The sequence below is a fragment of the Prionailurus bengalensis genome, chromosome X, assembly GCF_016509475.1.
Source record: "Prionailurus bengalensis isolate Pbe53 chromosome X, Fcat_Pben_1.1_paternal_pri, whole genome shotgun sequence".
Classification (NCBI taxonomy): Eukaryota; Metazoa; Chordata; class Mammalia; order Carnivora; family Felidae; genus Prionailurus; species Prionailurus bengalensis.
This window is the reverse complement of record NC_057361.1, coordinates 51,157,308-51,445,665: the sequence shown is the minus strand read 5'-3', so window position 1 is coordinate 51,445,665 and position 288,358 is coordinate 51,157,308. Positions and strand designations below refer to the sequence as shown.

At 38.9% G+C, this 288,358-nt stretch overlaps 1 protein-coding gene and 2 pseudogenes across 5 annotated transcripts; 2 read left to right on the top strand and 1 right to left on the bottom strand.

The window, feature by feature from the left end:
- Positions 1-14,662: 14,662 nt before the first annotated feature.
- Positions 14,663-15,636, top strand: LOC122477980 (annotated as a pseudogene).
- Positions 15,637-61,992: 46,356 nt separating this feature from the next.
- ARHGEF9 (Cdc42 guanine nucleotide exchange factor 9) lies at positions 61,993-257,931 on the top strand. Of its 5 annotated transcripts, none has more exons than XM_043571345.1 (10): positions 61,996-62,133; positions 126,237-126,416; positions 160,922-161,113; positions 181,032-181,211; positions 205,234-205,466; positions 210,791-210,920; positions 226,306-226,437; positions 233,256-233,499; positions 239,105-239,173; positions 254,615-257,931. In XM_043571345.1, exons 1-10 carry the CDS (start codon positions 62,104-62,106, stop codon positions 254,794-254,796), a joined length of 1,572 nt encoding a protein of 523 aa, XP_043427280.1. In that variant the 5' UTR covers positions 61,996-62,103; the 3' UTR covers positions 254,797-257,931. The 5 variants fall into 5 exon arrangements, with proteins under 5 accessions (XP_043427284.1, XP_043427280.1, XP_043427282.1 ...); XM_043571347.1 differs by lacking the exon at positions 61,996-62,133 and adding an exon at positions 88,715-89,574; XM_043571346.1 differs by lacking the exon at positions 61,996-62,133 and adding an exon at positions 88,715-89,585.
- On the bottom strand, positions 101,938-102,576 carry LOC122477876 (annotated as a pseudogene).
- Positions 257,932-288,358: the final 30,427 nt, after the last annotated feature.

The window sequence follows — 288,358 nt, the reverse complement described above, 5'->3', positions numbered from 1 at the left end:
GAATATATTTTAGTCACTGAATCACAGAATATCTAAATGGAAGGGAACTCAGAGATACTCACATCTGATTCTTATATAGACAGGGGTAAGTGAGAGGGAAGTCAAGAAACTTGCCCAAGGATGCACATATAGTTCAAAACAGGAACTCAACTAGAACCAGGTCTTCTGATTCACCATCTAGAAGGTCCTTCCCACTAATCCATAGTGTTCTTGAGTGTGGGACAGAATCAGTGACCCGTGGGACAGGTGACCTTGAAGGGAAAGCATTAGGCCTTAGAATTCTTGGGAGATTTCTGGGAGCCAAGATGACAAACCTGTCTCCATTTGCTCATGCAGGATATTTTGGCCACTTCTGGCCTTCCCTTCCCCTTCCATAGTCTCCTAGCTCAGCCATTAATGGGAAATAAAACACTGCCTTTGCTGTGCTACAAGCATTCACTTTGTTGGCTAGCTAGGATCTCTCTCCTGAGATAATGATGTTAAATGTGTGGGAGATGCAGGAGAAAAGCACCAAAGGAAAAGACTTCAAAAGGGAAGGGCTGGAGAAGGTCCAAGGCCTTAGGACATGTTTACACAGCTGAACACTGCTGCAGCTCCTAAGGAAAACCTAGAGCCATTAACATTGTCCAGGGTGGAATCTTCCTTCACACCTGACCTTTCCTAGTGTTATAGAAACCAATTAACTCGAAATTCAACCTTGAAAGGCTAAACTATTAGATTAACACTCTTGCTTAGCTGACTTTATGCATGTAGTCTTTAGCAATTATCCTAATAAAAAGGAGCTTCATTCTGGACTCAGGGCCTCATTCCAAGTCAGGTATGAGGACCTTCACTTAACTGCACTTTGTTCACAGACTTATCTTTTGCAACTCCGGCCGTACTCCCTGCAACAATTTCCATGTTCATTTAATTCATCTATAATATTTATTTTTTAATTTATTTATTTTTAAAATTTTTATTTCAATCCAAGTTAGTTAACAAATGGTGTAATAATAATTTCAGGAGTAGAATTTAGTGATTCATCACTTACATATAACACCCAGTTGTCATCCGAACAACTGCCCTTCTTAATGCCTGTCACCCATTTAGTCCATCTTCCCACCCAACACACCTCCAGCAACCCTGTTTGTTCTCTGTATTTAAGAGTAAGAATTTCTTATGGTTTGCCACTCTCTCTCTCTTTATATATTATTTTTCCTTCCAATACCCTACGTTCATCTGTTTTGTTTCTTAAATTCCACATATGAGTGAAATCATACAATATTTACTTTCTCTGACTGACTTATTTCACTTAGTATAATACACTCTAGTTCCATCTGCATCGTTGCAAATGGCAACATTTCATTCTATGTGATTATTGAGTAACATTCTTGTGTGTGTGTGTGTGTGTGTGTGTATCACATCTTTATCCATTTGTCAGCTGATAGACATTTGAACTCTCCATGTTTTGGCTATTATTTACAGTGCTGCTTATAAACATTGGTGTGCATGTGCTCCTTTAAATCAGCATCATTGTATTCTTTGGATAAATACCTAGTTTTGCAATTGTTGGATAGGAGAATATTTCTATTGTGAGTTTTTTTGAGGAACCTACTTACTGTTTACCAGAGTGACTGCACCAGTTTGCATTCCTACCAAGAGTGCAAAACTATTCCCCTTTCTCCACATTCTTGCCAACATCTGTTGTTCTCTGGATTGTTCATTTTAGCTATTCTGACATGTGTACGGTGGTATGTCATTGTGGTTTAAATTTATATTTCCCTGATGATGAGTGATGGTGAGCATCTTTTTATGTATCTATTAGCTATATGGATTTCTTCTTTACAAAAGTGTCTGCTTATGGCTTTTGCCCATTTCTTCACTGGATTATTCTTTTTTTGGTGTTTTTGATAAGTTCTTTATAGATTTTAGATACTACATTTATCTGATATGCCATTCGAAAATATCTTCTCCCATTCCTAGGTTGCTTTTAGTTTTGTTGATTGTTTCCTTCGCTGTGCAGAAGCTTCTTATCTTGATGAAGCACGAATAGTTCATTTTTGCTTTTGTTTCCCTTGTCTCTGGAGACATGTCTAATAATAAGTCACTGAAGCCAAGGTCAAAGAGTTTATTGCCTTTTTTCTCCTCTAGGACTCTGATGGTTTCCTGTCTAACAATAGGTCTTTCAACTATTTTGAGTTTATTTTTGTGTATGGTGTAAGAAACTGGTCTAGGTTCATTCTTCTGCATGTCTCTGTCCAGTTTTTCCAACACCATTTGCTTTGTCAAAGATTAGTTCAACATACATTTGTAAATCCATTTCTGGGTTCTGTATTCCGTTACGTTGATCTGTGTGTCTGTTTTTGTGCCAGTATCATACTGTCTTGATAATTACAGCTTTGTAATACAGCTTGAAGTCCGGAATTTTTATGCCTCCAGCTTTTGTTTTCTTTTATAACATTACTTTGGGTACTTGGGGTCTTTTCTTATCTCATACAAATTTTAGAATTGTTTTTCCTATCTCTTGAAGAATGCTGGTGTTATTTTGCTGGGATTGTATTGAATATGTAGATTGCATTGGGTAGTATCATATTTTTAACAATATTTCTTCTTCCAATCCATGAGCATGAAATGTTTTTCCATTTCTTTGTGCCTTCTTCAATTTCTTTCATAAGCTTTCTATGGCTTTGAGCATCTATATCTTTTACCTCTTTGATTACATTTATTATGAGCTATATTATGGTTTTGGTACAAATGTAAATGGGATCGATTCCTTGATTTCTCTTTCTGCTGCCTCATTATTGGTGTATAGAAATTCAACCAATTTCTGTACATTTATTTTATGTTCTACAACTTTGCTGAATTCATATATCAGTTATAGCAGTTTTCTGGTGGAGTCTTTTGACCTTTCCATGTAGAGTATCATGTTGTCCGTGAAGAGTGAAAGTTTGATTTATTTCTTGCTTATCTGAATGCTTTTTATTTCTTTTTCTTGTCTGACTGCTTAGGTTAAGACTTCCAACACTATGTTGAACAACAGTGGTGAGAGGAGGTATCCCTGTCATGTTCCTCACTTTAGGGGGAAAACTCTCAGTTTTTCCCCATTGAGGATGATATTAGCAGTGGGTCTTTGGTATATGGCCTTTATGATCTTGAGTATGTTCCTTCTATCTCTACTCTCTTGAGGGTTTTCATCAAGAAAGAATGCTGTCAAATGCCTTTTCTACATCTATTGAGATGTGGTTATGCTTTCTTTTATGAATGTGATGTATCACATTGATTTGTGGATATTTAACCAGCCCTGCATCCCAGGAGTAAATCACACTTGATTGTGGTGAATAATTCTTTAATGTGTTGTTGGATTTGGTTGCCTAGTATGTTGTTGAGATATTTTGCATCTATGTTCATCAGAGAAATTGGTCTATAGCTTTCCTTTTTAGTGTAGTCTTTGTCTTTGGAATCAAGGTAATACTGGCTTCAAGGAATGAGTTTGGAAGTTTTCCTTTCATTTCTATTTTTTGGAACAGCTTCAAAAGAATAGGTGTTGACTCTTCTGTAAATATTTGGTAGAATTCCCCTGGAAAGCTATCCAGCCCTGCACTCTTGTTTGCTGGGAGATTTTTGATTACTGATTCAATTTATTTACTGATTATGAGTCTGTTATAATTTTCTGATCCTTCCCGTTTCAGTTTTAATATAGTTTTTACGTTGCTAGGAATGTGTCCATTTCTTCTTCTCGTATTGTTTGTACTTCTGTGATGTTGTTTGTGATCTCTTCTCCTTCATTCATGATTTTATTTATTTGTGACCTTTCCTTTTTCATTTTGGTCAATCTGGCAAGGGGTTTACCAATTTTGTAAAGATCTTTTACCTCTTTCAGAGAACCAGCTTCTGGTTTTGTTTATCTGTTCTGTTTTTTTTTTTTTAATTTCAATATCATTGATTTCTGCTCCAATCTTTATTATTTCCCTTCTTCTGCTGCTTATTTGCTGTTCTTTTTCCAGATACTTTGAGTATAAGGTTAGGTTGTGTATTTGAGCCATTTCTTCCTTCCTTAGGAAGGCCTGGATTACTATATACTTCCTCTTATGACCACCTTTGTTGCAGGCCAGAGGTTTTGGACTGTCCTGTTTTAATTTTCATTGGCTTTCATGTACTTTTTTTTTACTTGCCTCTTTAATTTCTTGGTTAATGCATTCATTCTTTAGTAGAATGTTCTTTAATCTCCAAGTGTTCATGGTCTTTCTAAATTTTTTTCTTCTGGTTGATTTTAGGTTTCATCGCATTGTAGTCTGAAAATATGAATGGTATGATACCATCTTTTTGTACTTGTTGAGGGCTAATTTGTGACAAAGTATGTGATATATTCTGGAGAATGTTTCATGTGCACTCAGGAAGAATGTATATTCTGCTGCTTTAGGATGAAATGTTCTGAATTATCTGTTAAGTCCATCCAGTCCAGTGTATCATTCAAAACCATTGTTTCCTTGTTGATTTTCTTCTTAGATGATCTGTCCATTTCCGTAAGTCGGGTGTTAAAGTCCCCTACTATTATGGTATTATCAATGAGTTTGTTTGTGATTATTTATATATTCTTTCAAGTTGGGGGCATAAATAGTTACAATTTTAGATCCTCTTGGTTGGATAAACCCTATAATAATGATATAATGCCCTTCGTCATCTGTTGTTACAGTCTTTAAAATCTAGCTTGTCTGATATATGTATGGCTACTCTGGCTTTCTTTTGGCCTTTATTAGCATGATAGATGGTTCTCCATCCCCTTACTTTTCATCTTCAGGTGTTTTTAGGTCTAAAATGAGTCTGTTGTAGGCAGTATATAGATGGGTCTTCTATTCTTATCCATTCTGATACCCTATGTCTTTTGATCGGGACATTTAGTCCATTTAGTCCATTTACATTTCAATTGCTTATTGAAAGGTATGAATTTAGTGCCATTGTGTGGCCTGTAGCATTGCTGTTTCTGGTGATATTCTAGTCTTAGTCTAGTCCTTTCTAGTCTTTGTTGCTTTTGGTCTTTTGGTCCCTTAGAATTTCTTGCAGGGCTGGTTATTGGTCACAAATCCCTTTAGTTTTTGTTTGTCTCAGAAATTCTTTATCTCTCCTATTTTGAATGACAGCCTCTCTGGATAAAGAGTTCTTGGCTGCATATTCTCCAATTTAGCATGTTGAATATATCCTGACATTCTTTTCTGGCCTACCAAGTTTTTGTAGACAGGTCTGTTGTGAACCTGATCTGTCTTCCCTTGTAGACTAAGGGCTTTTTCCCTTGCTGCTTGTCTGTGTATTTTGTGAATTTGATTATGATATGCCTTGGTGATGGTCAGTTTTTGTTGATTAAATGGAAATTCTCTGTTCTTCATGGATTTTTATGTCTATGTCATTCCCCAGATTAGGAAAGTTTTCACTTATAATTTGCTCACATGAACCTTCTGCCCCTTTTCTCTCTCATCTTCTGGGACTCCTATGATTCAAATGTTATTCCTTTTCAATAAGTCACAGATTTCTCTAAGTCTTATACTTTGATCTTTTGCCTTCATTCTATTCTTTTTTTCTGCTTATGTCCCATAACTTTATCTTCTATATCACTGATTCACTTCTCTGCTTCATCCATCCTTGCCATCACAGCATCCATTCGAGATTGCATCTTGGTTATAGCATTTTTTATTTTGGCTTGACTAGATTTTAGTTCTTTTATCTCTGCAGAAAAGGATTCTCTGGTGTCTTCTATGCTTTTTTTTCAACACCAGTTAATATTCTTATAATTGTGGCTTAAAATTCCAGTTCATACATCTTATTTATATCAGTTGATTAAATTTCTGGCTGTCATTTCTTCCTATTCTTTCCTTTGGGGTGAATTCTTCCTTATTGTCATTTTTTAAGAAGAAAAAAATAATAAAAGAAAAATTCAAAAAGAAAAAAGAAAAGAAAAGAAGCTGGATCCTAGATGTGTCTCAGTCTTCTTGTTGAAAGTAGCTTGATAGAATAGAGAAAAAAGAGAAAGGAAAGGAAAAAAAGTTAAAATATTTAAAAATTAAAAATAAAATGGTATATTTGAATAAAATAAAAGAAAGAAAATAAAATAGAATAAAAATTTAAAAAGAAATAAAAATTTAAATAAAAAAGAATTTTCTCTTTTTGTATCCAAGAAAGGAAAGAAAAGAGAAAGAAAAAAAATAAGCAAAAGCAGAAGCAAAGAAAATGAACAAATAAAGGAACCAGCAAACAGAATGAAACGCGAATGAAGTTACATTCAGTTTCCCCTGTGAACTGAAACTTCACAGCATGCTGTAGTCCATAGACTAAGCAGGATTTGTCCTGGTCTTCTGGGGGATGTGCCTGGAGGACACAGTTGGACAGGGCTTGGTGTCATGTTTCCATTCTCCACTTGGTGGTGCTGCTAAGCTCACTGGTGTGGATCCATGGGCATGTGTCTGTAGCACGTGAGTGGTAGAGGTGAAAATGGCCTCACCCAGCTCCCTAGTCTCTGGTGCAGGAACTTCCTGCTTTCACTGAACTGTGATCAAGTACCCCTGCTTTGTCCCAGGTCTCCATCCACTCCCCATCTGTACCCCGTTCGTGTCCAACCTTTCCACCTGCCAGGTGGTGCCGCATTCCAGAGTTTTATCTCAAATGGAGCTGTGTTTCAAAACCCTACACTTTAGAGACCTCTGTGGATTGGATTCATGCTCATTCTCTGGGGGAGGGTTCTGTTGAGCAATGGCTGGGTGCTGGCTTGCCCCAGAAAATGTTTATGCAATTGTGTATTGGCAGATGTTCAGAGTTTATGGAAAATTACAAGACACTGCCAATACCAGGTTTCACTGCTTTCTGGTGTCTTTATCCCAAAAGCAGCAAACGTGGCTGCTTTCTGGGTCTAATGGGACCTTTGCCCATGGGGATGCTGTGTGGCCTCTACCAAATGCACTTCAAGTAGGGGAATCACTTATCCCCATGTGGCACATGGACCGCCTCAGACCATGCTGCTTGCTCCTGGTGATTTTCCCTACTTTTTCACCAGAGCACCCCCAGGCACTGAGCTTAGAGCCTTCAGACTCTGTGATCCACTGTTTATATACTGGTGGTATTGAAACCCTCCCCTTTCTCTCAGTGGTTTTGGGGAATAGATTTCCTATTCAGTTCTTGTGAGTGTTTTTACTCTGTCTCACTCTCTTTCTTTCCAGAAACTTTCAGGGGAAGTGCTTTTCTTGTGTCATCCTGATGCACTCTCCCCCTTTCTCTTTCTCTCTGTGTTCTCTCTCTGCATAAATGACTCATCCTCCACAGCTCCACGGCTTTTCTCTCCCCCAATTTCCCTCTCTGCAACATGTACCTGCAAAGTTATGTGGCTCAATTTATGCAGATTATTGTGTTAATCAAGCAGATCAATTTCCTAGGTGTTCAAAGCAGTTTGATGTTGTTCTAGCTGCATTTCAGGGATAAGAAAAGATCAGGGTCCCCATACTGCTCTGCCATCTTAACTCCCAGGCCAAAGTTGTCTTTATAATATTTCTTGAACTAATGCCAACATATATAGATATCTCCTCTGCCCCACACACCAATATATACTGAATCCAGAGGGTTCTTAGTGTTTGTACATGAAAGGTGTGTGTCATTACGCAGTATGACTTGTCCCAAGAGTCTTTCTAAGAGAATCTTTACTTTGTGGAAGGGCTTGTGTTTCAAGGAACTCCTACTAAAACACATACACAACTTGAGAACAATCACACCTGTTAACAACTTTCCCATCTTGGCAGGATTTAGTTTGTCAATCAGCCAGAAAACCACGAGGCAGTGAAACACAGAGCTGGTTAGTGTTGGGGTAAGCCAGACCTGGGTCTGAAGTCAAGCTCTGCCACATGACTATCTAACTTGAGACATTTCATTCCATTTATCTGAACCTTGGTTTCCTCTGCTATCACATGGCATTGATGTAACAGCAGATGTGATATATTATGGGGCTCTTGTGAAGGTTAAAGATGATTTAATACATCTTAATGTAAATTTCATTGGGTAACATGCAGGTCACAGTTTGGCACTGGGTTTCATTGGATTGTTAAATCTGAGAAAAGGAAATTTCTTTGGACTAAAGCCAAACTGGGTTCAAATCCCAGTCTTAGTATGTCCTAGTTGTGAAATCTTAGACATGTTATTTAACTTTTTTGCTCCTCAGTTTTCTTTTTTATAAACCAATGATAAAGATGGACTCTACCTCATTAGTAGGTATATATACTATATTATATATTATATAATATATTATATACTATATTATACATAATATATTAATATATATTTATATATATATATATATACTTTTTTAACATCAAAATAAACTTATGAGGTAGAGTGTATGTATATATATATATATATATATATTGCTTAGAACAGTGTCTGGCATGTGTAAGTGCCATATGAATGTGAGCTATTATGTTTCACTGATTGTACTGGTTCCTTGGAGCACTATCCTCTCTACTTCCTTTCAACCTTCCCCTTCTCTCACCCCCAGCCTCACCATTCCAGACAGGACACTCTGGAGATTATCTCACCCACACTCCCACCTTTAGACAGCCTCCTGACACATGCAACTCTGGCAGAGAATTATCTCTCAAAGCTCTCCAGAGATTCAGTGGTCACTCTGAGAGCCCTAAATTGGCCTCACTAGTCCTAAAATCAGAACTCCTTTGCAGGGTCAAGTGTATCATATCCCAAAATGGGGAAAGTGGGGGCCTCCAAGTTAGCAAGAATGTATGGTGAGAAGAGAATTTGGGAGATGCCTTGGGGTCATATGGACCTGAGTTCAAATATCACACACATGGCCTGGGCCAACTCAGTTTCCCTCCATGGATCAAGTCATTTCCCTTTCTGGGGCTTCAGTTTTGTCTACTGAGATGAATGATGAATTGTGGGTGAATACCTACATCATAGATTTATGGTGGGAATTAATAAAATAATGCTTGCAAAGAACACAGTCTAATACCTAGCACATAATAGATGAGAATTCCTATTCTTACCATTAACAATAACAATAAAGGGTGCTTTTCATGCCTCTTATGCCAGACATTAATACTACCACCCCTTGAGCTTTCCATCCTGTCACGAGTTGAGTTATATCCTCCTCAAATTCATATGTTGAAGTTCCAACCACCAGTACCTCATAAAGTGACCTTTTTTGGAATAAGGGATATTGCAGATATAGTTAAGATGTAGTCACACAGTAGTATGGTGGGACCCTAACCCAATGGACTTATATCCTTATAAGAAGGGACAAATTTGGGTATAGACATGCATGCTGGGAGAACATCATTTAAAAAAAAAGGAAAGAAGCAGTCTACAAGCCAAGGGACATCAAAGATTGCCAGCAAGTCACCAGAAATTAAGAGAGTCATGGAACAGATTCTCCCTCACAGATTCACTGACACTTTGATATCAGACTTGTAGCCCCCAGAACTGTTGAATGATAAATTTCTGCTGTCAAGGCTACTCAGTTTGTGGTACTTTGTTATGGCAGCCCCAGCAAAAAATACACAGTTCAACAAACTAGCCTAGTTATTCTCACTGTGTCCTGGGAATTTATCTTCTTCCTCTGTTTCTACCATCCGTCCCAGAAATACAGCAGCAGCTGCTGCTTCTGGCATTCTGGTGACAATCTGTTTACAGATGCTCTAGGATCTGGCTTGGCACTGCTCTTTTTCCAATTGCCCACATGGTACTCACTATAGCAGAAACTTGTATGTGTCATAAAAAGAAGGAAGGAACCAGATGACTTAAAGCCACCAGAGTATTGCTTCATTTCAGTCACTTGTAAGTGACTATTTTTATTATCATTTTCTGCTTAGAGATGATCCCCTAATTAGGCAATTTTTATGACCTTTTTAGCCACAGACTCTATTCTTCCCTTTTTCTTCTTCCCCTCCAAATATAGAGTGCTATAAGATCAAGAACCAATTTTTCTGGATCTCTGAGCTGGGGGCTATGAATTAGCCTGAGTGCTAGAGAAGAGCAGGCCAACTAATAGGGCTACAGCAAAGGCCTATGGGATTGGCATATATGTGAGTGGTTCTGTTGGTTCTGTTTGCATATATGTGAGTGGTTAGTTGTCACTGTTTCCTACAAAGGCTTAATCAAAATTATAATCTCACACCACAGCAGGAAGGAAATCCATGTGGCAAGTCATTTACCATCACTGAATTACATTTTCTCACCTGCCGTGTGCAAACAGAACTCACTGTTAGAGAAAGAAGAATGATTAGTAAGAAGGGGCTAGTGGGAAATAGAAGAGGAAGAAGGAAAGTTTGGGGAGAAATAGAACAATAAAAAAGAAAAATAGAAACAATAAGAACAAGGGATAGGGAGATGAGACTAGAATGGTTTCAATATCCTCCCAGACTTTAGGGTGGGATTGGGTTGGAAATCTCTGTTAAGGGAAAGAAGGAAATCATCATTCTTGTACTGGATAATCATTTGCTAAGAAGAGCTGGTACATTTATCAAATGCCTGTTTCATACCAGGTCCTTTATATACACTATTTTCATTTAATAAGGAAAATGAGGCTCCAAAAGCCTAATTCAAAGTCTGTGCTCATTCTACTCTGTCATGATGTCTTCCACTTGGTGCAGGCACATGTTTCTACATGTTTTTGGGTGAGGGTGGAGTCCTTAGCTAGATCTGAATACAAAATAATAAAAGGAAAAATTATAAGCTCCCAAGGACAAGTATCTGGTTTCCAGCTTTATCTTTGGTGTTAATGAAAAATTAAATTATGATAGAATAATGTATCTCAATGCTGTATGACATCATAGGACCTGCCCCTGTTTGTTGCTCTCCACATAGTAGTCATTTTCTAAGCAATAGCAACAATTTGGGATAATCACAATAGATCAGAGAACCAAAGGATAGCTGAAACCTGAAAGTGTTTCCCCAGCGGAATGAACATAACCCATGGCATGCTTTAGGAAGATGATAGATAAGTCAATTTATATATAAAAAAAAAAGATCAATACTCCCAGAAGCCACCCCTATAAGTTTTCTGACTGCTAGTATATTTACTAACCTCGAAACAGGCAACATAACCAGATTACCCTTCAAAGTCCTTGTTAATTTTATCTTCTGAACTGTAAGATATTGGGGTAATTATTGGTTACTAATATTTTGGCCTCTGACAGAATTTCACTTTAGGTGAATTGGCACTGGTGCCTATGGGAACAAGCCTATTTTTAACCTTTTGCATTTTGATATCTTTGTTATTATGTGTGGGCCTAATACTTTTCCCCGGGTCATTTTGACAGAATAACTAATGAGAAAAAACTTTTAATTTTTTTTTACTTTGGAGATAGAGCACGAGTGGGGAGAGGGGTAGTGTGGGGAGGGAAAGAAAATTTTAAGCAGGCTACATGCTCAGCATGGACCCAGACATGGGGCTCGATCCCATGACCCTGGTATTATGACCTGAGCTGAAATTAAAAGTCGGATGTTCCACCAGCTAAGCCACCCAGGCACACTGAGAAAAAAACTTTTTGATAAACATTACAATAGCTTATTGTGTTGCTTTCAGGTAGGAGGCAAAAAAGCGAGATATCCAGTGAAGAAGCTGTCCTCAAGAGAAAAGGCTAGGGAATGGATCACGAGAGCCTCTAACCAAATGACACCCATGTTCATGGCATGTAACTTTGTATCACTTTTGTCCTTCAGTAAAAGAGTGAATCCACTGAAGATTCAATTAGGCACATTTATCACTCTTTGTCCCTTTGGGCCTCTAAGGGCCAAGGAAAATGCATACAAGTAATTCAAACCCAGAGAACAAATGAATTCCATGTACCTGTGATGAGCATGGGATGCTGTATATGTGTTGAATCACTAAATTGTATATCTGAAATTAATATTACACTGTATATTAACTAACTGGCATTTAAATATTTTTTAAAAGAAACAGTATAGAACCAGTTCTCCAAATCTGCCCAGTTCCAAACACTGACCTTGAGAACATCTTACATAAAACATTTAATAGAGCCTGATAGAACCTAGGTTGCCTATAAACATGTGCTTGTTCTGTCACCACACTGGAGCAATAGATGGAGACTCACCACCAACTTTTCTGCCCTCTGGATTTTCTGCTCTAATTTGGACAAAGAAGACCTGGCTTCGTTACCCAGATTACAGGAGACTCAAATCTATCCTCACTGCTTCTCAGATCTCTGAGGTTCTGCCCCTGAGTCAGGTAATCAGCAGGGTCTGTAGCCTTGAGGCTTAATCAGGTCTCCCTGCTCCAGATTGGAAATGGTTTCTCCAGAATAGAATTGAATGATTCTTTGAGAAGGGAGGACATCTAGTAAATCCCTTTCACTTACTGTTGTAACTTTGGGCAAACTACTTTATTTTTTTGTGTCTCAATTTTCTTCATCAGTAAAATGAAGATCAAATGAATAGAAGCTACTTCCTAGGGGCTTTGTGAGGATTAAATGAGTGAATGTATACAAAGCACTTAGACTACAACCTGGAACACAGTAAGCATATATGTCAGCTATGATGATTATGATCATGATGATTATCCTGCCTCTTCCATGTTAACAATGAGAAAACGAAGGCACAGAGAGGCGAAATCATTTGCTTAAATTTCCACAACTAGTATTAAAACCAAGATTTTAGCACAGGTCTCTTGACCCAATGTCCTTTCTTCTAAGCCAAGACAAAACCACCCATGCAGAAAATGATTTAATAGGCATCTCAGAACCAGTTTGGGCCAATTTTGGATTATTGGTCAAAGGTGAATTGTGTCATGTATGGATTATCACATTTTTAGCAAATATTCCAGAATCTACAACATAGAGGTACTCAATATTTCTTGAATAGTGAGTTGTTCTAAGCTTCTTCCATACTTTCTTACTATACAATAGCTGGAAGGCCAATTTAATGCCATGCTTTAAGATTTCATTTCCACCTGCATTCTGGAAATGTTAAAATGCGATTGAAGGGATTTGGGATAGTTCTAGGGGAAGTATTTACTGGCAGTGAAAGTTTGCTAAGCCCTGGAACCAGTGGTGTGCTCACAGATGTCTAACAATAAACTCTCTGGTGGGGTGGGTGCTTGAGGGGAGAGACCTAATTTGTAGCATGTTCCAATTTCAAACTATCAACTCCATGTTATTAAATGCAGAGTTGGGAAGAGATAGACTGCTTCTCACTACTATAGAGTAGTGCATTACTTACTCTATAGTATTTCCACCACACAAATACTATTATACATATGTTAATTATATATCATATATATGTATATACTACAGTAATAATAATGCAGAAAAATAGTAAAATGTAGTAAAATATTTTGGAAGTGATGAGTTTTGAGTAGTTATGACCCTTGTTTTAATATGATTTAATTGTAAGTTTATATAATTTAAATAAAAATTCATTTTTCATTTTAAAAATTATTTTCTTTAATTCTAGTATAATTAACATACAGTGTTAAATTAGTGTCAGGTATACAATATAGAGATTCAACAATTACATACATCGCCCAGTTCTCATCAGCATAAGTGCCCTCATTTATTGCTGTCACCTATTTCAACCATCCCCTCACTGACATCCCATGTGATAACCATCAGTTTATTCTCTGTAGTTAGGAGTCTGCTTCTCGTTGAGTGACAGAATGGGTTAAAAAAACAAGACACATCTATATGCTGCATAAAAGAGACCCATTTTAGACCTAAAGACACTTGAAGATTTAAAGTAAGAGTATGGAGAAACATCTGTCATGAAAATGGATGTCAAAAGAAAGCCAGAGGGGCAATTCTTATATTGGACAAATTAGATTCCCCAAAAAAAAAAAAAAAGACTGTAACAAGAGACAAAGAAAGACACTATATAATAATAAAGGGGACAATCCACCAAGAAGATAGAACTGTAAATGCACCCAACATGAAAGCACCCAAATACATAAAACAGTTAATAGCAAACATAAGGGAACTGATTTACGATGATACAATGATAGTAAGGGACTTTAACATCCCACTTACATCAATGGACAGATGATCTAAACAGAAAATCAATAAGGAAACAATGGCTTTGAATGACACATGGATCAGATGGACTTAACAGATATATTCAGAACATTCCATCCTTAAACACCAGAATATGCATTCTTTTCAAGTGCACATGGAACATTCTCTGGAATAGATCACATATTAGGCCACAAAACAATTCTCAACAAATTTAAGACAATTGAAATCATACCATGCATATTTTCTGTCCACGGTGCTATGCAACTAGAATTCAACCACAAGAAAAAATCTGGAAAGATCACAAATAAAAGGAGGCTAAATAACATGCTACTAAACAATGAATGGATTAACCAGAAAATAAAAAAAGAAGAAATAAAAATGTAAATGGGAACAAAAAATGAAAACACAACAGTCCAAAACCTCTGGAATGCAGCAAAAGTGGTTCTAAGAGGGAAATTTATAGCAATACATATTTACCACAAGAAGCAAGAAAAATCTCAAGTAAACAACCTAACCTTACACCTAACGGAGCTAGAAAAACAATAAAACCTAAAACCAGCAGAAGGAAGGAAATAAAGATTAGAGCAGAAATAAGTGATACAGAAGATAAAAAAAAATAGAACAGATTAATAAAACCAGGAGCTGAGGCATGGACAACGTTGGTTTGAAGACCTTCAGGATTGCCCTGGCGGAGCAGAGACAGGCCCTCTGGTTGGAGATATGTGTAACACACCGACTTACTGTGACCTAGGAAAGGCCACCAAGGATGTATTCAACAAAGGATTGGATTTAGCACAGTCAAAATAGATCTGAGAACCAAGTCTTATAGTGGAGTGGAATTTTCTACTTCTGGTCATGCTTACACTGATACAGGCAACCTAGAGACCAAATAAAAGGTCTGTAACTATGGACTTACTTTCACCCACAAATGGAACACAGATAATACTGTTGAAACAGAAACCCTTTGGAGAATAAGTTGGCTGAAGGGTTGAAACTGACTCTTGATACCATATTTGTACCAGACACAGGAAAGAAGAATGGGAAATTGAAGGCCTCCTATAAGCGGGAATGTTTCAGTCTTGGCAGCAATGTTGATATACATTTTTCTCGACCAACCATCTATGCTGGGCTGTCTTAGCCTTTGAAGGTTGGCTTGCTAGCTATCAGATGAGTTTTGACACAGCCAGATCCAAACTGTCACAGAATAATTTTGCCCTGTGTTACAAGACTGCAGACTTTTAGTTGCACACTCGTGTGAATGACGGCACTGAATTTGGAAGGTCTATCTACCAGAAGGTTAATGAGAAGATTGAAACATCAATAAACCTTGCTTGGACGGCTGGCAGTAACAATGCCCATTTTGGCATCACTGCTAAATACAAGCTGGACTGTAGAACTTCTCTACCTGCTAAAGTAAATAATGCCAGCCTGACTGGACTGGGTTATACTCAGGCTCTTCGACCAGGAGTCAAACTGACCCTATAAGCTTTAATTGATGGAAAGAACTTCAATGCAGGAGGTCACAAGATTGGGTTGGGATGTGAACTAGAAGTTTAATGTGGTTTGGAGTAAAGCATCTGATTTGTCCCTGGAGGTGAAGAGAACCCACTATGTTTTGGCTTTAAAATTCTTCTGTGAAATTTCAAAAGTGTGAATTTTTTTATGCTTCCAAATAATTGTAATCCTCCCCACACTGAAGTCTAGAGATCACAAGTCCATCCTAAGAGAGGTACTTGAAGGCATGCCTGGAAGTTGTCATGTTTGTGCCACATTTCAGTTGAGTTCTGCAGTGTTATTTTAAATGTGTTCCTCAGCAACAATGTGGTGCCATGTTACAAAGGAAATGACTCAGTCTTCCAGTTTGTACATCACGTCCTGCATGTCCCACACCACTTTTTTCCTGAGCTTTTAATATATTGGTCTCTGTGCTGTAGTGGAATATTTGGTTTTCCATCAGAATAAAATAAAATAAACCCATCACATCTGGAACATTACATAAATAAATAAATACATATATAAATAAATAAACCAGGAGCTATTTTTTTAAACCAATAAAAGTGATAAACTTCTAGACAAACCTATAAAGAAAAAAAGAGAAAGAAATCAAATAAATAAACCCACAAATGAGAGAGGAGAAATAACAGCTAACATAACAGAAATATAAATAATTATAAGAGAATATTAGGAAAAACCACATGCAAATAAATTAGGTAATCTGGAAGAAATGGATAAATATCTAGAAACATATAAATTACCAAAAGTGATGCAGGAAGAAATAGAAAACTTGAACTGACCAATACCCAGCAAAGAAATGAATCTGTAATTTAAAAACTCCTAACAAACAAAAGTCCAGGACCAGACAGCTTCACAAGCAAATTCTACCAAATATTTAATGAATATTTAATACCTATTCTTCTCAAACTATTCCAAAAAATAGAAAAGGAAGGAAAACTTCCAAATTCATTCAGTGTGGCAAGCATTACACTGATACAAAAACCAGATAAAGACACTACTAAAAAAGAGAAATACAAGCCAATATACATGAACATAGATGAAAAAATTTTCAACAAGATACTAACCGAAATCAACAATAAATTTAAAAATTCATTCACCACAATCAAGTGGCATTTATTCTTGTTTTGCAATGGTGGTTAAATATTCACAAGTCAATCAAGGCAGTACATCACATGAAATAAAGTATAAGAACCATATGATCATTTCACTAGATGCATAAAAAGCATTTAACAAAGTACAACATCCATTCATGATTAAAAAAAAACAAATTAACAAAGTAGGTTTGGAGGGAACAGATCTCAACATAATAAAGGGCATATATGAAAAACCCAGAGTTAACATCATCCTTAATGTGTAAAAAAATGACAGCTTTTACATTAAGGTCAGGAACAAGATAAGGATGTCCACTATCCCCATTTATATTCGACATAGTACAGAAAGTCCTTCCTACAGCAATCCAACAACAAAAAGAAATAAAAGGATCAGTAAGGTAGAACTCAAACTTTCACTATTTGCAGATGGCATAATACTATATATAGAAAACAATAGAAACCGCACCAAAAACCTGCTAGAATGGATAAATGAATTCAGTAAAGTCAAAGGATACAAAATCAATATACAGAATTCTTTTGCACTTCTATACAACAATAATGAAGAAAAGAAAATTCTTTAAGAAAAGAATCCCATTTACAATTGCACCAAAAAAAAATAAGATAACTAGGAATAAACCTAGCCAAAGAGGTGAAAGACCTATACTCTTAAACCTATAAAACACTGATGAAACAAACGAAAGATGACACAAAGAAATACAAAGTCCATGCTCAAGTATTAGGAGAACAAATATAGTTAAAACGCTTATATTACTCAAAGCAGTATACACATTTCATGCAATCCCTATCAGAATACTAATAGCATTTTTCACAGAACCAGAACAAACATTCCTAAAATTTTTATGGAATCACAAAAGACCCCAAATTGCCAAAGCAATTTTGAAAAAGAAAAGCAAATGTGGAGGCATCAAAATTTCAGACTTCAAGTTACATCACAAAGCTATAGTAATCAAAACAGTATGGTACTAGCAAAAAAAAAAATAGACACATAAATCAGTGGAACAGGATGGAAATCCCAGAAACAAACCCACAATTATATGGTCAATTAATCTTCGACAAAGCAGGAAAGAATATGCAATGGGAAAAAGACCATTTCTTCAACAAATGCTGTTGGAAAAACTGGACAACAACATACAAAAGATGAAACTGGACCACTTTCTTACATCAAACATGAAAATAAACTCAAAATGGAGTAAAGACCTAAATGTGAGACCTGAAACCATATAAGTCCTAGAAGAGAATGCAGGCAGTAATATCTTTGACATCAGCTGTACTAACTTCTTTCTAGATATGTCTCCTGAGGCAAGGGAAACAAAAGCAAAAATAAACTGTTGGGACCTGATCAAAATAAAAATCTTCTGCACAGCAAAGGAAATGATCAACAAAACTAAAAAGCAACCTACTGAATGGGAGAACTTATTTGCAAATAGCATATCTGATAAGGGGTTAGAATCCAAAATATATAAAGAACTTAAAAACCTCAACACCCAAAAATGGAATAATCCAATTAAAATGGGCAGAAAGGGGTGCTTGGGTGGCTCAGTTGGTTAAGCATCTGGCTCTTGATTTGGGCTCAGGTCATGATCTCACAATTTCATGAGTTCGAGCCCTGCATCAGGCTCTGCACTGATTAGGCAAAACCTACTTGGGATTATCCCTCTCTCTCTGTCCTTCCGGCCACTCATGCTCTTTCTGTCTCTCTCAAAATAAATAAATAAATAAACTTAAAAATTATTTTAAAAATGTATTTTAAAAAAATGGGCAGAAGACATGAATGAGCATTTTTCCAAAGAAGACATCCAGATAGCCTACAGACACATGAAAAGATGCTCAACATCACTCATTCATCATCAGGGAAATATAAATCAAAATTACAATGAAATACACCTCACACCAGTCAGAATGGCTAAAAGTAACAACACAGGAAACAACAGATGTTGGCGAGGATGCAGAGAAAGGGGAACAATCCTATACTGTTTGTAGGTATAACTGGTGTATAACTGTATAACTGGTGCAGTCATTCTGGAAACAGTATGGAAGTGACTCAAAGGGGTACCTGGGTGACTCAGTCAGTTGAGGGTCTGACTTCAGCTCAGGTCGTGATCATGGCTCCTGAGTTCAAGCCCCACATCAGGCTCTGAGCTGAGGATGTTCCAGATTCTGTGTCTTCCTCTCTCTCTTCGCCTCCCCTGGTTCACACTCTGTCTCTCTCAGAACTAAAATAAAACACACAAAAAATTTTTTTAAGTTAAAAATAACCCTAACCCAAACCCTAACCTTAACCTTAACCCTAACCCTAACCTTAACCCTGATCCAGCAATCACAATAATGGGTATTTACCCAAGAAATGGAAGAATACTAATTCAAAGTGATACGTGCACCCGTATGTTTATAAGAACATATTTACAATTTACAATTGTAAATACAACATATTTACAATTTATTTACAATAGCCAAGATATGGAAGCAGCCCAAGTGTCCATTGATTAATAAAGTGATACACAACCACACACACCCAAACCCACCCACCCGCCCCCCCACACACACCCACCCACACAAACACACTGGAATATTACTCAGCCATGAAAAAGAATAAAATCTTGCCATTTGCAACAACATGGATGGAGCTAGAGAGTATAATGCTGAGCAAAATAAGTCAGAGAAAGACAAATACCATACAATTTCACTCATATGTGGAATTTAAGAAACAAAACGAGCAAAGGGAAAAAATAAGAAAGACAAATCAAGAAACAGACTCTTAATTATAGAGAACAAACTGATGGTTACCAGATGGGAGGTGGTTGAAGGAATGGGTTAAGTAGGTGATGAGAGTTAAGGAGTTCAGTTATAGTGATGATCATAGGGTAATGTATGGAATTGTTGAATTACTATATTGTACACTTGAAAGTAATATAACACTATACACTTACTAACTGGAATTAAAATTAAAACTAAAAAAAAGTCTGTTTCTTGTTTTGACTATCTCTTTTTTATCCTTTGTTCATTTGTTTTGTTTCTTAAATTGCAAACATGGGTGAAGTCATGTGGTATATTTCTTTATCTGACTGACATGTTGCACTTAGCATTACATTTTCTAGCTCCATCCATGTTGTTGCAAATGGCAATATTACATTCTTTTTTTATGGCTGAATAACATTCCATTCTGTGTTTGTACTACATCTTCTGTGTCATCATTTTTAAATTTTTTTATCATGATAAAAACACATTAATGTTAAGTATATTTACATTGTTTCAAAAACAGATCAGTAGAACATTTTTATCTTGCAACACTGAAACTCTATACCCATTAAACAAGTCCCTATTAACCAACCCCCAGTCCCTGGGGAAATGGCAACCACCATTCAATTTTTGTTTCTATAAATTTGACTAATTTAGATACTCACATATGAAATTATACAGTATTTGTCTCTTTGTGACTAGCTTATTTTACTTGGCACAATCTCCTTAAGAACATGTTGTAGGATGTTCCAAAATTTCCTTCCTGTTTTGCAGGCTGAATAATATTCTATTGCATGTACATACCATATTTTGTTTGTCCAATTATCCATTGATAGACATTAGGGTTGCTTCTACCTCTTCAGGATTGTGAATAATGCTACTATGAACATGGGTGTCTATTTTTAATGCTGGTTGTATTTAACAAGTGACAAAGTTCCTGAAAATTTGATAATCAGCCATTGAGAGCTGGTACCAGCTGACTTCTGTTACAACTACCTGGAACCAATGAATCGGGATGCACATAAACCTTCCTATGAGAATTTTAAAACTGGGAAACTTTGGGATGATTTAAAGCATGCCTCACACCTGGTGTTAAGAGAGATGGACAAAATTATCAGGAATTCTGGACTTGTGGAATTACAAAACTTGAACAGCCCCTTATATATTTAATCTTATTACCTATACATGTTGTTGTACCTGGGAACTTGTTAGAAATGCAAAACAGAACCACAGACCCCACTTCAGACCTACTGAATCAGAATCCCCATTTTAACAGGGAACTCCTGTGTACTTAAAGTTTGTGAAGCACTAGTTTAGTACACCACCATCCCCCAACACACATACCACTACACCTCCAACACCCTTCCTACCCCATTATGCTGATGAGAAAATTGATTTCTAGAGTTTCTAGAGAAGGAAAGGGACTTTTCCAAAATTAGAGTGTGCATCAGTGGCATAGCTGAGAGTGGAACTGCTGAATCTTTACAAGGGCCTTTTATATCCTTCATTCATCTCTGGTTATAAAAAGTGTGTAAATGGTATACAGGCACACCTCAGAGATATTGTGAATTCAGTTCCAGACCACCACAATAAATGGAATATCACAATAAAATGAGTCAAATGAGTTTTTTTGTTTTCTCAGTGCATATAAAAGTTATGTTTATATTATACTGTAGTCTGTTAAATATGCAATAGCAGGGGCGCCTGGGTGGCTCAGTTGGTTGAGCGTCTGACTTCAGCTTAGGTCACGATCTCGCGGTCCGTGAGTTCGAGCCCCACGTTGGGCTCTGGGTTGATGGCTCGGACCCTGGAGCCTGCTTCCGATTCTGTGTCTCCCTCTCTCTCTGCCCCTCCCCCGTTTATGCTCTGTCTCTCTCTGTCTCAAAAATAAATAAACGTAAAAAAAATTAAAAAAATGAATATGCAATAGCATTATGCCTAAAAACAATGTGCATACCTTAATTTTAAAATATTGCTTAAAAATGCTATCAATTGAGGTTTCAGTGAGCCATTATCTTTTTCTGGTAGAGAGTCTTGCCTTGGTGTTGATGGCTGCTGACTGATCAGGATGCTGAAGGCTGAGATGGCTGTGGCAATTACTTAATATAAGACAATAATGAAGTTTGCTGAATCAATTGACTCTTCCTTTATGAACAATTTCTCTGTAGCATGCAATGCTATTTGATGGGATTTTACCCACAAAACTTCTTTTAAAATTGGAGTTAATCCCTCAAACTCTGCTTATCAACTGCTGCTTATCAACTAAGTTTATGTAATATTCTAAATCCTTTGTTGTCATTTCAATAATCTTCACAGTATCTTCACCAGGAGTAGATTACATGTCAAGAAACTACTTTCTTTACTCATCCATAAGAGGCAACTCTTCATTTGTTAAAATTTTATCATGAGCAAAATTTTATCATGAGGTTACAGCAATTCAGTAACATCTTTAGGCTCCACTTCTAACTGTAGTTCTCTTGTTATTTCCATTACTGTCATCTGTAGTTACTGCCTCCACTGAAGTCTTGAATCTCTCAAAGTTACCCATGAGGATTTTAATCAATTTCTTCCAAATTCTTGTTTAATGCTGGTATTTTGACCTCTTCTCATGAATCACAAATGTTCTTAATGGCAAATAGAAGGGTTAATTCTTTCTAGAAGGTTTTCAATTCACTTTGCCCAGATCCATCAGGGGAATCACTCTCCATAGTAGCCAAACCTTACAAAATGTATTTCTTAGATACAAAGACTTGAAAGTCAAATTACTCCTTGATCCATGGACTGCAGAATGGATATTGTATTGCCAGACATGAAAACGACATCAATCTCATTGTACATCTCCATCAGAACTCTTTGGTGACCAGATGCAATGTCAATCAGCAGTCATATTTTGAAAGAAATATCTTTTTTTCTGAGCAGATTTCAATAGTGGGCTTAAACTATTCAGTAAACCATATTTTAAATAGATGTGTTGTCTTCCAGTCTTTGTTGTTCAATTTATAGAGCACAGACATAGTAGATTTAGCATAACTCTTAAGGGCACTAGGATTTTTGGAATGATGAGCATTGGCTTCAAATTAAAGTCACTAGCTGCATTAGCCCCTAGTAAGAGAGTCAGCATGTCCTTTGAAGTTTTTAAGCCAGGCATTGGCTTCTCCTCTCTAGCTATGAAAGTCCTAGATGGAATCTTCTTCCAATAGAAGGCCATTTTATCTACATTGAAAATCTGTTACTTAGTGTAACCACTGTCATGAGTTATCTTAGCTAGATCTTCTGGATAACTTGCTGCAGCTTCTACATCAGTGCTTACTGCTTCACCTTGCACTTCTATGTCATGCAGATTGCTTCTTTCTTTAAACCTCATGAACCAACCTCAGCTAGCTTGAAACTTTTCTCTTGCAGCTTTCCAACCTTTATCATCCTTCACATAATTGAAGAGTTAGGGCCTTACTTTAGCTTAAGAAAATGTGGTGGCTGTTTTTTTCTTCTATCCAGACCTCTAAAACTTTCTCCATTTCAGCAATGAGGCAGTTTCACTTTCTCATAATTGGCATGTTCACTGGAGTAGCACTTTTAATTTCCTTCAAGAACTTTCCCTTTGCATTCATAACTTGGCTCACTAGCACAAGAGGCCTAGCCATTGACCTATCTTGGCTTCTGGCATGTCTTTCTTACTAAGCTTAATCATTTCTAGTTTTTGATATAAAGTGAGAGACATGTCACTCTTCCTTTCACTTGAACACTTATAGAACATTGTAGGGTTATTAACTGGCATAATTTTAATATTGCTGTGTCTCAGGGGCATAGGGAGGTCTGAGGAGAGGGAGAAAGATGGGAGAATCCTTGGTCAGGGGAGCAGTCAGAATACATAAAACATTTGTCAATTAAATTCACCATCTTATATGAGTGCGATTCATGGTGTGCCAAAACAATTGCAATATTAACATCAAAGATCACTGATCACAGATTCACATAACAAATACAATAATAGAAAAGTTTTAAAAATTGCAAGAATTACCAAAACTTGACACAAAGACAGGAAGTGAGGAAATCCTTTTGGAAAAATGGCACCAGTAAACTTGATGGTTGCACAAACCTTTAATTTGCACACACACACACACACACACACAACTAAATATCTGTGAAGCACGACAAACCAAAGTGTAATAAAACCAGTTATGTCTGTAGTCTGAAGTTTTTATGGGTAAAATAATATGATGTATGATGGTATGTTTCGGATTTGCTTTATAATATTCTGGAAAAAGTTTTTGTGTAGGAAGGAATTTTGATGAAATAAGAAATAACCATGATTTGCTAACTATTGAAGATAGATCCTCATGAGGATTCACTTTATGACTTTCTCTGCTTGTGTGTATGTTTGAAAATTTCTGTCATCAAAAGTAAAAAACAAAAAAGTATTGTTGGAGAAGAAGTTTTAATAATATGGTAATAGCTGAAGTAAAGTTTTTGGATTATTTGTGAATTTCACTTACCCATGAGATGAGCCCTATTATGGAGAAAGACCCAGCAGCTGCATGGGGCCCAGGCAGGAGGGAAGTTTGGGTTCCAACCCCGACAAAAGATGTTCTCTCTCTTTAGGAACCTGAGTATCTGACACTTGGAGCTGGGTTGGATTTGAATAATTAGCACTTCTTTGCTCCATCAGATGAGACAGGAGAGGACTTGAAGAGGAACTCCAAGCCCTGAAAATGATAGCACTCACTAGATCCTAACACACTGACATTGCACCGTCCAGCTCCCCCAACCCGTGCTGTTTGGAAAGCATCTATTCCTGGGTGTAGAGACTGGAATGGGGTTGGGTAGGGAAATGTACCCTCCAACTCAACATTCAGCAAAAGTAAATTTGAGGAGAAGATGAAAACTGCCATTCATGTTAGTTCTAAAGATGACACTATGGGGCACCTGAGTGGCTCAGTTGATTCAGTGTCTGACTTCAGCTCAATTCATGGTCTCATCGTTCATAAATTTGAGCCCCACGTCTGGCTCTGTGCAGACAGCTCAAAGCCTGGAGTGTACTTCAGATTCTGTGTCTCCCTCACTCTCTGCCCCTCCCCACATGCATTCTCTCTCTCTCTCTCTCTCTCTCTCAAAAATAAATAAACACTAAAAAATAAAGATGACACTATGATACATACATAGATACATACATAGACACTATGCTTGCCAGTTTTTCAGAGGGCTGGTGGCTGTAGCCAAAGGCTAAGGCTGGGAGCAGGGATGAGGGCCACATATCTCATTGGGTAGGCAAGGATTTGTCCCTCAGAAGATTGGAGTGCAGTTCAGAGACAGTAGGTGGCTGACAGGCCTTACCCAGAATCTTATCTCCCTTCTGACTGCCTGTTTTTCAGAAACTGGAAAATAACTGAGGCTTCCCCTTTAGAAATTCTGGGATTGTCTCTCAGAACTGTTTCCAGATGGGAGAGAATTAGGGCATTGGAAAATGAGAGGGGCAATCTAACAGGGTCTCTCTCTCCAACTGAGGACCAATTTCTGCCCCACCCAATCTCCTAGAGGTACCTTATTCTCCTAGATTAGCATCCATAACGATACCCTATAGCCCAACAGGCCCATATTTAATAATATGCCTGCTTGTGGCATGTTAATTTGGTGGAGTTCATATCAGAGCATACTCCAAGTCTCCCAGTCCTTTATTCTCCAGTTAAGGAAGACCTCATATAAAATTGTGATCCCTTCCTGACCTTCCCCAAAGTCTTTCTAACCCTCCTATTCCCAGAAATTATGACTTTTATTTTACTGTATGTGAAAGGCATTTCCAATATCACTATGATGATTGGGTCTGGAAAACCACTAGGGGTAGGGGGTAGGGACAGGTAGGCCCCTGAAGGAAGAGTTATTTGTGTTCGAGGTGTGATATGCCTTATTTAGTTGTGTAGAGAGGAAGTTCTAGCAAGGAAGGAGAGCTCTCCAAGGCAAACTGTAAATGATATTTCACATACTTGTAGCCTGAATCTAGAACCAGAGCAGACGTCCTAGAGACCAATGATCCAGGAGACTTCAGAGTCCTTGGAGCCACAGAACAGTCTAGGAATGGGGACTAGAAAATATGTTTAAAACATTTTCTCTGCTTTTGTATGTGTTTAAGTGTTCAAAATTGGATCTCACTCAGCCTAAAGTGTAAGTAGCTTGATCTATACTCAAGCCAAACTAAAAGTAGGCCCAGGTTGCCAAAGATAGAATGTTAAAGCTATGTAGAAAACATAGCAAAATGTTATTGCTGAGATTGATGTACAAATGGACTTTAAATGCCCCTACCCTCATACATGCATTCTTTCCCCTCATAGGAGTCTCCAAGGTGTGCCTTCAGGACTCTGGAAAACACCAAAATCACTGGAAAAATTTGTACATCCTCTTTTTAACCAGTTTTTAAGAACTTTTTTTTTATTATGGGAACTTTGAAACATATACAAAATAGAGAAAACAGTATCATGAACTCCCACATACCCATTACCTAGCTTCAAAAATTAGTAATTTATCTATTCTTCCACCCACTCCCTCACCACATTTCTCTAGATTATTTTGAAGCAAATCCTTAACATCCTATCATTGTCCAAAAATAGTATACATCTCTAAATAACAAGAATCTAAACATTATAACTACAATACCATTATCAAATATAAAAATGATCCTTTTATAACATCCAATAATCAATGTTCAGATTTCCTTGATTGTCTCACAAATGTTACTTTTAAACAGTCATATTCCCATTGGGAGCCTAATAAAGTCCATACATTAAAATTGACTGACATGTCTCTTAAGTCTCTGTTAAGTTTAGTCTGGTTCAATCTCTCTCTCTCTCTCTCTCTCTCCCTCTCTCTCTCCCTCTCCGTATTTACTGAAGAAACTGAACTGGTGATTTGTCCTGTAATGCTTCCCACAATTTGGTCTGAATTTTATACACTATATCTCTGTGGTAGGCTTTAATGTTCCCTTCTGTTCTCTTTCTTATCAATTAGGGAAATCTAGAGGCTTTATCAGATAGAGATTCAATTTTTTGGCAAGACTGCTTCATAGGCAGCATTGTGTCATTCTATCCAGAACTATATAATGGTAGATGACTCTCTTTTTTGATGTTATAATATCCTTTCTTTACAGATGATAGAAACAAATTTATCTATCAAACCCAGGTCTTATAGTTTCATATCCCAACATCCTTGCCCTGTATCACATTCACCCAGGCTGTTGAAGGAGGCATTTAATGAACAGGTCAGGAAGACCACTGGGAACAGATGGGAACAACTTTTTCTGTTTCAAGCAAGACTTCTTAGTTTCCTAGGGTTCTCTGGCTCTAGTTTCAGTCCAGTATTCCTACAACAGAATTTAGAAAGGCTCTATCTGGAAAAAAAAGGCAGGGGGTGTTTCTCATGCTTTTAGCAAATCCTAAACAGAGTGGGGCAAGGTGGCCTCTTCAAGAAAGGGAAGGGAAAGGATTATTTGGCTCAGAAGAGCAGGGTGGGGTGTATGTACAAACTAGCAGGAATAGAAGGGTGAGGGGAATACTCTTCCTTCTGGGAGGAGCATCCTGGGCTTGTTTTCAATAGAGTTGAAAAGAAAGAGAGGGAAGGAACCTGGAGAAAGCATGGAGCAAAGAATTCTGGGAAATCACCTTAAAGGAAGAGGTCAATCTCTGGTACTGCTGGTCTTTGTGGAAGGGAAAGGGGGGTTTCCAGCTTTGTTAAAAAAGACCTTTCTGCCTAGAGATTACCTGGTGACTCATTGGCAAGTTCAGACTCTTAATGCAGACTGGTTCATTTACCGATTTTTGTCCATTTTAGATTCCCATTATGTTTCAAGGACCAAAGTGGGCAATAAATTGAGCATGAGTGATCTGGGAAGTCCTAAGTTTTGGACAGACTTGGAGGTCATCTTCATCCCCCAGAATTCCTAAGAAATACCCCAGTTTCTTTTCCTTTCAGTTATGTTTCCTTCTTTAACAATCTTCACCTCTGGGCAGTCTTTTTTCAGAGTTAACTCAAATCCTTCCTGATAAAGTATAAACCTATTTTCTCTATTTCTTTCCTTTGTGGAGAGGAAGTACAACTCTTAGCTGTAGCAAATAATTAAAGGACCTAAAACTTAGTTCATACCTTTATTATGTTCCAGGCTGATGATTGCAATAACCTATCTCTCTGCCTCATTTCTCATTGCTCCCACCATCATCATCTAGTCTGTGGCCAGATTAATTTTCACAAGACACAACACTGCTCATGTTAGAAAAGCTGTAGAATATTGTGTTCAGAGTGTGGGCTCTGGAAGCCAGACTTCTTGCTTGAGCAACTATTCTGGTTCAGCTGCTTCTTAGCTGTGTGACCTTAACTTCTCTGGGCCTCAGTTTCCTCACCTATAAAATGATATATTATGAATATTAAATGAGTTGGTACATATCATGCACTTAAAACAATGTCTGGCACATAGTCTTGGCTTTGGTTTATGACATTTCTTCTGCCAGCACTAACCATTGCCTATTATCTCCCACTTCTGCTCTTTGAAATCCTACAATGCTTCTAAGTCCAGCTTAAGTGCTGCTTCCACCCTGAAGTCTTTCCTGAGTTTTCAGTTGGGACCAACCTCTTCTTCTGCTACATTACCAGAGAATTTGTGTTTGTACAGTTCTTATGACATCTCCACATATTGTCATATAGCATCATTGTTTACATGTGACACCTTAATGGTACTCCCTTAGGAGAAATTGCCTGACACACCTGTCACTTAGTGCTCAGTCAGCGGGGAGATTATTATTCCTATATGCTTTGCTGTTTAGACCAGTGGTTCAGTCCTGGCTGCAAACTGGAATCACCTAAGGACCTTTAAAAACTACTGAGGCTTGGGTTCTACACCTAGAGATTGTCATTGATATCTCTGCTCTGGGGTGGGGCCCAGGGATTTGTATTTTTTACATATCCCCAGGGGATTTGGATATATAGCCTGGGCTGAGAATCCCTGGTTTAAAGGTTTTAGTAACAGTATTTTTCTTATGTAAGCCTCACAACAACATTGGTAGATTACACAGTAGACTAATGTTAATAATGTTTTATAAATGAATATACTGAGGCTCAAAAGGCTAAAATTAGTAGCCCCTGGTCACACAGACCTCAAATATCAGAATGGCAAAGTACAGAAAGACTTTGTAACTCTACATCCAATGCTCTGTCCTTCAGAACACAGATCTCTTAGCCTCTTCTACCCTATTGGTTGCTCCTCAAGGTCAGGAGCTGTGTCATCAAGATCAGGAATGTTTCTTCAAAGACAGAAACATCTCCTCAAGGTCAGAGATTTTGTTTTACTCTCTTCAGTACTCTGAACATGTGGTATTGAGTAATGAAAGAATATGAATGAAGAATAAAATACAATAATCATTCATGAGACAAGGAAGTAGAGAGGTGGGGTAGATTGGCATAGGTGAGGAATGCTGGGGTAGACATTTTGAAGAAAGACATTGAGGCAAAGATTAGCACAGTCTTCTGACTCCTAATAGAGTGTTCTTTCCAGTACCTTCTGCCACATTTCAAAGAAAGACAGAAAGAGAGAAAGAAAGAAAGAAAGAAAGAAAGAAAGAAAAGTTTGAAGTAAATGCTTAAATAACAGCACCATAATAAATTGCTAAAAAAAACCCCAAAGATGTTTGGCAATGTCCCTCAATTAGAGATTGCTGTTAACAGGTAACAGGGCTTGCTTTTGAATAGTCTTCATTGAAGGATATCTAGAATGGAGGGGCCGTGAGCCAGCCTGGGATAACTGATATGACCTATAAGTCATTACAAGTTATAATAACTTTCCTGTATCCACACAAGACTGAAACTATAGATAAAGACTGAAAAAGGTAAAGAGGAAAATGGTCAAGGGATGTTGGAACTGGAGAAAGTGGAAGCCAGGGCATAGAAGGAAGTATACTCTTAGTGAACAGCAAAGAGTATATATGGTACAATCCCATGTTAGCAGCACAAATGTATATCAGAAAGAGAGGAGAAGAGTAGAGTGGATGGGAGAAGAGAGCAGGGAAATGGTGAAGGAACAGGAGTGGGAGGACAGCCAAGGGGAAGGGGAGGGGGCAAAGCCAAAGGCAGCCCTGGGAGGAGGGGTTGATACAGCCATCTTGGAATGCTTGATTCTTCTCACTGTGTGAATAAATACTTGTCAAGCCAGTAAAGCTTAATGAAGATAATGTTTATCTTCATCCTATGTCCTTTTTTCTTTTCAAGTTCACCAAGAAGTCTCAGCGAGATGCTCAGGGTAGGGATTTTTGGCCAGATTACAGACAGAGTAAAGTGACCTCTCTGTAGTATAAGGTGAGTTTATTGCTTAGCTAGGACTAGAATTCCCCTTTCCTGTCAGTCAGTCCTGTGCCTCTTTTGATAAACTACTGAGCTAAAAGAGCCTTCCAATCCCCTGCATTTTACTTGGTCTTAGAATAAACCATTAGACCTTTCTTTGGGGAGCCGTGAAGGTACTTTTTAGGTTGTTATGAGCCTAAGAAAATGTAAATGTTATTTCAGAGGGATCACCCCTTAAATGTATCAGTAGAATGGGGAGAATGCCAGAGACAAACATTTTTCACAATTTTTCTAAGGAGCTATATACCAGCATCAGGCTTTTCTAAACCCAGGCATATACTTTCATTCACTCCCTGGGGTCATTTGCAGACAGTAACTGTCCTTTAGAGAAATTATCATCATTGGAATTTTATCACCATAACAGCCTGCTGGTGGTGGTGTGGGGGAAATTTAAGGGAATTTGCCCCATATACATTACCCCTTATAGGGAACTCTCTACTCCAGCCCTGCACATGGTCAGCTCTGATTGAATGCAGGGTGGTGATTATCAATTCAACTATCTTTGGTTTTAGTTTAATTCCATTTAGTTCCTAAGGCCTGGGTATTTTGAATACCTGAATCTCTCTGTCTTTTGTCTCTCTGTCTTTCACACACACACACACACACACACACACACACACAGTCATCCTTTCATCCTTTGTATGTGAATTTCTCAACCATTGGCCTTTTTCCTGGGTGGCGATTCTTTGAGGCAGGTACTCAGGCCTCTGCATGGTTAAGAGAGAGGGGAGGCTATGGCTCTCTGCTTGAAAAGCAATTTCAGGTTGTGTGCCATGAATGCATGTTGGTCAGTGTATGCTCCCATTGAATGTTCTGAAAGCATGGGATATTATGAACTAATTTCCTATATCTAGTTCTCCCAGAAGCAAAGTGACTATACCAGGAATGACAAAGCCATCTATGCATACTTCAGGGAAAAGGACTCGCTTTTCCCATCTCTCTTACCCAAGGCCATTATATGGTGTAGTATGGCGATAGTAAATATGCTATCCCTGCTCTGTCTATGCCCAAGACAAACATCAATAATCAATTATAGCCCTCTTTTCCAACAGTTCCTAATATGGCCTTCCAATCCTCAACAAACACTCCAAGCAGCTACCACCCAACTGATCAAGGACTATATCAGACAAGAAACCCACTTGCTTTCTTTGACGTGAGGAAAAAGGCAGGGGCTTTAGAATCAGAAACCCCTGGGTTCTCCTTTCACTTCTTCCACATAAAAACTCTGTAACCTTTGGTAGTTTATTTCTCAGAGCCTCAGTTTCCTTATTTGTGAAATAGGGAAATTAGAATGGTCATGAAAATTCAGTTTGATAAAGCACTTTGGAACATAGTGGATGTCCATACCTGTTATTGCCGAGTTCCAGAATCTTACATTTAACATGTCTGTCTTTTGGGCTTTCATTTAAAACAGGGTATGTGAGGATTTCTCAGCAGCTGGTATGGCATAGATTCCAGAAATGAGATACAGGCCCAAAAGAAAAACCTTACCAATCTTGGCATTTTTCTAAAATCAGACCCTGGCAAGGAGATCTTGCTTCCCTTGACCCTGGGCGTCCCCATTTTTTTTATCCCCAACCTGCTCCTTCTCCTGCATTCCCTAGCTCACTATTTTATTTACTGGCAACTAAAAAATTCTTCAAAACATTTAATCAAAATGAAACATCATCTCATTGAAATCCACTTTCTTCCTTTCCTTCTGCCTCTCAGAGTGGTCTATTGCAGGTTTCTTTGCTGGCTTCTCTTACTCTGTCCAGCCTGTAGGGGTTCTTAAGACTTATATCCTAGGTTGGCTTCTCAATCCAAATGCTGTCTTTGGTCATTCCCAGCCACTCCTAGAACTTTAACTCTTAGTTGCATAGTTTACTATGCCTGTCATAAAAAAAGGCAACACAATTGGATGATGTAAACAATGGAAATATGCCTCATATTGTTGGAGCCTAAAAGTCCAAAATCAGGGGCACCTGGTTGGCTCAGTCAGTTGGGCATCCGACGTCAGCTCAGGTCATGATCTCGCGGCTTCTGAGCCCATGTTGGGCTCTGTGCTGACAGCTCAGAGCATGGAGCCCACTTCAGATTCTGTTTCTCTCTCTCTCTGCCTCTCCCCCGCTCATGCTCTGTCTCTCTCTCTCTCAAAAATAAACATTAAAAAAAGTCCAAAATCAAGTATCAGCAGGGTTGGCTCCTTCTGAGGGTTATGAGAATCTGTTTAATGCCTTTTTCCTAGCTTTTTGTGGTTTGCTGGAAATCTTTGACATGCCTTGGGTGTTGCTGTATTATCTTCACTTGGCTTTCTCTCCATGTGTGTGTCTATGTTCAGATTTCCCCTTTTTAATAAGAACACCAGCTATATTGAATTAGGGGCCCACCCCACTCCAGTATGACTTAATTTTAATCAATTATATCTGCAATGACCCTATTTCCAAGTAAGTGCACATTCTTAGGTACTGGAGTTTAGGACTTCAACATATGAATTCTGAGGGGACATAATTCAGCCTATGGCACCCATCATCTGATGACTTTCCCCCAAAACTATCAATACTATTGTTTCTACTGATATTCAGACTTGTGTATCAGCTGCCTGCTGGACTAATCTATCTACATATCTGTCACTCAGGCATCTCTAACTCAATCAAGATGCTTTCCCTGCTACCACCATAAGGATATCACATAAACTTGGCTCTCCTCAGTGATCTCTGCTGTTGGTTTTACCATCTTTTCAGTCATGTAACTATGAAACCTCAAAGTCTCCTTTGACTCCCTCTTCATGCCCCCCATATAATCATTTGCCAGGTGTTGCAGATTATAGCTTTATTATATCTTAATTTTGTCTTGTCCTGTTCTCCTTTGTCTTAATTGAAGGCCTTCATTGTTTCTCACCTGGACTGGTCAGTAGCCTACCAGCTGCTCTCCCTGCCTCCCATCTCACCTCTCTTTGGTCCATCTTCCCTTATATACAACAGTTACTGTCTTCAAGCACAATTATTCCAGTGGCTTCACTACTCATAAGTAGCTGTTTTCCCATTTTTTTCCTGTGGCAATCCTGGTTTCCATAATGCCCTCCCCTTATATTAACGTATTTAGACTTTCAGCTGAAAGGCCACACCTTCCACAAAGCCCCTGTATCATGTGACCACCTTCATTTGGGCTGTTTATACCTCTCCAACAGCACTTAACATATTCTACCCTGTCTCAGAGCTATATGTTATCTCCATTATCACCCTCTTCCCCCTGCACACATACTAATACAATGTGATTGTTTTAAGGCAAGTGCTGAATATTCCCCATCAGAGTATTCTACATGTCTGGCTCGCAGCAGTGAGCTAATAAATATTGGTTGAGTGATTTGAAAAATCTTGGAACTTGTTTCCCTGGTCTCTGTGTACTGCTGTATATTGCATCATAGAAAGCAGCGATCTCAGGCTAAAAAAAATATCACTCTTCTAAATTGGGTCAGTTTATGCACTAGGCATATCAGCTGCTTAGGGCTCAGCAACCTCCTCGGCAAGCACCTTCCAGTGAACTGATAGGGAAGCAGGGGCAAAGAGGGATTGTATGAGCTCCCCCCACATAGCAGCAGCTGCTGAGCAGTAGGATGGGGGAGGTTCAGAGAGCAACAAGGCCAAATATACAGGTCAAAACCCGATTTATACAGGGAAAAATGTGTGGTGACATTAAATGGCAAGGAGACTTATCTGAAACCTCCAGTAAAAGACAGTCCAAAGACATTCAGTGGGGGACACCTCTCCAGCCCACCCCCATTTTAAACTTCATTTGAATCTTCCTTTGACTTTCCCTTAAAATGAAGTCTATTTTTTTTTTTGCTTCTAAGCTGTCACTTAGTATACAAAAATAATCATTTTTATATCCTATGTTGCTAAATCTGGACACAAAGCTATTTCTTCTGCCTGGTTCCCAGCAGTGGAGCTGCACACATCAGAAAGGAGAACTGATTTATGCAAGGTCACATGGCAAGGAGGAGTTCAGACTGGAAATCACAAGATGCCCTGGCCATGTTTTTTCCTTACAGGAGTCCAATGATGGGGTGATGCACCACTGAAAATGGGCTCTCCAAAGGACTAGAGGGGACAGGTGTTGAGATGCCCCTAGGCATAATCTGAGACCTAGAAAACCTAAGCACCACTGCAGCAAATGCCAAGGGAAAGAAATTGCCTGCAGCTTAAGAGCATGGGCCCTGGAGTCTAATAGATAAATGACCAAATGCATATTGCAAAGTAATCTTAGGGCCACAGAGAGGGGTGTGTGTGTGTGTGTGTGTGTGTGCGTGTGTGTGTGTATGTGTGCATTTGAGCAAGCCCCTCTGAGGAGTGAGATTCAGTGTTAATCTTTGGCAAATTACATGAAAGTCCTTACCATTATTCTAATACACAGCTTTCACAGAGACCTGCTGAGGCTGCAGTCAAGTCAACAAAATGCAGAGAGAGAGAGGAGGTCCAGGCAACTGGAAGTGCAACAAATGTCAGCCAAGGTGATTCAGTAGATTGGGTTCAAATCCATTATGTCCCAACTCCTTTCCCTGTGGTCCCATGAAACCTGTTTCCTCACTGAGAGCCAGCAAGACCCCTGACTGTACCAGATCCTCCAACCCTTTTTCCAGTGGTAGACTCAGTCATGATTTCTAGACCTTTTGACCCTCTGTGAAGGGTGGTTAAAGGAGAGTTCACTTAGGACCCCCAGCATGGGCTTATCACCCCTTTCTGTAATACTGATAGGGCCTCCATACAAGAGTGTCTTTTTTCTTCCCATGGCAAGGTCTCTGGTTTTCTTCCTGTCATTTGCTTGCTGTGAAACATAGCAGTGAAGAGTGTGTGGGCTCTGGAAACAAACTGCTTGTGTTTGAAGCCTGCCTCTGTTAATTCCAATTAGTGTCATCCTCTGGGCCTCAGTATCCTTTTCTGTAAATCAGGGATGATAACACAGGTACCCCCACTTCTCAAAAGTTTTTGTTAGGCCACTTTACTTTTATGAAAGACCTACATTAGTCCCTGTTTTTGCTAACTGAAAGAAATCCAACGAGGGTTTTTGCTTTTATGAAAGAAACCAAAGAGTGAAAATAATGTTCAGCATTTTGTTTTGCAGCAAGTCATTATAGAGGCAGCATACCCTCAGGAGTGAGAGTAGCACTGGAAGCTTCTTCCCTGGGAACTACACACAGCATTTTGGCATCAAGCTGTTATAGCTTTGAATTGTGTCTGTGAGCATATATGCTTTCTCTCAATTTATTTTTATGCATTTATTAACAAGATGTGTATCAGAGGAGTCCAAGAGTCTTAAAAGGGGATATTTTGAGGGCCTGGGAATGCTCAAAAACTTTTCCATATAAAAATAATGATAGTTGCTTCTTTATTTTATCCCATTTAGGCTTAGGAAAGGTTTCATAGGAATGCTCTACTTTCAGATAGTAGGGGAGACATGAAATACCTACCTCACTGGAGTTTTGTGAGCATTTAATAATTTCCTCCAGGTAAAGCTACTAGAATTGTGTTTGGCTCATAGGAAGTGTCTATATAATTTATAAGTTAAGATATTGCTGTAGTCATTCCCCCTTTGGAGTTCCTTATTTCCTCATGTCTGCAGTACAATAATGCTTACTTTGTATAGCTCCTGAAGTCAAGGACCAAATTGATGAGAAAATATTTTACTAAGAGAAATTATTCAAGATGCATTGTGCCTGCAAGGTGAGCATAATACATGGGGCATATTTCAACAGGGTTTTGGCTGTAGCTATAATACAAATTGTAGAAATTAAGGTGTGGATATGATTGGTGACCTTTACGTAGGACTTAGAAAGCTGAGATTATATGTGGAGAAAGGTACCAACCTGTATTCTCATTGACATTTGTGGTTCTTTATCTCTCACACACTTTAATTTCCCAGACAGTGAAGTATTTCACAGTTCCATGTTACTGTAGACAGTTACAACTTCACACTTATATGTAGTTAGGTTATAGATGACATTTAATAAATTCAGAACTTATTTTATTCAATCAGTCTTATTAAAGGAATCAGAGATAACTTACTTATTTAAAAAAAGATAACATTGTGATAAGTAACCTTCAATCTTATGTTGGGGTTTGAGAATTTCCATGCAAAATAAAAAAAAAATGGCCATGTATAATGTCAGAAATGTGAATGTAAAGTCCAGTCCAGTCTCAATTTCACCATCTGTAAATTGGAATTGTTAATCTCTTCCCTGGTTGTCTGGCAGGACCATGGTATAATTCAAATATGATAATCAATATCAAAGTGAGTGAAAAATTGTAATATGCACATGTCAATTGTAATAACAGTAATATTAACTACAGTGATTATGTATTGAGTATCTACTTTGGGTTAGGTACTTTTAATAACGATAGCCAACACCATGCCACATGCTATTCTACAAAGTTTACAAAAATTCTCACCTTACTTACTTACCTAGTGGGTAAGTAGTAGTATCATCATATTCCCTGTGGTATAGCGATGACACTTGTGGTTTTGGAGTGATGGTGGTGGGGATCCAGGGCTGATGGCCAACAAAAAATTCTTGAGACATCTTTGGTGCTTTTTATTAAAAGCACAGGGACAGGACCTGTGGGCAAAAAGCTGTACTGGGGTTGTGAGGAGTGACTGATTACATACTATGAAGCCGGGAAAGGTAAAGGAAAAAGGAAGGTTTCCTCTTTTATATACTAAAGGGGACTCTTAATGTACTGGAGGCCTAGCTGTTGTCAACCTAAGGTTGTTTTTCCCTCTAGCAAAGCATTAACATTAACACAGTAGGGAGTTCCTGGAAGAATGTTTTACCTTGCCTATCTCAAGTATTTGTCAATGGGCTGCAGGTTATAAAGAAATTTAGAGGCGCCTGGGTGGTTCAGTCAGTTAAGCATCTGACTTCAGCTCAGGTCATGATCTCACAGCTTGGCTAGCTTGGCTTGTGAGTTCACGCCCTGCATTGGGCTCTGTGCTGACAGCTTGGAGCTTGGAGCCTGCTTGGGATTCTGTGTCTCCCCTCTCTTTCTGTCCCTCCTTCTCCCCACTTCACGCTCTGTCTCTCTCTTTCTCAAAAATAAATAAACTTTAAAAAAACTTAAAAAAAAGAAATTTAATTTTAACTACATTTTTGTCTTGCTTTTGTTCCCCACATCACTATGGAGGGGAGGGTGATGTTAGGACTCCAGGAAACTGAGTCTATAGGTTTCTGGAGATTGCCTTTTTTATTGTAAATCATTAAAACAGTTGCAAACTGATGGAGACTGGTGTCCTGCATGACTGTGATAACCATTTGTTTTTCCCTTTCCCTTGTTCTTGGGCAACCAGGAGTGCCTGAGAAATATCACACATATCCCATGCAAAGGGGAGAGGGGGCTTGCAGGGTGTCAGCTTGCCTTGTGCTCCCTCATCAACAGTGATGTACAAAGATGTGAAATCATTTTCTCTAGGCTACACAGCCAGTAAGTGGCAGATCTGGGATTTGAACCCAGGTTGAACTATTGTGGAATGCATTCTTGTAACCACCATACTACATACTTTTAGAAAAAGTTTTCTGAGTTGTATGGGATAATGTTCAATGACAGTTAATCCAGCCTTAAATGCCCTCTCACTGGCCAAGTACTGACACATAAACAAAATAAAAATATTCATGCACACACAAAAAAGATGACAGCTAACTGAAATGAATTGAGTCAAAAAGAGTCATGAATCTATAAGCATACTAAAAAAGAATAAATCAAATAATTGACTGATTCAGTAGAATTGGTCAGATATGCCTCAGACAGTAACAATAGTGATAATAGCTAACATTTATTAAGTTCAATGCTTATTGAGTTTATTTATTAGCCCTTTTACTGTGGGCCAAGCACTATTCTAAATAATTTACACATATTACCTCGTTTAATTCTCACAACTACCCTATGAGGTAGATACAATTATTATCATTCTCATTTTATACATGAGATAAATGGGGCATAAAGAGGTTACATATTATACTCTGTTACAGCAAATAATTGGCGCCCAGGAAGAGACAAGGCACATGCACTCGGGGAATCAGGAAAAGACTGTTTATTGCACACTGGTGCCGGCCCAGTGGAATCACCTCCAAAGGTTGAGCCCCAAACCTCGGCATTGGCATCGGCCTCTTTTTATAGCTGGGATGATAGGGGGTTGAGAGACAAAAGAAAAAAGGGGAGGGGCACTTACTGTGGTGCTATTTGGCAATTGGTGGACACTGGAGGCAAGCAAGATTACAGAAGCCAAAAGTATGCAAGGGGAGTAGCTGACATCTGGCTAGCCCCTTTTATCTTGTTTTTACTAGCTTTTCTTCTCAATTCAAGGTTCTAAGGTTAGTAAATGGTAGGACTAGGATTTACAACCCAGGTAGTCTGTCACCAGAGTCCATTGTGCTCATCCCTTATACAGTACTGTCTAAATGCATTCACATATGCTCTTTCTCAGGCTAAAGCCTGGGTTGATAAGTATAATAATTAACATTTATTGAGTGCCGACTGTGTGTCAAGCACTGTGACAGTGACGAGACCAATTGCAAATAAATAATGCATTTAATCTTTACAGAAATCCTGAATATCAGGGACTATTTTTTTTAATTCCCATTTAACAAAAGGAACAGAATTAGAAAGGATTATATAAGTTACTACTACAAACAAAACACCTAGAACTGTGCCTGATGCCTAACAAGTGTCCAGAGACCTAACATAATAAAGCTAGTAAGCATTGGAGTTGTCATTTGAACTCATATTCTTCCCCCACCCACACCTATGGGCAACAATATGTTTGCCTTCACTTACCCTCTAGATCTGTTCTCCACACTTTAGCCAGAGTGATCCTTATAAATGTAAATCTAAGCAAACCCCTTTAATGGCTTCCCTTTGTTTTTTGTTTTGTTGTGGTGGTGGGTTTTTTCTTTCTTTCTTTCTTTTTCTTTCTTTTTTTTTTTTTTGGATAAAGCCCTTCTTCTAGTGGGATCTAGTGGCTATGACTGGATGGTGAGGGAGGTGTGGTAGGCAAACAACTTCAGAGAGATTGGCAGGCGGGTGATAGATCCTGCAGGGCCTTGGGGCTCCGGTAAGGAGTTTGGATTTTGTTCTGTGGTGAGAAGCTACTAAGGAATTTGAACTGGGCAATGACAGGATTTAGCTCTCTGGTTTCTGGGAGGAGAATGGTCTTTAGGGCCCAAAGAAAGCAAGGAGACCTGTGAGGAGGTTCCTGCAATAGGTGGGAAGAGATGGTATTGGTTTCGACCAAGTGGTCAGAGTCTGGATATATTTAGAAGGTAAAACTAACAAATAGGCTTTGCTGATGGGCTGGATAGGGGTGTGAGGGAAAGTGATAAATTAAGGATTACTACTAGGTTTTGGACCCCATCAATTAGGTGAATGGTGGCACTGCTGGTTAAAGAAATGGGAAAAATGGGATGTGGGTAAGGCATTAGTGAAAAGTGAGGTTTTTGTTGTTTGTTTGTTTGTTTGGCTGGCCATGTTTGATATGCCTATAAGCGAAAGAAGCCATGGGAATAAAGGTGACATCTATGCTATGCTGGGCTTGGAAGAAGAGGTAGGATAGGGTATTCAGAGTTAGTAGAGTGAGGGAGCATGGAAAGAGGTTAGAGCAGTGTTTCTCAAACTTCAGAATTTTTGTTTTTAAAGGCACCATTTTACTTACTATCTTTCCTTAAAGTGATTCACTTTTGAAAAGTTTGATAAATTTTTAAAAGCTTTATACTGGTGCTATGTAAGTTGATTTCAGTTATCTGTCCCTAAATATACATTTAAAATAAGCATCTATTAAAGATTTTGTTGATGTAATAATAGCTAGGATTTGTTGAGCACTTACTATGTCCTAGGAGTAGTTCTAAGTGCTGCAAATCAATAATTTAGCTTTGCTCTGACACTTATTACTTATAAATCTTGTTCTAAGTGCTTTACATGCACTAACTCATTTAATCCTGTGACAATATTATATTACAGGAGTATTGTCTTCCCTGTTTTACATATGTGGAAGCCATAGTCCAGAGGGGTCAGGCAACTTGCCCAGAGTTGTATGAATAATAAGTAGCACAGCTGAGCTTTGAGATGCAGGTCCCTATTCTTTTTTTTTTAATTTGTTAAAGCTTATTTATTTTGATAGAAACAGAAATAATGTGAGTGAAGGAGGGGCAGAGAGAGAGGAAGACAAAGATTTCCAAGCAGGCTTCTTGCTGCCAGCACTGAGCCCAATACAGGGCTTGAACTCATGAAACCACGAGATCTTGACAGGTCTATATTCTGAATCACTACTTCATCAGTGCTCACCATTGGGTACATATGAGAATAAACTGGGGAAGTTTTTTAACTACTCATGTCTAGGCCTCACGCAGACCAATTAAATCAGAATTTCTGGGGTGGATCTCCAGCATCTGTGTCTTTGCAAAGCTCCAGGGTGACTCTCATATATAGCTGGGGGTGAGAACATCTGCCCTATGTAATAAGGTGTCCACCACCTATAATTACCTCTAAACTACAACACTCTGGAAAACATGAGCTTAGTGCATTTGAGGCAGAGAAGTGCTCAGGCAAAGGCTTGAAGATGTTTATTACAGCTCAAATGTGTCTGGCCGTCTTTAGATTTATAGAGGTCCAGGAGTTAATGCTTCTGGTGGGGAAGCATCAACCCACATTGGAGGTATACTTGGTAGAAGGTCACTCAATCCTCTGAGATGGATTTGGATCACCTGGTTCCCAATTAACATGCTATCTGATATTTTCACTGAATTTAATTTGCTGGCTGATTATTAACTTTCAGTTGTTGAACTGTGTTGGGTGTTGAATGGGAGAAGGAAGCCTAGCAACCAATTGCATGGCTTAGCAACCAATTACCATGCCTTAGTGAAAGCAGATGTGGGAGGCTGCCAAATTGCCACTTCTGGAGGTGGGAAGTTAAGTCACAAACTAGCCACACAGCCAGCTGTGGGTAACAAGTAAGGGGAAGGCATCCTGCCACTAACTCACTGGATGAGCTTAGGCAAGTCACTTACTCATTTCTGGAATTGTTTCTACAACTATAAACTAGGGATAGTTTGCATTGATCAAATGAAAAATGTCTTCACTTTTTCATCAAATACAAACATGAATTAAGAGTTACTTAGTTTTAGGGTGCGTAGTTGATTCAGTTGGTTGAGTGTCTGATTCTTGATTTTAGATCAGGTCATAATTCCAGGGTCATGGGATAGATAGAGACCCACATCAGACTCCCTGCTGAGCATGGAGCCTGCTTAAGATTCTCTACCTCCCTCTCACTCTGCCCCTCCCCCTGACTCTCTCTCTAATAAAATAAAATAAAAACTTTTATTTTAAAAAAGAGTTATTTAGTTTCATATTTATCACTTACAGAGCATTGAACCTGTGTGTTTGTTTTCTATTGCTGCTGAACAAATTACCACAAATTTGACGACTTATCACAACAAAAATTGATTATCTTAAAAGTGATGGAAGGCAGAAGTCTGAAATAGATCCCATTAGCTAAAGTTAAGGTGTCAGCTAGATCACATCCCTTTATGGAGGCCTTGAGAATCTGTTTCCTACTTTTCCCAGCTCCCAGAGGTTGTCAGCATTCCTTAGCTCATGGCTACCTTCCATCTTCAAGCCAGCCATGGCAGGTCAAGTTTTCTCATACCATATCACTCTAACATTAACACTTCTGCCTTCCTCTTCCACATTTAAACACCTTTGTGATGACATTGAGTCTACTGGATAATCTCCCTGTTTTAAAATGACTGATTAGATTAATTCCATCTGCTACCTTAATTCTCCATTGTCATATAATGTAACACATTCATAGGTTCCAGGAATTAAGACATAGACATCTTTGGGGGACCTTTATTCTGCTTACCATATCATGTGTCAGGCACCATTCTAAGTGCTTAACATGTACCAACCTCAGTTAATCCTCAAAATGACAATTCTGAAGTAAAGAGTATTACTATTTCCATTTTATAGACAAGGAGACTAAAGCATGCAGAGTTTAAATGGGATCCCAAGGTCCCACAAGTAAGAAGTGGTGGAGTTAGAATTTGAACCCAGACAATGTAACTCCTAAGTTTTACTCTAATCAACCCAACTATGCTACAGGTGTCCCAACCAGATTGGGATGGGGTCTCATTCAACTGTATGTAACCCACTTCCAGGCTCACCTATTAAAGAGAATCAAGTAAGTAGGCCTTTATTTAAGGTAGACTTGGCATATATATACTCAACTACAGGCAAAAAGGTACAGAGTATAATTTATGGAAAAGAAATAAATTGCTGAGGGCATAAAGAAGGACCAAGAGAAAAATGTTTATTTTTTAAGATGTTTTAAAAACATAGAACAGTTATTAGGGTTAGACCTAATTATATGGTTCCACCTAGCATTTATCTTTACCATCCCAAGGCCAAGAACTTTTATGCTTGTTTTATCTGATAGGAATTACATATAGCTTGTAGTAACAGAGATGTGATTTAAAGTGGGTCAAATAAGGCAGATATTTTTCTGTCATGTACAAGAGACCTACAGGTGGGTTGTTCAAGGCTGGTATGGTGACTCCCTCATCCTTAGCACATGGTTTTCATCCTCAAGGTTGTAAGATAGCTTCTGGAACTCCAGCTGTTACATCCATATTACAAACTTTGGGAAGGGCACAAATGTCACATGCTACCTGTCACCATTTTTTAAAATTGAAGTATAGTTGACACACAGTGTTCCATTAGTTTCAGGTGCAAAGCAAAGTGTTTGACAAGTTTATATGCTATGTTATGCTCACCACAAGCATAGCTACCATCTGTCACCATGCAATATTCTTATGATACCATTGACTATATTCCCTATGCTGTACCTTTTATCCTCATGACATATTCATTCCATAATTGGAAGTGTATCTCTGACTCCCCTTCACCCATGCCTATTGCCACTTTAAGGAGCTTTCCTGGAAACTCTATCTAAAAGCTTCCACTGACCTCTTATCTGTCACTCTTAGTTGCAAAAGAGGCTAGGCACATTCATACTCAAGAGAAGGGAAAATAGGTTTTTGGTAGGTAGTAATCTACCACAACTATTGAGTGAGAAGCAAACCTCTTACCATAGTCCATGACCTTGCTTTCTTTGCTCATGTTCCTCCTAGGAACCCTGGGAAGGGAGCTTCTGTTTCTTGTTTGGGAGAATGCAACAAGGTTTAGGGGTGGGTAGGCCAACCACAGGTGCCTAGAGGGGCCTGGTTGGTAAGTTACATGAGAGATATTACAGGGTGAATGTATTTTAGAGTGGTAGGGAGCATGGCACTACTATTACTACTAAAGGAGTACTATTACTACTAAAGGAGGCAGTCACTACTCAGTTCCACTGGATCCTGGCCACTTGGAAAAGTGGACCTATTTTGCCAGATCTTCTGATTTTGTTCAATGGAATTTGGAAATCTATATTTTCTTGTGCAATATTCTGCTTTTCAAATGCCTTTTAAAATTTGTGGGACAAACTAAACATAGAATGTAGCCCCCGAACACTACTTTTCAACCACTGATATAATGGAAAGAGTACAACATTTGGAGAACAAGATTTTAGCCCCAGATACGCTGTGTGACCATGTATAAGTATCCTCCTGACTCTGGGATTCAGATTCCCCATCTTTAATCTTAAGGTGTTTGACTAGAGAATTTTTATGGAGTCTTTGAGCCTTGATCTTATATGATTTTTTCATTATAAATAATATCTAAATGATAGAGTACTTTTTTAAAGTTGTTTAGGTGTTTAAATTTTACTTTTTAGGAGATATAACCCATCATATATTGATTTACCATCTGTGGAATTATTATCTGGGAAAAATATCTAGTCAGTTATCTACTATTTGTTGTCAAGACTTTCTTAGAACCTATTTGCTTCATCCAATTCACTTAGAAATTTTAAGATAACTGAAAGTCCTATTGAAGTTAAAGTTTTTTAATATGCTGTGTTTCAAGTATGACATTCAAATAATACTGGTTGGTATCACTATTTAGCTCAATTATTTCTGATAACTTTTTTTTATTTTTTTAAAATTTATTTATTTATTTATTTATTTATTTCAATATATGAAGTTTATTGTCAAATTGGTTTCCATACAACACCCGGTGCTCATCCCAAAAGGTGCCCTCCTCAATACCTATCACCCACCCTCCCCTCCCTCCCACCCTGCATCAACCCTCAGGCTGTTCTCAGTTTTTAAGAGTCTCTTATGCTTTGGCTCTCTTCCACTCTAACATCTTTTTTTTTTTTCCTTCCCCTCCCCCATGGGCATATGGTTTCACTCTGGTAACTTTTTAGCAAACTTGGAGGGGAGGATATGGGGGGTTTGGAATGAGTCAAATCTAAGAGTAATTCCTTTGGGGGAAAGTGCAGGAAACAGAGATAATGACAGAATGAACATAAAATTCATCATAGGAAACTGCTATTTTTGAGCATCTGTAGGGATTTCATATAAATTATATCATTTAATATACCCACAAACCAATAAGAGGTATTATTTTTTCCAATTTTATAGTGTGGAAAAGTGCTGATAAACTTTTCCTTTAAAAGGCCAGGTAGTAAATATTTTAGACTTTGCAGGCCTCATTAGGTCCTTGTTGCATATTTTGTTTAACAACCCTTTAGAAATGTACAAAAACAGGCCATGGGCAGGATTTGGCCCACACCTGCTAGTAGTGCCTGGTGTACAAGGTTAAGAACATGTACACTGGAAACAGCAGGGCTAAAAGAGTGGCTCCACCTCTCACTGTACAATTGGGCAAGTCACTTAGCCTCTCCCTGCCTCTGTTTCTTCATAGGTAAAAATGAGATAATTACAGAACATACCTCACAGAGTTGTTGTGAGGATTCACTGAGCTATTATTTTGTGAATGCTTAGAACAGTGCCTCGCACATAGTTTTTGTTGAATAAATAAGAAAGTCTAGAATTGATCTTGGTATGGAAGAGGCATGTTAGGGGAGTGAGGCCTTTCTAGTGTCCTTCTGATTACACATTATGGGGAACTACTCCCCCAACATCTGTGACTTGAAGGCCAGATTATCCAATATGGCTCACTACTCCAGATACTCTGATTTCTGTATCATATGCCTCAGATGGCACACCAAACATACAGGATTGCTGGCCAATCCAGCCCAGGTCCATGTGCCTTTCAAACTGGAAACTTGATGCCACACTGCCTCTATACAGGCCACTCAGAGAGCTACTAGTTACATAACAAACCTTTCACCTTCCCTGAGAAAATGTACCACCATTGTATCAGCTTGCCATGGGCTAGACCCCTGCTTGATCCCTAAAACAATTTCTGTCAGCAGCACTTGACAAAATTGACCACTCCCTCATCCTTGAAATTATGTCTTCCCTCAGCCATGGCAATTTCTTACTTGGCACATCTCCAAAGGCAAGGGAATTAAAAGCAAAAATTAACTATTGGGACCTCATCAAGATAAAAATATTCTGCACTGCAAAGGAAACAATCAACAAAACTAAAAGGCAACTGATGGAATGGGAAACGATATTTGCAAATGACATATCAGACAAAGGGCTAGTATCTAAAACCTATAAAGAATTCACCAAACCCCACACCCCAAAAAACATAATCCAGTGAAGAAATGAGCAGAAGACATGAATAGACACTTTTCCAAAGAAGACATTCAGATGGCCAACAGACACATGAAAAGATGCTCAACATCACTCCTCATCAGGGAAATACAAATCAAAACCACACTGAGATACCACCTCATACTTGTCAGAGTAGCTAAAATGGACAAATCAGGAGACTACAGATGCTGGTGAGGATGTGGAGAAATGGGAACCCTCTTGCACTGTTGGTGGGAATGCAAACTGGTGCAGCCACTCTGGAAAACAGTGTGGAGGTTCCTCAAAAAATTAAAAATAGAACTACCCTATGATCCAGCAATAGCATTGCTATGAATTTACCCAAGGGATACAGGAGTGCTGATGCATAGGGGCACTTGTACCCCAACGTTTATAGCAGCACTTCCAACAATAGCCAAATTATGGAACGAACCTAACTATCCATGAACTGACAAATGGATAAAGAAAATGTGGTTTATATATACAAAAGAATACTACTTGGCAATGAGAAAGAATTAAATCTGACCATTTGCAACAACATAGATGGAACTGGAAGGTACTATGCTAAGTAAAATAAGTCATACAGAGAAAGACAGATACCATATGTTTTCAACTCATAGGTGGATCTTGAGAAACTTAACAGAAGACCATGGAGGAGGGGAAGGGGAAAAAAGTTACAGAGAGAGAGGGAGGCAAACCATAAGAGACTCTTGGATACTGAGAACAAACTGAGGGTTGATGGGGGATGGGGAAGAAGGAAAAGTGGGTGATGGGCATTGAGGAGGGCACCTGTTGGGATGAGCACTGGGTGTTGTATGGAAACCAATTTGTCAATAAATTATATTTATAAAAATGAAAGAAAGAAATTCTGTCTTCCTTGGTTTCCAGGACACCGCACTCCTATCTCACTGATTCATCCTTCTCAGACGTCTTTGCTGTTTTCTCATTTCCCCATACTCTATATGTCCAGGGCTCAGTCCTTGGACCTCTTCTCCATTTATACTTCCTTTTTTGGTGACTCCATGGCTTTAAATAACATTTATACATTAATGTCTCCCAAATTTATAGCTCATTCTAGCCTCTCTTGACACATATCTAACTAACTACTTAACATCTCCACTTAGATATCTAATGAGCATTTTGAACTTAATATGTCCCAAATTGAGCTCTTAGAAAACCCCAGATCTGCTCCTCTTGAACTCTTCCTTGCTTCAATTAATAGTAACTTCCAGATGCTTCCTTCTAGATGCTCAGACCAAACTCCTTGATGATTCATTTTCTCCTACACCCCGCATCCAATCCCTCAGGAAATCCTGTTTGCTCAACCTTCAATATTTCTGTAGCATCGATTAATTCTCACAAATCCCCTTGCCACCACTCTGGTCTAAACCACCATCATCTGTCACTGGGATCACTCCATTATTCTCTTTACTGTTGTGTTTGCTCCCTTTACCTCCTGAAGTCAATTCAGTCCTAGTGGGCTTGTTAAAACTTAAGTCAAATAATGTCACATGTCACTCCTCTGCTTAAAACCCTTCACATGACTCCCAACTTCCTCCAAATAAAAGCCTAATCCTCACAATAAACTAGAAGATCCTACATGATCTTTTACCTTTTACCTCCATGATCTGATCTCCCATCACAGTCTCCAGTGCTCACTTTACTCCAGTCACACTGTTCTCTCCTCTTCTTCAAAGCCACCAGACATACTCAAGCCTTAAGGCCTTACTTGCTATTCCTTTCACCTAAAATGCTTGGCCTCAGATATCTGCATTGCTTTCTTACCCCAGTCTGATCTGGTTCACATTTCTCTTTCTCAGTGAGATTGTCCTTCACTATCCTTGTAAAAATTGCACATTTGCTACTTCCATCTTTCTCACCGCTTTTTTTCCCCAACAACACTTACAATCATCTGACATACCATAAGTGTTATTTGTTTGTTTCTTTGTTATTTGTCTCTCCTGCTACAATATAAGCTCCATGAAAGCAAGGGTTTTGACTGTTTCATTCACCAAAAAATCCCCATTTCCAGGAAGAGGAAGTGCCTAGCACATAGAAGCTACCCAGTAAATTTTTTTTGAATAAATAAATAAAAATAACTTCTCTCTCCCAATGCCTTCTTACATTTCTTTCCCTCTCTTCAAGAATATACAGTAGACCTAACTACCCTGAAAGGATCCAGAGACAAGTTCACAGAGGAATCACACCCCAAAAGGAGAGAAAGAGTGATAGAAAATAAGCAAGTGGTCTTATCCCTGCTTGTATTTTATTTGTCTGGATGCCAGTGTTTCATGTGGTTTTTTAATTCTAGGCCCTGAGCTTTGGAGACTGGTATATTTTCATTGCTCCTAACACAATCCCTACCCCTCCTATCTGGGCCCCCTTGTACTCCTGGATATTAGACGCTAAAACCTTACTCTATGACAGGATCAGATTCCTCACAGGTGTGAAGCAGCAGGCACACCTGGCTGCTGGTAGAGAATAAAGGCTGTATGGGGCCATTAGGAGCAGGAGTGTGTGTGTGGCTATATGGTTTACATCGTATTTGTATCTATTGTATATTGGTATTAGTCCATGTGGTCTGCAAAAGGTCTGGCAAGGTCCTTTACCATCCTTAGAGGGCCTTACTATAATTCCTTTAAACTTACCCCTATCTCCAACCCCCAGTTAATCACCATCTCCAGAGCTAACAGGTGCCAGGACACTTGGCTAAAGGTTTTATGTGTATTCACTTGTTTAGTCCTCACAGCAAATATTTGATATAGATATTATTATTATTATTATTATTATTATTTTCCAGATAAAGAAATTGAGATTCAGAGAGGTAAAGTCACTCAAGTATTGGGGCACCTGGGTAGCTCAGTCGGTTAAAGTGTCTGACCAGCTCAACACATGATTTCATGGTTTGTGAGTCCAAGCCCCACATCAGAGTCTCTACTGTTGGCACAGAGCCCGCTTTGGATCCTCTGTCCCCCTCTATCTGCCCTTCTGACTCCCCCCTCTCAAAAATAAATAAACATATTTAAAAAAATTTTAAGTAGTCCCTCAAGTATTTATCTTGCTGCCAGCTGAAGTTGGCTTAGTATAGCATATTTCAAACTGGTCTGCCTGAGACCAGCATTAATATATATATATATATATATATATATATATATATATATTCAGGTGCCTGGATGGCTAAGTCTGTTAAGTGTCCGACTTTTGGTTTTTGGCTCAGGTCGTGATCTCAGGGTTTCTTGAGTCCGAGCTCCACAACCAGCTCTGCATTGACAGTGCAGAGCCTGTTTGGGATTCTCTGTCTTCTTCTCTTTCTTCCCCTCCCCCACACATGCTGTCTCTCTGTCTCTCTCTCTCTCTCTCTCTCTCTCTCTCTATATATATATATATATATATTCTACATCACAACTAACATAAAAAATTGAAACAGGGGAGCCTGGGTGGCTCAGTCGGTTAAGCGTTCAACTTCACGTCAGGTCATGATCTTGTGGTCCTGTTTCAGATTCTGTGTCTCCCTCTCTTTCTGACCCTCCCCCATTCATGCTCTGTCTCTGTCTCAAAAATAAACAAACGTTAAAAAAATTGAAACAAACATTTTATGGAATAATACCCTTAATATTTGCTTTGTACTCTGATATTTTCTCTTTAGAAAACAACAACAACAAACCTGTTCAGGACATTCCTAATTGATTTTTACCAGACACATGGGTTTATTTCATCATTCATTAAAGGCTTGCAAACCACCCTTTGAAAATCACTGCTTTAGGGTAGGTGCCACCTTTCAAGGCTATTTATATTTCTCAGAGACCTCCAAAATGTCTCCAGCTCAAAAGCTGTTATTCTAATTGTGGAATGTGAGAACTCAAGAGAGACATGGTCAGGGGGAAGATGGAGGCACTTTTAGCATGCCTAAGAATGCCAGATGAAAGTTAGACCCTCTATGGGTCACTCTGCCCCTCTCAGAATCTTCTCAGCCCTTTTTTTCTCCCTTCTCTGAGCACAAATTCATTCAACAAGCATTTTCTGAGCCCCTTAACACTAGGTGCTCTGCCAGAGGCTATAGGAAAGGAAAATTATGTGGAGGAGACAAGCTTATAAACAGCTAACTACATAAAGTAAGCATTAGCAAGTGTCATAAAAAGGATGCCCATGAAATGTCATGAGCATGCAGAGAAGGAGATGGATTTCAACTTGGGTTGAAACTTTATAAAAGACATTGCTTTCGAGCCAAACCTGGAAGTATGACTAGGATTTATACAAGCAGGAGCAAGGGAAATGAAATTCTCAGAAGATGTTAAAAAAAAAAGCATGTGAGCTGGAAAATGTGAATATGTAGAGACTAAAGTGCATTTAGAAGAGGATGTCAGGGGCACCTTGGTGGCTCAGTTGATTAAGTGTCTGACCTTTCGTTTCTGCTCAGATCATGGTCTTGTAGTTTCTTGGGTTCAAGCCCTGCATCGGGCTCCATGCTGACAGCACGGAGCCTGCTTGGGATTCTCTCTCTCCCTTTGTATCTGCCCCTCCCCCACTCATAATGTCTCTCTCTCAAAATAAATAAATAAACTTTAAAAAAAAAAGAAGAGGATTTCAGGCCAGGTTGTGGACAATTGTGAATATCTTGCTAAAGAGTTTGAACTTCATCTTGTAGGCAATGAGGAGTCATTAAAAGCATTTCATCAAAGGAGGATCAGGCAATGTTTTAAGGTTCTAACTGACAGCAGTGTGAGGATTGGACGGTAGCAAAAATGGAGGTAGGTAGACACCTAGGAGGCTGGATAATGGTCCAGGAGAGACATAAATGAAGGCCTGACCTGGAGTAGTGGTTGTAGATATGGAAAGGAGGCAGCACACAGAAGAAATGGCACTGGCGTAGAGGCAACAGTACCTGGAAACTAATTATATGTGTGTGTGTGTGTGTGTGTGTGTGTGTGTGTTTGTGTGTAGAGGTGATATCTTCTCTCCTCCTTCCTAGTTTGCCTTTCACCTCAGGGCTTCCATAGCAGCCTAATGAACTCTTAAATTCATCCATACCAGGAAGAGGAAGTGTGGGTGTGGGTGTGGGTGGGTGGCTCCTCCTGTGCAACAGATGAGGAAGAGGAGACAGTTCATCATAGGCAAACTAGGAGGCAAGACAGGAGGCCAGGGTGGATAGATCTAGGTCACCCTGTTGCCATGTAGCATTTCAGATCACAGAATTTTAGAGCTGGAAAGGGACCTAAGGATCCTGCTATGAGGATGTCCTACTGTGAGGAGGAGCTGGATGAGGATGGAGGTGTCTAACGAGGAAGGAGCCATTAGGAAAAGCCTTAGTCTTGATCCCTTAAGGTCTCCTTTTCCCCCGTCCTCCTCTCCCTTTTCCCCCCTCCTCCCCCTTCTTCCTATTTTTCACATTCCTATTTATCTGCCACTGTCTCTTCCTCCTCCTTCTTTTCCCTCCTTTTTCCCCTCCATCTATTCCTCCTCTGTACTCACCATTTTCTTCTCTTCCTTTTCTTCTCATCCTCCTCAACTTCCTACTATTCTTTTTCTCCTTCATCTCTCTCCTTCTCTTCTCCCTTCTCTCCTTGACCTTCCTTAGGATATTTGCCAACAAAACAAATTTCTCTTGGAGTTTTTGGAGTCAGCACTTGGAACCTAAAAGGTGACTCAAGCCATCCCAAGTTGGGGAGGGAAGATCCCCTAGAAGAAGCCTCACCTCCCATTAAACAGACACCTTGCCAATTTTCTTTGCATTGCTTTTACTGGTGAAGAACTCCTCTGGCTGCAGGAATCTCTTTTTCTCTTTGTACCACTTCCCTGGAGAATTGCTAATTAGGCCTGTTGAACAGAGGTTTAGCAGTTTCCCCAATGCAGTGAAGGTCAGTGAGAGCTGGGGCTGGAGGCCACAGCTCTTCTCTACTTCTTGCTCTTTCTACTGTCTTATCACTTCTGTAATTTAGATCCATGGACAAGCAGCATGTCACCCAGGAATTTGTTAGAAATGCAGAACTTCAGGACCCAGCCTAGACCTACTGAATCAGAATCTTCATTTTAACAAGAATATCTGTGAACACTGCAGTTCGAAAAGCACTGTTCTGCATAGACTATATCCCTTTACAGACACAGCGATTCCTAGAGCAACCCATTCTGGATTTGCCTGGAACTGTGGAGGGGTAAAGAAGCTCAAGGTAATAGAGCCCTGGAGGGCAGAGATCACCACTTAGACATCTGCAGAGGCTATGCAGAAGCCAGTAGGCAGGGATTCTGGCTCTAAAGGAGGCAGCTGCCATTCAGCTCCAGCTGATTGTTACAAGGTAGTAATACTAGTCCAGGGCTACTGGATCCTCTGATGTTTTAAAAGAAGTTGGAATTCTAAATTATTATATAAAATATCCTGATTTTAAAATTATATGCAATTATATAAATTATATAATTATATTTTGTATATTATATAAATTATATATTATATATTATATCATATTGTATTGTATATTTTATATTATATTATATTATAGTTTAACATCCAACAAACTTAAAACACTGTGGCAGGCTATTGGCCAGACTTTTCATTTACAGCCTCCAATGTAGTCTAGGCTTGTTTGTTTTAGCAACAGGATGTCTTTGTTTAATCACAATCTTACCTGGAAGCTTAATGTATGAAGCAGATGAAAGGAGAACATCTCTGGTTGATGTGGGGCCCAGAGATCCTCCCTCTCAGCCTCCCGCATGTCCCACCAGGGTAAGATATAGCCTCTAAAGGATCCTCCGTGAATTCTATAAAAGCACAGGTCAAAAAGCATTGAGAGACTCTAAAGATACCATTTGACAGATGGAGAGACTGAATATCTTGTCCAAGGTCACATAGCAACTTAGCAGTCACCAGACTTCTAGTCCAGTGCTCTTCTCATCTTGGCTTACTAACTTCTTTGCATGGGTCTCTAGCGTGGCCTTCCATTGATGGAGGATTCATTCTATAGCATCTCTAGCAGGTATTCTTCTGGACTTTGCTTGGATGTCATCAGTTACAGGAAGATCATCACTTCCTGGAAAGTGATTGGACATTCACAAGATTGAACACACACGCACAATATGCGAGTTTGGCTTGCCAGAGAATCTTTAAGCAGATAACATATTTTTTTGTGAGCTCTGCAGGTCCTGAATCTACCCAAGTGGTTTAAATAACACCTCCACCCAGATGGGGGTTAAGTCTGCTCATCTAATTGCAATTCCTTATGAAGTTATTTCAGCTCTTGCCTTTGTACTGAAAATGAATAGTGGACTGAATAGCAAATTCCTTAGACAGGAAGTTGTTTGAGGCTGAAGGTATGGTATGGGAAAGAAAAGAGGGAGCTAAAGAGGAAAGGGGTGAGTGCTAGAAAAAAGAGTGGGTAAGAGTAAAGAACCCATGGAGAGTTTAGAGGAGGAGAATAACTAATGGGTCCCTAACCACAGTGAAAGGAACGTGATTTTCATCTGGCTGGTCCCTGTGATCAAGCTGAAGTGGCCCTGGGGGGAGGCTGTTGGACCAAGTCCCCCTACATTCCAAGGTAGTACTTTCTGTAGCAGCCCATTAAATAGCATCTCACTCTGATTCCAGGCTCTGCCTGTTGAGGCCTGAAGAAAGACAAATAAGGCTACTTCCTCCCTGCACTTCCCTGAGCTGCTTGGAGCTTGCTTCACATGACTCCTGGGTCTACTGAGTCTTTTCACATGCCTTTTGGGTCTACAAGGTCAGGTAGCTGGGAAACCTAGAGATGAGGAATTGCATTCCCAAGTGGATGACTGTTTTAGCTGATGCTCCCACTGAAAAATGGGATCCCACATGCCCATCAAACCTTCTTCCCTGACTGACCTCAACATCTCTGACTATTAAGCTTCTAAACACAGATGAAGATGTTTCCTATTCTTTTTTGGGCAAAGAAACTAATCTCAGTGACTCCAACACAGTGACAGGAGTTTGGTCTAGAGCTGGGCTTCTCACACTTTAATGTGCATGTGAATCACTGGGAATTTCTTTCTTTCTTTCTTTCTTTCTTTCTTTCTCTTTCTTTCTTTCTTTCTCTTTTCTTCTTTCCTTCTGAGAGAGAGGTGGAGGGGTGAGAGAGAGAGAGAGAGAGAGAGAGAGAGAGAGAGAGAGAGAATCTTAACCCAGCAGGGCTCCATCTCACGACAGTGAAATCATGACATGAACCAAAATCTAGAGTCAGGTGCTTAACTGAATGAGCCACCCAGGCACCCCTGGATTCGGCATTTCTATTAAGCTCCGAAGGAGATGCTGATGCTGCTGGTTATGAGCCCCAGACTTTGCGTAGTAGCCAGGGGCTAGATGACCTTGAAAATTCGTCCAGCTAGATTTTACTTTTCAAAGTCTAAACTAGATTGTATTTAATCTATACACACTTTACTATTGCACTAACATCTTGCTTTGAATTCTTTCCTGTGTTAGCTTATTTGGGATGACATCTATCATGTTTCCCATTTCTTCATCTCCTACCTTCACAATTTCCAGCTTCTTGGAAGCACATGCCATCTGCCTCTGCCACCCACTATCCCTTCTTTTTGCTTCCATCTCTTGACATTGTGGCCTTGCCTGCTTCTCTGACATCATCTCCTACCACTGTCTTATACTCCACTACATTCTGCTATGCTGACCTTCTTCTGATCCTTGCATATATCAGTCTCATTTTCATCTCTGAACCTTTGCTTTTGCCATTCCTTCATGTTTGGAATGCTCTTACCCCCAGATCTTTGCATGGCTGGTTGCTTCTCATCATTCTTATGTCAACTCAGATGTCATCTCCTCAGAGAGGACTTCCTTGGCCATCTAGGTAAGACAATGTCCTCCTTCCTTAGTTACCATCTATTATAACACCTTATTTATTATTTTGTAGCTATCCAGTACCTAAGATTTTTTTTTTTTGGTTTTTGGGTTCAGTGTCTAAATCCCTTCATTAGAATATAAGTTCCTTGAGGACAGAGACCTAGTCTGTCTTGCTCACTTCCATGTTCCCAGTATGTATAACCAATCTAGGAAAATAGTAGGTATTTTACACATAATTCTTGTCTGACAGATTGTCTTTCTGGACATTCTTCCTCATTTATTGAAGACTTTAGCTCCTGGATCATCACTGTCTTCATCTTTTTCTTGTCTTTCTAAACCTCAACATTCTGTTAGATGGGCTATTCAACCATGGCCTCACTTTCAACAACCCATTTCTTCACTTCACCACAGCCAGAAAACTCTTGTGGTAACACTTGGATCTTGTCATAGTAAGTAACTAACTGAATTGTCTCCAGAATCTAGATTTCAGGAATTTCTTCTCTGATCACTGTCCTGCTCTTCCATCTCACTTACTCTGGTACCTTTCCTCCAACAATTCTTCCACATCATCAAGATCACCAATCATTGATCCTACCATTCCATTAGCCCTACCCTGTTACTTATCACACCTCCTCATATTCTCTTTTCCTTTCTGTCCAGCTTAGAACCCCTGGTCCATTATTATGATCACTCCCTTAAAAATGTTTGTAACTCTATTGTCCATTTATGTTCCATTGTACTTTTCTGGAATATCTCCCCTAGATTTCACCCAACCACCTATCTTCTCTATACTTATGCTTGAGCAGCAGAATGAATAAAAGTCCCACAGCTTAGCTGATTGATTATGCTTTACCACAAGCCTCAGATGGGCTCTCAACACTTCTTGCAAACCCTACTACATGTCACTAATATGTTTGCTTTTCTAAGACAGTGGCTCTCAACCCCAGTTGCACATTTAGGATCATCTAAGGATCTTATAAAAATCCTGATGCCCAGGCCATACCTCATTATGATTAAATTATAATTACTGAAGGTGGAATTTAGAGAGCAATGTTTTTTTAAAGCTCTCCTGGTGATTCCAGTGTACAGCCAAGGTTGAGAACCACTGCTCTGAAAGGAGTATTTCATACCTACTCTTCCCTCCTGTAACTTCCAATGACCTCTCCTTCCATACTCCTCTCTCAGCTTTGTCTCTTTATTGAGGAAATAGATGCCGTTTTAAGGGCATTTCATCCTGTTTCATTTACCAAGTCTATAAATAAGCCCACTGGCACTTGCACCCTCACTCACTTTCTCTGTCTTCCTACCTGCTAGAGTGTAGGAGGTGGCCCTGTTTCTTTCTGTCAACGAAAATATTTTCTCTTATGCTCTGGACCTTATGGTTCCCACCTTCTAGAGACCTTGCTCCTGCAAGTATCCCCTCTGTAATGCCAGTGCTTCTCAGACTTTGCTGTACATTCACATCACCTGGGGAACTAATTAAAATGCAGATGCAGTAGGTCTGAGATGGGGCCTGAGATTCTGCATTTTATAACAAGTACCAAGGTGATGATGATACAGTTGATCTGTAGACCATGCTTCAAGTAGACAGGTTTTGTATTGTCAGCTTCTCCTAATTCTCATCATCATATAGACATGCTATTAACCTCATGTTAAAAGAAAAAAAAATAGCTTCCTTGACCTCATATATCCATTCAAATATTACCCTATTTCTCTTATTCCCTTCAGAGCAAAACTTATCAAAGTTTTCTCTATACTTGTCTTCACTTTACGTTCATTCACTTTCCCCCCTCTCATTCACTCTTCAGGTACTCCAGAATGACTTCTGTTACCCTTGTGCCAATGAAACTACTCTTGTTAAAGCCATTGATGGTAACCATGTTGCCAATACAATGGACATATCTGTCATCATCCATTCAACTTCTCAATATCATTCCTTATTTTTTTTCACCTGAATATGATTTCTCCTGGTTTTCTACCTGACTGACCACTGCTTCTCAATCTCAATTTTTACCCCTCTTTTTCTACTCAACTTTAGTTTAATTGTTGGAGAGTGTCAAGACTTGGTTCAGGGCCCTTTTCTCTTCTTCTTCTTCTTCTTCTTCATCTTCTTCTTCTTTTTGTAAAAGGTCTATCACAAAGATGTATTTGCTTTATTTTATTTTTTAAATAGTTTATTTATTTAAATTCAAGTTAGTTAATATACAGTGTAGTACTGGTTTCAGGAGTAGAACCCAGTAATTCATCACTTACATATAATACCCAGTGCTCATCCTAACAAGTGCCCTCCTTAATGCCCATCACCCATTTAACATATCCCTCCACCCATCTCCCCTCCAGCAACCCTCAGTTTGTTCTCTGTATATAAGAGTCACTTATGGTTTGCCTCACTGTATGTTTTTCTTCTTTTTCTTTCCCTTCCCCTATGTTCATCTGTTTTGTTTCTTAAATTCCACATATGGGTGAAATAATATGATATTTGTCTTTCTCTAACTGACTTAGTTCACTTAGCATAATATACTCTAGTTCCATCCATATTGCTGCAAATGGCAAAATTTCATTATTTTTGATCACTGAGTAATATTCCCTAGATGATCACATTGTGTAATGTGACTTTAAATACCATCTATATGAGGATGACTCCAAAATGTATATCTCCTGGCAAATCTCTCCTGAGATCCAGACTTATGTATCCAATTGTCTTTCTTATATCTCCTCTAATATGACTAATGGACAGCTCACACTTTTTAATACATCCAAAATATGTTTTATTTTCTTCACCTCCTCAGACCTGCACTTATTCCACTCTTCCCACATTAGCAAATGGTGCCACCATCTACCCAGTTGTTTAATTAAAAAACCTAGAGTTATCTATAATTCCTGTTTCCTTTCCCTCGCACTCCACATCCAACCCATCACCAAGTTCTGATGTTTCTACAACTAAAATATATACTAAGAATTTTTTTCTCATCTGTCATCTTCATTGACCTTTCATTCCAAGTTACATTATCTCTCTCCTGGATGACTGCAACAATTTCAACCTCTTGACTCTCCTTTAATCTGTTTATTATGTAAAATATATGTTTATTATGTAACATAAAATTACATAAAATTTATGTAAACATAAAATATATGTTTATTATGTAAAAGAGCAACCTTTTTTACAAATGTAAATCAAATCAACTTATTCTCTTGCTTAAAACCACTCAGTTCCCTCCCCTCTCTTTCTGTTGTCCTCAGAATAAAATACAAATTTTCTACTGTGACTTTCAAGGCTTTATGTGACCTGGTTTCTGCCAAATTTGTCTCCTATAACTCTTCCCTTCTCTCTAGGTTTCAGTTTCATTGTGCTTCTAAGTCCCAGGATACTAAGCCCTTTCAATTCTTTGGACTTACTGTTTTGTGTGCCTGGAATAGTTTCTCCCACCTCTTTATTTGGCTGGCTTACTTTAAGCCTGTGGGCCTCAACTAAATGTCATTTCCTTGGAGAATCCTTCTTTATCTAAATTCTCTCCCTTCCACCACAGGTACTCTTTTATCTTTTCACTTTCTTTGATAGCACTTATCAGCATCTATATTAGCACATTTATTTACCTTATTTACTTGTTTATTATATAGAAATGAGGACATAAATGGTGTTTGCCTTGTTCATTACCATGTAATCAGTGTTTAGCATGCTGTGACTGGCACACAGTAGGGATATATATTTATTGAATTTATAAATGAATGGATAAGAATAGGTAGTGATCTACATGCTAAATAATATCATTTTGTCAAGACAACATTGTTATAATATAGATGTTAGCCTTAGGCTCTCAATACTCTCATTATAGTAAGTGTGTACTTCTAATTTTTATCCTTTTTTTACTATTGTAAAAGCTTACCACTCACTCTCAACTCACTGTTGAGAATCAAGAGTCTGAGTTTTCATTCCAGCTCAGCCACTAACTTACTTTGTGACTTTGGAAGTCCCTTTCATTCCTAGGAGTTATATTTTCTCATTTATAAAATAACAGTGTTGGACATAATCTTTAAGATCTTTGCCAACTCTGATCTTTGGATAAGCGTTATCACTATTAAGTAAATAATATTAAGTATTATAACTATTAAGTAAATAATAATTAGTGTGTTCATTGTATGGTTGGGGAAGCTAAAACACAGAGAAACTGGGTACTTGTCTCAGGTTATCCATCAGTAGTGAATTCAGCTCTTCACTTAGCTCTGCACACAAGTAGGGACCAGCTTGGGCTGGTGCATCTGGCATCCAGAAGCCTGCCTCTGGGCTCCTTGAATTACTATGGACTCACATAAAGAGAATGTGGGAGACTGGGAACTTACCTAAGACTGTTTTGCTCCTTAAGCTACTCATGGCTGACAAGAGGACAGGATTTGGCACTTGTTTATTGGAGAGCTGGTGCAAGGCTAAGTACCAAATAGGCTTCCAGGAGATCACAGAGCTTCAAGGGAGAGGTCTGGGGCAAGGAGATTGTGGAAACTCCTTTTCCAGATTTCTATTATTCTGTCCTGAATATTTACTGTTTTCCAGTCCCTGTGGTAAGTGCTTTTTTTCCATGGATGAATTGATCAAATCTTATAAAGTAGACACTATTATTATCCCTATTTTACAGATAAGGAAACTATCATGATACAGGATATTAAATGACCTTCCCAAGTAAGTAACAAATCCAATAATTGAATCCAAGCAGTTCTGTCCCCAGAGCTCATACTCTTACCAACTACACTATTATATCACTTCTAACTGCTCATACGTACACAAGACATAGTGAATTCAATAGCCTCTATGCCTCTGGGATCAACAGTTTTTTTCTTTTGAAATAGTCTCTAGGCACATACATTAACACAGGGCTGTCTGTTCTCAGATCCATCCTCCACTCTTCTGCACACTAAATTCCTTAGGCTCCCTTGTTGTCTCATTTTGTTCAGTGGGAGACACCTGAGGGAGATTGGTGAGAGGGTAGAAGGAAGAAACCAGGTATTTCCTTTACCTGCCCCCTTCAACCCACCACTGCTTCAGAGAGGTGTTTTCTGGAAATGGCTGTATGTCCTACAGGATTCCAGTATCTGTTTAACTACTTCATTCATGGCTCCTGAACCATCAGGCTACCCACACCATGCTTTTAGCTTCAGTTTAGCACCAGTTTCTGGGTTCTGGTAACATTACCTTTTCCCCATTATTCATTTAGTCCTAGGAGTGGTAGCAGTTTTCTGTGGTTGCTGAATGCTGGCTTTTCTCACCATCCCGTTTGACTTTTTAGCTCTGCAAGTAAGATGTATTTCTTGTATTAAATGCTCTCTTTTTAAAAGACCAAGGGTATTTTCTATTTTCTTGACTGGACTACGATTGATATAGACAACTTCTATAATTCCAGGACTACTCATTATCACATAAATTAGTTTATAATCATTAAAAGCATATATCACAACCTTTAATTATCTTGTTTGTTACTTCTTTGTTGTCTATCTTCATTCCACTCCAAGTAGATTATAATGTCCATGAGGAACTTTGTCTTGCATTCTGATCATCTATCACAATGCTTGGTACATAGAGGTTCAATAATATTTTTAATGAATACATCCATGAAAAATACAATTTTTATTGGATATCTCCTATGTGATAGTCACCATTGTAGGAGATACCAAGGTGAGTGATTCATTGTTCCCATTAAAAAAAAAAACCTTATAATTCCACTTAAATGGCAAGACATAGAAAAACATATACATGACCAGTGTAATAGTTTCCTAGGGCTGTCATAACAAAGTACCAAAGACTGGGTGCCTTAAACAACAGAAATTAATTTTCTCAAAATTCTGAAAGCTAGAGGTCCAGGATCAAGGTGGTTTCTTCTAAGCCCTCTCCCATTAGCTTGTAGATGGCTTCCTTCTCCCTTTCTTTTCACATGGTCTTTCCTCTGTATCCATCTGTGTCCAAATTTCCCTTATTATAAGTACATTAGACATATTGGATTGGGGCCTACCTTAATGATCTTATTTTAACATAATTATCTCTTTAAAGATACTATCTCCAAATAAAGTCACATTATGAAGCATTGGGGGTTCAGACTTCAACATACAAATATTTGGGGGACACAATTCAGCCAGTAACGACCAGTAAGTAAAAGATCATTTTCAACTGAGAAGGATAAATGATAGTGCTATGGGAGTTACATAAAAGATGATAAAACCAGAGCCTGGAGTATTCCAGGGAAGCTTCCTAGAGGCAGTGTGTCTAGTACTGGATCTTGAAGAAATCTTAAAGAGTCATGACAGTCTGACTGGGCTGTTGGCAGGGGACGGGTATCCAAGAAGCTCAGTGTGAGTGAAGGCTAAGAGGTGAGAAAGTGAGGAGACCATTGTAGAATTATTAGACTATCAGCCTTGGGAGGAAGTTGAAAGGCTAACCTGGCTAAGCTCTCATTTGATTCAAGGATCCCTTGTCAAAGGACCTTCTGCTCATATCCCTCCCAGGACTGGGTGCTCAAAGCAGCTGCTTAGATCTTTGGCCAGCTCTGTCTGGCCAAAACAATGGTTTGGATGAAGTGGGGAGAATCTGCTAGGGCATAGAGGACAATAAGGTTGTATGTGTAGCATGCCAGTGATGTCTTTGTACAAATCACCTTCAGGAAATTCTTTATGATGTCATATTTTAATTCATTTTTACTGAAGCTGCAACCTCTGTTTTTGTAATCCCATTCTTCCCTGACTTGCCCTATGGGTCAGGAACCTTGGATTGTTCTCTTGTTTAGCTGTGCTACCTTGGACAATGTCTTTCAATCTTTGGGTTTCAGTATTTATGTATGTAATAGGGGCTAATTAACACTCCCTATCATGTTCTTCTCACGGGTAATTGTAAGGACTACATAGAATAATCATGGGTATGATGTGACCAACAATGTCAACACTCAGCAGATGTAAAGGTGCCAGCCTGGGTTGCATTGCTCAGAGTTAGGGACATCATGAAGAGGTGGGTGGCTTATCCGTTTGCCTGTTTTGCTGACGTTATTTTGACTCATTCTCAGCAAAACAGGCAAATGGAAAATTCATCCAACAAGCTACCTTTCATATACCTCAGGATGTGAAGGAGAATCCTGGAATGGTGTGTTTATATATGTGTGTGCACCTGGGTTTCCGAGCTCTTGCCTGTGCGCATGCACTTGTGCTAGCAAAAAAGAAGCTTGGAAAACTGCAGAGGGTAAAGTTGAGGCTTTGTCTTTTTTATGTGACCTTAGATATGTCCCTTCCATTTTCTAAACCTCCATTTATCTGTGAAATGAAGATACTAATGCCTGTGTTCACAGGGTTGTTCTGAGAAAACGAAAGTAATGAGGATGAAAGCCCCCAAGGAGTACACAATAGGAGAGAAGATCCGAGGGGAGTAGGCAGAGGGCGGGTTGGGGGAAGGGAAGCAAGAGAGTATTGGCACGGCTCCACCAGGGCAGGATCTTATTATTCAGGAAGATGGCCCAACACCTCTGGCAACTTTGGAGAGGACTTTTCGCTGACTCGACACAATTGGCACAACTGGGGAACCCCGCAATAAGCAGCATCTAACTACAGCACGGGGTCGGGGGCAAGAAGAGGTGGCAGCTGCCTTCTCTGGGTGGAGGTCATTTACCCCCATCCTCTCCCTGCACCCCGCCTCCCAGTTCTGAAGCCGTGGCAGGGGACAAAGGCAGTCGGTTGGGACCCTCCTCCTACGCTTTTCCCAGCAAAGCACCCCTGGAGCTGCAGGGCGGAGAGGCAGAGCTTGCCAGCTGGGATGGAACAACCTGACTAAAGGGGAGGTCCGGGGCGGAGGGGATTGGGCTGTAAGACTGTGGAGGAGGGGAGGCGGAGGGGGCGCTTGGGCTTTCGCTGGATCCAGCCCTGCCAGCCCAGCCAGCCAGCCTGAGACAACCCGCGCCAGCCACCCAGGCCTCAGCGAAGCCGGACTAAGCAGGCACCATGCAGTGGATTAGGGGCGGATCAGGAATGGTGAGTGCATATAACCCTGGCTAACCCTGTCTGAACCTCAGTTCCCTAGCCCCACCTCCAGCTCCTTCACCAGCCGCCCTGCCGGGAGCCCCCTGGCTTCTGCCCACCACCCTCTCCGCCGTCCTTGAGACACTAGCTAGCTTGCTGTGGCCATTTTAGGAGCCCTTGCTCACTCGCCTGCTGAAGAAAGACCCCTCCCATCCGCTCCGTATTTTTATCCATTCCTTCCTGCCCCCGCATTGGAGTGGGATAAGATTGGGGGTCACCTGGAAGACCAATGAGGCAAGGGGGGCTGGCAGAGGGTCTCTCTGAGAACAGTGGGACTCGAGGGAGGCCGGTGATCTGGTATGGGTTTGAGAGGGAGAAGGTAGTCAAAAAGCCTGGGATTGCAAGAAGGCAGTATGGGAGAGCTTCATGGTCCTCCAAACAGGCTGCATGTACCCCTCACCCTGGCCAGTCTCAGAGCTTGAGGGCCAGGGAGTGACTTTCAGGGAAACTGCATAGGGGAGCCTGGAGTCCTTGCTTGCATGGGCTGGGGTCATCCTATACACATCTGGGGTTTTGTACAGGACAGAAAACTGCAGAAACCTCCATCCTGGAAATGGGTCTGAGCCTCATTCAGTTAGGAGAGCTCTTCCTTACCCCCACCCTCATCCAAGGAGTATGTGCTTGTGTGTGTGTGTGTGTGTGTGTGCTGTGTGTGTGTGTGTGTGTGTGTATGTGTTTAGTATTATCTTCCCGTAGTTCATTGTATGTTACGGTGTTCGCTTCTTCATCTGGAGACCTTGGAATGACTTCCCTTGCAGAGGAGAAGTGGTGGTTGCATTTTGATGCCTCTCTGACTCAGCCAAGGGTAGCTCAAGTCTGGTCAGGGACTCTGGGGAATAAGATCCATGGGCAAGAGGATCTTGGAGGGCATGTGGGTTGGTTTAGCAGGTGCTGATGGCAATCCTAGCCCACACTTCTGCACTAGCAGCCACAACCCGAAGCTGAAGCAAAGTAGCCTGAAGCAGCTGGGGAAAAACTGATATTTAACAATTTTTTTGCTCCTGCTCTGGAAGGGAAGAGGCAATTTGATAGTTCTGTATTCAGAGAAGCTGTCCTCCTTTCTTCACGGTTTCCTTAGAATTTTGTTTCAGTGGTTTTTAAAGGCTTCCAGTGTATAATCCTATATATCAGGGCTTAAGAGATTCTTCTCAGACACCCCTCCTTCCCTAGAGTCCCATCAAAGCTGTTTCAAGTGTTTGTAGATTCAGAAAAGGTTAGGGCAGGAAAAGACCTTCAAGTTCTTGTCATCCATCCAGGAAAACTGAAACCCAGAGAATGGGAGAGACTTGCCCAGGGCCACACAGCTCCATGAAGGAAAAGCTGAGTCTAGCACAGGAGTCTTCTCTTTGTCATTGTCCCTCCCCACTGCTCCACAGAATCCTCTGTTCAAATGGTGCTGAAAGAGACAGAAAGGAATAAACAGTTATGATATTGAGAAAGAACTTTCTTCAGGATGAACTAATGTCATGAAATTTGCCTGAAAAAAACAAACATGCCAGCCCTGGATTTTTGGTAGCTCAGTCTGGGTGAGACCTCCCTCCTCTTCTAAATATATTTTAGTATAGGGGTGAAGATTGACAACAGATTAAATTAATTGAGAGATCTGAACTTTTTCCAGTTGTGAAAGAAAAGAGGAAGTAACAGATACCTTGTGGAGACTGTGGAATTAAAGATTGATTGATGGGGAAGTATTATAATATTTTTAGGGGACTGAAGTGGTGAATATTATATGATGAAATCATTTTTTAATCATTTGCCAGAGTTCAAGAAACTGTATTCTAGCCTAGAGGCAGGAAGCCTCTAGTTTTGGCCCTGCTACTGTTTTGGTATGAATGTTTGGGGCTTCAGTTTTCTTACCTGTTAAATGGGGCTATTAATGATTCACCAAAATTCCTTCCAGGTCTGAGATTCTCAGATTCCTAGAAGTAAATGTTGGATAAAATGTGACTAATGGCTTATTATGAAAAAAAAAAATAGGGAGTATTTGTTTAACCACCATTTTATAATGTGGCCAGTCAAAAGGTCTTTATTCCATGTTCTTTCATTTGCAAAGTGTTTGGAATTTATATTAAGCCTTTTATAACAGCAAGATTTATTTTTAGAACATTTGACTATTGTTACTGTACTTCATGTAAATGAAGATTCTTGAACATAAAACATCAGTAGGGATTTTACAGAATAAAATCTGTCTCAGTAGAAAGTTAAAAAACTGTGAGTTCACTTCTGATGGTAAATTCTTTAGTATATTTATTCATAACTTCTGTTTGTAACGCAGTTTCCCAGAGTGGAGAGAACACTGGTCTCAGAGTCAAAAGTTTGAGGTTGAAGTCCTGGATTTTACACTTCTCAGCTCTGAAATACTTGCCAATTGCCAAACTTCTTTCATCCTCAGTATTCTCATCCATAAAATGGGTGTAAAATACCTTATTTTGCAGGTACTATTGAGGGTGTTAATTCATTAAAAAAATATAGAGTATCTACTATGAGTTGGCATTGATCTAGGTTCTGGGGAGACAGCACTGAACAAAAACAAATTCCCAATTCTCATAAATCTTACATTCTGGGGGCTGGGTGTTCACTAAACAACTACACAAATTAATATACAGTATGCCAGGAGGTGCTAAGTGCTAAGAAGTAAAAGAAAACCTGGTAAGAGGATAAAAAGAAGAAGGGGGCAGAATGATATATTAGACAGATGACTCACAGCCTCTCTGATTAAGAGACATTTGAGCAGAGATGTGAAGGAAATGGAGGAACAAGCTCTGTGCAGATATTTAAGAGAAGCGGTTTCTAAGCATAAGAAACACACACACACACACACACACACAGAGAGAGCTCACAGCTGGTTTGTTTAAGGAACAGCAAGGAAACCAATGTCCCAGGGACATTTAATCTGAGTGAAATTGGTAGCTTCTGGAAGGTAAGGAATATAATCTGACTTAAAATTTAACAGAATAAATTGTAGTGGGGCAAAGGAAAAAGGTGTAAGGAGGCTCTTACAATAGTCCAGGTTAGAGGTAATGGTGGCTTAGATGAGGGTGAAAGTGCTATAGTCAGCTTCATTTGTAAATAATTTGTGTCTCTCCTTCCTGAGCACCCACTTGATTCTCAGATGGCTGAGTGTGGGGCTATAATGAACGAAGAATGGGTGTATGCATGCAGGGACATTTTACATCTAAGCCAATGATCAAATGATATTCTTTGGGCTCTTGGCCTCTGATGGGGCTGATAGAGGGTTGGTTCTATGTGGATTACCAGTGAGCCAGTTCCTTGCTTTCTTGGATTCTGGACAATAAGATTAATTGCATTATTACTACTTTAGAGATGTGGTATACTTAGCATATGTGATATCCGGAATAAATCATTTTTTTCCTTTTTTTAAAAATTTTTTTTCAACGTTTATTTATTTTTGGGACAGAGAGAGACAGAGCATGAACGGGGGAGGGGCAGAGAGAGAGGGAGACACAGAATCGGAAACAGGCTCCAGGCTCTGAGCCATCAGCCCAGAGCCTGACGCGGGGCTCGAACTCACGGACCGCGGGATCGTGACCTGGCTGAAGTCGAACGCTTAACCGACTGCGCCACCCAGGCGCCCCAGGAATAAATCATTTTTAATACTCCCTAATCTATATGACAAAATTATTTTCAGTAATAATCATGTAGTAATTAGACTAATAATTGTTTTGTTGTTTTATTTTTAAGTTTTAATTAGCAATGAAAAAGAGGAATAAACTTCAATTTGAAAGATATTTAGATTCAGTAACATCTCGCATATAACCTAAAATGTACACTTACTGAACAAAAATAGTACACATTGCAGTTGTATTGTTTTTGCTATTTTACATTTTAAGCACAAATAAAAACTCCAATTGGTCAAGTAAAATGGCAGAATTGAAGTGACTTACATTCTTTTTCTTTGACTTTACAATCCCTGTGCCATCATTGTTTACTTTGAACCTACTATTTAAATGATGGAACATATAGTACCAGAGGTATTACAGACATGAAATGCACCCAAAGCTACTTTGAGTGATTCTAAAGCTTTGCAAGTGGAATGAACTGAAGGAACACATGTAAAGTCTGTGTATGGGGGCAGGCAACTGAATCAACTTCCATGTAGAATACAGTTTTATTAAATGATGAGTAATAAAAGGTGCTGATTTAAAACTCAGTAGTAACAACAATTTTTTAGAACTTTGACCAAAAAAGGTTTTTTTTCAGGGAGAAGTATTTTATTACTGACATTGCTTAAAATCGCTGGTTCATGGTGATAACAACAAAAACAGTTTGACATTTTAGTCTTTAAAAAAATCTTTATAGATAGTGCACTCCTTCATTGCCTGAACTAAGGGTTGTCAACTTCTATTGCCCCACTCTTGGTTTGCCTCTACTTTGGAGAAGCATATGAAATTATGAATTAAATTCTATGCCAAATTTCATGTGACCTTTGTAAAAGTCACAACATTGGAGTTGGTTGAAATCTCTGCATATGTAAGATGGAATGGCTAATTGGTAAGTCTAATAGTTGATTTGCTTCTGCTATGAATAACAGAAATTTATTTATATTGGCTTAAAACACACAGGTTTTATTTCACATGAAAGAAGTCAGGGGAGGAGCACCTGGCTGGCTCACTGGCAGAGCATGTGACTCTTGATCTCTGGGTCATGAGTTCAAGCCCCACATTGGCCATGGAGCCTACTTAGAAAAAAAATGAAGTCAGGAGACAAGCATACCAGGGCCAATACGGAAGCTTCAGGAAACTTTTAGGAACTTCTCTGCTCCACCATCCCAGCATTTGGCTTTCATTGTTGAGGTTACTTACTGGTCCGAGATGGGTGTGGAATTTTCAGGACATCTATTAACATCCACTTTCTAGGCAACTGGAAGGTTCAAAACAAGAGGAAACAAATTTGGCTATGCTTTTTAAAGAAATATTTCTAGAAGTCCTATTTAATATTTCTCCTCATATCTCATTGGTCAGAACTGAGTCACATGGATGCTTCCAGTTGCAATGGAAACTTGGAAAGTAGTCATGTAAACTGGGAGGCAATGTGCACAGCCAATGATCAGGGGCAAGGTTTCTGATACAAAGGGAGAAGAGGAGAATGGACTGTGAGGAGATGACCTGCAGTCATTGTCACAGTTAATTCACATGTATGTTTGCCAATGTAAAAATGCAGAATCTCAGGATTTGAATTTGGCTTTGGATAATGAGCCGTAGCCTGATGGATATGGCCAATAGTAAAAATACTGCCATCAATCGGGTGAAGGATCAATCAAGACTTGACATACTCTAGTCTTTCTTGCTTCCTCCCAGTGACAGAGTCTTCTTGTGAGACCAAATGAACAGTTATATCCATCACAGAAATGGGGAATGCAAATTAAGAACCAGTGTTTAGGTAGGGATTGGAGAGGGGAGATGACAAGCACAGTCTGAGCTATGTTGAGTCTGAGATGCTTGGACAGACTCATACGGACATATCCAATAGGCAGTTGATGATCTACATATTGAGCTCAGAGGATTGGGAGGTATTAGTGACAGTTAAGTTCTGACAGTAGATGAACTACCAAGTATTTCAAAATGCAGTTCAGCCTGATAAAATGAAGGATGAGAACAAAATTTGAGCCTTTTCTTTCTTTCTTCTTTCTTCCTTTCGTTCTTTCTTTTGTTCTTTCTTTCTTCTTTCTTTCTTTCTCTCTCTTTCTTTCTTTTTGAAGTATTCTCCCAAGCTAGAGCAGGCCCAGTCCACTCTAGGATGTGGGCAGGAGTAACCAGGAATGTGGGTCTCTCACCTTTGATCTGTCAAGAGCACCTGGGTTTGCTTTATATGTTGTATTGTTGCTTAAGATTTTGGAAAAAGGTTTTGTTTGCCCTGTATTCCCCCCTATCTCCTACACAAAATGCTGAATACCACTCATTTTATAGATTGGGAAATTTGAGTGTCAGAGAGGGAGGGTGCTTGACTCAAGACCATACAGCTGCTCAGTAACTGGGAAAATAATCCACATATCTCAATTCCCAGTTAAGAGTGCTTTCTGCAACCCTCAATAGCAGGGGGGCAAGGGAAGGGAAGCTCACCTATTATATGACAGGTATACTAAATGTTATCTCAGTCCTCATATTAGCCCCTACAAAATGGGTTTTAATATCCACATTTGTTAGTTAATAAGTTCATCTAAAAATATTTGCTGAAAACCTACTATGTTACAGGCACTCTTCTAGTCATTGGGGGTACAGTGGTATGGTATAGCAGGGGAAAAACAAACAAACAAAAAAACCAGAAAAATGTCCCTGCCTCTCAGAGTTCATAGCCTGGTCCAGCTTAGAAACAGGGATAGAGAATTTAAGTATCTTGCTCAAGGTTAAATAAAGGGAAGCATCAGATTTCAAATCAAGATCTGATTAAAAAAGCCTTACTCTTTCCACAACCCAACCACCTAGCTACAACCCATTCACACACCCCCATCCCTCTATACATCCCTCATCCCCTCATTGATTTACTCACCCATGCACACATCCAATTATTGGTCCATCCATCTATTCACACATTTATCCAATGTATTTATTGATTGTTTATAAACTGCTAGGTGCTGGTGATACAGCAGAGTTCTCTAGCTTTCATCACTCTGTGTTGGTGTTAGCAACATAGTGGAATGTTTAGGAGTACAGACCCTGGAACCTGATTCCCTGCATTCAAATACTTGCTCTGGTTGCTTATTGTTTGTGTGGTCTTAGGCAGCTTACTTAACTCCTCAGGCCCCTTATTTTTAAAGTTGGAAAGATGGTAGTAACTACCCATTTGATAGTGTTGTGAAGGTTAAATGAGTGAATGCATGTAAGGTACTGTGAACAATGCCTGGAGCAGAGTAAAGCTGTAAAAAGGTTTATTTTTTTTATTTTTATATTCCCTTCAGAGCCAGAGCCCATCCCAGTTGGCTCAGAACCACAACTTCATTTGATTACAATCGTCAACTAATTATATTACATTCCTCAGGGTCCTTTCTAGCTAATCTGAAAAAGAAATTTATGTCAATACTTAATAACATCTCAATATGTTCCCTCCCCCATGTAATAGGGGCATGACAAAATTTATTTATCCTGAATAGGTAATATATGCACTTGGTGCAAAATTTAAAGAGCAGAGAAGGGATTGAGGTAAACATTAAGTCTTCATAAGTCTTTCTCCTTCCCCTGGTTCTTAGTCATGTCGTCTAGAGATAACCACTGTTATAAGTTTCTTAAGTGTTTGCATATCTATATTCCATGCCTTTACAAGATTTTACTTATGTACACACACACACACACACACACAGACACTTTCTTCTCTTCATACAGTTAGTAGCATATTCAACAGTCTGTGCTTGACTCTTTTTTTCAATTAACAATATTCTTGAAGATTATCTCATATCAGTACATGCAGATATGCCTCCTTTTTTATGGCTACACAGGATTCTATTGGGTCCTTTACTGATGGCCAATTAGTTTGTCTCCAGTCATTTGCCTGATAATGCTGCAATGGATTTTAACAGGTCATTTAAGAAAATGGATGTTTATCAAGCAGCTACTCTTTCCAGGGCACTATATCAGGCTGAGGTATGGGATAGTCAAGACAAGATGTGGTTTATGCCTTCAGGAGCTTATAATTCAGTAGGGGAGCCATAAGTCAGCCTGGGTGAAATGCTATAAGAAGTACAAAGATGGTGATGTGGGAGTAGAGGGGAGTAGGAACATGGTTGAGGGGATTCAAAGGATTAGGCAGGGATTTCTAGAATAGAAAGTATTTAAGGTGTACTGTCAAGCCTTTCAAATGACAGAGTTGGCTTGATGTGCAGAATAGGCATAGTTAGTGAGGCAAGAAATGTTCCCAGCACAGGGAACAACATTAGGCAAAGAATGGAGGCATGAAAGGAATCATATATTCTGGAAATAAACTATGAGTGCTGTGGTGTGGTTGGATCCAGTAATTATTGCCAGATGAACTGGGACCACATCAAGAAAGACCTTTAATGCCAGGGTTAGAAGCTTTGCCTTGTTAGGTAGGGCAATGACATGATAAGACTGAGTGGTGGAGGGTCCCTTTTGTGGCACAGATGGAGAGGGTAAGAGCATGGGAAAGATTGCATTTGATACCTGGAGGCAACACACACACACACACACACACACACACACACACGATGTCCCAGCTTAAGCCATCAGGCAAGAGGAGTTCCCTCTTACTCAGCCTTTTTGTTTTATTTAGGTCTTCAATTGATTCAAAGGAACCCACCCACATTGGAGAGGACACTCTGCTTTACTTAATCTATGTATTCAAATGTTAATTTCATCCAGAAACACCCTCACAGAAACACCCAGAATAATGTTTGACCAAATGTTTGGGCACCCTGTGGCCCAGTCAAGTTGACACATAAAATTAACCATTACATAGCCTCATTTATCTTCTGAGTCTGCTGTGAGAATCACATGAGTGAGTAGACAGGAAAGGGCTATATTAACTCTGCTATTCTCTATCCATAAAGGGAGTAATTATTATTCCTGACAGGATATAGGGTTATACACTTGGATGGGCAGAATATGATCTCTTCTACCCTGAATTCAGACCTCAAAAGAACAGACCTAACTTTTCTCTGAGCATGAAGAGATGGAATAAGAATTTCATTCACAAGGAACAAATTCTCCCACCCAAGCCCAAGGCTTCCTGAACTCTCTGTTTGAGAAGCGACTGAGAAAGGCTCCCAAACACATTACATAATGAAAAGAGCTTCTTAGGAGCCCACCGCTTTGAAGATTTTTCATCATGCTATTTTTGGTGTGTGTGTGTGTGTGTGTGTGTGTGTGTTAGAGCATGACTAGTTCTGCAAGTGATTAAGCTGGTCAGTAATGGAAACCAGACAGTGGTGTTGGTGGTAGGGGGAACAAATGCATTCAGCTAGGTCTGAGATGTCTTACCGTCATGAAGAAACATTATGTCGAAGGACCTTCCTGGCATACCCAGGGAAGTGACATTAAGTTGAGTCAGCTGTGTAGAAATTTGGGGAAAGATCCTAACAACTTTGGATTACAATAAAGAATAAATAAAGAAAAAAAAGAATAAAGAAGAGACAGTGAGGTTTTTGAGGAGTTTAGGGGAGGCAGCAGGAATAGCATGTGCATAGTTCTTGAGGTTGAAATAGTTTATGTTTGAGGGATAGAAAGAAGGCCAGTGTGACTGGAGCACAGGGAGAGAAGGGCAAGTGGCATGATAGGAAGACAGAGAGTCAGGGAGGGACCAGCTCACACAGGGCCTTGAAGGCTTAGGGAGTTTGTAGGCCCAGGGAGGGTGTGCATCAACTATCCTCAAAAGCAGTATGATTCAGTGGTTAATAGCACACACTCTGGAACTAGACTGCTCAGGTTGAATTCTGACTCTGCTGCTTCCTAGTTTTGTGATCATAAGCATGTTGCCTAAACTTTCAGAGGCTCAGTTTTGCCCTTTCAAAAATGGGGATAATAATGGTACTACCCATAGTGTTATTGTGAGGATTGAGTTAATATGCTCACAGTGTACATGACAGTGCTGGACACTGGCAAGTGCTATTCATTCTAAGTACAATAGGAATCATTTGAAGCAGTGGAATGATGGGGTTGGCTTATTAATCTGAGAAGTTGACTTTAACAATAATCTATAGAGAATGGATTGAGGAGGATGAAAGTGGAGATGGCAAGCCCAATTAAGAGGCTGCTGCAGAGATGAAGTCAGTGAGGTTGGGGAGAAGAGGGAATATTTAACATCAATTTTGGAGATGGATTCAATGCTTATTGCTGCTGGATTGATTGAAAGAGATGCAGAACAGGGCAGAAACAAGGAAGATGATCCTTATGTTTCTGGCTCTGCTACTGACTAGCTGTGTAATTGTGGGCAAGGGATTTAACCATTCTAATCTTCAGTTTCCTATGTATTAGAGTTCTCCAGAGAAACAGTAGCAACAGGGTGTGTGCGTATGTACATCTGTAGAGAGAGATGGAGAGAGATTTTAAGGCATTTGTTTATGTGAATATAGAGGTGCAAGTCCAAAATATGCAGGGTAGGCCAGCAATCTGAGAAGAGTTGCAGCCTGAGTCCAAAGGCAGTCTGCTGGCAGAATCCCTTCTTGCTCAGGGGAGGTCAATCTTTGTTCTATTAAAACCTTCAATCTATTAGATTAGCCCCACCCACATTATGGAATATAATCTGCTTTATTCAAAATCCACTGATTTACGTGTTAATTTCATCAAAAAATACCTTCACAGAAATATTCAGATTAATGTTTGACCAAATATTTGGGCATGGTGGTCCAGTCAGTTTAACACATAAAATTAACCACCATACCTTATCTGTGAAACTTCAATAATAGTATACCTGGTTATTGGTATTATTATGAGGATGAAATTAATATATGTAAAGCACTTGGTATGGTCTTTCACATAGCAAGCGTTCAATTAATGATAGCCTTTATTATTTTAATACAATAATAATTCCTCACATTTGTTTGGTGTTTTGCATTTTAAAAGCACCTTCACACACATGAATTCATGTAAATCTCACAACAGTGTTTGTACTTTAAAGTTGGGGAAACTAAATCTGGGAGAGATGAAAAATCTTCTCCACACATGTATTGCCAAATGGTGCCTGATGAGAAATAGGCCTATTCAGAATTTGGGAGGTAGCAGCAGGGAGCCTTGAATAGGTAGAATCTCCATTTAGTATGCCCCCTACTTTATTCTACTATAAACAATTCTTCACATTTTAAACAATTTTTTACTCCATAGAGCACTTTCAAATCATTTATTTCATCATTTCTTTGGTAGGTATTATTTGTTTCTCCTGTTTATAGATGTGGAAACTGAGGGTTAAAGAGTATATCATTTGCCTAAAGTTAGGGGCAGAGATAGTATTCAAACCCTAAATTATAGTATTTGTTAGTATTTATTGAGAATTATTGTGTGCCAGCATTGTTCTAATTGCTTTGCATGTATTGATTCTTTAAACCCTCATCAACAACTGTATGAATCTGTTTCACATATGAGGAAACTAGGGTAGTGAAAGTATGAGGCTTGCTCCAAGTGAAGGGCATTATACCATTCTCCTCATTTTTAAGATGAGAAAAGTGAGGCTCAGAGACATTAAATAGAGAGAGAGCAGAAAGATGACAGCAGAGTAGGGTGACCCTATGCTTGCTTCATCCCACAAATATAATTAGATAACAATCAAATAATTGTAAATACCCCAGAAAATGACCAGAAGACTGGCAGAACAAACTCCACAACTAAAGGTAGAGAATAGGCCACATTGAAGAAGGCAGGAAGTGCAGAGACACAGTTTGGGAGAGAAACAGATAATGGCTGCTGCAGTGGGAAGGGAGCTACAGTTGTAGAGAAGGGCAAGAAACAGACTAGCACACGGGGGAGGACATGGATGATGATTCCCCATAGCAATTGGCTTGGAAAGTGAGAGGGACTGAATTCATGAGTTCTTGCAACCAGCCAGGCTTAAAACCTGGAGTTCTAAAGGTTAGTGGCTCAGGGAGAGCCCAGAGGGCATTGGGGCTGTTCTAGAAGTGAAAGCAGTACAAACAGCCCTGGGACAAACAGCCTGGAAACAGCAATTTGAAGAGTGCCTGGGGGCACACAGTGGGAAGGTTATTTGCTCATCTTGGAGTGTGCCCTACAGAACCAGCATTCACATACAGACCCCTCTGAGAAGAAAGGAACTGGCCTGTGCCACATCCCTCCCCTGCCCCTTAGCAAGTACAAGGACAACTGTGGAAAACAGCACAGCAGCACTGACACTGACTACCTTACTTGCTTACATCAAGCCCTGCCCCCATACACTGATGGAACTGCTCTTCCCAGTCACACTTGCAGGGGTACCCTCCCCCAGAAGACAAGCCCTAAACCCTGCTTACACTGAAACTCCTGATGTGAGAGTTTTGTGGAGCCATGGTTCTTGTAGTGTTGGCAACAGGTCTCATTTCACAAGCAGACAAGAGCACATCTAGGAAAAAAAACTCACCACATTCAGGCCATGGGCCAAACACTGCCCATGACAGGCAAAGAGAGTTTCTTCAGACAACTGGCCTGAAGGATAAAGTGGCTAGGATACAACAGTAGAACACATGCAGCACAAATTGGAGACACTCCCCAGAGCACAAGGCCCTGGGGAACAAGGGACACTACACTTCAGGACACTATAAGACCTCTTGTTCATAAGACCATTACACTTAAGAAGGGACTTACCTGCCTTTCCTAACAGAGAGAAATAGACAAAATGAAAAGACAGAGGCATTTGTCCCAAATGAAAGAACAGGACAAGGCCATGGCCAGAGATCTAAATGAAACAGATATAAGTTACATGCTTGATAGAAATTTAAAGTAATGATTACAAAGATATTGGACTTGAGAAAACAGTAGAAAGTATCAATGAGACACTTAACATAAGGAAAAACATAGCAGAGATAAAGGTCTAAATAAACAAAATGAGAAACACCCTTGATGGAATAAATAGCAGGATGGAAGAAGCATAGGGACAAATTAATGACCTAGAAGATAAAGTAATGGGAAGTAATCAAGCTGAAAAAAAGAGAGAAAAAAGAATTATGCAAAACAAGAATAGACTTAGGGAACTCAGTGACTCCATCAAACTTAATAATATTCATTATAGGAGTCTCAGTAGAAGAAGAGAGAGAAAAAGGGAAAGAAAATTTATTTTATTAGGTATTTAATACCCCCAAACTTCCCTAATTCGGGGAAGGAAACAGATATCCAGATCCAAGAGGCACAGAGAACCTCCAAAAAATTTTTAAAAAATCCATAACAAGCCATATTATACTTAAAATGGAAAAATATAGTGATAAAGAAAAAATTAAAGCAGCAAGACAAAAGAAGACAGTTACATACAAAGGAAACACCATAAAGTTATCAAGGGATATTTCAGCAGAAACCTTCCAAGACAGAAGGTAGTGGCATGATATATTCAAAGTGCTGAAAGAGAAAAATCTACAGCCAAGAATACACTACCCAGCAAGGCTCTAATCTAGAATAGACAGAGAGATTAAGAGTTTCTCAGACAAATAAAAACTAAGGGAGTTCATGACCATTAAAGCAGCCCTGCAAGAAATATTAAAGGGGATCTTTAAGTGAAATGAAAGACCAAAAGTGAAAGTATGAAGGTAGGAGAAACACAGAGGCAGCAAAAATGAATATGTTTTGTAAAATATCACTCAAGGAACTTACAAAATAAAAAGATGTAAAATATGACATCATATACTGAAAACATGGGGAGGAGAGGAGGGAATGGGTTCAAACTTAAACGACCATCAACTTGGGGCACCTGGGTGGCTCAGGTGGTTAAGCATCCAGCTTCGGCTCAGGTCATGATCTCATGGTTTGTAGGTTCGAGCCCCATATCGGGCTTTGTGCTGACAGCTCAGAGCCTGGAGCCTGCTTCAAATTCTCTCTCTCCCTCTCTCTCTCTCTCTCTCTCTCTCTCTCTTGCTGCCCCTCCCTTACTTGTGCTCTGTCTCTCAAAAAAAAAAAAGAATAAACATTAAAAACATTCAAACTTAATGACCATCAACTTAATATAGAGTGTTTTATGCAGAATAGGTTCTATGCAAACCTAATGGTAACCCTATATCAAAAACCACTAATGAATATGGAAAGAAAAAAAGAGCAAGAAATCCAATATACGACTAAAGAAAACCAGCAAACCATGAAAGAAAGACAAGAAAGGATCAGAGAAAATCTTCAGAAGCAACCACAAAATAGCAGTGAATGCATATCTTTCAATAATTACTTTGAATGTAAATACTAAATGCCCCAATCCAAAGACATGGGGTGTCAGAATGGATATAAAACCAAGACCCATCTACATGCTTAATACAAGAGACTCATTTTAGAACTAAAGACACCTGCAGACTGAAAGGGGATGGAGAAACATCTATCATGCAAATGGATGTCAAAACAAAGCCAGAATAGCAATTCATATATCAGAAAAAATAGACTTTAGAGCAGACTGTAACAAGAGACAAAGAAGGGCACTATATAATCATAAAGGGGAGAGTCCAACAAGAAGATATAATTACTATAAATATTTGTGCACTCAAAATGGGAGTACCAAAATATATAAAACATTTAATAGCAAACATAAGGGAACTAATTGATGATGATACAATGATAGTAGGGGACTTTAATACCCCACTTACATCAATGGACAGGTCGTCTAAACAGAAAATCAAAAAGTAACAATGGCTTTGAATGACACACTGGACTAGATGGATTTAACAGATATATTCAGAATAATCCATCCTAAAACAGCAGAATACACATTCTTTTCAAGTTCACATGAAACATTTTCTAAATAGATCACATATTACCCCACAAAAGAAGCCTCAGAAAATTAAAAAAGATTGAAGTCATACCATGCATCTTTTCTGACTACAATGCTATGAAACTAGAAGTCAAACACAAGTAAAAATTCTGGAAAGACCAGAAAACATGGAAGTTAAATGAAACAATGAATGGGTCAACCAGAAAACAAAAGAAAAAAATTTAAAAAGTACATGGAAATAAATTGAAATAAAAACCAGTCTAAACCTTTTGGATGCAGCCAAAGTGGTTCTAAAATGGAATTTTATAGCAATAGGGCTACCTCAAGAAGCAAGAAAAATCTCAAATAACCTAGCCTTATGCCTAAAGGAGCTAGAAAAAGAACAACAAACAAAACCTAAAACCAGCAGAAGGAAGGGAATAATAAATATCAGAGCAGAAATAAATGATATGGAAATTAAAAAAAATAGAAAAGATCAATGAAACCTGGAGATGGTTCCTTGAGAAAATCAATAAAATTGATAAACCTCTAACCAGATTTATCCATAAAAAAAGAGAAAGGACTCAAAGTCTCAAATGATAGAGGAGTAATAACAACCAATACCACAGAAATACAAACAATTATAAGAGAATATTATGAAAAACTATATGCCAACAAATTGGATAACCTAGAAGAAATGGATAAAATCCTAGAAACATATAACCTACCAAAACTGAAACTGGAAGAAATAGAAAATTTGAACATACCAATTATCAGCAAAGAAATTGAATCAGTAATGAAAACACTCCCACAAAACAAAAGTCCAGGACCAGATGGCTTCACAGGCAAATTCCACCAAACATTTAAAGAAGAGTTAATACCTATTCTTCTCAAACTATTCTAAAATACAGAAAAGGAAGGAAAACTTCCGAGTGTAATTCTATGAGGTCAGAATTACCCTGATACCAAAAGCAGATAAAACACCATGAAAAAAGGAATTACAGGCCAATATCCCTGATGAACATAGATGCAGAAATCCTCACAACACCAACAATGGAATATTATTCATCCATAAACAAGGAATGAAATCTTGTCATTTGCAATGACATGGGTGGAGCTACAGAGTATAATGCTAAGTGCAATAAATCAGAGAAATATAAATACCATATGATTTCACTCATATGTGGAATTTATGAAACAAAAGAAATGGGAAAAGGAAAAAGAGAGAGAAGAGAGAGAGACCAAGAAACAGACTCTTAACTATAGAGAACAAACTAATGGTAACCAAATGAAAGATTGATGGGGGGATGGATTAAATAGGTGATGGCGATGAAGGAATATATGTGTCATGATGAGCACTGGAGTTACTTATGGAATTGTTGAATCACTATATTGAACACCTGAAACTAATACAACACTGAATGTTAACTAACTAGCATTAAAATAAAAACTTGTTCCTGGTCACACAAACAGTAATTGGCAGAACTAAGGTTGAACCTTAGTAGGCTGGCTCTAGTGCCTGAGTTCTTAGCTACCAAGCTATATACTTCTTCTAAGTCTAGGGCTATTCCTGGCTTGCTTAATTAAAGCACAGAGTGAGGGTGGGGAGAGAAAGAGAGAGAGAGAGAGAGAGAGAGAGAGGCAGACAGAGAGAGAGAGAGAGAGAGAAAGAAAGAAAGGGAGACTATGAGCAAATCCTCATGCTTAATTTGAAGATGAACATTTAGTGTCCTGACTGCCCAGTAGTTTACTGTTAAATGAAACTCATAAATAAATAATCTGGACATGGGGGTCGGAGAGGGTAGCTGGTTGAATGAGTCATGAAGCCCAAAAATGGAACTATCCAGATTAGGCTCCAAGATTGGTATTTACTTGGCCTGATACTGAGGGAAGCATTCACTGCCCATCCCAGTCTTGAATTGATTCATGACTGGGTTTGGCTGTTCCAGAAAGATTTGAGCCTAAACCTGAAAGCATTGTACTTCCTCTGAAGGGGCTTTTAAACCCTTGCTTCTCTTTTCCAACCAGTCCTTTCTACCCTGTTTGGTCTAATGACATACTTGAAATGGAATTGGAATAAGTCCCCTTGGCCCCTCCACCCCCCATAAAACAGGCCTGAAATAAATCCATGTAAAGAATAGGAGGAAACTGATGTTCTTGGGTATATATTCAAATATGTATATAGTCTTTGGCCACATGAGATCAGTATGGGCAGTGATTCTTGAGGGAAGGGCTTTCAGCTGGTGGTTTAGAGTGGAGTCTGTGCCAACTGGGAACAGAAAACCAAAGAGGTCCTGAAATTCTCAGCCTGTAATCTGGAACTTTTAGTCCTTTTTTTGAGGAATTCTAACTAACGAAGGCCCTTGGTGGGGGAGAGGCAGAAGTTGTTGTTCACAGGCCGCAGTAGAAAATGTTTTCCATGACACATTTCGTCTGCATCCTATATTGTGAGTCAGCAGAGCTATGCTTTTATTCACTTATTCACTCATTCATTCATTCATTAGTTATTCAGTCATTTAAAAAATATTTGTTGAATGTCAAGTACTGCTCTATGTGCTGGAGATACAACAATGAACAAAACATTCTCTGCCTTCATGGAGCTTAGAGTTTATACAGGGAGACAATAAATCAATAAAAAACTAATTATATAACTTTTCATATAGTGATAGGACTAGAATGAAAATTAAGATAATAGGATAACAATGAGGTGGCACAGTTTTAAAGAGGGTAGTCAGGGAAGGATTCCTTTTGAAAAGATGAAATAGCTAAACTTATAGAGAGCTAGGAGAAAAGTCTTCAGGCAGAGTCTAATTCTTAACCCTATGGTCTAGTTTCCTCCCTTAAAACACCACCCCTCACAACCACACAATTATATGCATCCTTATTCTTTAACCTCAGCAAATCACTCATCACCCTTTCCTCAGGTTATCCTACTTGGGACCAGCTTCTTGCCATCCACACCTTTGGTAAGGTAGTTGAAAATTTATTTATTTATTTTTTTGGTAGTTGAAAATTTAAAACAATACTTTATGTTAAGTTACAATTGAAAACCAGTCATAGCTTTTTGAGCTTTAAGGAATTTAAGAGACTTGTTTGAAGTCACACAGCTAACAAGAAGCAGAGGTTGGACTTCTGAAAGTTTTAACTTCTTATCCACTGCTTTTTTTTCACTTTGCCATGAACTTCTCAAGGCATGGTGAGGGCACAGCAGCACACATGAACATCAGACATTTAAGGTGAATGTGAGCTCACAGGAATCTCTTCCTAAGAACTAGTGTTCAGAATAAGGCAGATGATATTCCTACTCCCCATTGTCACTTTCACCTGGGAATGTGTTCTGAGGGATGTTGGACAAACTGATGAGCAACCAGCCTGGGGAGGATTGCAAACCATGCCACATGGAAGAGCTTAAAGAAATGGTCATATTTATCTTGGAGAATGAGTGTTGTGTGTGTGTGTGTGCGCGCGCGCGCGCACGCACGCTTATGTATACAGAGAGAAATGTGGTTGTCCAGGAAGGATCAGAGTTTGAACCGTACATGTGTGCTGTGTATACAGAGAGAGGGGGTTGTTCAGGAAGAATAAGAGTTTGAACACTTTAAGAGGACTATTGTTTAGGACTTAGCTTTTTTTGTATGGCCCAGGAGATAGTGTTCTAACAAATGGAACCACAGAATAATGAATTTCAGCTTAAAATGAAAAATGACTATGAATGCTTCAGAGTGAGTTTCCTGTTACTGAAAATATTCAAACTGCTGCTGGACAAAACTCATCAGAAATAGTGGGCTTTGGAAATATATCTTTATTTAAATCATGTTACTGCTACATCCTACCTGTATGGCTATGGGCAAATGATGTAAACATTCTGAACCTTACTCTTTAAAATAGTGATAACAATTCTTTCTTTTCAGGCTTCTTTGGAGGATTAAATAGAATGGTATGTTGAAAAGCCTAGCACCATGCATGCCCAAAGTAGGTGTTTCCTCTTCTTCCTCTTCCATTCCCTTTACCTCATCACATATACTGTAGAAAGTATTACTATATAGGGAGGTTGGGAGGAAGTGAACTTGTATTCCCATTTTAAGTATAAAATTTTATGATTCATTCTATAATCACCAACAACTGTATTCATTATCTGATTATTCTTAGGACACTTTACTGTATGACATGGAAATTATGTGTCATTGTGACTATGTCTCCCACTAGACTTTAAGCTTCCTGAGAGCCTCTCTGTACCCCCATCATTGTCAGAATAAGTCCTTACTGGGGCACCTGGCTGGCTGTTAGTAGAACATACAACTCTTGATCCCAGGGTTGTGAGTTTGAGGCCAGCATTGGTGATAGTGTTTACTTAATAAAAAATTAATAAAAATTAAAAAAAATAAGTGCTTATTGAATTTAATTTTGGAGATGCAGTGATCTCTGTGCTGAATAATTGAACTAGCCAGGAGTCTCTGTCTTCAGGGAGCTGATTCTCTTAAATGAGTCTGACATGCACAAATTTACAAGAACATCTATTCATATCAGTAGCCAAGACAATAAACATATAGGATTCAATATCTTCAGACTGCCTGTGGCAAGCATTGGGGATTATTAGGTGGCTGGGGTGGGGGCAGAATGGCAATAAATGAGTAGCAGTGGGTGTCAGAATAAAATGTGGAACTTTCCTTGGTTGTACTTCCTGGAAGAAGTGTAACTTTGGGAGTTGTTTGAACCATAAGAGGCAAAAGACAACTAGGCATTGGCTTTTCCCTAAGAGAAAGCAAAGATTTAAGATTTAAATATCTTGCCTGGGAGGTAGGCCACTATAACTCAGTTCAGAACATTGAAACATTTTATTCCTGTGACCCAAGAGACATCTTGTCAGATGCTGTTGGGAGATGGGACATGTGTTACTTAGTAGCACTTATATAGCACAGTGTGTAAGAGGATAGGCTCTAGAGTCAAATCTGGGCTCCACTACTGACTAGCCATGTGACTTTGGGAAAGTTATTTAACCACCATGCCTCAGTTCCATCATGTGTAAAATAAGGACAGTAATAGTATTTACCTCATCAGGTGGTTGTGAGGAATAAGAGATAATATATGTAAAGAGCTTAGAACCTTGCCTGGTGCTGAGTTAGCACTTTATAAGTGTTTATTATTATCTAATGAGTGGTCTTCAGTTCCTAAGAGATATACTGGATGCTTATAGTAATTTTAGTGTGAGCTTGGGAGTGTTTATATTCCAGGATTTGCAGAATTTTTTTTAAGTAGGCATCACACCCAATGTAGGGCTTGGACTCATGACCCTGAGATCAAGGGTCATATGCTCTACTGACTAAGCCAGCCAGGTGCCCCCCTGGAGCATTTATATTCCAAACCATCTCATGGAGTGGTTAGCTCCTCAGCACTGGCTGTGGTAGAAGTGGTGATAACATCTGGCTCAAAGAGATGGAAGAACTTTCTATCAACTGAGATTGTTCCAGAGATGATTGGGTTGTCTTAGGAGAGAAGAACCTCTCCATTGTTGTGGGTGTTAGAGTTGAGACTGGATAACTATTTGGTAGGAATATTGCAGAAGGGAATGAAGGATGGAAGAGGGGTTTTGCTATACCAAAAATTCTCTGATTTCTTGATATTTGTCATCAGAAAGGTTGGCTATGGAGTGAGAGTACTACTTGAAATATGGGGGGACTCGATTATTTTTTGAAATTGTGAGCAGAGTCAGGCAATCACTTCACTCAGAACACTAACTGCCATGGATGGAGCTGGGATCAAATGTCATACTCCAGAGTCTGAAATCTCTCAAAAGTACGTTTGGGACTCAAGAGACAAGGGTTTTGGTTTCTGCCTTGCCAGCAATTAGCTATATAATCCTGGCCATGTTGCTTCCATTCTCTGAGCCTCAGTTTCCTAACCTAGGACATAAGTGTTTAGACTAGATTTTCTCTGAGGTATTATGAAGTATTGCCTTCTGTGGTTGGAAGATATGATTCTATGAGTGGAAAAAAGTGGATGAAGAAAATATTCATACATTCAGCAAATGTTTAATAAGCACTTTCTAAGTGTTAGGCACTGTGCTGGGCATGGGAGAGAAAGCAGTGAACAAGACAGGCATGGTCTCTGCCCTCTTAGTTCCACAATCCAGTGCAGGATACAAACAAGAAAAAAAATACAATACAGTTTAATAAGTATTCCACGAGGGGCAAACACGGGGCCTTATAGGAGAAGAATATGATCCAGAATAATTTTGAGGGAGAACATAAGAGAAAGCCTTCTGGAGGAGGTGGCATGTGAACTGAATTTTGAGGTGGGAGCTGGGGAAGGGTAGCAACATTTGCATAGTTCTTGAGGCAAGAGAACCTGATGATTATGAGAACTATAGTAGATTCTGTTCAGCTGGAGAATGGAGAATGAGAGGGCATTGGTGAAAGTTGAGGTTAGAAAGACCAAAGGACACCAGACTGGCAAGGAACTGTATGGCATGCTACAGAATTTAACTTAAAGGCAGTACGGAGTTATGGAAAGCCTTTAAGCAGAGAAGTTACATGAGTCAGGGTTCAGCTGCAGAAATTAAATCACTCTAGCTATTCTCAGTAGAAAGAGCCCTAATACAGAAAATGATGTGCTTCCAAAATTGGTGGAAAGGCTGGAGGGGTGACCTTTAGGCTGGGCTTCCAGGAATAACTCTCAGAATACAAGGAGAGCTATTTTCTGTGCTACAAGCAGGAAGGTGAGGCATCAGGGGCTTTGGAAACACTCCACCTTATCTGAAGTCTAAGAATCAAGAATCTGCCATTGCCTTAACTATTGACTAGAGTATCATTATGCTTTCCAGATCCTCAGTGGCAAAAAAAAAAAAAAAATCAAGTGCTCTGGCTCCCTAAATATACAAAGCTAGTAACCAAACACTGGGGTCTATGGAAAAGTAACATGGCTGCAGAAAACCCTAAAATCTCCATCACTGTGCTTGCCAATAGAAGCAGCAGAAATATGGCTTCTGCGTCATTACCTCCTTCCAAATATTGTGCATGTGCATATGATTACCAGAAATAAATCACATCCAGAACACTGGATGAAAAGGAGCCTGAGAAATGACAAGCTACAGTAGGTTTTTGGTTTTGAGCTTTTCAGCAATATAGGAAGGCAGGCTAGAAAGAGGATGACATGGATCCTGAGCACCCAATCTATAGTATCCACCATCGGATTGATAAGAGCTGTTCTGCTTTTGAGAGAGATAATTTGGACAGGAGAGTAGAGGCTGAATTGGGAAGAGAGCAGCACAAGAGACCAAGTAATGGATAGTAATAGAATCAGAGATGGTGAGGCACTGATTAAAGGTACTAGCAGCAGGGAAACAGAGGAAGGACACAAGAGATGTTAAAGAGGGAAAGACTCACCAGGACTTGGAAGACTGGTTGGTTGGCTGGAAGCAAGATGAATGAGAGGCAAGACTTATGTATATCTCACAGGTTTTTGGCAAGGAGGAATTCTTACAAGACAGGGAACTCAGGGGAAGGAGGAGGCTGGCAGGGATGGGGGAAGATGGTTTCAATTTTAGATTTATTAAGTTTGACATTCTTGTGAGATATTTGAGAGGAGATATCCAAAAGGCAGTTGGAAATTCATCTCTGGAATTCAAGAGAACTACCTGGGAGTCATCAGCAGAGAGTTGTAAGCTCCAGGCCAGCAACGGTTTTGTTCCCCCTAGTGTCTAGTAACTTTGTTTAAAAGAGGTGCATCAGTGTGTAATGTCGGTGGTAGTTCAAGCTTTGGGAGATGGGTCCACCATTCAGTGCAAGTGTGGAATGAGAAGAAAAGTGGAATGAGATTAGAAAACCCTGAGAAATCATGGCCTTAATCAACGAATGAAGAACCCAGGCATGAAGTAAAGACTGTATAACCAGACAGATCATGTGGATAGTGTTCCCAAAGCAAAGGTTGCATTTCAGGAAGGAGGAAGGCATCAATGAAATCAAGAGGGGGAGAAGCCAGGGGAAATAAAAATGGAAAATTGGCCATGCCATTTAGTAACAGGTTGGTCATTTGTTTACATTCACAAGAAATTCTAGTTTCCTATGAAATGATTGGAGTGAAAGCCAGGCTACAGTGGATTGAAGGGTAGTAGAAAATGAAGTGGAGGTAGAATATGATTGCACTTTCAAAGTCAAGGAGAACAAGAAAAAATAGGTCTTGGCAAGGATGTGGAGAAAGAGGAACCCTCTTGCACTGTTGGTAGGAATGCAAACTGGTGCAGCCAATATGGAAAACAGTATTGAGATTCCTCAAAAAGGTAAAAATAGAACTACCTTGTGATCCAGCACTGCATCACTAGGTATGTAACCAAAGAATACAAAAATACTACTTCAAAGGGATACATGGACCCCAATGTTTATAGCAGCATTATCTATAATAGTGAAATTATGGAAACAGTCCAAGTGTCCATCAACTGATGAGTGGATAAAGAAGAGGTGGTACACACACACACACACACACACACACACACACACACACTGGAATATTACCCAGCCATAAAAAAGAAGGAAATATTGCCATTTGCAATGACAGGGGTGGAGTTAGAGAGTATAATGCTAAGCAAAATAAGTCAGAGCAAGACAAATATTGTATGATTTCACTCATAGGTGAAATTTAATGAAACAACTGAGCAAAGGGGAACAAAAAGAGAGGCAAGCCAAGAAACAGACTCTTAACTATAGAGAATAAATTGATGGTCACCAGAAGGGAGGTGAGGGGGGACGGGTTAAATTGGTTATGGGGATTAAGGAGTGCATTTGTTGTGATGAGCACCAGGTGTTGTATAGAAGTGTTGACTCTCGGGGCGCCTGGGTGGCGCAGTCGGTTAAGCGTCCGACTTCAGCCAGGTCACGATCTCGCGGTCCGTGAGTTCGAGCCCCGCGTCAGGCTCTGGGCTGATGGCTCGGAGCCTGGAGCCTGTTTCCGATTCTGTGTCTCCCTCTCTCTGCCCCTCCCCCGTTCATGCTCTGTCTCTCTCTGTCCCAAAAAATAAAATAAACGTTGAAAAAAAAATTTTTTTAAAAAAAAGAAGTGTTGACTCTCTATACTATACACCTGAAACTAATATTACATTGTATGTTAACTAACTAGAATTCAAATAAAAACTTAAAAAAAAAGCAAGGAGAAAGATTCTGGTTGCTTACATTATGGTACTGTTCTGATCACTAGTATCTGTCTCAACATAATATAGCAGAGTGGCTAATAGTTTAAAAACTATTTTGGCATTACCTCCTACAAGAAATAAATTTTACATCACAATCTAGCACATTTATATTTATATATAAGTGAAACAAAAGCTTCATTAAACCATAATTATATGAACATTTCATATAAGTGGAATCATACAAAAGCCTTTTGTTTCTGGCATTTTCACTTATCATAATATTTTCACAGTTCATTTATGTTGTTACAGTAATAGTATTCCATCCCTTTTTATGGCTGAATAATATTCCATCGTATGGCTATACCACTTTTGTTTATCCATTCACCTTGACAGACATTTATTTGAGTTTTTTCCATCTTTTGGCTATTGTGAATAATGCAATTATGAACATTCATGTACCAGATTTTGTGTGGACATTTTTTTCATTTCTTTTAGATATATACATAGAAGTGGAATTACTTGGTCAAATGGTAACCCTATGTTTAACTTTTTGAGGACTGACCAGTCTGTTTTCCAAAGTGGCTTCATCATTTTAAATTTTCACCAGCAGTGTTATAAAGGTTCTGATTTCTCCATATCTTCCTGAATTATGTTATTATGTAGCTTTTTTATTGTAGCCATTCTAGTGGATGTAAAGTGGTATCTTTCTACAAATAATGCTGTAGTAAATATCCTGCATTTGCACTTCCTGCATTTGACTTGAATTCTCCTGGTAGCTAATATGTTGAGCATCTTTCCATGTGCTTATTGACTATCTCTTTGGGAAAATGTTATTCAGAACCTTGGCTAGTTTTTTTTTAAGTTGGTTATTCTTTTTACCATTGACTTGTAAGATCTCTTTATATATTCTAGGTAAAAGTCTCTTATCAGATATATAATTTCCAAATATTTTCTTCCATTCTGTGGGTTGTCTTTTCATACTCTTGATAGTATCCTTTGAAGCACAAAAGTTTTTAATGTTGATGAAGTCTAATGTATCTATTGTGTTGTTGCTTGTGTTTTTCATGTCATATCTAAGAAAACATTGCCAAATTCAAGGTCACAAAGATTACTCCTATTGCCTCCATTTTGTTAAACTTTGCCACATTATCACTATCACATCTAAGTAACTAATAGTGATTCCTAATATCATCAAGTATCCAGTCTGTTCAAATTTCCAATTGTGTCATAAATGTCACAAATATGTGTGTATGCACATAAATCAGAACACACGTTTCACTTGAGTCATACTTTTTTCTTCCTATTTATTTGCTAAAATTTCAGGTTGTTGGTCCTATATTTTTTTTAATGTGTACCTCCACATTATAGTTTAATATGTTTTTTCTGTCTTCTGTGTGTTCTATAAATTGGTAATTGGATCTAGAAGCGTGATCTGATTCACGGTTTTGTGTTGTTTGTTTAGGCATGAATCATTCATAGGTGATATTATAAGCCAAAACCTTTGAAGTGGGGACTTCTTTTTATTTGATCTTGCAGGCTAAGGGCCATTTTGTTTATAGCCGGCATTCATTCAGAATTTCCAGTCATCTAGTTAAGATAGGTGGTTGTTCTAGCCTCAACAATTTATAAAGAATAGATAGCAATACTCATTCCTCTTAGAGTCTATAGTATTCAAGGAGTTCCAGAATTTAATTTCTATTCCTGTTTAATCTAGTTCCTGCCCCCTCCACCAATATCTATCTATTCACTTTTATAGTTTTTGAATGAAAGAGGAAGAAGGGCCTTCAGAGATCTGTATAAAGGAGTCCTGGGTTCTTGAGGGCCCAGGAGCCTGCTGAAATTGCATGTATTTTTCTGAGGTGAGGGTCCAGAGGTGTCACTAAACTTTCTGATAGGTCTAAGTCCTCATGTGACAGAAGTGAGATGGAGGCCAAGAGAGGGGAAAGAAGTGGCCCAAAAGTCATAAAGCAAGGCTGAATTTGGGCTGGGAGTAAATCTGAAACCTTTCTGTCTCTATCGAGTGCTTTTCCCCTAGCTCCAGATATAGGGTCAGGAACACAGAGCAGGAGCACAGTGATTACAAGTACATTTCAAATTTTGTAGAAGCTTTTCCACTGCAAAGTTGGCTTCCCTTCACAGTACTTAGCTGCAAACAGTCATAGTCTAAAGAAACCATAAACAGGAAAGGAAATTGACCTGTAAATGGAGGGATGGCAGTGTGTATTTGTAGTGTGTCCTTGTGGTTCTATCCACAGCACTGATTTTTTTAATGTGCACAGCTAATTAAGAGTTGTCTATAGGAGCGCCTGGGTGGCTCAGCCTGTTGAGCGTCCGACTTCGGCTCAGGTCTGTTAGTTCGAGCCCTCTGTAGGGCTCTGTGCTGACAGCTCGGAGCCTGGAGCCTGCTTCGGATTCTGTGTCTCCCTCTCTCTCTGCCCCTAACCCACTCGCATTCTGTCTCTGTCTCTCTCAAAAATAAATAAACATTAAAAAAAAAAAACGAGTTGTCTATAAATACTTAAACAGTGGCCAAAGACACCTTTGCTTTCTTCTTGGCCCAGAATCCAAAAAACGTGACTGCCAAGGCATGCCTCCTCCCCACCTATGGTTTTTTTTTTCATTTCTTTTTCTTCTTCAACCTTTCCTCCCTTTCCATCACCTTTCTTTCTTCATCTTATCCTCTATATTTTCTCCCTCCTCTTTCCTTCTCTTTTCCCCCTGCTTCCCATAATCCTCCCCTTATTCCTCTTTCCCTTTCTCCCTTCCATGCCCTCTCCTTTCCTCCCACTTTCGTGTGCTCCCTCCATTCCTCCTCCCTACATACCCCTCAACGCACCCCCAACAAGCTCCCCACCCCCACACCAGAACCCGCGGCCTTTGGCTCTAGCTAGTCCGGGGGCTTGGGCCTGCCGATTGGCTACCGCCGCTAGCACGCCAGCTTAAGTCCCGCCCAACCCAGCGAGTAAACGCGAGGCTGTAGCACCTGCTATTGGCCCGCGGGACTGTCAGCAGCACGGGTCGTGCCTCACGCAGGCGCCCACAGTAGCTAGATGAATAAAAAGGCCGCCTACGGCCTGGGGGGGGGGTGGGGAGAGGAGAGGGAGAGAACCAGCAAGGCAGGTTTTAAATGAGAGGCTGGCAACCGGGAACCCCGCGGAGAGAGCGAGCAACCTGGCTAGAAAAGCGAGCAAGCTAGGAAAGCGAGCGTTACAGAGGGAGTAGGGGGAGACTGAGACTGACTTATAGCCGAGCAGGTGGAGACGCACGCCCGAACAGACCGGTCAGGCGCCTGAGAACCTCACACTGGTTCCTCCCGCATTTCCCTTTGAAAGCCAGGATTTTGCCTCTTCCTTGGCGCCTGAGAGAGAATGCTGGACTCTGCCGACTTCAGCGTGAGCTAAGATTTCTCAGCTAGGGAGGAAAGATCAGCCCAATCCTGAGAAGGGGGAAAGCCATCTCCCCTGTCCCCATCCCCCCCCCCACCCCATACCAAACTCGGGCGCCAGACCCAGCCCATCCCCAACCATCCGACTTCCTCCTCTCCTTTTTAGCATGGTGGCTGTATGGACAGTCTGACAGAACAGAGACTGACATCTCCCAATCTGCCGGCCCCCCACTTGGAACACTACAGTGTTCTGCATTGCACCATGACCCTGGATGTGCAAACTGTAGTTGTTTTTGCCGTGATTGTAGTCCTCCTGCTTGTCAATGTCATACTCATGTTTTTCCTGGGAACGCGCTGAATGGAGTCCAGCCTCCTGAGCTGTGGCGAACTCTCGCTTTGATTTCATCCCGAGAACCACCGAGAAAAAAAAAGAGAGACAGAGACAGAGACAGAGACAGAGACAGAGACAGACAGTGACAGGGAAAGGAAGGGAGAGAAAGAGCAAGCTTTCTTACTCAGGGGGGAAAACGTTTTGAGCTTCAACATGGCCTCGCTGTGATATGTATGACGTTGGTATATTATCTCTCCCTAAATCTTTTGTCATGTCTTGTCTTTTAAATATGCCTGTGAATGTAGTTGCTTATTGCTTGAGTAAAATTGTTGATAAAGAAATGCATTCTATTTGAGTGTGCATGTATGTGTGCATTCTCCATCTATGTGACGTTCACGGAGCAAGATCTGCGTCCTTAAACAGTGGCTTTGCTGTTTGTGGTGTCTTGTCAACTCATTTTCTTGAAAACTACCTTTAAATTCCATCAGGGAATTTTAGTCAAAAATTTTCTCCTGCCATCAGGAGTGAATTTGGGTTTGTTTGTGGAGAAAGGGGGGTGTGGGAAGAGCGTGATGGATTTTTGACATCTTAAGGAAAGACAGCCCTGTGCTGGATGTTTAGAGGGAAAAAAAATCGATACAAGGAATGAATTTAAGGAAAATGATTCTTTAGTTTCTAATGAGAAGTGAGAATTTGAGAAGTGATGCGGTGGGGTGGCAGAGCTGGCAGTTGGTGACTGTGTCATTTGACTCTCAATTTGCTGTTCAGGGATCACAGTTTACAGTCTGGAAAGAAGCCACCTTTAAAGCATTTATTAAAACATTTAATGTCAATTTCTTTGGAATCATGGACTGAGACATAAGAGCCTTCTCTGATCTTTATGAATTGGCAAGAGAAGACCTTGATAAGAGCTGTTTAGCTTCCTTTTCCCAGAGAAGATTGTACCATTGGATTTGAGTTTGTGGATTTTTTTCTGCGTGTCCTCTGAAAAACAACAAAAGCCAGCTCTTTACCCACCCTGGGAATAATGGTATTTGTATATGCCTCTTTTGGATATTCTCATTTACATGATGTTCTTGAACTACATTTTAAATAGAACTTGCTAGTGCTAATGAGAAAGTGATGGTTTTTGTTTGCTTCCTTGTTCTTTAAGATCAGAGGTCTCTAATGGAAAGATTTCCATAACAAAATGAAAGTATGTATCATGCTAAATTGAGAGTTTTGAGCACCCTCCCCCTCCAAAAAAGTCTGGATGGAATGGGATGAGAGCTGGGGAAGGCATGAACTACAAGTAACATTCAATTTTGACATATATTTGCATTTCTGTCAGATGGTGGTGGTTGTAGTTGTTATTGCTATTGTTATTATTTTATATTTCTCTTTCCACTAAGAACACCTTTGGAAAAGCCAGGAAAAAATTGTCTGTGATGCCAATGTGCATATTTATTTTCTCTCCACTTCCACCCACTGATTGGCAGGTAGTCCTCATTCTGTGCTTACCTGACTTGAAATAGTGCCATTTCTGGCCCATGTAGCAATGAATCAGGGCACATACAGTATACATGCATGTTCCCCCTGAACCCATGTGGGCGACTGACTACTCCTGTGTGATGTACGGAACTGCTGCCATTGTGCTGTCAGGTTCCATATCCTGTTGTTCAATATTTTTGGAAATGACTATGAAGGGAAAGGGGCTGTGAAGGGGGCTCTTGAAATTGCCCTGACCTCAGAACCCAGAAAGTGTTATTTAATGTCATCCGAAGAGGTTTTGAGCCTCAGGGTGTGCTCTTGGCTTGATTTGGGTAAAAGGGTTTTTTGTTTGTTTTTGTTTTTGTTTGTTTTTAATTCTGTTGGTACCATAGTATAAGCATGATCTGGGAAGTTTGGTGGTATTAATTCTTATTATTTACTTTTCGGTCCCTTTTTTTTGGGGGGGGGGTCTGGATTGACCTGAACTTGTTTCTTTGCAAAGAGAATCTTGTGAGCGTCACCTCCCCCCGCCCCCCCCGCCACCACCACACACACATCCTTAGTTCTAGTGGTATTATCTAAAGTAAGCTTATATTTTGGCTGGACACTTTGTTTTGAAACACATTGGACAGGAAAATCTCCAGGCTGGGCAGCTACAGACTTGAGTTCTGTCTGTTGAGCAGTTATTTGACCTTGGGAATTTTTTTTTCCTTCTCAATGTGTTTGGGGTTCCCTGTAACATTGGCTTTTGGGGATGGTTGGATTAGGTAACCTCCAAGTTATTGCGTTTTGTGATTTTGGGTGCCCATATGCACTTGAAATCAGAGGACGATCAACTGGAAAGACAAGTGAAAAGAAAAATGAAATGTTAAGCAATGGGTGATGGGGTGGAGGGAGGAAATACCTTATTGCTGGTATCTGGTGAAACTTAAGTTTTACCTAAGAGATTTTTTACCTAGCTGTGTGGGAAGAAAACTGGATTACAGCAATGGAATGCTTTTTGCTTCCCCCCCCCCCCCCCGTCTCTTTAAGGTGAGAAGAGTTCTGTAAGTCTAGTCTTTGAGCCAGGTTTGTGACAAAATAGTGTTATGAAATGCCACAAGTTTCACCTCTGAGTGCCTGACAGACCCTTGGCAGAGAACCTTTGGGAATGTATGTGTGTAGGGTGTGTGACAGTATGTTTATGGTGTGTATGCACACCATTCTGTGTGTGTGTGTGTGTGTGTGTGTGTGTGTGTGTGTGTGTAGGGGAGAGGATGTACACTCTTGAATGTTGCTGGGGGTTGGTTGTTCTAGGAATGAGGAAAAACAGCAGGGCATGCATTGAGTGTTCCACAGTTCTGAATGGGCTCCTTGTGCTAGGGCCTGTAAAGATTTGACTGGTGCCAGACTGGATGGGTATTTCCCCTACCACTCCTCCTGCTACTTCACAACCCCTCAGGCTAAAGGGGTATTTCCATCAGTAATTTAGTTGACAAAATGGGTAAGCATTTTTCAAATTAACTTATCTCTAGGCAAGTAAGGGGATGTTGCTAGCCAGATGGCAGGCCACCCAAGAGCAGCTAAAAGGGAGTTTGGGAAGTAGAGAACCAAAGTTGGCAGTGTGGCTTTTTACTTGTGTGAATCCTAAAGGTTTGGCATTTCTCCTTCAGACTTGTGAGGATATGCAAAAAGAGAAGAGTGGGAGAATATGAAAAATGCAGCCCAGAAGAGCGGAACCCTCTGCATTTTTACTTTTTTTCCCTCCCTCTTCTGTCTCTTCATCTTCTCCCTTCTCCATTTACTCTCCCCTCTGATATAGCCTCATCTACTCTGCCCCCATTCCTACTGTGGAAGGGGAGATGGAAGAGAAGAGGGCTTTTCCTCTCTGATTTATCCCATCTTTTCCCAACTAAGTTTCTAGTTCCCTTTCTTCCTCTCTGACTGCATTGGGTAGAGGATAGGATTTTGCTCTTAGGATGCACAAAATTCTAGCTCAGAAATTTTCCCCTCCAGCTCTCCACCAGGGGAGTCTGGAACAGCCCTTTACCAGTATCCTAGCAACCTCCTGCATTACTCAGTTCCTGCTGAGCTCCAGAGCCCACCCTTTAAAGGTCCAGGCACAAAGGCCTCTAGAAAATGGGAGCTGGAGCCCAGCAAGACTTAGAGAGATGCTTTTGGGGAAATGGACAAAAAAAGAACAAGATCCCCATTGCCTGCAAATGCCTAGAAAACATGTCCACAGAAGGCATACAGAGCCTAGCCGACTTTTAGCCATGGGGACTGTTTATTGGAAAGCTCCTGGGTTCAAATTCCTTTCTCCTTTCTTCCAAATGCCTTCTTAAGATTAACTGAGTCATTTCACAGCCCAGCTTTCAGTGCAAGGAAGTCTGTAGGCCCTGAAAAATATTTTTTTCCACTCTGACTTTTGGCTGATTCAGGGAGGAGGTGGAGGGATAGTGTGGTAGGAACAAACTGAGCAGTGCCTTTCCCCCATTGAGACAGCCCCTGCCAGAACCTGTAGCATATATTTGTGTAGTATGCCCCAATTTTGTCTGTGGCTTAGGAAAATGCCCAACCTGGCTCTAATGTGGAGTTTGGGGAGTTTTGTTTCTAGGTTGTTGGTCTCTGAATAGTTTCTAAATGGAAGGCTGGGCAAATAGGAAGACCATTTTGATTGTGGGGCTGGTGAACAGGTCTTGGGCCTTGGCTGATTTTCTCATTCACTTGTGTGGTGATTAAGTGTTTAGGGAGCTGAGAGATTCCAGTGAACCTGTGAGTGAGGTACTCTTCTGCCCTGTGGTGAGGCCCAGATTGAGAGCACTTGGCTCTGACTAGAGGGCACAATCTCACAGTTGCAATGATGGTGCTAAAGCATGTCCTTCCAGCTTTGTCTGTTATCTTGGCCTCTGCTCCCTTTGGCCTATGCAGTGTTTTTTCTGGATGAACACATGATTGGGACTTGAACCTATTCTTCCAAAATAACCACCTTCTCAGAAGATCTCACACAAAGCATCTGGATCCAGCCGCACATTAGCTTTGCCTCAAGAAGTGGGATAGAGGTGGGGAATCTTATATTCTCTAGCTCTTATTTGTAACTGCAACTTCTTCTAAGTCCAACTGAGGCTCTGATTTTCTAAGAATCCTTGATCAAAGCTTAGCTCTTCTGATATCTGCCTAGAGTGTCTCCTGTCGTTAGGTGGGTCTAATTCTCAAGAGTATTTAGTTAACTGTGCTTTGCCCTGGCACCAAAGCACAAAGTAGAAAAACTATTAAGGGGTAAAGGCCTAGAAGATAGAGAAGACTTGGGATACAGTCCAGTAATGACAGTTACTAGTGACCCTTGTCAGTTCATGGGCCTATGGAGTTTACAAAGTAATTTTACATATTTTCTAATTTTGTGCATCACATCAGCGTTATGAAGTGGGTAGAGATGATTGTTTTTCCCTGTGTTACAGATGAGGTAAGTAAAGGTCAGAGACATTGGTGAGATGGATGTGGGTCTGCTTTTCAAATGGAGAGTGGGGAGAGTTGGAGTTGATCATTTCCAGCTAGTGTGAAGCTGAATGAAGTCAGGCAAAGAGGGAGGTGTGTGAGTCATTCCTGAAGTCATACTAGCTTCCTCAAGTTTGCTGGCTTACATTTTTAGTACTTTTTCATACCTTTAATTTTTACAGCAATTTTGCACAGAATTCCTTATTAAGTAAAATACCGACTTTTTATCTTGAATATACACCAAAGGGTTTCCTTTAGTCTTGTGAAAACTTAATATTTGGGATCTTTAAGGAGAAAGGCAGTGTGAATTGGTGAAGACTAAAATACAAAATGTTTTTAAGGAACTGCCGTTTTCATACAATTGTCCTTCCTTTCGAAGTACTCTTATTTTTCTATATTTCTTTTAAACTGTGCTGCTCAGAACTGATTATGCTAGTCCAGATGCCACTTGATGAGGATGAAGTACAAAGGGACTTTGATCTATCTGTGAAATATCTAATAATGTAGCATTCTACTGGTTCTCAACCCTCCCTGAACATTCAGATCAGTTGGGGAGTTCCTAAATATCCATGCCAGGTCCCCACTCTGAGAGATTCTAATTTAATTGGATAGGTCCTTGACAGCTTTTTTCCCCTCTAAATTTCAAATTTAAGGCTCCCTAAGGTAATTCAAATGTGTAGCCAGCGTTAGGAACCATTGTACTACCTTTTGGGATTGTAAGCTCAAATGCTTTGCTGTCTAGTCCAGTCTCCTACTCTGTTGTGAAATTGGTTCTTTGAGGCTTTTTTGAACCAAATTCATTAAATTTTATTTTGTTTGGTTAGTCCATTCTAGCTTTTTATGGGTTTAAAAAATTTTTCTTTATACTGTGCAACAAATTAGCAGTCTCTTCTAACATTGCATCAGTTAAACTTTATTTCCCTTGGTTGGTCTATTCTTGCTTTTGGGGAGGGGTTTAAATTTTTTTTCTTTATGTCATGAAATAGATTAAAAGTTTATTTTATCATTGCGTCATTTGGAAATTGAATAAGTATTACCCAAATTGTTGATTCAAAGAAATGTTCAATATGATGGGGGTAATCTCACCAGAGCCCCTTCTTGGAATTACAGCCCATTAACTTTTGTATATATCTGGTCAACCAGTGCAGAATCCATTGGGCTCTACCCTCATTTATCTTACCAACATGTTAATGAGGATAACGTGTCATGATAGATTTGTATGCTTTGTAGACATCAAGATGTATTCTAGGTTTCTATCAATCATCTACCAAGCCAATGACCTCATCAGAGAAAGGAGTATGAGTCACTTGGCATCTTAATCCTGGTAAATCCTATTGCAGGCTCCAGAATTCCCTATTTTCTTTCAGTACCCATAAACTATATATTTCTTAACTAGGTCCAGGATTTGCTGAGGGCCAGTGCCACAACTGTAGATTTTGTGTACCATCACTTTTCTTTTCCCCTTGTTGGAAAAACAGGGCATCATAGATGTAGCTTTAAAACAATATATTTGGTTTTGAGAAAGTTTGGGAACATCTTTGTGCATGTTTGCCTTGGTTGGCTGAATTGTTTTATTAACCAGTGGTTCTCAGCCCTAGACACACATTGGAATCACCTTGGAAGTTAACAAGACTAACAACAATTCCCAGAATCTCTGGAGATCTGGTGGCCATGGCATCAATATTTTTTTAAAAGCTCCTTGAGGTAACAGTAATGTTCAGCCAGGGATGAGAATGACTGCTATGTTAAAAGGAAATGTCAGCTCAGCCTGAATCTAGCTTATTGCACACATGAATAGGCAGGCTTCACAGATGGTGAGATTTTATTCTAGGATTGTGGGGGCCTTGATGAATTTGAGGGGCTTGTGCCCACTCTAAAAAGGACTTAACCCTAGAGAGTGAGTAGTCTGGGGACCTATTTGGATTTAAAATTATCAGCTGTGAGATGGTTTGAACCCTTCAGGAAAAAAGAGTCCTTGTGCATTTGCTGTAATAGTAGGGAAGATTCTGTTCCTTTGCTGTGTGACCTCGGGTAAATTACTTCTGCCCTCTGAAATTTGGATTCCTCATCTGCAAGATAGGATAGGAGGATTAGATAACTTGAAAGATTTCTTCTGTCTAATGATGTGTGCTTACTTTGTGATTAATAAAAATGATCAAAATGATTAAGGATATTATTATTCAAAACCATCAGGCAATCCAAAAGATCCCTTTTAGCAGATTTGGAATACATAGGGTGATTTGGGGTGGGGGTAATAGATCTGCTTTCCTAATTATATTTGGCTTAGGTTTCTTCTAAAAGCTTGTATTCATTGAGCACACAGTGGCTGCCAGCAGGGAAGAGAGCCCAACAGTGAACTGAGTGGCAGAAAGATTCCAGTTTGAGATTTAGCAGTCTTTAAAAAGACATGTTGCATGGATAATTGAGAATTGCCTCTTATAGATAAAATATCAGCCTTGTAGGTCTGTCTGGGAAAGGAGGAAAGGTCGTGGCTACTTTGACAGCCCAGAGCCCCTTCCTGTGGTATTTTAAGTAGCCATTTATTTAGTTAATACTACTACTGTTAATAAGAATTTTGAAAAAGTTCTCTAGTTATTTCATTGGCTCCTTTTATTTTTTTAATATGAAATTTATTGTCAGATTGGTTTCCATACAACACCCAGTGCTCATCCCAACAGGTGCCTTCCTCAATGCCCATCACCCACTTTACCCTCCCTCTCACCCCCCATCAACCCTCAGTTTATTCTCAGTTTTTAAGAGCCTCTTATGGTTTGGCTCCCTCCTTCTCTAACTTTTTTTTCCCTTCCCCTCCCCCATGGGTTTCTGTTAAGTTTCTCAGGATCCACATAAGAGTGAAAACATATGGTATCTGTCTTTCTCTGTATGACTTATTTCACTTAGCATAACACTCTTCAGTTCCATCCATGTTGATATAAAAGGCCATATTTCATTCTTTCTCATTGTCATTGGCTCCTTTTAAAACCTGGAAGTAGTTGAGGAAACTGAGGCATAGAGAGATTAAGTGACTCACTCAAGGACACACAGTTCAGGAAGTGGTAGTTCCTGACCTAGAAACCAGGCCTCCCTACGCTATATCCTGTAGTTCTTCCAGTGTGCCCTGCATGGTGGGCTCTGTGGTCAGAATGTGGTCATGACTCAGAACTGAAGGGGTTCCACTACATAGAGCAAAACTCATGAGGAAACTTAGAAGAAAGGGGTGAAGGGGCAACCTGGAGGAAAAGGAAACATTAAGGGTGTGTTTGAGGTCAGTTCTTTCTTGCCCTTATCATTCTTCTGTGCTAGTTTCCCTTGGCAAGAATTGGCCATTTGGTCTTTGAGCATCAAAGTCAAGAGTTGGTAGCAGAGAAGAAGGAAAGTTGTGCATGCATAGCAGAGACACTATATGGAAGGCATACCTTCAGTAGGAAATAAAAACACTGTAAATTGTCTTGGGACCCCTGGAAGCAAGCCATGGCTCTGTTCCTACCTTGCTGCCACTTTCCCACAAGGGGATAAAGGCCATTCCCCACTAGGTCTCAGTTCCCATGTCATTAAAATGAAGAGTGAATTCAATAGAAGAACCATATTTTCAAATGAAATCTGAGCCAGAAGCTTCTATATAGAACAGGAAAAAGCAGAACTAGTTTGGTTGAAATGGGCCTAGGACAGAGGTGGAAAACAGAGTCTAGAATCTTGCCAGAGTAGACCTTACTTATTAGGGGAATTGGGATTAGGACAGTGGGAATGGCTCTGCCCAGCTCAGACAGACTGCTTAGAAGATAGGACAAACTTAGGTAGGGGAGGTAATTCTTTCACTTAAGTGGGCAGGATTCACAGAGAATCACAAAGGGACAGAGATAAGAATACCTTGGAGATCTATAGCATGAATTCCTATTTTACAAGTGAGAAAACTAAGGCACTTAAGGGAAAAGGGACTTGTCCAAGGTTTCAATGATGGGCCTGGGATCCTGAGTCCTCAAATCAGGACTTTATGTTCCGTAACCTGCTACCTCTGCTATAGGGTGCTGGCTCAGTGTTCCTTTGGCTAGATCAGAGACCTGAATGCACTCTCAAGTTTGGCTGGAGAAAGCAAGTTGATAGAGAAACTGGGAGAGCAGTAGTATTATGTAACCTCCTGGAGGGGAGCAGGCCTGTCAGTAGTCCTTGGGGTGCCAGGCAGTGAGGTGAGGGACAGGGAATCATAGAATCTCCTGCAATGCAGACTACATTAGTTCTCCTGAGGGAGGGAGCCCTGGATGCAGCTCTGTGCTGTGCAAACATCCACCCTCAGGGTCCAGAAGAGGCCAGCACTGCATACCCATAACCAGCTCTGGGAATGGTTCTGGAAGCTCTGAACTCTCTGCCTGCCTGCCTTCATTAGAGAAGGAGGAGCCATGCACCTCCATGCCCAGCTGGCTGCAGGAAGAATGTGCTAAGTGCCCACCCCCACCCCCTCAGAATGTGGTGCCTAAAGACAGCAGCTACTTTTAGCTGTACCTCCCACAGCCTCTCCTCTGCCCACTCTCTTCCTTCCTCCTCCCTCTGTGAACCCTGCTGGTTGGCAGGAGGTCTGGGCAGTAGTGGCTGCTTTGACATTGGGAAAGAGGCAGGCAGTGGGGAGCCAGGTGACCCTAGGAGAGGCTGTGGTAGACCTAGTAGAGTGGGCGGGGGGCTCAGAACAAAGGCAAAACTATGAGACTGTTTTGTGGTTAGGGCCCAAAGGGAGTGGAGGGATTTATTAATTTCCCTTAGACCTTGCAACCAGATGAACTGCTTGTCTTAAGAATCAAGGTTGAACTGCACAGGAGGACTCAGGAAGATTTATTGGACAAAATGCACATAGACACTTTCTGTACTTGGATTTAGAGAAAGGCAACTGGGACTAGTAATGCTTGCTTGATTCTTGATTGTCAAGAATCAACACTGTCTTACACTTTTCAGGGATTTTACAAATTATCTCACTTGATATTTTCTGTAGTCCTGTGAAGTAGTAAGGACAGGAAATATCATTTTACAGATGAGAAAAATGAGACTCAAAGAGTCATTGTCATATAACATCTGATCTGGGCTCAAGCTCTGGAAGTTATAGTGCAATTTAAAGTCATTCCAGATAGCTGTATCTTCTAGAAAAGGGGTATTACAGCTATTCTGAATCTAATTCATTGTGGAAGCTGGAAAACTAGGCTTAGAAGGCTTAGAAAGAGAAAGGACTCAGTCAAGGAAGCACAATATGTTTGTAGTAGTACTGGAACTAGAACATTGCCTAGCAAGGATGTGAGTTCCTGGACCTGTCGCTTGCAAGCTGCTTTTGATTTTCACAGATGGTGAAGGAAACCTGTGTAGTGTGATGGGAAGCAAATGGTCACTGAACTAGTAATCTGTCATTTTTTAGTTCTATGACCTTGGGCAAGGTACTTAGCCTCTCTGAATTCGTTTTCTTTTCTGTTAATTGGGGTGTAAATCCCTGAGAACTCTCTGAGGCAGAAATCTCAGTGCAACTGTTACAATGGAGGGAAGTGACACTCAGTAGGCCCTTTGTAAAGGTTTTGTTAATGAAAGACATACACATGACTTAAGAGGGGCTGCAAATATGAACTCAGTCACTGGGTGACCTTGAACAAATACCATTGTCTTTGTGCCTTATTTCTCAGTCACAGAATGAAGGACTCTTTTACTTCTCTCCATTAAAAGTATAAAAGTTCTGTGACTTGGCCCATGTCTTGGGTCCTTGGTGGAAAGCTGGATTTTTTTTCTATAGGAGGCTTTCTTTTACTTACCCTCAGTTCCATCTCCCCCACCCAGCCACATACATATTGCTATGAATAGCAGACTAGCTTTCTCCCTGTCTCCTGCAAAGCTAAAAGAGGAGCTTGGCAGAAAGCCAGAATTAATTGTGTTTTTATTTAGTGCCTTCTCAAGTCCATCAAGCCAGAACCATCGAGGCACCTGGCAATTAAAAATCAATTCTTGGCCCCCAGGTCCTTGGCTAGGATTTGTGATGAGCATTACTGGGTTTTCATGATACAATTAAGAGTTGTGTTAGAAACTGCAGGCTCCTAACAAATGACCTACTTAGAACAAATCAACACTCTTCACCTTTGTATCATTTTGTTTGGAAAATTCTCATTGCTTGGAGGGCAGAGCTAGAAGATAAGGACTATTGTATAGTTTTCTATACACACATTGGCCACATTGGCCTTTTCTCCACAACCCTATGAGGTGAGCAAGGCCAGGATTATTCCCCATTTTAGGGCTAAGGAAATTGACTCATAGAATTGCTCTGATTGACTCAGATCAGTGCTGCTTCTTAAAAGCAGTGGTGTGCAAGGAAGAGCTTAGAATGTAGAGTTAACTGTTATCAGTTCACCAACCAACCAACCAAGTGGCCTTTGGCAATGATATTGTTCTAAAGATGCCTTCTGCACTTTGTTTCTATCTAGGTCTTGTTATAAAAGTTAGTCAATAGCAGATAAAACCAGGCAGATGCCACTAGATAATTCTGGCTAGGTTGGTATTGAACTACTGATTGACATTTCAGATACATCTATTTTGACCTATGGTATGTCCACTCATATATTATATCATCCAGGGATGCATGAAGGGTAGCCCTAGATTCTTTTGCCTTTCATGTTCAGTTTGGAGGTTTTCTTTTTGTGAGGTATATTTGGGATACACATGGGATACAAGTGTGGAGTACACTTTCACATTGACACACTTGGAACACACACATTCAGTTTATCATGAGGTACACTCACATTTGGACTTACTCTGTACGGGCAGGGTATACACACAAAGGCACATACGATGCATGCTTATGCAAATTTGTATGTGTGGACACACGTGCATGCATGTAAGGTATGACTGCACACCCAAATACACATAGGGCACACTGAAATGCATGTTCAGATATACTCCTACCCCCAGAAAATACACTCCTATCCCTAAAATACATACTTTTAAGAACTTGCCTGCATGAATCACCCTCCCGCGATGAGATACATTTTAACACACCTATGGGGCACACTCACATGCCCCATACACCCCTATGGGGCACACTCTGATCCAGAACACATGCTACCCTTAGAACCAACTAGTTGTCCCAGCTTTCCAAGTGGGCACATCCCAGTGCTGGCCCCACCTGGTGGGCCTTTATCAGTTTGCTCTGGCCCTCCCTTCCTTTATCCCTGAAATCAGACTTCAGAGGGCAGTGAGCTCAAGGATAAAATGGGTACTCAAGATGGCATGTGTTATAGCAGTCTCTTCAATGCAAACAAAATTTGCAACTGAGCCCTCAGATGTTGTGTTAATAGGCAGATGGAGAAGAATGGAGAAGATAAATTGGCACTAATCAGTGCAGAAAGCTTGAACCTGCTCCTCCATACACCAATCACTTCCAAACAATTATGGAATGATATGATTGTGAAAGAATGTCCTAGACAACCTAAAGTAACTGAATATTACAGTTCATTTTTCTTGGGAACGAAGTAACAACTTGGACCCCAACAAGTATATCTAAATTGTAGGTGGGAGGATGTGAGGAGAAGTAGCAGGATGTGTAAGACCCAGCCTCTTCTGGGTCAGTGGTGGGTAGAGAGAACAGCCATTTTCTTCTCCTTTTTAAAAAACTTTTATTTGCATTTTATTCAGAATTTACTCCTGGGCTATAACTTTTTGTTTCTTCAGTTTCTCCTGGGATATCTTTTTCTTCTGTGCAACCTCCTCTTCTGGTTTAGGAACAATCTGCTCTTTTTCAGTAAGGATAATCTCGATGTGGCAGGGAGACCTCATTTATGGGTTAGTCCAACTGTGAGCCCTGTAAGTTCTATGCTGCATCTTGGGGACTTTGTTCACCTGGGTGTGTTCAATGACCAGAGAATCTGCATCTAAACCCTTAAGTTCAGCATTACTCTCTGCAGTTTTCAGCATGTGAAGTAAAGATTCAGCACTCTTTTTGGGCCACTGGCCCTGTGTCCCATTGCACTATTTGGCCTGGACACACTTACCTACTTCACCATTGTAGCAATGGAATGGCACACATTGCTTCTGCAAAGTGACATAGTTCACATACTTAGTGGCATTTCACATATGCATACTCTTGATGGCCTGGGCAGTTTCATGTGTGTTCTTGAAGTAACCATGAAGATTTGAACCTCTTGCTTTGCATGATTTTGTAGGATTTTCTGGGTCAAGTGAATAGGAACCATTTTTAGAGATCACCTCAGGCCACTTCAATAGCCACATTCTTAATGACCACAACCCTGCCCCTAGGCACAACAGCTTGAGCCATCTGGCCCCACTAATGAGGACCTGCTATTTTTAGAATTTCTCAACCTGGAAATCAGGTCGGGATGTCCTAGGGAGGCCTTTCTGGCCTTTAGTAACTAAAGGCTGGAGCTGGAAGGAGAGAACCCTAGACTCAGTGTTGATTGAAGGTATTAAGCAGAGAGACAGGTAGCTAGAGTGTGCCAGGTCTGCCCTGCAGCAGCAACCTTACCCTGAGTGGGATACTCTTGACTATGACAGGCCTACGCTTGTTTCTCAACTTTGCATTTGAGATCAAGAAACATGAATTCCAGTCACTGTTTTGAAACTTAGGGTGTACCTCAGTCGGGGTTCCCTCCTCTGTCTGGGTCTTCTTTGGTCTGTAGGCAAAATAGCCAGTATATCCCTCAGATGCTGGCAAGAACTCAGACTAAAAGTTGAGAAAATGCTTTGCAGACGTACTAATTCTTCACCCATGAATCTGTACTTCCATCCCTAAGCTACTTTCAATGCCCATCAACAGCCAGGCCTGACTCCTATCACAGTAGCCATAGAAAGAAAAGGGGGTCAGGGAGAGGAAACCTCATGGTGTCAGGTTGATCAAAGTCATACTGGGGTCACCCTCAACCTTACAGATTTTTTTCAGTGCTAGGTCAATTCTTTCTCAGAAAACAGGTTTGCAACATTGTACAGTTTTGCCTCCTCAGAACCCTAGGCAGCAAGGAAAAGTGGAGGACGTCAGGAGCAAGGACTTCTTCCTAATCTAGGAAAAGCAAAGTCAGACCTATACCTGCCATCTGCCAGAGGAAGCAACCTGGAATGCTGACCCCAAGAAGAGTGCCTTATTCCATTTTGTGCTCAGGACCATTTCACCTGCTTTGTTGAAGGGGATGGGTCAGGAACTAGACTACATAGGCTCAAGTTCAGGTTTCTTCTTGCCATTATACATTGTGGCCAAAGATCTTCCAAGCCTCAGTTTTTTGATCTGTAAAGTGGGCTTAACTATAAATCTCAGGATTGTTGGGTACAAGAATTCATCATGGCAAAGGATGTGAAATGTGTGTCATAAAATGTTGAACATGTTTTGCTGCTGTTTGGATTCTTAAGAGTTCATCCAGGTCATTATTACAGGTAGTTTAGAGGTAATTCAGGAGCTTGTTTTCATTTTAGTTCTCACTCCTTTCCCCTATCCTTCCTTTAAGGCCAGTATTGTCTCCATTTTACAGATGTGGATACTGAAGCACAGTGGAGGGAGAGACCAGCCTGAGGCTATATAATTAGGCAGTGGTGGATCCATGCCTTCAGACTCTGTTTAGTGTTCTTTCTATATGTAGTTCCAAGCTACCAGCCAGAAATCCGGTGCTAAAGAAAGCTGCCCATGGCAGCTTAAGTTAACATAATTTAAAAACTTCATTTGTTTCTGACACAGAACAAGGAAGGGGGGCTATCTGGGGCCTGGCCTTCACCAGAAGTATCCTGCTTGCCCATGAGAGGCACATTCACTGATCTTTCATCCCTTCTACAGCAATTTAAGTCCTACTGGTATCCTGCATGTTGGAAGCAGTGCAGCGTTGCTAAACTGTTGTGATAGGGAATTGTGCTGCCCATTTAAGCTACTTCAGAGAAGGGTCCCTGAAGGCACTTGATCAACCCCCACCTCATCATAGCTTCCTGGGTACAGAAGCTTTGTGTGGCTGACCTGCATAAGGGTTTAGGTAGAAATGTATCTAAGAATATAATGTTTGAGGGCCTTAGTCTGTGGAGTATTTTGCCAACTCTTGAAGGATAAGATAGTGGTTATTCAAGAACCAAAGCTGGAAGAGTCCCTTGAGACCATCTTGGCTGATTCTCACCTGGCCTTGATGTGGACATTAAATTTCAGCTGGGCTGACTTTTTCTCACTTAATGTGTTCTTCCTTATATATCATAAACTCTTAAGCTGGGCCAGATTTTCTAGGAGGCCTTCTACCTTGTATATTTTTGCCTTTCTGAACCTAAGAGAGATACATTGAAACTGAGTGGTAACAGGAAGGCAATTAAATAATCTGTGGAAGTCATGCTTTGGGTGCTAGGCATCAGGGAAGATGACCTTTTGTGTCTTTCTTCAGCTGTCCTGCTGTGAATATGTTACTTTCCTATGGCCTCTGATTGGCTGTGGGAGCCTAAATGAAAGTGTTTTTCATTTGTGCTGCTAAAATCTGTAGGATGACTATGATACTTCCCTGTCTGGGGGATTAGACAGTTTCTGGAGTGGGGAAACTGGAGGAAAAAAGGAGAGAGACACCTTCTGTTCTTCAAGTTTGAGAGCCCAAAGAGTGTATAGGGAAGAGTTAGCTGCTGAAGCCCTGCCAAGAAGCAGCCACACAGTTTCCCCAGATCCCTTGACCCTAGACACCTTATTTTAAAATTATTTTATTTTTTAATAGGAAATACATCCACATGGTCAAAATCTGAACGATATAAGAGGATGCACAGTGAAAAATCTCCCTCCTGCTGCTCCCTTCCAGCCATGTGGCTGCCTCTGCAGAGGTCACTAGTGGGTCCTTCCAGAGAAATGTTCTATGGATATATAAATATATATGGATATATTCTTTTTTTAAGTTTATTTATTTTTGGCAGAGACAGAGTGTGAGCATGAGCTGGGGAGGGGCAGAGAGAAAGAGAGAGAGAGACAGAATCCGAAGCAGGCTCCAGGCTACAAGCTGTCAGTACAGAACCTGATGCGGGGCTCAAACTCACGAACTGTGAGATCATGACCTGGGCTGAAGTTGGACGCTTAACCGACTGAGCCACCCAGGCGCCCCTCATTTTTCTTTTTTTAATGGTTATATACCCACTGTTCTATGCCTTGCTATACTTTGGATGTTCTCTGAACCTGTGGGGCATGAGGATGTGCTATGGAGAGCAGAGGTTAAGATCACTGGTTCTAGAGTGAACTATTTGGGTTTTGGTTCTAGCTGTGTGACCTTCAACAATCACTTCAACTCTTTGAACCTTGGTTTCTTCATTTTTAAAATGGGGATCAAATAAGTTAGTATATGTAAAAACTTAGATTTGCCTTTGACATATAGTATGCACTCAGTAAATGTTAGCCTTTTTTTTTTTATTATTAGAGGGAAAACATTGGACTGTGAGTCAGAAGATCTGAGTTCTCTTCTGGCCTCTGCTCCTGGGATAACTGAGTGACTTCCTTTGTCCAAGCCTATTTTCTCATTTTTAAAATGTAAGGTCTTATTCCTACTTGGCTTATCTTCCAGAGTTTCTGGGAGATCATGAATGTGAAAGCAACTTAGCTTCATTCAGTGAGCTCATGAATGTGAAAGCAACTTAGAAACTGTGATGTGCTAAGAACATGGAAGTGGTGCTACTTACTCTTTTTGTAGAACTACCTTGAATGGCTTGAACCCAGTGGACTGAACTGGGTGGAGAAGGCAGTGCCCTTTCTTCTGGCAGTGGAACCTAAATGCCATCCTTGGACTGGAATTCTATTTTGGGTGTATGTAGACCATGGCAAAAATTCAAAATAGTCAAGTTTTGTCTTTTGACATTTTTTATCAGACTACATACCTCTTCTGACTTCCTTGTTTCCATGTTTTCTTTGCCTCCCCTCTGTCCCCTTTAACTCCCCTCTGTCTCTTGTCAAAACCTGCTTTTAGAAGCAAGGCAGCAGCATCTTTCAAAAGTGACCCCAACTTTCCATTTGAGATAACCCAGTTCAAGTAGCTCAGAGAGGAGCTAGATCTGCCCAAGTTCATACCACAAATCAGTAACTAAGCCAGGCCTGGAGTCTCTTCTTCCCATCCCATTGTTGTTTTGTTTTTTGTTTTTTGTTTTTTTGCACTTTGCATTTTAGTGTGAATTTGAATTTGAGATTCTTTAGCAAAGACGTTTGGTGATGAGAGATATTCTGGTAATGTCTGCATTTAGCCTTCATAGTGAGGTGTTCTTAATTTCCAGGGTCAGACTTGTCTGGGGTCCTGAGGGATAGGAGAGGCAGTGCTGGTTGTAGTACTGAAGGGATGATATCTGTAGAGCAGAGGGAGGAAAGAGTACCAGAAAATATCTAAAACAGTGATCTCCAAAGTGAAGCTGAGGGAGAAAACACTGGAAGTTCTTTATATATTAAATTGCTAATTATCAATTAATTTCCATTTTTGTGTAAATGTTTATAAAACACATACTGCATTAGTACTACATTAGTATTTAGATACTGGGGTAGATATTAATTTTTTAACCAATTGACGTTTTTTAACCAAAAACAACTAACAACCATCTTTCTAAAATACTGTAGGCTTGGTTTCTAATTTTGGCTCTGCTGCTGACTAGCTTTAGATGTTAGGTAACCTCTTCACTGGAACCTCAGTTTTCTTATCTGTAAATTGTTAGGCTGAACTAGGTGTGCCGGTTCTTAAGAATCTCCAATCCAGATCTTCTCTGAGCATAAGAATCCACTGCCAGGCTCTTGAACCTGAGACAGAGTCAAGAAGATTATGTTCAAGTTCTAGCATCACACTGGATGCTTTGTCCCTCAGTCAGTTGCCCTGGGCCTTCCCTTCTCCACCCCTACCTCCTTCACCTAGCCCAGACAGGCAGAAGCTGTCTTACGTAAGCCTGGCTGACCTACTTGAAGTTCTGTTGTTACAAGCACAACCACTTTTCCATTGGGACAAAGACCCAATGCCATCCCTCCTAGGCCCTGAGGGTGGGTCTGAATGTGCTGATCTTGTGCCCTCTCAGACAGCCTAAGTTTAGATGATGCATTCCTCTGAAGGTAAGTCAACTCCATCTCAGCCAGTTTGTGTCCCCCAAGGCCTGATCCAGTGACTACTCACAGAACACCACCGCCGTCTGCTCATCCACTATTTACCATGTCTACTGAGAGCACAGGATTGTGCTAGACTTTGTTAGGAGAAACATGGCCAACCCCTCAATAGGGACTACTGCTGATAGGGACCAGAGCTACTGCTTAATGCCTTGACCAATGTCTTTTCTGTCACTGTGAGCCAACAGGCAGAGGGAAATCAATAAGCCACTAGAAACCATCTTCTACTTTCTGATGGTCTCTTTAAGTGCAGATTTCCTCTTTGTGTTGTAAGGACTCCCCTACATTCTCTTTGGAAAGGCTCAAAGCATTTGCAAGGCTTTGTCCTGGGTGGGCATGCTTAGCAGACTTAAAAGTGTTTAAATTGATTGAAATATATTTATTTTTTTCTTTCTGTTCTCCAGATATAGGAGCAAGTCAAAGTGCTCCTAACTAAATGTTGTTCCTGTTCTCACCACCTTAGAGCAGATGGCCACATTTAAAGATGACATTAGAACCATTAGTTCCAACCTATCTCCTTCTCTGCTCCTCCCCCCACCTACAGCCCTCCTTCCCCTACAATATTTTAACACGACATCTGTCAAATGGATAAAAAATGACTTTCCCTTCTCTCTGCCTTGCCCACCCACCCTCTGGCTGTGGTGCTGATGAGTATAGAACTATGCATGTGGGAGGCATGGAGGACAGATTCTTCATTCTCCCCCCTCCCCTTTTGTAAACTTAGAGGAGCCCTACCTCCACTTCTTCTCAGGAAACTCCAAGACTGGCCTTTAGGTCACAATTCAGGAAAAATTAAGGATCCCAGGGCTGGTCCCAGTAGAACCACATGAAGAAATTCAAGAACCCAGGTGCAGAGCCCTAGATAGGTCTAGGTGATCTCAGGGATTGGGGGCTCTTTGAGCCCCCTGCCTCTTCCCTAGGCTTGCCTTCACCATCTCTTAAGGTTTGAAGGCAATGAAGAGACTCAAATGGGTGGCTGGAACTTAGTACCCATAGCAAGTCCAAGAAGATGGTCACAGTGCCCAGGGTAGGAATTTTGTAGATGGAGCCCAAGGTGACTCAAGAAACAGATAAGCGTCAGGGTAACCTCCAGTTTGGAACGGTATGCTTCTGACTCAACTCATAGCGACAGCATTTCTGAGTCATATTTTGTTTTACTAATAATTTTTCTTTTAGAATATTAGAGTCTAACTTGGATAGATTGAGCACAGCTCTTAGAAATTGCTTCTAGACTATAGCATAGAGAGATTTTCCATTAGGGCCACTGTGGGCCTCAGGGCTGAAGGTCAGGGCATGGGTGGGAGAAGAGATGCAACAGAGCAGGTGAAAATAGACTCTCAAGGCTGGGAAAACCATCCTGGACAAACTACTGTAATCCCTCAGCCTTCCTGGAATCTAATACAAGAAGGGGAAGTCAGGGACAAAGTTTCAGAGACTCTGGTTTCTTCCAAATGATCCAGTGCAGTAAGAGGAAATTCTTGTATTTCAAACTCTGGCTCTAGTAAGTTTAAGATACTTGGTCTCAATATGATATTCAAGTTCACTCTGGCTGTTTTTTAAAAAATTCTAGGATGAGGGGTGCATGGGTAGCTATGATGGTTGAATGTCTGATTCTTGATTTTGGCTCAGGTCATGATCCCAAGGTCATGGGATTGAGCCCTGTGTCAGGCTCTGCACTGAGTGTGGAGCCTGCTTAAGATTCTGTCTTGCTCTGCCTCTGCCCCGCTCCCCTGCTCACATGCTCACCCTCTTTCTAAAATAAAATAAAGTAACATTAAAATATAAAGTAAAAAAAAATAAACACTCTGGGGTGATTCTGAGCAGGAGGTCTATGAGAACTGGCCTAATGGGTTGGAGGCCAAAAGATCCCAGAACAACTTGACATTAACTCCTATTTCCAATGTTTTGGACGTTCAAGCTGATGTTTATCAGATTGGGAGGTGCTCTGGGTGAGAGACTTCTCTAGCCAACAGGATCATGATTGGTTGGTGGTCCAGAAACATGTCTTCTCTGTGATCTGTGCAATCCTTGACCTATTTGGCTGCATTTTCTCTAAAGGACTTATTTCTTCTACAAGACCAAACTCTTAGCATCATGAACTTTCAGGTAGTATCTGGGTCTCACTTCATTTGCTCCTGGACCCATTAGGTTGAGCTAGTGGCTGAAGTTTCATATCAGAAGAGTCCATTGCTAAGGTTCAGACCAAGCAAGTAAATCCCCTTGCTTCATATATGTTTGATTGTTCACTGTTATAGCTAAGGTCACCTTGTAACTTCTTTGGAAGAAGTACAGAAAGGTGTTGTCCTTTGTTATTAGTCTATAATGAATGAAAAAAATCTCCTTCATAACTTGGGAAGCTTATCTGGGTTTTCCAAACTTTTAGGGCCTGGCAGATATGAGTTGGCTTGTGACCAAAGTACATATTGGCCTCTAGATCAGGTGATCTATCCTGCTCATGCTGAGCCTTAACCTCATCTGGGCTGATCTTTCAAAAACAAGTCAGTCCAGCTGAGTTTTGTGTTTGTCAGGTGTGGCTGAAACCAACCATAGACCTTTCATTTTATTAAAGTGAAAAATGGATGGCACAATGGGACATTGAAGGAAGCCAGTTCCCAATGACTCAGAAATTACATGAACAAACTAGGGAAAAAGTGGTCATGTCATGAAAAGATGATATTTACATACTCCCTTTCAGTACATTTAGAGCCATCATCACTTGAATTCATTAACTATTCTGCTCAGAAATGACATTATTTAGTTATGGGTGATAGCAACACCCAGATTAGAGCTGAAATAATGCATATATGAACTATTAAGTCACAGGGGAAAGAAAAATCAATTATTGGATTTTTTAAAATACTTTTTTAAAATACTTATTCATTTTTGAGACAGAGAAAGAGCACGTTTGGGGGAGGGTGAGAGAGAGAAGGAGACACAGAATCTAAAGCAGATTCTAGGCTCTGAGCTGTCAGCACAGAGCCTGATGTGGGGCTTGAACCCATGAACCATGAGATCATGACCTGAGCTGGATTTGGACGCTTAACCAACTGAGCCACACAAGGGCCCCCAATTCTTGGGATTTAAAAAATATTCATAATAGTGTTTTTCTTATCTGGCATATTTTCATCCCCTGATGACCATCAAGCACCTCTGTACATCTTCAGCAAAAACCTGCATCCCACCCCAGAAGCCATTAATCCTATCAAAAACAGAATAGCCTATAGGCCACCTGGTATATATTATGTAAACAGTTTGCTTAGCTACATAGTATGTTCTGCAACCTGACAGAGATGCTAAATATGTTTTGTGGTCTTCGTCAGAATTTGTCTTATTTGAGGGCTCAGGTGTTAGAAGCTAAAAACAGTATTGTTCATTATGTATTAGGCAGATTATTTATTTATTTATTTATTTATTTATTTATTTACTTATTTTGACAACAAAACAATAATTTATAATCATGTCTCAACAGAAATAATGAACACTGTCCAAACTACAAAACTGACCAAACATCTTCCTATCTTGGCTATTCTAAGTGACCACTACTTCTTTACCAATTTTAACTTTAGGCAAAATCCGGTCTTTCCTGATTTTGTTTTATATTTTATTGTATTTTATTTTATTTTATTTTATTTTATTTTATTTTATTTTTTTATTTTATTTTATTTTATTTTTTGTTTGTTTTCTAATATATGAAATTTATTGTCAAATTGGTTTCCATACACCACCCAGTGCTCATCCCAAAAGGTGCCCTCCTCAATACACACACCCACCCTCCCCTCCATCCCACCCCCCATCAGCCCTCAGTTTGTTCTCAGTTTTTAACAGTCTCTTATGCTTTGGCTTTCTCCCACTCTAACCTCTTTTTTTTTCTTCCCCTGCCCCATGGGTTCCTGTTAAGTTTCTCAGGATCCACATAAGAGTGAAACCATATGGTATCTGTCTTTCTCTGTATGGCTTATTTCACTTAGCATCACACTCTCCAGTTCCATCCACGTTGCTACAAAGGGCCATATTTCATTCTTATTGCCATGTAATACTCCATTGCGTATAAAAAACACAATTTCTTTATCCATTCATCAGGTGATGGACATTTAGGCTCTTTCCATAATTTGGCTACTGTTGAGAGTGCTGCTATAAACATTGGGGTACAAGTGCCCCTATGCATCAGCACTCCCGTATCCCTTGGGTAAATTCCTAGCAGTACTACTGCTGGGTCATAGGGTAGGTCTATTTTTTTTTTAATTTTTTTTTTTTAATTTTTTTTTTCAACGTTTATTTATTTTTGGGACAGAGAGAGGCAGAGCATGAACGGGGGAGGGGCAGAGAGAGAGGGAGACACAGATTCGGAAACTAGCTCCAGGCTCTGAGCCATCAGCCCAGAGCCTGACGCGGGGCTCGAACTCCGGGACCGCGAGATCGTGACCTGGCTGAAGTCAGACGCTTAACCGACTGCGCCGCCCAGGCGCCCCAGGGTAGGTCTATTTTTAATTTTTGGAGGAACCTCCACACTGTTTTCCAGAGCGGATGCACCACTTTGCATTCCCACCAACAGTGCAAGAGGGTTCCTGTTTCTCCACATCCTCTCCAGCATCTATAGTCTCCTGATTTGTTCATTTTGGCCACACTGACTGGCGTGAGGTGATATCTGAATGTGGTTTTGATTTGTATTTCCCTGATAAGGAGTGACGCTGAACATCTTTTCATGTGCTTGTTGGCCATCTGGATGTCTTCTTTAGAGAAGTGTATATTCATGTTTTCTGCCCATTTCTTCACTGGATTATTTGTTTTTCGGGTGTGCAGTTTGGGGACACTAGCCCTTTGTCCAATATGTCATTTGCAAATATATTTTCCCATTCCGTTGGTTGCCTTTTAATTTTGTTGATTGTTTCCTTTACAGCTTTTTATCTTCATGAGGTCCCAATAGTTCATTTTTGCTTTTTTTTCAATATATGAAATTTATTGTCAAATTGGTTTCCATACAACACCCAGTGCTCATCCCAAAAGGTGCCCTCCTCAATACCCATCACCCATCCTCCCCTCCCTCCCACCCCCCATCAACCCTCAGTTTGTTCTCAGTTTTTAACAGTCTCTTATGCTTCGGCTCTCTCCCACTCTAACCTCTTTTTTTTTGTTTTTTTCCTTCCCCTCCTTCATGGGTTTCTGTTAAGTTTCTCAGGATCCACATAACAATGAACACATATGGAATCTGTCTTTCTCTGTATGGTTTATTTCACTTAGCATCACACTCTCCAGTTCCATCCACGTTGCTACAAAGGGCCATATTTCGTTCTTTCTCATTGCCATGTAGTACTCCATTGTGTATATAAACCACAATTTCTTTATCCATTCATCAGTTGATGGACATTTAGGCTCTTTCCACAATTTGGCTATTGTTGAGAGTGCTGCTATGAACATTGGGGTACAAGTGCCCCTATGCATCAGTACTCCTGTATCCCTTGGGTAAATTCCTAGCAGTGCTATTGCTGGGTCATAGGGTAGGTCTATTTTTAATTTTCTGAGGAACCTCCACACTGTTTTCCAGAGTGGCTGCACCAATTTGCATTCCCACCAACAGTGCAAGAGGGTTCCCGTTTCTCCACATCCTCTCCAGCATCTATAGTCTCCTGATTTGTTCATTTTGGCCACTCTGACTGGCGTGAGGTAATATCTGAGTATGGTTTTGATTTGTATTTCCCTGATGAGGAGTGACGTTGAGCATCTTTTCATGTGCCTGTTGGCCATCCGGATGTCCTCTTTAGAGAAGTGTCTATTCATGTTTTGGGCCCATTTCTTCACTGGGTTATTTGTTTTTCATGTGTGGACTTTGGTGAGCTCTTTATAGATTTTGGATCCTAGCCCTTTGTCCAATATGTCATTTGCAAATATCTTTTCGCATTCCGTTGGTTGCCTTTTAGTTTTGTTGGTTGTTTCCTTTGCTGTGCAGAAGCTTTTTATCTTCATAAGGTCCCTGTAATTCATTTTTGCTTTTAATTCCCTTGCCTTTGGGGATGTGTCAAGTAAGAAATTGCTATGGCTGAGGTCAGAGAGGTCTTTTCCTGTTTTCCCCTCTAGGGTTTTGATGATTTCCTGTCTCACATTCAGGTTCTTTATCCATTTTGAGTTTATTTTTGTGAATGGTGTGAGATAGTGGTCTAGTTTCAACCTTCTGCATGTTGCTGTCCAATTCTCCCAGCACCATTTGTTAAAGAGACTGTCTTTTTTCCATTGGATATTCTTTCTGGCTTTGCCAAAGATTAGTTGGCCATACTTTTGTGGGTCTAGTTCTGGGGTTTCTATTCTATTCCATTGGTCAATGTGTCTGTTTTTGTGCCAATACCATGCTGTCTTGATGATGACAGCTTTGTAGTAGAGGCTAAAGTCTGGGATTGTGATGCCTCCTGCTTTGGTCTTCCTCTTCAAAATTACTTTGGCTATCTGGGGCCTTTTGTGGTTCCATATGAATTTTAGGATTGCTTGTTCTAGCTTTGAGAAGAATGCTGGTGCAATTTTGATTGGGATTGCATTGAATGTGTAGATAGCTTTGGGTAGTATTGACATTTTAACAATATTTATTCTTCCAATCCATGAGGATGGAATGTTTTTCCATTTCTTTATATCTTCTTCAATTACCTTCATAAGCTTTCTATAGTTTTCAGGATACAGATATTGTACATCTTTGGTTAGATTGATTCCTAGGTATTTTATGCTTCTTGGTGCAATTGTGAATGGGATCAGTTTCTTTATTTGTGTTTCTGTTGCTTCATTGTTAGTGTATAAGAATGCAACTGATTTCTGTACATTGATTTTCTATCCTGCCACTTTGCTGAATTCATGTATAGTTCTAGCAGACTTTTGGTGGCGTCTATCGGATTTTCCATGTATAATATCATGTCATCTGAAAAAAGTGAAAGCTTAACTTCATCTTTGCCAATTTTGATGCCTTTGATTTCCTTTTGTTGTCTGATTGCTGATGCTAGCACTTCCAACACTATGTTAAACACCACTGGTGAGAGTGCATATCCCTGTCGTGTTCCTGATCTCAGGGAAAAAGCTCTCAGTTTTTCCCCATTGAGGATAATGTTAGCAGTGGGCTTTTCATAAATGGCTTTTATGATGTTTAAGTATGTTCCTTCAATCCTGACTTTCTTGAGGGTTTTTACTAAGAAAGGATGCTGAATTTTGTCAAAGGCCTTTTCTGCATCGATTGACAGGATCATATGGTTCTTATCTTTTCTTTTATTAATGTGATGTATCATATTGATTGATTTGCGAATGTTGAACCAGCCCTGCATCCCAGCAATGAATCCCACTTGATCATGGTGAATAATTCTTTTTATATTCTGTTGAATTTGATTTGCTAGTATCTTATTGAGAATTTTTGCATCCATATTCATCAGGGATATTGGCCTGTAGTTCTCTTTTTTTACTGGGTCTCTGTCTGGTTTAGGAATTAAAGTAATACTGGCTTCATAGAATGGGTTTGGAAGTTTCCCTTCCCTTTCTATTTTTTGGAATTCTTGAGAAGGATAGGTATTACCTCTGGTTTAAACGTCTGGTAGAACTCCCCTGGGAAGCCATCTGGCCCTGGACTCTTATTTGTTGGGAGATTTTTGATAACTGATTCAATTTCTTCACTGGTTATGGGTCTGTTCAAGCTTTCTATTTCCTCCTGTTTGAGTTTTGGAAGTGTGTGGGTGTTTAGGAATTTGTCCATTTCTTCCAGGTTGTCCAGTTTGTTGGCATATAGTTTTTCATAGTATTCCCTGATAATTTCTTGTATTTCTGAGGGAATGGTTGTAATAATTCCATTTTAATTCATGATTTTATCTATTTGGGTCATCTCCCTTTTCTTTTCGAGAAGTCTGGATAGAGGTTTGTCAATTTTGTTTATTTTTTCAAAAAACCAACTCTTGGTTTCATTGATCTGCTCTACAGGTTTTTTTTTTTAGATTCTATATTGTTTATTTCTGCTATTTATTATTTCTCTTCTTCTGCTGGGTTTAGGCTGCCTTTGCTGTTCTGCTTCTATTTCCTTTAGGTGTGCTCTTAGGTTTTGTATTTGGGATTTTTCTTGTTTCTTGAGATAGGCCTGGATTTCAATGTATTTTCCTCTCAGGACTGCCTTCGCTGCATCCCAAAGCGTTTGGATTGCTGTATTTTCATTTTCGTTTGTTTCCATATATTTTTAAATTTCTTCTCTAATTGCCTGGTTGACCCATTCATTCTTTAGTAGGGTGTTCTTTAACCTCCATGCTTTTGGAGGTTTTCCAGACTTTTTCCTATGGTTGATTTCAAGCTTCATAGCATTGTGGTCTGAAAGTATGCATGGTATGATCTCAAGTCTTGTATACTTATGAAGGGCTGGTTTGTGACCCAGTATGTGATCTATCTTGGAGAATGTTCCATGTGCACTCGGGAAGAAAGTATATTCTATTGCTTTGGGATGGAAAGTTCTAAATATATCTGTCAAGTCCTTCTGATCCAATGTATCATTCAGGGCTCTTGTTTCTTTATTGTTTGTGTGTCTAGATGATGTATCCATTTCTTTAAGTGGGGTGTTAAAGTCTCCTGCAATTACCACATTATTATGAATAAGGTTGCTTATATTTGTGAGTAATTGTTTTATACATTTGGGGGCTTCTGTATTCGGTGCATAGACATTTATAATTGTTAGCTCTTCCTGGTGGATAGACCCTGTGATTATTATATAATGCCCTTCTTCATCTCTTGTTACAGCCTTTAATTTAAAGTCTAGTTTGTCTGATATAAGTATGGCTACTCCAGCTTTCTTTTGACTTCCAGTAGCATGATAAATAGTTCTTCATCCCCTCACTTTCAATCTGAAGGTGTCCTCAGGTCTAAAATGAGTCTCTTGTAGACAGCAAATAGATGGGTCTCATTTTTTTATCCATTCTGATACCCTATGTCTTTTGGTTTGTGCATTTTGTCCATTTTCATTCAGTGTTATTATAGAAAGATATGAGTTTAGAGTCACTGTTATGTCTGTAGGTTTCATGCTTGTAGCAATGTCTCTGTTACTTTGTCTCACAGGATCCTCCTTAGGATCTCATCTAGGACTCATTTAGTGGTGATGGATTCCTTCAGTTTTTGTTTGTTTGGGAAGACCTTTATCTCTCCTTCTATTCTAAATGACAGATTTGCTGGATAAAGGATTCTCGGCTGCATATTTTTTCTGTTCATCACATTGAAGATTTCCTGCCATTCCTTTCTGGTCTGCCAAGTTTCAGTAGATAGATATGTCACGAGTCTTATCAGTCTCCCTGTATATGTTAGAGCACGTTTATCCCTAGCTGTTTTCAGAATTTTCTCTTTATCCTTTTATTTTGCCAGTTTCACTATGCTATGTCATGCAGAAGATCGATTCAATTTATGTCTGAAGGGAATTCTCTGTGCCTCTTGGATTTCAATGCCTTTTTCCTTCCCCAGTTCAGGGAAGGTCTCAGCTATTATTTCTTCAAGTACACCTTCAGCACCTTTCCCTCTTTCTTCCTCCTCTGGAATACCAATTAGGCATAGATTATTTCTCTTTAGTGCATCACTTAGTTCTCTAATTTTCCCCTCATACTCCTGGATTTTTTTTTATCTGTCTTTTTCTCAGCTTCCTCTTTTTCCATAATTTTATCTTCCAATTCACCTATTCTCTCCTCTGCCTCTTCAATCCGAGCTGTGGTTGTCTCCATTTTATTTTGCAGCTCATTGATCACATTTTTTAGCTCCTCCTGGCTGTTCCTTAGTCCCTCGATCTCTGTAGCAATAGAGTCTCTGCTGCCCTGTATACTGTTTTCAAGCCCAGCGATTAATTTTATGACTATTATTCTAAATTCACTTTCTGTTATATTGTTTAAATCCTTTTGATCAATTCATTAGCTGTCGTTATTTCCTGGAGATTCTTTTGAGGGGAATTCTTCCGTTTTGTCATTTTGGATAGTCCCTGGAGTGGTGGGGAACTGCGGGGCACTTCCCCTGTGCTGTCTTGAATAACTTGCACTGGTGGGCGGGACTGCACTCAGACCTGATGTCTGCCCCCAGCCCACCTCTGGGGCCACAGTCAGACTGGTATGTACCTTCTCTTCCTGTCTCCTAGGGGTGGGGTTCACTGTGGGGTGGCGAGGCCAGTCTGGGCTACTTGCACACTGCCAGGCTTGTGGTGCTGGGGATCTGGCATATTAGCTGGGGTGGATCGGCAAGGTGCACAGGGGCGGGAGGGGCAGGCTCAGCTTGCTTTTCCTTTGGTGATCCGTTTTGGGAGGGGCCCTGTGGCACCAGGAATAAGTCAGACCCGCTGGAGGGCTGGATCCGCAGAAGCATAGCCTTGGGTGTTGGCACGGTTCAAGCATGTTCCCTGACAGGAACTGGTTCCCTTGAGATATTGGCTGGGGGATGGGCGAGGAAGATGGCACTGGTGAGTGCCTTTGTTTCCCACCAAGCTGAGCTCTGTTGTCTGAGGCTCAACAACTCTCCCTCCCGTTGTCCTCCAGCCCTCCTGTTCTCTCAGCAGAGCTGTTAGCTTATATCCTTCTAGATGTTAATTCCCACTTGCTGTCAGAACACACTCCTTCTGGCCCCTCTGCTTTTGCAAGCCAGACTCAGGGGGTCTGCTTTGCTGGTGGGCTGCCCCTCCACCCTGGCTCCCTCCCGCCAGTCCGTGTAGCACGCACCACCTCTCCGCCCTTTCTACCCTCTTCTGTGGGCCTCTCGTCTACACTTGGCTCTGGAGAATCTGTTCTGCTAGTCTTCTGGTGGTTTTCTGGGTTATTTAGGCAGGTGTAGGTGGAATCTAAGTGATCAGCAGGACGCGGTGAGCCCAGCATCTTCCCACGCTGCCATCTTCCTCCAACCTAAGCAGATTTTTTAAATCTACTGTTCACACGTGTGTACTCTGGTGGTTTGGAGACTAGCACAACTTGATTAAATCCATATTGCCTTATTTCCTTCTCATCCTACTTAGAAATTAGTGAAAGGGGCAAGAGGAGAAAGGATATAAATTGGAGTCATCGGGTGAGGAATTGAGGAACAGGCAGGCCAACATCACACAGCTAGGAAGAGGCAGCCTAGCTCCAGTGTTCCTATACTTAACCGTGGCTAAGGCTTTTGATGAATCAGAAGCATGGAGTTAGGACTGCATCTGCATGCAAGGGGATAAATTTGGCTAGAGTGGAAGGTCCCTGCCAGGATCAAGATAAGGGTTGGATCTATAGGTGAGGGCTTGATTAAGGAGAGCTTTGAAAGATTGACTGTAGGGAGTTATTAAGTCTTTGTGAGCATGGATAGTGGCACCATCAAACAAGTTTTAAGAAATGCATTATTAATGAGTAGGTTAAGCAGAGAGAGAGAGACCTGTGTGCAGCAGGAAGGCCAATTGAGAGGCAACTTGAGGTGATAAGGGCCATACCTAGGATGGGCCATTGGAAATGAAGATACAGGGTCATATCTGAGAGACAGACACATTGAAAAAAACAACAGCACACCAAGAAGAGGAATTAGAAATGGGAAAAATTAGGAAGGGTGGGAATGGGGGCATATGATAAGTTTCACATATGTTTTATTGGCAGTGTAGCAGGCCATCCAGTGAAATCTAGAGTAGGAAGTTGGAAATATGGGACTGGAGGTGCGAGAGCTGATGTCATGAGAAAGATGATTTCTCTGACTTTTGAATGTGGTAGTCAAGGGTCCAAAGTGGAAAGCTCATTCCTCAGTTTTCCCAGCCAGTTCAACTAGCTTGGGTCAACAGCAATGCCTGAATGAGTTATATTCAGCTCCAGTTTCTCATTTTCCTGAGTAGTAAAATCATCCTATCAAACACAAAGGATAGTGAGAAATAATACATTGTAATAATGAAATTTCTGTCCTTTGAGATGCTGAAATGTTAGCCTCAATAGAAAGCCAGAGCTGGAAGTGACTTAAGAGATTGTCTGTCTGGTTCAAGTCTGTAACTTTACTGATAAAGAGACTGAGACAGGTAAAGTAATTAGGTTCATTCAAGAAGTTACTGGCAGAGCTTCATTCAATGGCCAGTCTTTGCTTTATGCAATGATGCCTCCTAGCTGTTGTTGAAACAGCCTGGGTCATGCCTTTCCAGAAGTGGGGAAGACTGGTGTCCTTAAACACTTTGGGCAAGATAGACAGAATCTGTTTACAAGGCTGTATTAAAAAAAAGACTATTCAGGAGAGAGAATAAAATCCCAGCCTATTTTATATGTACTTAAAAGGAATGAAGGAGAGGATTTTGCTCTTGTCAATGCCTAGTTGTTGAAGGAGGGGACCTTCTGAAAGGTTGGGGGCAGGCACCAACCAAGAAAAACTTATAGAGACAAAGATGCCTCATGTCCCTTCTTATTGTCCCGTGAAGCTTCTCAGAAGGCAGGCCTGGGTCAGCTACCTTCATGGCAATTGACACATTTGCTATTCTGCACAACACATTTTTATTTTTTAACATTTCCCCCTTCTGCTTCTTGCTATTAAAACTCTAATATTTCTGACAGTCACCCTGGATAATTATATAACTATTTACAGGTGGTACTGTTCAGCTAGAGGGAAAGAGCAAGAAAATGAAGACAAGTGTTATGGCTCTAGATAACTAGGATCCCAGGGATTTTTTTACGTTGGCAAGACCTGGCATTGGGAATACTCCTTACATGGCCCAAAATATCCTTTCTCAGACATACCAACCACTGAAGGAGATCTTGTGGACAGGCAGGGAGCCCAATGTACAGGATGACATGGGGATCCCTGAGGAGAATGAAACAACTGGAGAGGCAAGGGTGAAGCCTATACTATGATGGTCCTTCAGGGTGGTGGTTCACCAAGTGTGTCTGTGAACCAGCAGCATAGGCATCACATGGGAACTTTTTTGAAATGCAAATTCTCAAGTCTTACTTAAGACCAACTGAATCAGAGAGTCAGACTTGGGGGCCTAGTAGTCTGTGTTTTAATAAACCCTCCAGAGGGTTGAGAATTACTACTCTAGGTCATTCACAGGGTGGGCTGGTATTCCTGGAAGGAGAAACCAGCTGGGAGCCTTCTATCTGCCTTCTTGTGGGGGAATGGCAAAAGCAAAGTTGTAGAGTAAGGCCAGCTAATAATTCAAATCTGCCCTACTAATTAATAACTGGGTGACTGTGGGCTACTTGCTTAGTGTCACAGATTATCTTAAGTAAAAATGGGGATGTTAATGTTTACCTTGGTGAGTTATAAAGATTAAGATCACAAAGTCCCTTGCCCAATGCCTCACATGTGTTTTCAACAAATACAGATTTTTCTTACTCCCTATTTTTTAAATATTTTTCAATGTTTATTTATTTTTTGGACAAAGAAAAAGCATGAGCAGGGGAGGGGCAGAGAGAGAAGGAGACAGAATCTGAAACAAGCTCCAGGCTCTGAGCTGTCAGCACAGAGCCTGACACGGGGCTCGAACTCACAAACTGTGAGATCATGACCTGAGCAGAAGTTGGACACTTAACCAACTGAGCTACCCAGGCACCCCATTCTTACTCCCTATTTTACTTTCTTCATCACTTTTTTCCCTGCCTTATTCCCTTCCCTCTGAAAGGGCCCACTGGCCACTCCAAGTTAACTGTAGACACATGCTTCAATTTTGATCAGAGACCAGGCTTAGAAGTCAAACTCTTAGAGGTCAATTCCTGTAGGGTGTTGTGGTCATATTTCTAGGTTAAAGGTCAGAAAAAATGGGTATGATAACAAATGTATCTACTTATAGTATCAATGGAAAAGAATATTTGATAATTAGGATTATCCTGGAAAATCTAGACAAAAATGAATAGGATCTCATTCCTTTTTTAAGAATGATATTATGACTCTTCCTCCTCCCCATCTTCTCATTCATGCCCAAAAGTGTCTTTGGTGTTGGGGTACAGAGCACTGTGTGTCCCACTCACTGGCAAGTCTGAGCAAGAGCCAACCTATATTTGTTTCTCTACCTGAAATATTCTGGGGATTAGGAATTATTTTGTTAGAAGTCACATCAGCACTGTCCTAAGGCCAAGAGCTATTTGGGTACCTTGTTGGAGTAACCCAGTAAGTACCATCTCCTGACTTTATGTTGGACTTGCAAGATAAATGGGTGGGTACAATTAGGATATTAAGGTTTTTGGAGGGGGGTGGGGTATAAACCAGTTTAAAATGTAAAAAATTTAACAGCTCATATAGCTACTCCCAAATGGCCATTTCTTGGCTTTTTTCATTTTATAGCTCTGTACCATTTGATAATTTTATCAGCTCCTGCTACTTAAAACTCTTGGCCTTGGCTTTTGCAAGATTACACTCCTTGATATCCTCATTAGGTACTGAAAGCTTCATTTGTTTCTCTGGCTCTTCTTCTCTTCCTCACCTCCCATTGTTGCTGTTTCCTGAGGTTTCTGGTCTTCTTTCTTAGCACTTTCTTCCAGGGAAAACTTCATTGGTTTCCACAATTTCTGAGCCATTGAGTCCAAAACCTATATAACTATCTCTCCTGATATCTCTTGAACTTGAAATCTACCTGCATATCTTGCTGGCCCCCCATATTCAACACATTGGAGAGAAAATTTGTCATCTCTTTTTCCCCTTCCCAAACCAGCATTTCCTCATGTAACTCTCATGACACTTTGACTTGAAACACCACCCCCACCCCCAAATCTACTTTGATTTCTTCATTTTCCTTAAGAGCCTTCAAACAGGACTCCATCCTACCTTTCCAGCTGTCCTTCCCCAACTCCCCCAACCCCCTCTTCCCAGCCCTCTCCAAATTCCACTACCTGTTTGCCATCAAATTCCCCATAGTTTTCACCTCTGAGACTTTATGTAGTCTCATTCCTAATTCCTCTGCCTCAAATGCCTTTCCTGATCCCTCTTCAATATGTTACAATCCTACCCATTCTTTAAGGCCTATTTTCAGTGTCCCACAAAATTACTTTAGAGCCTAACAGCCACATATGTTCCTCCCTTCTTCTGAAGTCTTGTACTAGGCCAACATGTACCAAGTACTGTAGTAGGCACTGTACATACAGTACTCAGTTTGCCCTCTCTACTACCCTGCCTGTGAGGCAGATATTATTATCCCCATTTTATATATGAAGAAATTGATTACAAAAGTTGTATATCTTGAAACTGTTCTCCTTGGCTTTTGTGATATTGTGCTCCTTGGTATCCTAATTACATGCTGAAAGTTCCATTTTGGTTTGTTTCTCTGACTCTTCTATTCCTCATCTCCCATAGTTAAAAACTATGGGGAATTTGATGGCAAACAGGTAGTAGAATTTGGAAAGGGTTGTTAAGAGGGGGTGGGAGAGTTGGAGAAGGACAGCTAGAAAGGTAGGATGGACTACTGTTTGAAGGATCTTAAATCTAGTTTGAAGAAAAGGAAGAAGTCAAAGTTGATTTGGGGGTGGGGGTGGTGTTTCAAGTTTAGAAAGTCACTGACACTTTCTGAAGTAGGAAAGCCCAGATTTGGAGCTAGGTTTGCTTACCCTTAACCATTTTGCATACTGCTTGAAGGGCATTCAGTGTTGGTGCCTGAAGGGCCTTTGATCTTCATGTAAGGACTAGGCATGAATCACAATAAGAAGATAATGGTGGAGGCTCACTGAATGAGTGTTGTATGGAAAATGGGTGAGCAAAGTGCATATTTATAAAAGAAATGTAGCAATTTAAGTCAATCCTGTACACAAAAGGAGGATTTGAAACCAATTTCCAGCCCAAATTTAGTTCACTTTTAAAACAACTCAGAGGATAGGGGAGTAGTGTCCCCTTATAACTGCTTATATTTGTGACTGGAAAGCACAGGAGCCCCATACAGCTACCAACCCCTTCTGGATTAGTCTTCCTCTCATGTCTGCACACATATCCATCAACTCTTGGTTCAGTATGTTGTAATTCATGAAGCAGGTGGGGATATAGAATTATACATTTTTAACAGTATAACCAACCCATCCAATGGCACGATAGCTTATAAGAGCAGACACTGGAGCCAAATTGTAGCTGCATTTGAATTATGTCTTCAATACTTATCAGCTGTATAAATTTAGGAAAGTCACTTAACCTCTCTGAACTTCAGTTTCCTCACCTGTAAGATAGGAATAATAATAGTATTTCCTCATAGGGATGCTGTGAAGCTTCAATGAATTAATGTGTGTAAAGTACTTAGAATAGTGCCTAACATATAGCAAGTACTCTATATTATCTAATATTATCATCATCATCGTCATCATCACTATCATTATCATCACACCTTTAGCAAGTAGTAGAGCAAGGTCTTAAATCCAGGTGTTCTTTTCTACCTTCTCTATGGTGTTACTTTGGGAAACAAATGGTCTAGGAGGCTGGCCATCTGCTGACTGTAGGCAAATTACTCCTGTTGTATTATACCTGATCTATAAAATGAGGGCTCAACATTAATGATCTTTGAAATGGTTTCCAGTTCTGACTGCCTTTGATTCCAAGTAGGCCCTGACAACAGACTTACAGTTTGTTTATGGACCCTGGATCCTATATTGACCTTGTCCAGAGTATAGCTGGGATCTCTTATCTGAGGGCCTAGGCAGGTCAGCTGGACTAATTGGGGACAAGAGTGAGCCAACTGCTGCTGGGAAGAGCCAAGCATAAGGTTGGAAAGATGACTGTAGAAAGAATACAGGCAGTGGAATTAGCCAGACCTGGGCCTAGGGTACCTAAGACAGCATCATAGATAGTGTCCTGAGCAAAGGATTGGTAATTGATGCCAAGATACTCTTGACCTTTGGTAAAAAGCCAAGGATATAGCCTTAAGCTACAAGTCTTCATGCTGTGATTTGGGGCTGTATGTGCTTATTGAGCCCTAGCAACACCCAGTTGGAAACCATCTTTGGCAGGAGAGGAGAAATTTCTTTATGAAGATTTATTCTATTGAGGCAAGTGACCAGCAATTCTTCTCCACTGAGGTCAGAACAAGAAGAAATTGACTTTCAGTGCAATTGGAAGAAAACAGGTTCAACATAAAAATAAATCTTCTCATAGGAAGGGGAACTAGTCACTTAAAGGTATCCATATCTAGTCACTTAAAGGTGTCCATATCTCCTTCTTTTGGATTCTTTAAGAATATGAGTTATATGGTTTGAGATATTATGGATGGAATTTTATGAGTTCAGTATAGCTAATGAGTAGACATTGGTAGTATGGTATGATGGGCATTAGAGTATATGCAGTCAGAAGGCCAGGCTCCATTATTATCAACTTGTATGATTGACCAAGCACAGGTTACCTATCAAAGCCTCAGTTTCCTTATCTTTAAAATATGGGTAATAGTGACACCTTGCTCATTCAGTGAGGATCAAGTGATACAGTAGATGTGAAAATACATTGTAAACTGTAAAGCATGAAACACTTGAAAGGTAGTGTTATAAAAAGTCCTACTGGAAATCTCTCTTGCATCCATGATCAGGAGCCCCCCATGCTGTACCTGACCAACAGAATGCCTTGCCTAAGTCAAAAGATCAGTTATTGGATATGTTTTCATGTGTATGCAATGTGTTATGTGCTAATTTCATGACCATGGGGTTATTCTCTAGTTGGCATATTGAAAGACAGACCTATGTGAGAGGATGCATATTCTATATTCTGTCTCTGTTGTTTTTGAACCATTTGAACCGTCTTTGGGCTTGTGGAGCCACAATTGCCTTAGAGAATCAGCCCTTCCTCAAAACAGATTGATGGAAAAGTTAACATATAGTGAACATGTTCAGAAATTTAGTGCTAGAGAGAGAATTCTTGAATCCCTTGCCTTGACAGGCCATATGTTCTCTATTCTAGAATCTGTTTCTCCAAATGCCAGGAAGATTGATGGCCCATATAGGCTGTAAACAGCTGGGAAAAAAGGATAACAAACAACATAGGGGTCTGGATGGCAGCCAGAGAGAGGCAGACTCTTTTCTCACCCCCATCCTCATCACTGTGCTTAGATGAGTGTTGTGAATGTGTGTGTGTGTGGGGGGGGAATGTGGAACTGGGATATATGTTTTCCTGTTACTGTGTGGATTACAGTCCTACTGGTCATATACTTTAATGACCAGGGTTAAGGTCTTTGCACAGCCCCTGTCTTGCTGCGTGATCCTAAGTTCACTCCTTAGCTTCCTTGTGACTCAGTTTTGCCATCTGTCAAATGCAGGATTCAACCTAGACCCCCTACATATCTCATAGGGTGGTGGTACAAATCACTGAGTGAATTTATGCCAAGGTTGAATTTTATGGAAGCAAGGCATCACAGAAAGCCATATTCTTTCACACCCATGACCTCTCTGGATGGCATCATGTGTGGGTGAGACCAGGAGGCTGCAGGACTGGAGTCCATTGTGTGTGAGGAATGCCATGATTTGTAACCCCTTGGGAGTGGGTTATAGTGGTGTTAAATAATGTACCACCAACTCTCAATTGGTCAGTTCCAAGAAGGAGGAGGAAACAGGGAGGGACACAGAGAATCTAGAACAAATATGTTTGAGCTTCATTTTAGCCTTTGATTTTAACCTCTTCACCCATTCCAGACCCAGGGCTGCCTTTAAGCACTAAGAGAAGATGCATTGGAACTTTCTTTCTTTTCTGGGGAAGGATCTAATGAGTAGGGATAAAAGCATAAGGCTTATGTAGTTCATATTCACATTCTGGGTCATTCCATCCACTGGCTAATGGAAAGTTGACAAGTATTGTTTGTCTTGTGGTCCAGTGGAGCTTGTGCTTCCCAGTGCCATCTCCCTCTCCCCAACCCTTCACCACTAGTATGTCAGTTTTTCCATAACTAGTAGAGTTCTGTGGGTGGGGTAAAGGGCAAGTAAGGTAGCCAGCTGTGTGGACTGAACACATTCTCATTTTGTCTCCTAAGCTGATCACTGGAGATTCCATCGTTAGTGCTGAGGCAGTATGGGATCACGTCACCATGGCCAACCGGGAGTTGGCATTTAAAGCTGGCGACGTCATCAAAGTCTTGGATGCTTCCAACAAGGATTGGTGGTGGGGCCAGATCGACGATGAGGAGGGATGGTTTCCTGCCAGCTTTGTGAGGGTGAGTGTCAGTCAGCCTTCACTCCCCTCTCCTGTCTCCTTGGCTACCTGCCCCTGGCTCCCCCTTCACCAGCCTCTTTTCTCCTGTTCATTTCTCTCCTGGTGGCTCCTCACAATTTTTCCTTTTTTTTTTCTTACCGAGGACTTGAGCCTCCTTTAATCTTTTCCCTTCTAATTTTGAGTCTTTTCTTTTTATCCCTTATTTATTTTAACAATTCCCATATTTTGCCTCCTGCCTCCTGTCTCCTAAGTATGGTGGCTTTGTACAAATCACTTCCCTTTTGGCCTTGATGGTTTTTGAAGACTCTTAACTTTATATTGTTGTGAACTTTTGCCTTTCTTATATCTCTTCTTTTCTGATTTCATTATTTTCCTTGTCTCCCCTTTTCTTTCATTTTATAGATCTCTCCCTTCCTTCCTCCTCCCCTTCTCACTCCTCTCTGCCTTCTTTATCTTCTTTCTCTTATTTAGGAAAGCGTGAACATGCCTGTGTGTTGTCTTCAGCTATTAATGTAAGAGTATGGGCTCTCTACCCTCTCAGGGGCTAGAGTTTACTGATTGCATATCTTACTTTGAGTGAGGTGACTGGGATTTAAGATGTGTTCAGGGTGGGAAGCAGTCAACTTGACAGGGCTTTTAAGGTCTTGGCCCTTTTGACATTGTGCCATGAAGAACCTGGCCCTTAATAGAAGGGGCTCTTGAGAAAGGTTTCCTTAGCAGTTTCTGCTTCCTCTGGGTTATCAATTAGCAGAATGCTATGGGGAAAAGCACTAGCCTGATGTCTCAGCTTTTGGCCTTCCTTAGAGTTATGAGCTAGAATATGTTTTTGTTTTTTTGTTGGTAATTGTGGGCTCTGATTCCCCCAACCCCCATCCACAAAATGGTGTTGACAGTTCTTTCATGCCAGTAGAGATCACAGTGAAATGACTTTGTGGCAGTACAAATACAAAAGCTACGTTAGGATGTCTTATGATCATCCCTACCACAGCCTATCACGTTTTGTTAGTTTCTTCTGTAAGATACCTGATGCCAAACAAAATATCAGAGTGGCTTGGGCTCCTGGAAGACGAAGGGCATCAGGATTATCATGACATTGTGACATGAGGGAAGGAGCAGGGCATTTGGAGTCAGATAACCCACAATGCAATTTCAGCTTTACTACCTCCCAACTCCATGGCTTTTGGAAAGACTTCAGTTCCCTGAACCTTGATTTCCTCATCTGAAAAATAAGGATAACAGAATTTTATGAGGATTAAATGAGATCACATAAAGGTCTAAAGTGTTTAGCACAGTGCTTGGCACATGGTGGGTAACTGGCAAATGGTAACTTGATTTATCACCAGTATTATCCTCCTCATTATCACCCCACCACGTTATTAGCTCCAAAAGGTCTATGTATCAAGGCTGGCCTTAGTGGTTAAAAAAGGCCTCCTTTCTTGGAGGACTTTAAACCTAGGAAACACTGTTATCTGGTTGGAATTATTTAGGTGAGGTCAGTACTCAGAAGCAGAGAGGTAGACAAAATGATCTTTCATCTTCTTCTGTCCTGAAAATCTCCTAATGAAATATCCAATCCTTTTTCCTCTATGTATGTGGCATCTTCCGTCAGTCTTCAAGTATCATCTCTGTTCCAGCTTAGCCTTGCTGCTTGATGAATTGGTCCCAGGGGTAATCAGAAAGAAAACATCAGTAACCATGGGTCTTTAGGATTAGTGTGTGGTCCTGTAAAGAAACAGCTTATGTGTCTTGTGCTGACAAACCCTTCTTAAAGGAAGAATTAAACTGTACCCCAGTGTTACCCCAATTCAAATGTATTTGACCTTCTGTGAAATGTCATTTTTATAATAAACAGTAAATAAAGGGATGGGGCAGAGTGATTCAGGGAGGCAAATGGCAGAGCCAAGCTTTAGCATATCAGTGAACTGGCATTTATGCTTCTGCTTCCAAGACCAGGAGAAGCACACATTCCCAGCAGCTGAAGCTTACCTTTGAGAAGACCACTGACTGGCTCAGGCATGCATGACAGAGTCTAGCCTAGGGTTTTCTGCCCTGGCTTCATGATGAAATAAATCACATGGGTGAAAAAAAAAAACCATCAAAATGTTTTTTTTTTTTAACATCAAAACTCAGGCTCTAGGCTAGTTAAATCAGAATCTTTGATGTTGAGAACCACTGCTCTATACCAGAATAGTGTTGTATGTAACTGATGAATCACTAAATTCTACTTCTGAAACTAATATTATATTGTATGTTAACTAAAATTTAATAAATAAAAAAAGAAATATAATGTTAGCCACAAATGTGAGCCACATGAATCACAAATTCAAGCCACAAATATAATTAAATTTTTCTAGTAGCCACAGTAAAAAAAGTAAAAAAAAAATACAAAAATACAGGTGAAATTAATTTTAATATGTTTTCTTAACCCAATGTATCCAAAATATTATCATATAATATATATTATCACTATGAAAATTGTTAATAATATATTTTTCTACTGAAATTTGGTGTGTATTCTATGATGGCAGTATATCTTCATTTACATTAGTCACATTTCAGGTGTTCATTAGCCACATGTGGCTAGTTGCTACTGTATTAGCACAAATCTAGACTGAGGACTGTGATAACAGACTAGGGCCGTTAATGACAGGGTACAAGTCATAATTTAGAGGTCCAGTATTCTATCTACTATACTAATATTTATTCTTTGAGAAATTAAGATCGCATTACATGTTGCCTCAGATTGTATCCAGAATGAGCATTTGATCATTGTGAACCTTTTTGTTTTAATAATAGTTGAATTTTTCACACCTCTACATGGGAGTACATGGAACCCTAGGGGCCAGCTGTTGTGGTGTTATAAGTAAAAAGAAAGGGGGTCAGGCTGTTTCATGAATGATATGAATATTTTTGTGGTGTTACCAGTAAAAGGAAAGGGGGTCAGGCTGTTGCATGCATGTTATGAATATTATCTCTTTCAATTCTCCTTTATGACAATTTATGTTTAGGTTTACATTTCTGGTGGGATTTTGTGATACTCAAGGGGTTGAATGATGGAGGTTGTATAGACTCTTATCTAGTAGATATTTTCTAGTAGTAGATATTTTAAAATAAAATTGCTGTCTCCATTATTCTACATTGATTTTGGTTGAGGTTAGAATGGTATTATGGAAATGGTACTAGCTATATTAAGAAATGATAGACCTGAGTCCTAGTCATGGATCTCTCAACCATTTGGTATATGATCATGGGCTTTTATTTTCTCCTTTATTTCTGAAGCACCTTCTAGAATTTATTCAAGCTCTGACATGTATAGGTAGGACATAGAAGGAAATCACATTGAACTATTGAATCTTTATTAGTGCTGATGTAGTTGGTATGTACATGGGTAACTTTCTGGGATACTGCACCTTCATGTTATAGGACAGTGACCTGCTTTATCCAGACTCACCTTGACCTGAGATTCAGTAACTCCTTGAAAACATCATCCCTAGGTTGCTTGGCACATAACATGAAAGTATATTAGGAGGGAAAAAACTTCCCACTGAACTCCATACCAACTGGACACCTTTGTGGATCACTGAACCAACTTGGTCACTGATGTAGTGGGGCATCCCCATTCCCTACCTGGAAGTCCCATTGTTGTATGAGCACCCCAGTACTAGGATAGATAATCAAGGGTTCTTAGGGTAGTTCTGTCCAAGCTAGTCTTACTTTTTATTAAGTTAAAATCCAGTGTGGAGTCTAAGGAATGCAAATTCTTTTAGTTTCCAAGTTTTTAGTTAAATTCCAGCTAATTAACATACAATGCAGTATTAGCTTCAGGTGTAGAATTTAGTGATTAATCACTTCTGGTGCTCATCACAAGTACCTTCCTTAATACCATCACCTATTTAACTCATCCCCCCAACCTGCCACACCTCCTGCCACCACCTCCCCTCCAGTAACCACCAATTTGTTCTCAATAGTTTAGAGTCTATTTCTTGGTTTGTCTCTCTCTCCCCCCAACCCATGTTCATTTGTTTTATTTCTTAAATTCCACATATGAGTGAAATCATATGGTATTTGTCTTTCTCTGATTTATTTCACATAGCATTATTTCTCTAGCTCCATCCACATCATTGTAATTGGCAGGATTTCATTCCTTTTTATGGCTGAATAGTATTCCAGTGTGTGTGTGTGTGTGTGTGTGTGTGTGTGTACCACATCTTCTTTATCCACTCATCAGTCGATGGGCATTTGAGCTGTTTCCATAGTTTGGCTATTGTTGATAATGCTGTTGTAAACATCAGGGTGCATGTATCCCTTCAAATCAATATTTTGATATCCTTTGGGTAAATTCCTAGGAGTGCAATTGCTGGATCATGGGGTAGTTCTATGTTTAACTTTTTGAGAAACCTACATACTGTTTTCCAGAGTGGCTGTACCAGTTTGCATTCCCATCAACAGTGTAACAGGGTTCCCCTTTCTCCAGATTCTCACCAACACCCATGGTTTCCTGTGTTGTTAATTTTAGCCATTCTGACAGGTGTGAGATGATATTCACTGTAGTTTTGATTTCCATTTCCCTGATAATGAGTGATGTTGAGCATCTTTTCTTGTGTCTGTAGGCCATCTATTTGTCTTCTTTGGAAAATATCTATGTCTTCTGCTCATTTTTAACTGAATTATTTGTGTTTTTTGGGTGTTGAGTTTTATAAGTTCTTTATATATTTTGGATACTAATGCTTTATCAGATACGTCATTTGTAAGTATCTTCAACCATTCTGTAGACTACCCTTTAGTTTTGTTGATTGTTTCCTTCGCTGTGCAGAAATTTTCTATTGTGAGGAAGTTTATTTTTGCTTTTGTAAGCAACCCAGATTCTTGAATCATTTGTGCTGTTAGATGTGCAGCTTGAGCAGCTTTCTGTACATCTTTGAAACTCAGTTTTCCTCCTTGTAAAATGGGGATAATTGAGTATTATGAAAATATTCTGTAACCTGTGGTATCTTGGTTACCTGTCATTAGGAAGTTTGATACCATTTTGGCTGCTTTATAAATTGCTAGGTATATGTGTCTTCTACCCAGTCAAATATTTGAATTTCCTGTTTTTCAGAATTTTATTCTGTATGTGTGTTTGTGTGTGTGTGTCTGTGTGTGTTATCAGATTTTCTCCCTTCTGAACTTGGGATATGGCTTTACAAAAACAATGCAGGAGTTGATGTACTTTGCCAGCAATTAGGTTAAGTAAATTACAGCTTTCTGAACATCAGTCCCCATATGTAGCTATTGACATCTTCAGCTGCTTTCCTGGGCTGATTTCCCCCCGGGAGCTGACAGCAGACTGCTGAGATATGATTGTACCTAGAAGTAGCAAATCCCACCCCTCTAGGGGGCCTCCTTTTACATGCTGAGCCCTAACTCCAAATCATTCTGGCTCTCATTTTGTTTGTCCCCATGTAAAAAGGGGCTTTGTTTCTGACTCTGGGTCATGGCCTGGGGAGGACCTACTGCCCACTTGAGGGCAAGATGTGTACAGGACACATCTTATTTGTGGTAGTAGGTGAAGCCTGTGTGACAAAGCATAGGTTTGGTCAGAAAGTAAAGAGCCTGTTCAGATATCATCAGCATGTATTTTCCTTGTTTCTTCAAATTCTAGATTTCTCTGGTTTCTGGCCTAGCTTGAGGCAAGGGATTGAAAGGATGAGCTAATCAGGTCATCACTGTTATTCCTTGCAATTGTACAGATTAGATGTCACAGTAACTGTCTCCTGTTTATAGGGAAGCTCACTGTTTCAGAGTGTTTCTTGGCTTTTAATTACATAGAATCTCTTTTTGGCTGCATTTTGGGAAAGATTTTCACATGTATGAAACCCTAGACTCATAGTAGATTTAGAATTGGAAACACTCATCTTTGCCAGCAGCAGCCAACTTAGATTTTTATGGGGTCCATATCAGTAACTTACATAAGTAAAGCAATCTGAGACTACGGTAAGTGGTGGTATGTGTCCAGTTGAAAATCTATATGAAATTTAAAGTGAAAAAAGTGATTTCGATGGTTCTTATTGGTGGGGTAGGGTGTAGGAAGGAGGAAAATCCAGTGGGCTGAGATTTTCTGTTTTTTTTTTTTTTTTCAAGAAAAGCCAGAAATTGGATTTTATGTAAAAACCTCCATACTTTAAGTGTTGATCAGTAATTCACTTTTTTAAAAAAGAAATACTGTGAGGGACAAACAGAACACATCTGTGGGCTAAATTGGTTCTCCAAGTCTCAGCTTGTGACCACAGCCCGACCTCCTAATTGTATAAATTCTGAGGAGACATAAATCCAGAAAATGCAAGTGACTTGCTCAACTTATGTAGTGAATTAGTGACAAAACCAGCACTTGAATGTAGACCTCCTGAATCTTAAGACAGTTAAAGTCTTTGTCTAGTAAGTATAATGTCTGGGCTTCTTCAGGTATGATTTCTGTTCATTTCTTTCCCTGTGAATGGGCCATAATTTCCTGTTTCTTTGTATGCCTTGTAATTTTTTCATTGAAACTGGAAATTTTTAACATTTTAGTGTCATAACTCTAGAAATAAGATTCTTCACCTTCCTCATGATTTGCTGTACTTGATTGTTGAGGGCTGTGGTCTGTTTGTTTTGCGACTTTTCCAAAGTTTGTGTGCGTGTGTGTGTGCGCACGCGCGCATGCAAAGACTGTATTCCTTGTCATGTGTGGTGACTAAAATCTCTGTTATGTTATCTTATTGGTCTGCCAGTCACCTGACAGAGAATTATTTAAGTACTGAAGTCAAGAAAAACAAACAAACGAACAAACAAAAAACGTTATTCTCCTGCTCTTTGCAGCTTGGCTCTGAGCTGGGGCACTTCTTCAACACTACTCCGTGCTGCTCACAGTTTTGCCTTAGTTTTCTTTTACTACTCTCCTATTCTCATGTAACCCACTCCTCCAAAAGTGTAAGCCTATAATTCTTTCAGGCTTTTTCTGAGCATGAATCTATTCCAAGTCATGTATGTTGTACCCTTACTTCCTCAGTGTGTACAGTGGCCTTCTGAGTCCTTATTCTCCCAAGGAATTTCTTTCTCAGTCTCTTCCTTCCTGTGCTGTTGGGTCTGTTTTCTACTTTCCCCTTCTTCCATGCCTTACTCTAAGTGATCATAGGCAATGTATATCTTTAAATCTTTTAACAGAAGCAGTCACTGCCTGGGAAGCCACTTTAGCCCAAGGGAGTAGGGGTACAAAACAAAGTTGTTTTTTTGTTTTGTTTTTTGACTGTTCTCTGTGCCTGTCCCTAAGTGCCAAACAGGTCAAAATACACAGCCACAGTATTTTATGAACAATATCATTAGCCTGGCACCAGCAAGTTGCATGAGGAAAAGGGAACCCTCTTGCATTGTTTGTGGGAATGCAAACTTGGGAATGCAAACTTGTGGGAATGCCTCTCAGCTGCTGGGGAAAAGGGGATAGTAGACAAATGAACAAAAATGCCTCAACATTCTCTAACACATTTTAGCTTCCTCTTTTTGCATTAAGAAATCCCTGATTGCAGTAAGCTTTGGATCAGATTCTAGAATTTTGAAAAAGTTGGTTCTATCAGTATTTGCAAGCTAATGATTGTTTCAGTGGAGGGACTGAGTTTTGTAATCCTAATCTATAATTGTTAGCGATGTTTTTCCCTGCTTGAATCTTAATCCTGTGCTTGCTGGGCTGTAGAATATCAGGAAAGGATATGCTTGGGCTGCTAACAAGACTGTTAACACTTGAAGACATACCTCCATTCAGTGGCAACACTGTTTTGCTTTCTTGTGATGACTTAATATATGCCAGCCATTGTTTATCCACTCAAGCTTCAAATGGATATAGGCCTTTAGCCTTAACCATCTACATAGAAGTTTCTTGTTTGTGGACCTAGAGGTGACTCATTACAGAATATGTGAGTTGAGGCTGACATTAGTAGGAAGGGCCTTTCTCTCTAGTTTACAGAGATTTATCTCCTCCATAGTAGAATTTAAAATGGCATTATTAGCACTTACATGATCTATCTTAATGGGTTCTCCCTGTGTACATGCTTTGGATGAGATCATTTACTACATCCTTTGGCTAATTGGAAGGGGATTTTTTAAAATATGGAGCCATCTTCAGCTCAGAGAAAACCCTAAATCTGACTGTTGCCTGACCCACGTGATTTCCTCCAAATTCAAGTAGGTCACACTTAAGGTCTCTCTTAGAATCTCCCAAATTTAAAGCAACATTGAATGTCATATAGTGTATCTCATAGCCTCTAGGCAGGAGTTACAGCCAAATAGCCCTGAACTTCTGAGAACCTGGCCAGAGTTCTTTGCTAAAAAGTAGTTGAAGGTAACATTTAGCAGATCAAACTCTCCTGCCTCTCCTTCCCTTCCACCACATGATCAGAGAAACACACGATCAGGGGAGGGGCAGAGAGAGAAGGAGAAAGAATCTCAAGCAGGCTCCACGCTCAGCATGGAGCCCAACATGGGGCTTGATCTCATGACTGTGAGATCCTGATATAAGCCAAAATCAAGAGTTGGGCACTTAACTGATTGAGGCATCCAGGCACCCTCCAAAAACAAATGACCTAATTAAAAAATGAGAAGACATGATTAGACATTTTTCCAAGGAAGACATCCAGATGGTCAACAAACATATGAACATTTTCACAGCATCACTGATCATCAGATAAATGGAAATCAAAATTACAATGAGATATCACTACACACCTCTCAGAGTGGGTAAAATCAACAACACAAGAAACAACAGGTATTGGTGAGGATGTGGAGAAAAGGGAACCCTCTTGCGTTGTTTGTGGGCATGCAAACTCAGGTGCAGCCACTCTGGAAAGCAGTGTAGAGGTTCCTCTACAAGTTAAAAATATAACTACCCTATATTACAGCAATTGTACTACTAGGCATTTACCCAAAGAATAAAAAAAAATACTAATTCAAAGGGATACATGCTCCCCAATGTTTATAGCAGCATTATCTACAGTAGCCAAACTATGGAAATAGCCAAAGTGTCCATTGACTGATGAATAGATAAAGAACACACACACACACAATAGAATATTACTCAGCCATAGAAAAGAATGAGATCTTGCCATTTGCAAGGACATGGATAGAACTAGTGAATATTATGCTAAGTGAAATAAATCAGAGAAAGAAAAATACAATAAGATTTCACTCATATGTGGAATTTAAGAAACAAAACAAATGAGCAAGGGGAGGGAAAAAGAGACAAACCAAGAATCAGATTCTTAGCCATAGAAAACAACTTCATGGTTACCTGAGGGGAGGTGGGTGGGGGGATGGGTTAAATAGGTGATGGGCATTAAGGAGAGCACTTGTGATGAGCACAGAGTGTTGTATGTAAGTATGGAATCACTATATTGTGCACTTGAAACTAATATTACACTGTTTGTTAGCTAACTAGAATTTAAGTAAGAAGTTAATGAAAAGTCATCTAATTCAGCTTCGTTGTTGCTGTTTGAACACCTCCAAAATGTTCCTACCTCCTAAGTGTTCATCCAGTCACTGCTTTTATGCCTTCATTAACAAGTGGCTCCCTATCTTTTCAGACCACTGATTGTAGGTGAAGACAACTCTGAGAGAGTTTGTCCTTATGTTGAACTGAAATCTGTCTTTCTGGAACTTCTACTCATGGAAATGGTGTAAGTGGCTAAGAGCACTATCTCTGTAGATAAAATCTGGATTAGAATAGTAGCCTTCCTATTTATTAGCAGTATAACGATGGGCAGATCACTTGTATTTTCTTTTCTTCAGTGATCTCGTCTTTAATTTGATGAGATAATAGTACCTACCTCATTAATTTGTTGTGAGGACTAAACAGAACTATGCCTTTTGCATATTTCTTTTAAATTACTGATAGTAGGTTCTGGCATATAGAAAGCAATAATAATGATACTACTAGTAGCAAATTTTCAATGTTAATAGTGGAAGTAATGTCCTTATTTTACCCCACCCCCACACCCTCCTCAGAATGCACTGACCCTCTACTCTGTAGTTCTTCAGACATCTGAAGTCTGAGATGAAGTCTACTAAGCCCCACCTGTTCTCCAGGCCTCTGTATGTGGCTAGATGGAGGCCATTTGACCAGTAAAAGCTTCTGTTCCTCCACTTACTCACTTGTATGAAGACATGGGCTGCAGGGAAGCTCAGAGATGTTGATACTGCCAGCCTCACAAAACTAATAGAAATGGCGTTATAAGTAATGAGTCTGCTGAATATGTAATTGAATGGTGTAGTTTCTTGGCTGATCTGGCTTCTACCAACAGGCATAATTTTACTGGGGCTATACATAAGCAGTTAGCCCTCATTTATGACTGCATAAATTTTAGAACACTGTTATACATTGCAGTCAGAAATGAATTGGAAAAATATCTTTTGTAAGATGTATTGGGGGAACAGAGCCGTTGTAATAGGCCTGTAAATTCTGCCAATTTGTCCAGCTCTTTAGCTGTTTGATAAGCTTATTAAGGTAGTGAGGTTATTGACTCAGTGGGGCTTGAGACTGAAGGTCATATGTGGGGTGGACTCATGCCCTCATTCAGTTATATATTAGGCAAGTATAAGTTACTGTTAAGTAACACATTTAATAATGGTGTGACAAATCAGACAAGGCCAGCAGTAGCCCTGAAGCTGCAATACAGTCAGATAAACTTGAACTGAGGCTAGATCTTAGAAGTTTACCTTTCCATATGGATTAGAGTGGGCTGAGGGCATGGGATGAGTGAGGACCCTTCCAACTGCACATGTTTGGGGAAAGTCCAACCCAGTAGGTAGAGTGCAGTGTCAGTAGAAAGCAGATAAGGTAGCTTCGCTGCCATGGCAAATGGTTGATATTAGTGGGTCTAACATCGAATTGCTGGCTGTGCTTCAATTAAGCAGGTGACCAGGAATCTAGAAACAGGCAGTGTGCAGTGAATCAGTAATGGTTTCCTCATATGTAGAATAAATCTGTTCATCCAATAGATGATCCTCAAGTTGTTACTGAATAGGTACAAATGTACTTTATTTAAATTTTTTTAAAAAAATGTTTATTTTTGAGAGAGACTGAACAAATGGGATGGGGCAAAGAGAGAGGGAGAAACAGAATCTGAAGCAGGCTCCAGGCTCCGAGCTGTCAGCACAGAGCCCAATGTGGGGCTCAAACCCACAAACCATGAGATCATGACCTGAGCTGAAGTCAGACGCTTAACTGACTGAGCCAGCCAGGTGCCCCTGTATGGACATAATTTAGACCTGGAGCCCATCCTACAGAAGTCTGATAGATATGAGAACTTACGCAGAAGGGAAATGTCTTACCTAAGCTCTGTGACCTTGGCCAAATCATTTCTCTTGGAAGGCCTCAGTTTTCTCCAGCTCATAATCTATATATTATTTTTCATTAAGGTAAAATACACATAACATAAAATTTACCATTTTGGGTCTTTTAGAGTATGGAACTCAGTGCATTTATGATGTTTTACAACTATCACCACCATCTAGTTCCAGAACTTTTTAATCACTCCTAAAAGAAACCCATACCCATTAGCAGTCATTCCTCATTCCTCCCTCATCACAGTCCCTGGGCTCCATAATATTTTGTACACAGGTCTGCAGTTGGAAGGTAGACGATAGTTAGGGAAGGAATATTGTTTAGTAGCAGCTGAGGTCAGGGAGAGGCATATGACTGGAGTAGCCACAGGAGAATACCTTAGCCTGGATAGGGACTACAAGGAGTTAGAAATACAAAGCAGAACCCTAAACAAGGAGCAGGCCAGATTTGGAACACTGGTAGAGTTCTGCAGGATGAGATAGTGAGACCCTGCCAGTATAGTAATAAATGGCATGGCCTAGACAAGATAACAGTTCTGATTTCAAAGCCAGTGTTTTTCCAGGTCACTATGCCAAAATAGGTTTTCTGAATGTCTGTCAAATATTGTGAACTTTCTGGAAGATGAATAACTCAGGTCAGCTTGATTTCAGCATCCTCCCTTAGTGTGGCTTTCATCCTGAAATCAGAGAGGGCAGGGTTTTGTACTTCCATATCTGGATAGTTTAACTAGAACCCTTATCTTTCTTTTATCCCAAACAGACTGCAAATCAAAGGAAATACAGATAAAATGAACATTTAAAGGTCCTGGCAGTCAATTAATATGTAGATGTCTATACATGTTATTTGTTTGCTGCTACTCCCCCAAGAGCACAAGACCATGCACATAATGTTTGTGAAATAAATCCTGGGTGATTTAATTTGGCACAAGTATTATTTTTGTGGCTATTTAACTAATATAAACCTAAATTCTATCAAGTTCTAACCAGGCAATAGGCCAATGAAAACCAATTAAAAGGAAAAGACTTAGGTGTAATATGGGGCATAGTCTGTTTCAGAGACATCTAATGGGGTTTTTTTTTGGTCACAATTATACTATTAAATATAGATTTGAATAGATATTTGAATGCCTACATATTGAACATATATACTATGGAAAGTATTTGAAATATTTGAGGGTATTTACTTGATTTGAAATATTTTTTCAATGTTTAAAAACTTATTTATTTTTGACAGAAAGTTTGTATATATTTAAGGCATACAATTTAATATTTTGGTATATGTATACATTGTGAAATTATTATCACAAACTTCTTAACATATCCATCACTTCTTGTAGTTAACTATTACTATTACTTTTTATGTAAGAACACCTGAGTTTAATTCTCAGAACATTTCAAGTGTATAATATATCATTATTACCTATAGTCAACATGCTATACGTTAGATATCCAGAATTTATTCATCTTATAACTAAAAGTTAGTATCCTTTGATGAATATCTTCCCTTTTCCCTGATAGCCATCATTGTACTTTCTGTTACTATGAATTTGACTTTTTTTTTGATTCCATATATAAGTAAGATGAAGTGATCTTTCTGTATCTGGCTTATTTCACTTAGTTTAATATCCTCCAGTTGCAACCATGTTGTTGCAAATACCTGTATATACTTTTTTAATATATTGGGGTGCCTCGGTGGCTCAGTTGGTTATCTGACTCTTGGTTTTCGCTTCAAAAGTCATGGGATTGAGCCCCATGTTGGGCTCCACACTGAGCACAGAACCTGCTTGGGATTCTCTCTCTCTCCCTCTGCTCCTCTCTCCCACTCACTCACTCTCTCCCTCTCAAATAAAAAAATAATAATTAAACATTTTTTTAAAGTTAATTTAAAATAAAAAATAAACAGTACTATTCCCTTGTGTATATATTCCATTTTGTGGAGTTTTCTTTTCCATTTATCTATTGACTGGCATTTATGTTGTTTCCCTATGTTGGCTACTGTGAATAAAGCTGTAATGAACATGGGAGTGCAGATTTCTCTTTGAACCAGTGATTTTATATCCTTTGGATATATGCCCAGAAGTGGAGTTGCTGGATCATATAATAGTTCTACTTTTAATTTTTTTGAGGTACCTCAAAACTGTTTTCCATGATGGCTGTACCAATTTACATTCCTACCTATAGTGCACAAGGGCTCACTTTTCTCCACATCCTCACAAACATTTGTTATCTTTTGACTTTTTGACTAGCTATGCTAACATGTATGAGGTGATATCTCATTAATGTTTTAATTTTCATGATCTCAGGTCATGATCTTGTTCAAGCCCTGCATTGGGCTCTGGGCTGACAGCTCAGTCTGGAGCCTGCTTCGGATTCTGTGTGTGTCTCTCTCTCTGCCACTGCCGTGCTCACACTCTGTCTCTGTCTCTCAAAAAGTGAATAAACATTAAAAAATATTTTAAAAATGTAGTTTAGGTCCAATATTTACTTATTGATTTTCTCCTGTATGATCTATAAATTGTTGAAAGTGGGATACTGAAGTCCCCTACTATTATTGTGTTGTTATTTCTCCCTTCAGATCTGTTAATATTTGCTTTCTATATTTCGGTGCTCCAATTTTGGGTGCACATGTATTTACTATTGTTATTCCTCTTGATGTATTGATCCCTTTATGATTATATAATTACCTTCCTTGTCTCTTATTACAGTTTTGACTTCTAATCAACCTTTTTTTTCTGATATAGGTATAACTACCCCTACTCTGTTTTGGTTTATATATTTATGGAATATCTTTTTCCATTACTTTCAGCCTAGATGTATCCTTTTTTCTTTTATTTTTTTTTAACTCAAGTATCATTAACATACAGTATTTTATTAGTTTTGGGTGTACAATATAATGATTCAAAAATTCTATGTATTTTTAGTGCTCATCAAGATAAGTGTATTCTTAATCCCTGTTATGTATTTTACCTATCCTCACACCCACTTCCCCTTTGGCAATCACCAGTTCATTCTCTGTATTCAACAGTCTATTTTTGTTTGTCTCTTTTTTTGTTCATTTGTTTTGTTTCTTAAATTCCTGAATAGACATTTTTCCAAAGAAGACATACCAATGGCCAACAAACACATGAAAAGATGCTCAACATCTCTATTCATCATGGAAATGCAAATTAAAACCACAATGAGATATTACATTACACTTGTCAGAATGCATAAAATCAAAAATACAAGAAATAACAAATGTTGGCAAGGATGTAGAGAAAAAGGAACCTTGTACACTGTTGGTGGGAATGCAAATTGGTGCAGCCATTGTGGAAAACAGTATTCAGGTTCCTCAAAAAGTTAAAAATAGAATTACCATATGATCCAGTAATTACACTTTCACATATTTACCCAAAGAAAATGAAGACACTAATTCACAAAGATATATGAACTCCTATGTTTATTGCAGCATTATTTATAATAGCCAAGATATGAAAGCAACCCAAGTGTTCATTAATAGCTGAATGGATAAAGTAGATGTGGTACACACACACACACACACACACACACACAGTGGATTATTACTCAGCCATTAAAAATTCATGAAATTTATGGGCTACTGGGTGGCTCAGTCAATTGAGCGCCCAGTTTCAGCTCAAGTCATGATGTTGCAGTTTGTGAGTTCAAGCCCCGCTTTGGGCTCTGTGCTGACAGTTCAGAGCCTGGAGCCTGCTTTGGATTCTGTGTCTTTCTGTTCCTCCTCTACCTGTGCTCTCTCTCTCTCTCTCTCAGAATAAAAAACACATTTTTAAAAATCATGAAATCTTGCCATTTGTACCAACATGAATGGACTTAGAGGATATAATGCTAAGTGAAATAAGTCAATCAAAGTAAGACAAAAAACATATGATTTCACTCATATGTAGAATTTAAGAATCCTTAAATATCCCTAAAGCTTAAGTCAACCCCATAGCCAGCATATAGTTGGGTCTTGTATTATATCCATTCAGTCACTCTGTGTCTTTTGATTAGAGATTTTAATCAATTTCCTTAAAGTAATTATTGGTAAGTAAGTACTTATTATTGCCATTTTGTTCATTGTTTTCTGGGTGTTTTATAGATTCTTTGTTTCTTCCTCTCTTGTTCCCTTCCTTTATGATTTGATTATTTTCTATACTGGTATACTTTGATTCCTCTTTATCTTTTATGTATCTACTATAGATTTTTTGTTTTTTTTGTTTTTTTTTATTTATTTTTTTTTTAATTTTTTTTTCAACGTTTATTTATTTTTGGGACAGAGAGAGACAGAGCATGAACGGGGAGGGGCAGAGAGAGAGGGAGACACAGAATCGGAAACAGGCTCCAGGCTCTGAGCCATCAGCCCAGAGCCCGACGCAGGGCTCGAACTCACGGACCGTGAGATCGTGACCTGGCTGAAGTCGGACGCTTAACCAACTGCGCCACCCAGGCGCCCCTATAGATTTTTGTTTTATGGTTGTCATAAGGCTAACACAAAACATCTTAAGAGTTTTAATAGTCTACTTTAAGCTAATAACAAGTTTGTCCTAATACAAAAGCTCAAAACTTTTACCCTCCACACACATTTTATGTTTTTGATATCATTGCTTATATCTTTTCTGGTTTTATTTAAATTCCACTTAACATACCGTGTAATATTAGTTTCAGGTGTACAATATAGTGATTCAACACTTTCTTACATATTTTTATATTGTGTATCCATTAACAAAATATTGTAGCTATAGTTATTTATAATGTTTTTGTCATTTATTCTTTATACTAGAGTTAACTGATTTACATACAATTCTATTAGAGTATTCTTAGTTTGACTATATATTTACATTTACCAGTGAATTTTATGCTTTCATACAATTTTGTGTTACTAGTCAGCATCCTTTCTTTTCAGCTTGAAGAACTCCATTCCTTGTAATACAGTTCTAGTGGTGGTGAACTTCAGCTTTTATTTATCTTAAGAATGTCTTTATCTCTCTTTCAGTTGATTTTGATGGCTTTGCTGGGTGAAGTATTCTTGGTTGGCAGTACTTTTCCTTTTTTAAAAAAATAAATTCGTGATTTTTAAAATTTATTTTGAGAGAGAGAGGGGGAGGAAGGGAGAGGGAGAGAGAGGAGGGGAAGACAGAGAATCCCAAGCAGGCTCCACTCTGTCAATGCAGAGCCCAATGTGGGGCTCAAACCCATGAACCAAAGTCAAGTGTCAGATGCTTGACCGACTGAGCCACTCAGGTGCCCAGGCTGGCAGTCTTTTTCTTTCAGTAATTTGAATAAACATCCCACCTTCCTGGCCTGCAAGGTTTTTGCTGAGAAATGCATTGATAGCTTTATGGGAGTTCTTTTGTATATGAGAAGCTCCTTTTCTCTTCTGCTTTCAAGATTTTCTCTTTGTCATTAATTTTTGACATTTTTATTATAATGTTTCTGAGTAAAGTCTTCTTTGGATTGAACCTGATTACGGACCTTTGAGCTTCAAGTACCTGGATGTCCATATCATTCCCCAGATTTGGGAAGTTTTCCTCTACTGTTTCTTTAAATAAGCTTTCTGCCAGAGGCATCTAGTTCCTACCCCCTATACATTTTGAACACTTTTATTGTCAAATTTTTTAATTTTTAATATTTCATTAATTTTTTTAATGTTTATTTTTGAGAGAAAAAGAGAGTGAGACAGAGCGTGAGTGGAGGAGGGCCAGAGAGAGGGAGACACAGAATCCGAATCAGGCTCCAGGTTCTGAGCTGTCAGTACAGAGCCTGACATGGGGCTTGAACCACGAACCGTGAGAACATGACCTGAGCCGAAGTCAGGCGCCTAACCTACCGAGCCACCCAGGTGCCCCTGTTGTCAAATTTTTAATGCATGCCAATCTGGTGGCTGTAAAATATCATCTCATTGTGGTATTACATTACACTTTTAATATTTCTGAACAAAATGAGCATATTTTCATAGGTTTATTATTCATTCATAATTCCTTATCTGTGAAATGTATCTAAAGTTTTTTCCCATTTTTTCCTAATGTGTTGTTGGTGTTTCTTTAATTTTCAAGACCTTCTTTATACATTTTGGAGACTAATAATTTATGCAAACATTTCCTCCCAGCTTATGGCTTGTCTTTTACTTTATTTATGCTACCTTTTTAGAGAGAAGTTCTTAAAGTGATGAAACTTATTGATTTCCTTCTTGTTTTTACTTTTTTTTTGGTTTCTTAAATTTTCTGAGGCCATAAAGTCATTCTTCTAAGTTGTTTTTTGAAAGTTTTTATAGATCTGTTTTTTTTTTTAAATTTTTAAAATATTTATTTTTGAGAGAGAGAGAGAGAGAGAGAGAGAGAATGCGAGGAGCAGAGAGAGAGAATCTGAAGCAGGATCCAGGCTCTGAGCTGTCAGCATAGAGCCTGCCATGGGGCTCAAACTCACAAACCGTGAGATCATGACCTGAGCCGAAGTCAGAGACTTAACTGACTGAGCCACCCAGGTGCCCCTTTATAGCTCTGTTTTTAATTTTAAGTATTTAATCCCTTGGTAATTTGTTATATATGGTGTGATAAAGGGACCTGGTTTTATTTTCTTCCATTTATTAAACACACTCTTATTTTCTCAGTAATTTGCAATGCTAGATCCTGCTGTATCCTGTTCTCATATACATTTGAATTTCTGATACTTTACAGTTGGTTCCATTGGCTTATCTTCATTATTATAGTTTTACTATAACTATAATATAGTCTTGGCTATAATAATGTCTTGGCTATTCTTTTTTTAAAATTTATTTGTATACCTTTTATAATGAGCTTATTATGTGTTCCAAAATCCCCATTGAGATTTTGGTTTGAATAAATTTAGTCACTAAATCAAACTAACGAGAATTGATATTTTTATAATATTGAGGCTATCTAAAAGCATGTTTTCACTCTCCATTTATTTCAATTTTAATGCCTCTCAAAAAACTTATTTATTTTCTTCAAAGTGCCTATGAATATTTTCTTTGATTTACTTTTAGCAGTTACATATTGTTTTATAATTATAAATAATATCTTTGTAAAATCATATTTTTCCCTAGATGATATTTAGTAATTTACAAAAATTCTGTTTACTTTTGTATGTTGATTTGACATCTGCCAACTTTGGCAAAGGCATCTAGTTTTGCTGATTAGGCATATTTATGTCTATGAAGTGTTTCCCTGTACCCCACACCAATTCTGGCTTGAGCTCTCACCTTAGGATGGTTTGTCACAAGCAAAAGATATCAATATCTCCAATTCAAACTGTCTGCCTTAATAGGGGCTGTTTAGAGTCTTCCTGTCAATGAAATGGCATTTAGAATGTGAGAGATTTGTGAAAATTATGAAGGCAGTTACAAAAGTACCACCAAAATCCATTTCCTGGCTAGAGACAACAATTTTTTCCCAGATAGCATGTTGCCTTGTGGTTCTAGGGCAGATGGTGTCAAATTGGAGGATAATAATAATGGCTAATACTTGACTTTGTGCCAGGGACTGTTCTAAGGGTTTCATATGTATTACCTTATTTAATCTTCATAATGGCCCCATAAAGTAGATTGATATTATTCTCTATATTTTATAGATGAGGAAACAGTATCAGAGATATTAAGTAACTTATTCTACATTACTCAGCAAGGCAGTTGTAGAGCCAGGATTTGAACCCATGTTCCCAAATCTATACCCTTCAACACTGTCATAGATTGTCTCTCTTGATATTGTCCTGAGTCTTCAGACTTTGCTTCAATCCTGACTGCTTCCTGTTCACTGAGAAGCATCCATTGCCCTCTCTGGCCTTGAATGTCTCATCTAGGATATAGGACTAATAAAGGTATATGTGTCTGCCATACAGGGCAGTTTTGAAATGAGAAAATCCTGTTCTTGAACTAAGCTTTCAGAGAAGCCAGGAACAATAGAAGAATGATAGAAAATGATATGGAAGGACTTCTTGTGCAGAGGGTGAAGGGCAGCCATTAGAATGATACAGGAGTAGAGGTGGGAATAAGTAGGATGTGTTAGAATGACCAGCAAGAGAGGCCTGGCTCATGTCATGGTCTCTGTTAGGAAGGAATGGAGTTCAGTGAGCTAGGTCCATTATAACATGTTAATAGATAACCATGAATGCTGAGATGGGATATCCACATGGATCTTGTTTTGTCTTTTATCTTTTCCTTTCCTTTCTTTTTTTTTTTTTTTGTCTGTTGTATAAACAAAATTTTCATTGCTCAGGTTGAAGCTTATTGCTCATTGTGTGTATGCTTGAAAAGGAGAACAATTTGTTAGCAGCCTTATTATAATGATCTTTCATGTGACAGTTATTAAATCTCTTCCCCTTGAGGGACAAAGAATGATTTTTGTGCTTGATTATACCTGCCATGCTGTTTGGCTTTGTGCCAGATAGAAACATAAAATGCTTCCTGGAATGCATGCTCAGGAATCGCTAAGCATACCTGATTCTCCTGGAAGCTGGGATTGAGACTCCAGAACAGAGGCAGGATATGTGTGCAAGAAGTGGGAGCTGTGCCTACAACACACTAGGTTTATTTCAGTTTCCCACATCCACCTTTGCAGCCACTGTCATTGTTTAACTGTTGTGGCAGAGAAGGGTGTTTCAGTTACCTTTGTTATAGGAGAGTTCATTTCCTACAATCCCACTCTTTTGTCTGTGTTTTGCCCTTTTGCTGAGTTTTTTGGCTGGGGCTTTCATAAAACAGAAGTACATTAGAGGGCCCTGCTCATGTTTAGAGTTATCTGAAAAAGGAAAAGCCTGCCTTAGGAGATAGTGATCTCATCATTAGTTGTGTTCAAGCAGGAGGGCTGGGCAATTGTTGGCAATGGACATTGTCACTGGAGTTAATGTGTTGATAAAGGGACTGAGGGTAGTATGGACTGGATGACCTACCATTTCCTTTATAACTCTTATTCCACAACTCTGAGATTCTATTATTTAATGTGACTGGTAGTAACACTTCACTTTCTTGGAGGATGGCCCATGTTTTATTCCTCTCTGGCTGGCTAGATTTGATCTTTGAAAATATTGAGCTGACATTTAGACAATATTGCTTACCCATTATCTTCTCAGAAACATCACACTGCTAGAGCTGGGGAGAGGCTGGCTTTCTGTGACACTGCTTAAGCCCCTGTTGAACTCTTCACAGGTACTAAGGCATAATGCCAGGACTGGAGAGAGCTGGATATTATGGCACATCTCCTTTAAGAACTACCAAACCATTTGCAGGGAGAGGCTACTAAAGAGGTTGAAAAGTATGTACCAAAGGATGAGTTAGCATGAGTTTAACATGTGGAACAATGAATTCACTGGAGTATGTGCATAGGCACATAAATGCATGGGGAAAGGTCAGAAAGGATTATACAAAACAATTTATAACCATGGTTTCCTTAAGAAAGGTGGAAATAACTGGGATGATGAGTGGTCAAAGGGGAACTTTCACCTTATCTAGACTATTTTGACTTTTTCTTTTTTAAATTTAAATCCAAGTTAAATAACATATAGTGTAATAATGATTTCAGGAATAGAAATTTGTGATTCATCATTTGCATATAACACCCAGTGCTCATCCCAACAAGTGTCCTTCTTAATGCCCCTTGCCCATTTATCCCAACCTCTCACCCAACACCCCTTCAGCAACCCTTTGTTCTCTGTATTTAGTGTCTCTTACAGCTTGTCTCCCTCTCTGTTTTTAATCTATTTTTGCTTCCCTTCCCTTATGTTCATCTGTTTTGTATCTTAAATTCCACATATGAGTAAAGTCATCTATTTGTCTTTATCTGATTGACTTACTTCGCTTGGCATAGTACAATCTAGTTCCATCCATGTGGTTTCAAATGGCAACATTTCATTCAGTTTGATCACTGAGTAATATACCATTGTGTGTATGTATGTGTGTGTGTATCAGTCACACATATTCTTTATTCATTCATCAATTGATGGATATTTGGGCTCTTTCCAATAATTTGGCTGTTGGTGATAGTGCTGTTATAAACTTTGGAGTGAATGTGCCCCTTCAAAACAGCACTACTGTATCCTTTGGATAAATACCTAGTAGTGCAATTGTTGTGTCATAGGGTAGTCCTACTTTTAATTTTTTAAGGAACCTACATACTGTTTTCCAGAGTGGCTGTACCAGTTTGCATTCCCACTAATAGTGAAAATGTGTTCCCCTTTCTCTGTATCCTCGCCAACACCTGTTGTCTCCTGAGATGTTAATTTTAGCCATTCTGACTGGTGTAAGGTGGTATCTCATGGTGGTTTTGATTTGTATTTCCCTGATGATGAGGGATGTTGAGCATTTTTTCATGCGTCAGTTGGCCATATGGGTGTCTTCTTTGGAGAAGTGTCTATTCATGTCTTTTGCCCATTTCTTCACAAGAGTGTTTGTTTTTTGTATGTTTACTTTGATAAATTCTTTATAGATTTTGGATACTAACCCTTTATCTGATATGTCATTTGCAAATATCTTATTCTTACATTCCATTGGTTGCCTTTTAGTTTTGTTGATTGTTTCCTTCACTGTGCAGAAGCTTTTTATCTTCATGAGTTCTCAATGAGTTCATTTTTGCTTTTGCTTCCCTTGACTCCAGAGACATGCCAAGTAAAAATTTGCTGCGACCAAAATCAAAGAGGTTGTTGCCTGTTTTCTCCTCTAGGATTTTGATGTCTTCTTGTCTTACATTTATGTCTTTCATCCATTTTGAGTTTATTTTTCTGTATGGTGTAAGCAAGTGGCCCAGGTTCATTCTTCTGCATGTTACTGTTCAGTTTTCCCAACACCATTTGCTGAAGAGACTTTCATTTTTATATTGGATATTCCTTCCTGCTTTGTCAAAGATTAGCTGGACTTATGTTTGTGGGTCCATTTCTGGGTTCTCTATTCTGTTCCATTGACCTATGTGTCTGTTTTTGTGCCAGTACCATACTGTCTTGATGATTACAGCTTTGTAATACCTCTTGAAGTCCAGGATTGTGATGCCTCCTGCTTTGGTTTTCTTTTTCAAGATTCCTTGAATTGCCCTATTCGGGGTATTTTCTGGTTCCATACAAATTTTAGGATTGTTTGTTCTAGCTCTGTGAAGAATGCTGGTGTTTTTTGATAGGGATTGCATTGAATATGTAGATTGCTTTGGGTAGTATTGACATTTTAACAATATTTTTTCTTCCAATCCATGAGCATGGACCATTTTCCCATTTTTTGTGTGTCTTCTTTAATTTCTTTCATAAGATTTCTATAGTTTTCAGTGTATAAATTTTTTACCTCTTTGGTTTGGTTTATTCCTACATATTTTATGGTTTTGGGTGCAAGTGTAAACAGGATCAATTCCTTGATTTCTCTTTCTGCTGCTTCATTATTGGTGTATAGAAATGCAACCAATTTCTGTTCATTGATTTTATATGCTGCAACTTGGCTGAATCCATGTATCAGTTCTAGCAGTTTTTTTGGTGGAGTCTTTTGTATTTTCCACATAGAGTATCATGTTGTCTGTGAAGAGTGAATGTTTGACTTCTCCCTTGCTGATTTGGATACCTTTAATTTCTTTGTGTTGTCTGATTGCTGAGGCTACGATTTCCAACACTATTTTGAATAACAGTAGTAGAGAGTGGACATCCTTGTTGTGTTCCTGATTTTAGGGAGAAAGCTCTCAGTTTTTCCCCATTGAGAATGATATTACCAGCACTCTTTCATATATGGCCTTTATGCTCTTGAGGTATGATCCTTCTATCCCTACTTTCTTGAGTGTTTTTGTCAAGAAAGGATGCTGTATTTCATCAAATACTTTCTCTGCATCTATTGAGAGGATTATATGGTTCTTATCCTCTCTTTTATTGTGATGTATCTCAATGATTAATTTGAGGATATGGAACCAGTCCTGCATCCCAGGCATAAATCCCACTTGATCGTGGTGAATAATTCTTTTAATGTATTTTTGGATCGGGTTGGTTAGTATCTTGTTGAGATTTTTTGCATCCATGTTCATCAGAAAAATTTGTCTGTAGTTCTCCTTTTTAGTGGGGTCTTTGCATTTCTATTTATTGGAACAGCCTCAAAAGAATAGGTGTTAACTCTTCTTTAAATGTTTGGTAGAATTCCCTTGGAAATCCATCTGGCCCTGGAACCTTGTTTGCCTGGAGATTTTTTATTATTGATTCAACTTCCTTACTGGTTATAGGTCTGTTCAAATTTTCCATTTTTTCCTGTTTCCATTTTGGTAGTTTATATGTTTCTAGGCATTTGTCCATTTCTTCCATATTGTCCAATATGTTGGCATATAATTGCTCATAATACTCTCTTACTATTGCTTGTATTTCTGTGGTATTGGTTGTGATCTCTTCTCTTTCATTTGTGATTTTATTGATTTGTTGTCCTTTTTTCTTTTTGATCAATGTGGCTAGGGGTTTATAAATTTTGTTAATTCTTTCAAAGATCCTTTCATTGATCTGTTTTACTGTCTTTTTCTTCCTTTTGATATCATTGATTTCTGCCTAATATTTATTATTTACCTTCTTCTGCTGGTTTTGAATGTTATTTACTGTTCTTTTTCGAGCTCTTTTAAATGTAAGGTTAGGTTGTGTATTTGAGACCTTTCTTCCTTCTTTAGGAAGGCTTGCATTGCTATATACTTCCCTCTTATGACGGCTTTTGCTGAATCCGAGAAGTTTTTGGCTGTCATGTTTTCATTTTCATTGGCTTCCATGTACTTTTTAATTTCCTCTTTAATATATTGGTTAATCATTTATTCTTTAGTAGGATCTTCTTTACTCTTTAAGTGTTTATGGTTTTGCCAATTTTTTCTTATTGTTGATTTCGAGTTTCATAGCATTGTGTTCTGAAAATATGCAAGGTATGATCTCAATTTTTTTGTACTTAGGGCTGATTTGTAACCCAGTATGTGATATGTTCTGGAGAATGTTTCATGTGTACTTGAGAAGAATGTGTATTCTGCTTTTTTAGGATGAAACATTCTGAATATATTTGTTAATTCCATCTGGTCCAGTGTGTCATTCAAAGCCATTGTTTCCTTGTTGAGTTCCTGCTTCGGAGATCTGTCCATTGCTGTAAGTGGGGTGTTAAAGTCCCCTACTATTATGTATTATTATCAATGAGTTTGTTTATGTTTCTGATTAATAAATTTATATATTTGGGTAGCTTCTTGTTTGGGGCATAAATATTTACAATTGTTAGATCTTCTTGCTGGATAGACTCCTTAATTATGATACAATGCCCTTCTTCATCTCTTGTTACAGTCTTTATTTTAAAATGTGGTTTGCCTGATATAAGTATGGCTACCACAGCTTTTTTTTATTACCATAAGCTTGATAGATGGTTCTCTATCCCCTTACTTTCAATCTGCAGGTATCTTTAGGTCTAAAATGAGTCACTTATAAGAAGCATATAGATGAGTATTGCTTTCTTATCCATTCTGATACCCGATGTATTTTGATTGGAGCATTTAGTCCATTGACATTTAGAGTTAGTACTGAAAACTGTGAATTTTATGCCATTGTGTTGCCTGTAGACTTTTATTTTCAGGTTATGTTCCCTAGTCCTTTCTAGTCTTTGTTGCCTTTGGTCTTTGTTTTGTCTTTCCTCCACTCAAAGATTCCCCCTTAAAGTTTCTTGCAAGGCTGGTTTAGTGGTCATGAACTCCTTTAGTTTCTGTTTGTATGGGAAACTCTTATCTCTCCTTCTATTTTGAATGATAGCCTTACTGGACAAAGAAGGCTATCTTGACTGCATATTTTTCTGATTCAGCATATTGAATGTATCCTGCCACTCCTTTCTGGCCTGCCAAGTCTCTGTGGATAGGTCTGCTGCAAACCTGATCTGTCTTTCATTATAGGTTAAGGACTTTTTTTCCTTTGCCACTTTCATAATTCTTTCCTTGTCTGTGTGTTTTGTGAATTTGACTATGATATGCCTTGGTGATTGTCAATTTTTGTTTACTCTAATGGGAGTTTTGTGTGCTTCTTGGATTTTGATGGCTCTGTCCTTCCCCAGATTAGGAAAATTTTCAGCTATAATTTGCTCTCATTAACCTTCTTCCCCCTTTTCTCTCTCTTCATCTTCTGGGAATCCTATTATTCAGATGTTATTCCTTGTTAATAAGTCACTGAGTTCTCTGAGTCTTGTATTGTGATCTTTGCCTTTGTTTCCATCCTTTTTTTCTGCTTCATTTTTCTCCATTATTTTTTCTTGTATATCACTGATTCACTGTTGTGCTTTGTACATCCTTGCTGCTGTGGCATCCAATTGAGATTGTATCTCAGTTATAGCATTTTTAATTTCATCCTGACAAGATTTTTCTTCTCTTATCTCCACAGAAAGGGATTCTATGCTTTTTCAACCCCAGCTAGTATTCTTATTAATGTAGCTCTAAATTGTATTTCAGATATCTTTCTTATATCTGTTTTAAGCCCCTGGCTGTCATTTCTTCCTGTTCTTTCTTTTGAGGTAAATTCCTTTGTTTTGTCATTTGGGCAAAAGAAAAATTTAATAAATAAAAAATAAAAATAAAAAAAATAAAAAACAAAACAATCAAATAAAGGAAGCTAGATCCTGGGTGTGTTTTGGTCTGCTTGTTGAAAGACACTTGATAGAATAGAGGAAAAAGGGAAATAAAAGTAGGAAAATAAAAATAAAGGTAAGAAAAAATTTAAAAATTAAAATTTTATATAATAGAATAACATGAAATAAAGAAAGTGAAATAGAATAAAAAATAAAAATAATATAGTGAAAAATAATTTATTTTTTTAATTAAAAAAAGAAAATAAAATTTTCTCTTCTCTTTCTGTATCCAAGAAAAAGAAAGAAAAAAAAATTAAACGAGGACAGAAGGGAAGCAAAAGAAAAAAAGTGAACTAATTAATAAACCAGCAAACAGAATGAAACCCAAATAAGGTTACATCCCATTTCCCCTAGAACTCAAATCATGAAGCTCTTTATACACTAAACAGGATGAGGGACTTATGCTGGTATTCTAGGGGATGTGCTTGGAGGCACAGTTGGGTGGGGATTGGAGTAAGGTCTCCATTCTCCACTAGCTGGTGCCACTTAGCCTTACTGGGGTGGATCAGTGTGGCACATGTGTGTGTGCTGGGAGAGGTGGAAATGTCTTCACCCAGCTCTCTAGTCTCAGGAACAGGAACTTCGAGCTCTCACCGTCCTGTGAACAAGCGCTCCTCCTTTGTCTCAAGCCTCTGTCAACTCCCTGCCTCTATCCTGTCCATGTCCAAACTGTCTGCCTGCCAGGTGGCACCTCCTAGAGTTTTATCTCAGATGAATTGTGTTTCAAAACCCCACACTTCAGAGGCCCCTGTGTCTTGGACCCATGCTCTGGGGGAGGGTCTTGCTGAGCAATGGCTGGGGCTGGCTTGCCCCGGAAAATGTTAGTGTGATTGCACAGTGATAGACGTTCAGAGATCATGGAAAATCACAACAGACAGCTGGCACCAGGTTTTGCCACACTCTGGTGTCTTTGTCCCAATACCAGCAAACATGGCTGCTCTCTGGGGTTCCCTGGAACCTTGGCCTGTTCAGAGGCATATGGCTTCTACCAAATGCACTCCAAGCAGGGGAACCACTTCTCCCTCTCTGGCACATGGACCCCTCAGACCCCACTGCCTGCTCCTGGGGATTCACCCTACTTACTCACCAGAGCACTGAGTTCCAGAACTTCAGACTCTGTGCTCCACTGTTTATAGAATCCTAATGGTATTGAAACCCTCTCCTTTCTTCCCATCAGTGATTTTGGGGAACAGATTTCTTGTTCAATCCCCTGTGTTTTCACCTTTTTCTTTCTCTCCAGCTACTTTCGAGGAGTGTTTTTCCTGCACTCTCCCAATGCACTGCACTCTCCCCCTTTCTCTGTCCTCTCCCCACAAAAACAGCTCCCTACCCTCCATGGCTTTTCTCTCCCCCAGTTCACCTCTCTGCACCATGTACCTGTCAAGTTCTGTGGCTCAAGTTACGCAGATTGTTGTGTTAATCCTCAGATCAACTCCCTAGGCATGTAAAATCTTTTGGTGCTAATCTAGCTGCATTTCAGGGATGAGACAGGCTGAGGGGCTCCATGCTGCTCCGCCATCTTCCCCAAACCCGCCTAACTTTTTATTTTTTATAGTTGCCATGTGACAAAAATTTACCATTTTAAAGGGTACAATTTAGTGGATTTTACTACAGTTGACTTAACACAGATTTAAACAGTGTGGGTCCACTTATACATGGATTTTTTGATAAATATAATATAGTACTATAAATGTATTTTCTTTATGATTTTCTTAACATTTTTTCTCTCGCTCACTTAATTATAGGAGTGCGGTATATAATACATATACAATATATATATTAATCTACTGTTATTGGTAAGGATTCTGGTCAATAGTAGGCTATTAATAGTTAAGTTTTGGAGTCAAAAGTTATACACAGATTTTTGACTGTGTGGGAAGTTGGCGCCACTAACATCTGCATTGTTCAAGGGTCACCTGGGCATTAATTGTGCAACAATCACTACTATCTATTCTAGAACATTTTCATCACTCCTCAAAGGTAACCCTGCAACCATTAGCAGTCATTCTCCATTCTCCCACTTCCCCTAGTCCTGGAAACCACTAATCTGTTTTGTGTCTTTTGGGATTTCATATAAATGGTGTATAATATGTGGTTATTTGTGTGTCTGGCTTCCTTTGCTTAGCATGGTCTCCTTGAGGTTCATTCATATTGTATTTTATTCCTTTGTATTGCTAAATAGTATTCTATTTTGTGTTTGTGTATGTGTGTGTTCACATACATACCACATTTATCTATTTATCAGTTGAACTTCTGCATTGTTTTCACATTTTGGCTATTATGAGTAATGCTGCTATGAATATATGTATACCAGTTTTTCTGTGAACTTATATTTTCAGTATTCTTGAGTATATACATAGGAGAGGAACTACTATGTTAAATTATGTGGAAACTATAATTTAACTTTTGGAGAAATTGCCAAATTGTTTTCCACAGTAGTTTTACCAATTTACACTCCTATCAACAGTGTATGAAGGTTCTAATTTCTCCATATCCTCATCACACATGTTATTATCCATTTTTTTATTATAGCCATTCTATTGGGTGTGAAGTGATATCTCATTGTGATTTTGATTTGTATTTCCCTGACAGCTAATGGTGTTGAGTGTCTTTACATGTATTTATTGGCCATTTATATATATCTTCGTTGGAAAAATGTTCAGATGCATTGCCCATTTTGAAGTGGTATTTGCCATTTTATTCTTCAGTTCTATATATTCTGGATACTAGGTCCTTATCAGGTATAGTATATTCAAATATTTTCTTCCATTCTATGCATTGTTTCACTTTCTTGATGCTATCATTTGCAAACCAAAAGTTTTTAATTTGGAGGAAGTCTATTTTTTTTCATTTATGTAAAAAACTACTGCATAATCCACAGTCACAAATATTTGCTTCTGTGTTGTTTGACATGTTTTATAATTTTAGCTTTTACATTTAGGCCTTTAATCCATTTTGAGTTAGTTTTCACATATTGTGTGAGGTATGGGTCCAGGTTTATTCTTTTGCATGTGGATATCCAGTTGCCCAGCACCATTTGTTGAAAGGACTATACCCTCCCCTTTTGAATTGTCTTGATACCTTTGAAAAAAATATCGGTTTAGCATAAATGTTGGGTATAGTTCTTTTTTAAGTTTATTTATTTGAGAGAGAGTGTGTGCACAAGTTTGGGAGGGGAAGAGAGAGAGAGTGAAGGCGAGAGAGAAGCCCAAGCAGGCTTTGTGTTTTCAGTGCAGAGCCTAACGTGGGGTCCAATCTCATGAGCCGTGAGATCATGACCTGAGCTGAAACCAAGAATCAGATGCTTAGCCTACTGAGCCACCCAAGCGCCCCTAGGTATATTTCTGTACTCTAACCTATTTCATTGATCTTTATATCTATTCTTGTGACAGTACCACTCTCTCTTGGTTACTAGAGGCTTATAGTAAGTTTTGGAATCAGGAAGTGTGAGTCTTTCAACATTGTTCTTCTTTTTCAAAATTGTTTTGGTTATTCTGTGTTTTTAAATTTCCATATGAAATTTAGAATAAGCTTGTCAATTTCTGCCAAGAAGCAAGCTGAGAGTTATGATAGGGATTGTGTTGAATCTGAATCAACTTGCAGAATATTACCATCTTAACAATATTAAATCTTCCAATCCATGAACACGAGATATCTTTTTATTTAGTTAGATCTTCTTGACTTACTTTCAACAATGTTTTGCAGTGCTCAGTGCACAAATCTTGCACTTCTTTTGTGAAATGTATTCCTGAGGATTTTGTTCTTTCTGATGCCTCTTAAATTGGGTTGTTTTCTTAATTTCATTTTCAAAAATACATTTGGCCTTTGCGTATTGATCTTGTATCATGCAAAATTGCTGAATTAATTTATTAGTGTATATGTGTATATATATAAAATCATGTCATATATGAATAGTTTTGATTTTTCTTTCTAATCTGAATGCTTTTTGTCTCCAGTTGTTCAAGCCTTCAGTAAAAATGTTGCATAGAGGTGATGTTTGTTCATGACTGTAGGATGAAAATGTTCAGTCTTTCACCATTAAGTATATTAACTATGGGTGGTCCATAAATTTCTATCAGCTGATTGAGAAAGTTTCTTCTCTGAAAGGGTGTTGGACTTTCCCAAATGTTTTTTCTCTGTCTATTGACATGATTGTGTATTTTTCAAACCTTTATTCCATTAATATGGTGTATTACATTGACTGAGTTTCATATGTTGAACGAACCTTGCATTCCTGGGATTAATCCCATCTGATAAAGTGGATTAAATACACACACACACACACACACACACACACACACACACACATTACTGGATTTGGTCTGCAAGTATTTTGTTGAGAGTTTCTGCATTTCTATTTTTGAAAGTTAATGAAACATTAGTGTTAATTATTTTTAAATGTTTTGTAGACTTCACCAGTGATGCCATCTCATACTGATTTTTTTCCCATGTAAGAAGTTTTTAATTAGTAAACCAATCTCTTTGCTTCTCATAGGCCTATTCAGATTTTCTATTTTTTATCATTCTAGGAATTTATTTCGTCAGGCTATATAATTTGTTGGCGTACAGTTGTTCATAGTGTTCCCTTTAATAATTTTTTTAAAAAAATTCTGTTATATTGGCAGTAATATTTCCTCTTTTATTCCTGATTTTAATAATTTGAGTCTTCTCTTTTTTTCTCTATTTTAACTTTTTAAAAAGCTAATGTGTTCTTGTATCAATTATGTAATTAAAAAATAAAACAATGGAAAATACATATAAAATAGAAAGGCATATCAAAATGGGGGTCTGGGTAAGTTGGTAACTCCCTGGCAGTCATTTCTCCTCTATGGACCTAGGTTTCTTCATCAGAAAGTTATTATATTGGTTCCTTGTTGCTGAAGTGGTTGAAAGTCTCTGTACTTTCAGATTATTTACATGATCAAATGTGGGATTAAAGAACATAGTTGGGAGTATTTGTGGGTAGAAAGTAGACCAATTTTGGAGAATCCCGGTATTCCTGAAGGACATAGTAGAGAAGCTAAGTATCGAAATGCACATTGAAGCTGAGTTATGGTAATATTTGAATTCCAGGGTGAGAGATTTGAACTTGGTAACAGGGAACTACTGAGGATTTTGGGGTGTGAGAGTAGATAATCAAAGTGATATTCAAAGAAATTGGTCTGGTAATGGTATATGGGAGGGATTAGAGCTGGAAGATAACCCAGAGAAGTCATCTAGGGAATGGGGGTCATGACAGTGGGAATGGAAAAAAAAAAGAGATGAGAACCAGAGATATTCTCTGATTTGGAAAGCACTCCCTGGAATGGCTAAGGGGGCAGGAGAGGGAGGAGTTAGCTGTCTTGTTCACTCTGTGTCTCTCATAATTAGTGGTGAGGCACAGAATAGGTCCAAAATATATTTATTTGTTAAATTGAATTGCATTAACCCAGCTTTGCTTAGAGTTCAATGAAGGCTGAAGAAAATAGTCTTCAAGTACTCTGAGAGGACTTCCAGGAAAGCCTTCCAAGTTGCTAGCCTCTAGACACTCTTTATTCACACCCCACTCCTGCAAATATAATGTACTCCTTCCCTCTGGAACTGTTCCAGAGAGTCATCTAATTCCAGCCATCCAAAATCCAACATTTTGAATGGGCTTGTCTTAAACTCCTGAGAAGAAAAGAAATGTTTTTCTTTTTAATCTCTTAAAGGCCTGCCTATGGTAACCTTTTTGTTTTGCTGTGTTTTAATTTAAATTTTACTTAGTTAAAATACAGTGCAATATTGGTTTCAGAGTAGAATTCAGTTATTCATCACTTACATACAACATCCAGTGCTCATCACACATGCCCTCCTTAATACCCATCACACATCTAGCCCATCTCCCACCCACCTCCCTCCATCAATCCTCAGTTTGTTCTCTATCATGAACAGTTTCTTGTGGTTTGTTTCCTTCTCTCCTCTTTCCCCCAGGCCCCTTCCCATATGTACATCTGTTTTGTTTCTTAAATTCCACATATGAGTGAAATCATACGGTGTTTATCTTTCCCTGACTGACTTATTTCACTTGGCATAATACATTCTAGCTCCATCCATGTCGTTGCAAATGGCAAGATTTCATTTTTTTGATGGCTAAGTAATATTCTATTGTGTGTGTGTGTGTGTATATATATATATATATATATATATATATATATATATATACCACGCCTTCTTTATCCATTCATCAGTTGATGGATATTTGGGCTCTCTCCATAGTTTGGCTATTGTTGATAATGCTGCTATAAACATTGTGGTGCATGTACCCCTTCAAATCTGTATTTTTGCATCCTTAAGGTAAATATCTAATAGTGCAATTGCTGGGTCTTAAGGTAGTTCTATTTTTAGCTTTTTGAGGAACCTCCATACTGTTCTCCAGAGTGGTTACACCAGTTTGCTTTTCCACCAACAATGTAAGAGAGTTCCCCTTTCTATGCATCCTCACCAACACCTGTTGTTTCTTTTGTTGTTAATTTTAGCCATTCTGACAGGTGTGAGGTTGTATCTCATTCTGGGAAAAGGAAAACAAAACTGAAGGTATAATATTTCTAGATTTCAAGCTATATTACAAAGCTGTAGTCATCAAGACAATGTGGTACTGGCACAAAAACAGACATAGACCAATGGAACAGAATAGAAAACCCAGAAATGGACCCACAATTATATCGTCAACTAATCTTTGACAAAGCAGGAAAGAATATCCTATGGTACCATTTTTTATAGCAAAACTTAGCTTGCTTTGTGGGAATCTGGGAAAAGCTAGTGAATTATTATAGGATGAAGCTTTTATTGTTTCAAAGAGATGACATCATGTATATGATGTGCTTACTTCAATGCCTTAGAATCACCTTTTTTAACAGATCTGTTCCTTGACCAATCATCCCTCATCATTTCCTATTGATTGTATGAAAGGGAAGCTATCAGCATATTGAGGACACAAAGTTGACCTTTGGAAGCTGGAAAGATATTTCCAATAGAACATTTGTAGAGGGTGATAAGTTCTGAATAGAGATACATTTTTGCACATGTGGCTGTGTATGCAAAGTGCGTTAAAAGAAGTCAGCCCTAGTTTGGCCTGTGGAAAATAGGTAGATTATATGCTTGTGACATCTCTAGGCTTTCTGGGTGGTAACCATGCTCCTCATCCTCTGTGAGGCAAAAAGAGAGGGGAGAATACACAGAGTTGAAAAGTAACTACTGTTCCTGTAGCTCCATCCCAAAGCCTCTGTCCTCCTACGGCCACTCACTAATAGGGCCTTTCTGGTGGCAAAAATAATAATGCATCTAAATTTCTTGATCTCAGCTTCTTGAGGCAGGAAAGTGGTAAAAGCTGGGGGGTTATGGAGGGCAAAGATAGATTGTTGATTAAAGCTGTTGAGACAACTGACAAGCTCTTTGGTTAATTCCCCTGGCAGATTTTACCACCATTCCTAGGGTCCCACCCTTCCTTTTTTCCTTGATACCCTGACTTTCCTCCTTCCTAGGAATGGAGTAAAATGAGTCATCTTCCTGATTTAAGTTGTCATCTCAGATCTCACTCAGCCTCCCGAAAGGAGGCTGTCTCACTCAGCCTCCCGAAAGGAGGTTTTTCTGCATCCCTTTGCCTTCATGTGTTGGAATGGGTAGTTTCAATGTCTACCAACTGTACCTATTTATGATGATTCTGATAATTCTCATCTCACCTTGGCCCAATACCTTCCTTAATCTTTTCCTGTTTTCCTTAGAGTCAGAGGTGTAAAGATGCTAGCACAGTGGTTAAGAGCACAGGCTCTGAAAGTCAGATCACCTGGTTCCTGTCCCAGCTCTTCTGCTTTACTAACTGTGTGACTTGGGACAAATTACTTAACTTTTTTGAGCCTCTGTCTCCTCTTCTGTGAAATAGAGGTAATAATGGTACATGCCTAGCAGGACTGAGTAATACAATTCATTGAAAACTGTTAGTATAGTAGTTGCTGTATAGTTAGTGCTCAATCAATAGCTATTGCTATTATGTGTGTGGGGACATTTAGTCATTTCCACTCTAAGAACTTTATATACTCAAGGCATGTCATATTTTAATTATTATTTGTGCATCTTTTGATATAAATCAACACTGAAGGTCCTGTTTTCAAAATGCCCACTCCAGTATCCAAATTTGGTCTCCATGATCATAGGTGTTGTGTTTGATCCAGATGTGGCACAGGCCTAACCATGTCTGGCTTAGTCTTTTTATCCAGCTGTGCTGCCTAGATATGCTCAAGCGTGAATTAGTTATATTTTCCACAACTCCTTTCTCCTCTGAAACCTTAGATAAGAAGCCTCTCAGAGATGACTTTTCCTTCTTCAAAGTTCTATCCTTCTGCATCCTCCATTTTACAGATAGGTCATCAGAGGCCTAGAGAGGATTAAACTTATGGATAGGGCCTGGAAGTCACCCTAAAGCCAAGCTTGACATTCAGTTTACAGGGGCCTCTTGTCAAATGGTCTCTGAATACTTGAAGAATTTAGTTTATCATTTTTCTACTTGATTGGAAACTTTTCAAAGAAGGAAACTATTATTCTTCTTCTGCCTGCTTCCACAGCTCTGGGTGAACCAGGAGGATGGGGTAGAGGAAGGGCCCAGTGATGTGCAGAATGGGCACCTGGACCCCAACTCAGACTGCCTTTGTCTGGGCCGGCCACTACAGAACCGGGACCAGATGCGAGCCAATGTCATCAATGAGATCATGAGCACCGAACGTCATTACATCAAGCACCTCAAGGACATTTGTGAGGTAGGCCCAGCTATGATAGTTTATGTGGGGGCACCCAGGGTGTAATAGAGGGCATTTTCATGAAGAACCAACAACTCTGCTGAGCTTTAACCTGTGACAGTCCCAAGATGTTGGAAAGAGCAGCTGGACTGGCCTCTTATATTCTGTTCAATGGGTAAAACAGGTCCCTTGGAGTTTCTCAGTCCCTATCTCAGTTTCTCTCTTTCTCTGTCTACCTAACATTCATCTTTTATCTTCATATTCCTTATTTCTCTATCTCTCCCTGCCTCCCTCACTTGATCTTCCCTTCCCTGAATCTCTATCCCTATCCTGTTGGCTTCTAATTTGGTTGTTGCCACCCCATGGAAAGGCCTGACTGCATTAATTAAAGCAAAACATGTCTCCCTCCAACTCAGTGGTTTACAAACTTGAATGTGCACTAGAGTCCCTGGAGAAACCTGTTAGACATGCAGATTCCAGTCCCCTCCATCTCTTCAAAGTTGTGAATTCTCACTCTGGATAAACCAAAGCATCTCCTTCACTTGAAGAACACTGGTTTTGAGTTATGTCAGAAGAGTTTATGGGGAGGAATCTACAGGAGATAAAGGCTGAGTGGACAATTCTCAGCTCTTTCAATATGCCCCTTTTCCCCCAGGAGCTATGGCTCCACATTCCTTAACTCTATCCCTTCCATCTTTGTGATCTGAGTAAGGATTAGAGCCCTTTTCCTAACACTCCCTTGATGTCATGAGACAAGATGGAATTTTGAAAGGGCATTTTACTAAACACTTTGAGAATACCAATGGGAAATGGAGGAAAGAATGTTTTAAAAAAAGGTTTCTCTCTCTCTCTCTCTCTCTCTCTCACACACACACACACACACACACACACACACACACAAAATAGCATTCTGCTTGACCCAGGGAAAACTCTATTTTGAATATGCTTATCCCCTTCCTTCTAGGTAAAGAGTCAGGTCCTACTTTCTGTCCCCAAAGCCCTGTTGAGTGAGCCCAGGGCCCACTTGGAATCAATAGTACAGCTTTAAAAAAAATTAAGTTTATTTAACTTTGAGAGAGAGAGAGAGAGAGAGAGAGAGAGAGAGGGAGAAGGAGTGGGGGAGGGGCAGAGAGGTAGGAGATACAGAATCCGAAGCAGACTTCAGGTTCTGAGCTGTCAGCACAAAGCCTGATGCAGGGTTCGAACCCATAAACGGTGAGATCATGACCTCAGCCAAAGTTGGCTGCTTAACCAACTGAGCCACCCAGGTACCCCTCAATAGTACAGCTTTAACATTTTTTAATGTTCTTATTTCTTTAGAATACTGTTGCCCAGTAGAACTTCCTATAGTGATGAAATATATCTGCATTCTCCAATGCAGTAGCCACTATCCAGCCATCTGTGGCTATTGAGTAGTTGAGATGTGGCTAGTATGATTGAGAAATGGGATTTTACATTTTATTAAATTTTAATTTAAATAGACACATGTGACTAAATGACACCTACATTGGACAGTGCAGATCTAGAAAGATCAAGGCCAAGGAATATGGGCCTTAATTTCCTTTACCTCAACTCATTTTTTTTATCCCTTCTAGGAATGTTAAAGTTTATCCAGTATAGTGGAACAAACAAGGGCTCTGGGGACATGGAATGCTGGCTTTCACATCCTGATTTAACCACTTAGACACCCTATAACCATGAAGTTGCCCCTTAACTTCTCTGACTTTTGATTTTTCTGATTTGTCCAGTGGGCTTCATTATGCCAACCTCTTAAGTTTATTGATAAAACTAAGTAAACATAATGTAATTATTTGTAAAAAGGTAGTTTTACTTTCTTTTCCTTCCCTTTTCATCTATTCTCCCATCCATCCGTGTCTCTCTTTTGTAGTTTTCTCTCCCCCTACCTCCATAAAAATAGCTGAAAAAATACCCTCTGAAATGTGCTCTGTGTCGTTGGGCATGAAACCACTGTCATTCATTCAGCAAACGCATTGTAGAGTTCTGCTCCATGCCAGCCTTAGACATGGCTCCTACTTTCAAAGTTTTCTTCCCTAGACTAGTATCTGTATTACCTGGGAGCTTGTTAGAAATGCAGTATTTTTAGCTCCACTCGAGGCCTACCAAGTATGATTCTGCACTTTAACAAGACTCCCATTTGACTTACATTATATATTAAAGTCTGAGGAGCACTGCTATAAAATGATAGCTGTCTTATACTGTCAAAGAGTCTATAATATAAGTACAATGTGTTCTTTACCTGGTAGCTGAGTGATGCTATCAAGATCTAAGTTGGGTCATATCTCTCTTCCTCTCAAAACCATCTGATGGCTGACCATTTCTCCCTGAGTAAAAGCCAATTTCTTATTATTATTTACAAAGTCCTATGTGATAAACCTATTGTTACCTCTGTGACTTGATCTCCTTTATCTTTCCCACCTTCTGTCACTGCTCCGGGCACACTGACCTCTTGCTGTTCCTAAAAAACTATCTTGCATGCCCCCCTTGCGAGATTTTGCACTGGCTTTTCCCTCTGCCTGGAGCACTCCTTCCCCAGATATCTTCATAGCTTCATTCCTCACCTCCTTCAAGTCTTTACTCAAATATCACCTTCTCCTTGAGATCATCCCTGACCTTTCTATTTAAAATTATAACCTTGCACTATCTCTCCCTCTTTCCTGCTTTATTTTCCTCTATTGTACTTATTGCTATCTGACATATTATATATTTGCTTATATGATTTCTTTATTGTTCTTCTCCCCTGCTAGAATGTAGATTCCATGAGGGGCAAGTGTTTTTACCTGTTGATTTACTATATATTGCCAATACCTAGCACGGTGTCTGGCACATGGTACATGCTCAATAAATATTGTTGAAAGTAGGAATTAAATACAAGTGCTCACGTGCATGTATTACTTTGGCAAAATACATTCACATCTTATGCCACTTGATTTTCAGACAGGGCAGAGGTTGTTACTGTTATTCCTATTTTCTAGATCAAAAGACTTGAGTCTCTAAGAGACAAAATTACTTTCTCTGAGTTCTCAGGCGCTGGCTCATTGAGAGTCATTTAGTTTTAGAAGGATCTTCTGTTCTCAACTCCAAAACATCTTGGCCTCTTCTTACAGGGCACAAGCTCAGGACAGCAATAGAAGTATTCATCTATCTAGAGGAGGGAGTGCTATGTTCCTGCTTTGAGGACTTGCCCAATCCAGCCAAACCAAGTAAAGCTTTATCATTGATAAATATGGAACCAGCATATTACCAACAAAAGCTTTACTTGGTTTGGCTGGATTGGGCCTCTAACTTTGGCTCAGGTCATGATCTCATAATTTGTGGGTTCAAGCCCCACATTGGACTCTGTGCTGACAGCTCAGAGTCTGGAGCCTGCTTCGGATTCTGTATCTCTGTCTCTCTGCCCCTCCCCCACTCCTGTTCTGTGATCTGCTGGTTCCATATTTATCGATTATTCTTGGTGCTGAAGTTAAGGGTTTAAGTGTGAAGTATTTCTTTGTCCCACACTGCAACCACAGTGTTAGAAGGTTTAACTAGAGCAAAAGAAGGATGGAGAAATCTGTGTCTAGGTGAACCCGAAGACAGTATTTTAGCCCAGGATTGTGTCACCACTAAACCAAAAGCTGTAAGTAACAATATGGTTTATCATAGAGAATACCAGACTCAGAATCAGGATACCCAGGTTCAGGACCCACCTTGGTCTCTGACTGGCTGGGGAATCTCAGGTGAATGTTTTCCATCATGGGCCTTGTTCCTCAACTCTAAAATGAGAAGATTGGAAGAGTTGTTCTTTAAGTGCTTAATTTCTGGGTTTCTGTACAATCTTAAGAAAGCTAAAGAAAGCTGTTGTAGTGATCCAGGTTACTTTTATATTGTCTGCTGCTTTCTCCTTGGTACCTGTGAAAACATGTCTTACTCAGGCATTACTGTGTTATCATAATGACTGTGTTCACATGGCGTAATCTACTCTTTCTGTAAATTAAGGGAAATCTCTAAATAATTCCCACTCTTGAGCTTTTGAAGAGGAAATGGGAGACACTACATTCAGTATAAAAAAGGCCACTATCTATTAGAAAATACACACATATATTTGTATATATTTACTGTATATAATGTATAGTAATGTATGTGGCACTGATGATTAAACATATATAATATATTATAATCTTATATAAAAATATGTAATACATATAATAATATGTATATTATGTATATTATTATGTATATTTGCTCCTGGGAACAGAAGATGCTTTACAAACATTTAAGTTACAATACCCTTATTTTACAAATAAGAAGGTAGGAAATAAAGTATTTTTTTAAATCAAAGTCATTCAGTGAGGCCAGTGAGATAAAAGATCTTTTTTAATGAGTTCTTTGTAGAAGATGACATTTTTCTTTCTAAATCCAGAAAGTGGGATAAAATAGCTTGGTTCAGTCTTAGGTCACTTTGAACAATGATTGATGGTATTGCCTCCCGTAACCTTAGAATTCACAGTATAATAAGGGAAACTGAGACAACAGGGTAAAGAAAGCTAAAGATGCCTTATAAAGTTGCCTTGTGTGCCTCTTTAAAGGAAGATAATCTCAGTTAACTCATATTTGTGAAATAAATTCTGCTCTCAAATGCCTCCAGAGAAACTGGACTAGCTTTCCTCAATCATTTGCATTAGTGTCTCATATCCTTCACCATTAAGAAATTCTTCCTTAGGTCTAGTTGCGTTTATCATGTTATTTCCATTTGATATGCTTAAGCCTGGGATTTCCAAACTTTTTGCCCATTTCACTTTTCCTTTCTGTGAATTGCCTATCCTCATGCTTTCCAGTTGTCTTTACATTTCCATGTACACATAGCAAATGATAACACATTGTAAAATGGTAATATTTGTATAGCATACTAAGGTATAAGGATGAGGCAGCTCAGCAGCTTGAAGTGACCATCTCAGGGCTTTCTAGCTTCCCTACACCTTACCTGTTCACCTTGAATCACCTGGATACTCTAGGCCCTGTTCCTATCCTTATCCATTCTCCTATAGTTTCTTATGTATTAATTAATTCATTTATTTTTGCTGATTTAGAGTAGTTCCTTGTATATTCCAGATATTAATCCCTTGTCAATTTTCCACGTTGCAATACCTTCTTCCTGTGATCCTCTTCTTTTTTAATTGTTTTCTTTAATTTGAAGAAAGGATACCTTGGACAAAAAAGGGGAAAAAACAAACACCAATATAAACATTCTGCTTCTAGTTTAGGTTTATCATCACTAGCATGAAAAGAGCTAGTCATTTTGTAGTTATTCAACATATATTTATTGAGCAGCAACTATATTCCAGGTACTGTTAAACTCTGGGATACTGCTATGGACAGGAAGACAACCATGATCATAATCCCCTAATTTTCTTAAAATTATTTTTAAAGTGTGCCTGGGTGGCTCAGTCGGTTAAGCAGCCAACTTCGGCTCAGGTCATGATCTCGTGGTCCATGAGTTTGAGCCCTGCGTCGGGCTCTGTGCTGACAGCCCAGAGCCTGGAGCCTGTTTTGGATTCTGTGTCTCCCTCTCTCTGACCCTCCCCTATTCATGCTCTGTCTCTCTCTGTCTCAAAAATAAATAAACGTTAAAAAAATACAAAAATATTTTTAAGATGTTTATCAACTCCCCTGTCAGGCCTAAGGTTTCCACACAAAACAATATATGAAATCTATATTAAGTCAGAGCTGAAAGGGGCCCTGGAAATTTTTCTGATATATGTATTTTAGAGATGGAGACACTGAGGGCCAGACTTATGCAAGTCTTTCCTAGGGAATTTCCCAAAACGTAGGTGATTCATAGGCTCTTCAGTCTATTTTATTTCCCTGCAGTCTTTGGGATCTTCCCTGGAGATAATGGCTATGATTTGTATCCCATATCAAGCTAATTTTAGCTCAATGCGCTAGATCTAGACTTCTAGATCAACCCTGTGGGCTTAAGAACAGAGTGAAATAGGTAGGCAACTTCTCTTTGACTGTTACCATGGCAATGCCAGGACTAATTTATGCCAATAGTGATTGATTTAAAAATCTCCCATAGTATTCTTAACTACTGTGTGGTCTGCCTTCTCAGAGGCTCTCACATATGGCTTCTGTTGAATCAGTTCACACTACTGCCATATCACCCTTTTCTCTCCTACCATTCAATGGGGAAGCATCTGTCAGCATGTTGAAGCATGCTTGACAGTAAGAGCCACAGACCTCTTTGCTTCTTCTGCCTTGTGTTGTTTTTCAGGCTGCTGTATACCCTGCCAACTCCCCTTTGACTCTGTATTATTTTCTCCATTTTCTTCTGAAAACAGGACTCACAACTGAACTCTGCTCTCCTGCCGTGGTGTAACACCTTCCTGTTACTTCTCTCATTCTATCCTCTCAATTTGTTTTTTTTTTCCTCCAACATAAACTGACATTAGGTTTTTTACAGTCACATTCCACTGCCAACCCATCTTAATCTATGCGCCCTCAAAAAATGAGTGAATGAGAAGAAATAAGTGTTGATTGACCCCTAAGCCAAGCATTTTTTTCACCATTTCTGTGGAAAACTAATATAGTCACCAGGTCAGCCAAAGGAAGAGGATGAAAAATAAAAGCAAGACTCCAGGGACTAGTGATCTCTCCTGGTGTTTCTCCTCTCAGAAGCCTAGGTAGTTGTGTTGGGTAGTGGCTAAATGTGACATTTTGGGGTTCTCTTACTACCCCCATATTCTTATGTCCTATTTCTTATTTCCTTGATAAGGGCAGTTTCTATTTGGAATCCCATCGGAAAGCCATGTGTCTTAAATAGGACTGATGATTTTTAGAAAACATTGGTTTCTCCCTCTTTCCTTGATAATACTGTTCTCAAGGTAGGCTTCTTGAGATTGTATTCTTTACATTTTCTCACAAAGACTTTTTTCTCCAGTTTTATGCAAAAGACAAGACCATTAGAGGAAGACTGAAAATAGGAAAAATAAAATCAGAATTCACCGAATAGAACTGTTTGAATTTTTGTATAATTGCTTGAAAAATCTGTATGTATATATATGTATACATGCATACATATATATATGTATACATACATACATATATATATACATGTATATATATGTATATATATATGTATATATATATTTGTGTATATATATATTACACATATTTTATATATATATACATTGTATATATATACATGTATATATATGTATATATATATTTGTGTATATATATATTACACATATTTTATATATATATATAAAATATGTGTAATATATATATATGCACAAATATATATATGTATGTATACATATGTATATACTTATACATATATGTCTAAATACATGTATGTATTTACAGAGCTATAATTATGGTGACATATCATTTGTTTCTACTTTTTAATGTTATTTCATAAACACTACTTCATGTTTAGAGACAGGTTTTTTTTGTTTTTATTTAAATTATGGTTAGTTAACATACAGTGTAATATGAGTTTCAGGTACATAATATATTGATTCAACACTTCCATACACCACCTGTGATGACCTGGTGTCATCACGAGTGCATTCCTTAATCTGCGTCACCCATTTAGCCCATCCCCCCACCCACCACCCTTCTAGTAATCATCAGTTTGTTCTCTATAATTAAAAGTCTGTTTCTTGGCTTGCCTTTTTTCCCCTTGGCTCATGTTTTGTTTCTTAGATTCCACATATGAGTGAAATCATATCTTTAACTGTCTTTCTCTGACTGACTTATTTCACATAACATAACACTGTCTAGCTCCATCCACATCATTACAAATGGCAAGATTTCATTCCTTTTTTTTAAGCTTATGTATTATTTTTGAGAAATAGAGCAAGTGGGAGAGAGGCAGAGAGAGAGGGAGAGTGCAGACCCCAATGCAGGGCTCGAGCCCACAAACCATGAGATCATGACCTGAGCAGAAGTTGGACGCTTAACTGACTGAGCCACCCAGATGTCGCAAGATTTCATTATTTTTGGTGGCTGAGTAATATTCTAGTGTGTGTGTGTGTGTGTGTGCACGCACACACAGTGTATCTGTATGTATTCATCAGTCAATGGACACTTGGGCTGCTTACATAGTTTGGCTATTCTAGATAATGCTGCAATAAACATTGGGGTGCATATATGACTTCAAATAAGTATCTTTGTATTTTTTGGGTAAATACCTATTAGTTCATTTGCTGAATTGTAGGGTAGCTCTATTTTTAACTTTTTTGAGGAAGCTCCATACTATTCTCTAGAGTGGCATGCTCCAGTTTGCATTCCCACCAAAGTGCAAGATGGTTCCTCTTTCTCTACATTCTTGCCAACACCTGCTGTTTCTTGTGTTGTTGATTTTACCCATTCTTTAAGGTATGCGGTGATATCTCGTTATAGTTTTTTTTAAATTTTTTAAATTTTTATTTTTTGAGAGAGAGAGAGAGAGAGAGACAGAGACAAAGTGTGAGGAGGGGAGGGACAGAGAGAGAGGGAGACCCAGAATCCGAAGCAGGCTCCAGGCTCTGTGATGTCAGCACAGAGCCCAATGCAGGGCTCAAACCCATAACTGCAAGATCATGACCTAAGCTGAATTTGAATGCCTAAGTGACTGAGCCACCCAGGTGCCCCTCATTGTAGTTTTGATTTGTATTTCCTGATACTAATGTTGAGCATCTTTTCATATGTCTGTTGTCCATCTGTATTTCTTCTTGGAAAAATGTCTATTCATGTTGTCTGCCCATTTCTTTTCTTTTTTTTAAGAGAGAGAAAAAAGTGCATATGCAAGGTATGGGGGAGAGTGGGAGAGAGGCAGAGGAAGAGAGAGAAAGAGAACCTTAAGAAGGCCCCACGCTGAGCATGGAGCCCAACGCAGGTCTTGATCCCACTACCCTGGGATCATGACTTGAGCCAAAATTGGCAGTCAGATGCTCAACCGAGTGAGCCACCCAGGCACCCCATCTTCTGCCCATTTCTTAACTGGATTATTTGGTTTTGGGGGTGTTGATTACTATAAGTTCTTTATATATTTTGGATACTAATCCTTTATCAGATATGTCATTTGCAATTATCTTCTCCCATTCTGTAGGTTTCCTTTTAGTTTTGTTGGTTGTTTCCCTTGCTATGCAGAAGATTTTTATTTTGAGGAAGTCCCAATAGCTGAAATTTGCTTTTCTTTGCCTTGCCTCAGGAGACATATCTGAGAGAAGTTGCTACTGCTGATGTCAAAGACGTTACTGCCTGTATTCTCTTCTAGGATTTTGATGGTTTCAATTCCCACAGTTATATCTTTAGTCCATTTTTTATTTATTTTTGTGTGTGGTGTATGTAAGGGTCTAGTTTCATTCTTTTGCATAATACTGTCCAGTTTTCCCAACATCACTTGTTGAAGAGACTATCTTTCCCATTGGATATTCCTTCTCGGTTTGTTGAAGATTAATTGACCATATAGATGTGGGTTCATTTCTGGGTTTTCTATTCTGTTCCATTTGTCCATGTGTCTTTTCTTTTACCATACTGTCTTGATGACTACAGGTTTTTAATACAGCTTGAAGTCCAGAATTATGATGACTACAGCTTTTTTTTTTTTCAAAATTGCTTTGGCTATTTGTGGTCTTTTGTAGTTCCATACAAATTTTAGGATTGTTTGTTCTAGCTCTGTGAAAAATGCTTTTGGTATATTGATAGGGATTGCATTAAATGTGTAAATTGCTTTGGGTAGTAGAGACATTTTAACACTATTTGTTCTTCTAATCTGTGAGCATGGAATGTCTTTCCATATCTTTGTGTCATCTTCAGTTTCTTTCACTGGTGTTTTATAGTTTTCAGAGGACAGGTCTTTCACCTCTTTGGTTAGGTTTAATCCTAGGTATGTTATTGTTTTTAGTGCAATTATAATTGGCATTGATTCCTTCATTTCTCTTTCTGCTGTTTCACTATTGGTATGTAGAAATGCAACAGATTTCTCTATGTTCATTTTGTATCTTGCAACTTTACTGAATTTGTTTATCAGTTCTAACAATTTTTTGGTGGAATTTTAGGGTGTTCTATATAGAGTATGATGTCTTCTGCAAATAGTGAAAGTTTGATTTCTTCCTTGCCAATTTGGATGCATTTAATTTCCTTTTGTTGTCTGATTGGTGTGGCTAGGGCTTCTAGTAGTGTGTTAAATAACAGTGGTGAGAGTGGACGTCAATGTCTTACACCTGACCATGGAGGAAAAGCTCTTAGCTTTTCCGCATGTAGGATGATATTAGCTGTGGGTTTTTCATATATGGCCTCTATTATGTTGTGGTATGTTCCCTCTACTCCTACTTTGTTGAGTGATTTTAAGCATGAATTGATGTTATACTTTGTTAAATGCTTTTTCTGAATCTATTGAATGATCATATGTTTCTTATCCTTAATTTTATTAATATGTTTCTTATCCTTAATTTTATTAATTAATAATTAATTTATTAATTATCATGTTGATTGATTTGTGAATATTGAACCACGCTTGCAACCCAGAAATAAATCCCAATTGAATGTGGTGAATGAATTTTTTAAAGTTTTGTTGGATTTAGTTTGTTATTATTTTGTTGAGAAATTTTGAATCCAGGTTCGTCAGGGATATTGGCCTGTGTTCTCTTTTTACTGGAGTCTTTATCTGGTTTTGTAATCGGAGTGATGTTGACCTCATAGAATGAATTTGGAATTTTCTTTCCTTTTCTATTTTTTGGAATAGTTGAGAAGAATAGATATTAACTCTTCTTTAAATTTTTTTTTCAACGTTTATTTATTTTTGGGACAGAGAGAGACAGAGCATGAACGGGGGAGGGGCAGAGAGAGAGGGAGACACAGAATCAGAAACAGGCTCCAGGCTCTGAGCCAGTTATTAACTCTTCTTTAAATGTATGGTAGAATTCCACTGGGAAGTCATCTGGTCCTCAGCTTTTGTTTCTTGGGATTTTTTTTTATTACTGATTCAAATTATTTCCTGGTTATTAGTCTGTTCAAGTTTTTGTTTCTTCCTGTTTAAGTTTTGGTAGTCTATATGTTTCTGAACATCAATTTCTCAAATTCAAATTCAAATTCAAATTCAAATCAAATTCATCAATTTCTCCCAGGTTGTCCAATTTGTTGGCATATGGTTTTACATACTATTCTCTTATAATTGTTTATATTTCTGTGGTTTTTGTTGTTATTTCTACTCTCTCATTTGTGATTTCATTTATTTGGGTTTTTCCTCTTTTGTTTCCAGTAAGTCTGACTAGAGGTTTATCAATTTTATTAATTTTTTCAAAGAGCCACCTCCTGGTTTCATTGATCTGTTTTTTTTTTTGATGCTATATAGTTATTTTCTGATATAAATTTTATTATTTCCTTTACTCTGCTGAGTTTAGGCTTTGTTTACTGTCCTTTTTCTAGCTCCTTTAGGTGTAAGGTTAGGTTGTTTATTTCAGATTTTTATTTCTTCTTAAGGTAGATATGTATTGCTATAAACTTCCCTCTTAAGATCACTTTTGCTGCATCCCAAAGATTTTGGACCATTGTGTTTTCATTTTCATTTGTTTCCATGCATTTTTAAAATTTCTTTTTTGATTTCCTAGTTGACCCATTCATTATTTATTAACATGTTGTTTAACCTCTATGTATTTGTGGTCTTTCAAAATGTTTTCTTGTGTTTGACTTCTAGTTTCATTGCATTGTGGTCAGAAAGATGACTTAGATCTTCTACGATTTGTTGAGGTTTGTTTTGTTGGTTAATATGCGATCTATTCCAGAGAATGTTCCGTGTGCACCTGAAAAGAATGTGTAGTCTGCTCTTTGAGGATGCAATGTTCTGATTATATTTGTTAAATCCATCTGTTTCACTGTGTCATTCATCCATTGTTTCCGTGTTCATTGCTGTTTAGATAATCTGTCCAGTGATGTAAGTAGGGTGTTAAAGTCCCCTACTATTATTGTGTTATTATCAATTAGTTTCTGTATGTTTGTTATTAATTGTTTTATATATTTGGATTCTTCCATATTGAGTACATAAATATTTACAATTATTATATCTTCTCATTGGATTATCCTATTTATTATTATATGGTGCCCTTCTTCATCTCTTGTTACAGTGTCTGTTTTAATTCTAGTTTGTACAATATAATGATTGCTACTGTGACTTTCTTTTTATATCCATTTGTGTGATAAATGTTTCTCCATCCCCTCACTTTCAATCTACAGGTGTCTTTAGGTCTAAAACAAGCCTCTTGTAGGCAGCATATAGATGGGTCTTATGTTTTTTTATCCATCCTGGCACCCTATGTCTTTTTTTAATTCAAATTTTCATTAACACACAGTACAATATTGGTTTCATAACTATAATTTAGTGATACTTTACTTACATACAATATCCAGTGCTCATCACAAGTACAACCTTAATACCCATCACCTATCTAGCCCATCTCCTGCCCACCTCCTTCCATCAACATTCAGTTTGTTCTCTATCACTAAGAGTCTCTTGTGGTTTGTTTCCCTTTCTTCTCTTTTTCCTCTCCCTTCCCATATGTTCATCTGTTTAGTTTCTTAAATTCCACATAGAGTGAAATCCTATGGTGTTTTTTGGACTGACTTACTTCACTTAGTAGCATAATACATTCCAGCACCATCCACATTGTTGCCAATGGCAAGATTTTATTATTTTTGATGGCTGAAATATATATATATATGTATATATATATATATACAGGTAAAGTCAGCCATGGTGTGTGTGTGTGTGTGTGTGTGTGTGTGTGTGTATATATATATATATATATAGTATATATACCATATACCACATATATATATATACACACATGTATGTATATATATACACATTATATGTATATATTATATATATATATATTAGTCATCCATGGTGTGTGTATATATATATATATATAGCATATATACCATATACCACCATTTATATATACTATATATATATATACACACACACACATATATACATATATATATACATACACACACACACACACACACATATATATATATATATATATATATAATCGTACATCTTCTCTATGCATTCATTGGTCAATAGGTATTTGGGCTCTCTCAATTGTTTGGCTATTGTACTGTTGATAGTTCTATGTCTTTTTTGTTTGTTTATTTATTTATTTTAGACAGAAAACAAGCAGGGGTGGGCCAGAGAGAGGGAGAAAGAGAATCCCAAGCAGGCAGCATGCTGTCAATGCAGAGCCCAATGTGGAGCTTGGTCTCACGGACCGTGAGATCATGACCTGAGCCAAAATCTAGAGTTGATGCTTGACTGACTGAGCCACCCAGGCACCTCAGAAAATGCTATGTGTTTTGATTGGAGTATTTAGTCCACTTACAAAATAATTTTGGTATATATGTATTTATTAATTGCCATTTTATTACTTGTTTTGTCATTGTTTCTGGATATTCTTTCTCATCCTTTCTTGTCTTTGTCACTTTTCGTCTGTCCTTTGCACTCAAAGAGTCCCCTTAATATTTCTTGCAGGGATGGTTTACTGGTCAGGAACTCCTTTAGTTTTTGTTTGTTCGGGAAGGTCTTTATCTCTCCTTCTATTCTGAATGCTAGCCTTGCTGGAAAGAGTATTCTTGGGTACAGACTTCCTCATTCAGCATGTACTGTATCATGCCACCCCCATCTGGCTTGCCAAAGTTCTTTTGACAGATATCCACCTAGCCTTATTGGTCTTCCCTTGTAAGTTCTTTTGTCTTGCTGCTTTTAAGAATTTTTCCTTATCAGTATATTTTGCAAATTTAATTACAATATGTCATGGTGTTGACCTGCTTTTGTTGATTTTGTTGGGAGTTCTCAGTGCTCCTCTATCTGAATGTCTGTTTCCTTCCCTAGGTTAGGTACATTTTTAGCTATTATTTGCTCAAATAAATTTTATTCCCCCATTTCTCTGTCTTCTGGAACTCCTATAATACAGATGTTATACTGTTTGATGGTGTCACTGAGTTCCCTGTGTATTCTCCTGTAGCATAATTCTTTCTTTCTTTTGTTCAGCTTCATTATTTTCCATTATTTTGTCTTCCGTATCACTAATTAATTCCTCTGCATTTCCAGCCTGCTGTTCATCACATCAAATCTGTGTCTAATCTCAGTTATTGGATTTTTCATTTCTGACAGATTGCTTTTTAAATATTTTATCTCTGCAGTAAGTGTCTCCCTAAAGTCTTCCATTCTTTTCTTAAGCCCAGTGAGTATCCTTATGATAGTTGCTTTAAATTCTCCATCAGTCATGTTACTTGTATCTGTTTCACTTAGATCTCTGTCCATGGACTTCTCCTACTCTCTCATTTGGGATAAATTTCACTGTCATGGTATTTTATCTAAGTCTCTGTCTGATTCTCTGGGTTAGAGGAGCTAGATATGTTTACTGCTCCTGAAAATAATGATTTCAAGACATGTAGGGGCTTGGTGCTTCAGTGAGTGTCTCTGGTGTGTGCTTCATGCCCTCTGCTGTTGTCTTCTTTAAATATTTTTATTTATTTTTGAGAGAGATACAGAGAACAAGGGGGGAGGGGCAGAGAGAGACAGGGAGACACAGAATCAGAAGCAGGCTCCAGGCTCTGAGCTGTCAGCACAAAGCCCGACGTGAGGCTTGATCTCATGAACTGCGAGATCATGACCTGGGCTGAAGTCGGGTGTGTAACTGACTGAGCCACCCAGGTGCCCCTGTTGTCTTTTGACTATTCTATCTCTCAGGCCAGTCATCTGCAGAGGCTCTCCTTGCCTGCTTTGGACAGTGTTTAGTCCTTGGCTTCAATGTGGCTAGTTTTAACTAGGTGTTCTCTGGTCTGCTTGTGAAACGATACCTGATACTACTTGCATGAGTACTGAGGCACTACAGAACTTTCTGGTTGGGAGACATGGTGTGATCAGGGATTTGTTCTGGTCTTCTGGGGGAGGGGCCTGCTGCACTGGGACTGAGGCAAGTTTGACTGAAAAAGAACATCCCTCCAGAGCACGGGAGTATGGAACTTAGTGTAAGCAACTTAGGCAGCCAGTATCTGCACTGGGCTGCTTCTGGAAAGTGGCTGTTTGTTTATGCTGAGGGTCAGAGGAGGGAAATGTGTCCTTTGTTCCCAGAAAGGCAACTCCATGGAAGCTGCCTCTCAGAGAGGAACACAGAGAAGAGCCAATAATCTTCCTGTGTGCCCCAGGTATTTTCCAGATAGTTTCCATGCTGTCTGTCTCTGGGTTTTTGCCTGCTTTCTCTCCAGGAGTAGGACAGTGCCCTCCTGGCTCTATCCCAGCCATGTTTGCTGGCCTTTAAAACTCCAGGGTTTAAATGTCTTATGCCCATTTCTTAACTGGATTATTTGTTTTTTAAGTGTTGAGCTTGATAATTTTTTATAGATTGTGGATATTAACTCTTTATCAGATATTTCATTTGCAAATATCTTCTCCCATTCCAAAGAATACCTTATAGTTTTGTTGATTATTTCCTTTGCTGTGCACAAGCTTTTTATATTGAATAGACATTTTTTTTCAAAGAAGTCATCCAGATGACACATGAAAAGATGCTCAACATCAGTCTTCATCAGGGAAATACAAATCAAAACCACGATGAGATACCACCTCACAAATGTCAGAATGGCTAAAATTAACAACACAGAAAACAACAGATAGTGGCAAGGATGTGGAGAAAGGGGAACCCTCTTCTACTGTTATTGAGAATCCAAACTAGTGCAGCCACTCTGGAAAATAGTATGTAGGTTGCTCAAGAAGTTAAAAATAGCACTACGCTATGACCTAGCAATTGCACTGCTAGGTATTTACCTAACGGATACAAAAATACTTATTTGAAGGGGCACATGCACCCTGATGTTTATAGCAGCATTACCAACAATAGTCAAAGTATGAAAAGAGCCCAAGTATCCATCGACTGACAAATGTATAAAGATTAAGTGGTATGTATATGCAATCGAATATTACTCAGCCATCAAATAGAATGAGATCTTGCCTTTTGCAACAATGTGAATGGAGTGTATTATGATAAGCAAAATAAGTCAGTCAGAGAAAGACAAATGCCATATGATTATACTCATATGTGGAATTAAAGAAACAAAATAGATGAATGCAGGGGAAGGGAAAGTGAGAGAGAGAGGGAAACAAACCATAAGAGACACATAAGAATGGAGAACAAACTCAGGGTTGTTGGTGGGATATGTGTGGGTGGATGGATAAATGGGTGATGGGCATTAAGGAGGGCATTAGTTATGATGAGAACTGGGTGTTACATGTAAGTGATAAATCACTAAATTCTACTCCTGTAACTAATATTACACTGTATGTTAATTAACTAGAATGTAAATAAAAATTTGAAAAAGAAACAGACCCAAAAACTACAACACAAAATAAAACTCCAGGCTTTGGTCTGGGCAGGGTTTTGTGCTCGTCTTCTGCAAGAGGGGCCTGCTTCACTGAGACTGAGGCAAGTTTGACCAAGAAGGGTGGTCCCACCGGAGCACAGGGGTGTGAGACTCGGTGTAATCAAGTTAGGCAGCCAGTGTCAGTTCCTTGTTGCCTCTGGCAGGTGGCACTGCATTTATGCTGAGTTGCAGAGGAGTGAAATGGTGCCAGCCAGCTCCTTTCTTCCTGGAAAAGGTGTCTCAGTGAATTCTGCCTCTCAGAGAAGCTCCAAGAAGAGGGGATAATCTCCCCACTGTGTGCCCCAGGTACTCTTCAAATCACTGTTTCCATGCCTTCTGCCCTGAGTTGTTTGTTTGCCTCCCTTCTCTCCAGGAGCAGGGCAGTGCTCTCCAGGCTCTATCCTAGCCAAGCCTGCTGACCTTTAAAACTCCAGGCCTTTAGTCCCAGTGGTCGCAAGAACTCACAAAACTCAGCCCCTCTCATTCTCCAAGCCAATGTCTTTGAGGAAACATTCTCCTTGTGCATTCTCCTGTGTGCTCTACTCTCTCTCACCTTTCTCTGCAACCATGGCTCCCTCCCCTCCACAGCACCTGCAGTCTGGTTTTCCCCTAAACCATGTCTCCATATTTTCTACTTTCTTTGATGTGGCCTCTTCTTTCCCTTTAGTTGTGGAGTTTGTTTTGTCAGTCTTCAGATTGATTTCTGGGCGTATTTAGGATGATTTGATAATTATCTAGTTGTGTTCATGGGATGAGAGGAGCCTATGTTCCTCCTACTCTGCCACCATCTTCCCTCTCCTTTTTAGCCAGGCTTCCAATCATATTTAATAGCTATATGATATTCCATCAAGCTAAATGCATCAAAACATGTTTATATCTAACATTCACTTTTTAAAAATTTATTTAAATTCAAGTTAGTTAACATACAGTGTAATATTGGTTTCAGGAGTAGAACCCAGTGATTCAGCACTTACATATAACATCCAGTCTCATCCCAACAAGTGCCCTACTTAATGCCCATAATCCATTTAGTCCATCCCCCCACCTTCCTCCCCTCCAGCAACCCTCAGTTTGTTCTCTTATTGACTCTCTGTAAGAGTCTCTTATGCTTTGCCTCCTTCTCTGTTTTTTATCTTTTTTCCCTTCCCTTTCCTTATGTTCATCTGTTGTGTTTCTTAAATTCCACATATATGTGAAATAATATGATATTTGTCTTTCTCTGACTTATTTCACTTAACATAATACACTCTAGTTCCATCCATGTCATTGAAAATGGAAAAAAAAATCATTCCTTTTGATTGCCAATATGCAATCAATTGCATTACTAGGTATTTATCCAAAGGATACAAAAATGCTGATTCGAAGGGGCACATACACCCCAATGTTTATAGCAGTGCTATTGACAATATCCAAATTATGGAAAGAACCCAAATGTCCATCAACTGATAAATAGATAAAGAAGATGTGGTATATATACACTTTTAAGAAAAACAAGTTGACAAAACACTCTAGGGTTTCACCATCCTATGGGCAGTTACATTTCCCTTCCTATATAACTAATAGTCCCTTGCTACAACATATATGATAGAAAATTATGTCCTTGATAATGGCAATAAATTGCATATTTAGGGAATTAGGAAGCTGTACTGATGTATCTATCAGTTCTTTCTTTCCCAGAACCCACTTTTTTCCCTTTTCATTTCTGTTATATTCCATACTGACGCTGAGATCTAGCATCCCTGATGCACTTTGGGGATGTGATAGTTATTTGTTATCTTCCTGAGACCTTTCAAACAGGATCAGTGAACAAAACTATTAAGTATTTTCTGAACTTTCTTCTCGGGGGTTGAATGAGCTGTCCAGCATGGCTTCTTATGTCTCCCAATGTGGTTACTCACCAATACCTACTACTTATCCAGAAATGACATGCTGAAGTGACATTGTTACCATTTTTTTTCCAGCTGTGCTCAGAAGCCTACCTTAGGGAGAAAACTGGGAGGAAATCACTGCCCCTTTGCCTAATGTTGGAATGGAACTGCTTTCCCTTCTCCACTATAGCTAAGACACTTCCAAAGGTGATAGGGTGAGAGAGAGGAGGTGAGATGGGGGAGAGAAAGGAGGGAGACAAAAACAAGCAAATGCTGGGAGTTACATATTAGGCAGGGAGTTTATTTCTCTATCTCTTAGTCAAGGAATGATTTCTAGAGAGGCAGAATTTTGGGAGCTATTTCAATAAAGGGATTAGCACTAAAAGGGTATTCTGGAAATAGAAGGCATCTTCTTCCTGGCCAGGAATTGGATATGAATGAATGCAGGACAACTTGAGCATGTCAATCAAAGAGAGCAACAGCCATTAGTTAAATAAATGTCAACACAGGCACAGACTATTAACCTACAAATTGTTGAATGCCAGTATTTAATGGCTAAATTGGAAGGTGAGAAGTGATCACAGAAGTGAGATTTTGTTAGAGGTTGTAAAAGGCATTGAAGCCAGGGATGAGGATCTTCATGGAATATGCCTAGATGAATGGTTTTATTGGAAGCTGTGTTAAGGGGAGACAAAGTGGAGCTGTAGACAGTTGTTAGTGACTACAACATTCCTCATTAGGAGCTCAACACTTAAGATGTTACAAAAATCACGTTTAGCATTTAGATGAAAGCAAATCACCATAATTTAGTCTCACCAAGAACATTTAATGCTAATGATTTCTGATGAGGGTAGTGGCCATCAAAATTTTACATCAGTTGGTTCAGAATGGAAGATGGTGGCTGCTTTTTTTTCCTTTTTTTTCCTTTCATTTTACCCTGACTTACAATGTACCCTGAGGCTGGTTGTGTTACATTAGTGCTCTCTTATCAGAATCTTTTTCATTGATTCTACCCTATCATCAATGACTAGCTATATTAATTCATCTATTTATTCATGAATGTGTGTTGAATGCTAATTCTGTTAAAAACACCATGCCTGGGCATTTGTGGACTTGTTGGCCAAGTTCATCCCGATGATCTTTCCTGGTCAGCTATATTAGATGGCTAAGAAATTCTCTTCAAGGAATGGTTTGGTTTTGTTAATTCTTATTCCCTGTTGGGAAGTTTCCTGACTTGGCCTCTGTTTCCAAATTGTCAATGTTATTAATGCATTTTGGATTGGTCCTATAAAAATAAGACTTTTGAGATGTGAATGGGTCTAGCTAAATCTATAACTACTAAAATAGTAAAAAATGTTTGTGCTTAATCAGGTTCTGAGAAAGGCCTTATGACTTTTGGGGTTAGAATGGTGGGAAAAGCTCTATACTCTGGATTCTGCACTCTGAAGAACTTTCCTTGCGATCCAACTTCCCTAATTACTCACTGGTACAGTAGCTTCATTCTCTCAACCTCCGTTTATTTCCTCATATGAAAAATGGAAATGATTATTCCTTGTCTATTTCATAGAACAGTAATGAATCTTCTCAGTGCATAATAAATGGTAAAGCCCTCGAGGAGTCAGGAACATCCTCATACTGGGCTTTTCCTTTGTGTGCAGGGCTACCTGAAGCAATGCCGGAAGAGAAGAGACATGTTCAGCGATGAGCAACTGAAGGTGATCTTTGGGAATATTGAAGACATCTACAGGTTTCAGATGGGCTTCGTGAGAGACCTGGAGAAACAGTACAACAATGATGACCCCCACCTGAGTGAGATAGGACCCTGCTTCCTGGAGCACGTAAGCATCTTCCCCCATGGGGATGGTTTTGAGAGAGGTTAGGAAGAAATGGAAGGAGTGTCTGAATTTTCTGGTCCTGCTCAGCTTCTTTGTCCTATGGCGAGGGATAGATACTTTTAACCCTGATGTAACCCCATTGCCAGGGTATGAGGACTTAGGAAGGGCACTGTGATTTGGCCTAGGACTCTTTCTTTACCATGCATTTCTCTCCTTCAAGACAGCTACAAGTAGGATTTTCTTCATCTTATTTTTTATATACCTGTTGGGTTCAGTTTCTGTGGGACCCACTATTTTGAAAGAAACTCCGAACATATTCACTGCATGGAAAATCCAGGAATCTGAGAAATATAGTCAGCATTAAAGTAGGCCCCTTCAAGGCATTTAGAGAGGTAAGGTACTCTAAAGTAGAGGAAGTGAGAAGTGTAGGAAAAGGGGCCATGTGACTTAGAGGAAGGAGAACTAGGAAATAGGAAAGCAAGGATTTGATTCCTGTGTCTGTAATGACAGTCTATGTAACTTTGGATAAGGCCCTTAACTTCTTTGGGCTTCTTCATCTGGAATATAAGAAGACTTCGTTGTATACTTCTATGGTTTTGTAACATCTTTTGGGTCTCATTTACAGGTGACTTAGTTGTTTTGACAATTCTTCTCTTTTTTTTTTTATAAAGTATTGGTTTCTAAAGAGGTAATAACATGATTAAAAATTCAAATGACACGTAAAAGTGTGCAGTTAGAAGTAAATCATTTTGTAAATGCTCCTGCTTTGCTTATGGCAATGTTCATTGGGGGATTATCCTTGAGACCACTCTTATGGTCAGTGATTTTCTAGAAGGAATCAGCATATACTCATACTCATGATTGTGATTTATATAGATAAAAGATCCAAAGAAAAATACTCATATACTCATACTCATACTCATGATTGTGATTTATATGGATAAAAGATCCAAAGCAAAATCAACAAAAGGAAAAAGCACATGGGGCAAAGTCTGGAGGGATCTAGGTACAAGCTCCCAAGAGACCTCTCCCAGTGGAATCACAGAGGATACACTCAATTCCCCTTGCAATGAGTTGTCACAATACATATGAATGTTTTCTACCAGAGAAACTCATTAGGTACTCAGTACCCAAGATTTTTATAGGGGACTGGTCATGTAGGCATGTTCTGTCTAGAATGTACCAAAGTTCCAGACTCCCAAAAGAGAAGCAGGTGTTCAGTATAAACCACATTGTTTATACAAACAGTTTAGGCACAGTGAGCTACTCTTGCCAGGGAATGGTGAGAACCCTCTTGAGATCCAAGTTCCAAGATACCAGTCAAGAGCCAAGCATCCAAGCAGGCCTTTCTAAGAATAGTAATCTCAGGTCTGATAAATTAACTTTTTCTGCACAGTATTTTAAATGGCCTAGCCTTGGGGCGCCTGGGTGGCGCAGTCGGTTAAGCGTCGGACTTCAGCTAGGTCACGATCTTGCGGTCCGTGAGTTCGAGCCCCGCCTCAGGCTCTGGGCTGATGGCTCAGAGCCTGGAGCCTGTTTCTGATTCTGTGTCTCCCTCTCTTTCTGCCCCTCCCCCGTTCATGCTCTGTCTTTCTCTGTCCCAAAAATAAATAAACGTTGAAAAAAAAATTTAAATGGCCTAGCCATTTCAGGAAATACCTGGGCAGTATATATCAAAGTTAAACATGTGTATGATGTAGTATTTCCATTCCTGAATATATATCCCAGGGAAATTCTTATAGAGGCTGGAGCATTTGCAAGGCTGTGGATTGAATGGCAGTATTGTACGTGGTGGAGTGCAAATGGAAGCAAATTAAATATTTACTATCAGGGGATTAATAAGAAATATATAGAGGATGCTTACTGTGGGGTATTGTGTTGCAAGAGGCAACAGACTAGATGTATTTACATTATAGCAACAAACAACAGACTTGATGTATGTATCTTATAGCAATGTGTATAGACATCATAAGCATAGTGTTGCTTGTGAAAGTAGAATATAGAATAGTGGTTCTCATTTGGAGCCTTCTCTGTGCATTATAGTGTGTTTAACAGGATTCCTGTTCTTTACCCACTGAATGCCAGTAGCACCCTACCACCACCAAGTTGTGATGGCCAAAAATGTCTCCAGACGTTGTCAAATGTCCCGTGGGGAATAAAAAGTACCACTGATCTGTGGAAGTGATTACATGCTTTTACCCTTAAATCTATTAAAGTGGTTAATTTGGATTGACTAATTTTTGTATGTTAAATGAACATTGTATTGCTGGGATAAACTCTACCTACACGTGGTATATTATCATTCTTTTACATGTTAGTTTGCCTTTTTTAAAAAAAAATTGGATTTACCTTTTTATTATTCAGTTCTGCAGTGTCATTTTAAAAAAGTTTATTTTGAGAGAGACAGAGACAGTGCGAGTGGGGGAAGGGCAGAGAGAGAGGGAGACCTAGAATCCTAAGCAGGCTCTGCACAGTTAGTGCAGAGCCCAACACAGGGCTCGAACTCATGAAATCATGAGATTGTGACCTGAGTCAAAACCAAGAGTCAGATGCTTAACCGACTGAGCCACCTAGGCACCCCTTCAAAGTCTTTTTTTTTTATCAGCTTTGTTTAGGTGTAATTTATATACACTAAGATTCACCCATTTTTAGCATATAATTTGGTGAATTTTAATAAATGTATATGGCTGTGTAACTACCATCATAATCAAGATATAAAACATTTCTGTAACTTCATCAAGTTCTCTTATTCTCCCTTTGTAGCCAATCTCTGCTCCCATACCTGGCCCTTGGTAAACACTGATCTGCTTTCTGTTACAATAATTTTACTATTTCTACAGTGTCATGTAAATGGAATAATACAGTAATAATATTTGTGCTTAGCTTCTTTTACTTAACAAAATGACTTTGATATCATCCATGTTGTTGCATGTGTCAGTAGTTGGTTCTTTTTTATTATTTAGTAATATTCCATTGTATGAATACACCACCCATTCACCAGTGCATTCCAGGATATCTGGGTTGTTTAGTAGATTGTTTCCATCTGTGGGATCACTCTTTTTCATGATAGGCGTGTTTTTCTTTTTCTTTTCTTTTCATTCGTTTTTAAAAAGCCATTCTAATAGGTGTGTAGTGGTATTTCATTGTGATTTTAATTTGTACTTTCCTAATGACTAATGATGTTAAACATTTTCACATGTGATTATTTGCCATCTGTATATAATCTTTGGTGAAATATCTGTCCATGTCTTTTGCCCACTTCTAAATAGGTTGTTTGTTTTCTTATTGTTCAGTTTTGAGAGATTTTTAATTTATTATTTATAAGTTGTTAGATATGTGATTTGCAAAGATTGTCTCCCATTTTGTGGTGTATCCTTTCATTTTTTTGAGTGTCTTTGAAAAGCATAAACTTCTAATTTTGCTGAAATTCAGTTTATCACTTTTTTCTTTAATGGTTCATGTGATTTGGGTCTTATTTTAGAACACATTGCTTAACCCAGGGTCACAAAGATTTTCTCCTGTTTTCTTAAAGAAGTTGTGTAGTTTTGTTTATTATATCTAGGTATATGATCTTTTTTGAGGTAATTTTTATATATGGTGCAAAATAATGGTTGAGGTTAATTTGTTTCCATATAGATATCTAGTTGTTTCAGCACCACTTGAAACAACTTAATTTCTCTATTGAATTACTTGGACACATTGGTCAAAAGTCAATCACATACATGTGGGTCTACTTTTAGGTACATTATGGTGTTCCAGTAATCTATGCGAGTATTCATATACAAATACCATGCTATTATTTATTGTGTTGCTGTTTTTAATTAAGATATAATTAACATATAACATACTAGTTTCATATGTACAGCATAATTATTTGCTATTTGTATGTATTGCAAAATGATCACCAAAAAATGATCACAATAAATTTAGCTAATGTCTATCACCATACATAGGTTAAAAAAAATTCTCACACTGTCTTGATTAAGGTAGCTTCATAGCAAGTCTTAAAAGCAGGTAGTGTTAGTACTCCATATTCATTCTTCTTCAAAACAACTTTGGCTATTTTAGGTGATTTGTATTTCTATATAAATGTATATCATCACAAGGAATAATTTTTTCTCTTCTCTTTATTGTAAGTATATGAGATGATGGATATTAACTTATTTGTAATTATTTCACAACATATATAAATCAAAACATCATGCTATTCCCCTTAAACTTATTCAAGTACATATTTAAATAAACTTATGAACTTAAAGTTATAAAATACATACATCCATATTTTCTCCATAAAACAGGGGGAAAATCAGCTTGCTAAGTTCTACCAACCAACAAAAACCTTGTCAGCATTTTCATTAGGATTAAATTAAATCTGTAGATCAGTTTTGGGAAAATTTGTAGGCTTTCACTCCATGAACAAATATCAATCTAAGTCTTCTATAATTTCTTCTAGCATTGTTTCTGTTTTTTATTGTATAAATCTTGACCTTATTTTTAGAAATCAATTTCTAGGTTTTTTTTTTGCTGCTACTGTAAAGAGTATTTTTATTTCAGTGTCCTGTAGTTTGTTGCTATGAGATATAAATACAATTGATTTTTGTATAGTGACATTGAATCCTGACACATTAGTGGATTTAATAATTGGTTATAGTATTTTTTGTAGATTTCTTAGGATTTATAAACATACAGTCACATCCTGTCATTTCCTTTTTTTCTTCCAAGATTTTATTTAAATTCAAGTTAGTTAACATATAGTATAGTATTGGTTTCAGGAGTAGAATTTAGTGATCATCATTTATATATAACACCCACTGCTCATCACGAGTGCCCTCCTTAATGCCTATCACCATTTATCCAGTCTCCCCACCCACCTCCGCTCCAGCAACCCTCAATTTGTACTTTATAGTTAAGGATCTCTTATGGTTTGCCTCCTTCTCTGCTTTTATCTTTTTTAAAATGTTTACTTATTTATTTTGAGAGAGAGAGCAAGTGAGAAGGGGAGGAACAGAGAGGGAAAGAGAATCCCAAGCAGGCCCTGTACTTCTAGCACAGAGCCCCATGCGGGGCTCAATCTCAAAAACTATGAGATCATGACCTGAGCCAAAATCAAGAGTCATATTCTTAACTGACCGAGCTACCCAGGTGCCCCTCTCTGCTTTTATCTTATTTTATTTTCCTTCCCCTCACTTACATGCATCTGTTTGCTTTCTTAAATTTCACATATAAGTGAAATCATATGATAGTTGTCTTTCACTGACTTATTTTGCTTAGCATAATATACTCTAGTGCACCTAGCATAATACACCTCATTGCAAATGACAAGATTTCATTATTTTTAAAAAAATTTTCTTTAATGTTTATTTATTTTTGAGAGAGAGAGAGAGAGAGAGAGAGAGATACAGACAGAGTGCGAGCAGAGGAGGGGCAGAAAGAGAGGGAGATACAGAATCTGAAGCAGGCTCCAGTCTCTGAGCTGTCAGCACAGAGCCCAACATAGGGCTTGAACTCACAGCCATGAGTTCATGATCTGAGCCAAAGTTGGACACTTAACTGAGCCACCCAGGCTCAAGATTTTCTTTTTGATAGCTGAATAATATCCCATTGTGTGTGTGTGTGTGTGTGTGTGTGTGTGTGTGTGTGTGTATATGCACACACGTGTATACACACCATGTCTTCTTTATCCATTCATCATGTCCTTTCTGAACAAAGGTAGTTTATTTCTTCATTTTATTTTTTTTTGGTTTTTTTTTTAGTATAGTTGACACACAATGCTATTTTAGTTTTATTTCCTCATTTTCTTTTTTCTTTAATTTTTTTTATCATTTATTTATTATTGAGAGACAGAGCATGAGTATGGGAGGGGCAGAGTGAGGGGGAGACACAGAATCCGAAGCAGGCTCCAAACTCTGAGCTGTCAGCAGAGACCAACGCAGGGCTCAAACTCACAAACCATGAGATCATGACCTAAGCCGAAGTCAGGCGCTTAACCAACTGAGCCACCTATGCACCCCATATTTCCTCATTTTCAATCTACTTGCCTTCTCTTTTCTTTTATTATTGCACAGGTGAAATGGTAAAACAAGACATCTTTTGTTCTGTACTTGATCTTAGGCACAAGTATTCAGTAACTCAACATTGAGAATGATATTAGCTTTAGGTTTTCATGGTTGACCTTATGATATTGGGGATATTTCTTTCTATTCCTAATTTTCTGGTAGCTTTTATCATATATGTGTTTTTCTAAATGATTATTATATATCTACCTAAGTGAACATATGATTTTTCATTTATTCCTTTAATGTAGTGTATTGGGTTGGGATCAACCCCTCTTAATCATGGTATATCATACTTTCAATATACTGATTTGCTTGTTTTTGTTTTTTTTTAAACTACATTGCTTGCCCTGAACAGGTGAGAGACAAACAAATATTGGATCATGAAAACAGAGAACTCAGTGACTCCATGAAATGAACTGATATTTGTATTATAGAGCTCTCAGAAGAAGAGAGTGAAAGGGGGAAGAAAATATTTTTGAAGAAATAATAGCTGAAAAATTCCTGAATCTAGGGAAGGAAAGAGAGATCCAGATTCAGGAGGCACTGAGATTCTTTCAACAAATTTAACCTAAGGAGATCCACACCAAGACACATAGTAATTAAAACAGTAAAAAGTAGTTATAAAGAAAGGATTTTAAATGCTGCAAGAGAAAAGAAGACAGCTACATGCAAAGGAAAACTCATAAGGCTGTCAGAAGAGTTTTTCAGAAATCCTCCAGACCAGATGGACATGGTCAAAATATTGAAAATGCTGAAAGAAAACAATTATCAGTAAAGAATATTTTATCCAGCAAGGCTATCATTCATAACTGAAGGAGGGATAAAGTTTCTCAGACAAACAAAAGTTAAAAGAACTCATGTTCATTAAACCAGCCCTACAAGAAATATTAAGGAGGTTTTTGTGAGTGGAAACCACAAACCAAAACTAAGAGTATAAAAAACAGGAAGCACAAAAGAAAAAAAAAGTATATATATCTGTAGAAATCAACTAAGAGAAGCACAAAATAAAAGGTAATAAAATATAATACAAAATATCTGAAATGGTAAGGGGAGAGTAGTAAATAATGAGTCCAAAATTAAGCAACCCTCTGTTTAATATAGATTTCTATATGCAGATGTTATATATAAGCTAAATGGCAACTACAAATCAAAAATTGGTAATAGATATGCAAATAATAGAGTAAGGAATCCAAGTATATCACTAAAGAAAACTAGAAAATTATGAAAGAGAGAAAGAGAAGAAAGGATGAGAGAGAAGCTACAAAAACAACCATAAAACAAGTAGCAAAATGGCAATAAATGCATATCTATGAATAATTACTTTGAATGTAAAAAGACTAAATGCTCCAATCTAAAGATGGGGTCACAGAAGTGATAAAAAAAAAAGATGCATCTATATGCTGCCTACAAGAGACTCATTTCAGACCTGAAGATCTGCAGATTGAAAGTGAGGGTATGAAGAAACATTTATCAGGCAAATGGATTTAAAAAAAAACCCAGAGTAGCAATACCTATATTGGACAAAATAGATTTCAAAAAAATCTATAAAAGAGACAAAGAAAGATAATATATAATCCTAATGGGGACAACCTACCAAGAAGATATAAGAATTGCAAATACATATGCACCCAACATGGAGCACTCAAATACATAATGAACTTAATAATGAACATAAAGGAACTAATTGATACTAATGCAATAATAGTAGGGTACTTTAATATCCCATTTAAATATTCTGAAACTCTTAATTCAACCAGAAAATCAATAAGAAAAGAGCGGCTTTGAATGACACGCAGGACCAGATTAATTTAACAGATATATTTAGAACATTCCATCCTAAAAGCAGCAGAATACACATATTTATCAAGTACACAGAGGACATTGTCCAAATAGATCACATACTAGGTTACAAATCAGGCCTTAGGAAATACAAAAAGATTGAGATTATATCATACATGTTTTCTGACCAAAAAGATATGAAACTTGAACTCAACCAAAAGAAAAAAATTGGAGAGACCACAAATACATGAAGGTTAAAGAACACCATACTAAAGAATGAAAGTTATAAAGTTATAACTCAGTCAGGAAATTTAAGAAGAAATACAAAAATACATGGAAACAAATGAAAATGAAAACACTATGGCCCAAAACCTTGGGATGCAGGAAAAGTGGCCATCAGAGGGGAGTGTATAGCAATGCAGGCCTACTTCAAGAAGCAAGAAAAATTTCAAATACACAACCTAGCCTTATACCTAAAGCATCTAGAAAAATAACAAAGCCTAAAGCAAGCAGAAAGGAAATAATACAGATTAAGGCATTAAAAAATGACATACAAACAAACAAAAAACCAGAACAGATCAATGAAACCAGGTGCTGGTTCTTTGAAAAAAATAATAAAAGTTATAAACCCATCACCAGACTTATCAAAAAGAAAAGAGAAAGGATCCAAATAGATAAAATTATAAATAAGAGAAGAGATCACAACCAACACCACAGAAATATAGACAATTATAATTTTATGAAAAATTATATACTAACAAATGGGCAACCTGTAAGAAATAGATAAATTCCTAGAAATGTAAACTGCCAAAACTGAAACAAGAAGAAATAGAAAACTTGACCAGATAACCAGCAAAGAAAAGGAATCAGTAATAAAAATTTTTCCAAAAAGCAAAAGTACAGGGCCAGATGGCTTCACAGGAGAATTCTACCCTACCATGTTGGATCCCCCTCCACTACCAAAGTTGTAAAGAAGAGTTAGTACCTATTCTGAAACTGTTCAAAAGAGTAGAAATGGAAGGAAAACTTAAAAACTCATTCTGCAAGGCCAGCATTACCTTGATTCCCAAAGCAAAACCCCACTAATAAAGAGAACTACAGGCCAATATCCCTGATGAACATGGATGCAAAAATTTTCAACGAGATACTAACAAATTGAATCCAACAGTACATTTAAAGAATCATTCACCATAATCAACTGGGATTTATTCCTGGCTTGCAAGTGTGGTTCAATATTTGAAAACCAATCAATATGAATGAAAGATGAGATAAGAACCACATGACCCTCTCAATAGATGCAGATAAAACATTTGACGAAGTACAACATCCATCCTTGATAAAAACCCTCAACTAAGTAGGGATAGAGGGAAGATACCTCAACATCATAAAGGCCATATGCAAAAGACCCACAGCTAATATGATCCTCATTGTGGAAAAACTGAGAACTTTTCCTCTACAATTGGGAACAAGACTGCAATGTCCACTTTGACCACTGTTATTTATAGTACTAGACATTCTAGCCTCAGTAATCAGATAACAAAAGCAAATGAAAGGCATCCAAATGGCAAGACAGAAACCAAATTTTCACTGTTTTCAGACAACACGACACTCTATGTAGAAAATCCAAAGGACTCCACAAAAATTTTGTGAGAACTGATATATGAATTTAGCAAAGTCACAGGATACAAAATCAATGTACATAAATCTGTTGCATTTCCATACACAAATAACAAAGCAGCAGAAAGAGAAATCAAGGAATCAACCCCATTTACAATTTCACCAAAACCTTAAGACACCTAGGAATAAACCTAACCAAAGAGGTCAGAGATATTTACTCCAAAAACTGTGAAACGCTGATGGAAAAAAGTGGTGGTGAGACAAAGAAATGGAAAACCATTCCATGCTCATGAATGAACAAATATTGTAAAAATGTCTATAGTACACAAAGCAATCTATAATTTTTATGGAATCCCTACCAAAGTGCCAACAGCATTCTTCACGGAGCTAGAACAAATGATCCAAAATTTTGCATGGAACCACAAAAGACCCCGAACAGCAATGCAATTCTGAAAAAACAAAAGCAAAGCCATAGGCATCACAATTTTGAACTTCAAGGTACGTTACAAAGCTGTAGTCATCAAAACAGTATCATACTGGCAAAAAAAAAAAACAAACAAAAACAAAAACAAAAAAAAAACAAAAAAAACCCCCCCAAAAAAAACAGACACATAGATCAATGGAGAATAGAAAAGCCAGAAGTGGACCCACAGCTGTATGGTCAATTAATCCTCAACAAAGCGGGGAAAAATATCCAATGGAGAAAAGTTTCTTCAGCAAATGGTGTTTGGACAACTGGACAGCAGTTTGAAAAAGAATGAAACTGGGCCACCCTCTTACACCATACACAAATATAAATTCAAAATGGATGAAAGACCTAAATGTGAGACAGGAAAACATCAAAATCCTAGAGGACAACACAAGCAGCAACCTCTTTCACTGTGGCTGCAGCAACTTCTTACTAGATATGTCTCTGGAGGAAAGACAAACAAAAGCAAAAAGAAAGTATTGAGAACTCATCAATATAAAAATCTTCTGCACAACAAAGGAAACAGTCAACAAAACTAAAAGGCAACTGAAAGAATAGGAGAAGATACTTGCAAATGACATATCAGATGACATTTTGATACTAATATATATTTTAGTATCCAAAATCTATAAAGAACTTATCAAATTCAACACTAAAGACAAATATCGTATGATTTCACTCATATGAGGAATTTAAGAAACACAACAGGTGAGCATAGGGAAAGGAAAGGACAAATAAGATAAATATAGAGAGGGAGGCAAACAATGCATTAAGAGACTCCTAAATACAGAGAAAAACCTGAGGGTTCCTGGAGGGGTGTTGCATGGGGGGGTAGAGTTGGGCTAAATTGGTGATGGGCATTAAAGAGGGCACTCATTGGGATGAGCACTGGGTGTTATATACAAGTGATGAATCACTAAATTTCACCCCTGAAATATAAATATATATATATATATATATATACACACACACACACAAATATATAAATAAATATAAATATATATACATATTTATACATATATATTTATATATATAACAAACAATGCATAAAAGCACAGGAGGAGTATAACAAATATTATTGGTTGCTTGCTTAAACAAAAGCTTCCTAAAAGCTAAAGTGAGTAGACAGAGGTACTTAGATATTGGCAATCAAATGTTGGGGGCTAATAAATTGAGACTGTTAGAAATGTCAAAGAAAAAATCCTAGAGGAGAACATAGGCAATAAGTAACCTCTTTGACATGAGCCATAACTTCATACTAGATATGTCTCCTGAGGCAAGGGAAACAATAGCAAGGGAAACTGCTGTTACATAATCAAGATTAACATCTTCTGCACAGGAAAGGAAATAATCAACAAAACTAAAAGGCAAGCTAAACAAAACTAAAAGGAATGGGAGAAGATATTTGCATATGACATATCTGATAAAGGGTTAGTATCCAAAATATAAAAGATTTATTAAACTCAACACCTGAAAAACAAATTATCCAGTTAAAAAATGAGCAGAAGACATGAACAGACATTTTTCCAAAGAAGTCATACATATGGTGAATAGACACATGAAAAAATGTTCAACATCACTTATTATCAGGGAAATCCAAATCAAAGGTACAATGAGATATCACCTCACACATATCAGAATGACTATAATAATCACAGGAAATAACAGATGTTGGCAAGGATGCAGAGAAAGAACCCTCTTACACTGTTGGTAGGAATGCAGATGGTGCAGTTTTCCAGGGAAACAGTATGGAGATTCCTCAAAATGTTAAAAATAAATTACCTCATCCAGAAATTGTACTACAAGGTATTTATGCAAAGGATAAAATATTACTAATTCAAAGGGATACATGCAACCCAAAGTTTATAGCTGCATTAGCAACAATAGCCAAATAATAGAAACAGTTCAAATGGCCATAAACTGATGAATGGATAAATAAAAATGATACACACACATGCACACACACACACACATGCACACACAATGGAGTATTACACAGCCATATAGAAGGATGAAACCGACTAGACTGAAGGAAGATGGCAGTGTAGGAGGACGCTGGGCTCACCACATCCTGCTGACCACTTAGATTCCACCCACATCTGCCTAAACCCAGAAAACCGCCAGAAGACTAGCAGAATGGACTCTCTGGAGCCAATCGTAAGCGCAAGGCCCACAGACTAGGGTAGGAAGGGCAGAGAGGTGGTGCACGCTACACGGACTGGCGGAAGGAGCCAGGGTGGTGGAGGGGCAGCCAGCCCACCCCACAAGGCAGAGCTCCCGAATATGGCTTGCAAAAGCTGAGGGGCCCGACTTCGTGAGTTCTGACAGCCAGCAGGACTTAACACCTGGAATAAGTCAACAGCTCTGCTCTGAGAACAGGAGGGCTAGAGGACAACGGAAGGGAGAGTTGTTGACCCCTGGAGGACAGAGCTCAGCTTGGCGGGGAACAAAGGCACTCACCAGCGCCATCTGCCTCACCCATTTCCCAGCCAAATTCCCAAAGGGAACCAGATCCCGTCATGGAACTTTCTTGCACCACACAAACACCCAACACTGTGCTTCTGTGGATCCATGCCTCACAGGTTTGCCTCACTCCCAGTGCCATAGGGCCCCTCCAGAAGCAGACTACTGAAGGCAAAGCAAGCTGAGTCTGCCCCTCCCGCCCCTGTGCACCTTGTGGATCCACCACAGCTAATATGCCAGATCCCATTGAAGCAGCACCACAAGCCTGGCAGTGTGCAGGTAGCCCAGACAGGGGCCACACCACTCCACAGTGAGTCCTGCCCCTGGGAGAGGAGGAGATAAGGTACACACCAGTCTGACTGTGGCCCCAGCAGTAGGCTGGGGGTAGACATCAGGTCTGACTGCGGCCCCACCCACCAACGCAAGATACTCCAGACAGCACAAGGGAGGAGCCCTAGAGTTCCACGCAACTCCAGGGACTATCCAAAATGACAAAATGGAAGAATTCTCCTCAAAAGAAACTCCAGGAAGTAGCGACAGCTAACGAAGTGATCAAAAACGATTTAAGCAATGTAACAGAAAAGGAACTTAAAATAATAGTCATAAAATTAATCGCTGGGCTTGAAAAAAGTATAGCGAACACCAGAGAATCTATTACTACAGAGATCAAGGAACTCAGAAACAGTCAGGAGGACCTAAAAAATGCTATAAATGAGCTGCAAAATAAAATGGAGGCGACCACAGCTCGGATTGAAGAGGCAGAGGAGAGAATAGGTGAATTACAAGATAAAATTATGGAAAAAGAGGAAGCTGAGAAAAAGATAAAAAAATCCAGGAGTATGACGGAAGAATTAGAGAACTAAGTGATATAAGTAAATGCAATAATGTACGCATAATTGGGATTCCAGAGGAGGAAGAGAGAGGGAAAGGTGCTAAATGTATACTGAAGAAATCATAGCTGAGAAATTCCCTGATCTGGGGAAGGAAAAAGGCATTGAAATCCAAAAGACACAGAGAACTCCCTTCAGACGTAAGGTGAGTTGATCTGCACAACATACCATAGTGAAACTGGCAAAAGACAAGGATAAAGAGAAAATTTGAAAGCAGCTAGGGATAAACACTCTCTATATATAAAGGGAGACCGATAAGGCTCGTGACGGATCTATCTACTGAAACTTGGCAGGCCAGAAAATCCGGCAGGAAATCTTCAATGTGATGAACAGAAAAACATATGCAGCCAAGAATCCTTTATCCAGCAAGTCTGTCATTTAGAATAGAAGGGGAGATAAAGGTCTTCCCAAAGAAACAAAAACTGAAGGAATTCATCACCACTAAATTAGGCCTACAAGAGATCCTAAGGGGAATCCTGTGAGACAAAGTAACAGAGACATCGCTACAAGCGTGAAACCTACAGACATCACAATGACTCTAAACCCATATCTTTCTACAATAACACTGAATGTAAATGGACTAAATGCTCCAATCAAAACACATAGGGTATCAGAATGGATTAAAAAAAAACAAGACCCATCTATTTGCGGTCTACAAGAGACTCATTTTAGACCTGAGGACACCTTCAAATTGAAAGTGAGGGGATGGAGAACTATCATGCTACTGGAAGTCAAAAGAAAGCTGGAGTGGCCATACTTGTATCAGACAAACTAGACTTTAAATTAAAGGCTGTAACAAGAGATGAAGAAGGGCATTATATAATAATTACAGGGTCTGTCCATCAGGAAGAGCTAACAATTATAAATGTCTATGTGCCAAATATGGGAGCCCCCAAATATATAAAAAAATTAATCACAAACATAAGCAACGTTATTAATAAGAATGTGGTAATTGCAGGGGACTTTAACACCCCACTTAAAAAATGGATAGATCATCTAGACACATGGTCAATAAACAAGGGCCCTGAATGATACATTGGATCACAAGGACTTGACAGATCTATTTAGAACTCTGCATCCCAAAGCAACAGAATATACTTTCTGCTCGAGTGCACATGGAACATTCTCCAAGATAGATCACATACTGGGTAACAAAACAGCCCTTCATAAGTATTCAAGACTTGAGATTATACCATGCATACTTTCAGTCCACAATGCTATGAAGCTTGAAATCAACCACAGGAAAGAGTCTGGAAAACCTCCAAAAGCATGGAGATTAAAGAAATCTCTACTAAAGAATGAATGGGTCAACCAGGCAATTAGAGAAGAAATTAAGAAATATATGGAAACAAACAAAAATGAAAAGAAAACAATCCAAATGCTTTGGGATGCAGCGAAGTCAGTCCTGAGAGGAATATACATTGCAATCCAGGCCTATCTCAAGAAACAAGAAAAATCCCAAATATAAAATCTAACAGCACACCTAATGGAAATAGAAGCAGAAGAGCAAAGACACGCCAAACCCGTAGAAGAAGAGAAATAATAAATATCAGAGCAGAAATAAACAATATAGAATCTAAAAACCTGTAGAGCAGATCAATGAAACCAAGAGTTGGTTTTTTGAAAAAATAAAATTGATAAACCTCTAGCCAGGCTTCTCAAAAAGAAAAGGGAGATGACCCAAATAGATAAAATCATGAATGAAAATGGAATTATTACAACCATTCCCTCAGAAATACAAGCAATTATCAGGGAATACTATGAAAAACTATATGCCAACAAACTGGACAACCTGGAAGAAATGGACAAATTCCTAAGCACCCACGCTCTTCCAAAACTCAAACAGGAGGAAATAGAAAGCTTGAACAGACCCATAACCAGCAAACAAATTGAACCAGTTATCAAAAATCTCCCAACAAATAAGAGTCCAGGACCAGATGGCTTCCCAAGGGAGTTCTACCAGACATGTAAAGCAGAGATAATACCAATCCTTTTCAAGCTATTCCAAAAAATAGAAAGGGAAGGAAAACTTCCAGACTCATTCTATGAAGCCAGTATTACTTTGATTCCTAAACCAGACAGAGACCCAGTAGAAAAAGAGAACTACAGGCCAATATCCCTAATGAATAAGGATGCAAAAATTCTCAATAATATATCTTCTCAATAAGAAATCGAATTCAACAGCATATAAAAAGAATTATTCACCATTATCAAGCGGGATTCATTCCTGGGCTGCAGGCCTGGATCAACATTTGTAAATCAATCAATATGATACATCACATTAATAAAAGAAAAGATAAGAACCATATGATCCTGTCAATCGATGCATAAAAAGCATTTGACAAAATTCAGCATCCTTTCTTAATAAAAACCCTCAAGAAAGTCAGGATTTAAGGAACATACTTAAACATCATAAAAGCTACTTATGAAAAGCCCACAGCTAACATCATCCTCAATAGGGAAAAACTGAGAGCTTTCCCCTGACATCAGGAAAACGACAGGGATGTCCACTCTCACCGCTGTTGTTTAACATAGTGTTTGAAGTGCTAGCATGAGCAATCAGACAACAAAAGGAAATCAAAGGCATCAAAATTGGCAAAGATGAAGTCAAGCTTTCACTTTTTTCAGATGACATGATATTATACATGGAAAATCTGATAGACTCCACCAAAAGTCTTCTAGAACTGATACATGAATTCACCAAAGTTGCAGTATACAAAATAAATGTACAGAAATCAGTTGCATTCTTCTACACTAATAATGAAGCAGCAGAAAGACAAATAAAGAAACTGATCCCATTCACAATTGCACCAAGAAGCATAAAATACCTAGGAATCAATCTAACCAAAGATGTACAAGATCTGTATGCTGAAAACTATAGAAAGCTTATGAAGGAAATTGAAGAAGATATAAAGAAATGGAAAAAACATTCCATGCTCATGGGTTGGAAGAATAAATATTGTCAAAATGTCAATACTACCCAAAGCTATCTACACATTCAATACAATCCCAATCAAAATTGCACCAGCATTCTTTTCGAAGCTAGAGCAAGCAATCCTAAAATTTGTGTGGATCCACAAAAGGCCCCGCATGCCAAAGTAATTTTGAAGAAGACCAAAGCAGGAGGCATCACAATCCCAGACTTTAGCCTCTACTACAAAGCTGTCATCATCAAGACAGCATGGTATTGGCACAAAAACAGACACAGAGACCAATGGAATAGAATAGAAACCCCAGAAATAGACCCACAAAAGTATCGCCAACTAATCTTTGACAAAGCAGGAAAGAATATCCAGTGGAAAAAAGACAGTCTCTTTCACAAATGGTGCTGGGACAACTGGACAGCAATATGCAGAAGGATTAAACTCGACCACTTTCTGACACCATTCACAAAATGAAACTCAAAATGGATAAAGAACCTGAATGTGAGACAGGAAACCATCAAAACCCTAGAGGGGAAAGCAGGAAAAAAACCTCTCTGACCTCAGCCACAGCAATTTCTTAGTTGACACATCCCGAAAGGCAAGGGAATTAAAAGCAAAAATGAACTATCGGGACCTCATGAAGATAAAAAGCTTCTGCACAGCAAAGGAAACAATCAACAAAACTGAAAGGCAACCAACGGAATGGGAAAAGATATTTGCAAATGATATATCGGACAAAGGGCTAGTATCCAAAATCTATAAAGAGCTCACCAAACTTCACACCCGAAAAGCAAATAATCCAGAGAAGAAATGGGCAGAAAACATGAATAGACACTTCTCTAAAGAAGACATCCGGATGGCCAACAGGCACATGAAAAGATGCTCAATGTCGCTCCTCATCAGGGAAATACAAATCAAAACCACACTCTGATATCACCTCACACCAGTCAGAGTGGCTAAAATGAACAAATCAGGAGAGTATAGATGCTGGAGAAGATGTGGAGAAACGGGAACCCTCTTGCACTGTTGGTGGGAATGCAAATTGGTGCATCCACTCTGGAAAACAGTGTGGAGGTTCCTCAAAAAATTAAAAATAGACCTACCCTATGACCCAGCAATAGCACTGCTAGGAATTTACCCGAGGGATACAGGAGTACTGATGCATAGGTGCACTTGTACCCCAATGTTTATAGCAGCACTCTCAACAATAGCCAAATTATGGAAAGAGCCTAATTGTCCATCAACTGACAAATGGATAATGAAATCGTGGTTTATATACACAATGGAATACTACATGGTAATGAGAAAGAATGAAATATGGCCCTTTGTAGCAACGTGGATGGAACTGGAGAGTGTTCTGCTAAGTGAAATAAGTCATACAGAGAAAGACAGGTATCATATATTTTAACTCTTATGTGGATCCTGAGAAACTTAACAGAAGTCCATGGGGGAAGGGAAGAAATAAAAAGAGGTTATAGGGGGAGAGAGCCAAAATATAAGAGACTCTTAAAAACTGAGGACAAACTGAGGGTAGATGGGGGGTGGAAAGAGGGGAGGGTGGGTGATGGGTATTTAGGAGGGCACCTTTTGGGATGAGCACTGGGGGTTGCATGGAAACCAATTTGACAATTAATTTCACTTAAAAAAAGAATGAAACCATGAGAGGAGTAAAGATGATGGAGACATAGGGGGACCCTAAGCTTTTCTGGTCCCTCAAAGACAGCGGTTATTGAGGTCAGATCACTTGGAACACCCAGCAAATTGATTTATGGACTGGTAGAAGAAAACCCATTGATAACAATACCACAGTAGTGGGGAACTTTCATACCCCACTTATAACAATGGAAAATCAACAGAAACGATTTTCTTTTTTTTTTAAATTTGTTTTAATGTTTATTTATTTTTGACAGAGAGAGAGACAGAGCATGAGCAGGGGAGGGACAGAGAGAGGGGGAGACCCAGACTCCAAATGAGGCTCCAGGCTCTGAGCTGTCAACACAGAGCCCGACGTGGGGCTCGAACTCACCGACCGCGAGATCATGACCTGAGGCGAAGTCGGACGCTCACCCGACTGAGCCACCAAGGCGCCCCAACAGAAACGATTTTCTAAGCAGAATATCAACAAGAAACAATGGCTTTCTTACACCATAAACAAAAATAAATTCAAAATGCATGAAGGACCTAAACGTGAGACAGGAACTCATCAAAATCCTAGAGGAGAGCATAGGCGCCAAACTCTTTGACCTCAGCTATAGCAACTTATTACTAGACAGGTCACTGAAGGTAAGCAAAATGAAAGCAAACATGAATTATTGGAACTTCATCAAGATAATAAGCTTCTGCAAAGTGTAGGAAGCAATCAACAAAACTAAAGGGCAACCTATGGAATGGGAAAATATATTTGCAAGCGACATATATGTTAAAGGGTTAGTATCCAAAACCTATAAAGAACTTATCAAACTCCACACCCAAAAACCAAGCAACCTAGTTAAGAAGTAGGCAGAAGACATGAATAAAAACTTTTCCAAAGAAGACATACAGATGTCTAACAAACACATGAAAAGATGCTCAACATCACTCATCATCAGAGAAATACAAATCAAAACCACAATGAGATACCATCTTGCACCTTTCTGAATAGCTAAAATTAAGAACAGAAGAAACAAGGAGTGTTGAGAAGGATTCAGAGAAAAGGGAACTCTCTTTCACTGCTTGTGGGAATGAAAACTGTGCAGCCACTCTGGAGAACACTATGGAGGTTGCTCAAAAAACTAAAAATACAAATACCCTATCATCTAGGAATTTCACTATTAGGTATTTACTCAAATGATACAAAAATACTGATTCAAAGGGGTACATGCACCCCAATGTTTATAGCAGCATTATCTATAGTAACCTAAGTCTGGAGAGAGCCCAAATGTCTATTGACTGATGAATGGATAAAGAAGGTGCAGTATATGTACACAATGGAATATTACTCAGCCATCAAAAATAATGAAATCTTGCCATTTGTAATAATGTGGATGAAAGTAGAATGTATTATGCTAAGCACAGTAAGTCAATCCGAGAAAGACAACTATATGTTTTCACCCATATGTGCAATTTAAGAAACAAAACAGATGGACATATGGGAAGGGGGGAAGAGAAGAAAGTGAAAGAAACCATAAGAGACTCAACAATAGAGAACAAACTGAGGGTTGATGGAGGGAGGTGAGTGGGAGATGGGCTAGATGGGTGATGGATATTAAGAAGGACACTTGCTGTGATGAGCACTTGGTGTTCTATATAAGTGATGAATCACTGAATTCTACTTCTGAAACTAATATTGCACTATATATTAACTAAAATATAAATTAAAAGAATAAAATCTTACTATTTGCAATAAGGTGGATGGAGTTAGAAAGTGTTATGCTATATGACAAGGTCTGTCAGAGCAAGACAAGCACTAAATGATTTCAGTCATATGTGGAAGTTAAGAAACAAGTCAGATGAACATGAGAAAAGAGAGAGAGGCAGACCATACAATGGACTCTTAGCGATAGAGAAAAAATGAGAGTGCTGGAGGGGATGGGGGCAGGGTGGGGGGAAGGGAGGGATAAACAGGTGATGGGTATTTAAGGAGGGTAATTGTGATGAGAACTAGGTGTTGTATGTAAATGATGAATTACTAAATCCTATATGTGAAACTAATATTACACTGTATGTTAACTAACTGGAATTTATATAAAAACTTGGAAGAAAAAAATCCTTTGGAATTTCTAAAAAAAAGAGGGAGAAAAAAAAGGAAGAGACTTTTATCCAAGACCAAGTGAGTACAGCTGCACTGGATACACAATCTTCACAAGGAAGAGAGTGTTCCAGAGAAAAGTAATGTTTCATACAGGGTTATATATGTTTTTGTTACATCAAGAGTTACATATCATCATAATGGAGGATATTTCAGAAAATTATAAACTTTATCTTATGGTTTTAGTATGTGCAAGGTTGCAGGCTTTAGAACTATGGGAATGGAATTTAGGGAGATTTTACTCTTATATTTAGTTTTAAATGTTTCCTTTTGGTTACTTACTACAAAGCAGATGTATAAGGTGTGCTCTGGGCAGAAACAGAACCTATGCTTTGAAGTTTTGTGAAGTTCTTCTTACCTTGATACAAGTAGAGCTTCCATGGGAACCCAGGAGCAGGGCTCACAAGCATTAAAAGTTTAAAATTTCCTTTATCGTTAGACAAGGAACAATAAACAAACACCCAAAACAGCATTAGTAAGGAAATAATAAAGATGGGAGCAGAAATAAATGATATAGAAACTAAAAAATTAACTAAATAAGTAAGTGAAACCAGAAACTGGTTCTGAAAATATCAACAAAATTGATAAACCTTTAGCTAGACTCATTGAGAGAGAGAGAGAGAGAGAGGAATCAAACATAATCATAAATAAAAGAGGAAAAATAACAAAAAAACACCACAGAAACACAAATGATTGTAAGAAAATGTTATGAAAAATGGCATGCCAGCAGATTAGACAATGTAGAAGAAATGGATAAGTTCCTAAGAACATCTATCATACCAAATCTGAAACAGGAAAAAATAGAACATTTGAACATACTAATTACTGGGAAGGAGATTGCATCAAAAAACTCCCAAACAAAAAGTTCAGGCTTCACAGGAGAATTCTACCAAATATTTAAAGAAGAGTTAATACATATTCTTCTTAAAGCATTCCAAGAAATAGAAGAATAAGGAAAACTTTTAAATTCATTCTATGAGGCCGGTATCACCCTTACACCAAAGCAAGATAGAGATGACAAAAGGGAGGGGGAGAGAGAGAGAGAGAGAGAGAGAGAGAACACAAACTACAGGCCAATATCCCTGATGAACATACACGCAAAAATACTCAACAAAATATTACCAAACCAAATCCAGAAAAATATTAAAAAATCATTTACCACAATCAAGTGGAATTTATTCCTAGGATGCAAGGATGGTTCTATATCCACCAATCAATCAGGGTGATGCATCACGTCAATAAGACAAAGGACAAAAACTATATGATCGTTTCAGTAGATGCAGAGAAAACATTTGACAAAGCACAACATCCATTTATGATAAAATCCTTCAGAAAAGTACGTTTAGAGGGAACATACTTCAACATAATAAAAGCCATATTTGAAAACCCACAACTTACCACATAGTCACTGAAGAAAAACAAGGATGTCCATGCTCACCTTTTTAATTTAACATATACTAGAAGTACTAGCCACAGCAGTTAGACAACACAAAGAAAGAAAATGCATCTGAATAGGTAAAGAAATAAAACGTTCACTATTTGCATAAGACACTATATATAAAAAAAACTTGAAAGGCTCCACCAAAAACCTTGTAGAACTTATAAATAAATTCATTGAAGTTGCACTATGCAAAATCAATGTGCAGAAATCTGTTGCATTTCTGTACACTAATAATGAAGAGGCAGAGAAATTAAGAAAGCAATCCCATTTATAATTGCACCAAAAATAAAATACCGAGGAATAAACCTAATCAAAGAGGTGAAAGACCTATACTCTGAAAACTATAAACATTGATGATAGAAGTTGAAGATGACACAAAGAAATGGAAAGACATTCTGTGCTCATGGATTGGAAGAATGAATATTATTAAAATGTCTGTACTATCCAAAGCAATATACACATTTAATGCAATCCCTATCAAAATACCAAAAGCATTTTTCACACAACTAGTACAAAAAAATCCTGAAATTTATATGGAACCACAAAAAAACCCTCAAATAGCCAGAGCAATTTTGAAAAAGAAAAGTGAAGCTTGAGTTTTTACAATTCCAGACTTAAAGTTATATTACAAATCTATAATAATAAAAACAGTATGGTACTAGAACAAAACTAGAAAAATAGATCAATGGAACAGAATAGAAAACCCAGAAGTAAACCCATAAGTATACGGCCAATTAACCTTGGACAAAATAGGAAAGAATATCCAATGGGAAAAACACAGTCTCTTCAACAAATGGTGTTGGGAAAATTGGTCAACTACATTCAAAAGAATAAGACTGGGGCACCTGGTTGGCTGAGTTGGTTAAGTATCCAACTCTCGATTTGGTTTCAGGTAATCTCACAGTTGGGAGATCAAGCCCTGTGTCAGGCTCCATGCTGAGGGTGGAGCCTGCTTAAGGTTCTCTCTCTCACACATGCTCTCTCTCTCTCTCTCTCCTTTTCTCCCTCTTCCCCTTCCCCACTTTCACTCTCTCTCTCTCTCAATTAAAAATAAATAATATTAAAAAATGGATTAAAGACCTAAATGTGAGACATGAAACCATAAAAAAATCCTAGAAGAGAGCACAGGCAGTAATGTCTCTGACATCAGTCAGAGCAACATTTTTCTAGATATATATCTCCTGAGGCAAGGGAATCAAAAGCAAAAATAAACTATTGGGACTACATCAAAATAAAACTTTTGCACAGCAAAGGAAACATTCAACAAAATTAAAAGCCTATCTCCTAAAAGGGAGAAGATACTTGCAAATGACATATCTGATAGAGGGTTAGTATCCAAAATATATAAAGAACTGATACAACTCAACATCCAAACAAACAATCCAATTAAAAACTCTGAATACATGAACAGATATTTCTTCAAAGAAGACATCCAGATGGCCAACAGACACATGAGAAGATGCTCAACATCACTTATCAGGGAAATTCAAATCAAAACTACAATGAGTTACCACCTCACCCCTATCAGAATGACTAAAATAAAAAAAAAACACAAGAAACAACAGGTGTTGGTGAGAATGTAGAGAAAAAGAAATCCTCTTGCACTGTTGGTGGGAATGCAGACTGGTGCAGCCACTGTGGAAAAGTATGGAGGGTCTTGAAAAAGTTAAAATTAACTACCCTATGATCCAGTATCACAGTACTGGATATTTACCCCAAAATTCCAAAAACACTAATTCAAAGGGATATATGCACCCCTACATTTACAACAGCATTATTTACAATAGCCAATATATGGAAGCAGCTCAAGTGTCCATCAACAGATGAATGGATAAGGAATATATGGGGTGTATATATATACCATAGGCACACACACACACACACACACACACTAGAATATTATTCACCCATGAAAAATGAAAGCTTGCCATTTGCAGAGACATGGATCAAGCTAAAGGATATAAAATCTAGGAGAAAGAAAAATACAATATGATTTCACTCATATGTGAAATTTAAGAAAAAACAAACAAACAAATGAGCAACAGGAAAAAAAGAGAAACAAACCAAGAATCAGACTCTTACCTGCAGAGAACAAATTGATGGTTACTAGAGGGGAGGTAGGTAGGTGGATAGGTTAAATAGACGATGGGGGTTAAGAAGTGTACTTGTTGTGATGAACACTGGGTGATGTATGGAATTGTTGAATCACTATACTGTACACCTGAAACTAATATAACACTCTATGAGAACTATCTGGAATTAAAATAGAAACTTGAAAAAATAAACAATCCAGTGCCATAATTTTATTGCCATAGTATTTTCACTTTTGTCATGGCCAGTGCCCCATCAATATCCTTCTTTTATAGAATTTCATACTATTCCTACTTATTTTCTCTATACAAATGTTTACAGTTTGTCTACTTCCCAAATAATTCCTTTATTTCTATTATTAAATTTTGAATCAATTTAGGAAAGATTGATATTGTTATTTTAATATTCTACATAAGGAGAGGATCTGTTTTTTTTTTTTCATTTCTCCAAAACTTCTTTGTAATTCTCAGTACCCTTTTCTTCCTCTCCATTTTTCCTGTGCTCATAGCAAGATGGATTCTGGATATACTCTGAGTACTGTAACAACCACCTGGACGCCTGCATGGAACTCTCCAAACTGATGAAGGACAGCCGCTACCAGCACTTCTTTGAGGCTTGTCGCCTCTTGCAGCAGATGATCGACATTGCTATTGATGGATTCCTTTTGACTCCAGTGCAGAAGATCTGCAAGTATCCCTTACAACTGGCTGAGCTCCTCAAGTATACCGCCCAGGACCATAGGTAAAGGATAGAGGGAAGCAGGAGTTAGGGAGATCCTTGTCTACATGTTGGTCTTTATTAAGAATATATGTCTTTTAGCCATTTCTGAGTTTCTGTTAGCTTATCTGCACAATGGAATGATGATTTTTTTTTTGCTTACCTCAAAGGGTTATTGTGTGTGTAAAGCAAGGGAACACTTATGAGAGTTTCTTATAAAGCTGTAAAACAGTATACACACACACACACACAAAAAAAAAAACAGTATGCATCATCATTACTACACAACTTAGACCCTGCCTTCAGGGAGCTCAACTGGATCCTTAGTCCTGAGTTTAGCCAAGTGAATCAATCCAGATGGAATGATTGCTCAACTATTTATTCCACTTTGTTTGATAGATTCAATATCCTAATAACAGCCTACATAACTTGTTCTCACCTTAGATTTCTTCTGCGTGGCTATATCCCTGGTAATCTTTAGTCCTTTCCACGCTCCTCTGCATCATCCAAACTGTACCTTCCCCTTAGACCCAGAGCATGACTGGGGGAAAATAAACTTGAGTCTTCTCCTGAAGTACTTGTTTTTGTTTTGTCTTTTTTTTTGTTTTGTTTTTTGTTTACAATTTTTCAGTATTTGCAAGAAAACCAACCCCAAAATGACCAAAAAGCTTACCTCTCTCTCTCTGACTGGAAATGACCCACCAGCAAATGAACCTACCAGTAAGGTATATGCTGAGAGTCATCTCCAACAATGAATGAACCACCCCCCACCCTCACATACTTTACTTTATGAGCTAAAGCCCTCAGCCTTGTTATAACCTGCCTTTAATTAGTATTAAATCCCTGACCTTAGACTTATTAATTCAGCTCTCTTCCTGACTGAACCCTCCAAGAAGAAAAATGACCTTTGTCCAATTTCCCTTAGCTTTCTAATTCTCAATAGACCCACTTTCTACTTTTCTACTTCCTACTTTCATTTGGCTCCATTGCCTGGATCCTTGGAGCTGACTCCAGACGTAGTTGCATAAAGCCACGGATATTGGCTAGTTGGTTTTGTTTATGTTAATCTCAAAGCCAATCCCTTGGTTCATTCTTAAGCTGATGTTGTTTGTTTAGCAAATCATGGGTCATGCGCATCAATAGCTCTGGAGCCTTGGACAAATTTCAAACTCGAATCTAAATGTGGTAGCACTAGACTCTCCCTTTGTGTGTAAATACCACCAGTGTAGCTCTGCCTGCCATGCTGTGTTGGCTATGAGGGAGGCAGGTTGTGAAGGACCTCACAAAAGAGGACTCTGTTCCCTCCTCCCTAAGCCTGTTTATTACCTGGGGATTGGTGGGCAACATCATTAGACATGAAATTTGGGAGGGCTAAATGTTATTTTAAAATGCTTACTACAGACCATTCCCAGAATGGAGTCCCACGTTTTCTAAGGATACAGTTTCTTGTGAGAGCTAATAGGACACTGAAGAACTCCCACTAAAATTAGTACATTTAAAAAATAAAAATGGAAAATATGTATGGCACCTGAAATGTAAAGGCCCTTAAAGGAATGTCTTCTAGTCAGATTTTCTCATTTTATGGCTGGAAGAACTGAGGCCCAGAGAACAAATATGTGTGGCAAGGCAGGGACACAAAGTGTGGACAGTGGTCTCAGAACTTAGCTTTGTAAAGAGCCCTCCAGATAATTTTCATGCCCAAGAAGGTTTATAAACCATTGAACTAGCCAGTCTGGAAGGTCTCTTGCAGTTGTACCAGCCCATGATGTCATGAGCCTAAATGACCTCCACAGTTATACTTCATGGTGCCAAGTGACCAGAAGCACTATTGTACTTAAATCTCAGAGGAACAACCAGGATATTCAAAGAGTGTTTCTCAAATGTTTTTATATTACAGCTCATCTCTCACCTACTCCTGAGTATCTATTTCATGGAATATAGCAGGAGGTTCTAAAAATCATACTTGTGGACTGATGATATTAATAGATAAATTATATGTTGCATAATTGTTTTTAAGAGCCCCAGAAAGACATTTTCAAAGCATAGCCAAAAGCTATGTAAGTTTATTAAGCCAAAGCAACCACAGGCCCTTATTTGGTTTAGTGGGGTCTAGTAAGATAGGATATCTGCAAGGGACTTGCTATCCCTGTGCTCCTTCACCTTGTGACAAGAACTCCTGTCTCAAGGCCGTCTTTCCCTCTGGGTCCCTGGCCCCCTCTTTTTCTACGTACTGGGTTCCAGAGTGCTGATAGAGTGGCTCAGGCATTGGCAGGGCACATGAATCAATGTCCTCCTTCAGAGTGATCTGTTGGGCCCAGCATTACTCCCCAGGCCAGGGGCCACCTCTTTTGGCAGATATCAGGAAGCTGTATTGAGATGACAGCTCCTGCAATGCATGTCAGAGTAGCTTGGATTTGAAATGAATTAGAGGCTGCTTCCAGCTTGAAGGCTTAGTCAGATAAGTATTCAGATAAGAAGGTCTGAAATTCAGGCAGTCAGAGTGGCATCTAAGGGATAAGATTCGATGGATGGATAGTAATAAGTAGATAATAATACTGCCTTTGCTTTCAGAAGGGTGATATGTCCCCACTCAGCCATCCAACCTTCCTTAAGCTGACAGGAAGAAAGACTGTATATAACAGGGAGGTTAGCTGACATATCTGGAACAAGACAATCTTGGTTCAGTAGATCTTATCAAGGAGCTGGGCCCAGACCTTTTCTGAAGGCCTGGGGGCTCTGAGAAGGGTTCAGGCAAGACCACGACTATTCACTTCTTTTCTCACCCACTCCTAAAGCTAGTGGAGCAGGTTAAAAATGGGGACATATCCCCCTCTAACCATTGTAAGAAAGACAACCACCTAAATATGGCAAAGATTGACTGACAGTAGCAGAGTGACAGTAATGAATCCATGGCTAGGTAGTACATGGAGTCAGAGGTAATAGGCATTCTCATACCACTGCTGTCCAATGGAACTTTCTACAATAATATAAATGTTTTATACCTGTTCTGTCCAATGTAGTAGCCACTGGCCATGCATGGCTATTGAGTACTGAGAAATGTAGGTGGTTCAACTGAAGTACTAATATTTGATTATATTTAATTTTAAATAAATGTGGCTATAGGATACCATATTGGACATAAAGCTTTATGTTTTACCTCCCCAAAAGTGGCTTAAGTCATTTTCCTGGTGCCTCAAACCAGAAGGAGGAATAGCATGGGAGACATTAAATGGGCCCAAAGTACAGGGATACTTATTTATGTCAGCATCTTCTACACTGCAGCTGCCCTTTCTGTTATCACCCTATTCTGTTTCCAAATGGCAAGCTCAGGTAGTCTTTCCAGGGAGAAATTTTAATAGTCATACAGAGTCCAATAGATTGCCCATAGGCTGGAGCAAGTAACTGTAAAAGGATGAAATATAACAGGAACAAATGTAAGGTTTTATAATTGGGTCTAAGAAAGTAAGAGGGAGATGTAGAGTTCAAGGACAGACCTAGAGAGATTCAGCTTATAGATAGCATATTAAAATTTTTTTAATGTTTATTTATTCTTGAGAGAGAGGGGGATGTGGAGGGGCAGAGAGAAAGGGAGACACAGAATCTGAAGCAGGCTCCAGGCTCTGAGCTGTGAGTACAGAGCCAGACATGGGGCTTGAACTCATGAATTTCAAGATCATGACTTCGGTTGGTCAATAAGATTGGATGCTTAACCAACTAATCCACCCAGGTGCCCCAAGACAGCATATTTTAAAAGACTTAGGAAGCATTAGTCAACCATGAGTTCAATATAAGTCAGCAATAGGACCCAGAAGAAAAACTGATAATAGCTAACATTTATTAAGGCTCAGAATAAGGGTTTGTTGTTGTTGTTGTTGTTGTTGTTGTTGTTTTAACAAAGTTGTCTTGAGGCAGAATAAACTGATTAGAAGGTGTAGTGACTATCTGGTCACTGGAGGTAATGAAATGAAGTAGCATTTGAAGACTATGGTCTGGTAGGTGTTTAGAGGACACATGGAGGCCAGCTAAGAGGAGGTGCTGCATAATGTCTGCCTTAGCAGTTAGAATTACCTTCCCTGTGCCTATGATTGGTCAACCATCTTGCACTTCAATGATTTAGGAAAGAAAAAGTTACTGGGTATCTTTTTTTCCCCTCCTTTCTTCTTTCAAATTGGTGCTGGGACAGTGAGCAGATTAATGACCACAAAATATGTTCAGCTTTTTTTTTTAAGTAAAGGTTAGTTAAGACTGATTCATAACTCATCCTCTTGCCCTCTCAGTCTATTAAAGCTCCACCAAATGACTGGGATATCATTTTCAATCTGCCTTTCACAGGAGCCATTTGATTGCAAATCAGATCAGACAAGCAGAGAAAACTGGGCAGGGTGGTATAACTTTCAACAAGTAGGCCATCCACAGTCCCAGGAAACTGGGCCTAAAGGTTGCACTTTGATTTGTATTAATAATACTGCAACTTTTACTATAAACCAAGAGTAAAACAATTTATATAGATGACTAAACCTTCAACAAACACTACTATAATCATCCCCATTTCACATATGAGGAAACTGAGTCATTGAGAGAGTTGTGAGAATTGACAAAGGTCATACAAGTAGTCAGTGACAAAACTAGCATTTGAGCCCAAAGAGTCTGGCTCTGGAGTCTATTCTTAACCACTATGCTACATCCTATCATTATATCATACTAGAAGAAAAGAGTGGATATTATTTCACAGTGACTTTTGGCAGAGTTCCCTAGAAATAAGTGATAGAAAGTATGGTAAAGTTCTGGACCATGCCATGAATAAGGCTGCTTTCTTGATTCTTGGCTGGTTATATCAGACTGGACACAAAAATAATGCTCTAAAAAAAGATAGGGGTCTATTTCACTTTCATATAAAAAAAAGTCTACAGGTAGGCAGTCCATGACTTCTATGGTGCTCTATGGTCATCAGAAACTTGGGTTCCTCCCAACTTTCTGTTATCATATCCCTAGGAGAAGGAACCTTGTCCCTATGGTCCAAGATGGCTGCTAGAACATCAACCATCACATCTGCATTCCAAGCATCAGGATTGAGAAAGGGCCAAAGAAGGGTATGCTATCTTCCTTAAAGGAGGTTTCTGAAAATTTCTGCCCAAAATTTCTATTTACATATCACTGGACTAGTTACGTAATCACCCCTTACTATAAGAAATATAGGAAATATAATCTTTTACTCCATGTGGCATGGGTTCCATCTGAAAATCAGGGCTCTGTTACTAAGAAGAGAGGAATGGACTTTAGTGTTGGTACCCAACAGTTGGTTCTCTAGCACATTGATTTACCGAACTTGTACTTTTGTGTCTTCACAGTGACTACAGGTATGTGGCAGCTGCTCTGGCTGTCATGAGAAATGTGACTCAGCAGATCAATGAGCGCAAGAGGCGTTTGGAGAATATCGACAAGATTGCCCAGTGGCAGGCATCTGTCCTAGACTGGGAGGTAGGATCTTTATCAACAGGGGCATTGTAGAGTCTGAATAGCTCATCTAGAACATCACATCGTAGCCACAGATGGATGAAAAGAAATTAAATATGAAGAGCAGCAGAAAGGATTTAGATAGAGCCAAGGAAAAACTTTCTACTACTGAGAAGTGTTGTGTACTTCAATGGCTTTATAAGAAGGTTGGAGAAATCTTTGAGACAACACTTCATTAATAAATGAAAGGTTCATCTCTTTGGATGTTGCCAGGAAATAATTGGATTGACTCAATAGACTTTCAAGCCTCTTTCCAGCCCTGGAGTTTTATCACCACCAGATAAAAACTTGGATAAGTAGTATGTTCTAATTCACTCCCAGACACAGACTATAAGGTTGGTTCTCTGGTGCAGGTCAATCAACATATACTTCTTTTTCTATTGGTGAGATTACCTCATCCTGACACATTTTACAAGGTCTACCCAAGCTTGCACACTTGAAGTCAAGGTTCTCACTCCTGCACTATTGACAGACTAAATTATCTTTTTTATCATCTGCTTATAAAAATAATTCCTGAAAGCCTTCCATTTCATTAGAAACAGCCACTTCTCTGAACTCAGAAAGTCTTCAGTGGCTGAAGTCACTAAAGCCTTCATTTCTAGATATTCACTTGCAGAGGATATATACAACCTAACAAATAAATGGAGATTTTTTTCTTCTGTAATGTCACTGCTCTGTTGAGGTTCTTGGGTTTCTGTTCAATAGAAACAGAGCTGTGAATTATAAGGATTCACAGGTATGTGTCTTGAGTATACCATTTAGTGTTTGTCTCTTTTGCCCACCAAGGGAACTGGGGTAATGACATTTTACATTTATCTCTCAGACCCAAGTTGTGAAATCTGACAGTCCACAGGCTAACATAACCAAGATGGGAGAGGCTGGAAATGCTACCAAGGAGGGGTCAGCAATATTAAGCTTCATGGTCACAGTGTACAAGCTGAGCCAGTTCCCTGTTCCACTTGCCTCAACTGAGGTATAATTTCCTGTGATTGAGAGGTAGTAGCTCCCTAAAATTTCAAGCAGTTTAGCATATTCTAAAGAGATTAAGTAAGCATCAGCCCTGCAAACAGCTATTTTACCACAGTCTAGAAAAAAATCTTTCCTTTATTCTTCTACCTCTAATCCTTTTTTCAAAAGTGTATTTATTTATTTTGAGAGAGACAAAGACAGTGTGAGTGGGGAAGGGTCAGAGAGAGAGGGAGACAGAAAATCCCAAGCAGGATTCCCACTGCCCATGCAGAGCCCGATGTGGGGCTTGAACCCATGAAACTGTGAGATCATGACCTGAACTGAAACCAAATCGAATCTTTAACTGACTGAGCCACTCAGGTGCCCCACCTCTGATCCTTCTTAATGTAGATGGCTGGAAAACACCACAATTCTGAGCATTCGGCATTTTTTTTAGTCTTATTTGAAAGATAAATCTATTTGAAGAATCTTTATGTCCCCATAAAGAGTAGAAAATAGTAGTGATTGTTTGAGATGAAGATAAAGAAATGGACCTATATAAAGAAACAATTGCTCCTAAGAGGAAACCAGCACTGGCCCAAACTTACTAGGGAATCATGGATCCTCCTTCCCTTGTATCTGGCTTACTTTGGCTAGTTGCCTGATCAGAGGCAGAGGGCTAGACCAAATGACCTCTAGCAAACACATCAACTCTAAGGCACACTGAAATTGTGGCTGGTTAGCAGCCCTCTTTCCCTCTACCCCTGCGGTGCTCTCTATGAGAGGAGGTTCTCAGCAGCAGTTGTCTCCATACTCACTGAAACATTTTCCTCTTCCCAATGTCTGGAATATATAATTCCTCCATATGCTCTGGGGCTCCAGTCTTGAAGTTGGAGCCATGGGGGACCAATAATAGGTTGAAATTCCTCCACCTATCTAGGAAGCCTCATTAATACCAAACTTGAAAGCACGGAGTATGATTTATTTTTTTTAAGATTTTTAAAAATCTACCTATCTATTTCTTTTTAGAGAAAGACAGAGTAGGAGAGGGGCACAGAGAGAGGCAGAGAGAGAATTTTAAGCAGGTTCCACACTCAGCGAGGAGCCTAACACAAGGCTCAATCTCACAACCCTGACATCACGATCTGAGCCAAAATCAAGAGTCAGTCGTTAAACTGACTGAGCCAACCAGGCATCCCTGAACTATGATTTAAAGACTCCACATCTAGGAAGGAATTTCATGTGTTTTTGTCTAGAAGTGGGGAGTGGGAAACAAAAAGGCAATTTTGAATAGGATTGATGGGATAATATTTACTCTCTGCCTCCTTTGTTAGCATGATTGATTGGTCCTATAAATCTCAACCAAGCCCATATGTACAACACTGACACCCTGTTGCTTGGTGAATCCCTTCTTCACCTAATTTGGTAAGAAGAAAAATTCCTCATCGTTCCCTTTTCAGATTCTTGGGTCAATGTGGAACTCACTAGCTCCAGAGGAGTTGTCTTATAGGAAGCTTTTTCTGTAGTGAATCCTGATGGGTACATTTCAGAGGGCAAGCCTAAGGTTTCTGTCATGTTCATCATATTTAGTCTTCAAGACTTCTAGAATGTCTGTCATCAGGGCTTTTTGAGGACTCCCCTCCCCATCAACAATTCTGGCTATGGCCATGCATATGTGCATGCATACACATGTACATACATACACACACACATGCCTTATAATGATGGTGAAAGTCTGAGACACCTATTCCTGACCAAGACCACACAGCAAGTCAGTGGCAAAGCTAAAATTTGATTCTGGTATCCAGATTCACTCTCTAGTATTCTTTTCACTGTTGTACTATATACTCTTTCAACCTTCTGCTTCCCACAGCCCAGTTGCTTTCTCTTGTGACACTGAAAGGACTTATTTTTGCAGTAAAGTGTCCATATCTAAGTAAGGCAGTAAGAGTGCCTCATGGGGAAAATACAAAATCTTAGTATGACTAAAAGTGGATGAGTGCTGGAGGACCACCCTGAAAAGGCAATAGGACATGTCCACTCTATGGCTTCCTAGCTATTGACATAAGTGACCCAACCTCACTGGTTCGCTGATATAGGTTCTTTGTATGTGCTATCTGTCCAAACAGTTACACAAGCAAAGAGAGGTCCTGCCAAATTGCTGAGGGCTGCTGTGGATAAGCCTTGCAAATCAAGAAAATTAAGCAGTATTTTGCTATCTCCACCATTCCCTTGCCTCCCCCAGATGTTTGAACAAACAGGGTGGCTGCCAAAACCATCCATATAATAATAACAGCTTAATTTGTCAAATTAAAAAGAAGAGTCATAAGGGAAATCTTCAAAGCTTAATGTCCTTTGAAGAGGAATTGGGAGATAGAGTGGAGGGCTGGCAGCAAACAGGCAATTGGTACCAAATCACTAAATCAGAATATCTGGCTAGACAATAGGAGGCTTTTTATTATATACAGACCTGAACGTGACTCAGCTTATTCCATAAATATTCTGGGTCTTTTTGATCAACTCTAGTTATCATCCTTGCTCCCTGCCAGCCTATGAGGACTAGAGTTCATGAAGTACCCCCTGATTTTCCCTACCTCCCAGGGCTCCTAAAAAATAAATGGATGAGTGAAAGGATTACCCATATTCAATATCACTCATCATAAGGGAAATACAAATCAAAATAATGAGATACCACCTTGCACCTGTCAGAATGGCTAAAATTAACAACTCAGGAAACCACAGATGTTGGCAAGGATGAAGAGAAAAGAGAACACTTTTGCACTGTTGGTGGGAATGCAAACTGGTGCAGCCACTCTGGAGAACAGTATGAAGAAGGCTCCTCAAAAATAAATAAATAAATAAATAAATAAATAAATAAACAAACAAATAAACATAGGTCTTCCTTACAACCTAGCAATTGCACTAGTAGGTATTTATCCAAAAGATATAAAAATGCTGATTTGAATGGGCACATGCACCCCAATGTTTATAGTAGCACTCTCAACAATAGCCAAATTATGGAAAGAACCCAAATGTCCATTGACTGATGAATGGATAAAGGAGATGTAGTATATATGTATGTATGTCTATGTCCATACACACACACATGCGCGCACGCACACACACACACACAATGAAATATTACTTGGAGATCAAAAAAGAATTAAATATTGTCATTTGCAACAATGTGGATGGAGCTAGAATGTATTATTCTGAGTGAAATAAGTCAGTCAGAGAAAGACAGTGTGAAATCATATGATTTCACTCATATGTGGAATTTAAGAAACAAAAGAGATAAATATAAGGGAAGGGAAGGAAAAATAAGATAAAAAGAGAGAGGGATGCAAACCATTAGAGACTCTTATATACAGAGAACAAACTGAGGGTTGCTGGAGGGGTGTTGGGTAGGGGTATGGGGTGAATGGGTGATGGACATTAAAGAGGACACTTGTGTTGAGCACTGAGTGTTATACGTAAGAGATGAATCACTAAATTGTACTCCTGAAACCATTATTACACTATATGTTAACTAACTTGAATTTAAATAAAAATTAAAAGAAATTTTTTAAAAACCTACATAAAAAAGTAAGTATCACCCATACCTCTAAGTAATAATCAATGCCTTAGAGCAGCTTAGGGGAGAATCAGGGAGAAGAACCTGTTTCCAAGGACTACAGTTTCAGGGAAATTTACATTTCTAATTTCTCTTATACTGATGTTTGTTGAACTGTCACATTGCTGCCCTTCCCACTCATTAGATCTACTTGAAGGGAGAAGAAACATATCCCTGACAGCTTCCTTTTAATCTTTTTTCCCCCTGGAGATTTTTACCAAAAGCCCAAATTTGCAGCTTATGTTTGGGAACTTAATTGTATATAATTGTTATGACACCCCTACCCTCACAGACTGCTTGTGTAATACACAAAGGCCTGTTCCAGTTTACCATTAGACGATTGAATCCAAAAAGTCAGAGGAAACAGAAAAAAACCAATGTGATGGAAGTAGCAAAAACATCTATTTAAAAGCAAAGGTGGCTTGATGAGACACACTTCTAGGACCAGGAGATTAAGTGTGGAGCTGGCTGGATTTGTTTTTTCTTTGCCCTCCTGTCAATAGGCAGCATTGAAGATAAACTGTATGAAAAGTATGGAACTTCCCCTGTCCTTTTTCCCCTGGATCTGCTCATGCCACAACCTCCCATCAGAACAATCAGCCTGTAACTATATGGGGTCTTGGCCATTGGGCTATTGAGATGAATGAGATGTGGCCTTGGTTTTCCAGTGGAGAAAATATGTTCCAGACAGAAGGAATAGTATGTGCAAAATCCTAGTAGAATGGAATAAAACAGAATTTCCATGGTGGAGGTGGGAGTGGGAGGGGATTGCATTTTGGGGGACAAGGCAAAGTAATTTATAGTGCAAGTGCGGTAGAGGAAGCAAAGGGTGAGATTTGAACTCTGAAAGGGCCATTTTCCTTATGTGATCTGATTTGTGCTTTCAAGCAGCCATGTGAAGTGAACCAAGTGGGAACTGTTGTATTATCCATTGTTCATTTCTGTATGAGAAAACATACAGAGTGTTTAAGTTACTTCTCAAGGGCACAGAATGAGTTGATGGCAATACTGGGCTCAGAACCCAAGTTTTTTGAGTCTCACTTCAGAAATCGTCCAACATAGCTGGTTCTTCCACTAAGGATTGCCATTCTACTGTGGTTTGGTGGATTAGAACATGGCCTTTGGAGGGATTCTGGTCTGGATTCTGCAACTTTGGGGAAATTACTCCCAATTTTTCTGACTTTGTTTTTTTTGGGGTGATAACAGTGCATTCCTTATTGGGTTGCTGTATTAATAAGAATATGTGTGACACAGGATATAAAGCACACAATAATGGTCAAGATAATAGCTAGCATTTCTGTAGAACTTACAGTGTGAAGTGTACTTTCCTAAGCACTAATATATTAATTTACATAATCCTCACAACAGGCAAATGAGATTGATACTGTTATTACCCTAATTTTAATTTTTTAATATGAAATTTATTGTCAACTTGGTTTCCATACATCACCCAGTGCTCATCCCAATGGGTGCCCAACACTCAATACTCATCACACAACCTACCCTCCATCCTAGCCTCCATCAACCCTCAGTTTTTTCTCAGTTTTTAAGAATCTCTTGTTTTGGCTCCCGCCCTCTCTAATGTCTTTTTTCTTTCCCTTCCCCTCCCCCATGGTCTTCTGTTAAGTTTCTCAGGATCCACATAAGAGTGAAACCATATGGTATCTGTCTTTCTATGTATGACATATTTCACTTAGCAGAACACTCGCCAGTTCCATCCACATTGCTACAAAAGGCCATATTACATTCTTTCTCATCACCACGTAGTATTCCATTGTGTATATAAACCACAACTTATTTATCCATTCATCAGTTGATGGACATTTAGGCTCTTTCCATAATTTGGCTATTGTTGAAAGTGCTGCTATAAACATTGGGATACAAGTACCCCTATGCATCAGCACTCCGATATCCCTTGGGTAAATTCCTAGCAGTGCTATTGCTGGGTCATAGGGTAGTTCTATTTTTAATTTTTTGAGGAACCTCCACACTGTCTTCCAGAGCGGCTGCACCAATTTGCATTCCCACCAACAGTGCAAGAGGGTTCCCGTTTCTCCACACCCTCGCCAGCATCTATACTCCCCTGAATTGTTCATTGTAGCCGCTCTGACTGGTGTGAGGTGGTATCTGACTGTGGTTTTGATTTGTAATTCCCTGATGAGGAGCGACGTTGAGCATCTTTTCATGTGCCTGTTGGCCATCTGGATGTCTTCTTTTTTTTAATTTTTTTTTGTGTTTATTTCTGAGACAGAGAGAGACAAAGCATGAGTGGGGGAGGGGCAGAGAGAGAGGGAGACACAGAATCAGAAGCAGGCTCCAGGCTCTGAGCTATCAGCACAGAGCCCGACGCGGGGCTCAAATTCACAAACCGTGAGATCATGACCTGAGCCGAAGACAGTCGCTCAACTGACTGAGTTACCCAGGCGCCCCTCTAGATGTCTTCTCTAGAGAAGTGTCTATTCATGTTTTCTGCCCATTTCTTCTCTCAATTATTTGCTTTTCAGGTGTGGAGTTTGGTGATATCTTTATAGATTTTGGATAATAGCCCTTTCTGCAATATGTCATTTGCAAATATCTTTTCCCATTCCATTGGTTGCCTTTTAGTTTTCTTGATTGTTTCCTTTGAAACAATGCTTTGACGTGCAGAAGCATTTTATCTTCATGAGGTCCCAATAGTTCATTTTTCCTTTTAATTCCCTTACCTTTGGGGATGTGTCAAGTAAGAAATTGCTATGGCTGAGGTCACAGAGGTGTTTTCCTACTTTCTCCTCTAGGGTTTTGATGGTTTCCTGTCTCACATTCAGGTCCTTTATCCATTTTGAGTTTGTTTTTGTGAATGGTGTCAGAAAGTGGTCGAGTTTCATCCTTCTGCATGTTGCTGTCCAGTTGTCCCAGCACCATTTGTGAAAGAGACTGTCTTTTTTCCACTGGATATTCTTTCCTGCTTTGTCAATGATTAGTTGGCTATAATTTTGTGGGTCTAGTTCTGGGGTTTCTATTCTATTCCATTGGTCTCTGTGTCTGTTTTTGTGCCAATACCATGCTGTCTTGATGATGACAGCTTTGTAGTGGAGGCTAAAGTCTGGGATTGTGTTGCCTCCCACTTTGGTCTTCTTCTTCAAAAGTACTTTGGCTGTTTGTGGTCTTTTGTGGTTCCATACAAATTTTAGGATTGCTTGTTCTAGTTTTGAGAAGAATGCTGGTGCAATTTTGATTGGGATTGCATTGAATGTGTAGATAACTTTGGGTAGTATTGACATTTTGACAATATTTATTCTTCCGATCCATGAGCACAAAATGTTTTTCCATTTCTATATATCTTCTTCAATTTCCTTTATAAGATTTCTATAGTTTTCATCATACAGATTTTTTACATCTTTGGTTAGGTTGATTCCTAGGTGTTTTATGATTCTTGGTGCAATTGTGAATAGGATCAGTTTATTTGTGTTTCTGTTGCTTCATTTATTAGTGTATAAGAATGCAACTGATTTGTGTACATTGATTTTGTATCCTGCGACTTTGCTGAATTCATGTATCAGTTCTAGCAGACTTTTGCTGGAGCCTATCGGGTTTTCCATGTATAATCTCATGTCATGTGCAAAAAGTGAAAGCTTGACTTCATCGTTGCCAATTTTGATGCATTGATTTCCTTTTTTTGTCTTATTGCTGATGCTAGAACTTCTAACACTGTGTTAAGCAACAGCGGTGAGAGTGGACATCCCTGTCATTTTCCTGATGTCAGGGGAAAGCTCTCAGTTTTTCCCCATTGAGGATGATATTTGCCTTGGGCTTTTCATAAATGGCTTTTATGATGTTGAAGTGTGTTCCTTCAATCCCGACTTTCTTGAGGGTTTTTATTAAGGTAGGATGATGGATTTTGTCAAATGCTTTTTCTGCATTGATTGACAGGATCATATGGTTCCTTTTTTTCTTTTATTAATGTGATGTATCACATTGATTGATTTGAGAATGTTGAACCAGCCCTGCAGCCCAGGACTAATTCCCCTTGATCATGGTGAATAATACTTTTTATATGCTGTTGAATTCGAATTGCTCTTCTCTTGTTGAGAATTTTTGCATCCATATTCATCAGAGATACTGGCCTGTAGTTCTCTTTTACTGGGTCTCTGGTTTAGGATTCAAAGTAATGCTGGCTTCATAGAATGAGTCTGGAAGTTTTCCTTCCCTTTCTATTTTTTGTAACAGCTTGAGAATGATAGGTAGTATCTCTGCTTTAAATGTCTGGTAGAATTCCCCAGAGAAGCCATCTGGTCCTGGACTCTTATTTGTTGGGAGATTTTTGATAACTGATTCAATTTCTTTGCTGGTTATGGGTCTGTTCAAGTGTTCTATTTCTTCCTGTTTGAGTTTTGGAAGAGTGTGGGTGCTTAGGAATTCGTCCATTTCTTCCAGGTTGTCCAGTTTGCTGGCATATAATCTTTCATAGTATTCCCTGATAATAAAGGAATAATTTGTAATAAGTAATAATTGGAAATAAGTCCTTTTTCATTCATGATTTTATCTATTTGGGTCATCTCCCTTTTCTTTTTGAGAAATCTGGCTAGAGGTTTATCAACTTTGTTTATTTTTTCAAAAAACCATCTCTTAGTTTCATTGATCTGCTCTACAGTTTTGTTTTTTTTTAGATTCTATATTTTTTATTTCTGCTCTGATCTTTATTATCTCTCTTCTTCTGCTCGGTTTGGGGTAGCTTTGTTCTTCTGCTACTATTTCCTTTAGGTGTGCTGTTAGATTTTGTATTTGGGATTTTTCTTGTTTCTTGAGATAGGCCTGGATTGCAATGTATTTTCCTCTCAGGACTGCCATCGCTGCATCCCACAGCGTTTGGATTGTTGTCTTTTCATTTTCATTTGTTTCCATATATTTTTAATTTCTTACCTAATTGCCTGTTTGACCCATTCATTCTTTAGTAGGGTGTTCTTTAACCTCCATGCTTTTGGAGGTTTTTCATACTTTTTCCTGTGGTTTATTTCAAATTTCATAGTTTTCTGAAAGTGTGCACGGTATTATCTCAATTCTTGTATACTTATGAAGGGCTGTTTTGTGACCCAGTATGTGATCTATCTTGGAGAATGTTCCATGTGCACTCGAGAAGAAAGTATATTCTGTTGCTTTGGGATGCAGAGTTCTGAATATATCTGTCAAGTACATCTGATGCAATGTATCATTCAGGGCCCTTGTTTCTTTATTGATCCTGTGTCTAGATGATCTATCCATTGTTGTAAGTGGAGTATTAAAGTTCCCTGCAATTACCACATTCTTATCAATATGGTTTCTTGTGTTTGTGATTAATTGTTTTATATATTTGGGGGCTCCCATATTTGGCACATAGATATGTATAATTGTTAGCTCTTCCTGATGGATAGACCCTGTAATTATTATATAATGCCTTTCTTCATCTCTTGTTACAACCTTTAAATTAAAATCTAGTTTTTCTGATATAAGTATGGCTACTCCAGCTTTCTTTTGACTTCCAGTAGCATGATAGATAGTTCTCCATCCCTCACTTTCAATCTGAAGGTGTCCTCAGCTCTAAAAAGGGTCTCTTGTGGAGAGAAAATAGATGGTTCTTTTTTTATCCATTATGATACCCTATCTGTTTTGGTTGGAGCATTTAGTCCATTTACATTCAGTGTTATTATATAAAGATATGGGTTTGGAGTCATTGTGATGTCTGTAGGTTTCATGCTTGTAGTGGTGTCTCTGGTATTTTGTGGTCCTTGAAACATTTCACTCACAGAATCCCCCTTAGGATCTCTTGTAGGGCTGGTTTAATGATGATTAATTCCTTCAGTTTTTGTTTGTTGGGAAGACTTTTATCTCTCATTCTATTCTGAATGACAGACTTGCTGGATAAAGGATTCTTGGCTGCATATTTTTTTTCTTTTCATCACATTGAAGATTTCCTGCCATTCCTTTCTGGCCTGCCAGGTTTCAGTAGATAGGTCTGCCACTAGTCTTATGGGTCTCCCTTTGTAGGTTACAGCGTGTTTATCCCTAGTTGCTTTCAGAATTTTCTCTTTATCCTTGTATTTTTCCAGTTTCACTATGATATGTCATGCAGAAGATCGATTCAAGTTACGTCTGAAGGGAGTTCTCTGTGTCTCTTGGATTTCAATGCCTTTTTCCTTCCCCAGATCAGGGAAGTTCACAGCTATGATTTGTTCAAATACTCCTTCAGCCCCTTTCTCTCTCACTTCTTCTTCTGGAATTCCTATGATTCGGATATTGTTGTGTTTGATTGCATCACTTATTTCTGTAATTCTCCCCTCAGAGTCCTGGATTTTTTTATCTCTCTTTTTCTCAGCTTCTTCTTTTTCCATAATTTTATCTTCTACTTCACCTATTCTCTCCTCTGCCTCTTCAATCTGTGCTATGGCCACCTATGAATTATTTTGCACTTCATTTATAGCATTTTTTAGCTACTCATGACTATTTCTTAGTCCCTTGATCTCTGTACCAATAGATTCTCTGCTGTTCTCTATGCTTTTTGCAAGCCCAGTGATTAATTTTATGACTATTATTATAAATTCTTGTTCTGTTATATTGCTTAAATAATTTTTGATCAATTTGTTAGCTGTCCATACTTCCTGGAGTTTCTTTTGAGGAGAATTCTTCCATTTTGTCATTTTGGGTAGTCCCTGGGGTGTCTCCAAAATGCAGGGCACTTCCTCTCTACTGTCCAGAGTAACTTGTGTAGGTGGGTGGGGCCACATTCAGACTGGATGTCTTTCCCCAGCCCACTGCTGAGGCCACAGTCAGAATGGTGTGTACCTTATCTTGCCGTCTCCCAGGGGCAGGACTCACTGTGGAGTGGTGTGGCCTCTCTCTGGGCTACTTGCACACTGCCAGGCTTGTGGTGCTGCTTTGATGGGATCTGGGGTATTAGCCGGGGTTGATCTGCAAGGTGCACAGTGGTGGGAAGGGCAGGCTTAGCCGGCTTTGCCTTAGGTGGTCCCCTTTCGGAGGGGCCCTGCAGCACTGGGAGAGAGGCAGATCCGTTGGAGGAATGGGTCCACAGAAGCACAGCTTTGAGTGTTTGTGCAGTGGGAGCAAGTTCCATGACAGGGATTGGGGTTTCAGCTGGGGGATGGGAGAGGGAGATGGCGCTTGCCAGTGCCTTTGTTCCCCACCGAGGTGAGTTCTGTCTTCTGGGGCTCAACAACTCTCCCTCCCAGTGCACTCTCGCCCTCCCCGCTCTCCAAGAGCAGAACCATTGACTTTTAACATTCCAGAGGTTAAGTCCTGCTGGCTGTCAGAACTCAAGGAGTCCAGCCCCTCTGCTTTTGCAAGCCAGACTCTGTGGCTCTGCCTTGCCGGGCGGGCTACCCCTCCACCGCCCCAGCTCCCTCCTGCCAGTCCGTGTAGCATGCACTGCCTCTCCACCCTTCCTACCCTCTTCTGTGGGCCTCTTGTCTATGCTTGGCTCCGGAGAGTCCTTTCTGCTAGTCTTCTGGGGGTTTTCTGGGTTATTTAGACAGATGTGGGTAGAATCTAAGTGATCAGCAGGATAAGGTGAGCCCAGCGTCTTCCTACGCCGCCATCTTCTGTGTTCTTTCATTTTAATTTTATTAATGTTTATTCATTTTTGAGAGCTTGAGAGAGAGCATGAGTGGGGAAGGGCAGAGGGAGAGGGAGACACGGAATCTGAAGCAGGCTCCAGGCTCTGAGCTGTCAGCACAGAGTGTGACACAGGGCTTGAACCCACAGACCATGAGATCATGACCTGAGCTGAAGTCAGATGTTTAACAGACTTGAGCCACCCAGGTGCCCCTGTTATTACCCTCATTTTAAGGATTAGGAAACTCAGTGTAGCACAGCCACATTGCGACCCTACCTTGGCACAATTTGACCCTTTATAGCATTGGAATTGGCTGGAATTGGCAGGACTTGGCTTCATCCAGCACCAGTCTGGAGTTTCTGGTGCTCTTCTTTCCTCTTTCTTTGGAGACTGACCAAACCAGGAACAAGATGGACTTCTCTCTCCCTCTGGACTTACAGCCTTAGCAGAGTCAAGCTCCACTTGAAGCTCAATTAGTAATATTCTTTACATGTGTTTTATATCATTTTGATTGCATTTTTTGTAGAAATAAGGAAACCAACACACAGAGAGGATATGTGAGTTGCCTGGTATCAATCAGCTTGGTGAGCACAGGAGTATATTTACCTTTCTCTCTCTCTCACTCTCTCTATCTCTCCTGCCCTCACTCCCTCCCTCTCTTCCTTTCTCCTTCCTTCCTCCCTTCCTTCCTTCCTTGTCTTTCTTTTCTTTTCTTTTCTTTTCTTTCTTTCTTTCTTTCTTTCTTTCCTTCTTGTTTTTTTTTCTTGGTGGCATTATGTGTGGCAAGTTTATTCTTTCTCTTTCTTTCTTTCTTTCTTTTTCTTATTTTTTTTTCTTAGTGGAATTATGTGTGGCAAGTACTTAAAAAAAGAACTAGAATGCTCCTGTCTGTTATGGTAGGTGGACAAGATGATATTGAGTGGTATCCTGGTCCGATCATCCTCAGTTTAGCAAGTGTAATTTTAAAATTCATCCTTCCATTTGCAATGATGTGGATGAAGCTATAATGTATTATGCTAAGTGAAATAAGTAAGTCAGAGAAGACAAATAACATATGGTTTCTCTCCTATGTGGAATTTAAGAAACAAAACAGATGAACACATGGTGGTGGTGGTGGGGGGGGAACAAACCATGAGGGACTTTTAAAGACAGAGAACAAACTGAGGATTGTTGGAAGGATGTGGGTGAGAGATGGGCTATATGGGTGATGGGTATCAACAAGGGCACTTATGATAAGCACTGGGTGTTGTATGTGATGAATCACTGAATTCTACCCCTGAAGCCAATATTGCACTATATGTTAACTAACTAGAATTTAAATAAAAATTTGAAAAAGGAAAAAGAAGTCATCCTGAAAAAAATGTTATCTTGGCCAACTTTGTTTGGCACTGACCCATTTTTATAGCTTTTTTCACTTTATACATACTCAAAGTGGACTGTGGCACATCTTCTGGCCTGCCTCAGGGTGGGACCTGGCAGACTTGTACCACTCTCAGCTCCTTATCCACCCAACAGGAAATTCCTGCACAAATCCATCACCCTGTGGGCTTCCTGTCCCAGAAGTTCTGTTAGTATGTGGGCCTCTCAGGGGTAAATGTTTACTTAAGTTCCAAGATACCCATGAAATAGAGCTTGGAATCACAGTACTATCTCTTAACTTTCTTTTTGAGGTTATATTATTAGAAAACATTTCCACTGAGCTCCCCTTTTCCTTCTCATCCCTTAGACTGGAAAAGTGGTATGCTCAAGAACACCATTTCCAGCTACCCCTCTCTTTGGCCTACTGCCATGCCTAGCCTATTTGTTCTGACTGTTTATGGGGGGATGCATGGGGTCTACTGTAACCTTGACTTGAAACTTTTGGGTGCAAAGCTGACATCTTAGAATTAGAGTATCAGGGCTAGGGCCTTGGATATCATCCTCATGTAGCTCATTTAATATCTGGAAAAACTTAAACCCAGAGAAAAGAAGGGACTGACTGGCTTAGATACATCATAATGTAGTGGAAAGAGTGAGCATACTTTCTGGAGCCACAGAATTTGGGTTGAGTTATGTGTCTCTAGCTAACAAGCTGGGTAACCTTAGCTGATCACCTGACATCTCTACCTTGGACTATAAAATGAGATTAAGAAATTCTCTCCCTCCCAGGGTTCTCTTGTGGCTTAGAAGGTTTAGAGTGAAGGTATGTAGCCCAATTTCTGATGCATATAGATGCTAATATTAATTCTCCTGAGTACTGGACCACTGGTCTTTGTCCTTATCTTCATATAAGTCCTAGAACACTCACCCCTATGCCCAGGGCTTTGCTGTGGTTTGCCTTGTATTCCATGAGTTCTGTGCAGACCTGCATTAGTTTCCTCCACTGACTGTAAGCTCCTTGAGAATAGGGGACAAATCTGGCTTGGCATCTGACATATATCTCCACATACCTCTGAGCTAGCAGAGGTGCTGTAAAAAAGGGGCCTTGGAAACTCTGTAGAATTGAATTAGCTAGGAGTTAAGTGTCTTGGTACTTTTTTGTCTTACTATATAGCAAGGAGGAAAAGTCATTTCAGGCTGTGAATAACAGACCAAAGAATCATGTGGTTGTAAAGTTTCCTATTTAATCGATATATTTTAGTGAACTGAGGGGAGAAGGAAAAAAAAACAATTTTAAGACAGTGACTGTATTCTCTTTTTCTCCATCAATCACTGTTTCCTTCTTGGCCTCCCCTATCCCCTTTTACTCATTGGGGAAGCAGAGAAACTTCTGTTATGTGCTTAGGCTTATTCTTCAAGTACAAGAAAGAGACTAAGAGACTAGATCTGGCATGAAGGACTGGTATAGAAAGATAAATTCATAGAGAAAAGGGAGGAGGAGGAAAAGAGAGAGAGAGAGAGAGAGAGAGAGAGAGAGAGAGAGAGAGAATATGAACCTCATGGAACCAGAATGAACCTTGGTGCCTGTAGTGCTAGAAAGCAGCTGCCATAGAGGGACTATATAGCAGTCCTGGGTGGTAGGGCTCATTTGGCCTCAGGATAAACAAAAGTATGGGTCTTTCCAACTCCAGGACTTCCCAGGGGACCTTCTCTCTATCCCTCTCTCCCATCAGGCCTTTTCTCTACTCCTACTGCCCTAGTCTATGCCCAGCCTTAGGTGCTTCCAGGCAGGTGACAGGGCCATCCCTCCTTCCTGGCTGCCTCTCACTATCACATGTTCTTCCCAGGGTGAGGACATCCTAGACAGGAGCTCGGAGCTGATCTACACTGGGGAGATGGCCTGGATCTACCAGCCCTATGGCCGCAACCAGCAGCGGGTCTTCTTTCTGTTTGACCACCAGATGGTCCTCTGCAAGAAGGTAACCCCAACCCCTTCTTTCCTGAAGGAGATGGCCACCTCAGGAGCATAAGCCCCTCCATCTCCATTATCCCAAGCTCCCAATGAAGTGGCCATTATAGTAGGTGGGGAAAGACATCAGTGGTTTCTAATTTTGTGACCACTTCTTTAACTTTTGCTGTTTTCCCTCTTTGTCAATTTCCTTTTTAAAAATCTAGAATAAGACTTTGTTTTCTATCTTCTTGTCTTCCATGATGGCTGTCTCTGCTCCTCTGCATCTCATTGTCCTGTTAGTTTAGTTATGCATATGTTTTGTTATTTTCTTCCTTAGATGATTATACTGGAAGTTAATTTGGTGCTTTGGGGATTTTTGTTTCCTTTTTTTCCCCTTTCAATTTACTTTTTTTTTTCTGAGGAGGGGAGGATATCTCCTTTCCTCTCTCCTCAGGCATCCTCTAATGTTCCTACAGCCTGAAGTTGGCCTGAACAGCTTTTCCCCCTGTATTCTTTGTTTTTAATTATACCATCCTGGACATACTCTGTTGTCCTCTGTGCCATAATTACTAGTTATTTATGTTGGTTTAATTGTATTCTGGAAGGATCAGGAATTACATAGAGTATGATAACGCTGGAGAAAGTTCAAGGAACTTCTGCAGTTGGGCCCTTTCTTCTTTCACTGAAGGGCCGGACTTGGAGGATGAGCCATTTGTAACTCAGAAATGCAACAATAGCAAAAGAGACTGGGAATAGAGCACAAAGGAGATGGGGATTTGAAACAAGAACACATGGGTCCTAGACTCTACTGTCTCTAAACTTGGGCCAGTTTTTTAACTTTATCCCCTTATTTTCCTCAGTGCCAAATCAGGCTGATGATAGAATTCATCTCAGGAGGCTTTGAGGAGGATCACCTGAGGTAATGGGAAGTAATGAAGTATAGTGTTAAGAGCATGGGTTCTAGGGCCAGACAAAAGGGCACCAATTACCTTTTGTCCATGAGCCGTATGACCTTGGACAAATTCTCTGTGCCTAGTATTATCCCCTCATCTGCAAAATGGAAATAATAATGGTATCTATATAGAAGAGAGGCTGTGAGGTTAAATTAAACACTACATTTGCAGTGCCTGGCACATAGTAAGTACTTAGTAAATGCTAGCTATTGATACTATTACTGTTTATTTGGTGTCAGTACGCATTCATTCAGCAAATCTTTGTTGGGAGGCAGTATATACAGTGATTAAACAGACACATATTACATTTTTTATTAAAAATTTTTAATGTTTATTTATTTTTGAGAGAGAGACAGAATGAGAGTGGGGGAGGTGTAGAGAGAGAGGGAAACTGAATGAGCCACCCAGGCTCCCCAAACAAGCACAGAGTTTAGAGCCAGGTAGTATGGACTCAAAGCCCAAGTCTACCATTTAGTAGCTTTTGTTTCTGGGTAAGTTAATGGTTCTATGTCTACATATCCTCATAAAATGGGGCTACAACAGTATGTACCTTGTAGGATTTTTGTGAAGATTATTTAAGTTAATAAATGCAAAGCGTTTAGCTGCCAAGGGATGAATGCATAAAGAAAATGTGATACACACACACACACACACACACACACTGTGTAATATTAGCTTAAAAAAGGAGATTTTGTCATTTGTGACAACATGGATCAACCTAGAGGATATTATACTAAAACAATAAGACAAAGAAAGGTAAATACTATATGCTCTTACTTACATGTGTAATCTAAAGCAGTCGAAGTCATAAAGGCAGAGAGTAGAATAGTGGTTGCTAGGGGCTGGTGGGGGTGGGGGAAATGGAGAGATATTGATCAAAGAGTAAAATACTTTTTGTTATGCAAGACGAATAAGTTTTGGAGAGTTATTGTACAACATGGTATCCATAGCTAACAATACTGTATTGTATACTTGAAATTTGCTGAGAAAGCAGATCGTGTGTTCTCATCACACACACAGAAATAAACATATGAGATGATAGATAAGCTAATTAGCTTGATAATCGTGATCATTTCACAACATATACCTATATCAAAATATCACATTGTATACCTTAAGTATATATAATCTTTATTTGTCAAATATGCCTCAATAAAGCTGGGGAAAAATGCAAAGCATTTGAAATAGTGTCTGGCACATGATATATGCTAAGTGTTGACTGCTGCCATTGTTGTTGCTGTTATTATTTTGTTATTAAGAATGTACTCTAGATATTGGAATATAATAATGAGAAATATAAGTCCTGTCTATGCCTTCCTCAAGATCTGGAGAGAAATCCCAGGGTGGTCCAGGCTAGTGGTGGGGAGTAAATAGGGTCCCTCTCTAAAAAGGGAAGACTTTACTGACAAGCAAGTGAGAGAGGCAGCAATCCTTAAGAGTTACAGGCCCCAGATTGCAGCATCTGTCACTTATACAAAATGTTTTACAGTGTCTTACTAAACCCCATGAATACCCAGTGAGACCAAATTCAAACTTCTCCCAGCTATTTGAATTATGTAATATCAGAGACTTGGATAGGCTCCTTGCTGGATCCATGGCTAGGCTTGGTGCTTGTCTGCAGACTGCCAGGGTCCTTCTGGAGAAGCACTGGCTTCCTTAATATCTTCCAACTTGGATGAGTGTAAGGGAAAAGGAGGAAGACTGGCATCCTATTAGCAACTATCCCATTTAGGCAGGGAACTTGTGATGACCAAATAACATCTGTACCAAGCACTTATTCACTGTGACCCTATGAAAGCACTCAATCATTAACAAGTGACTTTTGTACAGCCTGGTCCCAATAGGACCTCAGGCAACCAGGGCTCAGGAGGGCTTTGTCCTCTTGCCATGTGCAGAAGCTGAGCAGAGACATTTCTGAGGCTTTGTCATCTGTCTTCCCCTGGACAACCCCTCAGTAAGGCAAAAGCAAGGAAGAACTATTGGGCACAGCTTAAATGGACAGACTAAAAGCTGTGAAACAGAACTAATGCAACTCAGCAGTGTGGTGGCTGAATGTAAGTTGCGTAAGGGTCTTCATAATCACTGCTAGCATTCAGAGAAGGGAAACCACAGTGATGAGCTAGAGAAGGCAGTCAGGGAAGCCTTCTTTGAGGAGGAAGAATGTGTAAATTTGACCATGAAGGCTAGAACGATTGGAATAGGAGGCACTGTTGGAGGACACATTAGTATGAGCCTACGTATAGATCTGTGACAACCCCCACCCTGAAAGGATATATGGAATTTCCAAGGACAATGGTGTAGCTAGATAAGTTTTAAAATATTCAGTTGCCTTTGCTTTATTTCTTTGTCACAATATTTAACTTGTTTTGAAAATTTAAATGAACTAAAAGAGGCATTGAGATTTTTAGGTTTATCAAAAAGGAATTTTAAAGGCCTACAAAATATCAGTTGGGGAGCAAGAAAGCTCAGCACCATAATTATCAGACAAGGCTGGCCTCATGACCTGGAAGCTGCATGTTGAGATTTGAGATTTACAACAATTTTACAAGGTAAGGATGACTTGTCTAGTTTCATAGTTGAGAAAATTGGAAGTTCAGAGAGATAAAATGGCTTGCCCAAAACCACAGCTAGCAGGTTAAGCAGATAAAACTCAAACCCAGGGCTTTACACTCTAACTCACACTCTTTTTGTGCATGTTACATGCTGCTTTTTGGCCTTAGCTACCATTTCTGGTGGGAATTTTTTAACAGTGGGTCATTCTTAATGAATCCTATAACATTCCTACACCTGAGTTTATGACTAAGCTGATGCCTGAAAACTCATGTTCAACCCTCTAGGGAGCTAGAAAGAGCAGGCAAAGGGAGAACCTTAACCACACATATCTCTAGTCTTGCTTCCCTACCACAGAAACAGAATTCTCTCAAGTTTCTTGTTATCCTTAAATACCTAAAGAAACAATAGGAATTTCAGTTGATGCTTTTAATTTAGCTCCAAGATCACATAAATTGTTTCCATTTTTTTTGGAAACCAGTAAAGGTTTTTAAAGCTGACAATGATTATGACACACCAACTGAGAGACAAAGAAAGCTGCAGGTGATGCTGGCAGGCTGGGTCCAGAGACCTGAAGGGTTACTGCAGGATTAGCCAAGAGGGTTCTTGGCTTCACAAATGATGGAAATCAAATGTGAGCCAGCAGGAGGGTGAAAGCAAAGTTTATATATATATATATATATATATATATATATATATATATAGTATAGAGCAGATACAGAGTGTCTGGGAGACTCAAAAGGAAAGGGGGGAGTCTCATCTTTGTTCAGGGTCTGGGGGCAGTTATTGAGGTTTATGTGTCCTCTAAGGCATTCAGGTACCAGTTAGAACAAAGATGAGGGCCCAGGTATTATTCCTTGGAGACAGGGGGCCTTGGCATTGAGATGTCTAGCTACAGTTGTCTGGAATACACATATAATAGCTGTCCAGTCATTCTGTCCTTGTCATTTCTTAGATGTTACTTATTCTAGAGAAATCATTAACTCCTTGTCCCTTACAAGGAGGGCATATGCTGTTTGCATTATAAGGCATGTGTAAAGTGAGGTGGGGATACAGGTCCTAGTGAAAATAGAAGCAGGAAAGGGAGCTAAAAGCAGATTTTATTGAGTTCTTCAGTTCACTTGTCTCACAGGTGAAATTGGGAATAGAAGGGAGGTTAAAGCTTCCTATATTCTAGTCAGGTAAGCACCCACCTATTAGCTGTGTGGTCCAGACCTGGATTCTCAGGTCTATGTGTATCTGTATTAAGTATTGTAAGGCATGTTTCAGGCCTTTATGAGATCAAACTAGGTCACATCAAGCCATTCTCCTTAGCTTGTCCTGCTTTTATCGTTAGATTAGAGTGACAGGGCCCACTGTTTATCCATAAGTCTCACAAAGTGTTCTTGAGGATTGTGAAAGTCTGCACGTGGCAACCACCCCATCCTTTTGTTCAGGACTGAACTTGTTCACTTTGAGCATGGTAAAAGAAACCCAGACTCTGAAGCAAGCTTGGAGCAAAACTGGCCCACTCTGTATAGCTGACCTTTTTCTCTCTTGTGAACTTGATGCCAGTGGAACCCAACAGATCAGAACCCATCTATACTCACAGCTTATTTATATGCACAATCATTATGGGAGGAAAAAGAACAATGTGGAGGTTGTTTTTTGCAAAGCAATTCAACAACACCTATATTTCACAGCCTGGGTCTTCCAAGATTGACAGAGCTATGTTAGGAATTCTTAAAGACAGCCTTCCCCAGACATACCAAAAAGCCCAGTTTACCCTACATTGTGAAGAGTTAGGATTGCAAAATCAAATTCTTTGCAGGTATCCTGCAGCTGAGAAGTGAGGCATGCAAGGCAATTCAGCAGAATGGGAGCAGTTTAACCAAACTGTATAATGTTAATAAAAGTTAATGAACATTTCTGATTCTGTCAAATTGTCTAAAGGCCAAATATAGGCAGACAGGAGGGATAGTTTGTGAGAACAAGTTGGCCAGTGAAGACATCCATCAGGACAGAGCTCATGAGACCTCCTTGGCCAGACTCAGCCACACCACACATCCCAGCAGTAGATGTGTTCTCAGGGGAAGCTGAGGGCAGTGCTAAGAGGGTGAGGGCAGAAAGACACTTATACTTTACATGCCACAGGTCCACAAGTGATATCATCCATCTCTATGGTTTTCTTTTTTTTTAATTTATGAAATATCACATTCAAAAAGATACAAAATAATATAATGGGCACCTATGTACTTACTATACAACTTAAGAAATAATTCATTACAAATACATTCTTTCCCCTCTCCCTCTCTGCTCCCTCCCTTTTCCTTCCTTCCATTTTCCAATTCTCCTCTCTGTACTCTTTTGAATTTGGCCTGTGTCATTGTCATATTTTTTATATAATTTATGTTCTCTAAACATTATGTGGCATTTCTTTGTAGCTGTTTAAACCTTATATAAGTGTAATATATGTAGATGAGATAAAACTGTATACAAAAGTAACCAGGGGAATGATTGAGCGTGGGATTTAAGGTTGCTGTGGCATCATAGCTTTTGGTAGCAGTTTCACCAAAACTTAATATATTATTAAAAGTAAATACTTAGAGAAATAAGAGTACCTTGTATGTACTAATGATGACTGTCTCCTGGACTGAGAGTATTAATCCAATTCTGTATACCAGAGAGTAAAACAACAATAATAAAAGATAATATACTGTTTGTATCCATCTATAACTTTTATTTTTCTCACGCAATAAGATTTGTGAAATTTATTTGTCAATATATGAAGCTTTTTATTCAATATTACCCCCATTTCTCCTGCCAGACTAGGCCTTCTCCAAAATTCCCCGGAGTACAAAGTGTTCAACCCTCTCCATGTAATCTTTCCTGGCCAGCACAGGCTGTGGCCACCTTGCTATTCTTAACCACTCATACCCACTCTGATATGCAGGTCTCACTTGCTGGCTTGAATTCCTAAGTATACCTCAGGCAACCATCCAGCTTATTTCATACTTCTAGAAGGCTTGCATATATTTTGGAAAAGAAAAGGCCTATGCTAGCAATATTTGTGTGGCTTACTCCTTCCTACTTCCCATCAGAGTCTTACAAACACATATAAGGATTGACACTGGAGTCTGAGAGTTTTTGGATGTAGGACAAAGGCTTTCTGTAAGAGCATCTTCTAACCAACCTGTCAATGTCATAATGCTAAGCTAACTTGCCTAAATTTGACCAAAATAACCCCTATTAGTACTTCAAATCAGTGGAAGTCTTAGCATCCTACTGTGCCCATGTGCCATCTCTCCTGGTACCTACTGTCCACATACCTCCAGTATAAAGCCTTTTCTTCCTTCCCACCTAGGACCTTATCCGAAGAGACATCCTGTACTACAAAGGCCGCATTGACATGGATAAATATGAGGTAGTTGACATTGAAGATGGCAGAGATGATGACTTTAATGTCAGCATGAAAAATGCCTTCAAGCTTCACAACAAGGAGACTGAGGAGATACATCTATTCTTTGCCAAGAAGCTGGAGGAGAAGATACGCTGGCTTAGGGCTTTCAGAGAAGAGAGAAAAATGGTACAGGAAGATGAAAAAATTGGTAAGTGACCTGAGAGGAGAAAGAAGAATATGGCTATGAAGAACATAGAGGAATTGAATTAGTTTTCAGTTTTCTATGGAAGACTTCTGTTGCAAACTGACCTAATCCACTTTGGTGGTTTCCTATTATCAGGTCCTTTTTGGCAGATACCAGTAGTTTCTACTAGTCAGGGTTAAATGAGAGTTATAATTTGGCCTGCCTTACAGTCTCTTGACTAGATAAAGCTATTACACTGAAAGCAAACCTCAACCTCAATTCTCCCAAACATACAAACATTTATTAGCAAACACAAAAACAGTCATACAACCTGTCCTATCATCTCAATGAAGTCCCAGTTCTGTTCTTAGATACATGGCAGCATCTTTTGTGTAAAGGTTAGTCAAGGAAGAGTTGGTGATATAACAACAGCATTCAACTAAATTTCTAGTAAGAATCTGGTGACAAAGTCCTCTGATGGGGGACAAAGCATAGCACCTGTTTTCAATCTTGACCTGAGGCTTCCTTCTGCAGGGTACAGGATATGGGGCTCACTGGATTTTTATGCCCAGTTCTTATGAAGGCTAAAGAGCCTGTAAGACATTTGTGGCTAGTACACATCTTGAATAACATTAATTTTACCACTAAAAATTCACTTTTAGCATGTATTAGGCTAACTAGGCCTCCTGCATTAAGGTGACTGAACTGCTGGTAATAATGGCCTCTGGAGCAAATAATTCTGAGTGTTTAATATGTTAACAAATCACCTCTTCAGTGTGTATACCAGATTAGGGCACGTCAGATGTTAAGTAAATGCCCTGAGAGCATAGATTAAAATTAATGTGCATGTATATATCATACTGTCTGTATGAAAGTGTTTTAAGTAAATGGTAGAAAATATAACTGGGTCTAAAACCATGATCACTTGTATGATTTAGAGTCCCACTAAACCATACGTTTTTGGCTTTAAACAGATTGTTCCCCTTTTTGAAAGAGTATATAATTAGTAGAGACAGTTTTAATGGTGCTTTCCAAATGTGGGATTTAGGTCCCCTTGACTATAGCTTTGTGGTTTACAAAGTACTATCTGGTCTCTTGCTCATGGTCCTGCCATTTTGGCATAAAAATACCAAACAGCCAGACTTTGTAATTCCCTGAGAAGACACAATTTCTGTTTTTGCCCATCCTTAATGAGAGTGGAATTTTATATTAAAACACTTGTATGTTCAAGCTGGTATAAAATGCCTCTAGAAAAATGGGCCTACCCATTGAATCCTGATGCAAATGGATTCTTCTGTCCTTCAGTGTCGGTGATTTAAATGGTTGAAAGATAAGGAAGGATGATCAGAAAGACACTGCTTAGTCTAATCCTAGTCTTTTCCTTATTTGGGGTAGAGTGCATATTAATAATTCACTTTGAATCCCACTGAAGTCAAATTGCTTTTAACATAAAAGCACTGCAATGGGACATGATGTGGAGTTGTACAGGAATGCTACTTGACTGCTTCTCTCAATGGTAGGCAGCAGCAGCCTCTGATACCACTTAGGTTGTTAGAGCTATTAAAGGAATTGTCTTAGTATGCTTTATGTAGACCCTAGATGAACTTGAAGATCCCCACCATTCCCTCTGATTCCACCATGATATCTCCCACATAATGCCCTAATAACCTGTAACTTTAAGAATCTGCTTCTAATAGAAAAGCTTCCAGAAGTTAATTTTTTAAATTTTTTTAGGTTCTTCTTTAAATTCCAGTTAGTTAACATACAGCATAATATTAATTTCAGGTGTAAAATTTAGTGATTCAGCACTTTCATACCATACCTCATACTCATCATAAGTGCACCCCTTAATCCACATCACCTATTTAACCCATCTGCCCGATGACCTCCCCTCTGGTGACAATTGGTTTATTCTCTATAAAGAGTCTGTTTTTTGGTTTGCCACTCTCTTATTTTCCCCTATGATCATTTGTTTTGTTTATTAAATTCCACATGAGTGAAATCACATGGTATTTGTCTTTCTCTGACTTATTTTGCTTAGCATCAGACTCTGTAGCTACACCCACCAATGGAATATTACTCAGCCATAAAAAAGAATGAAATAAAAGAATGAAATCTTGCCATTTGCAGCAAAGTGGATGGAGCTACAGAAATTACTTTCTGACAGACCTATGGTTATCTTTTTGAAAACATTACTTTTTTCTAATTATAATAACACTTTTATTTAGGCAATTTTGGAGAAAAACAGAAAAATACAAGAAAAAATAAAAATAACACAAGAGCATTCTACCCAGAGAGAGATAACTTTTATAAAAATTTTCATATATTTCCTTCCTATGTGTTTTAAATATGTCTAAATTAAAAAAAATAGGACTAGGATTGCTGATTCTTTCTTTCTGTCTCCCCCAAACTACCTCTCCATGATGAATAGTTCTAATTTTATATCTTTATTTTGCACTTAAAATCATATCATTAGCATTTCCCTATGTCAGTTAATATTTTTAATCATTATTTTTATGGCTGCCACATAAATTTATCATAATTTTATTTTTACTTTCTAATTATAAAACAAATACATGGCCATAATAACCACTTAACACATAATAAAATGTAATAAAATTTAGCATTATTTTCCCTTCTCTGTCACTCCTATGCTGTGTGAGATAATCAGTATAAATTTGGTATGCCTAGTTCCATGCTTATGTTCATATAAACATATATACACATAAGACTTTTCAAAAAATTTACTTACAAAAGTTATACCAAATATATTATTCTGTAACTTGTTTTTTAAAGCCTAATTTATCATAAGGAACTCTTCAGGTGAAGAATATAGACTATAACTATAACTTCTTCTATCAGTGTTCAAACAGAGAAAAACAACACATAGGAGAAGCATTATTATTTAAGAAATTTATTATAAAGAACTGACTGATATGATTGCAAAACTTGGCTAAGCAACTCCAAAATCTATGTAGCAGGAAGTCAGAATGCAAGATCATGGGCAGGCTCAAACTCAAAGGCATAGTTCAAAGCTGTCATCTGTAGGCAGGAAGATCATGACAAGGATGAGACTCTGCATACATAGACTGAAGCTGAGAGAACTTCTCCCTTCTGGAGATACCTCAACCCTGTTTTTTTTAAGCAGTAAAAACACCATGAGTTCTATGCTCTTACCAAAATTTTAAGTGCATAATATAGTAATGTTAACCATAGGCTCAATGTTGTACAGCAGATTTCTAGAACTTATTCATATCTTATATAAATGAATCTGTAGTTTTGATAGGATTCCTTTGAATTTGTAGATGGCCTTTGGCAGAATGGATATTTTAACAATATTAAGTCTTCCAGTTCAAAATGAAAGGCCAATATCCCTGATGAACGTACATGAAAAAAATTCTTAATAAAACAGGAAAAAACAGAATTCAGCAGCACAACAAAAGGATCATAAATCATGAACAAGTAGGATTTATCCCTTGGATGCAATGATAGTTTAACATATGCAAATCAATTAATGTGATACATCACTCTAATGAAAGATAGAAATCACATGATCACAACTATAGATGCAGAAAAATGATTTGATGTAACTTATCATTATTTCATGATAAAAAACTCACAGCAAACTATGTATAGAATGAATTTACCTGAACATAATAAAGGCTATATATGAAAGGCCCCACAGCTAGCATCATACTCAAGGGGGAAAAACTGAAAGCTTTTTTTCTTAGATCAGTTCTAAGACAAAGATGCCCATTTTCACCATTTCTATTCAACATAGTAGTGGAAGTCATAGCCAGAGAAAATTAGGCTAGAAGAAAATAAAAGGCATTCAAATGGGAAAGGAAAAAGTAAAATTATTACTGTTTGTAGATGACATTATCTTATAAGTAGAAAACCTTAAAAACACCACAGAAATACTTTTATGTCTAATAAATGAATTCAGTACAATTGCAGGATACAAAATCAACATACAAAAATCAGTTGTGTTTCTAAATACTAACAATGAACTATCTGAAAAAAAAATTAAGCAAATACAGTAGTCCCAATTATAATCACATCAAAATGGATATAATGGGAATAAACTTAACCAAGAAGGTGAAAGATTTCTACACCAAAAATTATAAACCCTTGCTGAAAGAAATTAAAGAACACATAATAGACTTAATATTGTTAAAATATCTATTTTACCCAATGCCATCTACAGATTCAATGTGATCTTAACCAAACTCCAATGTTACTTTTTTACAGAAATAGAAAACACAATCCTAAAATTCATGTGGAACCACAAAAGAACCATAATAACTAAAAATATTTGAGAGAAAGAACAAAGCTGGAGGGATAATACTTCCTGATTCAAAATATATTAAAAGCTACATTATTTAAAACAGTATGGTACTGGTATAAAGACAGACATATAGACCAGTGGAATAGGATAGAAAGACTAGAAAAAAACCCATACATATACAGTCAACATATCTTTGACAAGGGTACCAAGAATATACAATTGGGAAAAGATGGTTTCTTCAATAAATGGTGCTGGGAAAACTGGATATCCACATGCAAACCGAAGAAATTGAACTCCTACCTTACACCATACATGAAAACTAACTCAAAATGTATAAAAGGCTTAATTGTATGACCCCAAACCTTAAAACTTCTAGAAGAAAACATAGGGAAAAAGCTTATTGGCATTGATCTTAGCAATGATTGTTTGGATATGAAGCACAGGCAACAAAGCAAAATTGTGTCATAATAAAGTGCTTTGACACTGCAAAGGAAACAATGAAAAGGCAACCTAAAGCATCAAAAAATATTTGCATATTATAAATATATATATATGTATATATATATATATATATATATATATATATAAATTATATATAAGAGGTTAATTTCCAAAACATATAGGGATATCCTACAACTCAATAGGAAAATATCAAATAACTTAATTTTAAAAATAGGCAAAGAAGGAGTGCCTGGGTGGCTCAGTCGGTTAAGCATATAACTTCTGCTTAGATCATAATCTCACAGTTTGTGAATTCGAGCCCTGCGTCAGGCTCTGTGCTGACAGTTCAGAGCCTGGAGCCTGCTTTGGATTCTGTGTCTCCCTCTCTCTCTGCCCCTCCCCTCCTTGCACTCTGTCTCTCTGTCTCCCAAAAATAAATAAACATTAAAAATTTTTTAAATGGATAAAGGACTTGAATAGACATTTCTATTATTTCATTACTTTTTTGCCATTTGATTTTTTTCTTCCATTTGAAACTTTACACAAATTTTCGGTTTTAATATTTTATATTTTGACTCATTATTTCCTTGTCTTTGTTTTTGCTTTTGGTTGTGAAATATTTTTCTACTTTATGCCATAGTTTATTCACCCCTTCTTCATTTACCATCATCTTAACTCATATTCTCACATTTCTTTTTCCTCTCTATACTGTGAAAAACATTTTTGTAGCTGAATATTTGTTCAAGCTTCTCACCATTTATTTATCAAGACTTTTGATATATCTTGCCAAAATTACTATTTCAGAAAAGTTGTACTATTTTATACATTTGAGAAAGGTCTGTGTTTCTTGTAACAAAGTTACAAAGTCTTGTAACAAAAACAAATATTTTTATATTATAGGCTTTGAAATTTCTGAAAACCAGAAGAGGCAAGCTGCAATGACTGTGAGAAAAGTCCCTAAACAAAAAGGTAAAGCTGCTTTTACCCCACCAGCTCTACTTTCTTTGTGAGAGTGTGAAGCCATAAACTATGTGATTGCAAATCCCCAGGCTTGTTTCCATGTGAAAGCTAATTTGGGATGGTGGGGGAGTGTCTGGGTTTCCAGGTGTTCCTGATAATGTAGCAAATGGTCTTAAAGGCATAAGGCTTAGGAATAAATAGTGTAAGGTGGTTATGTCCAAAGATAGTTCATTGGGTACAGGAAAAAATAAAATTTGTTTCCTTTTATTTTTATGTAAGTAAAAGAAAGAAACTAAACTTCACTCACAAATTAGAGACTGATGAACAATAGTAACTGTGTAAATTTTATTAATAAGTACAAATATATTTGGAATATATACACAATTTTCCTTAATTTGTTTGGGGGCATTTGCTAAATCAGGAGTCTTAAATCAGAATGGAGAACTTCAAACTGGACCAAGACAGAAGATTCAGATACTAGTTTTCTTTCTCTGAACCATAAAGTACTTAAAAAAGGAAAATACCTTGAGAATCAATTTGAATATGGAATAAAGCTTTCTCCTTTTCATGAACTAGACAAAATTAAAATGCTTAGTTGAACAAAAGGAAGTAACTATCCTTTATTTTATTCATGACCCTATTCATTACCAGTTATTTTATACAAGTTCTTTAATTTCATCTTTATGGTACTTCTGAAGAGGTAGGCATTATTAGCCTCATTTTCCAGATTAGGAAACAAGATCTTTGGGATAAAGGGATTGTGAACTTAACTCATCTTGATTCCAAGTCCACTGTTCTTCCCTCTCCATCTCGGGGGTCTGCTGATTCTCTATGCTGGGAAAGAACAGCTCACATTTTGTCTCAGCTCAATTACTGACAGCTGCTTCTATTACTGACAGCCACTGTCATTTTCCCCAGGGGTAGGTGATCTTAATGAGACCTCACTTTCCCCAGGCCCTTCTGCTTTCTCAGTAGACTCTTTGGTTTAGAATGAATCGCCCTACAAAATTACTAGATTCAAGTTGCCTGAAATTCCAGCAACCAAGTAGAGCTTCCTTAATTATTCCCAAATGAAGCTCCTTTTCACTGAGGAGGTTGAGTGCCTATGAATATCTGATTTCTAATTAAACAGTGCACCTAGTTGGGGCCCCTGTGACTAGACATGACTTCCTTTTAACTGATTATTGTTTCTTGCCCTTGGGAGGCACTCACTGGCTTCTTCCCTCATCATGGAAATATGATTATCTTTAGGTAGGAAATTAAAGGCAATCACTCTTAACCACTTGGGAGCAAAAACATGAAAGTGTTAGAAAGCTATCTGAAGTTAGGTCAGTATAGATATGATCTGTATGAGTAGGGAAACATTGTGAGAGAATGTACCCCTTCCTTAGAGATATAAGCAGAAAAGAACCCCAGCCAGTTGGGGAGTCCTCAGGCTACAAAGAAGCTACTTTGTGTCCTGCCTGTTTCCTGGAGGCTCTTAACCCCTGAGATTTTCTCACTATGATTCCCTCCACTGTTCTCCACACTGACCTTCATGATGGGATAATACCCCTTTACCTCAGGGCAGGTTCCCTCAAGTCTATCGAATACTGGCTGCTCTTTTCACTATGAACTCTTAAAGTAAAGGAGCTCCTATAAAGCAACAAGCCAGAAAACAGTCCTGCTCACTCATACCAAGTCTTAGTGTCAGGTTCCTTTTCCACCCTATCTAGTCACAAGGCTATTTCTTTCAGGTTCTCTCTTATTCCCCAATATCTAAACACTGGTTCAGCAATTCTAGTTTTCAAAGAAACTCATTTAGTTTCAAACTTTCCAGAATTCCTACGAATCTCCATTATTTCTATTTCTAGTTTTCAAGACTCTCCTAGTCCAGGACTGTGACGATCGATATATTTTGAGACTCGAGGGAACTGCATATGTGGAAGCAATTGTCAAACTTAGGAATTTAATAGTTATATTATGTACATGATAAGAGTAAGAAGGGAATTCTTTAAGATACCCATAAAAGCCAGTTTCTTTAACCCTTCCAATGACCCTTTCCTGGAAGTGATGGGAACACTGTTATTAATAATTCTCTAATGCAGATATATTGAATAAGGTAATTATTCTAGTGTCCCTTTCCACCCCCACCTATAATTCCATGGGACCTTATCAACTCGGTCTACTGCTCTGTAGTGGGGGAAGCCTGGCTGTAAGATAAGCAAAGAGGACAGAGCCTAGCTCCAAGGAAAGCCTTTTTTACTTTTATATATCGTCTTGGTTTTAAGAATTGATACATAACTTCTTGGAATTTGAATACTAATTCTTAGTCTATCAACCTATTTCAGTCTGTCATCATAGAACTCCCTAGGGCCATTAGCATAGCTCCCATCTCCGAGGCTGTAGGACCAGCTCAAAATCAAATGAATATCCTAAAATAACTAAAATAATCTTGAAAAAGAAGAGTAAATTTAATCAGTCTATCCTGATTTTAACACTAATTATATAGCTACAATAACCAAGACAGCGTGGTATTGGCAGAAGAAAAGGCGTATTATATCAATGAAACAGAATAGAGAAACCAGAAATAGACCTACATAAATATGCCCAAGTAATTTTTGAAAAAGATTCAAAAGAAGTTTAGTGGAGGAAGGACAATGTTTTCAACAAATGCTACTTTACTCATAGATCAAAAATTAAAAAAAAAAACAACTCAACCTAAACTTACACACTATAAAAATGAACTCAAAATGGATAATGAACTTATATTTAAAGCTACAAAACTTTTTAAAAAGGAGAAATTCTTCAGTATATAGGGCTAGGCAAAGAAGTTCTTAGACTTGACACCAAAAGCTGGAACCACAAAATGAAAAATTGATATAATGTGCCTCATCAAAATAGAAATTTTTGCTCTCTAAAAGATCACATGAAGAGGATAAAAAGACAAGCTACAGAGTAGGAAAAAATACAAGCCATGTATCTGAAAAAAATACTAATAACTAGAATATACAAAGAACTCTCAAAACTCAACAGTATAAAACCACACACTTCAATTAGAAAATAGGCAAAAGACAGATATTTTACTGAAGAGAATATATGGATGGCAGTTAAACACATGAAAAGATGTTCAACATTATTGATCATTGGAGAAATGCAAATGAAAACCACAATGAGATATCACTACATACCTATTGAAAAGGCTAAAATAAAAATAAATAGTGACAACACCAAATGCTGGGAAGAGTGTAGAGGAACTGAATCATTTATATCTTGCTTTAGAGATTGCTAAATTGCATAGCCACTCTGGAAAATAGTATGGTGGTTTCTTAAAACACAAAATGTACAATTACCATATAACCTAGCAGTTACATTCCTGGACAATTTTCCCAGAGAAATGAAAATTTACTTTCACATAAAAACCTCTAAACAAATGTTTATAGCAACTTTGTTCATAATAGCCCAAAATGGAAACAACCCAGATATCTTGCAGTAGGTGAGTAAGCAAACTATGGTATATCCATACCATGGAATATTACTTCTTAGTAAAAAGGAGCCAACTATTGGTACATGCAACAACTTGGGTGAATCTCCAAGGAATTATGCTAAGTGAGAAAAGCCAATCCTCAAACGTTATATATGGTATGACTCCATTTATATAACATTCTTGAAATGATATCATTTAGTAATGGGAAGCAGATTAGTGGTTGACAAAGATTAAGGAGGGGGTGAGTACAGGAGAGAATAGTGGTTATGGAAGAGTAATGATAGTGTTCTTGTGATGACAGAAATGTTCTATCTCTTGGCTGTGTCCCATAACAATGTTAAAATCCTGGTTGTAATATTGTACTAGAGTTTTATAAAATGTTATCATTGGAGAAACTGAGTAAAGGGTACAAAGTGTATCTCTGTATTGTTTCTTACAGCTGCATGTAAATATGCAGTACTCTCAAAACAAAAAAAAAGTTTAATTGAGAAATTAAAATGAACACTTCCCAAACTTTCCCCCTAATATTTTCATATCATTTGTCGGCACTCAGTACCTTCATATTTCTGACACTTACCACCTTTGAAAATTGACTCTTAGAGGACATCACCAAAATAGCAGAATAGCTTTCAATTGTCTTCCCCCTGAAGAATATTGATTTTGACAGTCACCCACAGATGAGTGTGCTTTTGTGAAAGTTCAAAATCCAGCAGAAAAGTTCCAGATCACCCATAGAGAAAAATATCCATGATTAGATGCATAGAAAAATAGGGCCAGTCAATAAAGACTAGAGGAAGTGAATGCCTTTTCAAATGCCACAACAGCAACTCAATACTACAAGGGACATGAAAAATCAGGGAAACATGACATAACCAAAGGAATACAGTTTTATAGAAACTGACCCCCAAAGACATGGAGATATGCAATTTTTCCAATAAACATTTCAAAATAGTTGTTTCAAGGAAATTTAGTGAGCCACAAGAAAGCACAGAAAGTTCAAAAAAATCAGGAAAACAATACACAAGACAAGAAACTTAACAAAGAGTAGAAATCATAAAAAAAATAACCAAACAAAAATTATAGAGCTGAAGAATACAATTAATGAAATGAAACAAATGCAATAGAGAGCATCAAAAACAGATTTGATCAAGCAGAAGAAAGTATTTGTGAAGTCAAAAACAGGTCATTTGAAATTATCGAAGAAAGCCTATGTGAATTATGGGATAAAATTAAGATAAGCAATCTATACAATATTGTAGAACCAGAAGAAGAAAAGAGAAAGAAAGGGGAAGAAAACTTATTTAAAGAAATAATGGCTGAGAAACTTTCAATTCTGGATAAGTATTTAAATATTCAGCTTCATGAGACTCATTGCTAAACAATGTCAACCCAAATTATATTCTTCAAGATACATTATAATAAAACTGTCTAAAGTCAAAAACAAAGATAAAAGATTAAAAGCAGCAAGATAAAATCTTCATATACAAGGGAACACACATAAGGCTATTAGAAGATTTCTCAGCAGGAACCTAGCAGACCAGGAGAGAGTGGGATGCTATATTCAGAGTTCTGAAAGAAGAAAACTTTTAACCAAGAATACTATACCCAGGAAAGTTGTCCTTTAGAAATGTAGGAGAAAGACTTTCCCAGAGAGAGAGAGAGAGAGAGAGAGAGAGAGAGAGAGAGAGATTGAGAGAAAGAGAGTCCATCACCTCTAGATTTGTCTTACAAGAAATGCTGAAATGAGTTTTTCAAACTGAAGGTAAAAGATGATAATCAGTAACATGAAAACATATGAAAATATAAACACACAGATAAAGCAAGTGTATATCTAATTCAGAATACTCTAATATGGTGGTGTATTAATTATATCTATAAAGGATAAAGTATAAAAGGGTTAAAATAACTAAGGTACAATAATTTATTAATGGATAACAATAAAAAATGTAAATTGTGACATCAAAAACATAATATGTGGAGTTGGAGAGTAAAAAGGTAGAGTTTGTTTTTTATGTGTCCAAAGTTAATTTGTTACCAGTATAAAATAGATTATTGTAACTATAAGATATCTATGTCAGTTTCATTGTAACCACAAAGAACATACCTACAGTAGATACACACACAAAAAGAGGAGAATCAAAGCATACAAGTTTGGAAAACCATCAATTCATAAAGGAAAATAGCAAGAGAAGAAGAAAAGAACAAAATAACTATAAAACAGAAATAATTAATAAGATGACAATAGTAAATCCCTACCATCTCAATAATTACTTTCAATGTGAATGGATTAGATTCCCTTATCAACATGCATAGAGTGGCTGAATGGATAAAAATATAAGACACAATTATGCACTGCCTACAGAAGACTAAGTTCAAGGATACATATAGCCTCAAAGTTAAGGGATGGTAAACAGGTATTTTATGAATGTGGAAGCCAAACTAAAGCAAGGATAGCTATACTTATATAAATCAAAACTGTCACAAGAGACAAAGAAGGTCGCTATATAGTCATAAGGGGTAATTCATCAAGATATATATGCACCCAAAACATAAATATATAAATTGTAAATATATATGTGCTCATTATGAAACAAATACTTACAGATCTGAAGGAAGAAACAGACAATATAATAATAGTAACAATTAATAGATCACCTAGACAAAAATTGATTAAGAGAACATTGGACTGGAAATATATTTAGACTAAGTTGACCTAAAATACATATAAAGAACATGCCATCCAATAGCAGCAAAATTCACATTTTTCTCAAGCATAAATGGAACATGCTCTAGAGTGGTATGTGTTAGGTTACAAAACGAGTCTTAGAAAATTTAAGACTGAAATCATATCAAGTGTTTTTTCCAACCACAGTGGTATGAATCTAAAAATCCGTAACAGGAGGAAAACTGGAAAGTTCACAAATATGTGGAATTTACACAACACACTTCTGAATAACCAATGAGTCAAAGAAGAAATCAAAAGGGAAATAAAAAAATATCTTGAGTAAATGAAAATGAAAATCTAACATACCAAAAGTTACGGGATATAACAAAATCTGTTTTAGGAGGGAGGTTTATAGCCATAATGCTTACACAAAGAAAAAAAATTCAAATAAACAACCTAACTTTACACTTCAAGAACAAGCAAAAGAAGAAAAATAAGCCCAACGTTAACAAGAAAAAAAGGAAATACCAAAGATCAGAGGAGAAATAGAGAGCAGAAAAACAATAGAAAAGTTCAATGAAATTAAGAGCTATTTTTTGAAAAGATAAACAAAATTGACAAACCTTTGGCTAGACTAAAGGAGGGAGAAAACTCAAATAAATAGAATCAGAAATTAAACAGATTACAAATAATACCACAGAAATAGAATCATAAGAGAATAATGTGAACAATATACACCCAAAACTTGGATGACCTAGAAGAAATGAATAATTTCTAAAGAGGGTGGGTGATGGGTATTGAGGAGGGCACCTTTTGGGATGAGCACTGGGTGTTGTATGGAAACCAATTTGACAATAAATTTCATATATTGAAAAAAAACAGACAATGTACTAAGATTGAATCATGAAGAAATAGAAATATGAATGTACCAAAAATGAATAAGAAGATTGAATTAGTAATAAAAAAAAACCTCCCAACAAAGAAAAGCCCAAGAATAGATGGTTTTACTGGTGAATTGTACCAAGTATTTAACGAATCAATGCCAATCCTTCTCAAACTCTTCCAAAAAGTTGAAGAGACGAGAATACTTGCAAACTCATTTTATGAGACCAGCAGTAACACCAATACTAAATCCAGATAAGAATACTTCATGAAAAGAAAACCACAGGACAATATTCCTGATGCAAAATTTCTTAACAAAATACTAGCTAACAAAATTCAACAGCACATTAAAAGGATCATATCATACAGCATCATCAAGTGAGATTCATTACTGAGATGCAAGGATGGTTTAACATATGCAAATAAAAAATGTAATATACCACATTAATAGAAAGATAAAAAATCATACAATCATCTCAATAGATTCTAAAAAAGCATTTGACAAAATTCAACATCCTTTCATGACAAAAACTCTCAACAAATTATGTATAGAAGAAATGTACCTCAATATAATAAAGGCAATACATGGCAGATCCACAGCTAACATCATACTTAATGGTGAAAATTTGAAAGCTATTCTTCTAATATAAGAAACAACATGATAGCACCCAATCTCATCACCCGTATGCAATATAGTACTAGAAGTCTTAAGCAAAGAGCATTCAGGTAAGAAAAAGAAGGAAACAGTATCTGAATCAGAGAGGAAGTAAAATTGATTGACTATGACAATATTTTATCTATTTAAGAGCATCTATAAAGCATCCACAACTAACACCATGCTTACTGATGAGAGACTGATGTCTTCCCCCAAAATCAGGAACAAGGCAAGGATGTCCAGTCTCATTGCCTCTATTCAATATTGTTCTGGAGTTTCTGACCAAGGCAATTAGGCAAGAGACAGAGACAAAAGGCATTCAGTTTGGAAATAGCAAAATCCCACAGATAATCCAATTTAAAAAGGGGCAAAATACCTGAATAGATATTTTTACCAAAGAAAATATTCAAATGGCCAACAAGTACATGAAAAAGTGCTCAACATCACTTATCATCAGGAAATGCAAATAAGTACAATGAGATATCACTTCACACCTGTTAGAATAGCTAAAAAAGATAAGCAATAACTGGTATTGACAAGGCTATGGAGAGAAGGGAACCCTTGTATACTGTAGGAACGTAAGTTGGTACAGCCAGTATGGAAAACAGTATGGAGGTTCTTCACAAAGTTAAAAATAGAACTACCATATAATCTAGTAATTCCAGTTTGGAGTACATATCTAAAGGAAATGAAATCACTATCTCAAAGAAATACCTGCTCCCTATGTTTTTTGCAGCATTATTCAACAGTAGCCAAGACATGGGAACAACTTAAATGTCCTTTGGCAGACAAATCAGTAAAATAAATGTGGATAAAGCACACACACACACACACACACACACACAGAGTAAATCCTGCCTTTTGCCACATCATGGGTGAACCTGGAAGGTATTATGATAAGTGAAATAATTCATAGACAAATACTGTATTAGCTTACTTATATGTAGAATGCAATAAAATAAACCATAGAAACAGAGAACAGATTGGTCGTTGCCAGATGCAGGAGATGTGGGATGGGGGAAATGGGTAAATTTAGTTAAAGGGTACAAGCTTATAAAATAAGTTCTGTATAGCATGGTCACTAAGTTAATAATGCTGTATTGTAAATTTGAAAGTTTAAGAGAATAGATCTTAAAACTTCTCATCAAAAGAAAAAAATATGTAACTAGGCAAGGTGACAGATGTTAAGTAATCTTAATGTGGTTATCATTTTGCAGTATATACATACATCACATCATTATATTGTACACCTTAATCTTATACAACGTAATATGTCTATTATATCTCAATAATACTGATGGAAAAAAAGAAATACAAAATATGAGCAGACCAATAATGACTAAGTATATTGAATTAGTAATCAAAAACCTCCCAAAAAGAAAAGCCTAGAACCAGATGGTTTCACTGGGGAATTCTGTGGAACATGCATCAGTCCTTCTTAAACTTTTCCAAAATTTTGAAAGGAATACTTCCAGACTCATTTTATGAGTCCAGGATTACACTAACACTAATGCCAGATAAAGACAATAGAAGACAATACAGGCCAATATTTCTGATAAACATATATGTAAAAATTATCAACAAAATGCTAGCAAACCAAGTTCAACAGCACATTAAAGGATTGTACACCTCTTCTAGTGGGATTTATCTCTAGGAAGCAGGGATCATTCAACATATGCAAATCAATAAATGTGATTCACCACACTAACAGAGAGTAAGATAAAATCAAATATCATCTGTATAGATGCAGTAACAGCATCTGACAAAATTCAAAATACTTTCATGATAAAGATTCTCAATAAATTTGGTATATAAGGAACATACTTCAACATAATCAATGTCTTATATGACAAGCTTACCACAATTAATAAGCATGCTCAATGGTGAATGGTTGAAAGCTTGTCCTCTAATATCAGGAACAAGACAAGGATACCAACTCTCACCACTTCTATTCAACATACTGCTGGAAGTCCTATACAGAGCAATCAGGCAAGAAAAAGAAATAAACGAAAGGAAGAAGTAAATTTTTCTCTGTTTGCAGATGACATGATTTTACATATAGAAATATCTAGTTTCAACCTTCTGCATGTTGCTGTCCAGTTCTCCCAGCACCATTTGTTAAAGAGGCTGTCTTTTTTCCATTGGATGTTCTTTCCTGCTTTGTCAAAGATGAGTTGGCCATACGTTTGTGGGTCTAGTTCTGGGGTTTCTATTCTATTCCATTGGTCTATGTGTCTGTTTTGGTGCCAATACCATGCTGTCTTGATGATGACAGCTTTGTAGTAGAGGCTAAAGTCTGGGATTGTGATGCCTCCTGCTTTGGTCTTCTTCTTCAAAATTCCTTTGGCTATTCGGGGCCTTTTGTGGTTCCATATGAATTTTAGGATTGCTTGTTCTAGTTTTGAGAAGAATGCTGGTGCAATTTTGATTGGGATTGCATTGAATGTGTAGATAGCTTTGGGTAGTATTGACATTTTGACAATATTTATTTTTCCAATCCATGAGCAGGGAATGTCTTTCCATTTCTTTAAATCTTCTTCAATTTCCTTCAGAAGCTTTCTATAGTTTTCAGCATACAGATCCTTTACGTCTTTGGTTAGATTTATTCCTAGGTATTTTATGCTTCTTGGTGCAATTGTGAATGGGATCAGTTTCTTTATTTGTCTTTCTGTTGCTTCATTGTTAGTGTATAAGAATGCAACTGATTTCTGTACATTGATTTTGTATCCTGCAACTTTGCTGAATTCCTGTATCAGTTCTAGCAGACTTTTGGTGGAGTCAGCCTCTTTAACAAATGGTGCTGGGAGAACTGTACAGCAACATGCAGAAGGTTGAAACTAGACCACTTTCTCACACCATTCACAAAAATAAACTCAAAATGGATAAAGGACCTAAATGTGAGACAGGAAACCATCAAAACCTTAGAGGAGAAAGCAGGAAAAGACCTCTCTGACCTCAGCCGTAGCAATCTCTTACTCGACACATCCCCAAAGGCAAGGGAATTAAAAGCAAAAGTGAATTACTGGGACCTTATGAAGATAAAAAGCTTCTGCACAGCAAAGGAAACAACCAACAAAACTAAAAGGCAACCAACGGAATGGGAAAAGATATTCGCAAATGACATATCGGACAAAGGGCTAGTATCCAAAATCTATAAAGAGCTCACCAAACTCCACACCCAAAAAACAAATAACCCAGTGAAGAAATGGGCAGAAAACATGAATAGACACTTCTCTAAAGAAGACATCCGGATGGCCAACAGGCACATGAAAAGATGTTCAGCGTCGCTCCTTATCAGGGAAATACAAATCAAAACCACACTCAGGTATCACCTCACGCCAGTCAGAGTGGCCAAAATGAACAAATCAGGAGACTATAGATGCTGGAGAGGATGTGGAGAAACGGGAACCCTCTTGCACTGTTGGTGGGAATGCAAAGTGGTGCAGCCGCTCTGGAAAGCAGTGTGGAGGTTCCTCAGAAAATTAAAAATAGACCTACCCTATGACCCAGCAATAGCACTGCTAGGAATTTATCCAAGGGATACAGGAGTACTGATGCATAGGGCCACTTGTACCCCAATGTTCATAGCAGCACTCTCAACAATAGCCAAATTATGGAAAGAGCCTAAATGTCCATCAACTGATGAATGGATAAAGAAATTGTGGTTTATATACACAATGGAATATTACGTGGCAATGAGAAAAAATGAAATATGGCCTTTTGTAGCAACGTGGATGGAACTGGAGAGTGTGATGCTAAGTGAAATAAGCCATACAGAGAAAGACAGATACCATATGGTTTCACTCTTATGTGGATCCTGAGAAACTGAACAGGAACCCATGGGGGAGGGGAAGGAAAAAAAAAAAACGAGGTTAGAATGGGAGAGAGCCAAAGCATAAGAGACTGTTAAAAACTGAGAACAAACTGAGGGTTGATGGGGGGTGGGAGGGAGGAGAGGGTGGGTGATGGGTATTGAGGAGGGCACCTTTTGGGATGAGCACTGGGTGTTGTATGGAAACCAATTTGTCAATAAATTTCAGAAAAAAAAAAAGAAATATCTAAAGTCTCCTAAGAAATTTAGAATACTAGAATAATAATGGAATTCAGTAATGTTTCAGGATAAAAAATACATGTATAAAAATCATTTTTGTTTCTGTTAAAATGAATATTGAAAAGAGAAATTAATGAAACAATCCCATTTTCAACACACAAAATGGGATAAAGTACTTAGGAATATATTTAACTTAAGAGGTTAAAAATCTGTACATTTATAAAATTGGACATATATAAAAGAAATTTGGAAATTTATAAAAGAAACTGAAGAAGACATAAATAAATGGAATGATATTCTGTGTTCATGGATTGTAATACTTAATATTTTGAAATTGCCCCTACTACCCAAGGCCATCTATAGATTTATTGTAATCCCTATCTCAAATTTCATGGCATTTTTTAACAGAAGTAAATAGAGCAATTCTAAAATTCATATGGAATCACAGAAGATCCTGAATAACCAAAGCAATCCTGAGAAAGAAGAACAAAGCTGCTGGCATCATGCTTTCTGACATTAAACTTTATCCCAAAGCTATAGTAATCAAAACAATCTGGTACTGGCATAAAATCTGACATATAGTCTAATGGAAACGAAACAAGAGCCCAATTATAAACCCATAGTCAACTAATATTTATCAGGAGGCCAGGAATACTCAATGGAAAAAGGATAGCCTCTTCTATACAAAGTATTGGGGAAATTGGATATTTACATGCAAGACAATGTATTAGACCCCTATCTTAAACTATTCACAAAACTTAACTCAAAATGGATTAAATACTTAAGTATAAGACTCAACACCATAAAAAAGTCCTAGAAGAAAATGTAGAGAAAATACTCTTTGACATGGTTTTGGCAACAAGGTTTTGAACATGACACCAAAAGCACAAACAACAGAATAAAAAATAGTGAGGCTACATCAAACAAAAACCTTCTGCACAACAGAAGAAACAATCAACAAAATGAAAGGGCAACCTACAGAATAAGAGAAAATATTTGCAAAGTACATATTTGATAAGGGATTACTATGCAAGATATATGAGCAACACATACAACTCAACTAAAAAAAAATAGTTCAATTAAAAATGGGCAAAGGATGTAAATAGACATATTCCCAAAGAAGATATTTAAATGCCCATGTAAATGTTCCACAGGTATAAGAAAGGATGTTCAACATAATTAGTTATCAGAAGAATGTGAATCAAAACCATGAGTTTTTGTATTTGTTAGAGTGGCTGTTATAAAAAAAAAAGATATAGCAAGTGCTGGTGAGGATGTGGAGAAAAAGGGAATGGGCACTGACGGTCGGAATGCAAATTGGTAAGCTACTGTAAAGACAGTATGGAGGGTCCTTAAAAATTGCAAATAGAGCTGTGTGTATGGGAAGAAAATGAAATCAGGATCTCAAAGAGATATCTACACCCCCATGTTCATCGCAGCATTATTCACAATAGCCAAGACAGCAAGTAACCTGCATGTCCTTCAGCAGATGAATAGATAAAATAAATGTGGTATATACAATGGAATATTATTCAGCCATAGAAATAAGGAAATCCTGTCATTTATGGAAACATGGATGGACTTTGAGGGCATTATACTATGTGAAATAAGCAAAACAAAAATACAAATACTATATGATCTCACTTATATTAGAATCTAAAAAAGGGAATTTATAGAAACAGAAAGTAGATTGATGGTTGTCAGGGCTGGGATTGTAGGGCATATCAACATGTTGGTCAAAGGGCACAAACTTTAGTTATAAGATGAAGAGGTTCTGGGGATATAATGTACAGGATGGTGACTGCAGTTAACAATATCTTATTGTGTACTTGGGAGTTGCTGAGAGTTCTTAAATGCTCACACCACACAAAAAAGGTAATTTTGTTAGGTAATGGATATACTAACTTTATTGTGGTAATAATTTTGCAATATATATGTATATCAAATTATCATATTGCACAACAAACTTACAGAATGTTATATTTCAATTATATATCAATAAATCTGGAAAACAAAAGAACCAAAACAAAGCTTTTAGAAAGAACTGATTCCTTCCCACTTAAGTGCCAAAGGCTGGTGATGGCTCAATATGACACTACTTCTAGTGTAATGGGATCAGGTCATCAAACAAAGGCAAACAAATAAGCTGTAATGTTGAAATTACAGACATTGGCCAGCAGATGAGGAACTTTTTTCGGAGCAGCAGAAAGGTCTTCATTGAATTCTGAAATCATATGCTGTATGCCTCGGCCTATTATGTTCTGAATATAGGTTAGGATTAAACTTTCAGTTTAGCCTCCCACTCCCACCTGTATCGTCTATTCATGTGGATTTTGTTTTGATGGTTGCAAACACTTCTATGAAAGTTGCAATCGCTGAAGTGTTCCCTTTGAAAGGTTACAAATATATTCCAATCTTCCTTGTATTCCATGAATCATGTCTTCTTTGCTTTCTCCCATCTACCAATGTCACTTCCATATTAAATATGGTTTCAGCATTCTCAACCTGGTGTAGAATACTGGATCACTTGTACCTTGACTTTTAGAAAACCATTTATCCACCAAAAACCTGCTTTGAAGTCAATAGTTCTTAACAGGTTCTTTTGACACTTTGGGAGGGTTGAGGAGGGAGGAAACGAAAGACCTTTGAAGTTAAATGGAAATTGTTGGGTGACTTGCAAGAACAGTCCTGTGTAACAGTCTCTTAAAAAGAGGTTGAATGAGGGGCGCCTGGGTGGCGCAGTCAGTTAAGCGTCCGACTTCAGCCAGGTCACGATCTCGCGGTCTGTGAGTTCGAGCCCCGCGTCGGGCTCTGGGCTGATGGCTCAGAACCTGGAGCCTGTTTCTGATTCTGTGTCTTCCTCTCTTTCTGCCCCTCCCCCGTTCATGCTCTGTCTCTCTCTGTCCCAAAAATAAATAAACGTTGAAAAAAAAATTAAAAAAAAAAGAGGTTGAATGGGAAAGAGCCAAACCATAAGAGACCCTTAAAAACTGAGAATAAACTGAGGGTTGATGGGGGGTGGGAGGGAGGGAAGGGTGGGTGATGGGTATTGAGGAGGGCACCTTTTGGGATGAGCACTGGGTGTTGTATGGAAACCAACCTGACAATAAATTTCATATTAAAAAAATAATAAATAAATAAATAAATAGAGCTTGAACTGAGAAATCAAAGAATGTGAACTCTGTCCCTCACTTTATGACCTTGAGTGTGACATTTCACCCCAGGTCTCAGTGTCGTCATCTGTAAAATGGATAGTGGCAACACCACAAACTTCTCAGTGATACCTCAGTAGATGGGAAAGCATGTGTTGTTGCAGTAGTCACACCATTCCAAAATCTGTTAAGGAATGTAATTCTTGCCTTGGAGATTTTCTTTTTAATTTTTTTAACATTTTATTTGCTTTTGAGAGACAGACAGAGCATGAGTGGAAGTGCAAAGAGTGATGGAGACTGAATCTTAAGCAGGCTCCAGGCTCTGAGATGTCAGCACAGAGCCCAACATGGGGCTCAAACCCACAAACTGTGAGATCATGACCTGAGCCGATGTCGGATGCTCAACCGACTGAGCCACCCAGGCGCCCCGTATTCTTGCCTTGGAGATTTTCAATTCTAATTCATGCTCTCTAAAATTGACTACCTTGAATTTTCCTTCCAAAGTGGCCATTGGGTCATTTGAGAAACCCCTTGCTACTTAACTTATACCATTTCCCTTTGATCTCTCCTCTACTCTAGGTGTCAACTCTGCCCGCTCAGTTCCTCCTTCCTACCCACCACCGCAGGACCCGTTAAATCAGGGCCAGTACCTGGTCCCCGACGGCATCGCTCAGTCGCAGGTCTTTGAGTTCACCGAACCCAAGCGCAGCCAGTCACCATTCTGGCAAAACTTCAGCAGGTTAACCCCCTTCAAAAAATAATACCTACAGGGAGGCAGATAATTTTAAAATAAAGTAAATAAAATTATATTTATAGATGGACATTTTTTTGGAGAAGCACTGTTGAAATTTATATATATATAAATATATATATGCTTATATATATTTATATATATAGAGACATATATATATATACACATAGACCCTTGAGTATACACATAAACACACACACACACACACACACACACACACACATACACACAGAAGGACCAAAAAACATTTTCTGTTGTTTTGGGGAAGTGAAATCTGTAGTTGGTAGGAAGAGGTACCAATGACTTCCAAATATGTGATCCCTTCTTAAAAGCTTTCTGTTCTTACCTTGTCCCCCTCCCCTTTATTTTCAGAAAATAGTATTTCTATGTGTTCCTTTTCTTGTTGAGATAATCTCTTTGCTCCCCTGTGAGTGATTCATTGACTTGTCATTATTACCATAGATGTGTTTGTATTGCCTTTTTTCTTTCCTGATGATACTGATACTGATGACTTTTGAATTTAATTTGATGTGATAGAGTTTGGGAGTTTAAATTTCTTTTTTTTTCCTTTTACTATTCAATGGGTAAAGGGAAGATACACCTTTCTCTTCTCCCTCAGCTGATCATCTGTGAATGTTTCTGCAGCCTGGCAGTTGCCCCAGACAGCCTTTTCCCTGCATCATCTGTCCTCAGTCGTGCCAGTCTAGACATGCTCTGTTGTGCTCTGTGACATAACTGCCTGATATTTCTCTTGCTTTCACTGTGTTTTAGGTGTTGTAGAGGGATCAAAACCAAACAGAATCAAGGGAGAGTCAGAGAATAATAATGCTGGAGAGGACTTCTGTTCAGGGAACATTCTGCATTTGGGCTCTTCTCTAGCACTGGGATTTCCATGTTGTAGCACTGCTGGGTCATGACAGTTTTGTATCTGGGGTTTAGTTTGAGCCAATTATTCTCTTTTTCAAGCTGCTTTGGTTATGCTGTTCCTTGTAGGCCTCTCACTCCCCTAAGCTAAAAGATTTGAATTTGAAGCAAAGAGGCTGAGACTCTGCTTCCTGGGGAGAAGGATTCAATTGCCTCCAGCACCAAATGGGCTTAAAGTTGGGGTTCCCCACTGCAGTCATTTCAGGGGACTGGTCATCCCTACTTACATTTTCAGATAGTTTAGGCAGCATTTATAGGAGTCTATGAAGGGGTCAAGACAGAGCCCATCTGACCAAGATCATCAGCTGCCTTCAAATTATTGACCTGGACAGGATACAAAACTGACCTTAAACTCTTGAAGGAAAGAACAGGGATGGGCATGGAAAGAGACAGCCTCAGCCCCAGATATGTACCTGTAGTTCCTACCACTCAGGTTTTGTGAGACTTCCCTTATTGTTAACAGAATGCATGGACAATCTTCCATGATTCCTTCCTTCCCCTCTCCCTATAGTCCTTGTTTCTCCTGTTCTGGCACAGGAGAATTGCTGCTATTAGCATAGTTAAAGAACTCCTGTGACTCTAAGTAGGCCCTGTTTCCAATATTCTCTCATCCCAGGACATTGGAAGCAAGTAAGTGAAGAGCCCAGGGGACTCTTCCCTGTGGAGAAAAGATCTGAGGTAGAGACAGTACCCTCAGGCTTATTTTAGGCAGGCTTTATACTTGGGCAAATCTAACTTCTCCCACTAAGGGGCAGGCTCCCTATGGGTGCAGGAGTGCCTGTTCCTCCTCCCCACATAGCCCTTCAGGTGAACAGACCTTGAACAGCAAGGGAATGAAGTACAAAGAAGTGAGAATGGGCCCTGCTATGGAGAACCACTTAAGGGAGGAATCTGGAAATTGTGAGTCTGTTCTGAAGTCTATGGGAGAAAACTTCATCATGAAAGGACCTCAGCTTACTAAGCAGCAGCTATGGCTGCATGAAGTCCTCAGCATAGCTGACTTGATTGCCCCTCTATGCCTCCTGACCCAGACCAGGCCCTGCCCAGCCTGGGAGTTTTTCCTCTGTGGGAATCAAATTACAAGCTGTTTATGCTTCCATTCCACCACATTCAAATCAGACTTGTGGGGTAAGCCAAGGGTAAACCTGAGCTGGGCAGAGGGCTGGGGCTCGGGACTGGCTATGACTGCTCAGCAAATGACTCAGCTACTTAAGCCCCCTTGGCAAGGAAACTGGTATCCAGCACCTAAGCTAAAATGACTTCCCTGGAAAACAGCATGTATTTCAATGGCTGTGTAGGCCTCCCTTGAGTATACATCCTTTTCCTACTTTCCATTTTTCTCCACTAGGCTTAACTGTGACATTTCTCCAGGGGCTAGTAGCAAACCAAGAGGAGATGCTTGGCCAAGTCCCTGGGCATACAACATCTCTTAGCCAAGCCCCCTTACCCTCCCTCGATGCCCTTCTCCCCTGAGCCTGTCTCAGAGCTCCAGGATCAGGGGTATTACCCCTTGCCACCCACCTTTCATCTACCCAAACCACTGGCCTCACCAAATGCCAATAACTAGTGAAAACAATGAAACATCAGTTTACCATTGGTTGGAGTGTTCCCCCAGCCTATGGTAGCAAAGCAGACCAGTGATCAACAACCCCAAGTAGAGCCCTATTACCTGAGATCAGGGTCCAGGTCTATTCTGTGTCCCCACAGCAGTGCTATCCCCAAGAACTCTGTAAATCTCCTCTATGTGTGCATGGCCCCCGAGCTCCCCTTTCCTCAATTCAATGAGGCCTGGATTTGCTCTTCAAAAGGCTTTGCTAGTGTGTTTTATGGGCCCTGCTGTGGGATGGTCCTAACACAGAAATCCAACTCCTCTTTCTCTCTCCCTCTCTCCTCTTCTCTCTATGTGTATAACTCTAATGGATTTATCAAGGACAGCAACAAGAGAGTTCTAACAATTCTAGTGTGAAGCCAAATAGTGATCTTTTAGTGCTTTGGGGCTGGGGTGGGCTGGGGTGGATAGATGGGTAACAGTGATTTTGATTACCCCTGCTGCTCTGCATTTGCCAGTTTATTATTTTGTTTATTCTGACTGTTTGACCCTGTCAAACAAGTGTCAAAGTTGTGTGTTTAAAAAAATGTTTAACAACAAAAATATGATGTTGTAATGACACAAAGCCTTATGAAAATATTTATGGAGTTCAATAAAAGAAGTAAAAAGACACTTCCAGGCACAGCTTTCTTGCCATTGTGTGTGTGTGTGTGTGTGTGTGACTAATTGCAAAATAAATGGAGTTTCCTGATTGGGGGCAGTTTATTCCAACCTAGTCTTGGCCTGCCAACCATGCTATTCCATTGTCAGGCATCTCATGGTCTGTTTATGAACTTCCATGTCCTTTCTAGAAGAGTGGACCATAAGAACCAAGTTTGATCCTGTAACCAGGGACACTTCAAGTATCTTTATAGCTGGGACTGTCCTTCATGTCACCTGTCCCTTTAATAAGACTTGACCCATTCCTGACCCCATTCTTTTTTCTTGCAGCTACAAGTCCAGTACCTGCCCTGGGCACTCACATGAGCTTAAAAGCTGCTTTTTGGACCCACTCAGAGGCCATATCATATTCTGGTTCTTTCTCCTCAGAAGTGGACACATTCCTTAAACATTACCCAAAGTGGGTGGAGTGACCTTACAGATATTTCATCATAGTGTTGCCTGCAAGTAGATGCTCCTTGCTGCCTACAAAGCCTCAATGTGGTGTCTTAACCTGCCCATCAGAGATGCAATAGTGGGTTTGTTCTGGCAGTGCCTCACCTGCCTGCTTCCAGAGTGACGAAACACCCTAATAAAGTGCTTATTTACTAAAAGGGACCAGGTAATTTTTCCAAGCTACAGAGTTAGGAGGAGGAGCAGGTGTGGTACCTCTAGGTCAGGGTGTGAGCCCTGTGTATCTAGGTCTAAGGGATGCCCTTAATCCCAGATTTGGAGAAAGTAATTATTAAAATATATCCTTGAGTGAACTACTCTTTCTCCATTTCTTGGCTTTCTCTTAATTTAACCTCTTTCCCTTTCCCATGGGTTCTGACATGTTTTATCACACTCAGAAACCTCAGTTCTCAGCAGTCCCTTCTCTGTCTTGCTAATTCTCAGCTTCATCAGCTTCCAAAGGTGAATCTCAATTACCCCCTGCAGAGCAAGAGGACTGTCTCTAGTCTCAGTACTCCCTACTTTCTGGGGGTTCTATAATGGAGAGTTTGGAGACAAATTCTTGAGGTATTACACTCTGAGGTGCAGCTGATTCGCTCCTAAGGTACCTAAAATCAAACACGTCTCATCACCAAAAGAATAGCTCTACTAATTACAAGTTTATTTGCTAATAGCATTTATCCACTTGCTGCTCTCAGTTTTGTTACAAAACACCCTATATCCATTGATTAAAGTGCAACTTGACTAATTAACTTTCCAATTTGCCTTTTTTAATGTTTATTTTGAGAGGGAGAGAGAGCATGAGCATGTACATGTGAGTTGAGGAGGGACAGAGAGGGAGGGAGAGAATCCCAAGAAGGCTCCACACTATCAGTGCAGAACCTGATGCAGGGCTTGATGTCACAAACCATGAAATCATGACCTGAGCCAAAATCAAGAGTCATACACTTTACTGACTGAGGCACCCAGGCGCCCACAATTTGTCTATTTCTAAGTTTCTCCCCTTGACTAGGTATAGAAGGGACAGTAGATTTAAAGTATCATTTTTAGGACGCTTTCAAAAGAGGAAGGCCTTAGCTCATCCCAAGATCATTGTATCAAGGATGATGGCTGCTAAAGCATAAGAGACTGTTAAAAACTGAGAACAAACTGAGGGTTGATGGGGGGTGGGAGGGAGGAGAGGGTGGGTGATGGGTATTGAGGGCACCTTTTGGGATGAGCACTGGGTGTTGTATGGAAACCAATTTGTCAATAAATCTCATAAAAAATGAATAAACATTAAAAATAAAAAAAGTATGATGGCTGCTTATTCTACTTTCCTCAGGATCTTCGTAGAGAGATCTGTGGTGTGCCCAGATAGGCAGAACTAGAATGGAGAGGGGAAACTCTTCCCAGCTTCCAGGAAAGTCCTCTTCCTAGAACAAGTCATCCCTGACCTATGTGTATATAGGGTCTGATGTAGGAGGCCAATGACTTCTTTAAATATGACAATTTATCCATTTTCAATGACCTTACCATATCTAGGGTCTCATGTAATCCTTCTGACACCCATTTGGCAATGGGGTTATTAGCCACATTTCACACAGAAGCCAGAGGGTCATTTGAAGTGACCTTCAACCTTGACAGGTTACCAAACTTGTGAGTATTCATCACTTAAACCCCACCCCCATTCAAACTGATCTAAGTTCAGAGATGCTTGCTCTCATGGGGCTGCATGGGTTGGGGAATGGCTGGAAGCAAAAATATGAAATGAGCTGATATTAACATGTGAATGAGTATAATTCCTTGTACTCTCCCTGAGAGCCCTCTTAAGTTTTCTAATATAGGCCTCCAACATGTGATTGCAGTCGTAGGTCCTTTTGTCCCTTAGTACTGATAGCAAGTGAGTGAAGGACTGAGGCCTCTGATTACTTCAGTGTTTCAGCCACTGAGGCCACCACTGTGCTGCTTGGCCCACTTAGTTTTGGCCCCTTTGGGATTTCCTTAGTCATGCTGACCTGCTTACTACTGGCTTCCAGAAGCTTCTAAGATATGGGGCTGATGAAGTAGATCTTGTTTGCCCAGGTCTTTCCCTGCCAGGCCCAAGATAGCAAAGTGAGACTTCTTGGCATAAGTCTTAAGTCCACTACATGCAGGACAACAGTTCAGCCTGGCCATAGGTAGATTAAATCAGCTGGGTTTGCAACACAGTTGAAGAAAGACATTTGGCAGTAAGATTCATGTCCCCTGGAAGCATACTATTCTTGTTTAATCTCCTCAATTTCTGTCTTGGGCTGTGTTCTCCTTCTCCAGGAGTGTCACAAGGACACTTTTCTCATATAGTTTAGAAAGGGGTAGGGGGAAGATGGTACATGTGCATACAGTAGACCTGTGTTTTTCAGAAACCTCTGTTATTTCTAGTTAGCTCACCAATAGGTTATTTAAGCCAGATTCCTAGATGATGCTATATCCATCTCCACAACAGCTATGCTTCTTCACAGATCTGTCAACCAGATGAATGAGATTCAACCCACATATCCTGAGTATGTACTCTGGGCCAGATGTTGTAAGAATACCAAGATGACTAAAATAAAGTTTCTATCTATGGTCACTCAGAACATATAAGAATGGATCATAACAGGGATGGATGGGGGCCTGGAGGTACTCAGAGAATGGAGAGGTTAATTCTGATTGAGGAAATCTTTGTAAACAGTAAGGATAAGTTTGTTTGTGCTGAAGGAACAGATATTCCCCAAATCTCAATGGCTTAATATACAAGAGTTTATTTCTTCCCATGTGAATCTTTCTGTAGGTCCCAATAACTCTCCAAATCAGCTATATTTCATGTGATAGTACATGGTCTGGGGTGCTTCTGCCTTGCTATACCTCCATCTTTTTTTTTGATGGAAATGTTCTTTTTTTATTATGAAATTTATTGTCAAATTGGTTTCCATACAACACCCAGTGATCATCCCAACAGGTGCCCTCCTCAATACCCATCACCCACCCATCCCTCCCTCCCACCCCCCATAAACCCTCAGTTTGTTCTCAAAAGACTGCTATACCTCCATCTTAACACATACTTCCATAATCATCACTGCTGGAGAAAGAGTCTTAGAGTGTTTCCCACTTACACTTAAATTCTCTATCCCTGCTTTCAATCACAGTCCAAAGGGCCAGAATTGATCACATGGTCTCATCCCACTTCAAGGGAACAGGAAACTGTAAATGTCCTACGGGTTCAGAAGGGAAGGAGAACTAGATATGGATGAACATTAGAAACCTCTACCAAAGAAAGAAGGGTTTGAACGGCCTCAGAAGACAGGGAAAATTCTACCATGTTGCGAAGGTTAGAGCAACTGAGAAGTTAGGGGGAACAGTACACATAAGATCATCCTTCCTTCTGACACCAATTACAAGTCCAGGGATTCCCAAGACCACTCTTAGGTTAGATAATTCACTAGAAAGACTCACAGAACTGTTATAGCTATGGTTTATGAAACCTATATAGTGCAGATTAAAATCAGTTAAAGAAACCAGAGAAGAGTCCAAGAAAGAACCAAATGGAGAGCTTCAGTTGTCCTTTCCCTGTGGACTTGGAACAGTGTTACTTATTTAGCATCAAGATATGACAATTTGCATTGAGTATTGCTGGGAAGAGAAATTCGCTCAAGCTTCTAGAGATTTTATTGGGGCTCCATCACTGTCCCTGTAGCTGATCCCAGTCTCCAGTCTCCTCAGAAAGTGGGCTGATGTCAGGTAAACCAGAGAACCACCCTAAATCACATCTTTGGTGTGGCCAAAAATGCCACCCTAAATCACATTGTTAGACTGTCAGGTGACCAGAGGCTCCCAGGCAAACAAAAAACATTCTTACCAGAGACAACATTCCAAGTGCTTAAAGATTACCTCCCAGAAGCTGAAAGTAAAGGCAGGATCTATCTTTGGGCAAGATTAAAGTCTTTACACACATGTGGAAAATTCATGGAGCAGAATTTGGAAAAAGGAATAGATACAGAGTATTCCGAGTGAAGAGAATGACATGACTAAAATCCTGGAAGGTCAGATCATATTGAGTAAAAGCCTCTGTATTCATTTATTTATTAAGCCACAAAATATTTACCTGCATGCCAGGTAAACACTTCCAGTTTGTAGAATATAGAAATAAACAAATTAGATATTGCTCCTACTTGCATTGTGTTTATGAATGGTAAACTGCTTTCAGGTACAAATTTCTGTGTGTGAATTTTGGGGATGAGAGATGGGAGATTCAAAGCTCTCATAGCAAACCAACCACAAGTTGGGCTTCAGCTAGAACCCTCATAAATGTCCAGCCTCCTGGTCACCAGATTCCATACCCTCTGTCTCCTGTTCAGCCTTAGCTAAGGCAACCCGCACTCATTTTCAGTCCTAAATATGTATGTCTAGAATATAGCAGACCAGAATTACTGCAGGCATGGGGGTTACTGTTTTCCTTGTCCTGGGAGTAGCCCTTAACGAATGACTGATGAAGGAAGGTATAATTGTCCCAATTCCTTTGCTCCTCAGGTGTGACAATTCAAAAGTGTATTTGACACTTTTCCCTGGAGCTTCTCTAGGGATCCAGCTTCAACTGCCTACTGGTTTAATAACACACCCCTTATTGGCTGCCTGCACTTACCCGTATAACTTACTCCCCTCATATTAGAAAATGTGCTTCTTGGGGAGATTCAGCTAAGACACATGAATTAGGACTCACTATGTACTGTATGAAGTATTATACATTCTCACTGAATCATTGGTACTTTTGTAAGTTTGGAATTGTATCTAGCTGTATAAAACAAGAACCTTCAAATAAACCATCTACCTTCCTGGATGAGACTCAATAAGAAACAACTATTTAGACAAAAGGAAAGAAAGAAATAGTGACATTTCAGGCAGCAGTGGAGAGTGACATAGCACGAGGACATCTTTCTTAGCACCCCCAGAAATCCCATTAGGAAAGTGTGGTGTTGAAGCAAGGCAATGCACTAAAATTGTTTTCAAATTGCAAGGTCATGATATCAGTTGAGTATGACTAGCATTAAAAAATAAAATAATAGAATGGTATGGAATAGAATAGAAAATAATAGAGTATTGCAGGTAAAAAAAATATGTGGTGTTTTGAATTTGGAAGTTATGTATACTGGGTGCAGTATTAAAGGTTTTTTTTTTTTTAAGTAGATTGTCACAAATAATGTTCCAGGAACACTGGTGTAGAGCCAGATAGCCTCAGTTTAAATCCTAGCTCTACTGTTTGTTGGCTATGTGACTTTGGGTAAGTTACTTAACTATTTCATGCCTCACTTTCCCTATTTGTAAAATAGGGATTATAATAGTATTTCTCTGTGGCTGAAAAATTGTTGATTGCCCTCTAATATACATTTATCCTTTCTTATTTGCAACTTGAACCCCAGTTTTTTTTTTGAAGTAACAACATGCTCAATTAAGTACCATTTTTCCAGCTTCTCCTGTAGCAAGAGGCAGCCATATAAGCAACATTTGATAAGGAAATGTAAGAGAAAATCTGTTGGTAAGGGGCTGGTTTCTGATTATTTTTTTGCTTTCCTGATAAAGGGGAGAAATATGGCTGGCACCAACACCTCTTTTCTTCTCCCTACTTTGAATGTGGATATGATGCCTGAAGCTAGGACAGCTACCTGTGAACACAAGATAAAAGGAAGTAGCTAAAGGCCTGTATCCTAAAGCTGGTAGCAGGGAAAGATGGGAAGAGACTAGGTCCCTGATGACATCAGTAAACTACAGAAATAAGCAGCAACCACCTATCTCTGGATTGTTACTGTGTGAAGGAAACTCCAATTTAATTAAGTCACAGATGATTTTTATGTTACTTGAGGTCAAAATAATTTCTGAGCCTCATAAGTATTTATTATGATAAAATAAGTTAATACATGTCAAGCATCTACTACAGTGGTAGTTCAAAAAAATAAAGGCTGTTATTACACTAATGAACTGTGACATTCAAGGAAAGGAAGAAGGGAAGTAGGTTTTCCAGGGTCATAGTTCCCTCTTCTGTAAATTGAAGGTGGTGACTCAAAGGCTGTTAGAGCCCTGTCCAGCTCCCTGTGCCCTGGAAAGAGAGCACAGTGATCCAGAGGAATCTTAGAGTTTTACTTTATCATTTTTGGGCTCAGCATTTACTCCGTGCTCATTGTGGTTGGAAACCCAACATGGCTGAGACAGGGGAATTTTCTGGACTCTTCTGCTGTTCTCCGTTTTGAGAAATAAAAAGAGCTCTTTACATCTGGTACTCACCTGTACTTTATATCCACCCAGAGAACGATTGAGGCCATTCCCTTTACTTGGTAAGGTGTAGATGTCTGTAAAATGGAAACCACCTTTATTATTTTATAGGTAACAGATGCTTCTCTTCCTTCTGAGGAAACCTCTAAAAGAAAGACCTTATGTTTATAACCCCTAGAAGTCCCTTGTTCACCTTGCCTGCACCTATCCCTTTTCCTATCCACATAGGAGACATAGGCCTAACCTCCCTGTATCATACCAGTAGTAGAGAATCTGGGGTAAGTCACTTCTGCTCCCACTCTAGGCTTGGGTGCCCCATGTAGGACTAGGCCAGGGTGAAGCACACAAGATTATTCATGGGAAATACAGAAGAAAATATTAAAACTTCTCTATTATCTGATAAATAAGAAGAAACTTATGCTGTCCCAGTATGGATTGTCAGTAGTACGTGATTATAATAAGTACACATATTGGGAAGATGTGCTCATAAATGTTTTACTAATGGGGTGCATGATCCAAAAGTTGAGAGGGCCCTGGACCATATTTCTTTAAGATTTATTGAGCACTTACCATATATACCAACCTTATTCTAAGCACATTACATATATTAAATCAATTTAACCCTTACAACAGACCTATGAGAAAAATGCCATTTAATAATTTTGCGTATGAGGTAACTGAGGCACATGTTGGTGAAGCAAATTGTTCAAGGTCCTATAAGTACTGAGTAACATAGATTGGACACAAGCCCAAGACATTTAGCTATAGGGTTTGCACTTTTAACCACTTTTAGTCAATGAAAACCAGAATCCAAACTTCCAATATAAAATGGATACACTAATCTGAAGTCATCATTTTTTGGAGTAATTGTTTTACTTCTGGCCATATCCTCCTCCACGAACTCTGGAGCCAGACTGTCTGGGTTCAAATCCTTGCTGCATCATTCACTTCCTAGCTGTGGGACAATAGGCAGATGATATCATTTCTAGAAGCCTCAGTTTCCCCATCTGTTAAATAGGAATAAGAATACTTAGTAATTACATAATTTTTGTAAGGAGAAAATCATAACATGGAAAACAGCACAATGTCTAAGGCATAGTAAAAACTCAAATTGTTAAAAGTTGGGCCTGAGTTCCTCAAAAAGCTTGATGTAGAGTTACATATAACTCAGCAGCAATTCCATTCTTAAGTATATACCCTAAAGAAATGAAAACACTTCTATACAAAAATTTGTACACGTGTTCAAAGCAGATTTATTTATAATTGACAAAGGTGGAAACAATCCAAACATCCATCAACTGATGAATGGATAAGCAAAACGGTATATCCCTGTAATGGAATATTATTCAACCATAAAAAGAAATGAAATACTGGTACCTCCTACAATGTGAATGAAACTTGAAAACACTGTACTATATGAGAGAAGCCAAATTCAAAAAAATTGTGTATGATTTCACTTTTATGAAATGTCCAGAAAAGGCAAATCCATAGAGACATAAAATATATTATCAATTGCCAGGGGCTGGGAAGTGGACAGAAAGTGACTGTTAATGGGTAAAGTATTTCTTCTTGGGGTGGGTGATGAAAGTGATTTAGATTAAATGTGTTTATGGCTGCACAATTATGTGAATATACTAAAAAGCACTGACATATATACTTTTTAAAGGATGAATTTTGTTATGTAAAGTATGTCAATAAAATTGTTACAAACAAAAAGAAGGGGACCTTAACACTTCCTTGCTTTATGCTATTGGAGAATTCCCCAACCTATCTCTGCAAATTTGCCTCAAGGAGAAATCCCTGTGCCAGTGCCCTCACCCCCATGACTATATGAAAAACTTATCTCAAATAAATGACTGATCCCTTTCACTTTGCCTTGCTCCCAGCCTTTTCCTTATCAACCCTCTCTTGTCTTTCCTGCCAGCAGGGGTCCATAGCCCCACCCCACAAAATTTGTCCCCTGGAGAGATGTGAAGGTGGAAGAGGGACTGACCATCAATAACACCCCCCCACCCCGTAATAGACCTACCAACCACAGACCCAACTGTGGAGCCAGCAGCATACACAGGATGTGGCTACAGCCCCATATGATCATGGAACTGGAAGCAAACCATTAACTAGGAGGTTTTTACCTGTCCAAACCAGGTGGAAAGGATGCCTTCTCCTTCCAGTGAAGAGACACCAAATACAAAGCTACATGGAATGTGAAGAGACACCAAATACAAAGCTACATGGAATAAGGCAAATATGACACCACTAACGGACATGCATAAAGCTCCAATAACCAACCATAAATAAATCAGAAAAAAAGAGAGCTATATAAATAAACTGCTTGAGGGCAAATGGTTGGCTCAGTTGTGTAAGCATTCCACAGTTCATGATTTCCAGCCCTGAATTGGGATCTCTGCTGTCAGTGTAGAAACCCCTTTGGATTCTCTTTCTCCCTCTCTATCTTCCCCTCCCCTGCTTGCGCTGTCTCTCTCTCTCTCTCTCTCTCTCTCTCTCTCAAAAGTAAATAAGCATTAAATAATAAAAATAAATAAACTGCTTGACAATTAATTCAAAATAATTGTCTTAAAGTAGCTCACCAAGCTATAAGAGAACATGGACAGACAACTAAATTAAATCAGGGAAACAATGTATAAAGAAAATGAGAAGATTAATAAAGAAAGTAAAACCATAAAAAAGAACCAAACAGAAATCCTGGAGCTGAAGAACACAACGACTGAACCGAAAAATACAATAGAGAGTTTCAATAGTGGACACAATCATGCAAAAAAAAAAATTATTTGGAGTCACTCTAAGATAAGTAATTTGAAATACAAATTTGAATACAAATTTGACTTATGGGACACTAACAGTTAATTTATGTATGCATTATGAGGATCCCAGAAGGAACAGAGAAATAGAGTTCAAAAGTGGGGTGCTTGGGTGGCTCAGTTGGTTGGCATCTGACTTCAGCTCAGGTCGGTCTCGCAGTTCATGGATCCAAGCCCTGCATCAAGCTCTGTGCTGACAGCTCAGAGCCTGGAGCCTGCTTTGGATTCTGTGTCTCCCTCTCTCTCTGCCCTTCCCTCTGCTGCTCTGTCTCCCTGTCTCTCTCTCAATAATAAGTAAACATTAAAAAAATTAAAAAAAGAGCTCAAAAGTGTATTTAAACAAATAATCATAGAAATAGATCCATGATTTCCAAAGAACCCCAGACAGACCAAATATTGAGGTATAATATTAAGAATCATTCACTGATTAACATTATAATAAAATTGTTAAAAATCAAAACTGAGGGAAAAAAACCCTGTAAAACAGCAAGAGATAAGTGACCTGTCACATAATAAAACTAATCAAGCTATAGGGGGAATTCTCAGCCAGAAACCTTGCAGGCTGGAGAGAGTGGAAGACATATTAAAAATGCTGAAAGAAAAAGATTTCTGACCAAAAATACTATTTCTGTCAAGGCTGCATTTCAGAAATGAAGAAGAAATACTTTTGTAGACAAATAAAAGCTAAGGGAGTTCATGACCACTAGTCATGGCTTGCAAGAAATGGTAAAAGCAGTTCTCTAGGTTGAAATGAAATAGAAACATGAAACATACAAAAGGAGAAAGCTCACTAGCAAAGGTAAGCATTATCTAATACTGCTAAATAAATCATTTTCAACTCAAGTATAAAAGTTAAAATTATTAAAAATAACTATAGCTACAGTAACTTGTTAATGAGTACATAGTATAAAAAAAGCTGTATATTGTGACATCAATAACATAAAATGTGGAGAATTACAGTGTAGAGTTTTTGTATGTTATTAAAGTTACATTGTTTTTAACTTAAATATACTCTTATACCGACAGTGCATTTCAGGTAAGCCTCATAGTAACCAAAAAACATAAACCTATAGTCGTAACACAAATAAAGAGAAAGGAATCATACCACTACCAAAAAAAAAAGAATTAAAGAATTATAAAATAGAAAAAATTAAGATGACGGTAGTAAGTACTTCCTGTCAGTAACTATTTTTTTTAGTTTATTTATATATTTTGAGAGGGAGAGAGAGAGAGAAAGAGTGTGTGTGTGTGTGTGTGCAAGCAGGGGAGAGCCAGAGAGAGAGGGAGAGAGAATCCATAGCAGGCTCCATGCTACCAGTAAAGAGCCCAATGCAGGGCTTGATCCCAAAAGCCATGGGATCATGAGGGGGAAAGCCAAGATGGCGGAACAGCAAGGAAGTTTTTGTGTGTCTTGCATCCATGAAACACAGCCAGACCAACACTAAACCATCCTGCACACCTAGAAAACTGATTAGAGGATTAACACAACAATCTGCACAACCTGAACCACAGAATTCAGCAGGTACACAGCACAGAGAGGTGAACTTGGGGACAGAGAAGCCTCGGTGGGCAGGGAGGTGCTATTGCAGGCAGAGAGAGGATGGAGATGGGGGAAGGGGGAGAATATGGGAAAAGCACCCCTTCCCAAAAGCAGCTAGAGAGAAAGTGGAAAATTGGAAACAGCTGCAGGGACTAAACTAAAAAGGGAGAAAGGATAAAGGAGAGGGTTTAAATTCCATTAAGACTGTAAACAAGGGGAGTACAGAGTCTGCAACTCCACAGCTCGATACCTGGTGGTGCCCTGGTGGGAAGCCAAATCCCCAGGAGCAGAGTGGGGTCTGGGAGGTTCTTAGGCCACATGGGGAAAAGTGGTTCCACTGCTAGAAAGACATTTGGTAGAGACTGTTGAAGCCACCTGGTCCCAGCACACCGCAGAAAACGGCCACATTCACTGGTGCTGGAACAAGGCTGTTAAGGGTGAAGCCTGGTGCCAGGTGTGTGTTGTGATTTTCCATTATCCCTGAAATGCTGCTACACTATCTCGCAAACTTTTTCTGGGGTGGGCTGGCACCTGGATGCAGTCTCGGGGCACTGGCAGCAGGAGGGTAAAGCAAGCGTCCCTGGGTACAGCCAACATTCAGCCATTGCTCAGTGAGAGCCTCCCGCAGAGGAGTGGAACTGGTCAAAGTTGCAGTCTTTCAAATTGAGGGGCCAGGGAAAACAGCCACATCTGAGACAAAACTCGGGAGAGAGGTATTGCCTGGGGCTTGGTCACGGACAGTGAAAAAGTGGGGAGTGGACAAAAACTGACGACAGAGGACTGGTGCACAATTGCTGACTGGTGAGAACAGAGTTGCGATACTAAAGACTGGGTAGCTGGGTGACGCCATTTTCACCACTCCCACGCATGCACAGATGCACCTACAAGCACCACAACACTCCACCCTAGTAGGCAAGCAGTGCCATCTAGTGGAGAATGGAGCCTTTACACTGAGCCCTGCCCACCTGGGCCAACCTTACTCTTCAACACAAGTCTCACCACCTGCTTAGTTTATGGACTATAAAGCACTTCATACTCTGACTTCTAGGGGAAAACAAACTAATTTCAGTACAATTTCAATCAGTTAGCAGGTCGATCTATTCAATTTTCTTTCTTTCCTTTTTTTCTTTTTCACTTCTTTTCTTTTTCTTGAAAAAAGAAAGAGAAAAAAATCATTTTTATTTTCAATCTTTATTAAAAATATTTTTAAAATTTTACTACACTTTTATTTTTGTGTAATTTTTTTCAAATTCTATTTTACTTTTATTATTTTATTTTAGTCTACTTCAATGCATTCACTTTTTCATATTTTCAAACTATTTCATTTTTTCCTTTTTCTTTTTCTCTTTTAGTTTCTTTCCTTTTTCTTGAATGCAGAAAGAGAAAAACTTCATTTTAACTTTCAATTTCTTAAAAAAAATTTTTTTTTTCAACGTTTATTTATTTTTGGGACAGAGAGAGACAGAGCATGAACGGGAGAGGGGCAGAGAGAGAGGGAGACACAGAATCGGAAGCAGGCTCCAGGCTCTGAGCCGTCAGCCCAGAGCCTGACGCGGGGCTCGAACTCACGGACCGTGAGATCGTGACCTGGCTGAAGTCGGACGCTTAACCGACTGCGCCACCCAGGCGCCACTTAACTTTCAATTTCTATTAAAATATTTTTCTTTAATTTTTTACTATATTTTTTGCTTTTATGTGATTTTTTTTTCAAATTCTATTTTACCTCCATCATTTTATTTTAGTCTACTTCAGTGTATTCACTTTTTCAAATTTTCAATTTCCTTTTTTTCACTTTTTTCTTTTTCATTTCTTTTCTTTTTCTTGAATACAGAAAGAGAAAAAATTCATTTTTATTTTTAATTTTTATTGAAAATATTTTTCTTTATTTTTTTTACTGTATTCTTTACTTTTGTGTAAATTTTTTCAAATTCAATTTTATGCCTATCATCTCATTTTAGTATACTTCAGTGTATTCATTTTTTCAAATTCTCAAACAATTTCCTTCTTCCTCCCCTCTTTTTTTTTTCTCTAATCTGTCACACCATTTTCAACACCTAGACCAAAACACACCTAGGATCTAGCATCATTTACTCAATTTTTGTTTGTGTGTATTTTTACTTTTTAATTTTAATATTTTTTAATTTAAATTTTTTAATTTAAATTTTTCTACCTGATTAATTCCTTATCTCCCTTCAAAATGACAAAACGAAGGAATTCATCCCAAAAGAAAGAGCATGAAGAAACAACAGCCAGGATTAACCAACACAGATACAAGCAAGATGTGTGAATCAAAATTTAGAATCACAATAATAAGAATACTAGCTGGAGTCGAAAATAGATTAGAATCCCTTTCTGCAGAGGTAAAAGAAGTAAAAAATAGTCAGAATGAAATAAAAAATACTATAACTGAGCTGTAATCACAGATGGATGCCACAGTGGCAAGGATGGATGAGGCAGAACAGGGAATCAGCGATATAGAGGACAAACTTATAGAGAAAAATGAAGCAGAAAAAAAGAGAGGAAGATTAAGGCAAAAGAGCACCATTTAAGAATTAGAGAAATCAGTGACTCATTAAAAAGGGACAACATCAGAATCATAAGGGATGAAGATGAAGAGAGAGAAGTAAGGATAGAAGATGAAGAGAGAGAAGAAGGGGTAGAAGGGTTATGTGAGCAAATCATAGCAGAAAACTTTCCCAAACTGGGGAAAGACACAGACATCAAAATCCAGGAAGCATAGAGGACCCCCAATAGATTAAAAAAAACCTGACCATCAACAAGGCATATCATAGTCAAATTCACAAAATACTCAGGCAAGGAGAGAATCATGAAAGCAGCAATGGAAAAAAGTCCTTAACCTATAAGGGAAGACATATCAGGTTTGCAGCAGACCTATCCACAGACACTTGGCAGGCCAGAAAAGAGTGGCAGGATATATTCAATGTGCTGAATCAGAAAAACATGCAGCCAAGAATTCTTTATCCAGCAAGGCTGTCATTCAAAATAGAAGGAGAGATAAAAAGTTTCCCAGACACACAAAAATTAAAGGAGTTTGTGACCACTAAACCAAACCTGCAAGAAATTTTAAGGGGGACTATCTGAGGGGAGAACAGAAAAAAAAAGACAAAAGGCAACAAAGACTAGAAAGGAACAGAAAACACCACCAGAAACTCCAACTCTAGAAGCATCATAAAGGCAATAAATTCATATCTTTCAGCACTCACCCTAAATGTCAATGGACTCAATGCTCCAATCAAAACACATAGGGTAGGGGCGCCTGGGTGGCGCAGTCGGTTGAGCATCCGACTTCAGCCAGGTCACGATCTCGCGGTCGGGGAGTTCGAGCCCCACGTCAGGCTCTGGGCTGATGGCTCAGAGCCTGGAACCTGTTTCTGATTCTGTGTCTCCCTCTCTCTCTGCCCCTCCCCCGTTCATGCTCTGTCTCTCTCTGTCCCAAAAATAAATAAACGTTGAAAAAAAAATTAAAAAAAAACACATAGGGTAACAGAATGGATAAGAAAACAAGATCCATCTATATGCTATTTACAAGAGACCCACTTTAGACCTAAAGATACCCTCATATTGAAAATAAGGGGATGGAGAACCATCTATCATGCTAATGGTTAACAAAAGAAAGCTGGAGTAGCCATACTTATATCAGACAATCTAGACTTTAAAATAAAGACTGTATCAAGAGATGCAGAAGGGCATTATATCATAATCAAGGGTCTATAGATCAAGAAGACCTAACAATTGTAAACATTCATGCGCCAATTGTGAGAGCACCCAAATGCGTAAATCAATTAATCACAAACATAAAGAAATTCATTGATAGTAATACCATAATAGGAGGAGATTTCAACACCCGACTCAAAGCAATGGAGACATCATCTAATCAAAACATCAACAAGGAAACAATGGCTTTGAATGACACACTGGACCAGATAGACTTAGCAGATATATTCAGAACATTTCATCCTAAAGCAGCAGAATATACATTCTTCTCCAGTGCACATGGAACGTTCTACAGAATAGACCATATACTGGGACAGAAATCAGCCCTAAGTACAAAAAGATTAAGATCATACCATGCATATTTTCAGAGCACAATGGTATGAAACTCAAAACCAACCACAAGAAAAAAATTTGGAAAGGTAACAAATACTTGGAGACTGAAGAACATCCTACCAAAGAATGAATGGGCTAACCAGAAGTTAAAGAGGAATTTAAAAAGTATATGGAAGTCAAGTAAAATGATAACACCACAAGGCAAAACCTATGGGATGCAGCAAAGGCGGTCACAAGAGGAAAGTATATAGCAATCCAGGCATCCTAAAGAAGTAAGAAAGATCTCAGATACACAACGTAACCTTATACCTTAAGGAGCTGGAAAAGGAACAGCAAATAAAACCCAAAAGCAACAGAAGACAGGAAATAATAAAGATTAGAGCAGAAATTAATGCTATCAAAACAAACAAACAAAACCCAGTAGAATAGATCAATGAAACCAGAAGCTGGTTTTTTGAAAGAATTAACAAAATTGACAAACCACTAGCCAGTTTGATCAAAAAGCAAAAAGAAAGGACCGAAATAAATAAAATCAAGAATGAAAGAGGAGAGATCACAACCAACAGAGCAGAAATAAAAACAATGATAAGAGAATATTATGAGCAATTATATGCCAATAAAATGGGCAACCTGGAAGAAATGGACAAATTCCTAGAAACATATACACTACCAAAACTGAAACAGGAAGAAATAGAAAATTTGAACAGACCCATAACCAGTAAAGAAATCGAATTAGTAATCAAAAATCTGCCAAATAAAAAGAGTCCAGGGCCAGATGGCTTTCCAGGGGAATTCTACCAAACATTTAAGGAAAAGTTAACATATATTCCCTTGAGAATGTTCCAAAAAATAGAAATGGAAGGAAAACTTCCAAACTCTTTTTATGAAGCCAGCATTACCCTGATTCCAAAACCAGACAGAGACCCCACTAAAAAGGAGAACTATAGACCAACTTCCCTGATGAACATGGATGCAAAAATCCTCAATAAGATATTAGCCAACTGGCTCCAACAATATACTAAAAAAATTATTCACCACCACCAAGTGGGATTTATACCTGGGATGCAGGGCTGGTTTGATATCCGCAAAAAAATTAACATGATTCATCCCATCAATAAAAGAAAGGATAAGAGCCACATGATCCTCTCAATAGATGCAGAGAAAGCATTTGACAAAATTCAGCATCCTTTCTTGATAAAAACTGCAAGAAGGTCGGGATTGAAGGATCGTACCTCAAGATCATAAAAGCCATATATGAATGACCCAACACTAATATCATCCTCAATGGGGAAAAAATGAGAGCTTTCCCCCTAAGGCCAGGAACAAGACAGGGATGTCCACTCTCACCACTGTTATTCAACATAGTATTGGAAGTCTTAGCCTCTGCAATAGGACAACACAAAAAAATAAAAGGTATCCAAATTGGCCAGGAGGAGGTCAAACTTTCACTCTTTGCAGGTGACAGGATACTCTATATGGAAAACCCAAAAATTCCACCAAAAAACTGCTAGAATTGATGCATTAATTCAGCAAAGTTGCAGGATACAAAATCAACGCACAGAAATCTGTTGCATTCCTATACACCAAAACTGAAGGGACTGAAAGAGAATTCAAGGAATTGATCCCATTTACAGTTGCACCAAAAACCATAAAATAGGCAGGAATAAATCTAACCAAAGAGGTAAAAAATCTATACACTGAAAACTATAGAAAGCTGATGAAAGAAATTGAAGAAACCACAAAGAAATGGAAAAAGATTCCATTTGGTTTGAAAACTGGAAAACTGGACAGCGACATGCAGAAAAATGAATGTGGACTACTTTCTTACACCATACACAAAAATAAATTCAAGATGGATGAAAGACCTCAGTGTAAGACAGGAAGGCATCAAAATCCTCGAGGGGAAAGAAGGCAAAAACCTCTTTGACCTTGGCCGCACAATTTCTTAACTCAACACGTCTCTGGAGGCAAGGGATAAAAAGCAAAAATGAACTACTAAGACCTCCTCAAAATAAAAATCTGCACAGTGAAGGAAACAATCAGGAAAACTAAAAGGCAACAGAATAATGGGAGAAGATATTTGCAAATGACATACCAGGTAAAGGGTTATTATCCAAAATCAATAAAGAACTCATCACACTCAACATCCAAAAAACAAATAATCCACTGAAGAAATGGGCAAAAGATATAAATAGACACTTCTCCAAGGAAGACAACCAGATGGCCAACGGATATGTGAAAAAAATGCTCAACATCACTCATCATCAAGGAAATACAAATCAAAACCACGATGAGATATCACCTTAAACCTGTCAGAATGGTTAACATTAACAACTCAGGCAACAATGGATGTTGGCAAGGATGCGGAGAAAGAGGATCTCTTGCATTGCTGGTGGGAATGCAAGCTGGTGCAGACACTGTGGAAAACAGTATTGAGGTTCCTCAAAAAAACTAAACCTTTGTAGTAGAGGCTAAAGTCTGGGATTGTGATGCCTCCTGCTTTGGTCTTCTTCAAAATCACTTCAGCAATTCAGGGTCTTTTGTGGTTGCATACAAATTTTAAGATTGCTTGTTTTATTTTTTATTTTTTTTGACAGCTTCTATCAGAAACTTTTTTTTTCAATATATGAAATTTATTATTAAATTGGTTTCCATACAACACCCAGTGCTCATCCCAAAAGGTGCCCTCCTCAATACCCATCACCCACACTCCCCTCCCTCCCACCCCTCATCAACCCTCAGTTTGTTCTCAGTTTTTAAGAGTCTCTTAGGCTTTGGCTCTCTCCCACTCTAACCACTTTTTTTTTCCTTCTCCTCCCCCATGGGTTTCTGTTAAGTTTCTCAGGATCCACATAAGAGTGAAAACATATGGTATCTGTCTTTCTCTGTATGGCTTATTTCACTTAGCATCACACTCTCCAGTTCCATCCACATTGCTACAAAGGGCCATATTTCGTTCTTTCTCATTGCCATGTAGTACTTCATTGTGTATATAAACCACAATTTCTTTATCCATTCATCAGTTGATGGACATTTAGGCTCTTTCCACAATTTGGCTATTGTTGAGAGTGCTGCTATAAACATTGGGATACAAGTGCCCCTATGCATCAGTACTCCTGTATCCCTTGGGTAAATTCCTAGCAGTGCTATTGCTGGGTCATAGGGTAGGTCTATTTTTAATTTTCTGAGGAACCTCCACACTGTTTTCCAGAGCTGCTGCATCAGTTTGCATTCCCACCAACACTGCAAGAAGGTTCCCATTTCTCCACATCCTCACCAGCACCTATACTCTCCTGATTTGTTCCTTTTGGCCACTCTGACTGGCGTGAGGTGATACCTGAGTGTGGTTTTGATTTGTATTTCCTTGATGACGAGCGACGTTGAGCATCTTTTCATTTGCCTGTTGGCCATCAGGATGTCTTCTTTAGAGAAGTGTCTATTCATGTTTTCTACCCATTTCTTCACTGGGTTGTTTTTCGGGTGTGGAGTTTGGTGAGCTCTTTATAGATTTTGGATACTAGCCCTTTGTCCGATATGTCATTTGCAAAGATCTTTTCCCATTCCGTTAGTTGCCTTTTAGTTTTGTTGGTTGTTTCCTTTGCTGTGCAGAAGCTTTTTATCTTCATAAGGTCCCAGTAATTCATTTTTGCTTTTAATTCCCTTGCCTTTGGGGATGTGTCGAGTAAGAGATTGCTACGGCTGAGGTCAGAGAGGTCTTTTCCTGCTTTTTCCTCTAGGGTTTTGATGGTTTCCTGTCTCACATTCAGGTCCTTTATCCATTTTGAGTTTATTTTTGTGAATGGTGTCAGAAAGTGGTCTAGTTTCAACCTTCTCCATGTTGCTGTCAAGTTCTCCCAGCACCTTTTGTTAAAGAAACTGTCTTTTTTCCATTGGATGTTCTTTCCTGCTTTGTCAAAGATTAATTGGCCATACTTTTGTGGGTCTAGTTCTGGGGTTTCTATTCTATTCCATTGGTCTATGTGTCTGTTTTTGTGCCAATACCATGCTGTCTTGATGATGACAGCTTTGTAGTAGAGGCTAAAGTCTGGGATTGTGATGCCTCCTGCTTTGGTCTTCCTCTTCAAAATTACTTTGGCTATTCAGGGCCTTTTGTGGTTCCATATGAATTTTAGAATTGCTTGTTCTAGTTTCGAGAAGAATGCTGGTGCAATTTTGATTGGGATTGCATTGAATGTGTAGATAGCTTTGGGTAGTATTGACATTTTGACAATATTTACTCTTCCAATCCATGAGCAGGGAATGTTTTTCCATTTCTTTATATCTTCTTCAATTACCTTCATAAGCTTTCTATAGTTTTCAGCATACAGATCCTTTACATCTTTGGTTAGGTTGATTCCTAGGTATTTTATGCTTCTTGGTGCAATTGTGAATGGGATCAGTTTCTTTATTTGTCTTTCTGTTGCTTCATTGTTAGTGTATAAGAATGCAACTGATTTCTGTACATTGATTTTGTATCCTGCAACTTTGCTGAATTCCTGTATCAGTTCTAGCAGACTTCTGGTGGAGTCTATCGGATTTTCCATGTATGATATCATGTCATCTGCAAAAAGCGAAAGCTTGACTTCATCTTTGCCAATTTTGATGCCTTTGATTTCCTTTTGTTGTCTGATTGCTGATGCTAGAACTTCCAACACTATGTTAAACAACAGCGGTGAGAGTGGGCATCCCTGTCGTGCTCCTGATCTCAGGGAAAAAGCTCTCAGTTTTTCCCCGTTGAGGATGATGTTAGCTGTGGGCTTTTCATAAATGGCTTTAATGATGTTTAAGTATGTTCCTTCTATCCCAACTTTCTCGAGGGTATTTATATAGAAAGGGTGCTGGATTTTGTCAAAGACCTTTCCTGCATCAATTGACAGGTTCTTATCTTTTCTTTTATTTATTTTATTTTTTTTTCTGAAATTTATTGACAAATTGGTTTCCATACAACACCCAGTGCTCATCCCAAAAGGTGCCCTCCTCAATACCCATCACCCACACTCTCCTCCCTCCCACCCCCCATCAACCCTCAGTTTGTTCTCAGTTTTTAACAGTCTCTTATGCTTTGGCTCTCTCCCATTCTAACCTCTTTTTTTTTTTCCTTCCCCTCCCCCATGGGTTCCTGTTAAGTTTCTCAGGATCCACATAAGAGTGAGACCATATGGTATCTGTCTTTCTCTGTATGGCTTATTTCACTTAGCATCACACTCTCCAGTTCCATCCACGTTGCTACAAAAGGCCATATTTCATTTTTTCTCATTGCCATGTAATATTCCATTGTGTATATAAACCACAATTTCTTTATCCATTCATCAGTTGATGGACATTTAGGCTCTTTCCATAATTTGGCTATTGTTGAGAGTGCTGCTATGAACATTGGGGTACAAGTGGCCCTATGCATCAGTGCTCCTGTATCCCTTGGGTAAATTCCTAGCAGTGCTATTGCTGGGTCATAGGGTAGGTCTATTTTTAATTTTCTGAGGAACCTCCACACTGCTGTCCAGAGCGGCTGCACCACTTTGCATTCCCACCAACAGTGCAAGAGGGTTCCCGTTTCTCCACATCCTCTCCAGCATCTATAGTCTCCTGATTTGTTCATTTTGGCCACTCTGACTGGCGTGAGGTGATACCTGAGTGTGGTTTTGATTTGTATTTCCCTGATAAGGAGCGACGCTGAACATCTTTTCATGTGCCTGTTGGCCATCCGGATGTCTTCTTTAGAGAAGTGTCTATTCATGTTTTCTGCCCATTTCTTCACTGGGTTATTTGTTTTTTGGGTGTGGAGTTTGGTGAGCTCTTTATAGATTTTGGATACTAGCCCTTTGTCCGATATGTCATTTGCGAATATCTTTTCCCATTCCGTTGGTTGCCTTTTAGTTTTGTTGGTTGTTTCCTTGGCTGTGCAGAAGCTTTTTATCTTCATAAGGTCCCAGTAATTCACTTTTGCTTTTAATTCCCTTGCCTTTGGGGATGTGTCGAGTAAGAGATTGCTACGGCTGAGGTCAGAGAGGTCTTTTCCTGCTTTCTCCTCTAAGGTTTTGATGGTTTCCTGTCTCACATTTAGGTCCTTTATCCATTTTGAGTTTATTTTTGTGAATGGTGTGAGAAAGTGGTCTAGTTTCAACCTTCTGCATGTTGCTGTCCAGTTCTCCCAGCACCATTTGTTAAAGAGGCTGTCTTTTTTCCATTGGATGTTCTTTCCTGCTTTGTCAAAGATGAGTTGGCCATACGTTTGTGGGTCTAGTTCTGGGGTTTCTATTCTATTCCATTGGTCTATGTGTCTGTTTTGGTGCCAATACCATGCTGTCTTGATGATGACAGCTTTGTAGTAGAGGCTAAAGTCTGGGATTGTGATGCCTCCTGCTTTGGTCTTCTTCTTCAAAATTCCTTTGGCTATTCGGGGCCTTTTGTGGTTCCATATGAATTTTAGGATTGCTTGTTCTAGTTTCGAGAAGAATGCTGGTGCAATTTTGATTGGGATTGCATTGAATGTGTAGATAGCTTTGGGTAGTATTGACATTTTGACAATATTTATTTTTCCAATCCATGAGCAGGGAATGTCTTTCCATTTCTTCAAATCTTCTTCAATTTCCTTCAGAAGCTTTCTATAGTTTTCAGCATACAGATCCTTTACATCTTTGGTTAGGTTGATTCCTAGGTATTTTATGCTTCTTGGTGCAATTGTGAATGGGATCAGTTTCTTTATTTGTCTTTCTGTTGCTTCATTGTTAGTGTATAAGAATGCAACTGATTTCTGTACATTGATTTTGTATCCTGCAACTTTGCTGAATTCCTGTATCAGTTCTAGCAGACTTTTGGTGGAGTCTATCGGATTTTCCATGTATGATATCATGTCATCTGCAAAAACGAAAGCTTGACTTCATCTTTGCCAATTTTGATGCCTTTGATTTCCTTTTGTTGTCTGATTGCTGATGCTAGAACTTCCAGCACTATGTTAAACAGCAGCGGTGAGAGTGGGCATCCTTGTCGTGTTCCTGATCTCAGGGAAAAAGCTTTCAGTTTTTCCCCGTTGAGGATGATGTTAGCTGTGGGCTTTTCATAAATGGCTTTTATGATCTTGAAGTATGTTCCTTCTATCCCGACTTTCTCAAGGGTTTTTATTAAGAAAGGGTGCTGGATTTTGTCGAAGGCCTTTTCTGCATCGATTGACAGGATCATATGGTTCTTCTCTGTTTTTTTGTTAATGTGATGTATCACGTTGATTGATTTGCAAATGTTGAACCAGCCCTGCATCCCAGGAATGAATCCCACTTGATCATGGTGAATAATTCTTTTTATATGCTGTTGAATTCGATTTGCTAGTATCTTATTGAGAATTTTTGCATCCATATTCATCAGGGATATTGGCCTGTAGTTCTCTTTTTTTACTGGGTCTCTGTCTGGTTTGGGAATCAAAGTAATACTGGCTTCATAGAATGAGTCTGGAAGTTTTCCTTCCCTTTCTATTTCTTGGAATAGCTTGAGAAGGATAGGTATTATCTCTGCTTGAAATGTCTGGTAGAACTCCCCTGGGAAGCGATCTTGTCCTGGACTCATTTGTTGGGAGATTTTTGATAACCGATTCAATTTCATCGCTGGTTATGGGTCTGTTCAAGCTTTATATTTCCTCCTGATTGAGTTTTGGAAGAGTGTTGGTGTTTTGGAATTTGTCCATTTCTTCCAGGTTGTCCAATTTGTTGGCATATAATTTTTCATAGTATTCCCTGATAATTGTTTGTATCTCTGAGGGATTGGTTGTAACAATTCCATTTTCATTCTTCATTTTATCTATTTGGGTCATGTCCCTTTTCTTTATGAAGCCTGGCTAGAGGTTTGTCAATTTTGTTTATTTTTTCACAAAACCAACTCTTGGTTTCGTTGATCTGCTCTACAGTTTTTTTAGATTTTATATTGTTTATTTCTGCTCTGATCTTTATTATTTCTCTTCTTCTGCTGGGTTAAGCTGCCTTTGCTGTTCTGCTTCTATCCTTTAGGTGTGCTGTTAGATTTTGTATTTGGGATTTTTCTTGTTTCTTGAGATAGGCCTGGATTGCAATGTATTTTCCTCTCAGGACTGCCTTCGCTGCATCCCAAAGCATTTGGATTGTTGTATTTTCATTTTCGTTTGTTTCCATATATTTTTTAATTTCTTCTCTAATTGCCTGGTTGACCCACTCATTCTTTAGTAGGGTGTTCTTTAACCTCCATGCTTTTGGAGGTTTTCCAGACTTTTTCCTGTGGTTGATTTCAAGCTTCATGGCATTGTAGTCTGAAAGTATGCATGGTATGATTTCAATTCTTGTATACTTATGAAGGACTGTTTTGTGACCCAGTATATGATCTATCTTGGAGAATGTTCCATGTGCACTCGAGAAGAAAGTATATTCTGTTGCTTTGGGATGCAGAGTTCTAAATAGATCTGTCAAGTCCGTCTGATCCAATGTGTCATTCAGGGCCCTTGTTTCCTTATTGACTGTGTGTCTAGATGATCTATCCATTTCTTTAAGAGGAATGTTAAAGTCCCCTGCAATTACCATATTCTTATCAATAAGGTTGCTTTTGTTTGTAATTGTTTCATATCATTGGGGGCTCCAGTATTCGGTGCATAGACATTTATAATTGTTAGCTCTTCCTGATGGACAGACCCTGTAATCATTATATTATGCCCTTCTTCATCTCTTGTTACAGCCTTTAATTTAAAGTCTAGTTTGTCTGATATAAGTATGGCTACTCCAGCTTTCTTTTGGCTTCCAGTAGCATGATAAATAGTTCTCCATCCCCTCACTCTCAATCTAAAGGTGTCCTCAGATCTAAAATGAGTCTCTTGTAGACAGCAAATAGATGGGTCTTGTTTTTTTATCCATTCTGATACCATATGTCTTTTGGTTGGCGCATTTAGTCCATTTACATTCAGTGTTATTATAGAAAGATACGGGTTTAGAGTCATTGTGATGTCTGTATGTTTTATGCTTGTAGCGATGTCTCTGTTACTTTGTCTCACAGGATCCCCCTTAGGATCTCTTGTAGGGCTGGTTTAGTGGTGATGAATTCCTTCAGTTTTTGTTTGTTTGGGAAGACCTTTATCTCTCCTTCTATTCTAAATGACAGACTTGCTGGATAAAGGATTCTTGGCTGCATATGTTTTTCTGTTCATCACATTGAAGATCTCCTGCCATGTCTTTCTGGCCTGCCAAGTTTCAAAAGAGAGATCAGTCATGAGTCTTATAGGTCTCCTTTTATAAGTTAGGGCACGTTCATCCCTTGCTGCTTTCAGAATTTTCTCTTTATCCTTGTATTTTGCCAGTTTCACTATGCTATGTCTTGCAGAAGATCGATTCAAGTTACGTCTGAAGGGAGTTCTCTGTGCCTCTTGGATTTCAATGCCTTTTTCCTTCCTCAGTTCAAGGAAGTTCTCAGCTATTATTTCTTCAACTACACCTTCAGCACCTTTCCTTCTCTCTTCCTCCTCTGGGATACCAATTATGCGTATATTATTTCTTTTTAGTGTGTCACTTAGTTCTGTAATTTTCCCCTCATATCCCTGGATTTTTTTATCTCTCTTTTCTCAGCTTCCTCTTTTTCCATAACTTTATCTTCTAGTTCACCTATTCTCTCCTCTGCCTCTTCAATCTGAGCCGTCGTTGTTTCCATTTTGTTTTGCATTTCGTTTAAAGCGTTTTTCAGCTCCTCCTGACTGTTCCTTAGTCCCTTGATCTCTGTAGCAAGAGATTCTCTGCTGTCCTCTATACTGTTTTCAAGCCCAGCGATTAAGTTTATGACTATTATTCTAAATTAACTTTCTGTTATATTAACTTAAATCCTTTTTGATCAGTTCATTAGCTGTTGTTATTTCCTGGAGATTCCTCTGAGGGGAATTCTTCAGTTTGGTCATTTTGGATAGTCCCTGGAGTGGTGCGGACCTGCAGGGCACTTCCCCTGTGCTGTGGTGTATAACTGGAGCTGGTGGGCGGAGTCGCAGTCATACCTGATGTCTGCCCGGCTCACCACTGTGGCCACAGTCAGACTGGTGTGTGCCTTCTCTTCCCCTCTCCTAGGTGTGGGATTCACTGTGGGGTGGTGTGGCCCATCTGGGCTACTCTTGCACACTGCCAGGCTTGTGGAGCTGGGACCTGGTGTATTACCTGGGGTGTGTAGGCAAGTTTCACAGGGACAGGAGCGGCTGGCTTAGCTCACTTCTCCTTAGGTGATCCACTTCAGGAGGGGCCCTGTGGCAGCGGGAGGGAGTCAGACCTGCCGCCTGAGGGGTGGCTCCGCAGAAGCACAGCGTTGGGTGTTTGCAGGGAGCAAGCAAGTTCCCTGGCAGGAACTGGTTCCCTTTGGGATTTTGACTGGGGGATGGGTGAGGGAGATGGCGCTGGCGAGCGCCTTTGTTCCCCACCAAACTGAGCTCTGTCATCTGGGGGCTCAGCAACTCTCCCTTCCTTTGTCCTCCAGGCTTTCCACTTTCCGAACAGAGCTGTTATCTTATGACCTCCCAGATGCTAAGCAAGTCCTGCTTGCTGTTGGAACACACTTCGTCTGGCCCCTCCGCTTTTGCGAGCCAGACTCAGGGTCTCTGCTTGGCCGGCGGGCCTCCCCTCCGCCCCAGCTCCCTCCTGCCAGTCCGTGGAGTGTGCACCACCTCTCCACCCTTCTTACCCTCTTCCGTGGGCCTCTCGTCTGCGCTTGGCTCCGGAGACTCCGTTCTGCTAGTTTCTGGTGGTTTTCTGGGTTAGTTAGGCAGATGTAGGTGGAATCTAAGTGATCAGCAGGATGCGCGGTGAGCCCAGCTTACTCTTAAGCCGCCATCTTCTGGTTCCCCCCTTCTATATCAAGATTGCTTGTGTTAGACTCAAGAAGAATGCTGGTGCAAGTTTGATTGGGATTGCATTGAATGTGTAGATAGCTTTGGGTAGTATTGACATTTTAACAATATTTATTCTTCCAATCTATGAGTACAGGATGTTTTTCCATTTCTTTATATCTTCTTCAATTTCCTTCGTAAGCTTTCTATAGTTTTCAGCATACAGATTTTTTACATCTTTGGTTAGGTTGATTCCTAGGTATTTTATGTTTCTTGGTCCAATTGTGAATGGGATCAGTTTCTTTATTTGTCTTTCTGTTGCTTTATTATTAGTGTATAAGAATGCAACTGAATTCTGTACATTGATTTTGTATCCTGTGACTTTGCTGAATTCATGTATCAGTTCTACCAGACTTTTGGTGGAGTCTATCTGGTTTTCCATGTATAAAATCATGTCATCTGCAAAAAAATGAAGGCTTGACTTCATCTTTGCCAATTTTGATGACTTTGATTTCCTTTTGTTGCCTGATTGCTGACGTTAGAACTTCCAACAGTATGTGAAACAACAACAGTGAGAGAGGAAATCTTTGTCATGTTTCTGATGTCAGGGGGAAAGCTGTCAGTTTTTCCTCATTGAGGATGATATTAACTGTGGGCTTTTCATAAGTGGCTTTTATGATGTTTATGTATGTTCCTTCAATCCCGAATTTCTTGAGTGTTTGTGTTAAGAAAGGATACTGAATTTTGTCAAATGCTTTCTCTGCATCAATTGACAGGATCATATGGTTCTCTTCTTTTCTTTTCTTTTCTTTTCTTTATTTTCTTTTCTTTCTTTTCTTTTATTAATGTGGTCAACAAGACAGCATGGTATTGGCACAAAAAACAGACACATAGACCAATGGAATAGAATAGAGACACACAAAAGTATGGTTAACTAATCTTTGGCAAAGCAAGAACGAATATCCAATGGAAAAAAGACAGTCTCTTTCACAAATGGTACTGGGAGAATTGGGCAGCAACATGCAAAAGAATGAAACTAGGCCACTTTCTGACACCAGTCACAAAAATAAACTCAAAATGGATAAAGGACTTGAATATGAGACAAGAAACCATCAAAACGCGAGAGGAGAAAGCAGGAAAAACCTTTCTGACCTCAGCCGCAGCAATTTCTTACTTGTCACATCCCCAAAGGCAAGGGAAGTAAAAGCAAAAATGAACTATTGGGACCTCATGAAGACAATAATTTTCTGCACTGCAAAGGAAACAATCAACAAAGCTAAAAGTCAACCAACAGAATGGGAAAAGATATTTGCAAATGACATATCAGACAAAGGGCTAGTATCCAAAATCTATAAAGAGCTTACCAAACTCCACACCCAAAAAACAAATAATCCAGTGAAGAAATGGGTAGAAAACATGAATAGACACTTCTCTAAAGAAGACATCCAGATGGCCCACAGGCACATGAAAAGATTCTCAACGTCGCTCCTCATCAGGGAAATACAAATCAAAACCACACTCAGATACCACCTCACGCCAGTCAGAGTGGCTGAAATGAAAAAATCAGGAGGCTATAGATGCTGGAGAAGATGTGGAGAAGTGGAAACCTTCTTGCACTGTTGGTGGGAATACAAACTGGTGCAGCCACTCTGGAAAACAGGGTGGAGTTTCCTCAAAGAATTAAAAATAGATCTACCCTATGACCCAGCAATAGCACTGCTAGAAATTTACCCAAGGGATACAGGAGGGCTGATGCATAGGGACACTTATACCCCAACGTTTATAGCAGCACTCTCAACAATAGCCAAATTATGGAAAGAGTCTAAATGTCCATCAACTGATAAGTGGGTAAAGAAGTTGTGGTTTATATACAGAATGGAATACTACGTGGTAATGAGAAAGAACGAAATATGGCCCTTTGTAGCAACGTGGATGGAACTGGAGAGTGTTCTGCTAAGTGAAATAAGTCATATAGAGAAAAACAGATACCATGTGTTTTCACTCTTATGTGGATCCTGAGAAACTTGACAGAAGACCATGTGGGAGGGGAAGGACAAAAAAAGGTTAGAGAGGGAGAGAGATAAAGCATAAGAGACTCTTAAAAACTGAGAGCAAGCTGAGGGTTGATGAGGGGTGGGAGGGAGAGGAGGGTGGGTGATGGGTATTGAGGAGGGCACCTGTTGGGATGAACACTGGGTGTTGCATGGAAACTAATTTGACAATAAATTTGATATTAAAAAATAAAATTAAGTTTAAAAAATGAAAATAATAAAAAATAAATAATAATAGAACTACCCTACAACCCAGCAATTGCAGTACTAGCCATTTATACAAGGTATAAAGGTGTGCTGCTTTGAAGGGACACATGCACCCCAATGTTTATACCAGTACTATCCACAATAGCCAAAGTATGTAAAGAGCCCAAATGTCCATCGATGATGAGTGGATAAAGAGCGTGGTATATATATATATATATACACACACACACACACACACACACACGCACACACAAAAGAGTATTACTTGGCAATCAAAAAGAATGAAATCTTGCCATTTGCAACTGTGTGGATGGAGCTGGAGGGTATTATGCTAAGTGAAATTAGTTAGAGAAAGACAAAAATTATATGACTTCACTCATGTGAGGACTTTAAGGGACAAAACAGATGAACATACGAGAAGGGAAACAAAAATAATATAAAAACAGGGAGCGGGATAAAACAGAAGAGACTCATAAACATGGAGAACAAACTGAGGGTTACTGAAGTGGTTGTGGGAAGGGGGATGGGCTAAATATATAAGGAGCACTAAGGAATCTACTCCTGAAATCATTGTTTCACTATATGCTAACTAATTTAGATGTAAATTTAAAAAATAAATAATAAAATAAAATAAACGAACAAACACCAAAAAAAAAAAAAATAGTATCATCACCTGAGCTGATGTCAAGAGTCTGATGTTTAACTGAGCCACCCAGGAGCCCTATCAATAACTAAAAATAGCTACTTTAAGTGTAAATGGATTATTATCTCATTTAAAAATATAGAGTAGATTAATGGATAAAATAAAAGTTACCTGTGTGTTGTCTATAATAGACTCATTTTAGCTATAAGGAAACACATAGGCTGAGTCAAGGGATAGCAAAGGTCATTAATTCAACAATAACAACAACAAAACAAAACAAAGCAGCGGTGAGCTATACTTAATACAAAATAAGCTTTAAGTTTTTAATGTTTATTTATTTTTGAGACAAAGAGAGACAGAGCATGAGCATGGGAGAGGCAGAGAGTGGGGGAAACACGGAATCCAAAGTAGGCTCCAGGCTCTGAGCCATCAGCACAGAGCCCGATGCGGGGCTCGAACTTATGAACCATGAGATCATGACCTGAGCCCAAGTCGGATGCTCAACATACTGAGCCACCCAGGCGCCCGTTTTAATTTTTTTTAACAAAAATCTTTCACAAGAGACAAAGAAGGTAATTATATAATGATAAGCGAGTCATTTCGTCAAGAAGATAGTACAATTTTAAACATATATGCACTCACTAAAATTCAATATACCAGAAATACAAAGAATAATGAGAGAACCCTATGAAAAATTATAAACCAAAAAATGGACAACCTAGAAGAAATTAATACATTCCTAGTTATATACACCCTAAGAATACAGAATCATGAAGAAACAGAATAGTATAAACAGGCCAATAACTAGTAAAAGATTAAATCAGTAATCAAAATCCTCCAGAGAAAAATCCCACCAACATATGGTTTCAATGGTTAATTTTATGAAACATTTAAAGTATAATCAATGCTGTGTTTCTCAACCTATTTATTTATTTATTTATTTCGACAGAGACAGTGCAAGTGCATGTTAATAAGTGGGGAGGGGCAGAGGTAGAGGGAGAGAACCTTAAATAGGCTTTGTACCCAGCGAGGACCCCAACACAGGGCTTGATATCACCACTGTAAGATGATAACCTGAGCTGAAATCCAGAGTTGGACGCTTAACAGACTGAGCCACCCAGAATGCCCCATCAAACTCTTCAAAAAAATTGAAGAAGTGAGATTTAACTCAATATATGAAGCTAACATTACCCTGATAGCAAAGCCAGAAATGAAAACTAAACTAAAATAAAATTATAGTTCAACATCCATGATGAATTTAGATGGAGATATTCTCAATACTAGCAAAGTGAATTTCAAAAGCATATTTAAAATATTTACATCATGATCATATGAAATTCATGTATGAGATACAAGATCATTTCAAGATAAAGAGATCAATAACGGACTCGCGTCTTGAAGATGGTGGTGTAATAGGAGGACCCTAGTCTTGTCCCTGAAACACAATTAGGTATCTATCAAATCATTCTGCACACCCAAGAAATTGACCTGAGGATTGGTAGAACAAACTTCACAACTAGAGGGAGAGAAGCCACACTGAGGAAGGTAGGAAGTGTG

Bases quoted from the DNA above. Each gene is read 5' to 3' on its own strand.
- ARHGEF9 (XM_043571345.1), top strand. From the start codon at position 62,104: ATGCAGTGGATTAGGGGCGGATCAGGAATG. The intron at 181,212-205,233 runs GTAAGCATCTTC...CTGTGCTCATAG, and splicing joins GACCCTGCTTCCTGGAGCAC to CAAGATGGATTCTGGATATA. The intron at 226,438-233,255 runs GTAACCCCAACC...CTTCCCACCTAG, and splicing joins AGATGGTCCTCTGCAAGAAG to GACCTTATCCGAAGAGACAT.